Source organism: Pseudophryne corroboree, chromosome 9 (genome assembly GCF_028390025.1).
Source record: "Pseudophryne corroboree isolate aPseCor3 chromosome 9, aPseCor3.hap2, whole genome shotgun sequence".
NCBI classification, from domain to species: Eukaryota; Metazoa; Chordata; class Amphibia; order Anura; family Myobatrachidae; genus Pseudophryne; species Pseudophryne corroboree.
Window position 1 is genome coordinate 62,038,836 of NC_086452.1, and position 288,358 is coordinate 62,327,193.

The window sequence follows — 288,358 nt, forward strand, 5'->3', positions numbered from 1 at the left end:
CCCCAAGTTCAGATATCTGGGGAAAGAGGGGTTTTACAGGAACACCAATCAGGAGCCACAGAGTGTATGTATGTGTCCTCTGATTGGTCCTCCCACTTCTGCAATGTCACACAGCCACAATTTTCAGCTGGTAAAGAAATTGTCCCCCCTAAGAAAAGATTTCTTCTAAACTGAAAAATGTATTTTGACACTTTAATGGATACAGTTTTAATAATCAGTTTCATAAAGGGCATAACTGAAATGTAAAATAGTGCTAGGGAAAATGCCCGCGCTATAAGTACTGTTAATAATTATTATTAAAAAACAATCTGTCCTAATCAGGAAAAGCCCTTTTTTGTCTCTGGGCCCTATAGGTCCATCAGAATTGATGCAAAGTACTCCTACATAGGGGTATATTTACTAAAATTCGTATTTTTCAGAATGAGGTTAAAGTTCAAACACGAATGACATCGAAAGTGTAAATTTGCAACTTTTTGAATTTATTACGACTAATTTACTAAGCTGTCGTATTCTGCATTTTCGTGTTTTCCGATGTCGATGTCATTCGTATTTTTTGGCAGTGTTTTACGGGAGTGAATAGTAAAACACTGCCGACATTAACACAATGAATCGCGGCCGGATCTGTGAGATCCGTGCAAAGCTTCATTGTGCACCTTTCGTAAAAAAAAATAACATTGTTAAAAATCTAAATTAAAAAAAAAAATGCATGCCCCCCCCCCTAAGCAAAACCAGCCTCGGGCTCTTTGAGCCGGTCCTGGTTGACAAAATATGGGGGGGAAAATGACAGGAGTTCCCCCATATTTCATAAACCAGCACCGGACTCTGCGCCTGGTCCTGGTTCCAAAAATACGGGGGACAAAAAGCGAAGGGGACCCCCATATTTTTGAAACCAGCACCGGGCTTCACTAGCCAGGTACATAATGCCACAGCCGGGGGACACTTTTATACTGGTCCCGGCGGCCCTGGCATTACATACCCAACTAGTCACCCCTGGCCGGGGTACCCTGGAGTGGGAACCCCTTAAATCAAGGGGTCCCCCCCCCCTCCAGCCACCCAAGGGCCAGGGGTGAAGCCCGAGGCTGTCCCCCCCCATCCAAGGGCGGCGGATGGGGGGCTGATAGCCTTTTGAAAAAAATGTGAATATTGTTTTTAGTAGCAGTACTACAAGTCCCAGCAAGCCTCCCCCGCAAGCTGGTACTTGGAGAACCACAAGTACCAGCATGCGGTGGAAAACCGGGCCCGCTGGTACCTGTAGTACTACTACTAAAAAAATACCCCCAAAAAAACAGGACGCACACACCGTGACAGTATAAGTTTATTACATACATGCACACCTCCAAACATACATACTTACCTATGTTCACACGAGGCTCGGTCCTCTTCTCCATGTAGAATCCTAGGGGTACCTGTGAAAAAAATTATACTCACATAATCCAGTGTACCTTCTGTTCTTTGTATAATCCACGTACTTGGCAAAATAAAAAAACGGAAACCCGACCACGCACTGAAAGGGGTCCCATGTTTACACATGGGATCCCTTTCCCCGACTGCCAGGACCCCCCCTGACTCCTGTCAAAGAGGGTCCCTTCAGCCAATCAGGGAGCGCCACGTCGTGGCACTCTCCTGATAGGCTGTGTGCTCCTGTAGTGTCTGTCAGGCAGCACACGGCAGAGATACAATGTAGTGCCTATGCGCTCCATTGTATCCAATGGTGGGAACTTTGCAGTCAGCGGTTGACCGAAAGTAACCTCACCGCTGTGTAAACATGGGACCCCTTTCAGTGCGTGGTCGGGTTTCCGTTTTTTTATTTTGCCAAGTACGTGGATTATACAAAGAACAGAAGGTACACTGGATTATGTGAGTATAATTTTTTTCACAGGTACCCCTAGGATTCTACATGGAGAAGAGGACCGAGCCTCGTGTGAACATAGGTAAGTATGTATGTTTGGAGGTGTGCATGTATGTAATAAACTTATACTGTCACGGTGTGTGTGTCCTGTTTTTTGGGGTCTATTTTTTTAGTAGTAGTACTACAGGTACCAGCGGGCCCGGTTTTCCACCACATGCTGGTACTTGTGGTTCTCCAAGTACCAGCTTGCGGGGGAGGCTTGCTGGGACTTGTAGTACTGCTACTAAAAACAATATTCAAATTTTTTTCAAAAGGCTATCAGCCCCCCATCCGCCGCCCTTGGATGGGGCGGACAGCCTCGGGCTTCACCCCTGGCCCTTGGGTGGCTGGAGGGGGGGGACCCCTTGATTTAAGGGGTTCCCACTCCTCCAGGGTACCCCGGCCAGGGGTGACTAGTTGGGTATGTAATGCCAGGGCCGCAGGGACCTAGATAAAAGTGTCCCCCGGCTGTGGCATTATGTACCTGGCTAGTGGAGCTCGGTGCTGGTTTAAAAAATACGGGGGACCCCTACGCTTTTTGTCCCCCGTATTTTTGGAACCAGGACCAGGCGCAGAGCCCGGTGCTGGTTGATTAAATATGGGGGAACCCCTGACATTTTTTTCCCCATATTTTTTCAACCATGTCCGGCTCAAAGAGCCCGAGGCTGGTTATGCTTAGGAGGGGGGACCCCACGCATTTTTTTCCTGCAAATTTAACACTTTCCCACCCCTTCCCACTGACAAACATGCACGGATCTCATGGATCTGTGCATGCCTATCAGAACACGGTAAAAAAAAGCAGGTCTGTTTTAAATCTGCTTTTTTTTACGATTTGTATTTTTTCACGGCAGTGTTTGGCTATTGCCGGCAGTGTTCGTGAAATACACTTTTTAGTAAATTACCGAGTTGTATCAAAAAACAGTCGTATTTGACCGATGGTGTATTCATTCGTCTTTTTTTTCTTTGACTTCCAAAAAAATACAAATGCCCTCATCACTGCCGAGATTTGAGTTTAGTAAATTCCCGAGATGACACTTTGAAGAAAAAACACCATCTCGGTCAAAATCGGGAGCTTAGTAAATATACCCCTTTGTATCCATCTGCTGACGAGAAATATTCGATTATATTTTGGGTATAATTTTCTGGGGTTTTAGTAAATATCTACTTAGAGCGCCATCATTTTTAGGCTTACTATACATCCCTGTAGGGTGGTATTCAGTATACTGGCACCGGAATCCCGACACCAGGCATACCGACAACTATTCTCCCTCTTGGGGGTCTACGACCCCCCTGGAGGGAGAATCAATGGCGTGGCGCACGTAGCGTGCCACCGTGCCTGCAGTGTGGCGAGCACAGCGAACCCGCAAGGGGCTCATTTGCGCTCTCGCCCAGCTGTCGGTTTGCCGGCGGTCGGGACCTCGGCGCCGGTGTGCTGGCCGCCGTCATACCATACTACACCCATACCTTTAAACCGGGACACTTATGAATTACACAGGTTTAATCCAGGTGAAATGCAGGCTTGAAGTCAGCCAATCACAGAACCTGTGTAATTCATGAGTGTCCCGGTGTAAAGGGATAATATGGTCAGCCTAATTATTTTCAAAAGTTTTGTCACTTCAATCGTGGGTTTTAAAGTGGCAATAAAAAATAATCTCCAATTTAAAGCCCACGTCTGATTTGTCGCATAATCTGCACTTTTAATAATCTGACCTATATTACATTTTCTACTTTATCTTATTATTTTTTTTTATTGGATGTTTAATTTTACTTTATTTTGTGTTGATCAGCAGAAAAAATGTCCCACATAAATTCATGTTCCATGATGTCTGAAACCGGTGTGATACAGGATGCCAGTGGTTATAAAACCGACATCAGCATCCAGATGCTCAGCATCACGACAGGGGTTGGGTAAGTATGCCTACCCGCCTCCCCTACCCCTCCCTTCCCCAGCCTAACCCTAATCCATACCCCCAACATGACCCTCTCCAGGAGGGACACAATGCTCTGCTTCTGGACTTCTCTCTTAATGTATGATTGCCGGCACCTGTTTTGAACAGGTGAATGGATAAGAAAAGTGTTTCAGCACAGGTGACGGCAATCATACATTAATAGGGAAGTCCAGGAGCCGATCATTCTGTCCCTCCTGGAGAGGGTCATGTTAAGAGGTATGCTAATCCCCCCCCCCCCCCCCCCGCAGCCTAACTCTTACCCTCCCCGGTGGTACCTAAACCTAACTCCCCCTCCCACCAGCCTAACCCTCCCTGGGTGTGCCTAACTGCAACCTCCCTCCCCGCAACCAACCCTCTCTTTCCCGTAGCCTAACCCTAAACCCCACCGCACTGCTGCCAAATGCTGCCAAAATGTAGCAGACCCCGGCATACTTACATTCGGGATGTCGGCAGTCAGGATTACAGCATTGGCATTCCAAAAGATGTTGGAGTTCTGGCGTTGTCATTTTGGCTGGTTGTTGGGATTCTGGCGCTGGTATTTTGAGCGCTGGTTTCCCGACCGCCGGCATCCTGACCACATCCTATCTGCAACCAGGAAGTGAAAATGTTAAAAAAAGGAGGGCGAAGGAGTATATTTTATAGCAGCTGTATATTATATTTTCACACTTTTATTTTTTTCCTTCTCCAGTGAAATAATTGTAGTGGTGCACTTTGCAGCTGTGACCAGCAGGTGGCAGTACACACACAGAGCATCGTCACACTCAGTGGGCCCAGGCCCCCTCCCCTCCATTCCTCCTTGGCACTGTGACAACTGAGTCACTGCATTCCACGCATGAGGGGGGGTCTGGGATTCCCCTTCCTCGCTCCATAACATTCCTCCGCCTGACAACAGACTTATAATAGTAGCAAACAGGCAGCCGGCTTCCCCCTCACCCGCAGACCTTTGGACCCTGGTTCCAGACCGTGTCAGTGTCACTGTTTTATACTGAACAGCAGATGGTCCCAGCTGCAGGATAACACCATAATTAACCCCTTTTGTGTCATAACCAGCCACAATCCTTTTCTTACATTACAGTTGTATTTACTATATAAGAAAACTACACCCTGGTCTGGGGCTAAATGTATTTTGTGTTTGTGCAGTATAGAAACACTTTGTAATGCAAGCAGAACAAAGCAGTGCACGGTAGCTAGCAATGTGGAACGAGCAGCAGGTATAAACCTAACTTCTCTAGTCACACAGCAAACAGGAGTGCACAGACTATAAAATGGCTGCCTGTTTATATTTCCCCCATATAGGCCAGCCCACTATTTAAATTTATCTTAATCTGGCAGATAAATCTGGTGTGCTTTTGGTCAGCATGCGATGTGTTCGAATTCGATCATACGATACCAGTCGATTTCCGGTCGTAAGGGGCATGAGATAAATCTCAGGATTGTATACACATCGAATGCAGTAAAAATGCACTTTCGATGAGATTTGTCTCAAGGTGAGCTTCAAGGGAAATCGGGCCCGATCTCGCGTCGAAAGCAATCGCACAAGTGTATGGCCAGCATTAGTATTACTTCTTTCTACTTGGTCACACACGGTGAGATCCTTGCTATGCCCGATTTTCACTTGCGATTTCCCTTGAACTCCCCGGAGCCCAGCACCACCGATTCTGACTAACTTTTCTTGAGATATGGACTATGGCCCTCATTCCGAGTTGTTCGCTCGTTATTTTTCATCGCATCGCAGCGATTTTCCGCAAACTGCGCATGCGCAATGTTCGCACTGCGGCTGCGCCAAGTAAATTTGCTAAGAAGTTTGGTATTTTACTCACGGCATTACGAAATTTTTTTCTTCGTTCTGGTGATCGTTGTGTGATTGACAGGAAGTGGGTGTTTTATGGGAGTGTGTGAAAAAACGCTGCCGTTTCTGGGAAAAACGCGGGAGTGTCTGGAGAAACGGGGGAGTGTCTGGGCGAACGCTAGGTGTGTTTGTGACGTCAAACCAGGAACGACAAGCACTGAACTGATCGCAGATGCCGAGTAAGTCTGGAGCTACTCAGGAACTACTAAGAAGTGTCTATTCGCAATTCTGCTAATCTTTCGTTCGCAATTTTACTATGCTAAGATTCACTCCCAGTAGGCGGCGGCTTAACGCGTGCAAAGCTGCTAAAAGCAGCTTGCGAAGCGAACAACTCGGAATGACCCCCCCATGTACACTGAAGGGGAAGCAGATATAACATGTGCAGAGAGAGTTAGATTTGGGTGTGGTATGTTCAATCTGCAATCTAAATTGCAGTGTAAAAATAAAGCAGCCAGTATTTACCCTGCACAGAAACAAAATAACCCACCCAAATCTAACTCTCTCTGCACATGTTATATCTGCCTCCCCTGCAGTGTACATGGTTTTGCCCAACTGCAAAAAAATTTCCTGCTGCGATCAACTTGGAATTACCCCCAGTGATGGGAGTAAAATGTGTCACTGGGGAGAGTAATTAGGGGAGAGTCACTAATACCCCTTTCACATCGCACAAATAACCCGGTATCGACACGGCATATTGCCGTGTCGACACAGGTCAGTGTGCGATGTGAAAGCACTTTCTGAGAATTAGCGGGTCGCCTGACCCGCTAATTCAACCCGGTATAAAAGAAGGATTATACCCGGGTTGAATACCGGGTCAGGTGCAGTGTGAATGGGAGCCGCGTCGATGCGACACGGTTCCCATTCACAGCATAGGGAGAGGCGGCGCAGGAGATGAGCTCCTCTCCCAGTGCCGCCTCCACCCCCGCCCCTGCTGCGCCCCCCCCGCTGCTATGGCAACCGACCCGGTATATTGCCGGGTCGGAAAGCCAGCAGAGGGGAGCAAATGCCGGATCCCACCCGGTAAGGACACGTTTCTTTTACCGGGTGGGATCCGGCATTAGCGATGTGAAAGCGGTATCAATCTTTAGCCCTTTTGAGGAGTGAATCAGCAGTTCCCAAAGACCGTCATTAAGGCATCCTAACAGTCCTGGTTTTAAGGATATCCATGGGTAAGCGCAGATGGTTTAATTCAAACTGAGGTACCTATTAAGCCATCTGTGCCCAAGCATAGATATCCTTAAAACCTGGACTGTTTGTGTACATTAAGGACTGAGTTTGGGAACTCAGGTTTGAACTATGCATGCGCAGGTGCCGCAGTGCGCCGGCGCATGCCAGATATGAGATCTGCATCTCAGCCCAGCAATTGCCTCTGCCTGATTGACAGGCAGAGGCGTTCGCTGGGAGGGGGCAGGCTGGCGGCGTTGGGCAGCCGTTTTGGGGGCGTGGTCCGGACAACGCAGGCGTGCCCGGACCCTGCAGGGGGGATGCCGCGGCGGCTGCGTCCCGGAGAGCGATGGGTAGCTCCCTGCCAGCGCGCAGGAGCTGCTTTGGCTGGGAGCTACTCTTCAGGTACAAAAGCATCGCTGCCATGCAATGCTTTTGTACCTGTGCGGGGGGGGGGGGGGGGGGGGGCAGAGCCAGACATGCGGGGTGGACTAGCCCTGTGCTGTGCGTCTCCCCGCATGTCTGTGAAAGTGACCGGAGATGTGCTAAATCTAGCACATCTACGATCAAGTCTGAATTACCCCCTATAATATTTATTTCATAAATCCCCTAAGACATACGTTCTCAGGACCCCAAGAAGTTCATGTTTTCCAGGTCTCCCCACAGAATTGCGGATCTTCTAAAATGTGTCAGTGAGTAATGAGTACACCTGTGCTCCAGCTAGGTGACCTGGATTGTGAATTGTTTGGTGACCTGAAGACTGAGTTTCAGAACCTATGCCCTAAGAACAAACAGTGCCTCGTGTCTCTAGTTTCAAGATATGGCAGGTAAAAAGATTTTGTCAATTGTGAATTTCCAATACGAAATAGAAGCAGGAACGCTCCATAACTGTGACCTCTATATGTGAATAGCTGTTAAAGACCCTTTGTAAACGTGTTGCCCCTCTGATGCTCCCCAGGGTTATATACAAATGTATAAACATTCTGCATGGGCTTAGCTCATTCAACGTAACCCCTTCAATAGCTATGAAACCTTGTAATGTTATGAACCCTTGTCCTGACAAAGCAGAGCAATGGGTTTAAAACTAGAGAGGTGCAGATGGTACCCCCCCTTCCCCCTTAGCCAGCTGTCTGGAGGTCACAGGTCAATGGTTGCTACACATATCAGCTGCCTGTCTGTCTGACAATGAATGGCCCCTAGTGACATTAATAAATGCAGACAACACATGTGCGTCACTGGAACAGGGGGGTAAACTCATTTTATTATCGACACGACTTGTCGCCCTCCGGGCTGCTGACTCCTGAACCCGGGGAAACCACATTCATTTATGTGAATTTGTGCTAGGGACGAGTGAGGCATGATATCATGTCACTCCTTAGTGATTTCACAGATAAGTGCATATAGTCTGCGTATATACCTGTCCCGGACGGAGTGGGACAGAGCTGGGGGCAGTGTCGTAACCCCCCCCCCCCCTCCTCCTTCCTCCCATATGCCTTCAGGAGTCCATTTATTAGACCTCCTAACAGATTTTGGTAGGTAGCGTCTAGTTTACCTTCGTGGAGAGGACCTTTCCCATAACCCCCTGGGTCCATGTTACAATCTATTTGGAATAGTAAAGTGTGGCACGCAAAGCGGAGCGAGACACCGAGCCCGAAGCGTGGCGAGCGAAGTGAGCCCGCGAGGGTCCAATGCTGCATAGAAAAAAAAAAATTACCCCAAACGAACGGAGAATGAAGAAAACATTTAGGTGCCGTAAGGGCGGAAGTTCTCTCCTGCCCACTCATTTTGTCACTTCCAGGTCCTGAGCACGAAGGTAACATAGACACAACCGATTTTGGTAGGACAGTCCAACTTTTCAGGCACTGTTCTACCATCCCACCCATGTGCCGCAGTGTGGCATGGAGGAAGAGGCAACGCTGGGATCCTCCCTCTCACCTGCGGCGAATGGATGCCGGGTGAACGCATGTGGCATCCAAACGGGATCAGTACTAAATGCCGCCGGCCGGAATCCCGGCGGTCGAAATACAGACGCCGGAATCCCGACCACACAATCCCGACAGGGGTGGCGAGCGGAACGCAGCCCCTTGCGAGCTCGCTTCGCTCGCCACGCCTCGGGCACGGTGCCTCGCTACGCTCGGCACACTATTATATTCTCCCTCTATGGGTGTCGTGGACACCCACGGAGGGAGAATATGTCGGGATTGTGGCGGTCGGGATTCCGGCGTCGGGATTTTGACCGCCGGGATTCCGGCCGGCGGCATCTTGACCGCATCCCATCCAAACACTGAGTAGAGGGACAGCCCGACATGCCCAGTGTTACAGAAAACAGGGGCGTGATGGGACAGCTACACCCCATACAGAGAGGAACCACCCTATTTTCATAAGTGCACTCAATGTCCCTCTCCCCTCCTTCCTAATGTTGGGAGGTATGCTTTACTAGTAAATGTAGTCCAGTGAGCTCTAATGTAGGTGGTATAGGTGGAGGACAGTATACATCATACAGGTGGTTATATAATCCCAGGTATAACTCTCTGGTTTATGCAGTATAAACTACCAAATCCAACAAAGTGGTAAACGGGCCTTGCTCACGAGCTAACAATCTATAGCAGGGGTTCCCAACTCCAGGTCTCGAGTACCACCAACGGGTCATGTTATGCGGATTTCTTTATAATCATGCACAGGTAAGTTCCTCTACAGACATGGCCACGCTCATCTTACCCGTGGACGGTTTGCATGGGTGTATGCATTGGAATTGTGTCTAGCCATGCCTCCGTGCAGCCCGTTTGTAGGATTGTACGCACCATGCAACCCTAATCGATCGCAAGTACGTACGCATGTCCACAGGTACTCTGGTCGCGTCAATGATTGCGAATCATTGCGGGTCAGATGAGGATGGCCTTATCTGTATTTTGCAGTAATTATAGCACCTGCTTTCAGGTGGGACACAGTTTATCAAAAGTAATGCTTTATATTCCAGCACAACGAAGCCAACTAGCTTGATTATATAAGTGCACTGCTGAAAAGCACAGCCAGCAAAAGAAAGAAATACGTTTACAGAAAGGCAAATACAAGCCAATAGATTCAAGTTTTCTGAAGATACCCTGGGAATTGAGGTGATCATGATACGTTATTTTATCTGGTACATTCTAGATCACTGATTTCAGTCCATCCCGATGAGTTCTCCTCTGTTCAGGTCAGTAAAAAAAAAAAAAAAAGAATCAATTTTTAACCTGTAAAAGATGGAAATAAGCCCACCCGAATTCACTTTAAAAAGTGTTCACTACCCTATAGGGTAGAGAATACTTTTCTGAGAGATTATTCTTCCGCAAAGTGTGGCTACTGCCGCACTGATTCGGACAGGCAAAATCATTAGTCCATAATTGAATTCCCCCTATGGATTTTAGTACCTCCTGTGTTCTACAAAACATTAATCTGTAGTAGCTGTTATTTGCCAAGTAAGTGCTTTTGTGTGGTAACTCATAGCAACCACTGTCCATATAATGCTACGCTTCTAAATGCTCAGTTAGTAAATAAACCTCAGTGTTACATTACGCCCTTGTAGATTGGCTGCATTCAGCCATCAAGGTTAGGAGGAAACAAGCGGACTATTTATACCACATCCAAGCGGCTGAGCATATTACTAGCATGATCCATTTCCTCCGCTCAGATCCCCTCACACATCCTGTCCGAGAGAAATTCAGGGATTGTCCTACATTAGTATATGGGACACTCGGCAGATAAAACAGGACTCAGGTTATGGAACGTGTTATGGAAAGTAGAGCAAAACAATTCTCAGAACTTTGTATTTTGGGAATAAATTATTCTCCTTACTCTTTATACCGTATCCCGGCCCCAGTAAAGTAATGAGCACTAAGTAAGGGTTCAGTATGATTTACAGACGGGCACATTACCGACGGTCATAATCCCGACAGCCACTGACCGACAGTCAAATCCGACACGGTCAAAATACCGACATTCATTATGCCAACATGTCCAAAATGCCAACAGTCAGAATACCGGCATTTGAAATGCCGACATGTCAAAATACCGACATGCATTTTTCAGGGGGGGGTTGTCAATGTCGACACAGGCACACTATTATATCCCCCCTCCAGGTCCACTGGGATGGTAAAGTATGAACAAGTCTGTTTTGGGGCAAAAATTCCTTAAAAACTCATGTTGGTATTTTGACCGTGTTGGTGTTCTGTCTATGGCCCTCATTCCGAGTTGATCGCTCGCTAGCTGATTTTAGCAGCATTGCACACGCTAGGCCGCCGCCCTCTGGGAGTGTATCTTAGCTTAGCAGAATTGCGAACGAAAGATTAGCAGAATTGCTAATAGAAAATTCTTAGCAGTTTCTGAGTAGCTCGAGACTTACTCCTACACTGCGATCAGCTCAGCCCGTTTCGTTCCTGGTTTGACATCACAAACGCGCCCTGCGTCCGGCCAGCCACTCCCCCGTTTCTCCAGACACTCCTGCGTTTTATCCTGGCACGCCTGTGTTTTTCCGCACACTCCCAGAAAACGGGCAGTTTCCGCCCAGAAACACCCACTTCCTGTCAATCACACTCCGATCACTTCAACGATGGAAATTCTTAGTTCGGACGTGAGTAAATCTACTAAGTTTTGAGCTAAAATACTTAGTGCATGCGCACTGCGTACCATGCGCATGCGCATTTTCACCTTAATCGCTCCGTTGCGAAAATCGGCAACGAGCGAACAACTCAGAATGACCCCCTATGTCGGCATTTTGAACATGTCGGCATAATGAATGTTGGTATTTTGACCATGTCGGTATTTTGACTGTCTGTCAGGATTATGACCGTCGGTAAATCAACTGCTACCCCTTAGTAAGGTAATTCTTAGGAAACCTAGAATTTGACATTTAAAGGAAAAGACTGAGGGTGAGATTTACTAATGCTTCTAAAACAGATGAGAAGCTGCATTGCTCATAGCAACTAGTGATGAGCGGATTCGGTTTTACTTGGTTCTCAAAATGGCATCTTATTGGCTCACGGATGTCACGTGTTTTGGATAGCCAATAAGATGCCGTTTTGAGAACCGAGTAAAACCGAATCCGCTCATCACTAATAGCAACCAATCAGATTCTAGCTATCATTTCTCTATTGCAGTCCAGAAAATGATAGACTGATTCTCTGTTTTAGACGCTTTAGTAATCAACTCCTGTGACCAAGATTTACTGCTAGAAAGAACCTTAATTATAACCTTATTTCCGTATCTGTGAGGGATGGAGGGGAATATGGTAGGTCACACAAATCTCACATGTAACCATGGTTTATTTTGTTTTTGCAACAAGAGGACAACTAACATTGTTTATAAATGATACACTACTTTTAATGGTAAGTTACATCGATATTACAAGCTTCAAAATCACAAAGGATCTTTGTTAAGAGTTATTCACCTGATCAGGGGGACGATGTCTTCTGAACGTCTATTAAATTACTATTCTAAAGTTTCTTTCATAGTGTGACAAAAAGCCCATATGCTTCTATTGGCTAATGACGCATAAAGACGGTGTTACTCACCGGTTCCAAGCTCCGGAAAGTATTGCAACATGTAGCTTGGTACATAAGGAATTGCGTCCAAAATGCTGAAAACAGGATTTTCTGCGGTTTTGGCTGCAATTTCAGCTTCAGTACTTTCCACCCACTATGTTTTACCATATTTAGGGGTATATTCAATTAGGGTCGGATCCATTCCGACATGCATTTGTCGGAATGGATCCGACAACCCCTATTTAATATCATCTCAATTCGACTTTTAAAAAGACGAATTGAGATGAGGGACCCAGAGGAGGAGGAAGGGGGGAGCCGCGGGGAGACCAGCGGGGACAGACGGAGGAGAGCAGCGTTACAGTAGCGCTGCAGGAGGTTGTCTCACAGCCGCCCAACCTCGCGGCAGTGTCCACCTGGCTCCTGCAAGCGTGACCTCACTTGCTGGACCTGGGTGGACGCTGCCGTGAGTGGCGCGGCTGTGATACATCCTGCTGCAGCGCTGTGCTATAGTGCTGATCTCCCCTGTATGCCCTGCGGCTGTGTCCCCCCCTCCCCTTCTCCTCTGTGTCCCACATCTCAGTCCGACTTTTTTTTACGTCGGACTGAGATGGTCGGAAACGGGGCCAAATCCTGTCGAATTTGGCCCGTTTCACTCAAAAGTACGTGAATCAGCAGCTATAACTACGTGAATCGGCAGCTATACCGCCGATTCACGTACTATTCGACAAGTCGAATTCCACGACTTGTCGGATGGGACTGAATAGGTCGAATCACTATTCGACCTTAAAAAGTCGAAATCTGCCGTTTTTTCGACAGACGGCAGTTTTCGACCCTTATTGAATATACCCCTTAATGTGATTAGGCCAAGACTGAGTTTTCTACTTAATTACTGAGAGTTTTTAAACACTTAGAATACAGAAACCGGGGAACTGGAGTACAGAAACAGGTACACAAATATTGTCAATGCCATTAATACTGGGGGTAGGGGGGAGACAGATGTAACAAACCCTGGAGAGAGATAAAGTACCAAAGAATCAGCTCCCAACTGCCATGTTACAGACTGTGGGGTAGATGTATTATTTAACGTTAGGAGGTTTGGTGGTATCAGCGCATATTATGCACGTCGATATAGCTTCTCCCCCATGTATTAATGTGGAGATATTATTGAACTGACCAGGACACTATGCGCCCTTGTAATTTTCATTGCTCCTATCTACACGACCGATGTGCTGCCAGATGTATGAATGGTCAGTGGCATTGACAATTCCGACAGCTGCAGCTATTGATTTCAACAGCTGCAGCTGTCGTTGCCGGACCACTGCAGAGACAGTACTGTCCCTGGCTGAGGCAGCTGCTGGGCTCCGGGCTGTGCGATGCTTGTGAGATTTTGCGCATGCCCAGTGGAGGCGACCCGGGATGCACAGCGCATTAGCACTAGTGCATTGCAAAGAGCAACAGACCTATGTATCGAAAGGCACAAGGAGAAGGTGGCCGGTGTGGTTTGCAAAATAAGTAGCATAGCAAGTATTGTGAAAGCAAAAAGATGGCCTTTAGGAAATACAATCAAAATAATGAAGACCAGTGACTGGCAGTGATTACTTCTACTAGAAGTTCTACCTGCCAGTCAAGTCCAGTACAGGCAGTCCCACTGGGAGGTGTTTCCTACCTCCGGTACTGCCAGACCGGGCTGCGATCCCCTCGGAGAGATCAGTGCATGCACCGTCAAGTTGACTGAACATGCGCTAACCCCGGATTCTATGGACTGCAGCAGATACAGTCCATATGTACCGGGGGGGTTGCGCATGCGCAGTCAAAGTTCCAGGATTTGGCAGACACAGGCAGCAGTGGCTCACTCCTCTCCCAGGACCCGGCCGGTGGCAGCAGCGGCGCTGTCATCTACCAGGACCTGGCCAGCGGCAGCTCCCCTCCTACTCAAAGGTAAAAGCCGCAGCTGATGAAGACAAAGAGGTGTATCTTGTAATGGGTTCGGTATGGCATCCCGGCAGTAGTGCCTAACCGTAACCTTTGGGATGTTAGCTGACTGTGTCTCGGCGCAGCTCTCCTGAACTTGCTAGATAGGAGGAGGCTATGAAGGTATCAGATGTGCATAGGGAGAGGAATCAGCAGCAGAAAGAAAGAAGTAATAATGACACTGTATAGATCTTTGGTACGGCCTCATCTAGAATACTGTGTTCAGTTCTGGAGACCATATCTCCAGAAGGATACTAATACATTAGAGACTGTACAAAGAAGGGCAACTAAAATGGTGCATGGTCTACATCACAAAACTTACCCGGAAAGAATAAAAGATCTTAATATGGATATATATAATAAATCTATATATATGTTGTTGAACAACTATAGTAGTTATGATAAGCAGCGGTGTAGTGAAGGGTGTCCGGAACTAAATAACCAGGCCGGCCCTTGCTGGAGGGGCCCAGCCTGTCACTTCACAAAAAATGCACTAAGTTTGGACTATGAGGAAATTAGGAAATAAGATTTTAAAACCCCTGAATAATATCATGCATCATGTTTATATACACTCACCTAGGCCACAGGTGATATTTAAATTTGACAAATCCGTTCCAGAGGAGTGAGTCCATTAAACATGTGGTTCTTGCATCTCCTAAGCTTTTCCTATGAGTCTTCCATTTCAAGGACAACTAGAATTCGTATTTGACGTTAAAAATACATTCACGCATTGGGAAGGGACCAGTGCTGTCACGTTAACTCCGTTCCAGGATGTTTTGCCCAGGTGCTCTCTTTTACTTTACTCCCAATCGCCCTATAAGAGCAGAGCACACACTGGGGCAGATGTATTAGGCCTGGAGAAGGCATAAAAAAGTGATAAAGCGGTGATAAGTGCAAAGTGATAATGCACCAGACAATCAGCTCCTAACAGTCAATTTACATATTGGTGCTGATTAGTTGGTGCCTTATCACCCTGCACTTATCACTTCTTTATGCCTTCTTCAGGCTTAATACATCTGCCCCACTGTTTCTGGTGTACAACAACAAAATGACAAGGACAAGACTTTAGGAATACATTTTTTTTTTAGGCATAAAAAAGTAAAAAAAAAAAAAATCACAAATAGACCTTTGTGGAATAATTTACAATGTGGCAATTGGTTTCTTCATCTGGTATCCAAGGACCTCACTAGAGTTTATACATTACAGCCTACACTCCCTTACTCAGTTAGTCACCAGAGGTGACCCTCTCTGCCTCACTTAGCTGAACTGTCCAGGTAACTGTGATGGTCTCTGGCCAGCGTTCCTTTCCTACGCCGGAACAGATGAGGCTGGTAGTCGCCGATTTTCTTCAAAGCATGGAATTTCCATGTTTGAGCAATCTGGATCTCCTAATAAATAGGCAAAAAAAAACCACGAAAGTAAGCGTAAGGAAGAGCCTGAAAGTCATCGATGTATCTGTAGCGGGTCTCACCGGGATGAGCTCATCCTTGGCGTTCTCTCTCTCAAGAGTCGTAAGTTCATCTGGGGACAGGAGGCAGAGGCGCAGTTCCCGGACTACATCCTGTGCGACCACGGACACCGACACATCAAGAACCGCCTACGGCAGGGACAGGATAAAACACAATGGACATCAACTTAAAGCGGCACACAGAGGAATTATAAAAACCTGACTTTATATTGGTAAAGTAATAGAATTATTTCTGAAATGATGATAAAACTCAAATGGAAAATATTAATGATTAACTTTAGTTACAGAATGATATAAATCATATTCGTTAGATTGTACTTTTATGGTGATGAATTATTCTACAACTCTAAAATAAATGTAAATATAAAACTACACTTGTGTTTACTGACTTCACCAGTGATAGGGGGGAGCAGACGTTCATTAATATAACACAGACTATTTCCACAATACAATCGTTGCACCAGGCGGGATATGACAGAGCAAGACGTGGACACTCACTGAGCTGACGTTGGCCCATCCCCGCACGGCCTGGATAAGAGGAACCTCATCTATATTCAGTCGGTCGCTCTGCAGGATGCACACAACTCCCAGGTCTGACAGCTCCCGGAAACTCTGCGTCTTAATGATTTCCTGTGAGAATGAAAAGGACTGGTTATCAAATGTCTCAGGGCTGGATGCTGCATCCTGTTTATATTATCCCGCAGCAGGGAACTGTGGATCAATGTGTATGAGAACATGGAACTGTCATGTTACAGAAGATATTTATTTATTAACGGTTTCTTATATAGCGCAACATATTATGGCGCTTCTAAATCCACCGCTGTCTTAAATGTACAGAGACACATTCTGTACATACATGGAGACAGCGCACATCAGATAAATCTTAATGTATATTTCTAATAAACATCTGTGATATTGGAGGGTATGATCCGTGACCACTCCACTAGTAGAGACTGGGTTGATGGTAACAGTTGCATCCACTATGAGATCACAAGAGGCAGGACAGTTCAGAGCACCGCCGCTGAGAAGGGGGTGCAGTGAGTACTAAATACCCATGCCTAATGGAGGGGCCGAGCGACTCGAGTCGCCTCGAAATGGAACTGTAATTAAAAAAAGTATTATTTTTTCACAGGATTATATTCCTTTTTAAATAAATGCAGAGTAATCAGATATTTCCCAGGTATCGGATAATGACAAACATGATTCCAACGCGTTTCATGGATCAGCTGCCCACTTCATAAGGGTGGACAGAAAAAAAGGGGGGGGGCGGGGGGAGCAGAGGGGGAAGGGGGTAAATAATGCAATCACTGCTACAAAACTCGACGTACCGAAGATGTAGGTGCGGATCGGAAGCAAAATGCAGAAGTCCAGTAACAAATTCAGTAAATGTAACTATTTGTTACTCTGGAGTGGTCTACAAAAATAAGGTTCCAGGGACTCCAAACACCATGTATCCACTTTGTCGTGGAGCAAGGCTGTGATGTATTCCATGGACAGATCTTATTAATGAGTGCCAGCATTGGGGGCACAAAGGGTTGTTTCCAGTGTGCAGCAATGAACAATTTGTCTGCATTAAATCTATGGCTACAGAGATTATTTCAAGGGTGGTCTCAGACAATGGATTACTGTACATAATAAAATATATTAGGGGTCGGTAGGAGGAGAAAGATCAGTCATTCTGCTAGATAGGGAGAGGACTTCATTCCAGTAGGAGACAATCAAAGGACGGTCCTACCAGATGGGCATAAATGTTCCGTAGTGCCTGCACTGTCTCCGGCACTGGTCTGAGGATGATGCAAACATTTTTTAGTGTTTTTCGGGACCCTATTGCAGCACCTATACATTTTGTAAGAGTATTTCCTAATGTTTGTGCTGACACACGTCTTAGACACCTGTTGCTTGATGTTTAGCCAGAGTATGTACTATATACATATTCTTTTCACAACATATCAGGGCAATCCTAGGCACGCCTGCAAACATCAACCAAGGTTCAGTAGAGTGCTTTATAGAAAACCAGCTCTACCTCCCACTAAGGGGTTTAAAAAATGCCCTTTAAAAATCAAAATTAATTTACAAAAAAGAAGAATTCACCAGTGTGATAACTTCGATTCTTAATTGCAGTGTATAAGACAACTGATTCCGGCGTCGGTATGGTGACTGGCGGTATCCCAACCGCCGGTCACCCATACCTAACCCTTTTCTTACAACTACTACAAGATTAATGCCACGATCACTGATCACCTTTCATATAAGGAGTCAGCACGCGGGGTCTGCGGCACAATAAAATGGCGGCCATCTGCTGCAAGACGTTGGTTACTTAGCTTATTGATGAGGATTGCAACCACACCCACGCGACATGACAACAGACGTCTCCACAATAAGTTTTTCTTTCTCCTCTGTGCACCTCTCTCTTACAATCTAGTCCCGTGTACAGGCGTTACATTACATTAAAGCTATTCTGACAGCAGATGTGAGCGGCCTGTGTCAGACCCCGAGACACAATAGCACTGAGCAGCAGGGACAAAAGACACTGGGGGCAGCTCGGCCCAAAAGATACAGCACAGCCTAAAGTGCAGGGAGGGGGGGGGGGGGTGTGAAGACCCCTGACCTCTACTTATCTAATCCGTCATGTAGAGCAGGCCCCAGAGTTCCTGAAGGGATTCGCGGGGCTCGATCAGTGATATATGCCAGTAAATATATATATTTCACTAATCACATAGACTCTGCTGTTTGACATTAGTATAGATTAGATTTCCAAACATAAAAAGAGATAAACAACTCATCAATCGCAAAAATACACAAGTTAGACAAACTCAGGGCAGACCTGTACAAATATCATCCACTACATGTGTCTTAAGATGAACAATGACCCAGGGAACAAAGACAATGGGATGTATGGTGCATGTAGACAACATGGAGGATGGACGGACTGACCGATGGCTGTTACTCACCCGAGTGTGGTGCTCAATGAACGTCAGACATCTCTGCTTCAGGTCTGTCTGTCCATAGGTGACTGCGGCCTGAAAGCAGAATAATATAACAAGAGGATGAGATACATAATATTACCAAAATATTATATCCTAATAAATGCATAGGATTCGGAAAAAAAATCATCATCTAATCCTAATAAAAGATTATTTATTTTGACTGGTTCAGAAAAAAATATAGAGTCTAAGGACCCGAAATGCTTGCTCACCAAGCGCAGTCCAAGGCTTACGCCCATTTGCCGTAAACACCCCAGTAAATGAATATGACCTGTTTTGCAGATTGGGATGCAAAAACATCTTTCACATCAAAATCTAACCTACTTCTACTCCTGTAATCCCCCTCTTCTTCATTACGTTCGTTTCCATCTTTCTTTAAACATTTCTCTCACTCTGGGCCTAATTCAGATCTGATCGCAGCAGCAACATTTCTTTCTAATGGGCAAAACCATGTGCACTGCAGGTGGGGCAGATGTAACATGTGCAGAGAGAGTTATATTTGGGTGGGGTGTGTTGAAACTGAACTGTAAACTGCAGTGTAAAAATAAAGCAGTCAGTATTTACCCTGCACACAGAAAATAGGATTTTAATTACCTACCGGTAAATCCTTTTCTTGTAGTCCGTAGAGGATGCTGGGGTCCACATTAGTACCATGGGGTATAGATGGGTCCACTAGGAGCCATTAGCACTTTAAGAGTTTGAGAGTGTGGGCTGGCTCCTCCCTCTATGCCCCTCCTACCAGACCCAGTCTAGAAACTGTTCCTGAGAGAAGGATTTTACACAGATAGTGGCGAGATTCACACCAGCTCACACACAAGGCAAACCAAGCTAACTAGCTTGAAACATCAGCAACGGCTGAACAGTATTACTTACCAAGTAACAAAACAGTACTTAACCAAGAACTAAGCAGTACTGAACTAAGTAACCACTGCAGGATCACGAAGCGCTGGGCGGGCCCAGCATCCTCTACGGACTACGAGAAAAGGATTTACCGGTAGGTAATTAAAATCCTATTTTCTCTTACGTCCTAGAGGATGCTAGGGTTTCAAATTAGTACCATGGGAATGTACCAAAGCTCCCAGAACGGGAGGGAGAGCGCGGAGGCTCCTGCAGAACTGACTGACCAAACTTCAGGTCCTCAGAGGCCAAAGTATCGAACGTGTAGAACTTTGTAAACGTGTTCGACCCAGACCAAGTTAGCCGCTTGGCATAGTTGTAAAGCCGAGACACCCTGGGCAGCCGCCCAGGAAGAACCCACCTTATGTGTAGAGTGGGCCTTAACAGACGTAGAACACGGCAGGCTTGTCAAAGAATACGCATGCTGGATAGTGAACCTGATCCAGCGAGAGATCGTCTGTAGAAGCAGGACACCCAATGTTCTTGGGATCATACAGGACAAACAGAGAGTCCGATTTTCTGTGACGAGCAGTCCTCTTCATATAGATTTTCAGAGCCCTTACAACATCCAAGGACTTTGATGAAACTGAGGAGTCAGTAGCAACTGGCACCACAATAGGTTGGTTGATATGAAATGCTGACACAACCTTCGAAAGGAACTGCGGACGTGTCCTGAGCTCAGCTCTATCTACATGGAAGATCAAGTATGGGCTTTTACATGACAAAGCCCCCAACTTCGACACACATCTAGCAGAAGCCAAGGCCAACAATGTGACAGCCTTCCATGTGAGAAACTTGACCTCAGCCTCCTGTAGAGGCACAAACCAGTCCGACTGGAGGAACTGCAACACCACGTTAAGATCCCAGGGCGCCGTAGGTGGCACAAATGGAGGCTGGATGTGCAGAACTCCCTTCAAAAAGGTCTGAACCTCAGGGACAGCAGCCAACTGTTTCTGGAAGAAAATGGATAGGGCCGAAATCTGGACCTTCACGGAACCTAATCTCAGGCCCAGATCCACACCTGCTTGGAGGAAGAGGAGAAACCGTCCAAGTTTAAACTCCACCGTTGGAAACCTCTTGGATTCACACCAAGACACATTTTTTCCAAATGCGATGGTAATGTTTAGACGTTACTCCTTTCCTAGCCTGTATTAGGGTAGGAATGACTTTGTTCGGAATGTACACAGACTGGAACACCCACGGAGTCACTAGGGCGTCCACCACCACGGCTTGTGGGTCCCTCGACCTGAAACAATACCGCCGAAGCTTCTTGTTGAGACGAGAGGCCATCATGTCTATTTGAGGTACACCCCAAAGATCTGTTACCTCCATGAACACCTCCAGATGGAGTCCCCACTCCCCTGGATGGAGATTGTGTCTGCTGAGGAAGTCCGCTTCCCAGTTGTCTACTCCCGGAATGAAGATTGCTGACAGCGCCAACGCGTGTTTTTCTGCCCAGAGGATGATTCTTGTTACCTCTGCCATTGCAGCTCTGCTCTTCTTTCCGCCCTGTCGGTTTATGTAAGCCACTGTCGTTACATTGTCCTACTGCACTTGAATGGCCCGATTTCTCAGAAGATGGGCCGCTTGAAGAAGACCGTTGTAGACGGCTCTTAGTTCCAGAATGTTTATCGGCAGGCCGGCTTCCAGACTTGACCACATTCCTTGGAAGGTTTCCCCTTGAGTGACTGCGCCCCAGCCCCAGAGACTTGCATCCGTGGTTAGAAGGATCCAGTCCTGAATCCCAAACCTGCGGCCCTCCAGAAGGTGAGGTAATTGCAGCCACCACAGGAGTGAGATCCTTGCCTTTGGCGACAGACGTATTTTCTGGTGCATGTGTAGATGAGATCCCGACCATTTGTCCAGATCCAGTTGGAAGGACCGTGCATGAAATCTCCCGTACTGCAGAGCCTCGTAAGAGGATCATTCCCAGAAACCTCCTGGTTGGTTCCAAATGTGATTTTGGAATATTCAGGATCCAACCATGTTCCCTGAGAAGCTAGGTCGTGAGAGCTATGGACTGCAACAGCTTCTCCTTGGACAATGCCTTTATCAGCAGATTGTCCAGATATGGAATTATGTTCACCCCCTGTCTGCGGAGTAGAACCATCATTTCCGCCATCACCTTGGTGAATACCCTCGGTGCTGTAGAGAGGCCGAATGGCAGGGCCTGGAATTGAAAATGACAGTCCACCAGTGCGAATCGGAGAGAAGCTTGATGCAGCGGCCAAATCGGTATGTGGAGGTACACATCCTTGATATCCAGGGATACCAGGAATTCCCCCTCCTCCAGACCTGATATCACCGCCCTTAGAGACTCCATTTTGAACTTGAACTCCCTCAGAAAGGGGTTCAGTGATTCAGAATGGGCCTGACCGAACCATCCGGTTTTGGTACCATGAAAAGGTTCAAATAGTAACCCTTGTTTTGCATTTGGGGAGGAACTGGTACAACAACCTGTGCCTCCACCAACTTCTGGATGGCTCCCTGCAGGGTAGCCCTGTGTGCCGTCAAAGCTGGCAAGCCTGATTTGAAGAACCGGTGAGGAGGGAGATCTTGAAACTCCAGCCGGTACCCCTGGGACACAATATCTCGAACCCAGGGATCCAGGCCGGACGACAACCAGGCGTGACTGAAAAGTCGGAGGCTCGCCCCCACCGGCCCTACCTCCAGGCCGCGCTGTCCACCGTCATGCTGAGGACTTTGACGTACCTGAAGCAGGCTTCTGTTCCTGGGAACCTGGAGCAGCAGCAGGTTTCTTGGATTTTGGTCAACCTCCTCTAAAGAAGGTGTTGGACGGTTTGGCCTTTCTTGTTTTAGCAACCCGAAGAAAAGGTGGCTTACCCGCGGTTGCCGTGGAAATTCACGCATCCAACGCTTCCCCAAAGAGAGCCTGACCTGTGTAGGGTAGGGTCTCCACATTTCTCCTGGATTCCGCGTCGGCAGACCACTGGCGCAGCCAAAGTCCTCTGCAAGCCGAGACAGACATGGAATATATCCCTGCAGCCATCGAACCCAGGTCCTTCATGGATTCCACCATAAACCCTGCAGAATCCTGAATGTAACATAAAAACAATTCATTGTCACTTTTAGCCAATGTATTTGAATCTTCAAGTAATGTGCCTGAACACTTTACTATAGCTTTAGAAATCCACGCACAGGCAATAGTAGGACGTAAGATCGCCCCTGAAGCCGTGTATATGGATTTGAGCATAGTGTCAATTTTGCAATCAGCTGGCTCTTTTAACGCGGTAGATCCTGGAACGGGTAAAACCACCTTTTTAGACAGTGTGGTGACAGACGCGTCAACTATGGGCGGGTTTCCCCATTTTTTCCTATCCTGCTCAGGAAAGGGAAAAGCAACCAGAACCTTCCTAGGAATCTTACATTTTTTCTCTGGGTTTTCCCAGGATTTCTCAAATATAGCATTTAATTCCTTAGACGCAGGGAAGGTTAGCGAGGTCTTCTTATTGTCAGTGAAGAAAGCCTCCTCAACCTGCTCGGGTGTTGTATCTGTAACATTCAACACATCTCTAATAGCCTCAATCATCAGCTGCACCCCTTTTGCAAGAGATGCCGCCCCCCGCAGGCCCTCCCCATCACCGTTTGCTGTGTCAAAATTGGTAACCGTGTCATCCTGCATAATCTGGTCAAGAGCACGTTTTTGAGAGCGTACGCTAGGGAGCCCTTAGGGAACAGAACCGGACCAAACTGCCATAGAGTTCTGTAAGACCTGAGTTGCAGTTTCATTTTGTGCAACCCTAGTAGAAATCTGAGAAATCATACTTTTAATAGAGGCCAACCACTCAGGCTCCCTTGCAGGGACCTGCGCTAAAACAGTACAATCCTGATTACATGGAATGGGCTCATCCTGAGAGGAATTATCCTCTGCAGCATATGACACAGAGTCCTTGGACATAGTTTATGGAGACAACAAACACTCCACACACACACAAAGGGAAGGGGCAGATAGAGTTTCCCCCCTAAGAATGCCAAGAGAGACACAGAGATTGGAGCCAACCCACACACAGCGCATCAGGATATAGGTAAACCCCTATCCAGCGCTTACTGTGCACCTTTATTAGATTACACAGTATAGCTATACAGTCTTCCCCCCTTCTACAACCCCCTGGTACCGTACAAGGCAGCTGGAGTTGATCTGGAGGGACAGCTCTCCATGTCAGCGCTGCTGCAGGCAGGAACGCTGCTGGGTCCGCTCTGAAGAGAAGCTCTGCCCCCTTTCATGGTGCTGCTTCCCGCTCTTCTGATGATTATACTGGCCTGAGGAATTATGCTGGAAGCGATCCTGGGACACTGGCAGGCTTGCTGGACAGTGTAGGGTGTAGGCGCTGGCTCAGGGCGCCCCTCACAGCGTCGCACTATTTACCGCTGAGCCCTGGAACGCAGTTAGTACTGCGCTCCCTACCCTGTTGCCGCCATCTTCACACCAGCTCCCCGCTTGTCAGGGGGGCCGTGACTAACTCGCCACCGATCTTCTGGTTCTGTAAGGGGATGGCGGCATGCTGCTGGGGTAAGCGATCCCTTGTGGCGGCGAACGTTCGATCCCCTCAGGAGCTCAGTGTCCTGTCAGCGGAGATAGTGGCTCAGACCCCGCAGTGCAGACACTACTCCCCCCCCCTTAGTCCCTCAAAGCAGTGAGGCTGTTGCCAGCAGCTTCCCTGTGCCTAAACCTAATAAAAATAATAAAACTAAAAGAACTCCTATGCAGCTCCCCTAGCTGTGACCGGCTCCTCCGCGCACATTTTTTAAACTGAGTCTGGTAGGAGGGGCATAGACGGAGGAGCCAGCCCACACTCTCAAACTCTTAAAGTGCCAGTGGCTCCTAGTAGACCCGTCTATACCACATGTGGACCCCAGCATCCTCTAGAACGTAAGAGAAACCATACTGCGTATATAGAATGAACTACCTGCAACGGACCTCTACTGATGGCGGGCTGCCATCAGCACCCCAGTATGACGCAGGCCTATGCAGATTTAACCAACAAATCTCCAAGGTAATGGACACATTTTGGAACCGGCAGATGACACAACTGCGCATTCCGCGAGATCTTATACCTGTAATGCTTCACACACCATGTCCGCAGTCAATGTCTTACTGATGAAGGCCACGCAAATCTGCAATATGAACATAGTGACAGTAATGAGTGGTCTGAGCACAGAGAACAGGCGGCGTGGGTTGCAAGCAACTTATAACTCCCATCTCCAGCAGCTGTGGAACTACTAGTGCAAACATGCCCTGCTAGCCTTCGGCATGATGGGACATGTAGTTCCCCACACTGCCAGGCCGAACGTAGACTATGATGCTAGTAATGTTCCCACCCTAGTGTACATCCTTTACCAATGTGACCGCTGCAGTACATTCCCTACCACCAGCTGCTGCTAATTAGTCAGTAAACCTGTTCGGTCTGAAAGCTGTAACAGGTTCGCCGTAACACTCGCGGTGCATGTAAAACAAGTGAAGTGAGTTTTTATATGGTGATAAAACTCCTCAGTGGCTTCTAACACAGAGGGTGCACTACTCTCATTATATACTGTACTACAGGCATGTCCAAACTGCGGCCCTCCAGCTGTTGTGAAACTACATATCCCAGCATGCTCTGACACAGTTTTGCTGTCAGAGAATGCTAAAGCTGTGTCAGGGCATGCTGGGATGTGTAGTTTCTCAACAGCTGGAGGGCTGCAATTTGGCCATGCCTGCTGCACTAGAACCTCCACACAACAGTGACAGTACTTTGAAACACCACAAACAGGACACAAGAGCTCACACTTAATCTACCAAACGTCTTCATGAATGGGGCCTTACAAAATTGATCTGCTAGATAAACAAAAGCTTTGTATACATTTATGAAGTAATGTGATTTGCCTCTATGTGGTTTGTTAGCCAGCATATTGTTTCCCAGTTTATTGCGCAGTTGAGGTTTCCACACAATCTAGTTTCTGTTTGTGGAAATTAATCTGCTCACACAGGCGAGGCTGTGCAAAATTGCGTCTGTATATCGTTAGGCTGGAAATACGACAATGCTCCCTTGTGCGTGGTGTGGTAATATTAGTCTGCAACAAAACGCAGAAAAGAAATATGCATTACAAAGCATGGGCTTATTACTTTTCTGTGCTTGTCTTGAAATATGGCCTAATGTTGTCTTGAAAGCTAGCTATAAAACCCATATAAGGCCTTCTGGGTACCAATATGGCTGCATGCCACCCGCTACGGTTAAGGCGAGTGCAGCAGATTTTACCTGCTATTCAATGGTATAGAAAGCAGGGTCAGTGTAGGACTAACAGAAAACGGAGGACCTGAGATGCACAATGCAGGCTTGAAAGTTTTGATCAACATATGAACCAATACTTTGTGCTAGAGATATAAAGCCTTGCATTAGGGAGAAAGGATAATATATACTGTCACAAGAACACTGGAGTAGTGTTTGAGGGCAGGTATACTGTATGTCCAAGGTTTCTGAACGATAGGTTAAACACCCCAGGGAAATGTTTGTAGTTAAATGGCTTGCTAGGAGCTTTTGGGCATTGGTAAAAAAAACGGTTAAGAGTTCCTGGGGTTATGGAGGAAGAGTGAGGGCAGGCTCCATTCATTAGGCCTGTTCCAAGTCTTTAGGGCCCCCAGCTAAGATTAGGCTAATTAGTCCTTGCACCTGTGTGAGTGTATTTACATGGGAAGCAAGCTGCTGGTTTGCAGAGAGACACCAGTACTGCTCAAAGGGAAGCCGGACAGTAGGCCCTTCTCACCCACAGAGGGGGAAACATTCTGTGCCGGAAAGGCTAGGATATATGTTTGGCCTTTATTTTCACTTTTGCTGCTAATACATTTGTACCAAATCCCCCTGGACTGGCGTGCTGTGTTTCGGCTCCTGCATGGAAAACCCCACCCTCTACCCCACACACGATCATTCCACAATATTATTAGTATCATCAGATCATACACGTAACACTAATCACAATCTGCACAGGAGGCAGTTAGGCGGATAGCAAGCATTGACTGTCCAGGAATAACAGACGGATGAAGGAGGGGGGGTTATTGGCAGGAAAGTGATGTGGTTTCTGCTGTGCAGTGAATTTGTCAGCAGGAGTTCCCCACGGTTATCCTGGCAGAAGTGACAGCTGTGGTGTTAATAGTAGCAGAGTCATGTCAGGAGTAATCAGAGTCATGCCATGGGGGGAAGGTTCTACGTGTTGGGTTACTGAGAGTCAGAGACACCTCATCACGGCTGCAGAGTCTTTCGGACGTGGTCATCGCTGAAGAGCCTGTCTTCTAAACAGTGATTAGTCACCGTGAGAATTGTTTGATCATTATAATCACTTTCAACCATATTTCTGCTGTGTTATTGAAAAGGGACAGAATCTGAACTAGTTATCCTGTGTTTGCTTCTAAGAATAAAAGGCACCTGTTTTCCAGTAGTTACATACTGAACCCCGCTTTCACTGGCAGAAGAATCGCACTCAGATTTAGGGTCACATTCATGCAACCTCATATGTTAATTTACAACACTCTGGTTTTGATAACCTGCGGCTTACTGTGAAACTACAAAATCCAGCATGCCCCGCCAGCCAGAGCAGAGAAAAGGTTAGCAGATTGCGTCCACGAACAACAAATCTGGTCACGTGTGGCTAGTTACATTACCCTTACGGCGAGAGGGTCAGTGGCAATATTGATAAGTCTGCCCAAATCAAATAGTGGGAATATCTGACTTGGGGGTGGGTCATTCCGAGTTGTTAGCTCGCTAGCTACTTTTAGCAGCTGTGCAAACGCATTGTCGCCGCCCATTGGGGAGTGTATTTTCGCTTTGCAAGTGTGCGATTGTGTGTGCAGCCGAGCGGGACGAAAAAGTTTTTTGCAGTTTCTGAGTAGCTCTGGACTTACTCAGCCCTTGCAAATCACTTCAGTCTTTTTGGTCCCGGAATTGACGTCACACACCCGCCCAGCGAACGTCCAGCCACACCTGCGTTTTTTCTGCCACGCTTGCGTTTTTCTAAGCACCCCCTGAAAACGGTCAGTTGACACCCAGAAACGCCCACTTCATGTCAATCTTCCTGCGTTCGGCCGTGCGACTGGAATGTTCGTTAGACTCTGTGCAAAGTAAACCCACGATGCTCCTTGTACCCGTACGACGCGCCTGCGCATTGCAGTGCATACAACTTCATAACAACTTCTGAACAAAGTATCCCTCAGGTCTGGCAGTTCCTTAAACATCAAGTAATTAGCCTGTATTTTCGGAATGACGATGTACACTGGGGAAAGGTTTAGCTCCTGGCATTGGACACTCTAGGAATGATTGTTCCTCAATCTCTTCCAGTTAGGAAGTTATACTCAGGGCTGTGTTGTACAATGGAACCAGTCTAATGACAAGCAGCTGGGAGGAAACGGAAGGGATACTCTCAGGGGAGAGAACCCCTCTCTTCTACATGTATAATTACTTCAAAGCCTACCTGCTCTCAGACTGACCTCCTACAAGACATCCGGAGCTGGGAATGAGTCCGACAAGCAAAAAAAAAAAAAAAAAAATGATGTCATCAATGAAACCAGGACCCCCTTCATTTTCCAAAAAACCCTCAGTGATTGCATGATGCAGCCTGTTGCTGTCTTACAGGCTATTATTAACATTAGGCCGGTGAAGAGTGTAGCTCGGAACACTCATTTGGCATCCGACAAGACAGGAAATGTTACATTTGCTGCTTTGTTCGTTTATGTTTTTGAAACTTTCTGTTTTTCATCAGCAGAACATCAAATAGTTCCCACGAAGAGATGATTCAGGCCTGATGACACACATTAACAATCAGTCCCTGGCTACGGTAAGTGACAGCCGGAGACAGTCAAATCCAACAAGTAAAAATTACGCTATGGATAAGTACTGCTTTATCTAACATGTATCGTTCAGGTTAAGCAGAACACATGGTACCAGTATAAAAACAAAAATGGTATTTGCATCAAAAGAATTTGCAAGACAAGAAAAAACAGACTTCTCTGCATTATTTCATTTATGGAAATGAGTGGGAGCTGCCATATTGGCTATCTTAGCTATGGACTTCAGTGGAACAGTGCCCCCAGTGGCCAGAGCTTCATGAAAACAAGTAGAATTGCCTTTATTATTTATTTTTTACCAAGTAGAGTTGCCTTTATCATTTATTATTACCAGTTATTTATATAGCGCACACATATTCCGCAGCACTTTACATAGAACATCAGCCACTGCCCCAGTGGAGCTTACAATCTATATTCCCTATCACACGTACATGCACACACATTCACGCTAGGGCTAATTTTGTTGAGATCTATTTAACCTACCAGTATATTTTTGGATTGTGGGAGGAAACCGGAGTTCCTGGAGGAAACCCACGCAAGTACGGGGAGAATATACAAAGTAACTCCACACAGTAAGGGTCATGGTGGGAATCGAACCCATGACCTCAGTGCTGTGAGGCAGTAATGCTAACCATTACACCATACATACTGCCCTTTAGCAAATATTAAATTTCACTCAGACAAGGAAATTGGGTCTTTGCGAAATGTCCCTTTAAGAACATGCACTAGACAAACACATAAAGTAAGAAGTGAAAATCTCTCATTTTAACGCCCTGATCAAATCATTTATTCTCTTCAAAGGTTTCTGTTTCATGCGTCGGCGATTCATGCATTGTGACAGGACCTGGTCTACTCTGAAGCAAAAAATAGCCAATGGGTGGAATTTTTGATGAACGGATTCCCAGTGGTGCTCCTGAGTTTAATGAGCCATTCCTTGTGAAGTGGAGGCCGCAGAGGTTCCTGTGCTCTGAGGGTCTGGAGAACAGGTCAAAACCGAGAAAGGTATAAAAGGCTTCCTGCTGAAACAGGAAACAGGTGAATGGTGATCAAAGTAATGTTACAGTGCGCTGAGAGGATAATGGAACAAAATAAAATGGCGTATGATAAAAGCACAGACGATAAACTCAATAAAATGTGGGACAAGCAGACCGTGGAAGTTATTTCATACACAAAATGATATATATTAACCATTTCTGCAATTTGTGCTACAGTAGCTCTTCTGTGGGATCGGACCAGGTTAGCCTTCGCTCCCCATGTGCATTAATGAGCCTTAGGCGTCCATGACCCTGGAACCGGTTGTCCTTCCTCGGACCACATTTGATAGGTACGAACCACTGCATACCGGGACATCCCACAAGACCTGCCATTTTGTAAATGCTGACCAGGCGTCTAGCCACCATAATTTGGCCCTTGTCAAAGTTGCTCAGATCCTTACGCTTGCCCATTTTTCCTGCTTCCAACACATCAACTTCAAGAACGGAGAATGTTAACTTTCTGCCTAATATATCCCACCCCGTGACTTTCACCAATGTAATGCGATAATCACCGTTATTCGCTTTACATATCATCCCTATTTTTTTAACCAGTTTCTTTAGGTCATTATTTTATCTATATTGTGGACACTGTGCCAAGGATATTATTTTGTTTATATATCTGAGTGTGTCTGCACATCCAAGAATGGTCCCTGTCATGACGAAATAGTACTATGTGGAGATGATGTGGGGTGTAACAGATACGGAATAGGAGGAAAAAATAGTCCAAGTTATTTGAAGAGATCATTGTACCAGTAAGCTTTGATGAGGATTGACGTCAGGTCCTTTAAGTTATGTCGAATTTTGACATTTTTCTGTCAGAAATTTGTATGTCTGTCAGTGAGGGAGGGATATGCTGCTGCCAGTGAGGCGGGGATATGCTGCTGCCAGTGAGGCGGGGATATGCTGCTGCCAGTAAGGCGGGGATATGCTGCTGCCAGTGAGGCAGGGATGTGCCGCTGTCAGTGACGCGGGGATGTGCTGCTGTCAGTGAGGCGGGTAGGTGCCGCTGTCAGGGAGGCGGGGAGGTGCCGCTGTCAGGGAGGCAAGGAGGTGCCGCTGTCAGGGAGGCGCCACTGTCAGGGAAGCGGGGAGGTGCCGCTGTCAGGGAGGCGGGGAAGTGCCGCTGTCAGGGAGGCGGGGAGGTGCCACTGTCAGGGAGGCGGGGAGGTGCCGCTGTCAGGGAGGCGGGGAGATGCTCCTGTCAGGGAGGCTGGGAGGTGTTGCTGTCAGCCCCACACCCCAAAAACAGCCATGAATCACCTGCGTTTTTCCAAACACTTCCCATAAACGCTCCTTTAACACTGCCAAACGGTCACTTCCTGGTCAGTCCCTTTTCCATGAAATCCTCATTGAGAGCAAGATGGCAGTTGCTCGTTCATGCATGCGGAGTCTGTGGATAATCGCCTCGTTGCGCGATAATCGGCCATTGCGTACAAACATGAATTAGGCCCTCTGTATGTACAAAATTGTGACATATGCGTGTTGTGACTCAGGCACACGTGTAGATAAGAAACATTGCTCCGCTGCGTCCGATTTCACCGCTGTGCCGACCGAGCCCCCGTGCGAGGAATGCATTGATACTCACGCGAATGCAGCTTATGAAATCGCTAGGAACAATATTGAGGCATGAGGCACTAGTGAAGATCAGAAAAATCTCTGCCACCATGGTGAGTCGGCAATCGAAACTTATTAATAGTTAAGTTACAATGACATTGGCTTGATCATGGCAAGTCAACATCAAAAACTCACAAGGCATTCTGTGATTTGTAGTTCACCAACTGTAACTAGTGACTATGGCAGTAACGTAGATCAATTGTAACTGAACTGTAGATGAAAGGGATCTCGATTAGTTCATTTTCCATTCTAGAATAAAATACAGAAGAATATTTTATCCTGACAGAATTATAGGCCAGGAAGGAACATACGCCAGCGTGTGAAGGAGCTGGTAGCTGGGTTTCACGATTATACAGGTAGGTGTGGGTCATTTACAGGCGTGTGCTGCACCTCTCCACTTTCATGTGTGACCTACACCTTAATATCTCCGTCTGATCTGCTGCAGAAACTGTGGTCAGCATTCCTGGCACGTCCCCTCCGCCCTTCCAGGTTCTACACAGCGGCTTTTCCTCTCTCTCTCTCTCTGAGCTGGAGAGATCCCAGGTGTCACTTAGTCAGCGAAGGGAAAGGAATCCCTTTGATATTACAAAGTGTAAGAGGAAACATCTGAAAATGTCATTCTGGGCAATGCGTGAGCTATTCCTCTTCATACGACCACAGGGGCTCTACAGACAATATGCGGCAGATATCAAGGTAAAATACACAGTGATGTAATCTGAGAAGGTAGCGTCTCACTAACCATATGGAACAGTTCCCACAGTGAGGTGTTATTTTATGTATCATGCTCTTGTTCTATTCATCAGCACCAAATCCAGGAAACGCTTTGCCGTCTGGCCGATTACTGACAGTATACACCTAGCCGCCCCCCCCCAATAAACCTAAACCCTTACAATGGTAAAGTGTTCCCTGCCCTCAAATCACACAGAGGAACCCTCACCATCCCTATAATTAGACAGAAGCCCACACTCCAACCAATCAAATGCATGGAGAAAGGAATTATACTCCTGGGAAGCGGTTACAATAATGCTAGTTGGGATCCCGGACGCCACAATACCGACGCCAGAATCCAGACTAGTGTTGACATACCGCCGCCGGAATCCCGACACCACAGGTTTCCCTCCCTCTATGGGTGTCCACGACACGTATAGAGGGTGAATATAACCTAGCACTAGCGCTTGCCCCGCTGCCGGCACACTGTTGGCTGAGATCCCGCTGTCGGCATAGTGACGGCCAGGATCCTAGCAGCCACAATCTCATACCGATTCCATACTCCTCCTCCAGGTTACAGAAGAGTCTCTTGTATAACTCAGTCAGGATGCTCTATGTTATTATCACCCCTTATTTATGTAGCAGTGGTGGACCAGCCACCTGGCACTTCTGGCAAATGCAGGGTGCTACTTACCCTGGCCTGGGCTGGTTGGAGGGACCCGGGTCAGCTGCTGTATAGCATCAGGCAGTGAGAGAGGGGAGACCGCTGCAAATGCCAGAAGGGCTTATGGTCTGACTGGCCGGTTTGGCCGCCTGAAGGCCCGGCCGAGCAGCTCTGCCTCCCGGTGCTCTGCTTGGTGCGCTGAGATGAGTGGAGTGCCACAGCACGACAATTTTTCTGTGAAAATGCCGAAGCCTATTATTGCCTCCAGTCCCCCTCTAGTCCCTTTGTATTATGTAGCGCTATACAGAGATTTGTGTTCATTCACATCCCTTCCTGGCCCAGAACACATGCAATCTTAATTCCCTACCACATTCACAAATTAAGTCAACTACTAGTAAGTATTTGGACTATGGGAGGGAATCAGATCACCTGGGGGAAACATGGGGAAAACACAGTGGGGCAGATGTATTAAGCTTGGAGAAGGGATAAAGAAGTGATAAAGTAGTGATAAGTGTAAGGTGATAACGCACCAGCCAGTCAGCTAACTGTCATTTTTCAAATGCATAATGATTGGCTGATGCGTTTATCACCTTGCACTTATCACCGCTTTATCCCTTTTCCAGGCTAATACATCTGCCCCAGTATGAGATCCTATGCAGATGGTTTCACGCAATTCTTCCTCTCTGCAAACCACAGAATACAAAGCTCACCCAAACCTCACAGAGGACGTCATTCCCCTCAGATCTCAGATAAAAAGCCCCCCCACCCCCACCCCACACGACATGTTTCTCAGACAGGCTGGAAGAGGTTGCTCTCCATCCTGAAATAACATATCTTGAGCGATTTTTGACGTAGAATTTTCATAGGACCCCAGCGTGACCTGTAACTTATGGCTTAACCGGCTAATGTGACACGAGTTTGTCACAGTGACTGCAAGAGGAAGAGGGGACCGGAAGCTATTTCCCTTAACACTTGAGATGCCGGAATGATTACAAATCGGAGGAGTGGGAATGTAGTAAACTACACACCTTACATTCTGTCTACACATAAACAGAAACAGAGTGGAGACGGATATGAAGACACACTTACACAATGCACCAGTGTCGCATGTAACCCATGTGCGACCTTCTCTCTGCAAGCTTACAAATAACATCAAAAGGGAGTGGTCTTCAGGTTGCCGGCTGTCGGGATCCCGGCACACAGTATACCGGCGCCGGAATCCTGACAGCCGGCATACCGACACTTTTTCTCCCTCGTGGGGGTCCACGACCCCCCTGGAGGGAGAATAGATAGCGTGGCACTACGCACGCCACCGTGCCCGCAGCGTGGTGAGCGCAGTGAGCCCGCAAGGGGCTCATTTGCGCTCGCCACGCTGTCGGTATGCCGGCGGTCGGGCTTCCGGCGCCGGTATGATGGTCGCCGGGAGCCCGGCATACCATACTACACCCATCAAAAGGGCCCTAAATATATTTAATATACTGCACTGTCAGACAGCGTCGGACTGGGGCATAAAGGGCCCACCGGGGGAATGCATTTTTAGGGGCCAATGTTTAGGGGTGTGGCCAAACTTCAGAGTTTTGGCTAACCATTAAAGAGTGCATGGACTGCTAGGGCATGCATTATAATGTACCAGATTGATAACAGAAATACATTGTAGAGAATACACCATAGTCCTGTGCAATATAAGGTAATATATGTATAATCTATAATTCAAATGCACAGTCTGGAACCTGATTCCCTAGAGGAGGTGGGGCCCTGAGGCAGTGGGGCCTACCAGTGGTTTTCCCTGTTCCCCTGTGGGCCAGTCTAACCCTGCTGTCAGCCAATAATATATATAGCTCCTAGCATCCTAGCAAATGCTAGGAGCTTAGGAGACAAAATTCCAGAGCTAATTGCGATAATGACAAAGGGATAACCTGGATTTTGTGGCAATTACAGAGTCTTGGTGCAATGAGAATCATGACTGGAACTTAGCTATACCAGGATACAATTAATTTAGGAAAGATAGAATAGGAAGAATAGGAGGAGGGGTAGCAATGTATGTGAAAAAAAGCATAAATGCTACTTTAATACAAAATATTGAAGCCAAAACTGAGGCCCTTTGGGTCACCATAGAAACTGGGAAGAAGGACATTATTCGCATTGGGGTGATCTATAGACCACCAGGCCAGGGGCAGGATTTGGACAGGAACCTATTGTTGGACATCTCTAAAATGGCTTTTAAGGGAGAAGTCATAATCATGGGAGACTTTAATTTACCTGATGTAAATTGGGAGGGGTCTTTTGCAAGTTCAGCTACAAGTGGCAAATTTCTACATTCCTTACAGGGAGCATCTCTCAAGCAATTGGTGAGGGAGCCCACTCGCAAAGACTCAATATTAGATCTAATTCTTACAAATGGTGATAGGATATCTAATATATATGTGGGAGAGCACCTGGGATCCAGTGATCATCAAGCAGTATGGTTTAGTATAAAGACAGGATCCAACTCCTCTCACACAAAAACAAAGGTGTTGGATTTTAGAAATGCAGACTTTGCAAAAATGGGGAGATGTTTAAGTGATTCATTGGCAGACTGGAGGAACTTGGAAGGAGTGCAGGAGAGGTGGAAAAAAATTAAAAGTGCATTACTAAGTGTAACAGACCTTTGTATCAAAATGGTTAGGAAAAGCACCAGGAAAAGGAAGCCAGTGTGGTTCACAAAAGTAGTATCAACTAGTGTGAAAGCAAAAAAGATGGCTTTTAGGAAATACAAACAGACTCAAAATAATAACGACAAAGAGGTGTATCTGGACAGACGGAAGGATGCTAAGAAAGTGATCAGACGTGCAAAGGCAGAAGCTGAGGAGAAAATGGCCCAGTCAGTAGATAAAGGGGGCAAAACTTTTTTTAAGTATATAAGTGAAAGGAGAAAATCAAATGGAGGAATAATAAGACTTAAGACAGAGAGTGGGCATTTGGTGGAGGGAGACAAGGCAATAGCAGATCACCTAAATAATTATTTTTGCTCAGTATTTACTACAGAAGAAGGGATGGGGCCACAGTTAAATTGCAAGGACATTCATAAAAATAAGGTAGATGAAAATACATTTACAGAGGAGAAGGTCCTAACAGAACTTTCAAAACTAAAAGTGGATAAATCAATGGGACCAGATGGGATACACCCAAGGATACTCAAAGAGCTAAAAGATGTGCTGGTTACACCTTTAACAGAATTATTTAACCAGTCACTAAATACAGGTGCTATTCCAGAGGACTGGAAAAGAGCAAATGTAGTTCCACTGCACAAAAGTGGAAGCAAGGAAGAAGCAAGTAACTACAGACCAGTAAGCCTTACATCAGTAGTAGGGAAAGTAATGGAAAAACTATTAAAAGAAAGAGTAGTGGAATATCTTAAATCAAACAACTTACAGGATCCAAAACAGCATGGATTTACTGGTGGGAGATCACGCCAAACAAATCTTATTGACTTTTTTGACTCTGTGATGAAAATAATAGATCAAGGGGGAGCTGTAGATGAAGCATATCTAGACTTTAGTAAGGCATTTGACACTGTCATACATCGCAGACTGCTAAATAAACTTGAAAGCCTGGGGGTGGATTATAAATCAGTTAAATGGATAAGAACCTGGTTGCAGGATAGGAAACAGACAGTCGTAGTTAATGGAGTGCAATCTATGGAGGGAAATGTTACCAGTGGAGTACCCCAGGGATCTGTACTTGGTCCAGTTCTCTTTAATATCTTTGTTGGTGACATTGCAGATGGTATTGAAGGGAAGATATGCCTTTTTGCAGATGATACAAAGATATGCAACAGGGTAGACACACTGGGAGGGGTCAAACAAATGATTAATGACCTAGGTAGGCTTGAGAAATGGTCAAGAACGTGGCAACTACAGTTTAATGCTAAAAAATGCAAAATCATGCACTTGGGTCTCAAAAACCCAAAGGCTAAGTATAATATCAAGGGTACTATAATGGAAACTACTAAGGAGGAAAGAGATTTAGGAGTCACTATTTCAAGTGACTTGAAGGCAGGAAAGCAATGCAACAAAGCAATGAGAAAGGCAAGTCAGATGCTTGGTTGCATAGGGAGAGGAATCAGTAGCAGGAAAAATAAGATTTTACTTACCGATAAATCTATTTCTCGTAGTCCGTAGTGGATGCTGGGACTCCGTCAGGACCATGGGGATTAGCGGCTCCGCAGGAGACAGGGCACAAAAATAAAAGCTTTAGGACTAGGTGGTGTGCACTGGCTCCTCCCCCTATGACCCTCCTCCAAGCCTCAGTTAGGATACTGTGCCCGGACGAGCGTACACAATAAGGAAGGATTTTGAATCCCGGGTAAGACTCATACCAGCCACACCAATCACACCGTACAACTTGTGATCCGAACCCAGTTAACAGTATGACAAACGTAGGAGCCTCTGAACAGACGGCTCACAACAATAACAACCCGATTTTTTTGTAACAATAACTATGTACAAGTATTGCAGACAATCCGCACTTGGGATGGGCGCCCAGCATCCACTACGGACTACGAGAAATAGATTTATCGGTAAGTAAAATCTTATTTTCTCTGACGTCCTAGTGGATGCTGGGACTCCGTCAGGACCATGGGGATTATACCAAAGCTCCCAAACGGGCGGGAGAGTGCGGATGACTCTGCAGCACCGAATGAGAGAACTCCAGGTCCTCTTTAGCCAGGGTATCAAATTTGTAGAATTTTACAAACGTGTTCTCCCCCGACCACGTAGCTGCTCGGCAGAGTTGTAATGCCGAGACCCCTCGGGCAGCCGCCCAAGATGAGCCCACCTTTTATTATTATTATTATTATCCTTTATTTATATGGCGCCACAAGGGTTCCGCAGCGCCCAATTACAGAATACATAAACAAAAAATCAAACAGGAAAACAGTAACTTACAGTTGATGACAGTATAGGACAAGTACAGGGTAAATAAACATAGTTACATCAGCAGATGACACTGGAATAAGTATCAGGTGGCAGAAGACTGCTGGATGTGGTGCAGTTGAAGATTATTAAATTAAGAGAGAATAAGCACATGAGGGAAGAGGGCCCTGCTCGTGAGAGCTTACATTCTAAAGGGGAGGGGTAGACAGACAGGGGTGACACAGATGGGGTACATAGAGAGTGTAGGACAGAGGGTTAGGATGAGATTTGGCTGGGTTTGTTTCCTTGTGGAATGGGCCTTGATAGATTTAGGCTGTGGCAGGCCTGCCACAGAATGTGCAAGTTGAATTGTGCTACAAATCCAACGAGCAATCGTCTGCTTAGAAGCAGGAGCACCCAGCTTGTTGGGTGCATACAGTATAAACAGCGAGTCAGATTTTCTGACTCCAGCCGTCCTTGAAATATATATTTTCAATGCCCTGACAACGTCCAGCAACTTGGAATCCTCCAAATCGCTAGTAGCCGCAGGCACCACAATAGGCTGGTTCAGGTGAAACGCTGAAACCACCTTAGGCAGAAACTGAGGACGCGTCCGCAGTTCTGCCCTGTCCGAATGGAAAATCAGATATGGGCTTTTATACGATAAAGCCGCCAATTCTGACACTCTCCTGGCTGAAGCCAGGGCCAGTAGCATGGTTACTTTCCATGTAAGATATTTCAAATCCACCGATTTGAGTGGCTCAAACCAATGGGATTTGAGAAAATCCAAAACTACATTAAGATCCCACGGAGCCACTGGGGGCACAACCGGGGGCTGTATATGTAGTACTCCTTTTACAAAAGTCTGGACTTCAGGAACTGAAGCCAATTCTTTCTGGAAGAAAATCGACAGGGCCGAAATTTGAACCTTAATGGACCCTAATTTGAGGCCCATAGACAATCCTGTTTGCAGGAAATGTAGGAATCGACCCAGTTGAAATTCCTCCGTCGGGGCCTTCCTGGCCTCACACCACGCAACATATTTTCTCCAAATGCGGTGATAATGTTGTGCAGTCACCTCCTTCCTGGCTTTTACCAGGGTAGGGATGACCTCTTCCGGAATGCCTTTTTCCCTTAGAATTCGGCGTTCAACCGCCATGCCGTCAAACGCAGCCGCGGTAAGTCTTGGAATAGACACGGTCCCTGCTGAAGCAGGTCCCGTCTTAGAGGTAGAGGCCACGGATCTTCCGTGAGCATCTCCTGAAGTTCCGGGTACCAAGTCCTTCTTGGCCAATCCGGAGCCACGAGTATCGTTCTTACTCCCCTTTGCCGTATAATTCTCAGTACTTTTGGTATGAGAGGCAGAGGAGGAAACACATACACTGACTGGAACACCCACGGTGTTACCAGAGCGTCCACAGCTATTGCCTGAGGGTCTCTTGACCTGGCGCAATACCTGTCCAGTTTTTTGTTGAGGCGGGACGCCATCATATCCACCTTTGGTTTTTCCCAACGGTTCACAATCATGTGGAAGACTTCTGGATGAAGTCCCCACTCTCCCGGGTGTAGATCGTGTCTGCTGAGGAAGTCCGCTTCCCAGTTGTCCACTCCCGGAATGAACACTGCTGACAGTGCTATCACATGATCTTCCGCCCAGCGAAGAATCCTTGCAGCTTCTGCCATTGCCCTCCTGCTTCTTGTGCCGCCCTGTCTGTTTACGTGGGCGACTGCCGTGATGTTGTCCGACTGGATCAACACCGGCTGACCCTGAAGCAGGGGTTTTGCCAGGCTTAGAGCATTGTAAATCGCTCTTAGCTCCAGTATATTTATGTGAAGAGACATCTCCAGGCTTGACCACACTCCCTGGAAGTTTCTTCCCTGTGTGACCGCTCCCCAGCCTCTCAGACTGGCATCCGTGGTCACAGGACCCAGTCCTGTATGCCGAATCTGCGGCCCTCTAACAGATGAGCACTCTGCAACCACCACAGAAGAGACACCCTTGTCCGTGGAGACAAAGTTATCCGCTGATGCATCTGCAGATGCGATCCGGACCATTTGTCCAGCAGATCCCACTGAAAAGTTTGTGCGTGGAATCTGCCGAATGGAATCGCTTCGTAAGAAGCCACCATTTTTCCCAGGACTCTTGTGCATTGATGCACAGACACTTTTCCTGGTTTTAGGAGGTTCCTGACAAGTTCGGATAACTCCCTGGCTTTCTCCTCCGGAAGAAACACCTTTTTCTGAACCGTGTCCAGAATCATTCCCAGGAACAGCAGACGTGTCGTCGGGGTCAATTGAGATTTTGGAAAATTCAGAATCCACCCGTGCTGTTGCAGCACTACTTGGGTTAGTGCTACTACGTCCCCCAGCTGTTCTCTGGACCTTGCCCTTATCAGGAGATCGTCCAAGTAAGGGATAATTAATACGCCTTTTCTTCGCAGAAGAAACATCATTTCGGCCATTACCTTGGTAAAGACCCGAGGTGCCGTGGACAATCCAAACGGCAGCGTCTGAAACTGATAATGACAGTTTTGCACCACGAACCTGAGGTACCCTTGATGTGAACGGCAAATTGGGACATGCAGGTAAGCATCCTTGATGTCCAGGGACACCATAAAGTCCCCTTCTTCCAGATTCGCTATCACTGCTCTGAGTGACTCCATCTTGAACTTGAATTTTTGTATGTACAGGTTCAAAGATTTCAGATTTAGAATAGGTCTTACCGAGCCGTCCGGCTTCGGTACCACAAATAGTGTGGAATAATACCCCTTTCCCTGTTGTAGGAGGGGTACCTTGACTATCACCTGCTGAGAATACAGCTTGTGAATGGCTTCCAATACCGTCGCCCTGTCTGAGGGAGACGTTGGCAGAGCAGACTTTAGGAACCGGCGAGGGGGAGACTTCTCGAATTCCAACCTGTAACCCTGAGATACTACCTGCAGGATCCAGGGGTCCACCTGTGAGTGAGCCCACTGTGCGCTGAAATTCTTGAGTCGACCCCCCACCGCCCCTGAGTCCGCTTGTAAAGCCCCAACGTCATGCTGAGGGCTTTGCAGAAGCCGGGGAGGGCTTCTGCTCCTGGGAGGGAGCTGCTTGGTGCACTCTCTTACCCTTTCCTTTGCCTCGGGGCAGATATGACTGTCCTTTTGCCCGCTTGTTCTTATAGGAACGAAAGGACTGCGGCTGAAAAGACGGTGTCTTTTTCTGTTGGGAGGGGACCTGAGGTAAAAAGGTGGATTTCCCGGCTGTTGCCGTGGCCACCAAATCCGATAGACCGACCCCAAATAATTCCTCCCCTTTATACGGCAATACTTCCATATGCCGTTTGGAATCCGCATCACCTGACCACTGTCGCGTCCATAAACTTCTTCTGGCAGATATGGACATCGCACTTACTCTCGATGCCAGAGTGCAAATATCCCTCTGAGCATCTCGCATATAAAGAAAAGCATCCTTTAATTGCTCTATAGTCAATAAAATACTGTCCCTATCCAGGGTATCAATATTTTCAGTCAGGGAATCCGACCAAACCACCCCAGCACTGCACATCCATGCAGAGGCGATGGCTGGTCGCAGTATAACACCAGTATGAGTGTATATACTTTTCAGGGTAGTTTCCAGCCTCCTATCAGCTGGATCCTTGAGGGCGGCCGTTTCAGGAGACGGTAACGCCACTTGTTTTGATAAGCGTGTGAGTGCCTTATCCACCCTAGGGGGTGTTTCCCAGCGCGCCCTAACCTCTGGCGGGAAAGGATATAATGCCAATAACTTCCTTGAAATTAGCAGTTTTCTATCGGGGTTAACCCACGCTTCATCGCACACTTCATTCAATTCCTCTGATTCAGGAAAAACTACAGGTAGTTTTTTTAGACCCCACATAATACCCCTTTTTGTGGTACTTGCAGTATCAGAGATATGCAAAGCCTCCTTCATTGCCGTGATCATATAACGTGTGGCCCTACTGGAAAATACGTTTGTTTCTTCACCGTCGACACTAGATTCGGTGTCCGTGTCTGGGTCTGTGTCGACCGACTGAGGTAAAGGGCGTTTTACAGCCCCTGACGGTGTCTGAGACGCCTGGACAGGTACTAACTGGTTTGCCGGCCGTCTCATGTCGTCAACTGATTTTTGTAACGTGCTGACATTATCACGTAATTCCATAAACAAAGCCATCCATTCCGGTGTCGACTCCCTAGGGGGTGACATCACCATTACCGGCAATTGCTCCGCCTCCACACCAACATCGTCCTCATACATGTCGACACACACGTACCGACACACAGCAGACACACAGGGAATGCTCTTATCGAAGACAGGACCCCACTAGCCCTTTGGGGAGACAGAGGGAGAGTTTGCCAGCACACACCCAAGCGCTATAAATATATAGGAACAACCCTACAGAAGTGTTGTTTCCTTTATAGCAGCTTAATATATCAATATCGCCAAAAAAGTGCCCCCCCTCTCTGTTTTTTTACCCTGTTTCTGTAGTGCAGTGCAGGGGAGAGTCCTGGGAGCCTTCCTCGCAGCGGAGCTGTGCAGGAAAATGGCGCTGTGTGCTGAGGAGATAGGCCCCGCCCCCTATTTCGGCGGGCTCTTCTCCCGGTGTTTGTGAGACCTGGCAGGGGTTAAATACATCCATATAGCCCCAGGGGCTATATGTGATGTATTTTTAGCCAGAACAAGGTATTATCATTGCTGCCCAGGGCGCCCCCCCCCAGCGCCCTGCACCCTCAGTGACCGCTGGTGTGAAGTGTGCTGACAACAATGGCGCACAGCTGCAGTGCTGTGCGCTACCTCATGAAGACTGAAAAGTCTTCTGCCGCCGGTTTCTGGACCTCTTCACTTTTCGGCATCTGCAAGGGGGTCGGCGGCGCGGCTCCGGGACCGGACTCCATGGCTGGGCCTGTGTTCGATCCCTCTGGAGCTAATGGTGTCCAGTAGCCTAAGAAGCCAATCCATCCTGCACGCAGGTGAGTTCACTTCTTCTCCCCTAAGTCCCTCGTTGCAGTGAGCCTGTTGCCAGCAGGACTCACTGAAAATAAAAAACCTAATAACTTTTTCTAAGCAGCTCTTTAGGAGAGCCACCTAGATTGCACCCTGCTCGGACGGGCACAAAAACCTAACTGAGGCTTGGAGGAGGGTCATAGGGGGAGGAGCCAGTGCACACCACCTAGTCCTAAAGCTTTTATTTTTGTGCCCTGTCTCCTGCGGAGCCGCTAATCCCCATGGTCCTGACGGAGTCCCAGCATCCACTAGGACGTCAGAGAAAAAGAAGTGATAATGCCACTGTATAGGTCATTGGTACGGCCCCATCTGGAATACTGTGTCCAGTTCTGGAGACCCTATCTCCAGAAGGATATAAATACATTAGAGAGTGTACAAAGAAGGGCAACTAAAATGGTGCATGGCCTACATCACAAAACTTACCCGGAAAGGCTAAAAGATCTTAACATGTATAGTTTGGAGGAGAGAAGGGAAAGGGGAGACATGATAGAAACTTTCAAATATATAAAGGGTCTTAACAAAGTTCAGGAGGGAAACATTCTTCAAAGGAAAAGAAGTATTAGAACTCGAGGGCATACATTGAGACTGGAGGGGGGGAGGTTCAGGGGAAATTTAAGGAAAAATTACTTCACAGAAAGGGTAGTGGATAAGTGGAATAGCCTCCCATCAGAGGTGGTAGAGGCTAAGACTGTAGGGCAATTTAAACATGCTTGGGACAGGCATATGAATATCCTTACAAAGAATCAAGGTTAAAAAAGGGTTGAGATTGCTTAAAGGATAAAATAAAAAAGGGGCAGACTAGATGGGCCAAGTGGTTCTTATCTGCCGTCAAATTCTATGTTTCTATGTTTCTATAGGTATTTTCGATTTTCGGGGGGGGGGGGGGGGGGGGGGGCAATTGCTGGCAATTTGCCTGTCAAGCAGTTTGCACATTAAAGCATTTGTTAAGATTAACCTTTATGCAGAGCAAATGGGCCACGTGAAACACACCTACCCCCTTATTTCGCTGGGGCGGGACATGCAAGCAGTACTTGGGGAGCAGGTTGGTCATAGAAATGCAGTTATGCAGTGACACGTATGTGTTGGGGGTTTCTCTCCCATCCCAGATATCTCTCCATGTGGGTGATACTTATGGATCAATGGGTCGACATGGATTAGGTTGACAGTCAATAGGTCGAACACTATTGGTCGACATTGACATGGTCGACACTGGAAAGTGGTCGACACACGGAAAAGTCGACATAGCTTTTTTTTTTTTTTTTTTTTGGTGTAGTTATTGAAGAAAATGAACAGGAATCCCAATTAGTGCACCGCGTCCCCTTTCATGGTGAGCGAAGGTGCCTCGCTCTGCTACCGCTGTGCTCGGCACAGGTTATTATTCCCAGTCGTAGTCCACATGGATGGTAAAATATGAAAAAGTAAAAAAAAAATGAATAAATAAATAAAAATAAATATATAATAAGAATTTACTTACCGATAATTCTATTTCTCATAGTCCGTAGTGGATGCTGGGGACTCCGAAAGGACCATGGGGAACAGCGGCTCCGCAGGAGACTGGGCACAAAAGTAAAAACCTTTAGGACTACCTGGTGTGCACTGGCTCCTCCCACCATGACCCTCCTCCAAGCCTCAGTTAGGATACTGTGCCCGGACGAGCGTACACAATAAGGAAGGATTTTGAATCCCGGGTAAGACTCATACCAGCCACACCAATCACACCGTACAACTTGTGATCTGAACCCAGTTAACAGCATGATAACAGAAGGAGCCTCTGAAAAGATGGCTCACAACAACAATAACCCGATTTTTGTAACAATAACTATGTACAAGTAATGCAGACAATCCGCACTTGGGATGGGCGCCCAGCATCCACTACGGACTATGAGAAATAGAATTATCGGTAAGTAAATTCTTATTTTCTCTAACGTCCTAGTGGATGCTGGGGACTCCGAAAGGACCATGGGGATTATACCAAAGCTCCCAAACGGGCGGGAGAGTGCGGATGACTCTGCAGCACCGAATGAGAGAACTCCAGGTCCTCCTCAGCCAGGGTATCAAATTTGTAGAATTTAGCAAACGTGTTTGCCCCTGACCAAGTAGCTGCTCGGCAAAGTTGTAAAGCCGAGACCCCTCGGGCAGCTGCCCAAGATGAGCCCACTTTCCGTGTGGAATGGGCTTTTACAGATTTTGGCTGTGGCAGGCCTGCCACAGAATGTGCAAGCTGAATTGTACTACAAATCCAACGAGCAATCGTCTGCTTAGAAGCAGGAGCACCCAGCTTGTTGGGTGCATACAGGATAAACAGTGAGTCAGATTTTCTGACTCCAGCCGTCCTGGAAACATATATTTTCAGGGCCCTGACTACGTCCAGCAACTTGGAATCCTCCAAGTCCCTAGTAGCCGCAGGCACCACAATAGGCTGGTTTAAGTGAAAAGCTGAAACCACCTTAGGGAGAAATTGAGGACGAGTCCTCAATTCTGCCCTGTCCGTATGAAAAATTAGGTAAGGGCTTTTATAGGATAAAGCCGCCAATTCTGAAACACGCCTGGCTGAAGCCAGGGCTAACAGCATTACCACTTTCCATGTGAGATATTTTAAGTCCACAGTGGTGAGTGGTTCAAACCAATGTGATTTTAGGAATCCCAAAACTACATTGAGATCCCAAGGTGCCACTGGAGGCACAAAAGGAGGCTGTATATGCAGTACTCCCTTGACAAACGTCTGAACTTCAGGAACAGAAGCTAGTTCTTTTTGGAAGAATATTGACAGGGCCGAAATTTGAACCTTAATGGACCCTAATTTGAGGCCCATAGACAGTCCTGTTTGCAGGAAATGCAGGAATCGACCCAGTTGAAATTCCTCTGTAGGGGCCTTCCTGGCCTCGCACCACGCAACATATTTTCGCCAAATACGGTGATAATGTTGTACGGTCACATCCTTCCTGGCTTTGATCAGGGTAGGGATGACTTCATCCGGAATGCCTTTTTCCTTCAGGATCCGGCGTTCAACCGCCATGCCGTCAAACGCAGCCGCGGTAAGTCTTGGAACAGACATGGTCCCTGCTGGAGCAGGTCCTTTCTTAGAGGAAGAGGCCACGGGTCTTCCGTGAGCATCTCTTGAATTTCCGGGTACCAAGTCCTTCTTGGCCAATCCGGAGCCACGAGTATAGTCTTTACTCCTCTCCGTCTTATGATTCTCAGTACTTTTGGTATGAGAGGAAGAGGAGGGAACACATACACTGACTGGTACACCCACGGTGTTACCAGAGCGTCCACAGCTATTGCCTGAGGGTCCCTTGACCTGGCGCAATATCTGTCCAGTTTTTTGTTGAGGCGGGACGCCATCATGTCCACCTTTGGTTTTTCCCAACGGTTCACAATCATGTGGAAGACTTCTGGGTGAAGTCCCCACTCCCCCGGGTGAAGATCGTGTCTGCTGAGGAAGTCTGCTTCCCAGTTGTCCACTCCCGGAATGAACACTGCTGACAGTGCTATCACATGATTTTCCGCCCAGCGAAGAATCCTTGCCACTTCCGTCATTGCCCTCCTGCTTCTTGTGCCGCCCTGTCTGTTTACGTGGGCGACTGCCGTGATGTTGTCCGACTGGATCAACACCGGCTGACCCTGAAGCAGAGGTCTTGCCTGACTTAGGGCATTGTAAATGGCCCTTAGTTCCAGGATATTTATGTGAAGTGACGTTTCCATGCTTGACCACAAGCCCTGGAAATTTCTTCCCTGTGTGACTGCTCCCCAGCCTCTCAGGCTGGCATCCGTGGTCACCAGGACCCAATCCTGAATGCCGAATCTGCGGCCCTCTAGGAGATGAGCACTCTGTAACCACCACAGGAGAGACACCCTTGTCCGTGGAGACAGGGTTATCCGCTGATGCATTTGAAGATGCGATCCGGACCATTTGTCCAGCAGATCCCACTGAAAAGTTCTTGCGTGGAATCTGCCGAATGGAATCGCTTCGTAAGAAGCCACCATCTTTCCCAGGACCCTTGTGCATTGATGTACTGACACTTGGCCTGGTCTTAGGAGGTTCCTGACTAGGTCGGATAACTCCCTGGCTTTCTCTTCCGGGAGAAACACCTTTTTCTGTACTGTGTCCAGAATCATTCCTAGGAACAGCAGACGTGTCGTCGGAATCAGCTGCGATTTTGGAATATTTAGAATCCATCCGTGCTGTCGTAGTACTACTTGAGATAGTGCTACTCCGACCTCTAACTGTTCCCTGGACCTTGCCCTTATCAGGAGATCGTCCAAGTAAGGGATAATTAAGACGCCTTTTCTTCGAAGAAGAATCATCATTTCGGCCATTACCTTGGTAAAGACCCGGGGTGCCGTGGACAATCCAAACGGCAGCGTCTGAAACTGATAGTGACAGTTCTGTACCACAAACCTGAGGTACCCTTGGTGAGAAGGGCAAATTGGGACATGGAGGTAAGCATCCTTGATGTCCAGAGACACCATATAGTCCCCTTCTTCCAGGTTCGCTATCACTGCTCTGAGTGACTCCATCTTGAACTTGAACCTTTTTATGTAAGTGTTCAAGGATTTCAGATTTAAAATGGGTCTCACCGAGCCGTCCGGCTTCGGTACCACAAACAGCGTGGAATAATACCCCTTTCCCTGTTGTAGGAGGGGTACCTTGATTATCACTTGCTGGGAATACAGCTTGTGAATGGCTTCCAATACCGCCTCCCTGTCGGGGAGAGACGTTGGTAAAGCAGACTTCAGGAACCGGCGAGGGGGAGACGTCTCGAATTCCAATTTGTACCCCTGAGATACTACCTGCAGGATCCAGGGGTCCACTTGCGAGTGAGCCCACTGCGCGCTGAAATTCTTGAGACGGGCCCCCACCGTGCCTGAGTCCGCTTGTAAGGCCCCAGCGTCATGCTGAGGACTTGGCAGAAGCGGGGGAGGGCTTCTGTTCGTGGGAAGAGGCTGTCTGCTGCAGTCTTTTTCCCCTTCCTCTGCCCCGGGGCAGATATGAGTGGCCTTTTGCCCGCTTGCCCTTATGGGGACGAAAGGACTGAGCCTGAAAAGACGGTATCTTTTTCTGCTGCGATGTGACTTGGGGTAAAAAGGTGGATTTCCCAGCCGTTGCCGTGGCCACCAGGTCCGATAGACCGACCCCAAATAACTCCTCCCCTTTATACGGCAATACTTCCATATGCCGTTTGGAATCCGCATCACCTGACCACTGTCGCGTCCATAACCCTCTTCTGGCAGAAATGGACATCGCACTTACTCTTGATGCCAGAGTGCAAATATCCCTCTGTGCATCACGCATATATAGAAATGCATCCTTTAAATGCTCTATAGTCAATAATATATTGTCCCTGTCCAGGGTATCAATATTTTCAGTCAGGGAATCCGACCAAGCCACCCCAGCACTGCACATCCAGGCTGAGGCGATTGCTGGTCGCAGTATAATACCAGTATGTGTGTATATACTTTTTAGGATATTTTCCAGCTTCCTATCAGCTGGTTCCTTGAGGGCGGCCGTATCAGGAGACGGTAACGCCACTTGTTTTGATAAGCGTGTGAGCGCCTTATCCACTCTAGGGGGTGTTTCCCAACGCGCCCTAACCTCTGGCGGGAAAGGGTATAATGCCAATAATTTTTTAGAAATTAGCAGTTTTTTATCGGGGGAAACCCACGCTTCATCACACACCTCATTTAATTCATCTGATTCAGGAAAAACTACGGGTAGTTTTTTCACACCCCACATAATACCCTTTTTTGTGGTACTTGTAGTATCAGAAATGTTCAAAACCTCCTTCATTGCCGTGATCATGTAACGTGTGGCCCTACTGGAAAATACGTTTGTTTCCTCACCGTCGACACTGGAGTCAGTGTCCGTGTCAGTGTCTGTATCGACCTGAGGTAACGGGCGTTTTATAGCCCCTGACGGTGTTTGAGACGCCTGTACAGATATTAACTGATTTGCCGGCTGTCTCATGTCGTCAACAGTCTTTTGTAAAGTGCCGACACTATCACGTAATTCTTTCCATAAGACCATCCAGTCAGGTGTCGACTCCCTAGGGGGTGACATCACTAACACAGGCAATTGCTCCGCCTCCACATCATTTTCCTCCTCATACATGTCGACACAGCGTACCGACACACAGCACACACACAGGGAATGCTCTGATAGAGGACAGGACCCCACTAGCCCTTTGGGGAGACAGAGGGAGAGTTTGCCAGCACACACCAGAGCGCTATATATATATACAGGGATAACCTTATATAAGTGTTTTTCCCTAATATAGCTGCTGTATATATTAATATGCCAATTTAGTGCCCCCCCTCTCTTGTTTTACCCTGTTTCTGCAGGACTGCAGGGGAGAGTCAGGGAGCCTTCCTCCAACGGAGCTGTGAGGAAAAAATGGCGCCAGTGTGCTGAGGAGATAGGCTCCGCCCCCTTCTCGGCGGCCTTTCTCCCGCTTTTTAATGGAAAAATTGGCAGGGGTTAAATGCATCCATATAGCCCAGGAGCTATATGTGATGTATTTTTTGCCAAACAAAGGTTTTTTATTGCGTCTCAGGGCGCCCCCCCCAGCGCCCTGCACCCTCAGTGACCGGAGTGTGAAGTGTGCTGAGAGCAATGGCGCACAGCTGCGGTGCTGTGCGCTACCTTATTGAAGACAGGACGTCTTCTGCCGCCGATTTTCCGGACCTCTTCACTCTTCTGGCTCTGTAAGGGGGCCGGCGGCGCGGCTCCGGGACCCATCCATGGCTGGGCCTGTGATCGTCCCTCTGGAGCTAATGTCCAGTAGCCTAAGAAGCCCAATCCACTCTGCACGCAGGTGAGTTCGCTTCTTCTCCCCTTAGTCCCTCGGTGCAGTGAGCCTGTTGCCAGCAGGTCTCACTGAAAATAAAAAACCTACTTTAAACTTTTACACTAAGCAGCTCAGGAGAGCCCCTAGTGTGCACCCGTCTCGTTCGGGCACAAAAATCTAACTGAGGCTTGGAGGAGGGTCGTGGGTGGAGGAGCCAGTGCACACCAGGTAGTCCTAAAGTTTTTTACTTTTGTGCCCAGTCTCCTGCGGAGCCGCTGTTCCCCATGGTCCTTTCGGAGTCCCCAGCATCCACTAGGACGTTAGAGAAATATATATATATATATATACATACATATAAATAATAATCATGTTGACCTTTTCATGCATCGACCTGCCCAGTGTATACCATTTTAACGTGTAAAACCTTTTCCTGTCGACCATGCCAATGTCGACCAATAGTGGTCAACCTATTGACTATCGGCCTAATCCATGTTGACCTACCATCTGGATACGGTGGGTGGTTTGTGTGTTCCAACGCTGATTCAGGAATCCAGAAAGAGCTGTGGCCTATCAGAAGGGAATGTAATTTAGCAGTAGTTTGGATTTGGGAACCTATGTCATGTTTCAGGACCTCAAGCTTAAAAGGTTAAAACATATGGCTTAGATGAATATGGTGGGAATAGTGCACAGTAGGAGTATAGACAGGACACGGTGAAGTCCATGAAACCAAAAAGTGATGATAAAGTGAGAATGACCGCAGTTGCCAATTACAGAAACAAAGTGGGTGATAGGTAGTCATGTAGAGACACTGGATAATGTGGCACAGTGGAGGGCTTTGGAGGTGAGCATAAGGATTTTACATGTCACCGTGGAGAAATGTCTGTCTCTAGGATGCAGTATTAGCTAGCAAGAAGAGTCAGGACAGATGGGAGCGGTGCCACTTTGGATAACGGAGGTCACCGAGCAGGGAATTGCAGGAATGAGATAGCAGATGTGTGTTAATAGTGTGGTAAAGGAGGATAAAGGTATGTTTTAGAGGTTTCATGACTTTACATGCAAAGGGAAAGTTAGCAACTGGGCAGTAATCTGTAAGAGAGTAAAGGTCGGGGGATGGCTCCTTTAGATCTAGCTGGCAACAAAGGTTCCCCTCTCTGCGCAATCATTTCCCACACTTATCTCAGATCTCTGCTGCCGGTTCATAAATGCTTAGAAAGATTTGAAGGGATTTAGCAGCAGTAAAATATATCTGGAAAGAAGTGTGTGATCATTTATTTCCACGCACACGGGAATGGTGAGGTGCGGCCGGACTCAGCTGTCCATTTTAATGCAACAAAATACGAATGACGAAGCAGAAAAATTCACCGGGTGCCCTAAGGATGGAGTAATTGTCCCGTTCAGTGTAGAGGAAGTAGCGCTATGTAACAGCAGCTGTGTACAGTCTGGCAGGAGAATCGCATCCCAGACTGTTGTCATTTCCTGCCCGAATATTAATAGGATTCTGAGCTTGGAGCAGAACACACAATATAAATATAGTCTACTCCTGAGTCACAGGCAGAGTTCCATCCCCATTCATTAGTGTTCCGACTGCATGTGTGATATAAAACTATGCAGATACATCTTTATAACGAGGAAACATTATTTGCCATTATAATTTAGAATCCAATTCAAACTTCTCACACTCACCTACAAAGCACTCCTCTCCCACTTACATCTCTGACCTTATCTCCCCTTACACTCCCACCAGTCTTCTTCGCTCTGCTAATGCATGCCGACTCTCCTGTCGGCCTTTTGGCTAAGATCAAGTGTAGTACCTGCTCGAGGGAAACACTTGTTGGAGTACCTGTTCTTACACTAGGAGCGTGAGAGGTTCCTAGTGTGGAATGGAGAAACACCTTGTGGAGTACCATGCTGGGGTGTGGCAATACCTCTGGTCGAGAGTGGAGAAAAAATAAGAATTTACTTACCGATAATTCTATTTCTCGTAGTCCGTAGTGGATGCTGGGAACTCCGTAAGGACCATGGGGAATAGCGGCTCCGCAGGAGACAGGGCACATCTAAAGAAAGCTTTAGGATCACCTGGTGTGCACTGGCTCCTCCCCCTATGACCCTCCTCCAAGCCTCAGTTAGGACACTGTGCCCGGACGAGCGTACACAATAAGGAAGGATTTTGAATCCCGGGTAAGACTCATACCAGCCACACCAATCACACTGTACAACTTGTGATCTGAACCCAGTTAACAGCATGATAATAGAGAAACCTCTATAAAAGATGGCTCACTACAACAATAACCCGAATTTTTTTGGTAACAATAATTATGTACCAGTATTGCAGACAATCCGCACTTGGGATGGGCGCCCAGCATCCACTACGGACTACGAGAAATAGAATTATCGGTAAGTAAAATCTTATTTTCTCTGACGTCCTAGTGGATGCTGGGACTCCGTCAGGACCATGGGGATTATACCAAAGCTCCCAAACGGGCGGGAGAGTGCGGATGACTCTGCAGCACCGAATGAGAGAACTCCAGGTCCTCCTCAGCCAGGGTATCAAATTTGTAGAAGTTTACAAACGTATTTGCTCCTGACGAAGTAACTGCTCGGCAAAGTTGTAAAGCCGAGACCCCTCGGGCAGCTGCCCAAGATGAGCCCACCTTCCTTGTGGAGTGGGCATTTTAAGATTTTTGGCTGTGGCAGGCCTGCCACAGAATGTGCAAGCTGAATTGTACTACAAATCCAACGAGCAATCGTCTGCTTAGAAGCAGGAGCACCCAGTTTGTTGGGTGCATACAGGATAAACAGCGAGTCAGATTTTCTGACTCCAGCCGTCCTGGAAACATATATTTTCAGGGCCCTGACCACGTCAAGCAACTTGGAATCCTCCAAGTCCTTAGTAGCCGCAGGTACCACAATAGGTTGCTTCATGTGGAATGCAGAAACCACCTTAGGTAGAAATTGAGGACAAGTCCTCAATTCTGCCCTGTCAGAATGAAATATTAAATAAGGGCTTTTATATGATAAAGCCGCCAGTTCTGACACACGCCTGGCTGAAGCCAGGGCTAACAGCATCGTCACCTTCCATGTGAGATATTTTAAGTCCACAGTGGTGAGTGGTTCAAACCAATGTGACTTTAGGAAACTCAACACAACATTGAGATCCCAAGGTGCCACTGGAGGCACAAAAGGAGGCTGTATATGCAGTACCCCTTTTACAAATGTCTGAACTTCAGGCACTGAAGCCAGTTCCTTTTGGAAGAAAATCGACAGGGACGAAATTTGAACCTTAATGGGCCCTAATCTTAGGCCCATAGACAGTCCTGTTTGCAGGAAATGGAGGAAACGACCCAGTTGAAATTCCTCTGTAGGGGCCTTCTTGGCCTCCCACCACGCAACATATTTTCGCCAAATGCGGTGATAATGTTTTGCGGTTACGTCCTTCCTGGCCTTGACCAGGGTAGGGATGACTTCATCTGGAATGCCTTTTTCCTTCAGGATCCGGCGTTCAACCGCCAAGCCGTCAAACGCAGCCGCGGTAAGTCTTGGAACAGACAAGGCCCCTGCTGGAGCAGGTCCTTTCTTAGAGGTAGAGGCCACGGTTCGTCCGTGAGCATCTCTTGAAGTTCCGGATACCAAGTCCTTCTTGGCCAATCCGGAACCACGAGTATAGTTCTTACTCCTCTCCTTCTTATGATTCTCAGTACTTTTGGTATGAGAGGCAGAGGAGGGAACACATACACTGACTGGTACACCCACGGTGTTACCAGAGCGTCCACCGCTATTGCCTGAGGGTCCCCTGACCTGGCGCAATATCTGTCTAGTTTTTTGTTTAGACGGGACGCCATTATGTCCACCTTTGGTTTTTCCCAACGGTTTACAATCAGGTGGAAGACTTCTGGGTGAAGTCCCCACTCTCCCGGGTGAAGGTCGTGTCTGCTGAGGAAGTCTGCTTCCCAGTTGTCCACTCCCGGAATGAACACTGCTGACAGTGCTATCACATGATTTTCCGCCCAGCGAAGAATCCTTGCAGCTTCTGCCATTGCCCCCCTGCTTCCCGTGCCGCCCTGTCTGTTTACGTGGGCGACTGACGTGATGTTGTCCGATTGGATCAATACCGCCTGACCCTGAAGCAGGGGTTTCGCTTGACTTAGGGCATTGTAAATGGCCCTTAGTTCCAGAATGTTTATATGAAGAGATGTCTCCAGGCTTGACCATAAGCCCTGGAAATTCCTTCCCTGTGTGACTGCTCCCCAGCCTCGCAGGCTGGCAACCGTGGCCACCAGGACCCAGTCCCGAATGCCGAATCTGCGGCCCTCTAGAAGATGAGCACTCTGCAACCACCACAGGAGGGATACCCTTGTCCCCGGTGACAGGGTTATCCGCTGAAGCATCTGAAGATGCGACCCGGACCATTTGTCCAGTAGGTTCCACTGGAAAGTCTTGCGTGGAATCTGCCGAATGGGATTGCTTCGTTAGGAAGCCACCATTTTTACCCAGAACCCTTGTGCATTGATGCACTGAGACTTGGTTCGGTTTTAGGAGGTTCCTGACTAGCTCGGATAACTCCCTGGCTTTCTCCTCCGGGAGAAACACCTTCTTTCTGGACTGTGTCCAGGATCATCCCTAGGAACAGAAGACAAGACGTCGGAACCAGCTGCGATTTTGGAATATTGAGAATCCAATCGTGCTGCCGCAACACTACCTGATATAGTGTTACACCGATCTCCAACTGTTCCCTGGATCTTACCCTTATCAGGGAATCGTCCAAGTAACGGATAACTAAAATTCCCTTCCTTCGAAGGAATATCATCATTACGGTCATTACTTCAGTAAAGACCCGGGGTGCCATGGACCATCCCTACGGCAGCGTCCGAACTGATAGTGACAGTTCTGTACCATAACCTGAAATACCCTTGGTGAGAAGGGTAAATTTTGACCTGAAGGTAAGCATCCTTGATGTCCCGAGACATCATGTAGTCCCCTTCTTCCAGGTTTGCAATCACTGCTCTGAGTGACTCAATTTTGAATTTGAACCTCTGTATGCAAGTGTTCAAAGATTTTAGATTTTAGATTTTAAAATCGGTCTCCCCGAGCCGTCTGGCTTCGGTACCACAATAGTGTGGAATAATACCCCGTTCCCTGTTGCAGGAGGGGTACCTTGATTATCACCTGCTGGGAATACAGCTTGTGAATGGTTTCCAAAACTGCCTCCCTGTCAGCGGGAGACGTCGGTAAAACAGACCTTTGGAAACGGCGAGGGGGATACGTCTCGAATTCCAATTTGTACCCCTGAAATATTACCAGAAGGATCCAGGGGTCTACTTGCGAGTGAGCCCACTGCGCACTGAAATTCATTGAGAACGGGACCCCACCGTGCCTGAACTTGTAAAGCCCTAGCGTCATACTGAGGGCTTGGCAGAGGCGGAAAAGAGTTTCTGTTCCTTGGAACTGGCTGATCTCTGCAGCCATTTTCCTCTCCCTCTGTCACGAGCAGAAAAGAGGAACCCTTTTGTCCGCTTGCCAACCAGGCCTGCGCCTGATAATACGGCATCTTATTTTGAGAGGCGACCTGGGGTACATCCCCTCTTTTAAGGCAATACTTCCAAATGCCGTTTGGAATCCGCATCACCTGACCACTTTACTGGTATAATTGGACAACGCACTTATACTTGATGCCAGTCGGCAAATATTCCGCTGTGCATCATGCATATATAGAAATGCATCTTTTAATTGCTCTATAGGCAATAATATACTGTCCTTATCTAGGATATCATATTTCCAGTCAGGGAATCCGACCACGCCAACCCAGCACTGCACATCCAGGCTGAGGCGATTGCTGGTCGCAGTATAACACCAGTATGTGTGTAAATACATTTTAGGATACCCTCCTGCTTTCTATCAGCAGGATCCTTAAGGGCGGCCATCTCCAGAGAGGGTAGAGCCCTTGTACAAGCGTGTGAGCGCCTTATCCCCCCTAGGGGGTGTTTCCCAACGCCCCCTAACCTCTGGCGGGAAAAGGTATACTGCCAATAACTTTTTAGAAATTATCAATTGTTATCGGGGGGAAACCCACGCATCATCACACACCTCATTTTATTTCTCAGATTCAGGAAAACTACAGGAAGTTTTTCCTCACCAAACATAATACCCCTTTTTTTGGTGGTATTTATATTATCAGAAGAGTGTAAACTTTTTCCATTGCCTCAATCATGCAATGTGTGGCCCTATTGGAAATCACGGTTGTCTCTTCACCGTCGACACAGGAGTCAGTATCCGTGTCGGCGTCTGTATCTGAGGTAACGGGCGCTTTAGAGCCCCTGTATGAGACGTCTGGACATGCACAAGCTGAGTAGCCGGCTGTCTCATGTCAACCACTGTCTTTTATACAAAGCTGACACTGTCACGCAATTTCAACAGTACATCCACTCAGGTGTCGACCCCCCAGGGGGTGACAACACTATTACAGACACTCCACTCCGTCTCCTCATCATTTTTCTCCTCATACATGTCGACACAAACGTACCGACACACAGCACACACACAGGGAATGCTCTGATAGAGGACAGGACCCCACTAGCCCTTTGGGGAGACAGAGGGAGAGTTTGCCAGCACACACCAAAGCGCTATATATATACAGGGATAACCTTATATAAGTGTTTTTCCCCTTATAGCTGCTGTATTGTTAATACTGCGCCTAATTAGTGCCCCCCTCTCTTTTTTAACCCCTTTCTGTAGTGTAGTGACTGCAGGGGAGAGCCAGGGAGCTTCCCTCCAACTGAGCTGTGAGGGAAAATGGCGCCAGTGTGCTGAGGAGATAGGCTCCGCCCCTTTCTCGGCGTCCTTATCATCCGTTTTCTTGTATGTTTTGGCAGGGGTTAAATGCATCCATATAGCCCAGGAGTTATATGTGATGCATTTATTTTAGCCATAAAAGGTTTTCTATCGATTTATTGCGTCTCAGGGCGCTGCCGCCCCAGCGCCCTGCACCCTCAGTGACCGGAGTGTGAAGTGTGCTGAGAGCAATGGCGCACAGCTGCGGTGCTGTGCGCCTACCTTTATCTGAAGACAGGAAAGTCTTCTGCCGCCGATTTTTCCGGACCTCTTCGCTCTTCTGGCTCTGTAAGGGGGCCGGCGGCGCGGCTCCGGTGACCCATCCAGGCTGAACCTGTGATCGTCCCTCTGGAGCTAATGTCCAGTAGCCTAAGAAGCCCAATCCACTCTGCACGCAGGTGAGTTCGCTTCTTCTCCCCTTAGTCCCTCGATGCAGTGAGCCTGTTGCCAGCAGGTCTCACTGAAAATAATAAACCTACACTAAAACTTTCACAAAGAGCTCAGGAGAGCCCCTAGTGTGCACCCTTCTCGTCGGGCACAGAAAATCTAACTGAGGCTTGGAGGAGGGTCATAGGGGGAGGAGCCAGTGCACACCAGGTGATCCTAAAGCTTTCTTTAGATGTGCCCTGTCTCCTGCGGAGCCGCTATTCCCCATGGTCCTTACGGAGTTCCCAGCATCCACTAGGACGTCAGAGAAACTGGGCTTAGTATCCATCGTTGAAATAAGACCCCTTGCGTGGAGCGGGAACGGCCTGGTTTACTATCTACTCTCGTACTGGGGGTTGACCCTGGCACAGAGTGGATATGAAGCTTGGTCTGGCTGGAGGTCGGGAGCAGCCTGAAGCCCGAGGTGATATGTGCCCCTGGTGCTGGAAGAGCCCGAACACGCACTGGTGATGACTGTCCACCTTTGCACTAGTACGGCACTTTGCACTTTCACTTCCCCAACTTCTGATGCACCTTTTTCCTTTGCCCTGGCCTTTTGGCTAAGGCAGGGATCATTTTTTATAACCCCCCCCTTCCCTCCGGCCTTCTGGCTGGGGCTTATTTATTTATTCACGTGTTTTGCACTTTTTATGTTTTTTGTGCGTTTGTCACGGTTTTGTTGGGGTTTAGGCGAGACCCTTACGGGCCACCCTCTCCTCTAGTTAGCTGAGGCCCTCTCCTTTTGGGGAGGGCTAGAGGTTGTTTTCGTACCCCAGGGGGAAGCTTCGGCCAACCTTGGGGATACCCGAGGGTCCCTCTGCGCTTCGGCAAGGAGAGACCCGCAGACCCTTTTTCCCCTCAGTAGGCCTTTTGGCTCTGAGGGGTTGGGGAGTAATGGGGCCCTTCTCCTTTTGGAGAGGGTCCAAGGTCCTATGCCCCCAGCACGTTTTGCACAGACACTGGGTGATGAAGTCACGCACCTCGGGCTTAAAAAAAAAAAAAACATGCCGACTCGCCTGTCTTCTGATTACTTCCTCCCACTCCTATCTCCAAGATTTTTCACGTGCTGCTCCGTTTCTCTGGATTTCTCTACCACTCCCCCTCAGACTCTCCACCTCTCTACAAAACTTCAATCGGGCTCTTAAGACCCACTTCTTTACCAAACCCATCCAAATCTCATCCTAACCCTCTGTTCCACGTTCTCGGTGTACCCCATCTGTGTCACCCCTGTCTGTCTACCCCTCCCCTTTAGAATGTAAGCTCTCACAAGCAGGGCCCTTTTCCCTTATGTACTTATCCTTTTCTTACTTTAATAATCCTCAAATGCCCCAAATCCTGCGGTTTTCAGCCACCCTGATACTTATTTCAGTGACGTCTGCTGGTGTAATTATGCTTAGTCACCCTGTACTTGTCCTATATTGTCTTCAACTGTATGTCACTATTTTCCTTTTTTGATTATTTGCTTATGTACTCTGTAATTGGGCGCAGCGGAACCCTTGTGGCGCTATATAGATAAAGGACAATAATAATTATATACAGCAAATGTTTAACTTCTCACTCTTCACTAACTAAAGGCATGAAGATCAATCGTGCCATATAATACCTGGCATTGCAGGAAATAATCTTTATTGGAGTGAATGTTGGCTTGGTTATTATATGGGACAATGTACACAAGATTCCTCTACAGCATTACACAGCACAGATAAGGGTTATAAAGAAGAACAGAACAGGTTTATGCACACTATGTCACAAGCTGTCACAGATAGGGAAGACCGCACAGATTATATCTGCTGAATTACAGTAGCACAGAAGTTACAGTATGTACAGCATAAAAGGAAATGTACTGTAAGGGGTATATTTAGTAGAAGTCAATTTTAATCGATTTCAGATAGATTAAAATCGATTTTAATCGATGTTGGACTTCCAGGGTTAAAACACACATTTACTAACAGATAATTTTTTATATTCAATTTTTAATGTTAGTAAATGTGCGTTTTAGCCCTGGAAGCCCAATATCAATGAAGATCGATTTTAATCGTCCTGAAATCGATTAAAATCGACATTTAGTAAATATACCCCTGAGTCTGGTCATTTCTGAAAAATAGGGACATTTGACGAAAATAGGAACATTTCAATCTTGGCACTATCCCTTGGAAAAGGTAGGGACAACTGGCAAATACGAAAACGTCAGATGATTTTACCTGTGTACAACAGATCGTAACGGAGTACTGGGGACATAAAATACCATTACTGGGAAAATCGGGATTCCCAACAGTTCCATTAATTCAGACGCAAACATTATTTACCCAACCCTTAACCTGAATGGCTGCTTCCTGCCACTGGGATTTCCTTCTCCTGGTGAAATCATGTCACAAGGATGAGCTCAATGGCTTATAGCAGGGATGGGGAACCTTCGGACCTCCAGCTGTTGTTGAACTACACGTACCAGCATGCCTTGCTACAGTTTTGCTATTTGGCCATGCAAAAAAACTGTTGCAGGGCATGCTGGGATGTGTAGTTTTACAACAGCTGGAGGGCCGAAGGTAGCCCATACCTGGGTTAAGGAATTTCCAAGCCCCCAGGCACCAATCGTTACCACGCTGGGACTTTGTGGCAGCCCACCAACGTAATTACACTGCATGGTCTGCCCAGTTTTACATTCACTTTATTTTTTTGCAATCTAGCAGGGGGCTTATATACCTGCCACAATAAATATAATAGGAGGGGTTGGGTTGTGATCCCCCACCCGGCTTTCTAAGCTGAAGAATTCCATTATTACATTTATGTGTTCTGTGATGATAGCCACACTTCTGGAGTGCATCTAATAAATACACAGTGACAGACAGGAATTCAGGCATCTACAGTGGCATTTAAAGAATTCCTTTTATTAGACAGGAGGCTTCTTCTCCACAGGGTATTTGGGGGAAACAGTTTTGCATTCAAGTAATGGACATGCTGAGTATATGCATCTGACAGATGCTGACTCCGTCATTTGGGCACCAGTACAGCCTATAAAATCTGTTTCCAAGTTCTGGCGGCCAGATTTAGTTATTGGAAACGTTTTCCTTTCTGCCGGAGTACAACATACTGTACAGCCGAAAAGTACTAAACACCCTACAGATCGTCCTCCTTTGTGGATACATCTCAATTTATCTGATGATACCACACTAGTGCCCAGTTATATCAAAGCTTGGAGAGAGACACAGTAGAGAGAAACTACCAACCAATCAGCTCCTAATTGTCATTTTTCAAGGACAGCCTGTAACATTGCTGATTGGTTGGTACTTTATCTCTCTCCATTCTCAGATAAATCTGGGCCTAGGAAACACACAATATGGGCAAATCGCGATCCGCCCGGAATTTTTGCGGGGGTGCCACGAGCACATGCGCAGCAGCCCCTACTTCGCATGCATCTGCATTTTCTGCAGGGGCTGCAGAAAATGCGGTCGCCTCTGCTTGTCAATCAGGCGGCAGCTCTCCGTTTTCAGGGAGGAAACGGACCGTTGCGGGGGCGGGGCAACCTGAACGGTGGGCTGTGCGGCGCGAACAGGGGGTGTCAGGGGCGTAGTCACGGCGGCTGCGTGACATCACACCCAGCCACCGCGACAGGTAAGATTCCGCTGGGACTCCTGCGGCCGCAGCTATGCTGCGCCGGCAGGAGTCAACCTTAGTTTCTGCTGACAAGCAGAAATTGCGAGGCGATCGCAATTTCTGCTTGTAGCAGGAAGGGGGAGGCGCCGGTCAGCATGCTGGGCGGCCCCCAGCATGCATGCAAAAGGATAGCAAATTCTGCTGATTAGCAGAATTTGCTATCCTTACTGAATTGGCCCCTATATGCTGGGGTAGATGCAGACCGAGTATGATGCTGGATTGCGTAGTGTATAAAATGTGATCTCTCATTTCTAAACACAGCAATTGCCACTATGCAGGTCCACAGTGCACAGAAAATCTGGATAGAGATAAGTAAGGCGCTTCCTACTATGACCTTAATGTAGATAGCCATAAGAGTTCAGTTTATAGTTCAATGGCTCTCATTCCGAGTTGTTCGCTCGCTAGCTGCTTTTAGCAGCATTGCACATGCTAGGCCGCCGCCCTCTGGGAGTGTATCTTAGCTTAGCAGAATAGCGATCGAAAGATTAGCAGAATTGCTACTAAATATTTTCTTGTAGTTTCTGAGTAGCTCCAGACCTACTCACAGATTGCGATCAACTCGGTCCGTTTAGTTCCTGTTTTGACGTCACAAACACGTCCTGCGTTCGGCCAGCCACTCCCCCGTTTCTCCAGAAACTCCCGCGTTTTTCCCTGACAGGCCTGCGTTTTTTTAGCTCACTCCCGGAAAACGCACAGTTACCACCCAGAAACGCCCCTTTCCTGTCAATCACTCACCGATCAGCAGTGCGACTGAAAAGCGGCGCAGGATCCACAGCAAATCTACTAAGTTTTGTGTAAAATAACTTAGCGCATGCGCCCTGCGTAACATGCGCATGCGCATTTAGCAACAAATCGCAGCATAGCGAAAATCGGCAACGAGCAAACAACTCGGAATGACCACCAATATTCCTTAAGGCAGAGGTTCTCAAACGCAGCCCTCAAGGCACCCCAACAGTCCAGGTTTTAAGTATATCTATGCTTAGCCACAGGTGACTTAATTAGCACCCCAGTTAATTTGATTTAACCAACTGTGCTGAGCCATGGATATACCTAAATCCCTGACCGTTGGGGTGCCTTGAGGACCGCGTATGAGAACCTCGGCCTTAAGGTGTAGGATCATAGTCAGCTCTCCTGAACAAATATGCTTCTCCTGTACACGGTTTCTCAATGCAGGAACAGAGGTTCAGATCAAATACCAAATGGGATCATTTTCTGTGTACTTTTCTTTTGAGTAATTGAGAGCCACATCGCTGCAAACTTTGTATCAAACTCTTATTATAGAGCTAACCCACAGCAACCACTACACAACCCCCTATTATATGCACATCAGGTATCTTCAGGCCAACAATCCACAGCTTTACCTTCCTCAGGTCATCGAGCCCGTACTCCACCGCCGACGTGAGAACTTCCAGCGCCTGCGGAGAACAGGAGCTTATCATTATTTGCAACTATAATATGGATCCATACAGAAACCTGAACACATAGGGGGTAATTCTGAGTTGATCGCAGCAGCAAGTTTGTTAGCAATTGGGCAAAACCATGTGCACTGCAGGGGGGCAGATATAACATGTGCAGAGAGAGTTAGATTTGGGTGGGTTATTTTGTTTCTGTGCAGGGTAAATACTGGCTGCTTTATTTTTACACTGCAATTTAGATTTCAGTTTGAATGCACCCCACCCAAATATAACTCTCTCTGCACATGTTATATCTGCCCCACCCCCACCCCCTGCAGTGCACATGGTTTTGCCCAACTGCTAAAAAATTTCCTGCTGCAATCAACTTGGAATTACCCCCATAAACCGAACATTCAAGTACCCACAATATAGAAAGACGTCTTGTGAAATTCAGAAATATACAATGTATGTAAAACTTCCCGTATAGTATTTCTCACATCTGATTATTTATCCCACGTCACTATTTGATATTGTCCATGATTGCCAGTAGTTTCAGGGTAAAGGGCCCATACACTAGAGCGACCACATGTCGGAGGCGATCGCAGGCGATCACCCCGGCAGCCTCCCGGGGGGCAGGATTGGCCAAGATACATCGTATGCTGCCCTTTTGCATCCGATGTATCTTGAGCGATCCTGGGCGATCCCAGCCATGCCCCCAGGTCGGACCTGATTGAATGTGCAGCACATTCAATTTGGAGGATCCGAACCGATGCTCACGGGAACGCGCATCGGATCAGAAACACCTCAAAAATGCCCGATTTCATCTAATATATCGGGACGAATGCCCGAAATCGTCTGAAATCAGGCATTATCGCTCTAGTGTATGGGGCCCTTAAGCAATGCTCTCTCCAATATTCTTCAAATTAAGCCTCAGGACATATGTATCAACAACTGAATTTGTCTGTGACAGGTATGGTTATTGTATTGTCCCAGTATATAAAAAGGATTACTACCAGTAATACACTAGTACGATTTTAGATGATTTCATACAATTCCGATATATCGGTCCGATATATTGTATGAAAAGTGGCAATTCGGAAGTGTTTTCTATCCGATCCGATCCGATGGTGCGGTCCTGTGAGCATCGGATAGGATCCCCTAATGATATATCGGAAATGGATGGAATCAGATGGAAAAATAAGAATTTACTTACCGATAATTCTATTTCTCCTAGTCCGTAGTGGATGCTGGGGACTCCGTCAGGACCATGGGGATTAGCGGCTCCGCAGGAGACAGGGCACAAAAGTAAAAGCTTTAGGATCAGGTGGTGTGCACTGGCTCCTCCCCCTATGACCCTCCTCCAAGCCTCAGTTAGGATACTGTGCCCGGACGAGCGTACACAATAAGGAAGGATTTTGAATCCCGGGTAAGACTCATACCAGCCACACCAATCACACTGTACAACCTGTGATCTGAACCCAGTTAACAGCATGATAACAGCGGAGCCTCTGAAAAGATGGCTCACAACAATAATAACCCGATTTTTGTAACAATAACTATGTACAAGTATTGCAGACAATCCGCACTTGGGATGGGCGCCCAGCATCCACTACGGACTACGAGAAATAGAATTATCGGTAAGTAAATTCTTATTTTCTCTGACGTCCTAAGTGGATGCTGGGGACTCCGTCAGGACCATGGGGATTATACCAAAGCTCCCAAACGGGCGGGAGAGTGCGGATGACTCTGCAGCACCGAATGAGAGAACTCCAGGTCCTCCTCAGTCAGGGTGTGCCCCTGACCAAGTATCAGCTCGGCAAAGTTGTAAAGCCGAGACCCCTCGGGCAGCCGCCCAAGATGAGCCCACCTTCCTTGTGGAATGGGAATTTACATATTTTGGCTGTGGCAGGCCTGCCACAGAATGTGCAAGCTGAATTGTACTACACATCCAACTAGCAATCGTCTGCTTAGAAGCAAGAGCACCCAGTTTGTTGGGTGCATACAGGATAACAGCAAGTCAGTTTTCCTGACTCCAGCCGTCCTGGAAACTATATTTTCAGGGCCCTGACAACATCTAGCAACTTGGAGTCCTCCAAGTCCCTAGTAGCCGCAGGTACCACAATAAGCTGGTTCGGGTGAAACACTGACACCACCTTAGGGAGAAACTGGGGATGAGTCCGCAGCTCTGCCCTGTCCGAATGGACAATCAGATATGGGCTTTTTTGAGACAAACGCCGCCAATTCTGACACTCGCCTGGCCGAGGCCAGGGCCAACAGCATGGTCACTTTCCCTGTGAGATATTTCAAATCCACAGATTTGAGCGGTTTAAACCAATGTGATTTTAGGAATCCCAGAACTACGTTGAGATCCCACAGTGCCACTGGAGGCACAAAAGGGGGTTGTATATGCAGTACTCCCTTGACAAACTTCTGGACTTCAGGAACTGAAGCCAATTCTTTCTGGAAGAAAATCGACAGGGCCGAAATTTGAACCTTAATGGACCCCAATTTGAGGCCCATAGACACTCCTGTTTGCAGGAAATGCAGGAAACGACCGAGTTGAAATTTCTTCATGGGGCCTTCCTGGCCTCACACCACGCAACATATTTTCGCCACATGTGGTGATAATGTTGTGCGGTCACCTCCTTCCTGGCTTTGACCAGGGTAGGAATGACCTCTTCCGGAATGCCTTTTTCCCTTAGGATCCGGCGTTCAACCGCCATGCCGTCTAACGCAGCCGCGGTAAGTCTTGGAACAGACATGGTACTTGCTGAAGCAAGTCCCTTCTTAGCGGCAGAGGCCATGAGTCCTCTGTGAGCATCTCTTGAAGTTCCGGGTACCAAGTCCTTCTTGGCCAATCCGGAGCCACGAGTATAGTTCTTACTCCTCTACGTCTTATAATTCTCAATACCTTGGGTATGAGAAGCAGAGGAGGGAAGAAATACACCGACTGGTACACCCACGGTGTTACCAGAACGTCCACAGCTATTGCCTGAGGGTCTTTTGACCTGGCGCAATACTTGTCCAGTTTTTTGTTCAGGCGGGACGCCATCATGTCCACCTTTGGTCTTTTCCAACGGTTCACAATCATGTGGAAGACTTCCCGATGAAGTCCCCCCTCTCCCGGGTGGAGGTTGTGCCTGCTGAGGAAGTCTGCTTCCCAGTTGTCCACTCCCGGAATGAACACTGCTGACAGTGCTATCACATGATTTTCCGCCCAGCGAAAAATCCTTGCAGTTTCTGCCATTGCCCTCCTGCTTCTTGTGCCGCCCTGTCTGTTTACGTGGGCGACTGCCGTGATGTTGTCCCACTGGATCAATACCGGCTGACCTTGAAGCAGAGGTCTTGCTAAGCTTAGAGCATTGTAAATTGCCCTTAGCTCCAGTATATTTATGTGGAGAAAAATCTCCAGACTTGATCACACTCCCTGGAAACTTTTTCCCTGTGTGACTGCTCCCCAGCCTCTCAGGCTGGCCTCCGTGGTCACCAGCATCCAATCCTGAATGCCGAATCTGCGGCCCTCTAGAAGATGAGCACTCTGTAACCACCACAGGAGAGACACCCTTGTCCTTGGAGATAGAGTTATCCGCTGATGCATCTGAAAATGCGATCCGGACCATTTGTCCAGCAGATCCCACTGAAAAGTTCTTGCGTGGAATCTGCCGAATGGAATCGCTTCGTAATAAGCCACCATTTTTCCCAGGACTCTTGTGCAATGATGCACTGACACTTTTCCTGGTTTTAGGAGGTTCCTGACTAGCTCGGATAACTCCCTGGCTTTCTCCTCCGGGAGAAACACCTTTTTCTGGACTGTGTCCAGAACCATCCCTAGGAACAGCAGACGTGTCGTCGGAAACGGCTGCGATTTTGGATATTTAGAATCCACCCGTGCTGTCGTAGAACTACTTGAGATAGTGCTACTCCGACTTCCAACTGTTCTCTGGACCTTGCCCTTATCAGGAGATCGTCCAAGTAAGGGATAATTAAGACGCCTTTTCTTTGAAGAAGAATCATCATTTCGGCCATTACTTTGGTAAAGACCCGGGGTGCCGTGGACAATCCAAACGGCAGCGTCTGAAACTGATAGTGACAGTTCCGTACCACGAACCTGAGGTACCCTTGGTGAGAAGGGCAATTTGGGACAAGGAGGTAAGCATCCTTGATGTCCAGGGACACCATATAGTCCCCTTCTTTCTGGTTCGCTATCACTGCTCTGAGTGACTCCATCTTGATTTGAACCTTTGTATGTAAGTGTTCAAAGATTTCCCATTTAGAATAGGTCTCACCGAGCCGTCTGGCTTCAGTACCACAATATAGTGTGGAATAATACCCCTTTCCTTGTTGTAGGAGGGGTACTTTGATTATCACCTGCTGGGAATACAGCTTGTGAATTGTTTCCAATACTGCCTCCCTGTCGGAGGAAGACGTTGGTAAAGCAGACATCAGGAGCCTGCGAGGGGGAGACGTCTCGAATTTCCAGTCTGTACCCCTGGGATACTACTTGTAGGATCCAGGGGTCCACTTGCGAGTGAGCCCACTACGCGCTGAAACTCTTGAGACGACCCCCCACCGCACTTGAGTCCGCTTGTACGGCCCCAGCGTCATGCTGAGGACTTGGCAGAAGCTGTGGAGGGCTTCTGTTCCTGGGAATGGGCTGCCTGCTGCAGTCTTCTTCCCTTTCCTCTATCCCTGGGCAGATATGACTGGCCTTTTGCCCGCTTGCCCTTATGGGGACGAAAGGACTGAGGCTGAAAAGACGGTGTCTTTTTCTGCTGAGATGTGATTTGGGGTAAAAAAGGTGGATTTTCCAGCTGTTGCCGAGGCCACCAGGTCCGATGGACCGACCCCAAATAACTCCTCCCCTTTATACGGCAATACTTCCATGTGCCGTTTGGAATCTGCATCACCTGACCACTGTCGTGTCCATAAACATCTTCTGGCAGATATGGACATCGCACTTACTCTTGATGCCAGAGTGCAAATATCCCTCTGTGCATCTCGCATATATAGAAATGCATCCTTTAAATGCTCTATAGTCAATAAAATACTGTCCCTGTCAAGGGTATCAATATTTTCAGTCAGGGAATCCGACCAAGCCACCCCAGCGCTGCACATCCAGGCTGAGGCGATCGCTGGTCGCAGTATAACACCAGTATGTGTGTATATACCTTTTTATGGATATTTTCCAGCCTCTCAGCTGGCTCCTTGAGGGCGGCCCTATCTGGAGACGGTACCGCCACTTGTTTTGATAAGCGTGTGAGCGCCTTATCCACCCTAAAGGGTGTTTCCCAACGCGCCCTAACTTCTGGCGGGAAAGGGTATACCGCCAATAATTTTCTATCGGGGGAAACCCACGCATCATCACACACTTCATTTAATTTATCTGATTCAGGAAAAACTACAGGTAGTTTTTTCACACCCCACATAATACCCTTCTTGTGGTACTTGTAGTATCAGAAATATGTAACACCTCCTTCATTGCCCTTAACATGTAACGTGTGGCCCTAAAGGAAAATACGTTTGTTTCTTCACCGTCGACACTGGAGTCAGTGTCCGTGTCTGTGTCGACCGACTGAGGTAAATGAGCGTTTTACAGCCCCTAACGGTGTTTGAGACGCCTGGACAGGTACTAATTTGTTTGCCGGCCGTCTCATGTCGTCAACCGACCTTGCAGCGTGTTGACATTATCACGTAATTCCTTAAATAAGCCATCCATTCCGGTGTCGACTCCCTAGAGAGTGACATCACCATTTCAGGCAATTGCTCCGCCTCCTCACCAACATCGTCCTCATACATGTCGACACACACGTACCGACACACAGCACACACACAGGGAATGCTCTGATAGAGGACAGGACCCTACTAGCCCTTTGGGGAGACAGAGGGAGAGTTTGCCAGCACACACCAAAAACGCTATAATTATACAGGGACAACCTTTATATAAGTGTTTTTCCCTTATAGCATTTTAATATATATATACATATCGCCAAATAAGTGCCCCCCCTCTCTGTTTTAACCCTGTTTCTGTAGTGCAGTGCAGGGGAGAGCCTGGGAGCCTTCCCACCAGCATTTCTGTGAGGGAAAATGGCGCTGTGTGCTGAGGAGAATAGGCCCCGCCCCCTTTTCGGCGGGCTTCTTCTCCCGTTTTTCTGAGACCTGGCAGGGGTTAAATACATCCATATAGCCCCCAGGGGCTATATGTGATGTATTTTTAGCCAGAATAAGGTACTATCATTGCTGCCCAGGGCGCCCCCCCCCAGCGCCCTGCACCCTCAGTGACCGCTGCTATGAAGTGTGCTGACAACAATGGCGCACAGCTGCAGTGCTGTGCGCTACCTTATGAAGACTGAAGAGTCTTCTGCCGCCGTTTCTGGACCTTCACTTTTCGGCATCTGCAAGGGGGGTCGGCGGCGCGGCTCCGGGACGAACCCCAGGGTGAGACCTGTGTTCCGACTCCCTCTGGAGCTAATGGTGTCCAGTAGCCTAAGAAGCCAATCCATCCTGCACGCAGGTGAGTTCACTTCTCTCCCCTAAGTCCCTCGTAGCAGTGAGCCTGTTGCCAGCAGGACTCACTGAAAATAAAAAACCTAACAAACTTTTACTCTAAGCAGCTCTTTAGGAGAGCCACCTAGATTGCACCCTTCTCGGCCGGGCACAAAAATCTAACTGAGGCTTGGAGGAGGGTCATAGGGGGAGGAGCCAGTGCACACCACCTGATCCTAAAGCTTTTACTTTTGTGCCCTGTCTCCTGCGGAGCCGCTAATCCCCATGGTCCTGACGGAGTCCCCAGCATCCACTTAGGACGTCAGAGAAAAGTGTGTTTTTCGTGAATGCAATGTATCACAGGGAAGTGTGACTGGCATTCTCAGGACACTCCCAGCCCCCCTAGCCCTCTATCCAGCCCATCAGATATATCTTATGGTACAATTGTATGCCGTACGATATATTGCATGCGATTTAACATCAATCGCATGCAATATATCTTGTGCAAAAATAGCACAAAAGTACCAAATCGTATGGAATCACTCCCGGGAAGGTCCCGGGGAAGTTCAAGGGAAATTACATCCGACTCCAGCCTCAGACATATCGTTGTAGTGTATGGGGCCCTTAGTAGTAGGTGGTGAGACTGCGAAGGCTACCCGATTGCACAAGGGAAGGAAAACCATCCACTTTGCAAACTTCTAACTGCGGCACTGAAAAACACCCCGGACTTTAAAATGACTATTAGGGGGGCATCCACTTAGCCACGCGGGGAATACTGCTGGGTTTCATGCCTGGAGTTATTCGATAAAAACAGCCTTTTTCCTGCATGGTAAACACAAGGATAACGCGCACTAACCAATATATATTCGGGTGTATGGGATTCCCCATGCATTAAACCCCCAGACTGTGCCTTTTCTTGCTTTAATGCACAGGGTAAACCCCACTGATTGAATCGGCGGCCGCTCATAATTAGTCATGGACTTGTGGGGTAAAACTCCATGGTTAATTGGATCCCCCCTTAGCTCTACGTTATATTTTGAAGTTAAACCCAAAAGCCAATGCATATTAAATCTAGCCCTTAGAAATGAACCAAGGGAGATTAATGCCCCTTTCACACCGAGCCTCCGACCTGGGATACTGCTGGAGAAACCTGGGTCCTGGCTTGGTGTGAAAAGTATCAGAGAGCCGGATCATCTGTGCTTGGAGAGCGCCGGCAAAGGGACAACCCAGCAATAACATCAGGTTGGAGGGGTTTTAGCGTGAAAGGGGTATTACACAATTATTGAACAATCTGCAGTATTAGGACATGTGAAGTGTCATCCCCCCCTCCCCCAGCTATTGTTTCACAGACATTTATGCAATATTTTGTTCCTTTATAACATGGAGCAATGCGCTCACGTCCCTATGCAGTACATTCTGAAACGTCTCTTTATCAACTCACTGTACTGTTTTTCCTCTGATGAACGCATTTGCCACAAAAGTGGGTAGACTAAGCATTACACAATCTTAGTTGTTGCATTCTGATGTGCAAATTCTAGAAAAAAGCAATTACGCACAACCACAGGCATACCAGCAGTTTTACCATTTTTTAATATGAAACTGGTTCTCCTCGTCAGCTGCTGATCTAAATTAGATGTAGTGTTTTACAGCAATCTGGTGGTTGCCTTATGACTGTGCCGCACCGCATATGCAAGCAGTGGCGGTAATGAAACATTGTGCCCAGCTGCCAAGGAAACACATTGGTGACAATTTGGCCCAATGTGTTTGTGCCAAATCGCTGCATCGTAGTGTATATGACCAGCTTGTCACGAGGCCCTCTCAGCGTTCTCATTTTTCTGATTTTTTGTTCACAATTGTAAAGCGCAAAGGAATATATTATCGCTATAAGAACATTACGGAAAATGCGGCCTGCACTCAGTGCCTTTGGAAGAAGTCCAACAACCAATGCAGTGACTGTCTACCTGAGATTGTGTACTACTTTGAATGTTCTGGACAATGGTATTACTTCTACATTAATGTTTATTAATAAAATGATGGGTGTTTTTATATCGCAATAATCAATTAGTTAATCTCTGTCATTAAAAATGACATTTATAACCTACAAATGAAGACACCGATGAAGATCTAAACAGAAGTCAGATGTTACTATACCCGCACTGCACACACAGAACTAAAAGCTTGTGGGCCTAATTCAGATCTGATCGCTGCTGTGCGATTTCGCACAACGGGCGATCAGATCCGAACTGCGCATGCGGAAGCACCGCAATAAGCGGGCACGTCGGACGCCTATAACGGGTATCGGCGGTCAGCGGCGGGATGGTGCGAAGGATCCATTCGCACGGGCGTTCGCAAGGAGATTGACAGGAAAAGGCCGTTTGAGGGTGGCAACTGACTGTTTTCAGGGTGTACCCGTAAAACGCAGGCGGGCTCAAGCGTTTTCAGGGAGGGTGTCTGACGTCGGCTCCGATCAGCAGGATTCAATCACACTGGATAAGTAAGTTCTGGGCTGCGCAGAGACTGCACAAAACTGATTTTTGTGTAGCTCTGCAACAAATAGGAACGCACACTTGCACAGCGATTTTACCCTCCCCCTGTAGGCGGCGACTATCTGATCGCAGGGCAGCAGAAAACACAGCCCAGTGATCAGATCTGAATTAGGCCCAATATTCACCACAATGCCTAGTTGTGTGCTATAGTTCCGGCCATTCAGCTGCAAGGGGTGATGCAGCTGAGATGCACCCTTAGTTGCGTGTACGCATGGCTCTGGAGAATGTGTTAAAAACACATAAGATAGCCCCTACTGTTGCTCAAAAGTCCAATTATTAATACCAAGTTGTCATGATTTTGAAGTAATCTATTAGTGCCCGTTACTGTTCTTCTTACCTAGCTGCTGTTTTCAGGCCAAATGTGGGAATATCAATTCTACTGCTACAGTGGTGCACTTGCTCCTCTAGCTATTTGAGTGAAAAGCTGAGCCGAACTGTGGTTCAACAAGACTTTTGCCATCAACTACCATGTCTGTAGAACATTGGCACACTAGTGGGGGTACGGCAAGACTACAGACAACTATTTTTGGGCAAGATTGATAAAACTTGCCATAAAGCCTATGACAATGAATAGTAAACCTGGGTGGTAAACAGATACTTTTGAAGGCCTCTTGTGGCCCACTGTGGACTTATACTCACGATCGCACTGTTGAGCGTCACGGTATTGGTGTAAATGAATTCTATGACTGCCAGGAAGACGTCAGGCTGAATGTCTGCCAAGACGAAGGGGACTTGCAACTCGTGGAGGGACTGCGCTGCCTGTAGCTGATGGCTGAACATTGTATGGAATACTTTGCAGCGGCAAGCCAGGACACACCGGTGAGCGTGGATCACCCTCCGTTCCTTCCCCACCACAAACGAAACATCGCTGGAAAAGAAAAAATGCAACCGCTTTTATTTCTGTTCCACCAAAATGTCTCAGAGAACTTACTAACGTTTACACGAATACTTAGAACATGAACAACGATCACATGTTCACTATGCTTTACGTAGATCTAGAATCCTGGCATCTCTGTACATATTGCCCCACTCTTCATAACCACCAGAGACTTCACATGATTCTTATGTAGTGGGTCAAAAAAAATGTTCACAGAACAAAAATCCGATCGCCTGTTACGGCACCTATGTGTATGAATCTAACCCTCTACACATCTGCTGCATGTTCCACGGTATAGAAAATAGAGATGCTTCACCATCATAACATGGTAACAACTTAGGGGTCGCACTTATTAGCATGGGATGAAGTATTGTACTATTTATTAAGCAAATCTTGACAAAAAGCTGTGATAGCTATCACTTCACTGCCTCTTCTCATGCTGGGCGCACACAGTTACCAGAATCGTTAGGAGGGGAGGAACGTGGAGTCTGCCGGGTAGGGAACCAAAGGTCCTTCGCCAGAGATACTGCCTCCATAGGGACAAAGCAGCATCTGAAGGTGGAGGTAACCAACAGATTCATTCACCAAAGATCTAAGGGCCTATTCAGACCTGATCATAGCAGCAAAATTGTTTGCTAATGGGCAAAACCATGGGGGTCATTCTGACCTGATCGCTCGCTGCAGTTCTTCGCAGCACAGCGATCAAGTCAGAACCGCGGTGCGCCAGCGCATTGCTGACAGGCAGAGGCGGTCGCTGGGCAGGAGGGGGCGGCACGGCAGTGTTTGGCCGCCGTTTTGTGGGCGCAGTCCGGCCAATGTGGGTATGGCCGGACCGCGCAGGGGGCGAGCTGCAGCAGGTGCGTGACGTCACACACAGCCGCAGCGAGCCGGGCAGCGACGAGTAGCTCCCGGCCAGCACGCAAAAGCTGCGCTGGCCGGGAGCTACTGCTGAAGAGGAAAAGCTTCATTGCTATGTGATGCCTTTGCACTTCTGCGGGGGGAGGGGGGACAGCACTGACATGCGGGGTGGACTAGCCCTTCGCTGGGCGTCCCCCCGCATGTCTGTGTCCCTGAGCGTAGCTGTGCTAAATTTAGCAAAGCTACAATCAAGTCGGAATCACCCCCCATGTGCACTGCAGGTGGGGCAGATATAACGTGTGCAGAGAGAGTTAGATTTGGGTGGGTTATATTGTTTCAGTGCAGGGTAAATACTGGCTGCTTTATTTTTACACTGCAATTTATATTTCAGTTTGGACACACCCCACCCTCACTGATCCCTACACCCACTCTCTCTGTTACCCTCATGCACCCAAATTGAACGCTTTCCCGCACATTATATCTGCCCCACCTGTACTGCACATGGTTTTGCCTATTAGAGAACAATTTTGTTGCTGCGAACATGTCTGACCTAGGCCCTAAGCTTTTAGAGCTTAGTAAATTGCTCCAGACCCAGAGCCGTAACTAGGTGTTGGCGGATGGTGCATTGCACACAGCGCAGTGTCTGTGTGGGCGCACCATCCGCATCCACATTGATTGGCCCTAAGCTGCAGTGCTGCCCGCTGTAGTAGTGTACATTAGTAGCGCTGCGCCCGGCTCCTATATATATATATATATATATATATAAAAATCACAACAGCAGCTCTCCCCTGGCGTACTAGGTGTGTGCTAGCGGTGCATTGCACACAGCGCATGTGCACTGGGGGCGCATCCGCTAGCACACAGGAAGCGGGCAAGCAGGGTACTAGTATTTACACTGTAGGCGCCGCCGTCCCCCGTCGCTGTCAGACAAATTTTGAAACCGGAGTGCTGTGCTGCGCTCCCACCCAGCGTTTCAAGCCGGGGATGCATTCTGGGAGCGGCAGCGGGAGAACGGAGAAGAGGAGCAGCCAGCAGTGCATCTCGGCATTGGGAGTGGCCACAAACGCCGCGGCTCTGCATCCCCCCCTTCCTGGCTGCGCCCCTTAGAGAACTGCTGTGCGACCTTGAACTCGGCAGTGTCGCACACATGGCCTGCCAGAGGAAGTGTCCAGCACAGGAGCGGAGGCAGCGTGGGGTGAGTCACAGAGCGGGGTGGGGGGGAGGGGATCGGTTTACAGCTGGAAGTTGGGAACACACACTTTGCTCAGCGCAACCACAGTCCACACTGATGTCCCTCACTGTTCCTTACACCCACTCTCTGCTCCCCTCACTACTCCCTAGTCTCACCCTCAATGATCCCTACACCCACTCTCTCTGTTACACTCACTCACCCACCAACATTGCTCCCTACTCTCACCCTCACTGATCCCTACACCCACTCTCTCTGTTACCCTCACGCACCCACCAACATTCCTCCCTACTCTGCGCTCTACGCTGTCTGCTGTAATGTGTAAAAAGGGGACAGCACTGTCCAGACCACAACCTCCATTGTGACTGCAGTATTCTGTGTCCATTAAGCATTTGTTAAACTGTAAGGATAAATAAGATTTTACTCACCGGTAAATCTATTTCTCGTAGTCCGTAGTGGATGCTGGGACTCCGTAAGGACCATGGGGAATAGCGGCTCCGCAGGAGACTGGGCACAACTAAAGAAAGCTTTAGGACTACCTGGTGTGCACTGGCTCCTCCCACTATGCCCCTCCTCCAGACCTCAGTTAGGATACTGTGCCCGGAAGAGCTGACACAATAAGGAAGGATTTTGAATCCCGGGTAAGACTCATACCAGCCACACCAATCACACCGTATAACTCGTGATACTATACCCAGTTAACAGTATGAAATATAACTGAGCCACTCAACAGATGGCTCAACAATAACCCTTTAGTTAACAATAACTATATACAAGTATTGCAGACAATCCGCACTTAGGATGGGCGCCCAGCATCCACTACGGACTACGAGAAATAGATTTACCGGTGAGTAAAATCTTATTTTCTCTGACATCCTAAGTGGATGCTGGGACTCCGTAAGGACCATGGGGATTATACCAAAGCTCCCAAACGGGCGGTAGAGTGCGGATGACTCTGCAGCACCGAATGAGCAAACTCAAGGTCCTCCTCAGCCAGGGTATCAAATTTGTAGAATTTTGTAAAAGTGTTAGACCCTGACCAAGTAGCAGCTCGGCAAAGTTGTAAAGCCGAGTCCCCTCGGGCGGCCGCCCAAGAAGAGCCCAACTTCCTCGTGGAATGGGCTTTTACAGATTTAGGATGCGGCAGTCCAGCCGCAGAATGCGCAAGCTGAATTGTGCTACAGATCCAGCGAGCCATAGTCTGCTTCGAATCAGGAGCACCCAGCTTGTTGGGTGCATACAGGATTACTAGCGAGTCAGTTTTCCTGACTCCAGCCGTCCTGGAAACATATATTTTCAAGGCCCTGACTACGTCCAGTAACTTGGAATCCTCCAAGTCCCTAGTAGCCGCAGGCACCACAACAGGTTAGTTCAAATGAAAAGCTGATACCACCTTAGGGAGAAACTGGGGACGAATCCTCAATTCTGCCCTATCCCTATGGAAAATCAGATAAGGGCTTTTACATGACAAAGCCGCCAATTCTGACACACGCCTGGCCTAAGCCAAGGCCAACCGCATGACCACTTTCCCCGTGAGATATTTCAAATCCACGGTTTTAAGTGGCTCAAACCAATGTGACTTTAGGAAACCCAACACCACGTTGAGATCCCAAGGTGCAACTGGAGGCACAAAAAAGGGGCTGAATATGCAACACTCCCTTAACAAATGTCTAAACTTCAGGCAGTGAAGTCAGTTCTTTCTGGAAGAAAATCGACAGAGCCGAAATCTGGACCTTAATGGAACCCAATTTTAGGCCCATAGTCACCCCTGACTGTAGGAAGTGCAGAAATCGACCCAGCTGAAATTCCTCCGTTGGGCCTTCCTGGCCTCACACCAAGCAACATATTTCCGCCATATGCGGTGATAATGTTTTGCGGTTACATCTTTCCTGGCTTTAATCAGCATAGGAATGACTTCCTCCGGAATGCCCTTTTCTTTTAGGATCCGGTGTTCAACCGCCATGCCGTCAACGCAGCCGCGGTAAGTCTTGGAACAGACAGGGCCCCTGCTGCAGCAGGTCCTGTCTGAGCAGCAGTGGCCATGGGTCCTCTGAGATCATTTCTTGAAGTTCTGTGTACCAAGCTCTTCTTGGCCAATCTGGAACCACGAGTATAGTTCTTACTCCACTCCTTCTTATTATTCTCAGTACCTTGGGTATGAGAGGCAGAGGAGGGAACACATAAACCGACTGGTACCCCCACGGTGTCACTAGAGCGTCCACAGCTATCGCCTAAGGGTCCCTTGACCTGGCGCAATACCTTTTTAGCTTTTTGTTTAGGCGGGACGCCATCATGTCCACCTGTGGTTTTTCCCAACGGTTGACCAGCATTCGGAAAACTTCTGGATGAAGTCCCCATTCTCCCGGGTGGAGGTCGTGCCTGCTGAGGAAGTCTGCTTCCCAGTTGTCCACTCCCGGAATGAACACTGCTGACAGTGCTAACACGTGATTTTCCGCCCATTGGAGAATCCTTGTGGCTTCTGCCATCGCCACCCTGCTTCTTGTGCCGCCCTGTCGGTTTACATGGGCGACCGCCGTGATGTTGTCTGACTGAATCAGTACCGGCTGATTTTGAAGCAGGGGTCTTGCTAGACTTAGGGCATTGTAAATGGCCCTCAGTTCCAGAATATTTATGTGTAGGGAAATCTCCTGGTTTGACCATAGTCCCTGGAAGTTTCTTCCCTGTGTGACTGCCCCCCAGCCTCGAAGGCTGGCATCCGTGGTCACCAGGACCCAGTCCTGTATGCCGAATCTGCGGCCCTCTTGAAGATGAGCACTCTGCAGCCACCACAGCAGAGACACCCTGGTCCTTGGAGACAGGGTTATCAGCCGATGCATCTGAAGATGCGATCCGGACCACTTGTCCAACAGGTCCCACTGAAAGGTTCTTGCATGGAACCTGCCGAATGGAATTGCTTCGTAGGAAGCTACCATTTTTCCCAGGACTCGTGTGCAATGATGCACTGACACCTGTTTTGGTTTCAGGAGGCCTGTGACTAGAGATGGCAGCTCCTTGCTTTCTCCTCCGGGAGAAACGCTTTTTTCTGGTCTGTGTCCAGAACCATTCCCAGGAACAGTAGACGTGTCGTAGGGACCAGCTGTGACTTTGGAATATTTAGAATCCAACCGTGCTGTTGTAGCACTTCCCGAGATAGTGCTACCCTGACCAACATCTGCTCCCTGGACCTCGCCTTTATCAGGAGATCGTCCAAGTATGGGATAATTAAAACTCCCCTTTTTCAAAGGAGTATCATCATTTCGGCTATTACCTTGGAATTGGTAATGATAATCCTGTACCACAAATCTGAGGTACTCCTGGTGAGGATGGTAAACGGGGACATGCAGGTAAGCATCCTTGATGTCCAGAGATACCATGTAATCTCCCTCGTCCAGGCTTGCAATAACCGCCCTGAGCGATTCCATCTTGAACTTGAATTTTTTCATATATGTGTTCAAGGAATTCAAATTTGAAATGGGTCTCACCGAACCGTTCGGTTTCGGTACCACAAACATTGTGGAATAGTAACCCCGGCCTTGTTGGAGGAGGGGTACCTTGATTATCACCTGCTGGAAGTACAGCTTGTGAATTGACACCAGTACTACCTTCCCTCTCTCCGAGGGTAGCAGGCAAGGCTGATTTGAGGTAACGGCAAGGGGGAGTCGCCTCGAACTCCAGCTTGTATCCCTGTGATACTACTTGCAGAACCCAGGGATCTACCTGTGAGCGAGCCCACTGGTCGCTGAAGTTCCCGAGACGCGCCCCCACCGCACCTGGCTCCACCTGTGGAGCCCCAGCGTCATGCGAGGGAAGATTTTTGATCCTGGGAACTGGCTGTCTGGTGCAGCTTTTCCCTCTTCCCTTGTCTCTGTGCAGAAAGGAAGCGCCTTTGACCCGCTTGCTTTTCTGAAGCCGAAAGGACTGTACCTGATAATACAGTGTTTTCTTAGGCTGTGAGGAAACCGGAGGTAAAAAAATTTCTTCCCAGCTGTTGCTGTGGATACGAGGTCCCAAAGACCATCCCCAAACAATTCCTCACCCTTATAAGGCAAAATCTCCATGTGCCTTTTAAAGTCAGCATCACCTGTCCACTGCCGGGTCCCTAATACCCTCCTGGCAGAATGGACATTGCATTAATTCTGGAGGAGTTGACACTGTCGGTTAATACCTTCCACCTATCCATCCACTCTGGTGTCGGCCCCACAGGGGGCGACATCACATTTATCGGCATCTGCTCCGCCTCCACATAACCTTTCTCCTCAAGCATGTCGACACAGCCGTAGCGACACACCGCACACACACAGGGAATGCTCTGACTGAGGACAGGACCCCACAAAGTCCTTTGGGGAGACAGAGAGAGAGAGTATGCCAGCACACACCACAGCGCTATATAACACAGGGATTAACACTATAACTGAGTGATTTTTCCCAATAGCTGCTTGTATACACAATATTGCGCCTAAATTTAGTGCCCCCCCCCCTCTCTTTTTAACCCTTTGAGCCTGAAAACTACAGGGGAGAGCCTGGGGAGCTTTCTTCCAGCTGCACTGTGAAGTGAAAATGGCGCCAGTGTGCTGAGGGAGATAGCCCCGCCCCTTTTTCGGCGGACTTCTCCCGCTTTTTTATGGAATTCTGGCAGGGGTATTTTTCACATATATAGCCTCTGGGACTGTATATTGTGATTTTTTAGCCAGCCAAGGTGTTAATATTGCTGCTCAGGGCGCCCCTTCCCAGCGCACTGCACCCATCAGTGACCGGAGTGTGAGGTGTGCATTAGGAGCAATGGCGCACAGCTGCACTGCTGTGCGCTACCTTGTTGAAGACCGAAGTCTTCTGCCGCCGATTTTCCGGAACAACTTCTTGCTTCTGGCTCTGTAAGGGGGATGGCGGCGCGACTCCGGGACCGAACGATCGAGGTCGGGTCCTGTGTTCGATCCCTCTGGAGCTAATGGTGTCCAGTAGCCTAAGAAGCCCAAGCTAGCTGCAAGCAGGTAGGTTCGCTTCTTCTCCCCTTAGTCCCTCGTAGCAGTGAGTCTGTTGCCAGCAGATTTCACTGAAAATAAAAAACCTAAAATTATACTTTCTTTTCTAGGAGCTCAGGAGAGCCCCTAGTGTGCATCCAGCTCAGCCGGGCACAAGATTCTAACTGAGGTCTGGAGGAGGGTCATAGTGGGAGGAGCCAGTGCACACCAGGTAGTCCTAAAGCTTTCTTTAGTTGTGCCCAGTCTCCTGCGGAGCCGCTATTCCCCATGGTCCTTACGGAGTCCCAGCATCCACTTAGGACGTCAGAGAAATTATATTTTTATACATTGTACAACCTATCAGCATTATCAATAGAAGACGTCCATTGGTAAGAAATCCCTTCACTTCATCTTTTTTTTTTTTTATATAATTCACTACCTGAACAGCTTAGGTTCCTCTTCTCTGTCCCCCCTGCACCTGAACAACAAGGAACCAGAAATGGATCACTAGAAGGGAGGACCCAATATGCAAAGTACAATACAGCCTTGTGATTGCCCCTTTAAAAAAACGTCCTAGATCGTCCGGCAGCCCGCACCTCCGGCGATCTTGGACCCCATCACATCTTGCCCATAATATCTAACATCTTTCTGGGGATTTGGGACCCTATTCAGAGTCGGCCACACACATCGGCAAACTGCACGTGCGCAGTGGCTGCATCGCGCCTGCTTGGTCATGCACATTGAAGTCACATCCCTGAAGGATGATTGACAGCGGTGGGTGTTGGGTAGGCATCAACATGTCATTTCGGGTGCATGGCTGGCAAAACGGGGGGCGTGGTGGGAGCAGTCTTGGGGCGGCGGTGTGACATCAAATGTAGCCCCCAGCATGTGAGTAGATGGGCGCATAGCTTGCTGTGGAAGCAAGATCTGCATCCATCTCTGAACAACGTCCTCGTGTGGTTTAAAATATTGTATGCAGTGAAGGCTTTTCCTCAGAATTATCACTCTAAATCAGAGGTACCCAAACTGTGTGCCGTGGCTCCCTGGGGTGCCTCGGGACACTTGCAGGGGTGCCCTGGGTTGGTGCTCCAGGACCAATTCAAATATTAATGGTCAATATCATAGGCAAAACCAGTGCTGGTGGCTCCAGTCTCCTATATAATAGCCCAGATCTGTGACTTTGTGATTCATTTGCTAACGCTGGGCGGAGTCACAACACTGGGCGGAGTTAGTCAAATGAGTCACAGATCTGGCCAAATCTACAGGAGACTTGGAGCAGGAGCAGATAGTATGGGCATGGCACAGGCAGGGGTGCATACCTCCCAGCTTTCTTCAGGAGCTTTCTTCAGGCAGAAGGAGGGACACACAATCGGCGAAAAGGGGGCGTGGCTTAACGGGAGGGTCCCCGTTTTCGTCAGTGAGGGAGCATGCCCAGCACTCTGTGAGCTGCTGGCATGACCCCAGGGGCTGATTATGAGTCCAGGGGGCCCAGTGCACCTGAGACAGGGGAGCCCTATCTCATTGCTGAGCCTGCTGTGGGGTTGGGGGGCGTGGCCTAATCGCGGCACACGAGGCCACGCCCCCTTATGCAAATTCATGTTGTTGTTTTTTAAATGGGATTTTGGCCCCTCAGTTAGGGCTAAATACAGAGGAGGTGGTCGCTCCCCCCTACACACCCGCACAGGCAGAAGAAAGCAGGGAGACTGCTGCCTCCCTGCAACACCACAGACCTGCCAACACGTAGCAGCGTGTGCTGACTGTAGGACAATGCTGCTGCTGTTGCTGGCAGGACGGGGGAGCTTCTGTGCTGGGACAGAGATACTCCAGCCGGGGGGCCCCTAAAACTGTGGGTCCAACAGTACGTACCCCCTGCCCCCCCCCCCCCTTAATTCAGCTCTGCTGCTGGAACCCCCCCTTAATCCGTACCCCCTGATGCCCCCTCTCCCTCCACTATTCACCGCTGCTCTGCTAAGCAGAACAGCGAGTACAGGAGCTTCACAACTGCCCCGCCCCCCCCACCGCGGGACACTGCGACCCGCGGGTGGGACAGCGGGACAGACCACAAAAAATGGGACTGTCCCACGAAAATCGGGACAGTTGGGAGGTATGGGGGTGTGTGAGGGGGTATGCCGTACAGACAGACGGGCACCGGCTCACTGTGTGCTTGACCCCCCACATCAGGACACTCAGCAGGGTCTCTCTGGCGCGGAGGAGCGTCACTTTCTGGCACACTCCACGCTTCTTAGCTGCAGTTTTGTGGGGCACCTGCCGCTGTGCAGGTTCCGTACTGCCTCTGTTATCTCCAGCCCCGGCAACCCCACCGCTAGCTGTAGCGCTGCTGCCTGCAGTGAGGTGCACCCAGCTCCTTCACACACTTTAGCCGGCGGGTAGCGCTGCAGAAGTCCGAGCTGCTTGCAGGCTCCGACCCCCTCCTCCCTCCAGCCGCAGCGTGTCCTGGGAGCTAACCAGTCACTCCCAGTCTCCCCTTACCATAGTGCCCAGCTGCCGCGAGGTCCGCGCCGCGTGCATGCTATGACCCCCCTCCTCCCTCCAGCCGCAGCATCTCCTGGGGGCTAACCAGTCACTCCCAGTCTCCCCTTACCACAGTGCCCGGCAGCTGTGCGAGGTCTGCGGTGTGTGACTGAGGAGGGGGGGAGAGATGCGGACGGGCAGAGGAAGCAGGACTCCAGCCTGAGAGAGTCAGCCATGCCAAGTTTCCACCAGCAGCAGATCCCAACAGGTTCGAGTGGAACAACAGCAGCAGTGACTCCGGTAAGACACATCTGTCTGTCACCACTGTTCTGTCCCTAATACCAATCTCTCCCGTGCCCTGTGTTCTGTCATGTACCCGTCACCCCTGGCCTTGCCCTGTCACTCTTATCCTGGCCCTGTCACCCTTATCCTGGCCCTGTCATCCCTGTGCTTGCCCTGTCAACCCTATACTGGCCCTGTCACCCCTGGCCTTGCCCTGTCACTCTTATCCTGGCCCTGTCACCCTTATCCTGGCCCTGTCATCCCTGTGCTTGCCCTGTCAACCCTATACTAGCCCTGTCACCGTTATCCTGGCCCTGTCACCCTTATGCTGGCCCTGTTACCCCTATCCTGGCCCTGTCACCCCTGTGCTTGCCCTGTCAACCCTATACTGGCCCTATCAACCCTGTCCTGGTCCTGCCGCCCCTACCCTGGCCCTGTCACCCCTATCCTGTCCCTGTCATTTCTGTCCTGGCCCCGTCGCCCCTGTCCTGGCCCCGTCACCCCTGTCCTGGCCCCGTCACCCCTGTCCTGGCCCCGTCACCCCTGTCCTGGCCCCGTCACCCCTGTTCTGACTCTGTCACCCCTGTCCTGGCCCTGTTACTGCATACCCTCCAACTACCTTTTTGGCAGGTACAGCACCCGCAGCGCCTCCAGACCCCTCCCCAATGCACCACACCTCTGCACCTACCCCTCCCCCACACCCTGAGCCTCCAGACCCCCTACACCACCCGCGGCTCACTTTCCTCCGCCCCTTCACCACCACAGCACCTCCAGACCCCCTCCACCATCCACCCCCCATATATGTCTCCCCCCACACCTGCCCCCCTCCATCTGCAGACACCCTCCTCCATCCGCGGTCCCCCCTCACCCACCCCTCCCCCACCCATGGCATCCCCGCATTTGCCCCTCCACCACCTGCAGCACCTCCGGACCTCCTTCCCCATCATCTGCCCCACCCGTACCTAATTCTCCCCTACCCACGGCACCTGCGGACCCCTACCCCACCCCCAGGCACCCCCGCCCCTTCCCATCCCACAGCACCTCCGGAACCCTTCACCCAGCCGCAACATCCCCACACCTGCCCCTCTCCCACCCGTGGCACCCCTGCCCCTCCCCCACCTGCAGTGCCTCCAGACCCCTCCCCCATCTGCGGCCCCCACTCCTTTGCCCCTCCCCCACCTACAGCACCTCCGACCTTTCCCCATCCGGGCCGCCCCGCTTCCGCCCCCCCTCCACCCGCAGCATCTACAGACACCCTCCCCCATCCGCAGTCCCCCCCGCACCCGCTACATTCTGTACATCGTGCCCTGCAGGTGCTGTTCACGCCGTCGCAAGGGGCTGCGCCTCCTTCACCATCGCACGCCCTTTCATTGTGCAATATTTAACCACTAACAAAGGAATATAGGTAATACTCCATATAATACAAATATTGACCCCCAGACAGGCATGCAAGGGTAAAGGGGGCGTAGCCCCTAGCGACGGTGTGAAGAGCGCCCGTAGGGCGCGATGAAGCACCTAGTTATAAAATATGTGGCCAAACAGAAGCAAATCTTGTCCCTCACCACACAACTGACCCTAAGGATGACATATAAACGCAATCTACTTAATGTAATATTTCTAAATTTCTCAATAAGAAATTTTTGGCCTAGGGGTGCCGTGAAAAAAATTCTGATATTCTAGGGCGTTGTGATTCAAAAAAGTTTGGAAACCACTGATCTAAATGAACGTGCCAGGTGTTTATTGTTGTATGGTTAGCATTACTGCCTCACAGCGTTGACGTCATAGGTTCAATTCCCACCATGGACCTAACTGTGCGGAGTTTGTATATTCTCATCATACTTGCGTGGGTTTCCTCCAGGTACCCTGGTTTTCTCCCACACTCCAAAAATATACTGGTAGGTTATTTGTCTCCCAACAGACAAAAAAAAAAGAACCCTAATGTGTAAAGAGTCCCATACACTAGGACGATAATATCAGATTTCGGGCATTCGGCCCGATATATCGGATGAAATCGGGCATTTTGGAGGTGATTCCGATCCAATCCGATGCGCGTTCCTGTGAGCATCAGATCGGATCCTCCAGATTGACCGTGCTGCACATTCAATCATGTCCGACCCCGCAGGCGTAGCTGGGATCGCCCAAAATACATTGTATGCAAAAGGACAGTAAACGATCTATCTTGGGCGATCCTGCCGCCCGGGAGGCTGGTGGGGTGGCCGCCTGCGATATCTCAGACGGAAATGTCGCGTAAGTGTATGGGGCCCTTAAGTGTGTGCGGACTACATGGGCAGACTAGATCGCTCACAAATTGAATCTGTAGCACTCCAGCTGTTTTGGTACTGTATGGGGGTGGGGGGGGGGTTAAATTTGGCATGATACCTGGCTGCTTGCATATTGGCAATTACAGTAGTGCCTACATAGCGAGTCTTCCCCCGCCCCTGCATATGAGGGGAAACTGTGATGCCGGCAAATGCAATGATTCAGATGTGGGGGGTAATTCCAAGTTGATCGCAGCAGGATTTTTGTTAGCAATTGGGCAAAACCATGTGCACTGCAGGGGAGGCAGATATAACATGTGCAGAGAGAGATAGATTTGGGTGTGGTGTGTTCAATCTGCAATCTAAATTGCAGTGTAAAAATAAAGCAGCCAGTATTTACCCTGCACAGAAACAAAATAACCCACCCAAATGTAACTCTCTCTGCACATGTTATATCTGCCTCCCCTGCAGTGCACATGGTTTTGCCCAATTGCTATAAAAAATCCTGCTACGATCAACTTGGAATTACCCCCGTGGTTGGAGTTGCTATCACTGCTGCTTCCTTGTGTGTTAATGCCACATGAAGTATCTATTCCAAGTAGATGCCTCCTGCTGTAGTAGTGATCAGACCTGCATCCGGAGGACGCAGCATCGGATCCCTGCGACACTATGGGGCAGCTTACGGTACCCATGGGGAAGTGTAAGCTGCCCGTCGCAGTGGCCAGGAAATCTCCGTCCAGCTACCTGGCCCTGACCTCTTCCCTCCTCCTAAATGGCGGTGACACGCCTCCGTTTTCACAAACGGAGGCCATCGCTGCCCCTTCCCCACCTGCGATATGGTATCAGACAGTCTGATGCCAGACAGCGTGTTACGCCGCAGGAGCCCTTCGCGCAGGTCATGCGCAAAGTACCAAACATCGTGCCGCAACAACGACCGGACCTGAATTAGGTCCAATGTTCCGCTCCAGAAAGGTACATCGCATCCACTGGCGTATCTATAATGGGTGCAGTGAGTGCGGTGCACACGGGCCCCTGAGTCCAGAGGGGGCCCACGCCGCACACACTGCACCCAATTCTTCTATACTTACCTTTCCGACGTCCAGCGGTGACTGTGTGTGGGCCCCCTCCTCTCCTGTAGCCGTCGCCGCTGCAGCTAGCGCACTGAGGGCTAGAGACTCTGGCACGGCCATTTTTCTGGAGTCCTGCGCATGCGCTGTAGACTCTGGCACAGCGCTGACAGCAGCGGTGACGGCTACAGGAGAGGATGGAGCCTACACTGCCCACGGGTTACCCTCCTCTCTAGAAACGCTGCTGATCGCATCGATGTTTGGGAATCGAATTCCTCCCAAACAGTCCACATTTACTACCAGCTGCTGGCACTTGTAGCTCACCCAGAACTGGTGCCGCACATTACTACTGTGCCATACACAGAACTAAAGACATATGGAAAGCGGAGATGCAATTCTTCCCTGCCACTCTACAGCGTCACGTTAGGATGCCTCATTTGGCCTCGTTAGTGTACACAGTGCAAAACAATCACAGATTTGAATCACGCTACAATGAGTAATGTCAAGTATGAGAAAAAGGATAATTCCAGCTCCACCGTCTCCTGCAGAGACTCAGTAAGACTGACCAGGGGGTATCTGTGCATTGTCAGTGCGAAAGCTGATAATCACAATATGTCAGAAGAGGAATTATAGCTACTACCTCCAATACGGTGCAATCAGCATATTAAACATTAACAGGACTTACAGTATCAAGGGCAAAACCAGTCATCGATGACTAATCACTGAAGCTACACACACAAGACCATTACAGGAGTTTTAATCAAGCTGTGTTACGCTTATATAGCAGAAAATAATGCAGAAACAGAATATATTATTTCATCATTGATCCCTATGCTTGAGACAGCAAATGTATGGCAGAGAAAGTGTGGAATAGGGATTACCCGGTCAATATCATGTATTAGTGATATCATAAGGCGTTATACAGGTCTGCTCACTTGTGAGCGTGTTCTTTCCTACCCTGCATACATCATGGCATGCCTAACATGGAACCCTACTGAGAATGCAGTGAGGATCGTCAATCCCTAGATCTAATTGAAAATACAGGTTGAGTATCCCATATCCAAATATTCCGAAATACGGAATATTCCAAAATACGGAATTTTTTGAGTGAGGCTCAGATAGTGAAAACTTTGTTTTCTGATGGCTCAATGTACACAAACTTAATTTAATACACAAAGTATTAAAAAATAAGATTTTACTTACCGATAAATCTATTTCTCGTAGTCCGTAGTGGATGCTGGGGACTCCGTCAGGACCATGGGGAATAGCGGCTCCGCAGGAGACAGGGCACAAAAGTAAAAGCTTTAGGATCAGGTGGTGTGCACTGGCTCCTCCCCCTATGACCCTCCTCCAAGCCTCAGTTAGGATACTGTGCCCGGACGAGCGTACACAATAAGGAAGGATTTTGAATCCCGGGTAAGACTCATACCAGCCACACCAATCACACTGTACAACCTGTGATCTGAACCCAGTTAACAGCATGATAACAGCGGAGCCTCTGAAAAGATGGCTCACAACAATAATAACCCGATTTTTGTAACAATAACTATGTACAAGTATTGCAGACAATCCGCACTTGGGATGGGCGCCCAGCATCCACTACGGACTACGAGAAATAGATTTATCGGTAAGTAAATTCTTATTTTCTCTGACGTCCTAGTGGATGCTGGGGACTCCGTCAGGACCATGGGGATTATACCAAAGCTCCCAAACGGGCGGGAGAGTGCGGATGACTCTGCAGCACCGAATGAGAGAACTCCAGGTCCTCTTCAGCCAGGGTATCAAATTTGTAGAATTTTACAAACGTGTTCTCCCCCGACCACGTAGCTGCTCGGCAGAGTTGTAATGCCGAGACCCCTCGGGCAGCCGCCCAGGATGAGCCCACCTTCCTTGTGGAATGGGCCTTGACAGATTTAGGCTGTGGCAGGCCTGCCACAGAATGTGCAAGTTGAAATGTGCTACAAATCCAACGAGCAATCGTCTGCTTAGAAGCAAGAGCACCCAGTTTGTTGGGTGCATACAGGTTAACAGCGAGTCAGTTTTCCTGACTCCAGCCGCCCTGGAAACCTATATTTTCAGGGCCCTGACAACATCTAGCAACTTGGAGTCCTCCAAGTCCCTAGTAGCCGCAGGTACCACAATAAGCTGGTTCAGGTGAAACGCTGACACCACCTTAGGAAGAAACTGGGGACGAGTCCGCAGCTCTGCCCTGTCCGAATGGACAATCAGATATGGCTTTTGTGAGACAAAGCCGCCAATTCTGACACTCGCCTGGCCGAGGCCAGGGCCAACAGCATGGTCACTTTTCATGTGAGATATTTCAAATCCACAGATTTGAGCGGTTTAAAATGTGATTTGAGGAATCCCAGAACTACGTTGAGATCCCACAGTGCCACTGGAGGCACAAAAAGGGGGTTGTATATGCAATACTCCCTTGACAAACTTCTGGACTTCAGGAACTGAAGCCAATTCTTTCTGGAAGAAAATTGACAGGGCCGAAATTTGAACCTTAATGGACCCCAATTTGAGGCCCATAGACACTCCTGTTTGCAGGAAATGCAGGAATCGACCGAGTTGAAATTTCTTCGTGGGGCCTTCCTGGCCTCACACCACGCAACATATTTTCGCCACATGTGGTGATAATGTTTTGCGGTCACCTCCTTCCTGGCTTTGACCAGGGTAGGAATGACCTCTTCCGGAATGCCTTTTTCCCTTAGGATCTGGCGTTCCACCGCCATGCCGTCAAACGCAGCCGCGGTAAGTCTTGGAACAGACCTGGTACTTGCTGAAGCAAGTCCCTTCTTAGCGGCAGAGGCCATGAGTCCTCTGTGAGCATTTCTTGAAGTTCCGGGTGCCACGTCCTTCTTGGCCAATCCGGAGCCACGAGTATAGTTCTTACTCCTCTACGTCTTATAATTCTCAGTACCTTGGTTATGAGAAGCAGAGGAGGGAACACATACACCGACTGGTACACCCACGGTGTTACCAGAACATCCACAGATATTGCTTGAGACCCTCTTGACCTGGCGCAATACCTGTCCAGTTTTTTGTTCAGGCGGGACGCCATCATGTCCACCTTTGGTCTTTCCCAACGGTTCACAATCATGTGGAATACTTCCCGATGAAGTCCCCACTCTCCCGGGTGGAGGTCGTGCCTGCTGAGGAAGTCTGCTTCCCAGTTGTCCACTCCCGGAATGAACACTGCTGACAGTGCTATCACATGATTTTTCGCCCAGCGAAGAATCCTTGCAGTTTCTGCCATTGCCCTCCTGCTTCTTGTGCCGCCCTGTCTGTTTACGTGGGCGACTGCCGTGATGTTGTCCCACTGGATCAATACCGGCTGACCTTGAAGCAGAGGTCTTGCTAAGCTTAGAACATTGTAAATTGCCCTTAGCTCCAGTATATTTATGTGGAGAGAAGTCTCCAGACTTGATCACACTCCCTGGAAATTTTTTTCCTTGTGTGACTGCTCCCCAGCCTCTCAGGCTGGCATCCGTGGTCACCAGGACCCAGTCCTGAATGCCGAGTCTGCGGCCCTTTAGTAGATGAGCACTCTGCAGCCACCGCAGAAGAAACACCCTTGTCCTTGGAGACAGGGTTATCCGCTGATGCATCTGAAGATGCGATCCGGACCATTTTTCCAGCAGATCCCACTGAAAAGTTCTTGCGTGAAATCTACCGAATGGAATCGCTTCGTAAGAAGCCACCATTTTTCCCAGGACCCTTGTGCAATGATGCACTGACACTTTTCCTGGTTTTAGGAGGTTCCTGACTAGCTCGGATAACTCCCTGGCTTTCTTCTCCGGGAGAAACACCTTTTTCTGGACTGTGTCCAGAATCATCCCTAGGAACAGCAGACATGTCGTCGGAAACAGCTGCGGTTTTGGAATATTTAGAATCCACCCGTGCTGTCGTAGAACTACTTGAGATAGTGCTACTCCGACCTCCAACTGTTCTCTGGACCTTGCCCCTATCAGGAGATCGTCCATTTTCTTTGAAGAAGAATCATCATTTCGGCCATTACCTTGGTAAGGACCCGGGGTGCCGTGGACAATCCAACCGGCAGCGTCTGAAACTGATAGTGACAGTTCTGTACCACGAACCTGAGGTACCCTTGGTGAGAAGGGCAAATTGGGACATGGAGGTAAGCATCCCTGATGTCCCGGGACACCATATAGTCCCCTTCTTCCTGGTTCGCTATCACTGCTCTGAGTGACTCCATCTTGATTTGAACCTTTGTATGTAAGTGTTCAACTATTTCAGATTTAGAATAGGTCTCACCGAGCCGTCTGGCTTCAGTACCACAATATAGTGTGGAATAATACCCCTTTCCTTGTTGTAGGAGGGGTACTTTGATTATCACCTGCTGGGAATACAGCTTGTGAATTGTTTCCACTACTGCCTCCCTGTCGGAGGGAGACGTTGGTAAAGCAGACTTCAGGAACCTGCGAGGGGGAGACGTCTCGAATCTCCTATCTGTACCCCTGGGATACTACTTGTAGGATCCAGGGGTCCACTTGCGAGTGAGCCCACTGCGTGCTGAAACTCTTGAGACGACCCCCCCCACCGCACCCGAGTCCGCTTGTACGGCCCCAGCGTCATGCTAAGGACTTGGCAGAAGCGGTGGAGGGCTTCTGTTTCTGGGAATGGGCTGCCTGCTGCAGTCTTCTTCCCTTTCCTCTATCCCATGGCAGATATGACTTGCCTTTTGCCCGCTTGCCCTTATGGGGACGAAAGGACTGAGGCTGAAAAGACGTTGTCTTTTTCTCCTTTATACGGCAATACTTCCATGTGCCGTTTGGAATCTGCATCACCTGACCACTGTCGTGTCCATAAACAACTTCTGGCAGATATGGACATCGCACTTACTCTTGATGCCAGAGTGCAAATATCCCTCTGTGCATCTCGCATATATAGAAATGCATCCTTTAAATGCTCTATAGTCAATAAAATACTGTCCCTATCAAGGGTATCAATATTTTCAGTCAGGGAATCCGACCAAGCCACCCCAGCGCTGCACATCCAGGCTGAGGCGATCGCTGGTCGCAGTATAACACCAGTATGTGTGTATATACTTTTTAGGATATTTTTCAGCCTCCTATCAGCTGGCTCCTTGAGGGCGGCCCTATCTGGAGACGGTACCGCCACTTGTTTTGATAAGCGTGTGAGCGCCTTATCCACCCTAAGGGGTGTTTCCCAACGCGCCCTAACTTCTGGCGGGAAAGGGTATACCGCCAATAATTTTCTATCGGGGGAAACCCACGCATCATCACACACTTCATTTAATTTATCTGATTCAGGAAAAACTACAGGTAGTTTTTTCACACTCCACATAATACCCTTTTTTGTGGTACTTGTAGTATCAGAAATATGTAACACCTCCTTCATTGCCCTTAACAAGTAACGTGTGGCCCTAAAGGAAAATACGTTTGTTTCTTCACCGTCGACACTGGAGTCAGTGTCCGTGTCTGTGTCGACCGACTGAGGTAAAAGGACGTTTTAACGCCCCTGACGGTGTTTGAGACGCCTGGACAGGTACTAATTGGTTTGCCGGCCGTCTCATGTCGTCAACCGACCTTGCAGCGTGTTGACATTATCACGTAATTCCTTAAATAAGCCATCCATTCCGGTGTCGACTCCCTAGAGAGTGACATCACCATTACAGGCAATTGCTCCGCCTCCTCACCAACATCGTCCTCATACATGTCGACACACACGTACCGACACACAGCACACACACAGGGAATGCTCTGATAGAGGACAGGACCCCACTAGCCCTTTGGGGAGACAGAGGGAGAGTTTGCCAGCACACACCAAAAACGCTATAATTATACAGGGACAACCTTTATATAAGTGTTTTTCCCTTATAGCATTTTAATATATATAGTCATATCGCCAAATAAGTGCCCCCCCTCTCTGTTTTAACCCTGTTTCTGTAGTGCAGTGCAGGGGAGAGCCTGGGAGCCTTCCCACCAGCATTTCTGTGAGGGAAAATGGCGCCGTGTGCTGAGGAGAATAGGCCCCGCCCCCTTTTCGGCGGGCTTCTTCTCCCGTTTTTCTGAGACCTGGCAGGGGTTAAATACATCCATATAGCCCCCAGGGGCTATATGTGATGTATTTTTAGCCAGAATAAGGTACTATCATTGCTGCCCAGGGCGCCCCCCCCAGCGCCCTGCACCCTCAGTGACCGCTGCTATGAAGTGTGCTGACAACAATGGCGCACAGCTGCAGTGCTGTGCGCTACCTTATGAAGACTGAAAAGTCTTCTGCCGCCGGTTTCTGGACCTCTTCACTTTTCGGCATCTGCAAGGGGGTCGGCGGCGCGGCTCCGGGACGAACCCCAGGGTGAGACCTGTGTTCCGACTCCCTCTGGAGCTAATGGTGTCCAGTAGCCTAAGAAGCCAATCCATCCTGCACGCAGGTGAGTTCACTTCTCTCCCCTAAGTCCCTCGATGCAGTGAGCCTGTTGCCAGCAGGACTCACTGAAAATAAAAAACCTAACAAAACTTTTACTCTAAGCAGCTCTTTAGGAGAGCCACCTAGATTGCACCCTTCTCGGCCGGGCACAAAAATCTAACTGAGGCTTGGAGGAGGGTCATAGGGGGAGGAGCCAGTGCACACCACCTGATCCTAAAGCTTTTACTTTTGTGCCCTGTCTCCTGCGGAGCCGCTATTCCCCATGGTCCTGACGGAGTCCCCAGCATCCACTAGGACGTCAGAGAAATATTGTATTAAATGACCTTCAGGCTGTGTGTATTAGGTGAATATGAAACATAAATGAATTGTGTGTATGTACACAAAGTTTGTTTAATGCACATAGGGGTCGATTCAATTCGGCAACAGTTGAATAGCGCTGGGAGTTTGCTCCCGACGCTATTCAATTCAGCTCCAGTTAAGTCGGCGATGGCCCGTTCTCGCCGACTTAACAGGTAGTTTTGTCGGGAGAACGGGCATTCTCCGACTTAACTACCCGCGGCGATGCTGATTCCCGACAGAATCAGCCTCGCGCCGGCCGCGCGGAAGCACTTTTGTCGGGTTTCTTCTCTCATCCCCCGGGGATGAGAGAAGAATTCCCGACAATTGAGGGTCAGTCGTCACTGTATTGAATAGCGCCGGGAGTGCTATTCAACTGTTGCCGAATTGAATCGACCCCAAAGTTATTAAAATATTGGCTAAAATTACTTTCAGGCTGCGTGTATAAGGTGTATATGAAACATAAATGCATTCTGTGCTTAGACTTGGGTCCCATCGCCATGATATCTCATTATGGTATGCAATTATTCCAAAATACGGAAAAATCCGATATCCAAAATACCTCTGGTCCCAAGGATTTTGGATATGGGATACTCAACCTGTAACATATTACAATCTCCTTTAGCACTTTGTTCACCATGCAGTGAATGAAGTGCAGCACACACCCTTATTCCACGTTACTGTTTTGTCTAGGAATGTCGGAAAAAAGTAACCCACGTTGAGAACTCCGGTACTTGCCATTTTCTTATAACAAAAACGTACTTACGTTTTCATATAAAAAAAATTAGAGGTGGCTTTGAAGCATCAAGACTATCTTGTAGAAAGGTCAGTCTTCAGAATCTAGTAGGAAGGTCATCGGCTAATGATGGCGGTCGCCAGAATCTTGTAAGAAGGTCAATGGCTAATGATGGCGGTCTCAAAAATTTTTTAGACTCGCCCAGAAAAATGCTTATGCCAATCTGCCTGTACAGAACCATACGAAAGCCTTCAAAACCACATTTTTGTGTGAGCTTATTGCTATACAGATAGCTTTGCATTGACAAATCTTTTCACTTATAAGGACTGTATGTGAGCTGGTAGGTTAATGAGTTTAGATTGTAAGGTCCTATTGGGCAGGGACAGATATGTAAGGCTGGATTAATAATGAGGCTGATGGGACTACAGCTCCAGGCCTGCATACAGAAGTAGGCCCATCAGTTTCAGTGCCTGCAGACCACAATAAGTGCCAGCTTGCTCATTCACCTGTATTTTCTTTAATAATTAATTTTCTAGAGGTCAGGGTTGCCATCGATGGCAAAGAACCTTAGATTTCCGCCACTGATGGCAAAACCATCAATGGTCAATGGCCATCCCTACTCTCTCTCGCTCCGTTTTATGCAGCCAAACTCTCTGTGTGACAGAGTAGCTAGCTTTGCCTTCTGGCCAAGGGCCTAATTCAGATCTGATCGCTAGGCAGCGATTTTTGCTGTCCTGCGATCGGAGAGTCGCCGCCTACAGGGGGAGTGTATTTTTGCTGTGCAAATGTGCGATCACATGTGTAACAGAGCTTCACAAACTGATTTTGTGCAGTCTCTACACAGCCCAAGACTTACTCAGCTGCTGCGATCACATCAGCCTGTCCGGGACCGGATTTGACGTCAGACACCCTCCCTGAAAACGCTTGAGACTGCCTGCGTTTTTCCAGACACTCCCTGAAAACGGTCAGTTTCCACCCACAAACTCCCTCTTCCTGTCAATCTACTTGCTAACGCCCGTGCAAATGGATCCTTCGCAAAATCACTAATTACCCCCCAAGTCCAGAGAGCACCGGCCACGGCCCCATCACTTCTCACAATTGGCCCATGTAAGCTCCAGTCCCTTGTGGCCTTTAATCTGACCATTGTGATATGAATAATAAATATTCTTTGTGCATCACTTTGTAAATCTGGTGGCACTGTATAAATTAATAACAACAATGACTATGGGCCAGCAGGATCCTGTAAAGACTTCAACAACGCTTGTAAACGGTGTCTACAGGTTATATATATATATATATATATAATAAGATTTTACTTACCGATAAATCTATTTCTCGTAGTCCGTAGTGGATGCTGGGGACTCCGTCAGGACCATGGGGAATAGCGGCTCCGCAGGAGACAGGGCACAAAAGTAAAAGCTTTAGGATCAGGTGGTGTGCACTTGCTCCTCCCCCTATGACCCTCCTCCAAGCCTCAGTTAGGATACTGTGCCCGGACGAGCGTACACAATAAGGAAGGATTTTGAATCCCGGGTAAGACTCATACCAGCCACACCAATCACACCGTACAACTTGTGATCTGAACCCAGTTAACAGTATGACAATGTAGGAGCCTCTGAACAGACGGCTCACAACAAGAACAACCCGATTTTTTTGTAACAATAACTATGTACAAGTATTGCAGACAATCCGCACTTGGGATGGGCGCCCAGCATCCACTACGGACTACGAGAAATAGATTTATCGGTAAGTAAAATCTTATTTTCTCTAACGTCCTAGTGGATGCTGGGGACTCCGTCAGGACCATGGGGATTATACCAAAGCTCCCAAACGGGCGGGAGAGTGCGGATGACTCTGCAGCACCGAATGAGAGAACTCCAGGTCCTCTTTAGCCAGGGTATCAAATTTGTAGAATTTTACAAACGTGTTCTCCCCCGACCACGTAGCTGCTCGGCAGAGTTGTAATGCCGAGACCCCTCGGGCAGCCGCCCAGGATGAGCCCACCTTCCTTGTGGAATGGGCCTTGACAGATTTAGGCTGTGGCAGGCCTGCCACAGAATGTGCAAGTTGAATTGTGCTACAAATCCAACGAGCAATCGTCTGCTTAGAAGCAGGAGCACCCAGCTTGTTGGGTGCATACAGTATAAACAGCGAGTCAGATTTTCTGACTCCAGCCGTCCTTGAAATATATATTTTCAATGCCCTGACAACGTCCAGCAACTTGGAATCCTCCAAATCGCTAGTAGCCGCAGGCACCACAATAGGCTGGTTCAGGTGAAACGCTGACACCACCTTAGGCAGAAAATGAGGACGCGTCCGCAGTTCTGCCCTGTCCGAATGGAAAATCAGATATGGGCTTTTATACGATAAAGCCGCCAATTCTGACACTCTCCTGGCTGAAGCCAGGGCCAGTAGCATGGTTACTTTCCATGTAAGATATTTCAAATCCGCCGATTTGAGTGGCTCAAACCAATGGGATTTGAGAAAATCCAAAACTACATTAAGGTCCCACGGAGCCACTGGGGGCACAACCGGGGGCTGTATATGTAGTACTCCTTTTACAAAAGTCTGGACTTCAGGAACTGAAGCCAATTCTTTCTGGAAGAAAATCGACAGGGCCGAAATTTGAACCTTAATGGACCCCAACTTGAGGCCCATAGACAATCCTGTTTGCAGGAAATGTAGGAATCGACCCAATTGAAATTCCTCCGTGGGGGCCTTCCTGGCCTCACACCACGCAACATATTTTCTCCAAATGCGGTGATAATGTTGTGCAGTCACCTCCTTCCTGGCTTTAACCAGTGTAGGAATGACCTCTTCTGGAATGCCTTTTTCCCTTAGAATTCGGCGTTCAACCGCCACGCCGTCAAACGCAGCCGCGGTAAGTCTTGGAATAGACACGGTCCCTGCTGAATCAGGTCCCGTCTTAGAGGTAGAGGCCACGGATTTTCCGTGAGCATCTCCTGAAGTTCCGGGTACCAAGTTCTTCTTGGCCAATCCGGAGCCACGAGTATCGTTCTTACTCCCCTTTGCCGTATAATTCTCAGTACTTTGGGTATGAGAGGCAGAGGAGGAAACACATACACTGACTGGAACACCCACGGTGTTACCAGAGCGTCAACAGCTATTGCCTGAGGGTCTCTTGACCTGGCGCAATACCTGTCCAGTTTTTTGTTGAGGCGAGACGCCATCATATCCACCTTTGGTTTTTCCCAACGGTTCACAATCATGTGGAAGACTTCTGGATGAAGTCCCCACTCTCCCGGGTGTAGATCGTGTCTGCTGAGGAAGTCTGCTTCCCAGTTGTCCACTCCCGGAATGAACACTGCTGACAGTGCTATCACATGATCTTCCGCCCAGCGAAGAATCCTTGCAGCTTCTGCCATTGCTCTCCTGCTTCTTGTGCCGCCCTGTCTGTTTACGTGGGCGACTGCCGTGATGTTGTCCGACTGGATCAACACCGGCTGACCCTGAAGCAGGGGTTTTGCCAGGCTTAGAGCATTGTAAATCGCTCTTAGCTCCAGTATATTTATGTGAAGAGACATCTCCAGGCTTGACCATACTCCCTGGAAGTTTCTTCCCTGTGTGACCGCTCCCCAGCCTCTCAGACTGGCATCCGTGGTCACCAGGACCCAGTCCTGTATGCCGAATCTGCGGCCTTCTAACAGATGAGCACTCTGCAACCACCACAGAAGAGACACCCTTGTCCGTGGCGATAAGGTTATCCGCTGATGCATCTGCAGATGCGATCCGGACCATTTGTCCAGCAGATCCCACTGAAAAGTTCGTGCGTGGAATCTGCCGAATGGGATTGCTTCGTAAGAAGCCACCATCTTTCCCAGGACTCTTGTGCATTGATGCACAGACACTTTTCCTGGTTTTAGGAGGTTCCTGACAAGTTCGGATAACTCCTTGGCTTTCTCCTCCGGAAGAAACACCTTTTTCTGAACCGTGTCCAGAATCATTCCCAGGAACAGCAGACGTGTTGTCGGGGTCAACTGAGATTTTGGAAAATTCAGAATCCACCCGTGTTGTTGCAGCACTACTTGGGTTAGTGCTACTCCGTCCTCCAGCTGTTCTCTGGACCTTGCCCTTATCAGGAGATCGTCCAAGTAAGGGATAATTAATACGCCTCTTCTTCGCAGAAGAATCATCATTTCGGCCATTACCTTGGTAAAGACCCGAGGTGCCGTGGACAATCCAAACGGCAGCGTCTGAAACTGATAATGACAGTTTTGCACCACGAACCTGAGGTACCCTTGAAGTGAAGGGCAAATTGGGACATGCAGGTAAGCATCTTTTATGTCCAGGGACACCATAAAGTCCCCTTCTTCCAGATTCGCTATCACTGCTCTGAGTGATTCCATCTTGAACTTGAATTTTTGTATGTACAGGTTCAAAGATTTCAGATTTAGAATAGGTCTTACCGAGCCGTCCGGCTTCGGTACCACAAATAGCGTGGAGTAATACCCCTTTTCCTGTTGTAGGAGGGGTACCTTGACTATCACCTGCTGAGAAAACAGCTTGTGAATGGCTTCCAATACCGTCGCCCTGTCTGAGGGAGACGTTGGCAAAGCAGACTTTAGGAACCGGCGAGGGGGAGACTTCTCGAATTCCAACCTGTAACCCTGAGATACTACCTGCAGGATCCAGGGGTCCACCTGTGAGCAAGCCCACTGCGCGCTGAAATTCTTGAGTCGACCCCCCACCGTTCCTGAGTCCGCTTGTAAAGCCCCAGCGTCATGCTGAGGGCTTTGCAGAACCCGCGGAGGGCTTCTGTTCCTGGGAAGGAGCTGCTTGCTGCCCTCTCTTACCCTTTCCTCTGCCTCGGGGCAGATATGACTGTCCTTTTGCCCGCTTCTTATAGGACCGAAAGGACTGCGGCTGAAAAGACGGTGTCTTTTTCTGTTGGGAGGGGGTCTGAGGTAAAAAGGTGGATTTCCCGGCAGTTGCCGGGGCCACCAAATCCGATAGACCGACGCCAAATAATTCCTCCCCTTTATACGGCAATACTTCCATATGCCGTTTGGAATCCGCATCACCTGACCACTGTCGTGTCCATAAACTTCTTCTGGCAGATATGGACATCGTACTTACTCTCGATGCCAGAGTGCAAATATCCCTCTGAGCATCTCGCATATAAAGAAAAGCATCCTTTAATTGCTCTAAAGTCTGTAAAATACTGTCCCTATCCAGGGTATCAATATTTTCAGTCAGGGAATCCGACCAGACCACCCCAGCACTGCACATCCAGGCTGAGGCGATGGCTGGTCGCAGTATAACACCAGTATGTGTGTATATACTTTTTAGGGTAGTTTCCAGCCTCCTATCAGCTGGATCCTTGAGGGCGGCCGTATCAGGAGACGGTAACGCCACTTGTTTTGATAAGCGTGTGAGCGCCTTATCCACCTTAGGGGGTGTTTCCCAGCGCGCCCTAACCTCTGGCGGGAAAGGGTATAATGCAAATAACTTTTTTGAAATTAGCACTTTTCTATCTGGGTTAACCCACGCTTCATCACATACATCATTCAATTCCTCTGATTCAGGAAAAAACTACAGGTAGTTTTTTCACCCCCCACATAATACCCCTTTTTGTGGTACTTGTAGTATCAGAGATATGCAAAGCCTCCTTCATTGCCGTGATCATATAACGTGTGGCCCTACTGGAAAATACGTTTGTTTCTTCACCGTCGACACTAGATTCAGTGTCCGTGTCTGGGTCTGTGTCGACCGACTGAGGTAAAGGGCGTTTTACAGCCCCTGACGGTGTCTGAGACGCCTGGGCAGGTACTAACTGGTTTTCCGTCCGTCTCATGTCGTCAACTGATTTTTGTAATGTGCTGACATTATCACGTAATTCCATAAACAAAGCCATCCATTCCGGTGTCGACTCCCTGGGGGGTGACATCACCATTACCGGCAATTGCTCTGCCTCCACACCAACATCGTCCTCATACATGTCGACACACACGTACCGACACACAGCAGACACACAGGGAATGCTCTATTGAAGACAGGACCCCACTAGCCCTTTGGGGAGACAGAGGGAGAGTTTGCCAGCACACACCCAAGCGCTATAATATATATGGGAACAACCCTATATAAGTGTTGTATCCTTATAGCAGCTTAAATATAGTAATATCGCCAAAAAAAGTGCCCCCCCTCTCTGTTTTACCCTGTTTCTGTAGTGCAGTGCAGGGGAGAGTCCTGGGAGCCTTCCTCACAGCGGAGCTGAGCAGGAAAATGGCGCTGTGTGCTGAGGAGAATAAGCCCCGCCCCCTATTTCGGCGGGCTCTTCTCCGGAGTTTGTGAGATCTGGCAGGGGTTAAATACATCCATATAGCCTCAAGGGCTATATGTGATGTATTTTTTAGCCATAAAAAGGTATTATACATTGCTGCCCAGGGCGCCCCCCCAGCGCCCTGCACCCTCCGTGACCGCTGTGTGAAGTGTGCTGACAACAATGGCGCACAGCTGCAGTGCTGTGCGCTACCTCAGGAAGACTGAAAAGTCTTCTGCCGCCTGCTTCTGGACCTCTTCCATCTTCGGCATCTGCAAGGGGGGTCGGCGGTGCGGCTCCGGGACCGGACTCCATGGCTGGGCCTGTGTTCGATCCCTCTGGAGCTAATGGTGTCCAGTAGCCTAAGAAGCCAATCCATCCTGCACGCAGGTGAGTTGACTTCTCTCCCCTAAGTCCCTCGATGCAGTGAGCCTGTTGCCAGCAGGACTCACTGAAAATAAAAAACCTAAAAACTTTTTCTAAGCAGCTCTTTAGGAGAGCCACCTAGATTGCACCCTGCTCGGACGGGCACAAAAACCTAACTGAGGCTTGGAGGAGGGTCATAGGGGGAGGAGCCAGTGCACACCACCTGATCCTAAAGCTTTATTTTTGTGCCCTGTCTCCTGCGAAGCCGCTAATCCCCATGGTCCTGACGGAGTCCCCAGCATCCACTAGGACGTTAGAGAAATATATATATATATATATATATATATATATATAGATAGATAGATAGATAGATAGATAGATAGATAGATATACATACACACTGCTCAAAAAAATAAAGGGAGCACTAAAATAACACATCCTAGATCTGAATTAATGAAATATTTTTATTAAATACTTTGTTCTTTACATAGTTGAATGTGCTGACAACAGAATCACACAGAAATTATCAATGGAAATCAAATTTATTAACCCATGGAGGTCTGGATTTGGAGTCACACTCAAAATTAAAGTGGAAAAACACACTACAGGCTGATCCAACTTTGATGTAATGTCCTTAAAACAAGTCAAAATGAAACTCATTAGTGTGTGTGGCCTCCACGTGCCTGTATAGCCTCCCTACAACCCACACAAGTGGCTCAGGTAGTGCAGCTCATCCAGGATGGCACATCAATGCGAGCTGTGGCAAGAAGGTTTGCTGTGTCTGTCAGTGTAGTGTCCAGAGCATGGAGGCGCTACCAGGAGACAGGCCAGTACATCAGGAGATATGGAGGAGCCCATAGGAGGGCAACAACCCAGCAGCAGGACCGCTACCTCCGCCTTTGTGCAAGGAGGAACAGGAGGAGCACTGCCAGAGCCCTGCAAAATGACCTCCAGCAAGCCACAAATGTGCATGTGTCTACTCAAACGATCAGAAACCGACTCCATGAGGGTGGTATGAGGGCCCGACGCCCACAGGTGGGGGTTGTGCTTACAGCCCAACAACGTGCAGGACGTTTGGCATTTGCCAAAGAACACCAAGATTGGCAAATTCGCCACTGGTGCCCTGTGCTCTTCACAGATGAAAGCAGGTTCTCAGTGAGCACATGTGACAGACGTGACAGAGTCTGGAGACGCCAAGGAGAACGTTCTGCTGCCTGCAACATCCTCCAGCATGCCCGGTTTGGCAGTGGGTCAGTAATGGTGTGGGGTGGCATTTCTTTGGGGGGCCGCACAGCCCTCCATGTGCTCGCCAGAGGTAGCCTGACTGCCATTAGGTACCGAGATGAGATCCTCAGACCCCTTGTAAGACCATATGCTGGTGCAGTTGGCCCTGGGTTCCTCCTAATGCAAGACAATTCTAGACCTCATGTGGCTGGAGTGTGTCAGCAGTTCCTGCAAGACGAAGGCATTGATGCTATAGACTGGCCCGCCTGTTCTCCAGACCTGAATCCAATTGAGCACATCTGGGACATCATGTCTCGCTCCATCCACCAACGCCACGTTGCACCACAGACTGTCCAGGAGTTGACGAATGCTTTAGTCCAGGTCTGGGAGGAGATCCCTCAGGACACCATCCGCCACCTCATCAGGAGCATGCCCAGGCATTGTAGGGAGGTCATACAGGCACGTGGAGGCCACCCACACTACTGAGCCTCATTTTGACTTGTTTTAAGGACATTACATCAAAGTTGGATCAGCCTGTATTGTGTTTTTCCACTTTAATTTTGAGTGCAACTCCAAATCCAGACCTCCGTGGGTTAATAAATTTGATTTCCATTGATTTTTTTTGTGTGATTTTGTTGTCAGCACATTCAACTATGTAAAGAACAAAGTATTTAATAAGAATATTTCATTCATTCAGATCTAGGATGAGTTATTTTAGTGTTCCCTTTATTTTTTTGAGCAGTGTATAATAAGATTTTAAACCTACCGGTAAATCTTTTTCTCGTAGTCCGTAGAGGATGCTGGGGACTCCGTAAGGACCATGGGGATAGACGGGCTCCGCAGGAGACATTTGCACTTTAAGAAAGACTTTAGGTATGGGTGTGCACTGGCTCCTCCCTCTATGCCCCTCCTCCAGACCTCAGTTAGAGAAACTGTGCCCAGAGGAGACGGACAGTACGAGGAAAGGATTTTTGTTAATCCTAGGGCAAGATTCATACCAGCCACACCAATCACACCGTATAACTTGTGTATCCATTAAACAGTTAACAGTATGAAAAAAACAACTTAGCATCAGTCCAAAACTGATGAAACTATAACATAACCCTTATGTAAGCAAAACTATATACAAGTATCGCAGAAGTAGTCCGCACTTGGGACAGGCGCCCAGCATCCTCTACGGACTACGAGAAAAAGATTTACCGGTAGGTTTAAAATCTTATTTTCTCTTACGTCCTAGAGGATGCTGGGGACTCCGTAAGGACCATGGGGATTATACCAAAGCTCCCAAACGGGCGGGAGAGTGCGGATGACTCTGCAGCACCGATTGAGCAAACAGAAGGTCCTCCTCAGCCAGGGTATCTAACTTATAGAACTTTGCAAAGGTGTTTGAACCCGACCAAGTAGCAGCTCAGCACAGTTGTAGTGCCGAGACCCCTCGGGCAGCCGCCTAAGACGAGCCCACCTTCCTAGTGGAATGGGCCTTGATCGATTTTGGTAACGGCAATCCAGCCGTAGAATGCGCCTGCTGAATCGTGTTACAGATCCAGCGAGCAATAGTCTGCTTTGAAGCAGGGGCACCAACCTTGTTGGCTGCATATAGGACAAACAGTGCTTCTTTTTTTCTGACTCTAGCCATTCTGGCCACGTAAATTTTCAAAGCCCTGACTACATCAAGGGACTCGGAATCCTCCAAGTCTCGCGTAGCCACAGGCACCACAATAGGTTGGTTCATATGAAAAGATGACACCACCTTAGGCAAGAACTGAGGACCGGTCCGCAATTCCGCCCTATCCATATGGAAAACCAGATAGGGGCTTTTATGAGACAAAGCCGCCAATTCCGACACTCGCCTAGCCGAAGCCAAGGCTAATAACATGACCACCTTCCAAGTGAGATATTTTAACTCCACCGTTTGAAGTGGTTCAAACCAGTGCGACTGAAGGAAACTCAACACCACATTAAGTCCCCAAGGCACCACCGGAGGTATAAAAGGAGGCTGAATATGCAGCACTCCCTTCACAAAAGTCTGTACTTCTGGGAGAGAAGCAAATTCTTTTGGAAAGAAAATGGATAAGGCCGAAATCTGAACCTTAATGGATCCTAATTTTAGGCCCAAATTCACTCCAGTCTGTAGGAAGTGAAGGAAACGGCCCTAATGGAATTCTTCCGTAGGAGCATTCCTGACCTCACAAGAAACATATTTTCGCCATATCCGGTGATAATGTTTCGCTGTCACGTCTTTCCTAGCCTTTATTAGAGTAGGAATGACCTCATCCGGAATGCCCTTTTCCGCTAGGATCCGGCGTTCAACCGCCATGCCGTCAAACGCAGCCGCGGTAAGTCTTGGAACAGACAGGGCCCCTGTTGCAACAGGTCCTGTCGCAGAGGAAGAGGCCACGGATCTCCCGTGAGCATTTCCAGCAGATCCGGATACCAGGTCCTTCGTGGCCAATCTGGAACAATGAGAATTGTTCTCACTCCTATTTTTCTTATTATTCTCAACACCTTGGGTATGAGAGGAAGAGGAGGAAACACATAGAACGACTGGAACACCCACGGTGTCACTAGGGCATCTACTGCTACCGCCTAAGGGTCTTTTGATCTTGCGTAATACCTCTGAAGCTTTTTGTTGAGGCGGGACGCCATCATGTCTATCTGGGGCAGTCCACACTGACTTGCAATCTGTGCGAAGACTTCCTGATGAAGTCCCCACTCTCCTGGATGCAGATCGTGTCTGCTGAGGAAGTCTGCTTCCCAGTTGTCCACTCCCGGAATGAACACTGCTGACAGTGCGCTTACATGATTTTCCGCCCAGCGAAGAATCCTGGTGGCTTCCGCCATTGCCACTCTGCTCCTTGTGCCGCCTTGGCGGTTTACATGAGCCACTGCTGTGATGTTGTCTGACTGGATCAGAACTGGTTGGTCGCGAAGTAAGTTCTCCGCTTGACGTAGGGCGTTGTATATGGCCCTCAGTTCCAGGATGTTGATGTGAAGACAAGTCTCTTGACTTGTCCAAAGTCCTTGGAAGTTTCTTCCCTGTGTGACTGCTCCCCACCCTCTGAGGCTCACGTCCGTGGTCACCAGGATCCAGTCCTCAATGCCGAACCTGCGGCCTTCTAAAAGGTGAGCACTCTGTAGCCACCACAGGAGAGATACCCTGGCTCTGGGGGACCGGGTGATCAGCTGAATTTGTAGATGTGACCCGGACCACTTGTCCAATAGGTCCCATTGGAAAGTCCTTGCATGGAACCTGCCGAAGGGAATGGCTTCGTATGTTGCCACCATCTTTCCCAGGACTTGAGTGCAATGATGTACTGACACTTGTTTTGGCTTCAATAGGTTCTTGACTAGAGTCATGAGTTCCTGAGCTTTTTCTATCGGAAGAAAAACCCTTTTCTGGTCTGTGTCCAGAATCATGCCCAAGAAGGTCAGACGAGTCCTAGGAACCAGCTGCGACTTCGGGATATTGAGAATACAGCCGTGTTGCTGTAACACCTTCAGTGAAAGTGACACGCTGTTCAGTAACTTCTCTCGTGATCTTGCTTTTATGAGGAGATCGTCCAAGTATGGGATAATTGTGACACCCTGCTTTCGCAGGAGCACCATCATTTCCGCCATTACCTTGGTGAAAATCCTCGGGCCGTGGAAAGCCCAAACGGTAACGTCTGAAATTGGTAATGACGGTAATGACTATCCTGTACCGCAAATCTCAGGTACGCCTGGTGAGGTGGATAAATGGGAACATGAAGGTATGAATCCTTTATGTCCAGAGATACCATAAAATCCCCCCCTTCCAGGCTGGCGATGACCGCTCTGAGCGATTCCATCTTGAACTTGAACTGTTTTAAGTATAGTACCGTCCGGTTTCGGGACTACAAACAGAGTTGAGTAGTATCCCTTCCCTCTTTGAAGCAGGGGAACCTCGACCACCACTTGTTGAAGACACAATTTGTGAATAGCATTTAACACTATCTCCCTTTCTTCAGAGAAGTCGGTAGAGCCGATTTGAAAAACCGGCGAGGAGGCACCTCTTCGAATTCCAGCTTGTATCCCTGAGAAACAATTTCCATTGCCCAAGGATCCACCTGTGAATGAACCCAGATGTGGCTGAAAAGTCGAAGACGTGCCCCCACTGGGGCAGACTCCCTCAGTGGAGCCCCAGCGTCATGCGGTAGATTTTGCAGAGGCCGGGGAGGACTTCTGTTCCTGGGAACTAGCTGTGTTGTGCAGCTTTTTTCCTCTGCCCTTACCTCTGGCAAGAAAGGACGATCCACGTACTCTTTTGCTTTTATTTGACCGAAAGGACTGCATTTAATAATGTGGCGCTTTCTTAGGCTGTGAGGGAACATAAGGCAAAAAATTCGATTTACCTGCCGTAGCTGTGGAGACGAGGTCCGAGAGACCTTCCCCAAACAATTCCTCACCCTTGTAAGGCAAAACCTCCATATGCCTCTTTGAGTCAGCATCACCTGTCCACTGCCAGGTCCATAAGACTCGCCTAGCAGAAATAGACATAGCGTTTATTCTGGAACCCAGTAGACTAATGTCTCTTTGAGTATCTCTCATATATAAGACAGCATCTTTTATATGCCCTAGGGTCAATAAAATGGTATCCTTATCTAGGGTCTCAATTTCCGCTGATAAGGAATCTGTCCATGCTGCTACAGCGCTACAAACCCAGGCCGACGCAATTGCCGGTCTGAGTAACGTACCAGAATGTGTGTAAATGGACTTCAAGGTAACCTCCTGCTTGCGGTCAGCAGGATCCTTGAGGGTAGCCGTATCTTGGGATGGCAGCGCTATCTTTTTTGATAAGCGTGTCAATGCTTTGTCTACCCTAGGGGAGGATTCCCACCGTATCCTGTCCGTTGGCGGGAAAGGATACGCCACAAGAATCCTTTTGGGAATCTGCAGTTTTTTGTCTGGAGATTCCCAAGCTTTTTCACATAATTCGTTCAACTCATGTGAGGAGGGAAAAGTTACCTCAGGTTTCTTTCCCTTATACATGTGTACCCTCGTGTCAGGGACAGGGGGTTCCTCTGTGATATGCAAAACCTCTTTTATTGCAATAATCATATAACGAATACATTTAGCCACTTTTGGCTGTAACTTTGCATCATCGTAGTCGACACTGGAGTCAGAATCCGTGTCGGTATCTTTGTCTCCTATTTGGGATAGTGGGCGCTTTTGAGACCCCGAAGGTCCCGGCGACATAGGGACAGACATGGGTTGACTCCCTGACTGTACCCCAGCTTCAGCTTTGTGCAATAAATTTACATTAGCACTTAAAACATTCCACATATCCATCCAGTCAGGTGTCGGCGCTGCGGACGGAGACCTCACATTCATACGCTCCCCCTCCTCCCTAGGCGAGCCTTCTACCTCAGACATGTCGACACACGCGTACCGACACACCACACACACACAGGGAAACTCTTATCTGAAGACAGTTTCCCCACCAGGCCCTTTGGAGAGACAGAGAGAGAGAGTATGCCAGCCACACCCCAGCGCTATATGACCCAGGAAGAAACACAAAATGTTTACCCAGTAGCGCCTTTTATATGTATATGCGCCAATTATGTGCCCCCCCTCTTGAAAACCCTCTGTCACCGTGAGTAAGCAGGGGAGAGTCCGGGGAGCTTCCTCTCAGCGCTGTGCTGTGGAGAAAATGGCGCTGGTGAGTGCTGAGGGAGAAGCCCCACCCCCTCGGCGGCAGGCTTCTGTCCCACTCAAAAATCTTAAAAAACTGGCGGGGGCTCTTTATATACATGTACAGTGCCCAGCTGTACATGTATATATGTATTTTTGCCAAAGAAGCATATTTTTGCCCCCTGCGCCCTGCACCCTTACAGTGACTGTCGTGTGTGAGGTGTATGGGAGCAATGGCGCACAGCTTTACTGCTGTGCGTTACCTCTGTGAAGATCAAGAAGTCTTCTGCCGCCTCTGAAGTCTTCTTTTCTTCTCATACTCACCCAGCTTCTATCTTCCGGCTCTGCGAGGAGGACGGCGGCGCGGCTCTGGGACGGACGGCGAGGGTGAGACCTGCGTACCAATCCCTCTGGAGCTAATGGTGTCCAGTAGCCTAAGAAACAGAGCCTTGAAACTCAGAGAAGTGGGTCTGCTTCTCTCCCCTCAGTCCCTCGATGCAGGGAGTCTGTTGCCAGCAGGCTCCCTGAAAATAAAAAACCTAACTAAAATACTTTCTGACAGGAAACTCAGGAGAGCTCCCTGAAAGCACCCAGTCTCCTCTGGGCACAGTATCAAACTGAGGTCTGGAGGAGGGGCATAGAGGGAGGAGCCAGTGCACACCCATACCTAAAGTCTTTCTTAAAGTGCCCATGTCTCCTGCGGAGCCCGTCTATCCCCATGGTCCTTACGGAGTCCCCAGCATCCTCTGACGTAAGAGAAATATATATATATATATATATATATATATATATATATATATATATATCTCTGTGGCAAGCATTGACACAAGAACTGCGTCATGTCACGGAGAGCTGCACAAACAGCCACTTTCTGGTGTTCCTCTGAACGCCCACGCTTTGTTCTAAGTTTCAGTCCTATTCACCTGACATCTGCTTGTGGTCGCACGAGCGAGATTTTCACAAACAATAGCAGAATTTCACTCCCTGCCCTCAGATGGATGATAAAAGGTCAGAACGACTGTTGGGCTCCACCCGAGATGTTAATGATCGACTGACAGCAGAGTTCATACATGAACTGTAAAAAAGTTCAAGGATAGGTATAAACACTCCAGTTATTTCATGTATATTACTCAGCCTTCCATAAAAAATAAAATAAAAAAAATAAATAAAAAAATAAATCGATCTAACTTGCGGTTTAAACTTTCACACACTTTAGGTAGATTTATAAAACCAGTGAAAGAGGATTAGTGGAGGTAGGGCTGCCAACAAGGATCTGCGCCTCTGGAGGTACCGCAAATGTTTTTTTTTTATTATTAAACTTTATTTATAGGGCACTATGAGTTGTCAGCAGCGCTGTACAGAGGGCAAAACAATAAGACAGTACAGGATAAAATAGAACAGTACAGAGAAAAGGACAATACAGCAGACAGGTAACAAACAGTACTACAACGCTCCCTACTGATGCAAGGTCTGCAAATGGGAATATTCAGCGTACGTTGACACCTGCGTGGGTGCAGATAACAGCTCTAAGTCATCTGAAGAAACGAGGTTAGGAGTGAAGTCCGGGGCAGACAGCCCAAGTAGGAGGTGTAGAGTGAAGCTGGTGTGTATGAGAAGTCAGTATTGAGAACAGGTGGGTGGAGGGCCCTGCTCACTTTGCCTACAGTCAGGGAAGGTGCACAGCACCACAAGGAGATTTGCAGTTAGTAGGATTAAGCCCATTTAATGTTCTATTTTTATTACTTAGATTTAGGCACATTTATGCAGAAAATCGGAAACTTCAAAAAGGTTCACAAAGTTTGGGGTTGATCCACCTCTGTCCGTCTGTGCATCAGACACTAAGATCTTAAAGGCCCATACACACTAGAAGATATTGTGAACTATATTGCTCATTTTGGGCATTATGAGCGAAATCGTTCAGAATATAGGGGGTAATTCCAAGTTGATCGCAGCAGGAAATTTTTTAGCAGTTGGGCAAAACCACGTGCACTGCAGGGGAGGCAGATTTAACATGTGCAGAGAGAGTTAAATTTGGGTGTGGTGTGTTCAATCTGCAATCTAATTTGCAGTGTAAAAATAAAGCAGCCAGTATTTACCCTGCACAGAAATAAAATAACCCACCCAAATCTAACTCTCTCTGCACATGTTATATCTGCCTCCCCTGCAGTGCACATGGTTTTGCCCAACTGCTAAAAAATTTCCTGCTGCGATCAACTTGGAATTACCCCATAGTCCAGTGTGTATGCAATGAACGATGCACGCACCCGTCCGTCGTCACCTAGGGTTTCTGTCTTCTGAACTTGCAGCTCAATTTTGCCTATATCTTTCGTGTAAAAGTGTATATTGTTCAGTGTGTACGCGGTGAACGACGGACGATATGAACGATATTCATCATAATAGCCCCTCTGTAAAGCAGGCCTATTATTTAAATTAGCCACCATTTGTGTCCCAGACGATGCTAGCAATATCGTTCATATCGTTTGAAAAATCGGTCAGCGTGTATGTACAATATCTTTCACCAAGTATACCTGGAAGCTCAAAGGAAATCGTTCACCAATATCGTTCAATGTTCATATTATTAGTGTGTATGGGCCTTAAGACCGACACAATATTCTAAGTGGTTGATACTGCTGTGTGTTTTGTGACCAAATTCAGATTAAACATTCATCTGTAAAAGCCATTTATGGACTGACAAAATAGCATACTATATTGCTTGACTTTTCTGCTTCAGTAAAACAGTGATATGACACACATCCTTTCAAGGTGGAAAAAGATACTGCTGCTTGTAAACAGGTAACCCCCCCCTGACTGCACTCTGTTTTGGGAAAACAAGAATAACTTGTCTCTCCCCTTACAGACAGCTGTGTGACCCTTCCATCACCAGGGCCTAACTGCAGAGGGTTGCTGACGTAATGCCCTTCCACAGGTGGATGAAAGATATTGGCCTGAACCATTCCACCTGCAATGCAAATCTTCTCATGTGAAGCCGGCTGTAAACTTCACAGAACTCAAACCACAAAGATTGTCATGAATGCAAATAAAATAAGTATATAGAAGAGCAAGGGTCTGAGGGACCGTCAGATTAAGTCCTACCCTCAGCGTCAGGAACAGCTTTTGGCTAGCACCTGTCTGCGTGACCCACTGGAATAAGTTTGTTTTGTTTTTATCAGCCCAATGCAACGTCAATTTATTTTTTAACTGTAGTCATTTTGTATTTAGTCAACGGAGTCTGGTCTTAATTTAACATGGCAAAGGGGCATCACTCATAAGAGACCCGCGCTAAATAGTAACATTACAAATACGCTCCCACTCACAATATGTAATGGTATACAAACGGGAGGCAATCACTAGACCGTCTGCCGGGATCCCGGCGGTCACAATGCCTATGCCGGAATACTGACAGGTGACGAAATACCGCCGCCGGAATCCCGGCGCCACAGGCTTTTCTCCCTCTATGGGTGTCCACGACACTCATAGGAGAATAAATCCCGTGGCAAGTGCAGCGAGCCATCATGCACGCAGCGAGCCCACGAAGGGCTTTCCTAGTGCTCTCCCCGCTGCCGGCATTCTGGTAGCTGGGATTCCAGCCACCGGTAATGCATATGTATTCCGTACAGGCCTCAAACAAGCTGTGTACAGACATACAACAGACACCTCATATCAGTCTCCTTATTTAGGAAGTATAAGGATCCCAAATGTTGACTCACAGACTGTAAGATTATGTTCTATACAAGAACATTATTTATTTTTACTTTTAAAGTGTGTAGTGGAATTGATGTTAGTCCTATTTATTTATCATGGTTCACGCAGCCGCTTACCTGAACTGTGCCCCCCGCCCAACTAAACTATGCACCCCCCCATGCAATGCTACAGTTAATCACCTGAACTGTAACACCCCCTTACTCCCCAAGCTATACAGCCGCTCACCTGAACTGTCTCCCTCTGGGGACACACCTGAACTAACCCCACCCCCCCAGACCACGCAGCTCCTCACCTGAACTGTCCCCCCTAGACCACACAGGCCCTCACCTGAACTGTCCCCCCTAGACCACGCAGCCCCTCACCTGAACTGTCCCCCCTAGACCACGCAGCTCCTCACCTGAACTGTCCCCCCTAGACCACGCAGCCCCTCACCTGAACTGTCCCCCCTAGACCACGCAGCCCCTCACCTGAACTGTCCCCCCAAGACCACGCAGCCCCTCACCTGAACTGTCCCCCCTAGACCACGAAGCTCCTCACCTGAACTGTCCCCCCTAGACCACGCAGACTCTCACGTGAACTGTCCCCCCTAGACCACGCAGCCCCTCACCTGAACTGTCCCCCCTAGACCACGCAGCCCCTCACCTGAACTGTACCCCCTAGACCACGCAGCCCCTCACCTGAACTGTCCCCCCTAGACCACGCAGCCCCTCACCTGAACTGTGAATTGTTAATCAGACCCCTCAGAGCAGCGGCCAGAGCAGAATCCCGAGCTGAGGCTCCAGACTGTAGCAGGGATTTGGCCATTGTGGGAGCACAGCTTGCGGAGGCCTCAGGACCTGGGAGATGTGTGATCGTACAGACAGTAGGCCGGACGCCGCACTCTACCAGCAGCCCTCCTACATGCCGGACCCCCCGGACCGGCTCCCGCCCCCGACAGGCCTGACTCCCCGGCCCGGCACACGGCCCACTCCCAAGACGGGACTCCTGCCCCTTCTAGATAAACCAGACCGCGCATCCTCCTTCTGTCCCGCCGCGCACACACACACAGCGCCCCCGCAGCTCCGTTACTGATCCCGCACTGCGACCCCCAGTCAGTGACAGACATAATTTCCGGGTGTGAGAACTCGGGGCTGGATGTGACCCCGGGTCACTACTCCTCTCCCGTAGCTGCAGAGAGAAGGCTTTAGGGTTCCTGTACCCACTGAAGTCCATTTCCACAAGGACAGTCTCCGAAATACCGACGCCGGAATCCCGACCGCCACAATCCCGACATATTCTCCCTCCGTGGGTGTCCACGACACCCATAGAGGGAGAATATAATAGTGTGCCGAGCGTAGCGAGGCACCGTGCCCGCAAGGGGCTGCGTTCCGCTCGCCACCCCTGTCGGGATTCCGGCGTCGGTATTTCGACCGCCGGGATTCCGGCCGGCGGCATTTAGTACTGATCCCGAGTGAGGGACAGGGATCAGTACTAAATGCCGCCGGCCGGAGGGAGAATATGTCGGGATTGTGGCGGTCGGGATTCCGGTGTCGGTATTTCGACCGCCGGGATTCCGGCCGGCGGCATCTTGACCGCATCCCCCTCACTCAGGGCCCACTTATTGGGTTAACATTTTGTAAAGCTTCTAAAACAGAGAATTGGTGATGTTGCCCATAGCAACCAATCATTATGTCTATCATTTTCTAAAAGGAGGTAACAAATGATTGGTTGCTATGGGCAACATCACCAATTCTCTGTTTTAGAAGCTTTAGTAATTTAGCCCTATTATCTCCTCTAAATAATGATCCATGGCACTGTGTTATCAGCAATTTACTTTGCCATGTTTGCCAGGTCAGCGTTTCCGAAAGAGACCGTCACTGCGACACACTTTCCCCAAAGTGACGTAAGGAATGCCATTGGTAACCGAAGGTTGGCAACCATTGATGTTACCGATACGGATTGATATGCGTTTTCCATTCAGTGCTAGCATTGCGATGTTTATCTCCAGTGCATGCCTGTCTCCAATGGCCACTGACCTCCATTCTGCTGTGCAGCATTGAGCATGCGCGCGCTTCAGGTGTCCACTGCATACGCGCACTAACACACCATTACATGGTTAATATGCTGTGGCTACATGCAATTGCAGGGAATGTTGTGATAGTGGCAACAGCGTCCTATTCAATGGCACCCTTACAATGGCATCCCTATTATAAACTGAAGCTTCTTGGTGAAGGACTTCACTCGCTAGCTGCTAGGGTGTTTTGCGCCCCCCTACAAAGTATACATTATCTCCCTCCTATAAATGTGTCGTCATGACGTCTCTTTACAATGTTTCATATTTTTAAATGTAACGTACCGTGTGTTGTAAAACAAGGGGCGTAACTATAATTTTGTGCCCCCAAACCCCACACACACACACACACACACACACACACACACACCCCCCCCCCCCCCCACCCCCATTGTCACTACAATGCCCCTTATGGGAGCAGGAGAGAGAAGCAGCAAGTAAAAGATAGCGGGCGGGATGTACTAATGTACATCGCCGCCCATCGCCACGATGCTGATCGCATATGTACTAACATGCGATCAGCATTGCGGAGGACAGCTCTTCCGATAAGAGCTGTCCTCCATGATGCGCAGCGGCAGCCTGACTTCCGGGATTCGGCCCCAGAAGTCAGTCTGCGCATGCGCGGGTGACGGGGGCGGCCACAGGGCATGCTGGGAGGGATCCGATCGGATCCCTCACACAGCGCCGCGGAGAGAAGCCCATAGGCTTCTATGGACGTACGGCCGGGGGTTAGTACATTAGGAAAATGCGGTAAACGGAGTTTACCGCATTTTCCGCTTAGTACATCCCGCCCAGCGAGAGAGAGGGTTTTGTGGAAGAAGGAATGAGAGAGACAAGAGTGAGAATTAGGGATGGGGGGAGAGAAAGAGGGCATAAGGGAGAGAACAGGGAGGAGGGGGAGAGAGAAAACAGGGAGGAGGAAGAGAGGGAGGGGAGCGAGCAAGAGTATCAGAGAGAGAGAGGGTGTCAGGGAAAGAAAGAGGAAGAGCGAGAGGGATAGCGCCAGGTAGTAGGGATGGCCATCGACCATCAATGATTCCAAATCATGTTGAATGCTTTTGCCATCGATGGGAGAGAACCAGATGATTTCCTTCCATCGATGGCATAGCCTAAACAATTTTTTTTTCCAAGGTGCCGGGACTCGGAGCATAGCTCCGCCCCTGACACCCACTAAGCCCCACCCCCATTTGTTTATTGACTCGCGCCCCAGCCAGTACATTTTAGCGGTGGCCATCTAGTGGTGTAAACCATCGATGGTTCTCCATAGATGGTTTAAGTACCATCGATGTTTATAACCGATGGGGGCATCAATGGCAACCATAGATGGACAGCCACTGATGGGAGAGAGGGGGAGAGAGAAATTGTCGGAGAGAGAGACTGTCAGGGAGAGAGAAAAAGAGAGGGGGGCAGTATCAGGGAGAGGCAGCGTCAGAGAGAAAGAGAGTGACAGTGTCAGGGAGAGAGAGAGAGAGGGGTACACAGTATCAGGGAGGGAGAGACAGTGACAGAGACAGACAAATAGTGTCGGGGAGAGAAAGGGGGACACTATCAGGTAGAGGGAGAGGCAGTGTTAGAGAGACAGGCAGACAGTGTCGGAGAGAGACGGAGGGGGAACGAGCAGGAGATACATTACCTGTCCTGAGAACAACAGAGGTCTCTGATGGGGGCAGACACTTCACAGAATTAGGCCCTGCCCCCTAAATAACCGCAAATCGCAGTATTGGTGACTGCTCTGCAGCTGAGACTCCAAAGTGGCCAGGTAGGGCTCCTTATGGCTGCGGTTGTTCTCACATGGGTGAGGGTGAAGGGGGAGTGGCGGCATTTGGAGGCAGCCCATGACTGGGTGCAGGGGGAGCTGCAGGCCCTGGAAGCAGCTCGGGCTCCAGAGCAGCTGCACTCACTGTAGTTATGCCACAGATAAGGGGTGTAGTAGTGTGTACAGGGTTAGGGGGGTGAGGGCATAGTTTTAGTTACAGGGTTAGGGGGTAAAGGTACAGTATTGGGTGCAGTGTTCGGGGGGTAAGCATATAGCAGTGGGTTCAGGGTTACATGGCATTTGTATGAGTAGGATAGTTAACAGGACATGTACAGCTTTCACTTACTGTTGCTATGAAAATAGCCACAATTACAGAATAAATATTACAGATATGACTGTCCCATGCAAGCAGGTGTAGCCCAGTGACTCATGTCTGAGACAGACCCGCCTGCTCCAAATCACTGTGAAATGTGATCACTACCTGAGGCCTCGCAACATGCTCCTGACAAGTTAGTGTGCAGCATCGGGTGACACACAGGGGTCCAGAGTTGTTATTCAGAGTTGAATTGCGCTGAATTGCGTGGTGTAGGGGAAGTGTATGGCCAGCACTTGATAATTTGACATAGTGTGTTTGTAATAGCCAAATGTGCTAAGATCCTCATTTATACTCAGGCTTGCCATACCTTCCTTTTTCTGCATGACACTACAAAAATAAGCTGTAACGGTGTGTACACACGGTGAGATTTATCCTTTCGATTTTGACTATATAGTCAAAATCGCAAGGGAAGTTAGTGCAAATTGCGTTGTGTTCGGCCAACTGCGATACTGATGCGCACTCCCGCGGGGTCGGTATCGCAAGGAAAGATAGACTGTGCAGGCAAATCAATCTTGACTATATTGTGTACAATCTAGTACATAGTATAGTCAAAATTGTCACTTAGTCAAAATCTCAAGTAAAGATAGTCAATATCGGTGGTTCAGGCCTCCGGAGAGTTTAGGGGAAAGTCTCAGTGTGGCCGCATTACAGGGTGTGTTTGGGTGTTACATGTATGCTGTGATTGGGTGTAGAGGGGAATGACACTGGATTCTCTGTCCCCACAATTTTGTTGGTTTGCGTTAGCCTACTGTATATAAAGAATACGCACAGTGTCTGATTCAGAGTTTATCGCACAATGACACTGTCAGAAAATGAACATACAACTGAGATTGTACAACTTTGAAATTGAATTGCTCCAAAGAATGCACAGTTGCTAAAACTTTTGGGATTCGACCGTAGATAGATGTGCAATGCTGGTTTTCCGAGTAGGCATGTGGGGCAAGTGCCTAGGGGTGACACAGAAGTCCCCCTGCATCAGCGCTTTCCAGTGCTCCAATTTAGCCATGATTATTTGGACTCAGAACAAAGGCTACATCGCCATGATGCACCATGGGAGTCTCAAAAGTGGGTGCATATGCAGTCCAGGACCCCAGAAGAGAAGGTTTCTTAGGGCCTAATTCAGACCTGATTGCAAAAGCAAAATCTTTCTCTAATGGGCAAAACCATGGCCCTAATTCAGACCTGATCGTAGATGTGCCAGGGCTAGTCCGCCCTGCATGTCAGGCCCGACCCCCCCCCCCCCCCCCTTCCCCCTGCACAGCGTCGATGCTTTGGTACTCAATGAGTAGCTCCCTACCTGCGCAGCTCCTGTGCACTGGCAGGGAGCTACTCATCGCTGTGAGGGTCGCAGCAGCTGCGTGTGACGTCACGCAGCTGCTGCAGTTCAGGCCACCGCACGGTCCGGCCACGCCTGCGCCTCTAAAATGACGGCCAAATGCAGCCGGATTGCCGCCCAGCGTCCACCTCTGCCTGTCAATCAGGGCTGTCTGGCATGCGCCGGCGCGCAGTTAAAACCTGATCGGCTGCTGAGCGAAAACGCACAGCACCGATCAGGTCTAAATTGGGCCCCATGTGCACTGCAGGTGGGGCAGATATAACATGTGCAGAAAGAGTTATAGGCCCTACACACTGGCCGACATCAGTCAAAGATATGAACGATCTCGTTCATAAATGAACGAGATACCGTTCATATCTTTGCGTGTGGAGGCTCCAGCGATGAACGATGCGCGGCCCCGCGCTCGTTCATCGCTGGTCCCCTGTCGGCTGTACATGCAGGCCAATATGGACGATCTCGTCCATATTTGCCTGCACTTCAATGCAGCCGGGTGACGGGGGGAGTGAAGAAACTTCACTCCCCCCGTCACTCCCCCTCCGCCGCCGGGTCGCCCGTCGGCCGTATCTGCCGTCGGGCAGCTCGGCGGCGGATCGGACAATGTGTAGGGCCCATTAGATTTGGTGGGTTATTTTGTCAGAATCAGGATGGGGGGGGGGATCAGACGCCCAACAATATTATGCCTATGGGCACCTGACCTTTTAATCAGCCCCAGCTTGTGTGCAACACTAAATCAGAATCATAATAGCTCTAACCCTCACATTCTTCTTTCCTGTAGAACACTGACACACAAACACATACACACCTACAGTACATACCGCCACCGTAAATCCTGAAAGTACCATATATATTTACTGTAGATGAAACTTATTGTTTCTCTTAATAAAACACAAGCCGGACAGTGTAAACTTTATCCCCGCAAAGGGATGTTAATGAAATGTCAACAGTTTTTCGATTAACAACTCAATAATAAATAAAGCCTGAAAACAAAAGGACGACAACCGCACGGTACGTTTCCAGGGTGACCCGGTATTTACGCTGGCCTTGTGCCTAGGTGCTGTGATCAGTCATCTGGCATCGAGCTGTCTACTTCCTGGCAATAATTTACAATGTCCAGAGATGATTAAACTTGGATCTGCAGGGCGAGCCTGGGCATGCTTCTCCGCGGGCCTTATAATAGCCAATTTGGGTAGGAGAGGTCCAGATTCCTGTCCCATCCAGCCAGGTGAGGAGGTACGAGTCTTTATTACCCATTTCTTTATTATAGTGCATGTGACACTATGTATAGTATAGGTTGCAATATAAAGGGAGTATCATCCTAGAGCAGAGGTTCTCAAACTCGGTCCTCGGGAGCCCACACAGTGCATGTTTTGCAGGTAACCCAGCAGGTGCACAGGTGTATTAATTACTCACTGACACATTTTAAAAGGTCCACAGGTGGAGCTAATTATTTCACTGGCGATTCTGTGAGGAGACCTACAAAACATGCACTGTGTGGGGTCCTGAGGACCGAGTTTGAGAACCTATGTCCTAGAGCACAGGTTTTCAAACTCAGTCCTCAGGACCCCACACGGTGCATGTTTCCCAGGTCTCCTCACAGAATCGCAAGTGAAATAATTAGCTTCACCTGTGGACCTTTTAAAATGTGTCAGTAAGTAATTAATACACCTTTGCACCTGCTGGGATACCTGCAAAACATGCACTGTGTGGGGTCCTGAGGACCGAGTTTGAGAACCACTGTCCTAGAGGCATCGCATGCTGTCAAATTGAATAGTAAAGTTGCATGGGTCATCAACCTGTGGCCCTCCAGCTGCTGTGGAACCACACATGCCCTGCCACAGTTTTGCTATTAAGGCATGCTAGAACTGAAGCAAGGCATGCTGGGATGTGTAGTTCCACAGCAGCTGGAGGGCCACAGGTTGAAGACCCATGCATACCTCCTAACATGACCCTCTCCAGGAGGGACACAATGCTCTGCTCCTGGACTTTCCTCTTAATGTATGATTGCCGGCACTTGTGTTGAACAGGTTAATGGATAAGAAAGGTGTTTCAGCACAGGTGCCTGTAATCATACATTAATAGGGAAGTCCAGGAGTAGAGCATTCTGTCCCTCCTGGAGAGGGTCATGTTGGGAGGTATGCCCATGGTAGAGATTGAAAGCAGATGTTTATGTACAAAAGTGTAATCTACAAAGTGTCCTCCTCAGTGTCTCTATCCCATAATCTCTGATTGCTGTTTTCTTAAGGTTTGATTCTCCAATAATGACCCATCATGGACCTGGTGGCTGCAATCAAAGCTCTGATAGAGCTTCTGTGTTTGCACCTTTGTATGTGATATAAAGGGCAGAGGGATTGTAATATTTATAACTGTCAGCAGATGTTCCAGGTATGTCATCAAGAATGGACATTGCTCCGTCTCCCTCTTTGTTTAGATGTCAGGAAATGTAAATCTGCATCCTGTCACCTGTCAGTGCAAGGAAGGGGGGATTTAACTGAACATCCGAATATAGGCTCTCGCCCACGTTTTGATGCCGTTTTCTCATGTCATTTGGTTTTTCACCCTCAAAAATAGTAAATTGGCCCTAGTGAGCTCCACATATTAATAACCCAGTTATAACTTCATTTTAAATCCACAATATTGCATTGTGCGCAGTAAAAGGATATCAGTTATTATAACTTAGGGAGACATTCCGAGTTGATCGCTCGCTGCCGATTTTCGCAGCGCAGCAATCAGGTAAAAAAAATGGTGAAACTGCGCATGCGTATGCACCACAATGCGCAGGCGCGTCGGACGGGTACAAAGAGGATCAGTGCTGGGCGATGGATTTAACTAAGAATCCATTCGCACAGCCAATCGCAAGAAGATTGACAGGAATAGGGCGTTTATGGGTGTCAACTGACTGTTTTCTGGGAGCGTTTGGGAAAACGCAAGCGTGTCCAGGCGTTTGCAGGGCGGGTGTGTGACATAAATTCCGGCACCAAAAAGACTGAAGTGATCGCAAGGGATGAGTAAGTCCAGAGCTACTCTGAAACTGCATAAAATGTTTTCGCTGCGCTCGGCTGCAAAGGCGTTCGCACACTTGCAAAGCGAAAATACACTCCCCCGTGGGCGGCGACTATGCGTTTGCACGGCTGCTAAAAGTAGCTAGCGAGCGATCAACTCGGAATGACCCCCTTATTTCAGAGATATTACACACCTTGATTAAGATAAGAAACTGGCAGATTTCAGTGAGCAGCTGAGCAAAGATCTTGTATTTAGGGGTTTAAAGCCGGAATCAAGTCTTCAGGAAAAATATACATTTTCAGACTGCCTTTGTGCGGTTAATGATCAATAGATCTACAGTAAGAAGGTTTACACTCATTAGCTTGACACTATATGGTTAACTGTGAAATGGTTGACATGGTATAAAAAAGTCGATATGGCCATTAAATTAACCTAGTAAAAGGTCGACACAGTAAAAGTCAACTTGGAAAATGGTCAACACTGGAAAAAGTTGGCTACATTTTTTATTTTATTTTTTTGTGTCGCTTTCGCTGCCTGTGTATGTGGACCCCCAGTTAGTGCACTGCATCCCCTCACATGGCTTCGAGGAAGGTTACAATTCCCAATCGCAGTCCATGTGAATGGTAAAGTATGAAAAGTTGAAAAAAGTAAAAAAAAAAAGCTAAAAACCTTATGTCGTCCATATGTGTGTCGACCATCCTGTCAACTGTAAGCACTGTATCAAGATTAATGTGTATCACAGACTCCCATCTTCTTAAAGGTCTGTACGCCTGAGCAGGCGGAATGTGGGGTGGTGCGTACGGTAAGCCTGTTACAGTAAGGGTGCCTACATACCAGCGCGATGCAACTCAGACCATGATCACTAGCTGATCGTGGTCCGATCCCCCCACCAGCTCGCCGCTTCCCAATGCACTGCCGATGGACACGGGAAGCAGAGAGTGGGTCCCCCGATACGGATCCGATGCACGGTGACATGTATTCACCGTGCATCGGATCGGGTGATCACAGCTGCAGCAGTCAAGATCTCCGATCCGACGTACGAGTGGCGGGTACGCGCATCGGATCGGACTCGTTAGAAAAGGTACATTTCTGCAACTATTCCCATCCAATCGTTCGCACAACGCATCGAAATTGGGGCCATCGGGACAAAATCGTCCTGGTCTGTAGCCATACTAAAGGGCCCTACTCACTGGCCGACCCGCCGCCGAGCTGCCCGACTACGGATACGGCCGACGAGCGACCCGGCGGCGGGGGGGCAGTGACGGGGGGAGTGAAGTTTCTTCACTCCCCCCGTCACGCGGCTGCATTGAAGTGCAGGCAAATATGGACGAGATCGTCCATATTGGCCTGCATGCACAGCCGACGGGAGACCAGCGATGAACGAGCGCGGGGCCGCGCATCGTTCATCGCTGGAGTCTCCACACTGAAAGATATGAACGAGTTCTCGTTCATTTATGAACGAGATCGTTCATATCTTTCTAAAAATCGGCCAGTGTGTAGGGCCTATAACTGACACAATTATAGGTGAATGCATCCCAGGGATGTATTAAGAAGATCTGAGGTGATATTAGAGCCCAAAGCTGCATTGGAGGATGTGATTTTACCGCAGAGCCCGTCACCCGCAGAGCCCGTCCCTGCGATGTGTTCACTTAAGTGCCGGGACTCCTGTGCATGCGTGGTATACAGGGGAACCCTCTGCAGCTTACCTTTTTGCGAAGTGACACCCATAGGCTACAATAGGCTAACGCTATCTTCAGATAGCATCAGCTACGGGAGGGGGGGGGGGGGAGCATTTTCAGATATTGATAGATCTGACAGTATCGTATCCCCATAAAAACCTATGGGGGTTGCCGCTGCTGTCGGAAATGAAGGTATCGCTGCAGATATCTGCTGAAATACCACCTTTATACATGGGTTGATACGGAATGTCCGGAGTATATATAGGGAGAGCTGGCCTGCAAGCAGAAAGGCTTACATTAGTAACTGTTATTGGAAGAGACTTGGGGGTCTATTCATGCAGCAGAGAAAAGCCCTGTTCACAGAGCGGGTTACCGTGGAGAAATCCCTGACTTCCCCAGCGGCACCCCCGCTCTGTGGCTGAATCGCATCACCATACGTTTGTATGGTGACTGCAATTCATGTAGGAACGGAAAGCCCAGCTTTCCGTTACCCTTCGCAAAACCTCATCGCCATCTCAGACAGGCGATGGGGAGTCTTGTACAGGAGAAGAGCAGTGAAGACGTTCATCTCCTGCCTTCTCCCTGCCCCCTTCCGTGACAAGAGCCAATCAGAGGAGCCCAGGGCATATGCATTTGCATATGCCGGGTCACCTCCTCCTTGCTGCCCTTGCCCGCCGCTGGAGGTCTCGTTTCCCCTGCGCATGCGCAGATGACACCTAGAGGCAGGGGGGACACTGCGCATGTGCAGAAGATCCCAGCCGCGGTATGAAGAGAGAAGACTGGGGAAGCCAGGATCGCGGAACAGCCGGATACCGCATCGCATCAGGGAACTGGTAAGTATTAATGAATTGCGTTAAAAATCTGAAAAAACCCCTGAAATAAGAATGCGATGTTTAGTGATAAGTTAAACATAAACATTGCATTCTTACATGAATAGACCCCTTGATACTTAACGATTACTTATTAATATGGAATAATCACTGCCGGTACACGGACCGCCAGCAGGAGAAAGTGTACAATTGCCCGGACACTGCGAGGCGGCTCTACACACTGCCGGGTGTGTGCCCAGCGCTACTGGCAGCAGGGTGCCAATTACTGCACCCCGGGTGATGGCACAGCTTGCACTTCCCTCCCTAAGGCCCTGGCGGGAATGGCGTTCTTTTACATGCTGCAGGAACATCGTTTAGGTGACTGAAACATGTTTTGTCCCATTGTTACAAGATGGTAAAGAAAGGAAAGGATTTGCTCATTGACAGAGCCTGATTAACACCCAATGGGGCTCTTTTTTCCTCCCACCCATCTGTCAAAAACACCTCATAAAAAAATGTGAGATAGTAATATGGGCTCTTCATTGACCGCTGGGCTCTAGGCAGGAGCCCATGTTGCCTGATGGATAAACCGGTTTTGCTCATTGGGGGTAATTCCAAGTTGATCGCAGCAGGAAATTTTTTTAGCAGTTGGGCAAAACCATGTGCACTGCAGGCGAGGCAGATATATCATGTGCAGAGAGAGATAGATTTGGGTGGGGTGCAGGGGCGGATCCAGAAGAAAATGATAGGGGGGGCACCATGGAAGGGGCAAGTACATTTGCGTGCGGCTTCGGTGCATGTGAGGTGGCGCTTCTTATACAATGCCCACAGTTGTAGCGCTCATTATGCAATGTCCACTGTACTGGTAGTGCCCCTTATATAGACCCCCAAGTAGTGGTGCCCCTTTTGCAATGCCCGTATTGCCCCCAGTAGTAATGTTGCCTGTAGTAATGCCCCCAGCCATTATGCCCCCAGTGGTAATTCCCCTGCAGTCATGACCCCAGTAGTTTACCCCCCCCCCCCTTTAGTTTAGCCTCCCAGTGGTAATGCCCCCAGTAGTTTAGCCACCGGTAGTAATCCCCCCCTGTAGTTTGCCCCATTGTAGTTTAGTCCCTGTAGGTATGCCACCTTGTAGTTTAGCCTTCAGTAGTAATGCCCCCAGTAGTTTGGCCCCTGTAGTTATCCCCCAGTAGTTTGGCCCCTGTAGTTAAGCCCCCAGTAGTTTGGCCCCCCTGTAGTTTAGCCCCCAAGTAGTAATGCCCCTGTAGTTAAGCCGCCAGTAGTAATGCCCCTGTAGTTACGCCGCCAGTAGTTGGCACTTTTGTAGTTGGCCCCCAGTAGTTTGCCCCCAGTAGATGCCCCCCAGTAATAATGTCCTCCAGTAGTTTGCCTCCAGTAGTAATGCCCCTTATGAGTTTGCCCCCAATAGATGACCTCCCAGTAGTAATGCCCCAGTAGATGCCCCCCAGTAATAATGCCCCCAGTAGATGCCCCCCAGTAGCTGCCCCCAATAGATGACCCCCCAGTAGTAATGCCCCCAGTAGATGCCCCCCAGTAATAATGCCCCAGTAGCTGCCCCCAATAGATGACCCCCCAGTAGTAATGCCCTCAGTAGATGCCCCCCAGTAATAATGCCCCAGTAGCTGCCCCCAATAGATGACCCCCCAGTAATAATGCCCCCTACGAGTTTGCCCCAATAGATGACCCCCCTGTAGTAATACCCCAGTAGATGGCCCCCAATAGATGACCCCTTAGTAGTGATGCCCCCAGTAGATGCCCCCCAGTTATAATGCCCCCAGTAGTTCCCCCCCAGTAGTAATGCCCCTTGTTGATGCCCCCCCAGTAGTAATGTCCCCCGTAGTTTGCCCCCAGGAGATGCCCCCGCTGCATTAAGGAAATAAAAAACATACTTACCGAGCCCCGTTCCCGCGCCGCTGAAGTCCTCCTCCTCCCCGGGCGTCCGCTCCTCAGTCACTCAGCAGCACTATGAGAGAGACGTCATGACTGACGTCTCTCCCATAGCGCACAGTGACAGCGCCGGAAGCCGGAGCTCAGTACTGAGCTACTGCCTCCGGCTGCCGCTGTGCATGGAGACGGGCGCCCGCTGGTAACACAATCTCAGCGGGCGCCCGTCATCTCCCTGTGCGGCGCCGGGGGAGAACGGGACGGAGGCCAGAAATGACAGGGGGGGCACGGGCCCGAGTGCCCCCCCCCCCCCCCTGGATCCGCCACTGGTGGGGTGTGTTCAATCTGAAATCTAAATTGCAGTGTAAAAATAATGCAGCCAGTATTTACCCTGCACAGAAACAAAATAACCCACCCAGATCTAACTCTCTCTGCAAATGTTATATCTGCCTCCCCTGCAGTGCACATGGTTTTGGCCAACTGCTAAAAAATTTCCTGCTGCGATCAATTTGGAATTACCCCCATTGTACATAATTCCCATCGCAGATTCTATCAAGTACATTCTATATAATGACAACTGGAATCTGGTTGGTTACTATAGGCAACTTCTCTTTAATGATTGATCCATCTCTCTCAGCCGTTGTATCCTGACATTTTTACTTTTCATTTTATCATTCTTATCATAGAGAGTCACCCACGGGATTAATAATTTCTTAAAATCCAGGAGAGTTATGTTTACTATTGGTATAAATGGAGCTTAAGTATCTTCTGAAAACGAAATCTAAATTAAAAGTTTAAAAATAAATGACCAATGTGTGATTCTGTAACATATTGGAGAATATACATCTTACATATTTCAGGGAAATGCTGTGTCACCCTTGTAATGACATTGACATGGGAGGATGGGGGCGGTCTCTGTTGCTAGGTAGACTAGCTTGTTACTTTGTATATTTAATCTTTTAAGTATCAAAATCATATCATCTCTGCAAATATTCAACATGTTTGAACTTGTTGCAACTCTGCTATTTTCTGCCTGTACAGGAGGAGCCGCAGAGGTCCCTGAGCATGCTTATCTCTGGTTCACTGTGCAGAAGTGTGTGTGTATCTCCCTCTCCATATATAAATATATATGTGTGTGTATGTATGTATGTATGTATGTATGTATGTATATTATATATACACACAGTGCTTAAAGTGGTCCTAGAGAGGTGGTGGAACCCTCCCCTCCCCTCCCCCCCCCCCCCCCCTCACTCCCCCCCATGCAATAAAGGTATTGCGTGCGCCATAGACGCGCGCCCCAAAAAGGGGGGTGGTCTCAAAAATAAAGAAGCGTGGTCACACAATAGTATCCCCCACACTAGTATCCCCAATTAAAATTATGCCACACAGTAGTACAATGTTATTCACATTACACCACATAGTAGTGTTTATTCATGTTATGACACACATTAGTGCCCCTTATACACAAAGCCCACAGTAGTAGCAACCTAATACACATAATGCCCACAGTAGTAGCACACCTCATACACATAATGCCCACAATAGTAGCACCCCATAGTACCCATAATGCCCACAGCAGTAGCCCCCCTTAAACAATGCCCACAGTAGTAGTGCCCCTTATGCAATGTCCACTGTACTGGTAGTGCCCACAGTGGTAGTACCCCTTATATAAAGCCCATAGTAGTGGTGTTCCTTATGCAATGCCCCCAGGAGTGATGCCCCAGGTAGTGCCCACAGTGGAAGTGCCCCTTTTATAAAGCCCATAGTAGTGATGCCCCTTATGAAGTGCCCCCTTTACAATGCCCTCATTAGTAGTGCCCCCAGTAGTAATGCCCTTAATGGTAATGCCCCTGTGTAGTATTGCCCCCAGTCGTTTAGCCCCCTGTACTTATGCCCCCAGTCGTTTAGCCCCTTTAGTTTAGCCCCCCAGTGGTAAATGTCCCCAGTAGTTTAGACTCCCTGTATTTTAGCCCTCATGTAGTTTTCCCCATGTAGTTTAGCCCCCAGTGGTAATGCCCCCTGTAGTTTAGCCCCTGTAGTTATGCCCCCAGTAGTTTAGACTCCCTGTAGTTTAGCCCTCATGTAGTTTGCCCCCATGTAGTTTAGCCCCCAGTGGTAATGCCCCTTGTAGTTTAGCTCATGCAGTTATGTCCCCAGTAGTTTAGCCCCCCAGTAGTAATGCTCCCATGTAGTTTGCCCCCAGTAGAAGCGCCGCTAATACACTCACACATATGATAAAACAAACAAACCCCACAATACTCCCCAAGCACCGCTCCCGCGTCCAACCGCTGTGGTCCTTCCGGCGTCCACTCCTCGGCACTATGGGAGAGACGTCATGACGTCTCTCCCATAGCGCACACTGACAGAGCCAGAGCTCAGTAGTGAGCTCCTTTCATCGGCTTCCGCTGTGGAGAGGGAGCCGGACGCCCGCTGGTAACACAATCTCAGCAGCCGCCCCGGCATCTCCCTGCGGCTCCGGGCACACATCGGGTTAGGTGAGCCGGAGGAGGCGGAACTGCGTTCCGTCTCCAAGTGGAACTGACGGAACCCCTGTATGTATGTTTGTATGTATGTATGTATGTATGTATGTATGTATGTGTGTGTGTATATATCGATCTGGCACTCAGCGATGGATAATGCTCATAGTTGGGTGCCTTCAGTGTGGAAACAGGTGGTGGCAAAGAAGAGACTGCGGCACTCCCAATATTGCTTTTAAAAAATGTTTTAGTGAGGCAAAATCATCATGCACAAACAAACAAACAGTGTATACACTAACTACTCACCTAAATAGGCGTCTTCCATCCCGCTGTGAAGGAGCCGGGTACCGGCTGCACTTCCATGAACCTAAGGTTCCCCGCGTCACTACCAGTGACATCAGACACCTCCGGTCCCCGTTGGTATGTAAACGCTGTCCACGTCTCCTAGCAATCAGGGCACAAGTGTCCTGATGACAGGGGAAAGTGCCCCGAAACGTTGAAATTAAAGCACTGGCTCTATTCACCTATTTGTTGGTCCAGGAGTGCCACCTTATTATATTTATATATATATATATATATATATATATACATATACATAGATAGATATATATATATATATCAGATTGCACTGCCGAGGGAAAGCTGCAGCCTTATCTATATTGGGTGATATATGATGATAAAATAAATATTTTCTTTCAGCACATCTGAAAAAACAACTGCAGCGCTTATTAATTACAGATCTCCAGGTACAGTGGTTTATTGTTACTATATGTATCGAATGAGATGATAATCAATGAGGTCTTATGTTGTCTTTCCATAGAGCAGTTTCTTGTGTATACATTGTATGAAGTCAGTCTTGTGGTTACGTGATATGCTTTTATTTTTCTTCCCATCATTATATCTATCTTTAAATGTTTCCTCTCTTGGGGTTGGGTCAGTGTTCTAATTATAATACACAAGTGATGTTTATGTAATCCCTGTATATAAACACCACTTGTGTATTTATACACAAATAATATCTGTATAAAGAAATAGTTGTGTGGTTATCACTTCGGAGTTTAGAGGGAATATTTGTGTTGTGTATTATAAGGAATAATTAAAAAAAAAAAACAACAGCTTAGATTGTCCAATAATAAAGGACAAGGCTACACAACAAATGTCATGTTTCATGAAACAGCTAATTTTTAGTTTATTAAAGCAACCACACAAACATCAGTGAAAGCGCAAACGTTTTTGGAGAAACAATGGACCCTTCCTCAGAGCAACATGAGGACCAAGTTCTCTTCCGAAACGTTTGATCTTGTCTATGATGTTTACAGTATTTTTTGGACCATAAGACGCACCTGACCATAAGACGCACCTAGTTTTTAGAGCAGGAAAACTGGAAAAAAAATATTCTGAACCATTTCTGCTTTATCATCCTTGCGCTGCCTCCCTAGTTTTCACCAGCCTCTAAGAGATATTTCTGTGTGAATTCTCAGACTCCTACAAGGATTCTGTACAGTGCAGCCTTCTGTCAGAGCCAGCATACAGAGACACACACACATCAGAGCCAGCATACACATAGACACACACACACACACACACTGACAGTACCAGTGGTTCCCCGCGTCCAGGCTCTCAGCTAACGCTGCCCGCGGTGCACTCCTGAGGAGGGAGGAGGTGGGGGGGAGCGGGGGAGTCACATGATGCCGGCTCTGCTGCTGTGATGGGCTCTGAGATGCGGGCGCTCTGCTGATGACGGCGCAGCAGCAGCAGCATCCAGGACCCGGCGCTACCCGCAAACACGTCTTATTCGCTCCATAAGACGCACATACTTTTTCCCACACATTTTTGGGGAGAAAAAGTGCGTCTTATGGTCCGAAAAATACGGTACTTGTTTCTTTGATAAATAATAAAAGGCTTAAATGAGTTGTTTCATGAAACACTAAAGCCCCGTAGACACGTGGAAGATGTGAGCTGAGCGATCTAGCACAGACCACTCAGCACACAGCACGATGTGTGATGAGTAAGGGAGGGATGCTAATTTCATAGCACGATGTGTGATGAGTAAGGGAGGGATGCTAATTTCATAGCACGATGTGTGATGAGTAAGGGAGGGATGCTAATTTCATAGCACGATGTGTGATGAGTAAGGGAGGGATGCTAATTTCACAGCACGATGTGTGATGAGTAAGGGAGGGATGCTAATTTCATCCAGCGGTAAAATGAGCGATATACTAGATTAGCCAATCTAGTACCGGCGATAGTGACGTACGGGGCCGCGCATTGCTACCGCTGTGGGGCATACACATGGAGAGATCTGTGCTTAACTTCTAAGCAATCTAGTCAGCTTGCTTAGAATTAGGATCTCTCTGTGTGTACCCCCCTTAAGGGGTCTATGTACTAAGAATTGGAAAGAGATAAAGTGGAAGGAGATAAAGTACCAACCAACCAGCTGCTGTCATTTTTCCAAATCATCCTGCAACATGGCAGCTAGGAGCTATTGAATGGTACTTTATCTCCATCCACTTTATATCTCTCCAAGGCTTAGTACATAGACCTCTAAATTTGTTGGCATGTAGCATTGCCCTTGACCAACATGAATATATGAGGAAAGGTTAAAGAATATATGTGTTAAAGCCGATTGGTTATAATGGGCAACTTTTCCACTCTTTAGGTGGTTTGCTACATTTCCCCCTTTGACTGACAAAAGCACCCCCTCACCACAAAGGTCACCACTACATCATACCCTTTGGATTTAAGGAATACATCTATTGAAATGATTTTTTTATTTAATTTTAATTAGACTATTATTTGATGCATTGTTTGTTTGCTTTCAGAACAGTCCAGGTCAATGGCGACTATTCATCCATCACTTTCTGATGAGGTCCTGGCACAGTTAACCCAGGCGGCTGGTACAGAAGGATTGGACCAAACAGTGTCAAAGTCAGGCCCTCTGTCTATGCGCCGGAGCTCCCACTCCATTGAAGTGACCCCTCGACCTCTAATGCGATTGAGAAGCATAGAGGAGCGGCCCCATATGTATTCCCGAAGGAGTTCCGTTGTCAGTAACATGAATGCCCCTTTCTCCCGAAAGAACTCCTTCTGTGCAATGGGTCCAAACAAACGTTTGTCCCTTGGACCATGGGCTCACTACGGGCGGGTGAGCTTTTCTGGACTACCCCTATACCAACCGATCAAGGAAGTACAGTATGAGAACACTTATAAGACTGGCCCAGATCAAAACAGCCGCTTCAACCCATGCAGGGCCCAAAAAGCTCTGGAGACCATCCTGAGAAACTACCTGGTGGACACCAAATACAACCCACTTACCAGCAGCCAACTGACCCAGAATTTGTCCGATCTCATTCGCAGCAAGCTCAAAGAACTGTCCCCCAACCGCTACAAAGTGGTCTGCAGCGTCTTCCTGGGGCAGATGGGTCATCAAGGGATAAAGGTAGCCAGTCGCTCACTGTGGGACCCCCAAAATGATAACTTTGCCTCTGCTACATATTCCAATGCAACCTTATTTGCTGTGGCTTTGGTTCACGGGTCATATTATGAATAGTATTTTCTAGATCCGAGATTTTCAACCTTTTTTTACTCGTGGCACACCGAACAATATTTTAAAATTGCCAAGGCGCACCATCAGTTCCCCACAGAAAAAAAAAATAAACACACATTGGCCCTCACAGTAAAAAAAACAACAACAACAACACACATACATTGGCCTACACAGAAAAAACAATCACATTGCTCCCCACATAAATAATGTTGCTCCCTACATAAATCACTTTGCTCCCCACATGAATTATTTACATTATTCCCCCCATAAATCCTTATTCTCCCCACATAAGTCCTATTGTTCCCCACAGGAGAAATAAAATAACAAATATTAGCCCCTACCGGTCAGCTGTCCTCCTCCCTGTCCCTCAGTGGTGGGGGTTGTTCATAGTGGAGTGCTGTGAATACTGAGCAGTGGGTGGTCGGGCAGGTGTGGATGTGGGTGGGCAAGGGAAGCTGTGCATGCAGGCAGGAACTGGTAGATGTGTATGCAGGCGGGTGGGCTGGCTGGGTGGTGAGACGCAGCGTCTGTGACCTATGATATCACACCGCCGCGTCTTCAAGGCATAGGTCACGGTCGGAGCACGACTGATCCTCTAAGAAGAGCCCGGGCCAACAGTTCACTCTGAAGGTGCAGGAAGCTGCTCTGGCTCCACGGCACACCTTGCAACTGGTCGCGGCACACTAGTGTGCCACGGCACACTGGTTGAAAAAGCCTGTTCTAGATTGATGGACTGGGAATCAGACTGCACAAGGGGAAAAAAAAAATTCCAGTTAATGCCAAAAGATTTGCAAAATGTATATTCTGTTACTTCCTTGTTACTGTGAATGATTACACGGTGTGTAATGGGCGTCCAAAGAAAATAGGATCACGTTGATAGAAAGGAGTGGGTGGATTCCGGAGTTAAGGATGGACTAAAATATAGTTCAGCATCAATCCTATCCGTGTGAAATACATAGACACTTGGCTAACCGCATTGAACACTGAAGGCACTTTTACAAATCCGTTTAATTTCCGCTAATCCTACATACAGGGCCAATAGTACTCTGTAAATAAAAGTGTATAATGAAAAAAAAAAAATCCACGTTAACTGCTTTTTTTCCCCAAAAAGTTTTTTTTTTTAAATAAGTGAATTAGAAGAACATGTACAGTATTTAACTTACCCAAAATAAATACAAAAAAATAAAATAAAAATGTGGGATATTTGTATATTTTCAAACATTGGAAACATTGCAACTTTTTTTTTTTTTAACAGCCACCAGGTACACACTGGGTTTAGTTTCCATTTCTCCAGTGGCTGCTATCAGTCAGCAGTGCTGACTGATCACCAGCATGGCAAACATCGGGGGAAGGTGCAGGGAGGCAGAGGGACCTTTCCGGATCCCTCTGAGAGCGGCAGCTGCAGGAAGTTTCTCTTCCCTGCAGCTGCACACACTGTATCTGCCTGGTCACATCTTGTGCAGCCAGATAAGGCACTTGCTGGTGTGGTCGCATTGGATGTGACCATGCCAGGCAAGTGGTTAAATTTGTGGGTGCCGCAAATGTGTTAACCCACAGGTCCAGGAATTCATCCCATATTCTATGGGTGAAATGCACATTAACCCGGATAATTTACCAGCCAAGCAAAATCAAACAAACTGTACTTTAATATCCCTGGGCATTAAAGCCACAGTAAATTACTACTGCTAATTGAATTATTCCTACACCTGCTAAATGCACATGAAGTATGTGCAATTGGAAAGGCTTTTAAGCTGGGTACACACTTATGCTAGCCATACATCAGACCAACTTTCCTCCAACCCACCAACTTGTCTGCTCAACTAAAACAGTGCTCCTCACATCTAACCAACTTTTCATCAGACCGACCAACCAACCAGCCAACTTCTGTCCAACTTGTGATATCACAGAAGTAGACGGACAGTGTCTACCTACTTCTGCATGTTTTGAATATATATCTCCTATATATTAGGCCAAATCTGTGACTCTGTGCCTGGCCGTAATGCTGGGTGGAGTCACAGCGGTGGGCGGAGTCAGCAAGTCTCTGCTCCTGCTGCCTATCCATCTCTCTCTCTCCCCTCCCCCCACCCATCAGCAGCTCTGACTCCCCGGCCGCGGCGCCGGGCGAACAACAACGGCTGATGCCGCCCCCGGCATACACATTAGGAGGGACGGGTGGCACAGGAGAAGGTTTTCATAGCCCTCCCTGCGCCGTGTACACACACCCGCCGCCTCCTCCACACACATCCAGCTGTCAGCTCTCCTGCTGTGACAGGACACTCCTGCAGCACTCTCCTCCTGTCACAGAGAAGAGCCGGCACACACACTCCAGTCTCCGGGGGCTGCCAGCATCAACAGGCAAGCTGGAAACACCCCCGGAGCGAGAGAGAACATACCCGCGAGGCCACGCCCCTTTTTAATCCGCGGGGGGGGGGGGGGGGGTTGAGAGATGTGTGTAATAGAACAGACTGCGCTACGACACCCAGTGACGCCTCTGGACACTACTGTTTACCAGCCTGCAGCAGCCGCCCACAGCCCCAACGGTGAATTCCTCCGGCCATCCTAACCACTGATTCTATGTCTGGTCGCCACTTTACACAAGTCTCCACTTCTGGTGCCCTCCCTCTCCACTACTTTCCCCCTCTCTTCATCAGCTTTCTCACTGGGGACCCTCCCTGCCGCCCCGCGTCTCTCTATCCCCTCCCAGCCGCCCCGCCTCTCTGTATCCTCTACCTGCTGCCCCGCATCTCTGTATCCCCTCCCCAACACCCCGCATCTCTCTATCCCCTCCCTACCACCCCGCATCTCTCTATCCCCTCCCAGTCGCCCGCGTCTCTCTATCCCCTCCCTACCGCCCACGTCTCTCTATCCCCTCCCTACCGCCCGCGTCTCTCTATCCCCTCCCTACCGCCCCGCGTCTCTCTATCCCCTCCCTACCGCCCTGCGTCTCTCTATCCCCTCCCTACCGCCCCGCTTCTCTCTATCCCCTCCCTACCGCCCTGCGTCTCTATATCCCCTCCCTACCGCCCCGCGTCTCTCTATCCCCTCCCTACCGCCCCGCGTCTCTCTATCCCCTCCCCGCCGCCCCGCCTCTCTTTATCCTCTACCTGCTGCCCCGCATCTCTGTATCCCCTCCTTAACACCCTGCATCTCTGTATCCCCTCCCTACCGCCCCACGTCTCTCTATCCCCTCCCTACCGCCCGCGTCTCTGTATCTCCTCCCTACCGCCCCACGTCTCTCTATCCCCTCCTCCCTATGCCTCTGTATCCCCACCCTACCACCCCGCTTCTCTCTATCCCCTCCCTACCGCCCTGCGTCGCTGTATCCCCTCCCTACCGCCCCGCGTTTCTCTGTCTCCTCCCTACCGCCCCACGTCTCTGTATCCCCTCCCTACCGCCCCACGTCTCTGTATCCCCACCCTACCGCCCCCCTTCTCTCTATCCCGTCCCTACCGCCCTGCGACTCTCTGTCCCCTCCCTACCACCCCACGCCTCTGTATCCCCACCCTACCGCCCCCTTCTCTCTATCCCCTCCCTACCGGCCCGCGTCTCTCTATTCCCTCCTCCCTACGCCTCTGTATCCACTCCCTACCGCCCCGCTTCTCTCCATCCCTTCCCTACCGCTCTGCATCTCTGTATCCCCTCCCTACCGCCCTGTGTCTCTGTATCCCCTCCCTACCGCTCTGCGTCTCTGTATCACCTCCCTACCGCCCCGCGTCTCTGTTTCCCCTCCCTACCGGCCCGCGTCTCTGTTTCCCCTCCCTACCGGCCCGCGTCTCTGTATCCCCTCCCTACCCCCCTGTATCCCATACACGGTCCATACCACCGGCTCCTTGATACCTCCCTGACAAACCCTCACCAGGAGTACAGGAGCCATAACCCCCTGCAGTGCCCCCCATAGTTACCGGTATATCGGTGATGCTCCGCTCTGCCGCCTCCTCCCTATCCCTCACACAGCAAGCGCAGGGCGCAAGCCCAGCACCGAGCACATGACCGCACTGCCCATGATATATATATATATACTAGAAGCGGGGCGGTAGGGAGTGGATACAGAGGCGTAGGGAGGAGGGGATAGAGAGACGCGGGCCGGTAGGGAGGGGATAGAGAGAAGGGGGGCGGTAGGGTGGGGATACAGAGGCGTGGGGTGGTAGGGAGGGGACAGAGAGATGCAGGGCGGTAGGGACGGGATAGAGAGAAGGGGGGCGGTAGGGTGGGGATACAGAGGCATAGAGAGGAGGGGATACAGAGACATGGGGCGGTAGGGAGGGGATACAGAGACGTGGGGCAGTAGGGAGGGGACAGATAAACGCGGGGCGGTAGGGAGGGGATAGAGAGACGCAGGGCGGTAGGGAGGGGACAGAGAAACACAGGGTGGTAGGGTGGGGATACAGAGGCATAGGGAGGAGGGGATACAGAGACGTGGGATGGTAGGGAGGAGATACAGAGACGCGGGGCGGTAGGGAGGGGATAGAGAGACGCGGGGCGGTAGGGAGGGGATACAGAGATGCAGGGTGTTAAGGAGGGGATACAGAGAGGCGGGGCAGCAGGTAGAGGATACAGAGAGGCGGGGCGGCTGGGAGGGGATAGAGAGATGCGGGGCGGTAGGGAGGGGATAGAGAGACGCGGGGCGGTAGGGAGGGGATATAGAGACGCAGGGCGGTAGGGAGGGGATATAGAGACGCAGGGCGGTAGGGAGGGGATAGATAGACGCGGGGCGGTAGGGAGGGGATAGAGAGAAGCGGGGCGGTAGGGAGGGGATAGAGAGACGCGGGGCGGTAGGGAGGGGATAGAGAGACGCGGGGCGGTAGGGAGGGGATAGAGAGACGCGGGCGGTAGGGAGGGGATAGAGAGACGTGGGCGGTAGGGAGGGGATAGAGAGACGCGGGCGACTGGGAGGGGATAGAGAGATGTGGGGCGGTAGGGAGGGGATACAGAGATGCAGGGTGTTGGGGAGGGGATACAGAGACGCGGGGCAGCAGGTAGAGGATACAGAGAGGCGGGGCGGCTGGGAGGGGATAGAGAGACGCGGGGCGGTAGGGAGGGGATATAGAGACGCGGGGCGGCAGGGAGAGGATACAGAGAGGCGGGGCGGCTGGGAGGGGATAGAGAGACGCGGGGCGGCAGGGAGGGTCCCCAGTGAGGAAGCTGATGAAGAGAGGGGGGAAAGTAGTGGAGGGGGAGGGCACCAGAAGTGGAGACTTGTGTAAAGTGGCGACCAGACATAGAATCAGTGGTTAGGATGGCCGGAGGAACTCACCGTTGGGGCTGTGGGCGGCTGCTGCGGGCTGGTAAACAGTAGTGTCCAGAGGCGTCACTGGGTGTCGTAGCGCAGTCTGTTCTATTACACACATCTCTCAAACCACCACCCCCGCGGATTAAAAAGGGGCGTGGCCTCGCGGGTATGTTCTCTGTCGCTCTGGGGGTGTTCCCAGCTTGTCTGTTGATGCTGGCAGCCCCCGGAGACTGGAGTGTGTGTGCCGGCTCTTCTCTGTGACAGGAGGAGAGTGCTGCAGGAGTGTCCTGTCACAGCAGGAGAGCTGACAGCTGGATGTGTGTGGAGGAGGCGGCGGGTGTGTGTACACGGCGCAGGGAGGGCTATGAAAGCCTTCTCCTGTGCCACCCGTCCCTCCTAATGTGTATGCCGGGGGCGGCATCAGCCGTTGTTGTTCACCTGGAGCCGCGGCCGGGGAGTCAGAGCTGCTGATGGGTGGGGGGAGGGGAGAGAGAGAGATGGTCAGGCAGCAGGAGCAGAGACTTGCTGACTCCGCCCACCGCTGTGACTCCACCCAGCATTACGGCCAGGCACAGAGTCACAGATTTGGCCTAATATATAGGAGATTTTAATAAAACTGGTATTTATATTAATTAGGCTTTTTCTCGCCCTATGCTATAATTGTTACATTTTAGGTATGACAGGAACATTTCAAATGATGAAGCATTATATTTCTCAAGTTTTAGTTAAATCTGTGTAGTTATGTGCGAATGGTTTCACAGTAGAAGACTTTACTGTAGATCCACTGGTGTATTTATAATGGGTGCAGTGTGTGAGGTGCACACGGGCCCCCGGGGTCTAGCGGGGCCCACACAGTACACCCATTATTTTCAATACTTACCCTCCGGAGACCCGTGCCACAGAAATCACTGGGAAAATGGTATGGTGAACATTTTTTCAATGTTTTGTGCATGCACAGTAGGAAAATCACTGGGAAAATGTCTGCAGCACTATTTTCTCCGAGATCTGCGCATGCGTTCTGGACTCTAGGACAGGCCGCTAGAGGGAAGGGGGCCCAGACAGTCTCCTCTCTAGATGCGCCGCTGTGTAGATCTGTATATGTTTGGATTGTTTCACAAAAGAATACTGTAAATTAATACTCTTTCACTTTGTGTAGAAACAAAACTGGATCAAATGATGTATCCAAATGGGATCATTCCAAGTGACAAGGTATTGCTACTGTTTCAGGCATAAACAGGATACATCAAATAATAAGAATTTACTTACCGATAATTCTATTTCTCGGAGTCCGTAGTGGATGCTGGGGTTCCTGAAAGGACCATGGGGGATAGCGGCTCCGCAGGAGACAGGGCACAAAAAGTAAAGCTTTTCCAGATCAGGTGGTGTGCACTGGCTCCTCCCCCTATGACCCTCCTCCAGACTCCAGTTAGGTACTGTGCCCGGACGAGCGTACACAATAAGGGAGGATTTTGAATCCCGGGTAAGACTCATACCAGCCACACCAATCACACCGTACAACTTGTGATCTAAACCCAGTTAACAGTATGATAACAGAGGAGCCTCTGAAAGATGGCTCCCTAAACAATAACCCGAATTAGTTAACAATAACTATGTACAAGTATTGCAGATAATCCGCACTTGGGATGGGCGCCCAGCATCCACTACGGACTCCGAGAAATAGAATTATCGGTAAGTAAATTCTTATTTTCTCTATCGTCCTAGTGGATGCTGGGGTTCCTGAAAGGACCATGGGGATTATACCAAAGCTCCCAAACGGGCGGGAGAGTGCGGATGACTCTGCAGCACCGAATGAGAGAACTCCAGGTCCTCTTTTGCCAGGGTATCAAATTTGTAGAATTTTACAAACGTGTTCTCCCCTGACCACGTAGCTGCTCGGCAGAGTTGCAATGCCGAGACCCCTCGGGCAGCCGCCCAAGATGAGCCCACCTTCCTTGTGGAATGGGCCTTAACAGATTTAGGCTGTGGCAGGCCTGCCACAGAATGTGCAAGTTGAATTGTGTTACAAATCCAACGAGCAATCGACTGCTTAGAAGCAGGCGCACCCAACTTGTTGGGTGCATACAGTATAAACAGCGAGTCAGATTTTCTGACTCCAGCCATCCTTGAAATGTATATTTTTAAAGCTCTGACAACGTCCAACAACTTGGAGTCCTCCAAGTCGCTTGTAGCCGCAGGCACTACAATAGGCTGGTTCAGGTGAAACGCTGATACCACCTTAGGGAGAAAATGCGGACGCGTCCGCAGCTCTGCCCTATCCGAATGGAAAATTAAATAAGGGCTTTTATAAGATAAAGCCGCCAGTTCAGATACTCTCCTGGCGGAAGCCAGGGCCAGTAACATAGTCACTTTCCATGTGAGATATTTCAAATCCACATTTTTTAGTGGTTCAAACCAATGGGATTTGAGGAAATCTAAAACTACATTTAGATCCCACGGTGCCACCGGAGGCACCACAGGAGGCTGTATATGCAGTACTCCTTTGACAAAAGTCTGGACCTCAGGGACTGAGGCCAATTCTTTTTGGAAGAATATTGACAGGGCCGAAATTTGAACCTTAATAGATCCCAACTTGAGACCCATAGACAATCCTGATTGCAGGAAATGTAGGAAACGACCCAGTTGAAATTCCTCCGTCGGAGCACTCCGATCCTCGCACCACGCAACATATTTCCGCCAAATGCGGTGATAATGCTTCGCGGTGACTTCCTTTCTTGCCTTAATCAAGGTAGGAATGACTTCTTCTGGAAAGCCTTTTCCTTTTAGGATCTGGCGTTCAACCGCCATGCCGTCAAACGCAGCCGCGGTAAGTCTTGAAAGAGGCAGGGACCCTGTTGAAGCAGGTCCCTTCTCAGAGGTAGAGGCCACGGATCGTCCGTGACCATCTCTTGAAGTTCCGGGTACCAAGACCTTCTTGGCCAATCCGGAGCCACTAGTATCGTTCTTACTCCGCTTTGCCGTATGATTCTCAATACCTTTGGTATGAGAGGCAGAGGAGGAAACACATACACCGACTGGTACACCCAAGGTGTTACCAGCGCGTCCACAGCTATTGCCTGCGGATCTCTTGACCTGGCGCAATACCTGTCCAGTTTTTTGTTGAGGCGAGACGCCATCATGTCCACCATTGGTCTTTCCCAACGGTTTATTAGCATGTGGAAAACTTCTGGATGAAGTCCCCACTCTCCCGGGTGAAGATCGTGTCTGCTGAGGAAGTCTGCTTCCCAGTTGTCCACGCCCGGGATGAACACTGCTGACAGTGCTATCACGTGATTCTCCGCCCAGCGAAGGATCCTGGCAGCTTCTGCCATTGCACTCCTGCTTCTTGTGCCGCCCTGTCTGTTTACATGGGCGACTGCCGTGATGTTGTCCGACTGGATCAACACCGGTCTTCCTTGAAGCAGAGGTTCCGCCTGGCTTAGAGCATTGTAGATTGCTCTTAGTTCCAGAATGTTCATGTGAAGAGACTTTTCCAGGCTCGACCACACTCCCTGGAAGTTTCTTCCTTGTGTGACTGCTCCCCAGCCTCTCAGGCTGGCGTCCGTGGTCACCAGGATCCAATCCTGTATGCCGAATCTGCGGCCCTCCAATAGATGAGCCCTCTGCAACCACCACAGAAGAGATACCCTTGTCCTTGGAGACAGGGTTATCCGCAGGTGCATCTGAAGATGCGACCCTGACCATTTGTCCAACAGATCCCTTTGGAAAATTCTTGCATGGAATCTGCCGAATGGAATTGCTTCGTAAGAAGCCACCATTTTTCCCAGGACTCTTGTGCATTGATGTACAGACACCTTTCCTGGTATTAGGAGGTTCCTGACCAGGTCGGATAACTCCTTGGCTTTTTCCTCGGGAAGAAAAACCTTTTTCTGAACCGTGTCCAGAATCATCCCTAGGAACAGCAGACGAGTTGTCGGCATTAATTGGGATTTTGGAATATTCAGAATCCATCCGTGCTGCTTTAGCACCTCTTGAGATAGTGCTAATCCCATCTCTAGCTGTTCTCTGGACCTTGCCCTTATTAGGAGATCGTCCAAGTATGGGATAATTAATACGCCTTTTCTTCGAAGAAGAATCATCATCTCGGCCATTACCTTTGTAAAGACCCGAGGTGCCGTGGACAAACCAAACGGCAGCGTCTGAAACTGATAGTGACAGTTTTGTACAACGAACCTGAGGTACCCCTGGTGTGAGGGGTAAATTGGAACGTGGAGATACGCATCCTTGATGTCCAAGGATACCATAAAGTCCCCTTCTTCCAGGTTCGCTATCACTGCTCTGAGTGACTCCATCTTGAACTTGAACTTCTTTATGTACAGGTTCAAAGACTTCAGATTTAGAATAGGCCTTACCGAGCCATCCGGCTTCGGTACCACAAATAGAGTGGAATAATACCCCTTCCCTTGTTGTAGAAGAGGTACCTTGACTATCACCTGCTGAGAGTACAGCTTGTGTATGGCTTCCAAAACCGTCTCCCTTTCGGAGGGGGACGTTGGTAAAGCAGACTTCAGGAAACGGCGAGGTGGATCTGTCTCTAATTCTAACCTGTACCCCTGAGATATTATCTGCAGGATCCAGGGATCTACCTGCGAGTGAGCCCACTGCGCGCTGTAATTTTTTTGAGACGACCGCCCACCGTCCCCGAGTCCGCTTGAGAAGCCCCAGCGTCATGCTGAGGCTTTTGTAGAAGCCGGGGAGGGCTTCTGTTCCTGGGAAGGAGCTGCCTGTTGCTGTCTCTTCCCTCGACCTCTGCCTCGTGGCAGATATGAATAGCCCTTTGCTCTCTTATTTTTAAAGGAACGAAAGGGCTGCGGTTGAAAAGTCGGTGCCTTTTTCTGTTGGGGAGTGACTTGAGGTAGAAAGGTGGATTTCCCGGCTGTAGCCGTGGCCACCAAATCTGATAGACCGACTCCAAATAACTCCTCCCCTTTATACGGCAAAACTTCCATATGCCGTTTTGAATCCGCATCGCCTGTCCACTGTCGCGTCCATAAAGCTCTTCTGGCCGAAATGGACATAGCACTTACCCGTGATGCCAGTGTGCAGATATCCCTCTGTGCATCACGCATATAAAGAAATGCATCCTTTATTTGTTCTAACGACAGTAAAATATTGTCCCTGTCCAGGGTATCAATATTTTCAATCAGGGACTCTGACCAAACTACCCCAGCACTGCACATCCAGGCAGTCGCTATAGCTGGTCGTAGTATAACACCTGCATGTGTGTATATACTTTTTTGGATATTTTCCATCCTCCTATCTGATGGATCTTTAAGTGCGGCCGTCTCAGGAGAGGGTAACGCCACTTGTTTAGATAAGCGTGTTAGCGCCTTGTCCACCCTAGGAGGTGTTTCCCAGCGCTCCCTAACCTCTGGCGGGAAAGGGTATAATGCCAATAATTTCTTTGAAATTATCAGCTTTTTATCAGGGGCAACCCACGCTTCATCACACACGTCATTTAATTCTTCTGATTCAGGAAAAACTATAGGTAGTTTTTTCACACCCCACATAATACCCTGTTTAGTGGTACCTGTAGTATCAGCTAAATGTAACGCCTCCTTCATTGCCAAAATCATATAACGTGTGGCCCTACTGGAAAATACGGTTGATTCGTCACCGTCACCACTGGAATCAGTGCCTGTGTCTGGGTCTGTGTCGACCGACTGAGGCAAAGGGCGTTTCACAGCCCCTGACGGTGTTTGAGGCGCCTGGACAGGCACTAATTGATTGTCCGGCCGCCTCATGTCGTCAAACGACTGCTTAAGCGAGTTGACGCTATCCCGTAATTCCACAAATAAAGGCATCCATTCTGGTGTCGACCCCCTAGGAGGTGACATCCCCATATTTGGCAATTGCTCCGCCTCCACACCAATATCGTCCTCATACATGTCGACACACACGTACCGACACACAGGGAATGCTCTACACGAAGACAGGACCCACTAGCCCTTTGGGGAGACAGAGGGAGAGTCTGCCAGCACACACCAAAAAAGCGCTATATATGACAGGGATAGCCTTATAATAAGTGCTCCCTTATAGCTGCTTTATATATATCAAAATATTGCCATTAAATTTGCCCCCCCTCTCTGTTTTACCCTGTTTCTGTAGTGCAGTGCAGGGGAGAGACCTGGGAGCCGTCCTGACCAGCGGAGCTGTGAGAGGAAATGGTGCCGTGTGCTGAGGAGATAGGCCCCGCCCCTTTTCCGGCGGGCTCGTCTCCCGCTATTTTGTGAATCCAGGCAGGGGTTAAATATCTCCATATAGCCTCTGGGGGCTATATGTGAGGTATTTTTAGCCTTTTAATAGGTTTTCATTTGCCTCCCAGGGCGCCCCCCCCCAGCGCCCTGCACCCTCAGTGACTGCGTGTGAAGTGTGCTGAGAGGAAAATGGCGCACAGCTGCAGTGCTGTGCGCTACCTTTAGAAGACTGCAGGAGTCTTCAGCCGCCGATTCTGGACCTCTTCTTACTTCAGCATCTGCAAGGGGGCCGGCGGCGCGGCTCCGGTGACCATCCAGGCTGTACCTGTGATCGTCCCTCTGGAGCTGATGTCCAGTAGCCAAGAAGCCAATCCATCCTGCACGCAGGTGAGTTCACTTCTTCTCCCCTCTGTCCCTCGTTGCAGTGATCCTGTTGCCAGCAGGAATCACTGTAAAATAAAAAACCTAAGCTAAACTTTCTCTAAGCAGCTCTTTATGAGAGCCACCTAGAATTGCACCCTTCTCGGCCGGGCACAAAAATCTAACTGGAGTCTGGAGGAGGGTCATAGGGGGAGGAGCCAGTGCACACCACCTGATCTGGAAAAGCTTTACTTTTTGTGCCCTGTCTCCTGCGGAGCCGCTATCCCCCATGGTCCTTTCAGGAACCCCAGCATCCACTAGGACGATAGAGAAAACTGTATTATGTCAGTCTCTGTATTAGAAATTCATTTTGATCGTAGATCTCCTTTTTTTCCCCTCCATATTATCAAATTCTAATTCTAAATCCCAAGAAATAACAATAACCCCCAGGACCCTTTGGGGGGTATCCAATTACCCGCAATAGTGCTGCAGCCACAAAAAACGGATGTTTTCACAATTATTATTTTTTTATCAGCCATATCCAATTATCTCACACAAAAAAACTACATTTTTCTTGCGAAGACACAAAGGTCCTGCGAAAAGCCGTGGACCCATGTAATTTCGCAGTATTTATCGCGGATAAAACGAGGCACGCAAAGCATAATCCCTGATAAGTGCTGGCATCGGGAATAAGCGACAGCATCGCAGCAAATTGGCTAGCTCCCGGTGAATCCATTATCCGTGGTAAATTACTGCAGATAATTGGATATCCCCCTTTTTCTGTCAGTAGAGGAAAGCCCCTTCCAGAGCAGGGCTTGTCGCTGGGATTCCCTAAGGGAAGAATGGGAGAGCACCGGTCATAACTCACATCCAGTCTGTACCCCTCTCCTCTGTAATCTTGCCACCATAGCATGTACCAGTGTGTTCACCCTGCTGCTCTCCAAGGGGACACCAGTTATGCGGCTCGGTGAGGAGGTCCCTTTCCCTGGCGGCTTGAAGCAGGCTGAATCACGATCAGGAGGTCCATGCTACTGGAGCTTGCAGAGGGTTCCTTGTAGCCGGAGAATCATCCAGTACACATCCCTCATCCCGTCTCTCTCTCATCCAGTCTCTCTGTCCCCCTCCCTTATCCTGTATCTCTCGCTATCTCTTATACAGTCTCTCTTTCTTGCCATGTCTCATACCATCTTTCTCTCTCTCATATTCCACCTATCACCATCTCTTGTTCCATTTCTTCCTCGCTTTCCCCCTCTTATCCAGTCTCTCTCTATTTTTTTATCCCATCTAGCTCTCTTGCACACTCCCCCATCTTTCTGTCTGGATGTACAAGGATGGGACATACACACAAAATCTGTACCTTCCATCAGCAAAAGCAATAGAGCGGTTTTAAAAAAACAATTACACACACTAATACACATATATATATATATATATATATATATATATACACACACTGTATATGCCTCAGTTGTGCCACCCTCTCAGGTGGGTCAGGACACCCTTCTGTGCACTCCCACAACTAATTCAGGCAAATAATTTACAATGAGAGCAAGAGTATTTGTTTTCAGGGAATGCAGAATGATTCCCGTCAGTCAGTACAGGAACAAGTCTTGTTGCTCAATCTATCAGGGGTGTGGGAATAAGGGTGCAGGACACAGTAATACTTATTGCCCACAATGAGGACTCCACATATATGTGTGTGTGTGTGTGTGTAAGACGGGATGAGGAATCTCCAGTAGCAAAGGAGAAGCAAGACATAATGGCCAGGTGGGATGAAGGAAGAATATGAACCCAGGAGATTTCCTGGCAGGTATCAAGTTTAAATGTGATATGGGTGGTATAGTTGAGGGTTTAGGAGGATTAGGGTAGGGGAAAATGGGCACAAGAGTGTTAAAGGTAGCAAGAGGGCGTACCTACTTATAGCAGAACTAGGTGATTCATCGCGCCCTACGGGCGCTCTTCACACCGTCGTAAGGGGCTACGCCCCCGTAATCTCTACTGAAAATTGACGGTGTAGAATAGTAGTTGTATATTTTGTATTGGTGGAATGGGAATTTAGTTTGTGGGTAAATGTAGTATGCCAAAAGGGAATGTGATGATGAATGGGGTGCAGGGTCTTGTGAGTGGGTGAACAGAGGTTATTGAGGCTTATGGTGAGGGGCACAGGATGTATGTGATAGTTTGTATAGGGTTTTTATGTGGAGTCTGGAGCCTGTTGAAGGGAGAGTGGTGGGTGGAGTGGTGGTTGTGAGCGGTAATTGGTGTGGGCTGTGGATGATGAGGCAGGATTGTGGATGGATGCCGTTGGGTGTGTATGCTTGGGGCTAGCAGTGATGCATGGCGTAGGGAACAGGAGACTTAGGATTTGGTGGAGTAGTGGGTGTGGGGTCCAAGGGGATGGTGGAGGGTGTTGTAAGGTGTCATGGGTGGTTGAGTGACACATGGCCACTGTGGGTGGATATTGGGGGTGAGGTGTGTGTAGGGGAGGGGGTAAGTGGATGTGGAAGGCTGTGTAGAAATGTGTGGGGTGTTGGCGGGGTGGTGTATTAGTGTTAGATGGGTGGTAGGTATGGTGTAGATTTGTGGGGGGGTGTTCTAGTGCGGTGAGGGTTGGCCAGGTGGTTGTGTTGTGTGTGGGGAAGAGTGTGGTGCAGGTGTGTAGCGATGCAGTAGTTGTGTTATGATGTAGGGATTGACAGCTTTTGGGGGTGGATGGTGTTGAAGATGGTGCGTGTGGAGGATGTTTGGTTGTAAAAGTGGCCTGTGGCTGGGTTCTTGGTTTGCAGGTGTGTAAAATGTGGTCTGAACATGGTTCCTACTGGTGGAGGGTTGACTGAGGGGCCTTTGGAAATGGGGTAGGGGAATGGAAGTGGTGTGTGTTGACTGCAAAATGTGTGGTGGAAGGTAGGTTGACAGAGGGTGCAGCGTATGGCAGAGGTGGTAGGTGCTGGTAGGTGGGGGATGGGCAGGGCCATGGGTTGTATGTATTATTGTTTGCTTGGTGTTGTGATGGATTGGGTAGGGTGGTGAAGGTGTTGTGGATGGTGGAGTGCAGTTTGGTAGGGGGATTGTGCTAGGTGAGGGAAAGATGGTGTGGGTGGTGGATGTCCGGCTGTAGACAGGGGTGTGGATGTTGTCCAGTGTGTGTATATGTTGTGCCCTAGGGGTGAGTGGCCATGGCTGGTTGAGGTTTACTTGTGTTGTGTGTTATTTTTGGGGAGGGTATTGTGAGGTGTGCTGTGGTGGTGTTTTTGGGTGATTGGTGTGTGGAGGTGGTGAAAGTTTTGTTGAAAATGGAGTGGTGGAGGGGTGGTGTATTTGTGAAAGGTGTTTGCTAGGTATGGGGCAACTGTGTTTGGGAGGTGGGCTTGTGAGGTGGTGTTGGAGAGGCAGGTGCATTGTTGTTGCTGGTGTGGTTTAGTGAGGTGGAGTTGTGTTAACGTGTGGCTGTGGGACTGCAATGTAGGTTGTGACAGCTTGTGGGGAGAGATGGTGGTGAAGGTTGTGCGTGTGGTGTCCGTGTGGTTATTGAAGGGGAAATGTGGATGGGGTTGTTATTGTAGAGGTGCAGTGCAAAATGGGCTATGTACCTGTTGTCAGTGGTGGTGGGTGTCCTGTGTGGAGGATGAGAATGTTTGAGACTGAATGGAGGTAGTGTGTGTGTGTGTGTGTGTGTGTGTGTGTGTGTGTGTGTGTGTGTGTGTGTAAGGTTTGGTGTATGGTGGGGTTTAGATGGGGGTGTTGGGTATGGTCGCGGGGGTGCATAGGTGCTGTAGTTGGGTAAAGTTAGGTGGATTAGGGCTACGGACATAGTTATGTGAGCTGTTTAGTGATGTGCTGTGATAGGGTTTGTTGAGGTTGGCAAAAGTGGTGTTGTTTTGGTAGTGGTGGTAGGGAGGGTTAAGTGGATTGTTTGGAGTGGGGATGTAATTGTGTGGGTAGTGGTTATTGGGAAGCGTTGCAGAAGGTAGATGGGTAATGTATAGTTGGTGTGGGCTTGGGGGGAGGGATGGGTGAGCAGGCAGGAGGTGTTAAAGTTGTAGGAGTTGTGGCTGTGTGGGCCAGGGGGATCGGTGACTGTGTGTGAAGGTGGCATTGGGGTGTGGTTTAACATGGGTTATGTGGGTGGATGATGGGCGTTTGGGTTGTATGTATTATTGTTTGGTTGTTGATGTGATGGATTGGGTCGGGTGGTGAAGGTGGTGTGGATGGTGGAGTGGTGTTTGGCAGGGGTAGGGTGAGGGCAAGATGCTATGGGTCGTGGATGTCCAGGTGTGGTCAGGGTTGTGGATGGTGTCCGGTGTCTGTATATGTTGTGTCCTAGGGGTGAGTGATCATGGGTGGGTGAGGTTTACATGTGCTCTGTGTTATTTTGGGGTAGGGTATTGTGAGGTTTGGTGTGGGCAGTGGTGGTGTTTTTGTGTGAGTGGGGTGTGGCGATTGGTAAAGTTGTGTTGTGGAAAATGGGTTGGTGGAGGGGTGGTGTACTTGTGAAAGGTGTGTGTTAGGTATGGGGGTAGTGTGTTTGGGTGGTGGGCTTGCGAGGTGCTGTGGGTGTTGGAGAGGCAGAGGCATTGTTGTTGCTGGTGTGGTTTAGTGAGGTGGAGTTGTGTTAACGTGTGGCTGTGGGAGTGCGATGTAGGTTGTGACAGCTTGTGGGGAGGGATGGTGGTGAAGGTTGTGTTTGGGGTGTGTTTGTGGTTATAGAAGGGGACATGTGGATGGGTTTGCTATTGTAGAGGTGTAGTGTAAAATGGCCTATGTAGGTGTGTAGTCAGTGGTGGCGTTTGTCCTGTGTGGAGGCTGTGAATGTTTGAAACTGAATGGAGTTTGTGTGTGTGTGTGTGTGTGTGTGTATGTGTGTGTGTGTGTGTGTGTGTGTTTTGGAGTATGGTGGGGTTTAAATGTAGTTTTTGTGTATGGTAGAGGGGGTGCATAGGTGCTGTACTTGTGTAAATGTTGGTGGATTAGGGGTAGGGGCATAGTAGGTATGAGTTGTGTTGTGTGGTGTCTTGTGATCGGGATTGCGCAGGGTGAGGAAAGTTGTGTGGTTTTTGGAGTGGTGGTAAGAAGGGTTAAGTGGATTATTAGAAGTGGGGCTGTAATTATGTGGGTAGTGCATGTGGTTGCTTGTAGGGTAGACGGGTAGTGTTATGGGGTAACTGTTGTTGTGATGGTTTGACCTAATGCGTGTTTAGGCTCAGAGTGTGTACATGGTGGGTCTTGTATTTATTGCATGCTGCATTGTGGAGGGGGGTGAAGGAACAGTGTTTGGTGGTTGTTTTTTTTTGGAAGGGGTACATAGATTGTGCAGGGTGTAGAGAAAATGGTGTGGTTGATGGGTGACCAGAGTGTAGCTGGACGGTGGATGTAGTCTGGCCAGTGTATGAGTTGGCTTAAAGGTGAGGGGTGGGTGAGGTGTTAGGAGGTGTAGTAGTTGGTGGAGTTGTACGTGTGGGCTGTAGTGTGAGTTTGTTGGAAGGTGGCATGGCTGTGGGTTTTCTGCATAGGGTGCTTTGTGTAGGGTATTGTGGTGTGTGGCTGGGAGGTTGGGTGGGGGGAGAGCTGCAATTGGCATATTGGTGCTTGTAGGTGAGACGGGTACTGTTGTGGGCCAATTGTTGTTGTGATGGTTTGACAGAATCCATAGGCTGTGTAGAGAGGGAGGTGGGTGTGCGATAGGGGTAGGGTGGTGTTGGGCTGGATTGTGGCGGGTGTGGAAGGGAATGTGGGTGGAGGAGTGTTATTTTGGAGGGGTACGTGGTTGTGTGTGTGGGTTAATAAAAAGTGTTGGGTAGTGATGTATGGTGGTTGTGTAATAGCGTGGGGGTGGGTAGCTGCCTTTATATGTATTGGTCTAGGGGTGAGGGATGGGGGTGGTGACAGGACGTGCAGTGTGTGATGGAGTTGTGGTTGTGGGTATTAGGGGGATGGAGTTGGAGGTGTGCATGGGTGGAGTGTGTCGACATGTGATGGATGGGTGGATGGTGGTGGGTTTTGTAGGGGTTCGTGTGTGTGTGCATAGAAGGGGGGGGGCAGTTGTTGAATTTAGAGTGTTTTTTTTGGTTGTGGGGGGGAAAGCTGGATGTGTGGTGTATTTGTGGTGGGTGCTTGGCAGGTATGGGGTTACGGTGGGTGTGGGATGGGCTTAGGGTGTGTGGGGTGTGTAGGAGAGGTGTTTGGGTGGGTGTGAGTGTTGGTGTAAGGTGTGTGTGTGTGCTTTGAGTATGTTATCGTGGTGTGAGGGTAATGGCGGCAGGTGTGAAAGTTGGTGGGTGGTGGTGTTGTAGAGATGGGGAAGGTGTTTTGTCTGTAGTTGGAGGGGGTGTAGGGTGCGTGCGTGTTGTTAGGAGTGTGCAGACAGAGAGAGAGAGTGTGTGTGTGTGTGTGTGTGTGTGTGTGTAAGGTAGGAGGAGGCCATGGTATATGTGGCAGCACTTGTCCCTCCCCCCCCTTCACATGAGTGCCCTGTGAGTGGAGTTTTGGGCAAAAGGGAGACATGCACATGTATGCACATCGGGGGATGGGTGATAGGGGCGGCCGGGCATCTATTACTGTGTGTGTGCCTAGTTGTTGGCTGGGTGGCTGTGCAGGTGTGTGGTGCTGGGAGGGGAGTGAATTGGTGTATGTGGAGCTGGAGGCAGGAGTGGGGAGAGACGTGTCGCCGGTACAGAGAGAGGTGCGGCGTAAGCTTGCATAACTACATCCAAGTCAAGTATAACTCACTTTGACACAGACTCCGTTGTGCTGACGGCGTCCCTTGGTAGTGTGGACCGGGGGCGGGTGGATGAGAGAGGTGGTGCGGTGGTTGTGTGGAGGTCGGGAGCAGTCTGTGCGTCCATGGTGCGCACGGCGTGTTCCCGTTAGAGTGTGTAGGCGGCGCAGCTGCAAGGCGAGAGATGGATTGTGCGGAGGGTGGCTTAGCGGCGGTGCGGGCTGCGGCTGTCTGGCCGTGCGTGGTGTGGACGGTGTGTCCCGTTGGTGGTGGTGGGTTTGTGTGGCTGACGGGAGGGGGTGGTGTTGCCTGCGGCTGTCTGGGCGGCCGTGGTGCGGACAGCGGGGCCGTGCAGCGTGTCTGGATGTGGGAGGTGTTGCTGGGGTTGTGCGGGTGGGCTCGGTGCTGTGGGCTTAGGTTTCCCAGTGTGTGTGCTGGTCCGTTAAGCGGACGTGGGGTCCGGGGTTGGCAGGGGCGTCAGTGACTGCAATTTGGAGCTGGTGCAGGGGTTTTGCGAAGGGGGGGTGTGGGTGAATCAAGGGAGGGCTCCATGGTGTGGTGGGTCCGTTCCTTGGTGGCTTCTGTGTGGGGCTGGTGGGTGGATTCAATGGCTGCTGCTCCCGTTCTGCTAAGTGGTGTGCTGGGACTGTCAGGAGTTGCTAACTCCACCCAGCGTTAGAAAGCCAGCCACAGAGTCACAGGGCTAATATATAGGAGATTATGTGGTACAGGTGGTTCACAGTTTTCAGCCTGTTCAGTTTATGAACTTTATAGTAAATGCCCTTCTACAATAAATCTTTTATTTGCACACATCCCCCAAGGAGTTAGAGATTAATATCGCTGAGTAATATTAGCTGTGGCCCCCAAAATTGTGTCTTAGTAAGGGCCACCAGTTCATACATAAGAGCACTGTAATTGTAGTATAAGGGACTTATATATACCAGGGGGCAGCGAGGTTACGACTGGACCCTGCGGCTGGAGCAGGATGGCACTGGGAAAGGGGTGGCTGGAGCAGGATGTCGCTGGGGAAGTGTTGGCTGGAGCAGGATGGCGCTGGGAAAGTGGCAGCTGGCGCAGGTTTGTGACAGGAAGGAGTCACCTGGACTTTTGCCTGGAGTGGGATGATGGAGGCTGGACCAGGACTGCAGCTTTGATGAGACTACAGGACCTGTATGAGAGCATTGAGGTGGCACGCAGAGTGGGATGTTGGAGGCGGTGAGGTGTCCGGGCCCAGTGGTAGCGACTGGTACGGCATGTGGTTCCCATGGCGGTGCAGACCTGACCGGCAGAGGCAGGTGAGTGGTTGCCATTGGAGTACGTGCAGATAGGGGACACTGCTGCAGGAACTGGTTGTGCAAAGGAGGGGGGGGGGGGGGGGGGAGCAGTGCCGCATGATTGCTGTTGCAGTGCGGCAGGTGACATGCTGTGGCTGGGTACTGATCACCAGGAGAGTGTGTGTGGGGAAGGAGGGGGGCAGGGGGTGGAGTGATACTCTCCTCCTGCTCAGACCTGTAATGCTGCTGGGGGTCCCAGGGGCAGCACAGCAGTGAAGCGCTACCGCCCCTGCCACCGAAAGGACAAGGCAGCCTGGTAACAGTGTTGGACTGCCACGGCTGCCCCTGAACCTCATTCTGGCTCCCGCACCACAATGCCACCTCTGCCAGGGATCCTGGGCTGACAGTCAGCCCAGCCGGCAGTTATGGGAAACAAGTAGGCGGACACTGCCAGCTAGTGTCCGACTACTTAGCGTTCAGTTGGGTGGAGAGATCCCCCTACCCCTGAACGATTAGTTGGGAAAATCAAACAGGTTTGCTATTCCCAACTAGATGGACAGACAGTTTCTGGCAGTTTTTTAGGGTGTGGGAGCAAACGGCTGATAATCGTTTCCTCCCACACACTGCCAGATTTTCTCTCCAACCAGCCAACTTTTTGGCTGGTTGGAAAGATATGGTTCTGATGTATGACTAACATTACACAATAGTCTCGACATCACAGGATGAGAGACCCGTTTGCGAGCTATTCTTGCACACTACCAGCCATTCTTTCCAATACTTCTGCTGACCCTGCTCCAGACAATCTTTTCAGCAATTTAAGATAGCAGATAACGTAGCATGAATCTGGACTTTAAATCTTCATTGTAATTGAGAACAATTGCATCTCAAAGACCGATTGTAGGAGTGTGTATGTAGCTGAACATGAATGAGTGAAATGAATATCTACAAAAGACCACCAAGAAAACCCCAGTGGAGAGTCACACAAAATCACTGATCATTTATGGCAGGGTTTAAGGTAGCCTAACAGTGCTCATTTTCAAGGTATCCTCAGGAATTAGTGCTGCCTGTAGATCTATTGAGAGTCAGTCAATTGACACCAGTGCTCCAGCTAGATCTGTAAAACATACACCGTTCTATGAGGAGTAGGTTCTGGAAACACTAATATATGGAAAAAAAAAAAAAAAAGGACCATTTTATCCATGCTGCAGAGTACTTAAAAATACAAGTCCAGAGAGTCTGCCATGTTTACAGAGAACCAGTGTCAGAACTTAAGCAGGAGGCAAGGTGCAAAGATCATTTGGGCTCCCTACTCCACCCCAACCAAAGTTCACAATATGCAGAGAACAGGGGGTATTTACCTTGTGGTGACAGGAACACAGTAGCACCCGCCCTTGTCCTTTACTCAGTTTGGCACTCTGTCAGGTAGACAGTGCCAGTTACACCGGCTCTGACCGTCAGACAGCTGTGCATTTCCGATTCACCACTGCTAAGTACGTGGCTATGATCAGCACCGACAGGTGGCAGGACTCTTAACAGTCCAACACATGTAAAGGTCAGCCCCACCTCCCCAAGGTAAGGGGCAGGTTCCTTAGGCAGTGGGGCCCATCCTGCTCTCTGCACTGTTATCCAGCAAACATTGCACTAAATTTCTTGGTTGGGAAGGGGGGGGGGGGGGTGCTGCTGCAGGGGATAACTCCTTGCTGGTCTGGTCAGCAGTGGGCCCCTTAGGGCTAAGGGGTCCAGGTGCAATGTACCTGCTTCACCAGGGGTTACAGTGAGCCGGAACAGGGTAGAACTGCATTCCGTCAGTTCCACTTGGAGACTGAACGCAGTTCCAGCTCACCCCACCAGATGTGACCCGGTGCCGCACAGGGAGATGCTGGGCGCCCGCTGAGATTGTGTTATCAGCGGCGCCTGGCTCTCCCTGCATAGTGGAAGTCGGCAGCAGGAGCTGAGCACTGAGCTCTGGCTTCTGGCTCAGTGCGCGCCGAGAGACACACGTCATGACGTCTCTCATAGTGCTGGGGAGCCGGACGCCAGGAGATCACAGCAGTCGGACATGGGAGCAGGGCTTGGCAAGTATGGTGGCTTTTTTTATTTTTAAACGTGTGACTGTATAGCGCATCTACTGGGGCAAGCTACAGTGGGGGCATGACTACATGGGACAAGACTACACAAGGAATAAAACTACAGGGGCTAAACTACTGGGGGCATTACCACTGGGAGGCTAAACTAAAGTGGGGGTAAACTGCAGGGGCTAAACTACTGGGGGCATTACCACTGGGACGCTAAACTAAAGTGGGGGTAAACTGGGGTCATAACTGCAGGGTGCTAAACGACTGGGGGCATTACTACAGGTGACTACTACTGGGGCATTGTAATCGGGGCACCACTCCTGGGGACATAAAGGGCACTACTACTGGGGGCATTGATAAGGGGCACCACTACTATGAGCACTACCAGTACAGTGGACATTGCATAAGGGGCACTACAACTGTGGTCATTGTAAAATGGGTGCTACTGCTATGGGCATTGTGTATTAGGGGTGCTACTGTGGGTATTACTATTGTGTAACCAGGCCCCTTTATTGCATGGGCACCGGGGGGCGAGTTCCACCACCTCTCTAGGACCACTTTAAGCACTGTGCCTCACCAATGGTAGTTCTGCCCCTGTTGAACAGTGAATGTACTTGTGCTAAATAGTTCGTGAATGCTTTGATACTTTAAAGAACACAGAAAATGCATTTGTCAAACCAGAGTTATTTATTTGTTTTTGTATAAAACAGTTTCACTTTCCCTGCTCAATGTGATTTAAGGAAGAAAAAAAAAAAAAAAAAAAAGTTAAAAATAAATACAACTTTATAAATAAAACATAAATAAATGTTCTAATTAGACATTGAAATTAAACACAAAACAGTTTTATTAGCCCCCACAGAAGTCTAGTGGGGTCAGTACCAGGAAAATTAACCTGAAACTAGCAGACATTTCAACAAAAATGGAAAGGTGCGAGACATCTACTGGCAATTAGACAGATTTTCCGACCCCTCGATATGTAGCGTTTTGAAAACACACATTAGGGGTGGTGGGGGTGTGATAACTTAAAGTGCCGTTATGATTTCAGCACCATTTAAAGGTTATACAATGGTGCTTGGGATTCACAAATTAAATCCTCTGAAGGGTCTTTGGTAAAGGATGTCAGATACATTAAAGCAAACTAAAAAAGGTGTTACATTTTTGGTGAGAAGACAAATGACTATGGAGATTGCCTAGAACAGCAAGCTCTGAAATAAAGTATACCTTTGGTAGTAACTTAGTGCGATAGTGGGTGGGTAAACATATGTAAGACTGATAAAAGGGCATTTGAGCAGACTAAAGACTAGTTACGACTCACGTCCAGTCACCTCTCCAAGATGCATACCCTCCAACACTGCCGTGCCAACAACCAGTACAAATTTGTAAAGTGGGTGTGGCCACTAGTAAAGGGGGTGTGGTCCTGCGATCTCCCATAGGAAGGAATAGGATTGGGAGATGCCAAAACACAGTACAAAGCCCTTTTTGGCCGGTACAGACCATAATCAAACAAAAAACAAACAAACAAACAAAAAAAAAACCACTGTACTGCACCAGCCAAAAAAGGTACAGAGACAAGGGGAACAGTGATCCTCCAATCAGATGATGGCTTCCTGTGACTCCAGCCATTGTTAAACTACCACCACAGTGCAGGACTTAGTTCAGACTGAGAACCAGAAGACTATTGTATATGTTCACATACAGTCTCATGAACAGCCGGTTATCTGCTGCAGATGTAAGGCAATCTTTTGCAGGCAACATCCTTATTGAATACACATACAGCAAAACATTGCACAAAACAAGGAGGGGGGAGAGCCAAGTCCTACTGATCACACAGGAGCAGCTGCTGGGAAGAGTCGCCCAATAAACTTTGGAATGTTTCAAAGAGGGGCAGCCCCCAGCAGCTGGTTCCATTGTGCAACGGTCACAGGCTCTGATGAATGGGGGAGGGGGCACACGTTAAACAACCACAATGACATAAGACCTACAGAGAAGGTAGAGGCAGCATGGCAATAGCTCAGCTGAAGTTTAGATGAACGCGACAGGATTAATCCTGCCACTGAGCTGCCTCAGACCAATGATCGGCTTAAGCCTATTAACAAGGCTGTATCAATGTCAGTGGGTTGATATTCCTTTTTGGAACATGCCAGACACAGAACAGTCAAAGCGGAGCAGCTGTCCCAGATGTGTTCATCCCATAACCCAGATAGTGGTAAGAAGCACCTTACACGTGGCACCAGTGTTTACCAGGTGAAGATACAGTTCGCTAGTAGGTGATTAGTAGATTAAAGTGTTCCGCTACAATTGGTAGGTTCAGGTTTCAAGCACCAAAATGCTCACATGAGCCACTGGATTGTATAATAGGAGTGACGGACCTGTAACCAGGCACAGGCCTCTCCTTATAACATAATTCCAAGTTAATTATCCAGACAAGAGCACAGACCACTGCCTTGTATCCCCAGCAGAAGTGTCCAGTCCGCTAGATGGTAAAGTGCCCCCTTATCAGTCACTGGCATCACACATGGAGGACGCACTGCAAGGATGACGTTTAAGACTCTGCTTTCTGCTGGAGGAGTTTCAAAGTATATTTTAAGCGGTGGAACATATCAGAGCTGCAGCCGCTTTGCTGCAAGGAGTTGAGCAGGAACGTCTGGGAGTTACGGTCCCGGTTAATGTAAGTGACCAGGTAGACGTCCTGAGGTTTGCTGAGAATGAGCTTAGTGTGATCGTTGTAAAAATTCACCTGTTGAAAGAACAGAAGACATATTGAAGATGTCAGGGTTTAATTCTAAGAAAATATGAAGCACAGTTTACTGGTACTTCCTATCCCTATGGAGATCACTAGCTAGTTTTACACGGCAATCCAGATTTCAGTACGGGTTGCTGAAGATGGGTTTTGAGCCGTGTCACAGCAGCTTGAAATCCCTGTTTACATGGCAAATGGGATCTGGTCGGATGACACAGATCATCCGCTATACTTATCCAACCATGCTTGCTACCCGGGTTGAATTTACTAGGTCAACCTGGTTATTTGGGCAGTGTAAAAGGGGTATAAGTGAAAGCTGCAGAACCATCCTACCTGAAGGGTTCCATTGTTGAAGAGCATCAGCAGAGCATGTTCTGTTTTCACCCACTGCAGGAGCAGCAAGAGGGGCTGGCTCCCCTCATCGTGACATGGGAGATCCCCACCCTGTGGGCACAAAAACAGGTTATAGTCACCAGTGCAGAGTTCAATAGATTACGCTGCAAGCTGCAGAGTCCTCCATTACAGGGAAAGTTCAGTACAATTTCCAAAGTAGCCTCAAACCTAATTTATCCTAAATCCCATGCACTTGTGGTGCAGCATTCCTGGACTTAACACTAGAAACTGGTCACCAGCAATATGAACACCTGCTCTCACCACACCTAGAGACTGCAGTTGGCACGTCAGGCTTCTCTTGATACTCTGTATACCTTAATTGTGCCTTACATACACCTTTAATTTGCTTTTCTGGTATGACTTACAGCAACACCTCACCCAGACATTACAGATACGGAACTTATGCAAAATAGGTTACTGCTGCCAGTTACATCACTCAAGACTAGCGACACACTGAAGTCATCCAGTTTCACTTCCAGTATTCTAGATGTGACGTTACTGGGTATTACGCAGAGCAGCAGGAAGAGGTAACATGCTCAGATTTGCATCTATCCAGCCTTTCAGAAATAGCCATGTAAAAATAATCACTGTATTTGCAATGCAAATGTGCATCAGTCAAATAACCCAGCCAGGCATTTTAGTAACCCAAGAGGAGCCAGCTGGCTTCGGAAACAGTGACTGAAAGGGCATCAGCACTACAAAGTCCCTGATTACACCAGAGTGAATACAGAGGGTCTCTACTCACCTTCATAAGGTTTTTCTCCATGTATGTAGCAAAGTACTGCAGGACGTTCATTTGGCCCTGGAGCTGCTCTGGCACCGCCGTAACAGGGAACACAAAGTGGCGGCTGTTTGTCAGATTATAATGGACGTTCCTGGGAAAGTGAAAACAAAAATGGTCCATGACAAATATAATGCATCAGTTGCTATAGCAGGCCTTTTACAGACTGTTTGCGTTTAATTCAAACTTTAGATTATTCTACTGACCTGCGGTTTGCCGGTAGCACCATGTGTGTGCCATTATTGAAGAGGACCCCGATGCAGCGGTTGGACAGCTGGTAGCCAAACCCATACTTGTTTGAGTAATCCACCCATTTGCTCACCCAAACAAAATTATCATGTCTGGAGAGAGGTGTTGCCTTCCCCTCACCTGTGGACAAAAATAAACAGTTAATACACAAATCTCCCGCTCATGTTTGTTATGCTAGTTTGCGTCACCAGCTGTTGTAGAACTACAAATTCCAGAATAGCTGGAAAGCCACAGGTCGCCTATGGAGTACAGCAAGTTTAGTTAGGAGGCTGCATTGGCTCGTGGGGGAGGGGGAGAATCATGATTCTTCTGGTATTTACAGAATGACATGGTCCTGCTATTCCCTGCAGGGTATTACCTGTCGGCATGGAGGACAAACAGTCTTTGATGACTTCGAGAGCAGTTTCCATAACGCCCGATGCAGTAATGCAGTCTTCCAAAGCTGTAGAGAGACAATTTTAGCAGCTATTACATACGTTCTAAACAGCTGCATTACAGAGCCAATGGTCATACAAGCTGTATAGTGTCACGTCTTACCATCACTGCTAACCAGGCTCCCACGGATTGACTGAGAGACAGACTTCCCAGAAGCCTCTTCTGTTAGAGTTTCTACAGGGCTGTAAGTACCACTTAGGACATGGCCAGCAACTGGGGCAACCTGTCGGCACAAAAAAAATTTACAAAGTCAATTCAATAGTCTCCTGAATATAGAGACTTTAACACCAAGATGCCAGGAAGCTATAGTAACACTGGTCAACACCAGACTCTTAAGCTGGGTACACATCAGGACGGTGTATCCCAGCCATCCTAACAGTCTGTATGATATCAAGCGCATACTGTACAGTTGCGTGTACAGCCGTGAGATATTGTTACCAGACGCATTTACCCGCTTGTCATGGTCAGTGAGCTTGTCCCATCTGAAGCGCAGTACATCCGCTGGGACAACCCTGCTGACTGGGAGTACGCAATCACAGGTACATACTGAGCAATAAGGACAATATATTGCTCAGAGCTGCATCCGTATGATCACCTAATATATACCCAGCCTTAGGCTCCCGGCACCCTACAATTATTCATAAAACCTTTTAAAGTATCGTAGTCTACAAGACCAGAAGCAGCAAGACCAGAAGCGGTCACTTAACGTGCATCCTCGATGACCATTCTATTCCCGACATGATACCAACCTCATTGCCATCCACTGTTTTATAGCTCAGCTGTCGGCAGATGGACGTTTTCATCAGACCAGTCACCAGCTTAGAGATTTCTTCCTTCTCCACAGAGGCTCCTTTCTTAGCTGCAGGAAAACCAGATGTTTCAGATACAAGAGAAAAAGGTTTTCCTGAACCATACAAGTCTATTCACAACCAAGCAGGATGTCAGGAGACAAAGGCTGCTTGACTGCAGAAAAGCCTCAGGTTTAACTTAGCAGCCGTGTCTGCAAACACAGAAGTCCCTGCATCTGTGTTCTGAGAAGGCTTGAGACAAGGTCACATACATTTCCCAATTCTCTAGCAACAGTCAGGGTACTGGCTTAACAGCTCAGGGATCAGAGAACATTTCACAGATCCCCTGCGCAATGCCCCATAATGAAGTGAAGGCAACCTACCTTTGGATTTGCTTTTGCCAAACAAACTCTTAGCAACTTTGGTGAAGAGGCTCTTGGCAGGGTTTGGTGGATGCAGTTCTGGGACCATCACACAACTACTAGGTGGCAGCTTGTCTGGAGTGTAACTCTGCATGAGAATATACACCGAATTAAGTCAAATCCTTTCCCTGCTTTACTTAAGCCATCAGAAACCCACGAAGGGGGTAAACTCACCTTTGTGAAGAACTCATGCTCCAGGATTTGGTCCAAAGTTAGACGCTCACTGGGGCAGCGCTTCAGGATCGCCACTATGAGCTGCTTAGCCGCAGAAGAGAGACAGGCTGGCAGGGTATATTTCACCTGCTTGATGCAGCGGTAGGTTTCTTTCAAATCTGAAGTTTCGAACGGAGGGGTTCCGCAGAGCAAAGTATACCTGGGAGGAGACACAAGGCTTTAGCTATCCATGTGCCAATACAAACCACACACACTCAAAGACCCCTTCGTGGGACAAGGGACAGCAAACATAATGCATGCCAACAGAACATTAACGAGAAGTTTAACTAGTAACCACTTGTAATGAGGTCATGGTAAGCCAATGCTATTTTTGTTTAGTAATTATAGTTTGGAAACCAGGGGGTGGGAAATCGGGGTATAGATGGAGGCTCTCTCTCAGTATGCATAGACACAATGTTACATGATCCACTTAACACCTATGCAAAAAATAGGTCAGGAAGCCACAAGAGAATGTGACACTAGAATGTTTATTCCAGAGAGATTTGCCGTGTTCACTAGATGGAATGAAGTGCAGACATTAATGATCTTTACACCAAAGGACACAGTCAGGAGCTGCAGATTTTCCAGGTGCAGATTGTGCTCCATACATTTAATACACACAAAATACAACAAACAGCTTAACGCAAGAACTATGGCTGAGTTGCATAACAGATACAGTAATGTCACCGGTTTCCTGTGCGACATTAAAAACAAGAGATGCAGCTGGTGATTAATTTCCACCCAGGCCTGGCCACAGAACCCACATGGTTGTTTTTTCTAGAATATAAGCACCTTTCTCTTTTACTGAACAGCTTGAAATATGATCAATGATAAAAGGCAGCAAGACTCACATAACACATCCCAGGGACCAGATATCCGATTCCGGACCGTGGCCATGCCTGTAGAGGACTTCGGGGGCCAAGTAGTTTGGAGTTCCACAGATTGTTCTAGATAAGAAAATAGGCAGTTACAGCAGAATAAGTAGGTTCAATCTTTAAAGATGACACATCATACTCGCCAGGGCCATAAAGAACACGGTGCAAGCTATCTTAAACCAGTCAATAAACCAAGAAAGGACGTGCCACTCACTTCTTCCTCTGATCTGGTGGCTCCAGTCTGGCAGCCAATCCAAAGTCACCAACTTTCAACTCCATGTTATCATTGATGAAAAAGTTACCTACAAATATTAAAAGGAAAATTAAAATATAAAATATTTAAGGATTTAAAGGTGACCCAACAGTCAGTACAGAACAGAGGCTGATTACATTATATACCTAGTTTGAGGTCCCGGTGAAGAATGCCTCGCACATGCAGATACTTAAGGCCAGAAATTATTTGCTTGAGGTAATACCTCACTTCAGGTTCCAGAAGAGTATGCCGTGCCTTCCAGATGTGAGCAAGAGACTGCAAATAGGAAACACACCCTTAGTGTTAAGCCCCAAAGGCAAACAATCCGTGCTAATTCTAGTCAAAAGATTACTTTTGAAAGTGAACCAGCTATTGAAATGTATTCAGTGACATTCATAACACTTAATGTGGTTGCTACACTGAACTGTAGGTATGGAATCTTACATTTACTGCAGTCATGTCATTAGCGAATTACATTAGAATATATTTAAAAAGCTACTTCTGACCCACAAAAGAGAGATTATATATATATATATATATATATATATATATATATATATATATATATATATAAAAAAAAGCAGCAGCACTACATACATACATACGAGACTAATACAATACAGGGAATATATATTTTCCATGTTACTGCAACATTGTTCCCACCCCAATGTATGAATCAGCCAATCCACACAGTGCTTTGCTGCACAGCAAGTCTGGCAAGCTGCCACTGTATTACAGAAGCTCCTCCCTCCTAATATGGCTGCCTACTGCAGAGGAATAAGTACACTACATTGGGGCTCCACTGACTTTAACAATGTTTTCAGCCTGTAACCAACATGGAATGTGTTTGTTAGGTCGACCCACCAATTACAGATGTATCCACATATATCTTTGCTATATCCCACCATGTATGTCTTGGTGTAACATACTATAGACTCAGATTAAGCCATGCCTTGTGATTTTTCTTAACTTGCTTCTTTAATATGTTAGTTACTTTATACATATTCTATTATGGCAAACAAAACTTTTAAAATCCATCCACTCGTTACTCGTGAAAAACAGCTTAGCCATGTTTTACATGTGCCAAATTTAGCAAATTAACAAAGATGTAAGTGGACACAACTGTAGGTCAACAAGCAGTAAGTAGACACATGGAAAAAGGTCAACACGAGTTTTAAAATAAGTGTTTTCTTCGTAAAGTGACCAGGAACCGCAATTAGTGTAGTTTCCTCACACAGGTTACCATTACCAATCGTGTTCCACGTGGATCGAAAAGTCAACCTAATGCTCATGTCGACCTTTCCAGGTGTTGACTTAAATGCATGTCGACCAATACTGGTTGACCTAAGGACTGTACCCCAACCACTGTATCCACTGAAATACTAGCTATAGAGGGCATGTCTGACAGACATAACTACGGAACCAGCTGTACAGTGAGAGCCTTTGTGCACCAGACGTCTGTATGTGAAATCTGGAGAGATTCATAGCTACAGAAAGGGATGGAATTTATTTTCGGACACAAAATATTACAAAGAGCCTTCAGAGTCTGCACAGCTGGTTGTCATTTCACTTGAAGACAGGTTAGATTACATAGTCTCTGCATGGTGGGGGTGGGGTCATGTGGAGCCGTGAACTTCACAAAGGGGTATATGGGAACAAGCCGCTACCACCACCACCTGGTGAAATCGTACAGAGGACGCACTGGAATAAGTGCAGCAACTTTCCCTGCAGAATTAATCTCCCGCCACAGCATCCCACGGCTGGTTTACACATAAGCGGCAGCGTTTTATTCCCACCACCTTGTGAAGCTAAGAAGTACAGTCATTGTGAAAGTAAGCAGGAAGCTACAGCTAGATGCTATAAGGCAGATTTACAAAGCTCAGGAAGCCGGGTGCTGTATACTAGATGACAGATTCCAGCGTCTGAGTCAGGCAAAGGAGTAACAGCAGAACCTCATGTGCGGAAGCCATTACTCTACAGGCCCCAACAGGACACCTGAGAAAGGTATTCCCATAACAGATACTCACTTTGCGGCTGCAGAGTTCAAGAAAGATATAGATGTTTTCAGAGTCCTCGAAGTGGTGAGAGAACTTCACAACGTGCTTGTGATGAAGCTCTCTATGGAGATCAATTTCATTTACAATCTGTAGGAAAAGAGAACGAGTGAACATTGACTTACTTGCCCAGACTACCAGACTAACGTGTCCACACTAGGTCCTATTGATTGGGAAATACAGTATGGAGTTCAGAACCTCATCTGTTTTCAGGGACAGTTTTCCTGTGTCATTGTGGGGGAGCAAACACCTCTGCTGAGAATATACAGATTATAGCTACTACATGTATGACCCATAACTACAGGCGTGTCCATCTCTGCTTTCATAAGAAGCAGAGGATGTGTAAAGGCGACCGGAACCCTTTGAACACAAAGCCTTTTATTACCATGTAAATATAATATTACAGGTCTATAAAACCAGAGCCACAGTCAGCAGATTGTAAAGGGCTATTAACCTTATAATGGCCAGAGGCTGGGCTGGATTTGGGGCTGTTCTGTCATCTTCGTTTGGTTTCATGCCTGATTAAGATGAGGGTCACGTCACTCACCTTCTCACGCTGGTGAGGTTTGGAGACGCGGCTGTGTGGAATAACTTTCACAGCGTAGCTCTTATTCGTGGAAACTTCCGTCATTTCATAGCATCGAGCAAATCCGCCCTGAAAAACCCAACATGTCATCAACATGTGTAAAATTCACTACAAGTGCAACTTAATATTATTGAAGGGTTAAATTGGCATCATAGCATATAGGGAGCAGTGTCCAAATAGAGCAGCGGTGTGGAACCTTTGGCCCTCCAACTGTTAAGCTACACATCCCAGCAACAGTTGTAGTATTGGCAAACGGCAAAACTGTAGTAGGGCATGCTGGTATGTGTAGTTCAACAGCTGGAAGACCAAAGGTTCTCCACCCCTGATAGAGTGATGTATTTCACAGATGGGTGGTGACTGACTGCTAGAGGAACAATGCAAGAACTATGAGAAGACATTAAGTCCATATGTAGACATAAACATGATTATACATAGAATTATCAGTTTGTCAGTATTGTATGGTAATGTTTAATACAGCAATGCACTACAGCATAAATCCAACATTCAGCCAAGCACTGGGGTAAAGGATGAACCAGGACTTGTTTGATTGTCACCCTAGGGTGACAGACACCCCATTATAGATCCTTCCTGCAGTCTGATCCTAATATAACTTAGGATGCGAGAGCTTCCGCTGCACTATTTATAGAAAGCTCTCAGTCACTCATGTTGGTAGTAACAAGACCACGTCTATTCACTAGCCACACAAGCACTGAATCATTTCCTCATATCGCAAGAGTGACCGCAGGCTGTCCAAGGCAACCGATTAACAGCCACCCCGTACTATTAGCCTCTGCTGAACAGGAGACTGTCTCTGTGATCCCAACCAGCATTTGTCACACACATTGCAGGAGAGGAGGCTGCACAACGCAGACTGACAAAGGGACAGAAAAACGGGGCCATGTCCGTATACTGGCAGCAAGCTAAATCCTGCTCAGGAATAGTCTGCAGTATTCTTCTGCCACAGAATAACCGTAAAGCCATCTAAGGAGTGCAAACAATGCATTTATGGCATTTCACAGGTTTCACAAGAGGATAAGGAACCCAGGAATGTAGTTCACCTCCTATTGACAGGCTGGGCCAGGAATGTAGCTCACTGCCAATAGACAGGCTGGGCCAAGATCAGGTAGAGAGAAAGGACATGACTCAGGGAAGGTGTCTGCAGGCTGAGAGAAGGGTAACTAGGAGGATGCCAGTAGTGTCAGCCTGCCAGCTACATACCAACAAATGCACTCACTACAAATCCCTCAGACACTGCAACCTAGTCACACTGAGCTCATTCACCGCCAAGTGTCATTCTGCAGAATAATGCATTGCTGGGCTCAATCACTGAGGTGTTAGCCGGTAACCTAGAGAAACACCTGGTGACCTGCTGCATAATAGCCGTCAGGAACCATAAATACCAGCTATGGATGCAGAACCACAACAAAGGGCAAGTGGCTTTGCAGGATACAAACCCTGCCTGCATGCAGGGAATTTATACTCCGATAGGGAATATTCATGAATCTGTGCCCCATGCATACAAAGTGCACAGCCACTGACGTAATATTAACAAAGCAATTAAGTCACTGATGCAAAACATCCAGAAAGCTAAAAATCAACACACTTGCCAAGTAACCATCCTAAAACATAACAGCCACTGGCTAGGACGATTCGCATACAGCCAATCGGAAACACCGCAGAGACCAAGGACAAGCCTGGTGGGTTCAGAGGATTAGAGCAGACATTGATATTCCAGGCTCGTCCCCAGGACATTCACTGCTCAAGGGAGGCAGACTACCAACGGCATTAATAAAGCTCCGACACTATCCATCACGCTGTACAGCTCTGCACAATATCATAATTACTAAAATTATCCACCACCAGGAGAGGAGCCAAATAGGAGGCTAGGCTCTGCAGACAATACTCAGGAACCAGCTGTCAATCAAAACATATAGAAGGGGTTCTGCAGCAGGTTGTGGACAGTGAATGAGATTACAGTAGTGCCATCCATAGAGTGTCTGCAGTGGCATTGCCCCTAGACCCAGAGTAAGGTTTTGTGATCAGCAACATAACATTGAGTCTTGTGGTGTCCCTTTACACAGCAGCCCCCAATGTTCTATTGCATTATATAGAAATATTTTATCACATGGTGGGTCAGCTAGGCATAAGTGTACTGATAAAGAGAAACTCCCACAGCAGTCACATAACCCAGGAGCACAAGCCTCACCCCAAACAATATATAGATAATATAATACTGGCCCAGCAGCCCCCACCACTTAGAGAACACACCATAATAATGGGCCTGGAGCCTCCTTGTGCCCAATAGCTCTTTCCTATACGCAGCAGATCTGCCCTGCATGTACAGGTAATAGAAAAGGTCTGGGGTCTCATTGACCAGCAGCCCCCTCCTGTATATACAGATACTATAATAATGGGTACAGGGCATCTCACTTTGGCCCACATCCCCCTTCTGTAAAATAATAATGGGTCAGTGCAGGAGCGCTCACCTTTCACAGCAGCCATTTCCATACAAGTATTATTATAGGTCTGGGGTCTCACCATGCCCAGCAACCCTGCATATACAGGTGATAGAACAACAGGTCTGGGGCCTCACCTTGCCCTGCATATACAATATAATAATAGGTCTGGGGTCTCACCATGCCCGGCAGCAGCACTGCATATACAGGTAGTATAATAGGTCTGGGGTCTCACCTTGCCCAGCAGCCCTGCATATACAGGTAATATAATAGGTCTGTGGGGTCACCTTGCCAAGCCCTGCACATACAGGTAATATAATAACAGATTTGGGGTCTCCCCTTGCCCAGCAGCCCTGACCTGCCCAGCACATGCAGGTAATATAATAATGGGTCTGGGGTCTCACCTTGCCCAGCAGCCGTCCCTTCCTGTAGCTCCGGCCGCTCAGGGGGTCTGTGATGATCTTGCAGGGGCTCTGGTGCCCGACTCGAGGGGGATCGGGCTTGGGGACAGCCAGCAGGCTGGTCTGATAGGGATGTGACTGGATATAACACGCAGACTCCATGACCGGTTCCAACCATCCAGCCTACACCCAAAGCTCAGCTCCACTGACTGACTCCCCGCAGCCGCACTGCACGGAGCTTTTATCAATGGGAGGGTGGCTGACGTCAGACGCATGCGCAGTGCCCCCCGTGAGGCGTGGTCTGGCAGAGCAGCAGCAGGAGAACCGAGGACCGGAGCCACGTGTCTTCTATTCATTAGTACTAGTCTAGTATATACTGGCAATATATACTACTCTCACATACACACACAGCACAGGGCTCAGCCAGCGGCTCCCTACATCCATCCTCTGTGCAGTGAGCACCCCACACCCACCCTCACCGCTCCCTACTCCCTCCCTCACCGCTCCCTACTCCCACCCTCCCTTACTGCTCCCCACTCCCTCCCCGCTCCCTACAACCTCCCTCATTGCTCCCCGCACCCACCCTCACCGCTCCCTACTCCCACCCTCCCTTACTGCTCCCTACTCCCACCCTCCCTTAATGCTCCCCACACCAACCCGCACTGCTCCCTCCCTCACTGCTTCCTACTCCCACCCTTGCTTTCTGCTCCGCACACCAACCCTAACTGCTCCCTACCCTCACCATAATTGCTCTCTACACTGATCCTCACTGCTCCCCACACCCACTCTCTCTGCCCCCTACACCTATCATTACTGCTCCCTATACCCTCCTTCTCTGCTACCCCCACTCACTGTCACTGCAACCTACACTCACTATCATTGCTCACTGCACCCACCCTCACTGCTTCCTACCCCCACTGTCACTGCTCCTTACACCCACTATCATTGCTCACTGCACCCACCTTCACTGCTTCCTACCCCCACTGTCAATGCTCCTTACACCCACTGTCACTGCTCACCACACCCACTGTCACTGCTCCCTACACCCACTGTCACTGCTCCCTACACCCACTGTCACTGCTCCCTACACCCACTGTCACTGCTCCCTACACCCACTGTCACTGCTCCCTACATCCACTGTCACTGCTCCCTACACTCACTATCATTGCTCGCTGCACCCACCCTCACTGCTTCCTACCCCCACTGTCACTGCTCCTTACACCCACTGTCACTGCTCCCTACACCCACTGTCACTGCTCCCCACACCCACTGTCACTGCTCCCTACATCCACTGTCACTGCTCCTTACATTCACTGTCACTGCTCCCCACACCCTCTATCACTGCTCCCTACCCCCACTGTCACTGCTCCCTACACCCACTGTCACTGCTCCCTACACCCACTGTCACTGCTCCCTACACTCATTATCATTGCTCGCTGCACCCACCCTCACTGTTTCCTACCCCCACTGTCACTGCTCCTTACACCCTTCCTCACTGCTCCTTACACCCACTGTCACTGCTCCCCACACCCACTGTCACTGCTCCCTACACCCACTGTCACTGCTCCCCACACCCACTGTCACAGCTCCCTACATCTACTGTCACTGCTCCCTACACTCACTATCATTGCTCGCTGCACCCACCCTCACTGCTTCCTATCCCCACTGTCACTGCTCCTTACACCCACTGTCACTGCTCCCTACCCCCACTGTCACTGCTCCCTACACCCACTGTCACTGCTCCCTACATCCACTGTCACTGCTCCTTACACCCACTGTCACTGCTCCCCACACCCACTGTCACTGCTCCCCACACCCACTGTCACTGCTTCCTACCCCCACTGTCAATGCTCCTTACACCCTTCCTCATTGCTCCCCACACCCACTGTCACTGCTTCCCACACCCACTGTCACTGCTCCCTACATCCACTGTCACTGCTCCCCACACCCACTATCATTGCCCCACTGTCACTGCTTCCTACCCCCACTGTCAATGCTCCGTACACCCTTCCTCATTGCTCCCCACACCCACTGTCACTGCTCCCTACACCCACTGTCACTGCTCCCTACATCCACTGTCACTGCTCCCTACACCCTTCCTCACTGCTCCCCACACCCACTGTCACTGCTTCCCACACCCACTGTCACTGCTCCCTACACCCACTGTCACTGCTCCCTACACCCACTGTCACTGCTCCCTACACCCACTGTCACTGCTCCCCACACCCACTGTCACTGCTCCCCACACCCACTGTCACTGCTCCCCACACCCACTGTCACTGCTCCCCACACCCACTGTCACTGCTCCCTACATCCACTGTCACTGCTCCCCACACCCACTGTCACTGCTCCCCACACCCTCTATCACTGTTCCCTACACCCACTGTCACTGCTCCTTACACCCACTGTCACTGCTCCCAACACCCACTGTCACTGCTCCCTACATCTACTGTCACTGCTCCCTACACTCACTATCATTGCTCGCTGCACCCACCCTCACTGCTTCCTACCCCCACTGTCACTGCTCCCTACACCCACTGTCACTGCTCCCCACACCCACTGTCACTGCTTCCTACCCCCACTGTCACTGCTCCCTACACCCACTGTCACTGCTCCCTACACCCACTGTCACTGCTCCCTACACCCACTGTCACTGCTCCCCACACCCACTGTCACTGCTCCCTACACCCACTGTCACTGCTCCCCACACCCACTGTCACTGCTCCCTACATCCACTGTCACTGCTCCCTACATCCACTGTCACTGCTCCCTACACCCACTGTCACTGCTCCCCACACCCTCTATCACTGCTCCCTACACTCACTATCATTGCTCGCTGCACCCACCCTCACTGCTCCCCACACCCACTGTCACTGCTTCCCACACCCACTGTCACTGCTCCCCACACCCACTGTCACTGCTCCCCACACCCACTGTCACTGCTCCCCACACCCACTGTCACTGCTCCCTACATCCACTGTCACTGCTCCTTACATTCACTGTCACTGCTCCCTACACCCACTGTCACAGCTCCCTACATCTACTGTCACTGCTCCCTACACTCACTATCATTGCTCGCTGCACCCACCCTCACTGCTTCCTACCCCCACTGTCACTGCTCCCTACACCCACTGTCACTGCTCCCTACCCCCACTGTCACTGCTCCCTACACCCACTGTCACTGCTCCCTACACCCTTCCTCACTGCTCCCCACACCCACTGTCACTGCTCCCTACACCCACTGTCACTGCTCCCTACACCCACTGTCACTGCTCCCCACACCCACTGTCACTGCTCCCTACACCCACTGTCACTGCTCCCTACACCCACTGTCACTGCTCCCCACACCCACTGTCACTGCTCCCTACATCCACTGTCACTGCTCCCTACACCCACTGTCACTGCTCCCTACATCCACTGTCACTGCTCCCTACATCCACTGTCACTGCTCCCCACACCCACTGTCACTGCTCCCTACATCCACTGTCACTGCTCCCTACACCCACTGTCACTGCTCCCTACATCCACTGTCACTGCTCCCTACACCCTTCCTCACTGCTCCCCACACCCACTGTCACTGCTCCCTACACCCACTGTCACTGCTCCCTACACCCACTGTCACTGCTCCCCACACCCACTGTCACTGCTCCCTACACCCACTGTCACTGCTCCCTACACCCACTGTCACTGCTCCCCACATCCACTGTCACTGCTCCCTACATCCACTGTCACTGCTCCCTACACCCACTGTCACTGCTCCCTACATCCACTGTCACTGCTCCCTACATCCACTGTCACTGCTCCCCACACCCACTGTCACTGCTCCCTACATCCACTGTCACTGCTCCCTACACCCACTGTCACTGCTCCCTACATCCACTGTCACTGCTCCCTACACCCTTCCTCACTGCTCCCCACACCCACTGTCACTGCTCCCTACACCCACTGTCACTGCTCCCTACACCCACTGTCACTGCTCCCTACACCCACTGTCACTGCTCCCCACACCCACTGTCACTGCTCCCTACACCCACTGTCACTGCTCCCTACACCCACTGTCACTGCTCCCTACACCCACTGTCACTGCTCCCCACACCCACTGTCACTGCTCCCTACACCCACTGTCACTGCTCCCCACACCCACTGTCACTGCTCCCTACACCCACTGTCACTGCTCCCCACACCCACTGTCACTGCTCCCTACATCCACTGTCACTGCTCCCTACACCCACTGTCACTGCTCCCTACATCCACTGTCACTGCTCCCTACATCCACTGTCACTGCTCCCCACACTCACTGTCACTGCTCCCCACACCCTCTATCACTGCTCCCTACACCCACTGTCACTGCTCCCCACACCCACTGTCACTGCTCCCTACATCTACTGTCACTGCTCCCTACACTCACTATCATTGCTCGCTGCACCCACCCTCACTGCTTCCTACCCCCACTGTCACTGCTCCTTACACCCACTGTCACTGCTCCCTACCCCCACTGTCACTGCTCCCTACACCCACTGTCACTGCTCCCCACACCCACTGTCACTGCTCCCTACCCCCACTGTCACTGCTCCCTACACCCACTGTCACTGCTCCCTACACCCACTGTCACTGCTCCCTACACCCACTGTCACTGCTCCCCACACCCACTGTCACTGCTCCCTACACCCACTGTCACTGCTCCCCACACCCACTGTCACTGCTCCCTACATCCACTGTCACTGCTCCCTACACTCACTATCATTGCTCGCTGCACCCACCCTCACTGCTCCCCACACCCACTGTCACTGCTTCCCACACCCACTGTCACTGCTCCCCACACCCACTGTCACTGCTCCCCACACCCACTGTCACTGCTCCCCACACCCACTGTCACTGCTCCCTACATCCACTGTCACTGCTCCTTACATTCACTGTCACTGCTCCCTACACCCACTGTCACAGCTCCCTACATCCACTGTCACTGCTCCCTACCCCCACTGTCACTGCTCCCTACACCCTTCCTCACTGCTCCCCACACCCACTGTCACTGCTCCCTACACCCACTGTCACTGCTCCCTACACCCACTGTCACTGCTCCCTACACCCACTGTCACTGCTCCCCACACCCACTGTCACTGCTCCCTACACCCACTGTCACTGCTCCCTACACCCACTGTCACTGCTCCCCACACCCACTGTCACTGCTCCCTACATCCACTGTCACTGCTCCCTACACCCACTGTCACTGCTCCCTACATCCACTGTCACTGCTCCCTACACCCACTGTCACTGCTCCCTACATCCACTGTCACTGCTCCCTACATCCACTGTCACTGCTCCCTACACCCACTGTCACTGCTCCCTACACCCACTGTCACTGCTCCCTACATCCACTGTCACTGCTCCCTACACCCACTGTCACTGCTCCCTACACCCACTGTCACTGCTCCCTACACCCACTGTCACTGCTCCCCACACCCACTGTCACTGCTCCCTACACCCACTGTCACTGCTCCCTACACCCACTGTCACTGCTCCCCACACCCACTGTCACTGCTCCCTACATCCACTGTCACTGCTCCCTACACCCACTGTCACTGCTCCCTACATCCACTGTCACTGCTCCCTACATCCACTGTCACTGCTCCCCACACCCACTGTCACTGCTCCCCACACCCACTGTCACTGCTCCCCACACCCACTGTCACTGCTCCCTACATCCACTGTCACTGCTCCCCACACCCACTGTCACTGCTCCCTACATCCACTGTCACTGCTCCCTACACCCACTGTCACTGCTCCCTACATCCACTGTCACTGCTCCCTACACCCTTCCTCACTGCTCCCCACACCCACTGTCACTGCTCCCTACACCCACTGTCACTGCTCCCTACACCCACTGTCACTGCTCCCTACACCCACTGTCACTGCTCCCCACACCCACTGTCACTGCTCCCTACACCCACTGTCACTGCTCCCTACACCCACTGTCACTGCTCCCCACACCCACTGTCACTGCTCCCTACACCCACTGTCACTGCTCCCCACACCCACTGTCACTGCTCCCTACATCCACTGTCACTGCTCCCCACACCCACTGTCACTGCTCCCTACATCCACTGTCACTGCTCCCTACACCCACTGTCACTGCTCCCTACATCCACTGTCACTGCTCCCTACATCCACTGTCACTGCTCCCCACACTCACTGTCACTGCTCCCCACACCCTCTATCACTGTTCCCTACACCCACTGTCACTGCTCCCCACACCCACTGTCACTGCTCCCTACATCTACTGTCACTGCTCCCTACACTCACTATCATTGCTCGCTGCACCCACCCTCACTGCTTCCTACCCCCACTGTCACTGCTCCTTACACCCACTGTCACTGCTCCCTACCCCCACTGTCACTGCTCCCTACACCCACTGTCACTGCTCCCCACACCCACTGTCACTGCTTCCTACCCCCACTGTCACTGCTCCCTACACCCACTGTCACTGCTCCCTACACCCACTGTCACTGCTCCCTACACCCACTGTCACTGCTCCCCACACCCACTGTCACTGCTCCCTACACCCACTGTCACTGCTCCCCACACCCACTGTCACTGCTCCCTACATCCACTGTCACTGCTCCCTACATCCACTGTCACTGCTCCCTACACCCACTGTCACTGCTCCCCACACCCTCTATCACTGCTCCCTACACTCACTATCATTGCTCGCTGCACCCACCCTCACTGCTCCCCACACCCACTGTCACTGCTTCCCACACCCACTGTCACTGCTCCCCACACCCACTGTCACTGCTCCCCACACCCACTGTCACTGCTCCCCACACCCACTGTCACTGCTCCCTACATCCACTGTCACTGCTCCTTACATTCACTGTCACTGCTCCCTACACCCACTGTCACTGCTCCCCACACCCACTGTCACTGCTCCCTACATCCACTGTCACTGCTCCTTACATCTACTGTCACTGCTCCCTACACTCACTATCATTGCTCGCTGCACCCACCCTCACTGCTTCCTACCCCCACTGTCACTGCTCCCTACACCCACTGTCACTGCTCCCTACCCCCACTGTCACTGCTCCCTACACCCACTGTCACTGCTCCCTACACCCTTCCTCACTGCTCCCCACACCCACTGTCACTGCTCCCTACACCCACTGTCACTGCTCCCTACACCCACTGTCACTGCTCCCTACACCCACTGTCACTGCTCCCCACACCCACTGTCACTGCTCCCTACACCCACTGTCACTGCTCCCCACACCCACTGTCACTGCTCCCTACATCCACTGTCACTGCTCCCTACACCCACTGTCACTGCTCCCTACATCCACTGTCACTGCTCCCCACACCCACTGTCACTGCTCCCCACACCCACTGTCACTGCTCCCTACACCCACTGTCACTGCTCCCTACACCCACTGTCACTGCTCCCTACATCCACTGTCACTGCTCCCTACACCCTTCCTCACTGCTCCCCACACCCACTGTCACTGCTCCCTACACCCACTGTCACTGCTCCCTACACCCACTGTCACTGCTCCCTACACCCACTGTCACTGCTCCCCACACCCACTGTCACTGCTCCCTACACCCACTGTCACTGCTCCCTACACCCACTGTCACTGCTCCCCACACCCACTGTCACTGCTCCCTACATCCACTGTCACTGCTCCCTACACCCACTGTCACTGCTCCCTACATCCACTGTCACTGCTCCCTACATCCACTGTCACTGCTCCCCACACCCACTGTCACTGCTCCCTACATCCACTGTCACTGCTCCCTACACCCACTGTCACTGCTCCCTACATCCACTGTCACTGCTCCCTACACCCTTCCTCACTGCTCCCCACACCCACTGTCACTGCTCCCTACACCCACTGTCACTGCTCCCTACACCCACTGTCACTGCTCCCTACACCCACTGTCACTGCTCCCCACACCCACTGTCACTGCTCCCTACACCCACTGTCACTGCTCCCCACACCCACTGTCACTGCTCCCCACACCCACTGTCACTGCTCCCCACACCCACTGTCACTGCTCCCTACACCCACTGTCACTGCTCCCCACACCCACTGTCACTGCTCCCTACATCCACTGTCACTGCTCCCTACACCCACTGTCACTGCTCCCTACATCCACTGTCACTGCTCCCTACATCCACTGTCACTGCTCCCCACACTCACTGTCACTGCTCCCCACACCCTCTATCACTGTTCCCTACACCCACTGTCACTGCTCCCCACACCCACTGTCACTGCTCCCTACACCCACTGTCACTGCTCCCTACACTCACTATCATTGCTCGCTGCACCCACCCTCACTGCTTCCTACCCCCACTGTCACTGCTCCTTACACCCACTGTCACTGCTCCCTACCCCCACTGTCACTGCTCCCTACACCCACTGTCACTGCTCCCCACACCCACTGTCACTGCTCCCTACACCCACTGTCACTGCTCCCTACACCCACTGTCACTGCTCCCCACACCCACTGTCACTGCTCCTTACACCCTTCCTCATTGCTCCCCACACCCACTGTCACTGCTTCCCACACCCACTGTCACTGCTCCTTACACCCACTGTCACTGCTCCCCACACCCACTGTCACTGCTCACCACACCCACTGTCACTGCTTCCTACCCCCACTGTCAATGCTCCTTACACCCTTCCTCATTGCTCCCCACACCCACTGTCACTGCTTCCCACACCCACTGTCACTGCTCCCTACACCCACTGTCACTGCTCCCTACACTCACTATCATTGCTCGCTGCACCCACCCTCACTGTTTCCTACCCCCACTGTCACTGCTCCTTACACCCTTCCTCACTGCTCCTTACACCCACTGTCACTGCTCCCCACACCCACTGTCACTGCTCCCCACACCCTCTATCACTGTTCCCTACACCCACTGTCACAGCTCCCTACATCTACTGTCACTGCTCCCTACACCCACTGTCACTGCTCCCTACACCCACTGTCACTGCTTCCTACCCCCACTGTCACTGCTCCTTACACCCACTGTCACTGCTCCCTACACCCACTGTCACTGCTCCCCACACCCTCTATCACTGCTCCCTACATCCACTGTCAATGCTCCCTACACTCATTATCATTGCTCGCTGCACCCACCCTCACTGCTTCCTACCCCCACTGTCACTGCTCCTTACACCCACTGTCACTGCTCCCTTCCCCCACTGTCACTGCTCCCTACACCCACTGTCACTGCTCCCCACACCCACTGTCACTGCTCCCTACACCCACTGTCACTGCTCCCTACACCCACTGTCACTGCTCCCCACACCCACTGTCACTGCTCCTTACACCCTTCCTCATTGCTCCCCACACCCACTGTCACTGCTTCCCACACCCACTGTCACTGCTCCTTACACCCACTGTCACTGCTCCCCACACCCACTGTCACTGCTCACCACACCCACTGTCACTGCTTCCTACCCCCACTGTCAATGCTCCTTACACCCTTCCTCATTGCTCCCCACACCCACTGTCACTGCTTCCCACACCCACTGTCACTGCTCCCTACACCCACTGTCACTGCTCCCTACACTCACTATCATTGCTCGCTGCACCCACCCTCACTGTTTCCTACCCCCACTGTCACTGCTCCTTACACCCTTCCTCACTGCTCCTTACACCCACTGTCACTGCTCCCCACACCAACTGTCACTGCTCCCCACACCCTCTATCACTGTTCCCTACACCCACTGTCACAGCTCCCTACATCTACTGTCACTGCTCCCTACACCCACTGTCACTGCTCCCTACACCCACTGTCACTGCTCCCCACACCCACTGTCACTGCTCCCTACACCCACTGTCACTGCTCCCCACACCCACTGTCACTGCTTCCTACCCCCACTGTCACTGCTCCTTACACCCACTGTCACTGCTCCCCACACCCACTGTCACTGCTCCCCACACCCACTGTCACTGCTTCCCACACCCACTGTCACTGCTCCCTACATCCACTGTCATTGCTCGCTGCACCCACCCTCACTGCTTCCTACCCCCACTGTCACTGCTCCCTACACCCACTGTCACTGCTCCCTACCCCCACTGTCACTGCTCCCTACACCCACTGTCACTGCTCCCTACATCCACTGTCACTGCTCCCTACACCCTTCCTCACTGCTCCCCACACCCACTGTCACTGCTCCCTACACCCACTGTCACTGCTCCCTACACCCACTGTCACTGCTCCCTACACCCACTGTCACTGCTCCCCACACCCACTGTCACTGCTCCCTACACCCACTGTCACTGCTCCCTACACCCACTGTCACTGCTCCCCACACCCACTGTCACTGCTCCCTACATCCACTGTCACTGCTCCCTACACCCACTGTCACTGCTCCCTACACCCACTGTCACTGCTCCCTACACCCACTGTCACTGCTCCCTACACCCACTGTCACTGCTCCCTACACCCACTGTCACTGCTCCCCACACCCACTGTCACTGCTCCCTACATCCACTGTCAATGCTCCCTACACTCATTATCATTGCTCGCTGCACCCACCCTCACTGCTTCCTACCCCCACTGTCACTGCTCCTTACACCCACTGTCACTGCTCCCCACACCCACTGTCACTGCTCCCTACACCCACTGTCACTGCTCCCTACACCCACTGTCACTGCTCCCTACACCCACTGTCACTGCTCCCCACACCCACTGTCACTGCTCCCTACACCCACTGTCACTGCTCCCTACACCCACTGTCACTGCTCCCCACACCCACTGTCACTGCTCCCTACATCCACTGTCACTGCTCCCTACACCCACTGTCACTGCTCCCTACACCCACTGTCACTGCTCCCTACACCCACTGTCACTGCTCCCTACACCCACTGTCACTGCTCCCCACACCCACTGTCACTGCTTCCTACCCCCACTGTCACTGCTCCTTACACCCACTGTCACTGCTCCCCACACCCACTGTCACTGCTCCCCACACCCACTGTCACTGCTTCCCACACCCACTGTCACTGCTCCCTACATCCACTGTCACTGCTCCCCACACCCACTATCATTGCTCGCTGCACCCACCCTCACTGCTTCCTACCCCCACTGTCACTGCTCCCTACACCCACTGTCACTGCTCCCTACCCCCACTGTCACTGCTCCCTACACCCACTGTCACTGCTCCCTACATCCACTGTCACTGCTCCCTACACCCTTCCTCACTGCTCCCCACACCCACTGTCACTGCTCCCTACACCCACTGTCACTGCTCCCTACACCCACTGTCACTGCTCCCTACACCCACTGTCACTGCTCCCCACACCCACTGTCACTGCTCGCTACACCCACTGTCACTGCTCCCTACACCCACTGTCACTGCTCCCCACACCCACTGTCACTGCTCCCTACATCCACTGTCACTGCTCCCCACACCCACTGTCACTGCTCCCTACATCCACTGTCACTGCTCCCTACACCCACTGTCACTGCTCCCTACACCCACTGTCACTGCTCCCTACACCCACTGTCACTGCTCCCTACACCCACTGTCACTGCTCCCCACACCCACTGTCACTGCTCCCTACATCCACTGTCACTGCTCCCTACACCCACTGTCACTGCTCCCTACACCCACTGTCACTGCTCCCTACATCCACTGTCACTGCTCCCTACACCCACTGTCACAGCTCCCTACACCCACTGTCACTGCTCCCTACACCCACTGTCACTGCTCCCTACACCCACTGTCACTGCTCCCTACACCCACTGTCACTGCTCCCTACACCCACTGTCACTGCTCCCTACACCCACTGTCACTGCTCCCTACACCCACTGTCACTGCTCCCTACACCCACTGTCACTGCTCCCTACACCCACTGTCACTGCTCCCTACACCCACTGTCACTGCTCCCTACATCCACTGTCACTGCTCCCTACACCCACTGTCACTGCTCCCCACACCCTCTATCACTGCTCCCTACATCCACTGTCACTGCTCCCTACATCCACTGTCACTGCTCCCTACACCCACTGTCACTGCTCCCTACACCCACTGTCACTGCTCCCCACACCCTCTATCACTGCTCCCTACATCCACTGTCACTGCTCCCTACATCCACTGTCACTGCTCCCTACACCCACTGTCACTGCTCCCTACACCCACTGTCACTGCTCCCTACATCCACTGTCACTGCTCCCTACACCCACTGTCACTGCTCCCTACACCCACTGTCACTGCTCCCTACACCCACTGTCACTGCTCCCTACACCCACTGTCACTGCTCCCCACACCCACTGTCACTGCTCCCTACATCCACTGTCACTGCTCCCTACACCCACTGTCACTGCTCCCTACACCCACTGTCACTGCTCCCTACATCCACTGTCACTGCTCCCTACACCCACTGTCACTGCTCCCTACACCCACTGTCACTGCTCCCTACACCCACTGTCACTGCTCCCTACACCCACTGTCACTGCTCCCCACACCCACTGTCACTGCTCCCCACACCCACTGTCACTGCTCCCTACACCCACTGTCACTGCTCCCCACACCCTCTATCACTGCTCCCTACATCCACTGTCACTGCTCCCTACATCCACTGTCACTGCTCCCTACACCCACTGTCACTGCTCCCTACACCCACTGTCACTGCTCCCTACATCCACTGTCACTGCTCCCTACACCCACTGTCACTGCTCCCTACACCCACTGTCACTGCTCCCTACACCCACTGTCACTGCTCCCTACACCCACTGTCACTGCTCCCCACACCCACTGTCACTGCTCCCCACATCCACTGTCACTGCTCCCCACACCCTCTATCACTGCTCCCTACACTCACTATCATTGCTCGCTGCACCCACCCTCACTGCTTCCTACCCCCACTGTCACTGCTCCCTACACCCACTGTCACTGCTCCCTACCCCCACTGTCACTGCTCCCTACACCCACTGTCACTGCTCCCTACATCCACTGTCACTGCTCCCTACACCCTTCCTCACTGCTCCCCACACCCACTGTCACTGCTCCCTACACCCACTGTCACTGCTCCCTACACCCACTGTCACTGCTCCCCACACCCACTGTCACTGCTCCCTACACCCACTGTCACTGCTCCCTACACCCACTGTCACTGCTCCCTACACCCACTGTCACTGCTCCCTACACTCACTATCATTGCTCGCTGCACCCACCCTCACTGTTTCCTACCCCCACTGTCACTGCTCCTTACACCCTTCCTCACTGCTCCTTACACCCACTGTCACTGCTCCCTACATCCACTGTCACTGCTCCCTACATCCACTGTCACTGCTCCCTACACCCTTCCTCACTGCTCCCCACACCCACTGTCACTGCTCCCTACACCCACTGTCACTGCTCCCTACACCCACTGTCACTGCTCCCTACACCCACTGTCACTGCTCCCCACACCCACTGTCACTGCTCCCTACACCCACTGTCACTGCTCCCTACACCCACTGTCACTGCTCCCCACACCCACTGTCACTGCTCCCTACACCCACTGTCACTGCTCCCTACACCCACTGTCACTGCTCCCTACACCCACTGTCACTGCTCCCTACACCCACTGTCACTGCTCCCTACACCCACTGTCACTGCTCCCTACACCCACTGTCACTGCTCCCCACACCCACTGTCACTGCTCCCTACATCCACTGTCAATGCTCCCTACACTCATTATCATTGCTCGCTGCACCCACCCTCACTGCTTCCTACCCCCACTGTCACTGCTCCTTACACCCACTGTCACTGCTCCCCACACCCACTGTCACTGCTCCCTACACCCACTGTCACTGCTCCCTACACCCACTGTCACTGCTCCCTACACCCACTGTCACTGCTCCCCACACCCACTGTCACTGCTCCCTACACCCACTGTCACTGCTCCCTACACCCACTGTCACTGCTCCCCACACCCACTGTCACTGCTCCCTACATCCACTGTCACTGCTCCCTACACCCACTGTCACTGCTCCCTACACCCACTGTCACTGCTCCCCACACCCTCTATCACTGCTCCCTACACTCACTATCATTGCTCGCTGCACCCACCCTCACTGCTCCCCACACCCACTGTCACTGCTTCCCACACCCACTGTCACTGCTCCCCACACCCACTGTCACTGCTCCCCACACCCACTGTCACTGCTCCCTACACCCACTGTCACTGCTCCCCACACCCACTGTCACTGCTCCCTACACCCACTGTCACTGCTCCCTACACCCACTGTCACTGCTCCCTACACCCACTGTCACTGCTCCCTACACCCACTGTCACTGCTCCCCACACCCACTGTCACTGCTTCCTACCCCCACTGTCACTGCTCCTTACACCCACTGTCACTGCTCCCCACACCCACTGTCACTGCTCCCCACACCCACTGTCACTGCTTCCCACACCCACTGTCACTGCTCCCTACATCCACTGTCACTGCTCCCCACACCCTCTATCACTGCTCCCTACACTCACTATCATTGCTCGCTGCACCCACCCTCACTGCTCCCCACACCCACTGTCACTGCTTCCCACACCCACTGTCACTGCTCCCTACATCCACTGTCACTGCTCCCTACACCCACTGTCACTGCTCCCTACATCCACTGTCACTGCTCCCTACACCCACTGTCACTGCTCCCTACATCCACTGTCACTGCTCCCTACACCCACTGTCACTGCTCCCCACACCCACTGTCACTGCTCCCCACACCCTCTATCACTGCTCCCTACACTCACTATCATTGCTCGCTGCACCCACCCTCACTGCTCCCCACACCCACTGTCACTGCTTCCCACACCCACTGTCACTGCTCCCTACATCCACTGTCACTGCTCCCTACACCCACTGTCACTGCTCCCTACATCCACTGTCACTGCTCCCTACACCCACTGTCACTGCTCCCTACATCCACTGTCACTGCTCCCTACACCCACTGTCACTGCTCCCCACACCCACTGTCACTGCTCCCTACATCCACTGTCAATGCTCCCTACACTCATTATCATTGCTCGCTGCACCCACCCTCACTGCTTCCTACCCCCACTGTCACTGCTCCTTACACCCACTGTCACTGCTCCCCACACCCACTGTCACTGCTCCCTACACCCACTGTCACTGCTCCCTACACCCACTGTCACTGCTCCCTACACCCACTGTCACTGCTCCCCACACCCACTGTCACTGCTCCCTACACCCACTGTCACTGCTCCCTACACCCACTGTCACTGCTCCCCACACCCACTGTCACTGCTCCCTACATCCACTGTCACTGCTCCCTACACCCACTGTCACTGCTCCCTACACCCACTGTCACTGCTCCCCACACCCTCTATCACTGCTCCCTACACTCACTATCATTGCTCGCTGCACCCACCCTCACTGCTCCCCACACCCACTGTCACTGCTTCCCACACCCACTGTCACTGCTCCCCACACCCACTGTCACTGCTCCCCACACCCACTGTCACTGCTCCCTACACCCACTGTCACTGCTCCCCACACCCACTGTCACTGCTCCCTACACCCACTGTCACTGCTCCCTACACCCACTGTCACTGCTCCCTACACCCACTGTCACTGCTCCCTACACCCACTGTCACTGCTCCCCACACCCACTGTCACTGCTTCCTACCCCCACTGTCACTGCTCCTTACACCCACTGTCACTGCTCCCCACACCCACTGTCACTGCTCCCCACACCCACTGTCACTGCTTCCCACACCCACTGTCACTGCTCCCTACATCCACTGTCACTGCTCCCCACACCCTCTATCACTGCTCCCTACACTCACTATCATTGCTCGCTGCACCCACCCTCACTGCTCCCCACACCCACTGTCACTGCTTCCCACACCCACTGTCACTGCTCCCTACATCCACTGTCACTGCTCCCTACACCCACTGTCACTGCTCCCTACATCCACTGTCACTGCTCCCTACACCCACTGTCACTGCTCCCTACATCCACTGTCACTGCTCCCTACACCCACTGTCACTGCTCCCCACACCCACTGTCACTGCTCCCCACACCCTCTATCACTGCTCCCTACACTCACTATCATTGCTCGCTGCACCCACCCTCACTGCTCCCCACACCCACTGTCACTGCTTCCCACACCCACTGTCACTGCTCCCTACATCCACTGTCACTGCTCCCTACACCCACTGTCACTGCTCCCCACATCCACTGTCACTGCTCCCCACACCCTCTATCACTGCTCCCTACACTCACTATCATTGCTCGCTGCACCCACCCTCACTGCTCCCCACACCCACTGTCACTGCTTCCCACACCCACTGTCACTGCTCCCTACATCCACTGTCACTGCTCCCTACACCCACTGTCACTGCTCCCTACACCCACTGTCACTGCTCCCCACACCCACTGTCACTGCTCCCTACACCCACTGTCACTGCTCCCTACACCCACTGTCACTGCTCCCTACACCCACTGTCACTGCTCCCCACACCCACTGTCACTGCTCCCCACATCCACTGTCACTGCTCCCCACACCCTCTATCACTGCTCCCTACACTCACTATCATTGCTCGCTGCACCCACCCTCACTGCTCCCCACACCCACTGTCACTGCTTCCCACACCCACTGTCACTGCTCCCCACACCCACTGTCACTGCTCCCCACACCCACTGTCACTGCTCCCTACATCCACTGTCACTGCTCCCCACACCCACTGTCACTGCTCCCCACACCCACTGTCACTGCTCCCCACACCCACTGTCACTGCTCCCTACATCCACTGTCACTGCTCCCTACATCTACTGTCACTGCTCCTTACACCCACTGTCACTGCTCCTTACACCCACTGTCACTGCTCCCCACATCCACTGCTCCTTACACCCACTCTCTCTGCCCCTACACCAATCATTACTGCTCCCTATTCCCTCCCTCCCTGCTACCCCCACTCACTGTCCCTGCTCCTTACAGCCTTCCTCACTGCTCCCCACACCCACTCTCTCTGCTCCCTACACCCACTCTCTCTGCTCCCCACACCCACTGTCACTGCTCCCCACACTCACCATCATTGATCGCTGCACCCACCCTCACTGCTTCCGGTTCCAGTATGAATGGTCGACCATGTTATGGTTGACAGTCATTAGGTCGACCACTATTGGTCAACATTGGCATGGTCGACATGGACAAAAATGGTCGACACATGAAAAGGTCGACATGAGGTTTTTTCTTTTTTTCTTTTTTGTGTCGTTTTTTATGTAAAGTGACGGGGAACCCAAAATAGTGCACCGCGTCCCCTCGCATGGCTCGCTTCGCTCGCCATGCTTCGGGCAGATTACCGTTCCCAGTCGTAGTCCATGTGGATCGTAAAGTATGGAAAAGTTCCACAAAAGAAAAAAAATGTGAAAAACTCATGTCGACCTTTTCATGTGTTGACCTTTCATGTGTCGACCATTTTCATGTGTTGACCATGTGTCCATGCCGACCATGTCAATTTCGACCAATAGTGGCCGACCTAATGACTGTCGACCATAACATGGTCGACCTTCTAAACGGATACCACTGCTTCCTACCCCCACTGTCACTGCTCCTTACACCCTTCCTCACTGTTCCCCACACCCACTGTCACTATACTGATCCTTACTACTCCCCACAATCACCATCACTGCTCCCTATACTTCCTGTCACTGTTCACCACAGCAATCCTCACTCCCCTCCCCTCCCCCATTAATCTTCAGAACATGTGTGACGCTTGGGCAACCTATGGCTCTCCAGCTGTTACGGCATTACAAATTCCAGCATACTGTACCTACCATGCAGGGTATGTGAAGATACACATATCCGTGTTGTTGCTCCCCACATTCCAGCCTGTATTTGATCCCATATGTGTAGCAATTTGTAGCTTATTAGGTCTAAAGCAGGCGTGTAACTTCCAGTTGTCCAGGATGGCACTCAACAGGGACACCTGGGCCGGGGAGTTTGTTCCGAACTCCTTGCTCTGAGCTCTGCCACCGAGCCTCCGTGATGTTGTGGCCCTGAGGTGCAAAAAAAATCTGATGGTTCTGTACCATCGATGGCAAGAATCCATTTGGTTCTCCCCCATCGATGGCAAAAGTATTTGACATCGGGCATTGACCATTGCTAATTTTGAATCATCGATGGTCAATGACCATCCCTACTATGGGCCTGATTCGGATGTGTATGTAAACCCGATGGTTTACAGACAAATCAGATGTTTTGGGATCTAGGCGCGCAATCGACCTCAGTCCGCCCTTAGGTGCAGCATGATTGATGTTTGGCTGCGGAACAGGGTCGGTGACCACGACTTCTGCAAAATGAGGAAGGGTAAACCTTGTGCCATCAGACTCGGCGAGGGGTTCTGGCGGACAATCTGTGTAAGCTTCAGTCGATGGTGATCTGATGCTGAATCCGTGCAAATACCGTACAAACTGTAATCAGGCCCAACGTCGGTATTCTAGAAAGTACATTTAATTTTTCTCTTGACGTTTGTCGCCAAACATATAATTCTTAGAGAAATGCAGCGTTCACAAGGCTACAGGAAATGTGGGCAACCGTGAGGCTGTCAGACAGACCGCACTGGTGGAACATGGCTACGCCACATGTTACGGCTGCGCTATGTTGTTGACCATCAGTTCCCTAAGGGCTTCATGTGTCCTGACCGGGGGCCCGATTCAGACCTGTTCGCTGTTGTGCAGAATCGCACAGCAGCCGAATATTGAACGGCCGCATATACACCGCAATGCGCAGGCCCGACGCCAAACAGCGACAGAATGGTGTGAAAAGTTTGATTGCTATGCGTACGCAAGGTGATTGACAGGAAGCGGACGTTTGGGGGTGGTAACTGTCTGTTTTCTGGGAGTATCTGGAAAAACGCAGGGCGTTCCCAAGCGTTTTCTGGGAGGGTGTGTGACGTCAGCTCCGGCCTCGAACAGCCTGATTCTATCACACTGTAGGAGTAAGTCCTGAGCTATGCACAGACTGTAAAAATGATTGGATGGTGAGTGAGTTGCGAACGGATTTGCTGATGCCACTGTCTGGCAAAGTGTTTGCACGGCGTATGCGTACATTCACACACTTGCACAGGGCGGGTTTTCACTCTCTATGGGCGGCAACTATCTGATTGCAGTTCTCTGCAAGATTGCAGAGGAGCAATCAGGTCTGAATTAGGCCCTAGACCTCATTGCAACACTTGGGGGGATATCCTATTAGGCCCAGTCAAGCATTAGGTGTGAAAAACATATGTTTTTCGCTATTTTTCCTGATGTTTCACTGATTATTTTTTTTACAGCCTATCCAGATTGATCGCCTGTAAAAAAATGCCCTTTCTCCCGATAAACACACAGGTTCAGTGAAACCTGTGTGTTTTCGGTAGAAACAGCCCCGTTTTCGCATGGAAACGGGGCAGTTTCTGGGGATTTGGTTTCGCCTGCCTGAGGCAGGCGAAACAAAATCCCCGATGAGTGGGACAACCTGCAGTGTCCCATGCCCGCTGCAGCAGCAGGCTGGGACTGCAGGCATCTGGAAGCTGTCCTCGGGCGGTGACCCCCGGCGTATAAGCCGGGTCAGCGCTGTGACCGCATCCCCTCTCTCCGCCCCCGATGGGGGAGCGGCCATGTGACCGGGGGAGCCGAAGGAGCAGCGCTGCACCGGGCGCTGTCAGGAGCCGGCACCCGGTGCAGCTTCAGGTAACCCCCGATAAGCCACCGCTCGTGCTGGCTTATCGGGGGTAATAGGATAGCCCCCGGCGGGACAATTAGCCCCGGTAAATTACCTGGGCTAATTGGATATCCCCCTTGGATGGCTATTCAACCCATCGCATGACTGCCTCTAGTGGGTATAGGTAGTGGATGCATTTAGGATTTTATTAGGGTCGTCTTAACAGCATTGTAGGCCCAGGGAAAAACAATTCACTTGGCCTCTACACACTCATTCATGGGAACCAATAAACAAAAATGATAACATACCCCTCCTGCAGTCCTGCATTGCTCCTCCACATGCTTCCATCCAGTGATTGTCAGCACTCTGGTGGATAGCTCCAGCCATCCACCAATCAGCATGCTGACAGCCATTCACTGTCTGGCTGACCAGCACCTGCTTGGGGGCCCCTAAAATTGCAGGGCCGGGGGCAGCTGCCCAGTGCGCCTGTACGTTAAGATGGCACTGCATTTTATTGAAGGTGAAGAAGGGCAGTTTTAATGGCAAAGTGAGAAACTTACTGGAATGGCTGGAAGCCAGGGGCTGTTTCTTAGTTGCCCCCAGTCTCCTCTTACGCACTGTGGTGCTGATGCAGCGGTAGATCTCCACCAGACTGCATAGTGTGAAATATGTATAACAGGCCGCAGGCATATGCGCCTATTCTGATTTGCATGAACCTGACACCAGTGGCAAACGCAGGATTTCTAGACGGGGGTTTCCAAATGCAATCCATAATCTCCCACTCTGTGGAACGGGATGCAGTCAATTTACCTCCAATCAAAATCCCGACATTCAAAATCCCGACACCAATTGACCAATGGTCAAAATCCCGACAAGGTCAAAATACCGACATGGACAAAATACTGACATTTAAAATACTGACAAGGTCAAAATACCGGCATGTAAAATGCCGACAGGTCAAAATACCGACATGAGTTTTTCATGATTTTTTTCATTGAAACCGACTTGTTCATACTTTACCATCCCAGTGGACCTGGAGGGGGAATATAATAGTGTGCCGAGCGCAGCGAGGCACCGTGCCCGAAGCATGGCGAGTGCAGCGAGCCATGCGAGGAGACGCGGTACACTTTATATGGTGTCCATGTTGACTTATGTCGACATACACACAAAAACAGCATGTCGGTATTTTGACCTGTCAGCATTTTACATGTCGGTATTTTGACCTTGTCGGTATTTTAAATGTCGGAATTTTGCCCATGTCGGGATTTTGACCATCGGTCAATTGGTGTCGGGATTTTGAACGTCTGTATTTTGATTGGAGGTATTTCATACCGATCCCTGTGGAACATTGAAGCAAGTGCGGGAGTCTTGAGAAGCGGCAGAAGAACCTAGTAATGACCCTGGATATTAATATAAACATTATTTTTATACACTGGATGGATACTGTATGGAATACAGTATTAATATTTAACACAATATAATGGTCTATAGTATAGGCTGTATCAAACATTAAATGATGAATGAATACACAAACATAATAGAACCAGCACTGCACTTTCTAAGCATTCATTCTCCCACCTCATGGTAAGGCTCCTGTCTCTTCTAGTAGCTACTCTCTTGTCCAGAGCACTGATTGAGGACTCAGGCCCACACACACAGCAAACTTGGTAGAAGAAATAGCTATCACTGGGCATGTGCAGCAGCTCTGCTCTGTCCCTAAAACTGCATGATATGGTGGCAGCTCTAGTAATAGCATTATATAGCATTGCTATTGTTGTCATAATTTGAGCCACTTGCCAAGAGAAGGGGGGTTTCCAGGCAACCAGAAACTCCCCCTGCGTTTGCCTATGGGCACTACTGCTTGCCCCTGGAATGGCAGGATGGGGGTAAGAAAAGACTAATGTAGGAAGCAATTGCATCTTTTTCGTCTGGGATTTTTTTGTCATCTCTGCACCCGCCCCTATGTAGTCATTTGTCTGAGGCACCAACATTTTATTTTAATTTGATTAAGTGTTAGTGAAAATTCTGTGTATTGCACCATATAAAACAATATAACAATGATTTATTAATAAGGGGGGTCATTCCGAGTTGTTCGCTCGCAAGCGGATTTTAGCAGATTTGCTCATGCTAAGCCGCCGCCTACTGGGAGTGAATCTTAGCATCTTAAAATTGAGAACGATGTATTCGCAATATTGCGATTACACACCTCGTAGCAGTTTCTGAGTAGCTCCAGACTTACTCGGCATCTGCGATCAGTTCAGTGCTTGTCGTTCCTGGTTTGACGTCACAAACACACCCAGCGTTCGCCCAGACACTCCCCTGTTTCTCCGGCCACTCCTGCGTTTTTTCCGGAAACGGTAGCGTTTTTTCCCACACGCCCATAAAACGGCCTGTTTCCGCCCAGTAACACCCATTTCCTGTCAATCACATTACGATCGCCAGAACGATGAAAAAGCCGTGAGTAAAAATCCAAACTGCATAGCAAATTTACTTGGCGCAGTCGCAGTGCGGACATTGCGCATGCGCATTAAGCGGAAAATCGCTGCGATGCGAAGATTTTTACCGAGCGAACAACTCGGAATGACCCCCAATATGTCCAAGGAATACTTAGCAGCACCCACCACCTATTGGAGGTCATTCCGAGTCGTTCGCTCGGAAAATTTCTTCGCATCGCAGCGTTTTTCCGCTTAGTGCGCATGCGCAATGTCCGCACTGCGACTGCGCCAAGTAAATTTGCTATGAAGTTTGGATTTTTACTTACGGCTTTTTCTTCGCTCAGGCGATCGTAGTGTGATTGACAGGAAATGGGTGTTACTGGGCGGAAACAGGCCGTTTTATGGGCGTGTGGGAAAAAACGATACCGTTTCCGGAAAAAACGCAGGAGTGGCCGGAGAAACGGAGGAGTGTCTGGGCGAACGCTGGGTGTGTTTGTGACGTCAAACCAGGAACGACAAGCACTGAACTGATCGCAGATGCCGAGTAAGTCTGAAGCTACTCAGAAACTGCTACGAGGTGTGTAATCGCAATATTGCGAATACGTCGTTCGCAATTTTAAGATGCTAAGATTCACTCCCAGTAGGCGGCGGCTTAGCGTGAGCAACTCTGCTAAAATCGCCTTGCGAGCGAACAACTCGGAATGACCTCCATTATTGCTGCACTATGGGCCTAATTCAGACCTGGGCCCTCATTCCGAGTTGTTCGCTCGCAAGGCGATTTTAGCAGAGTTGCTCACGCTAAGCCGCCGCCTACTGGGAGTGAATCTTAGCATCCTAAAATTGCGAACGACGTATTTGCAATATTGCGATTACACACCTCGTAGCAGTTTCTGAGTAGCTTCAGACTTACTCGGCATCTGCGATCAGTTCAGTGCTTGTCGTTCCTGGTTTGACGTCACAAACACACCCAGCGTTCGCCCAGACACTCCCCCGTTTCTCCGGCCACTCCTGCGTTTTTTCCGGAAACGGTAGCGTTTTTTCCCACACGCCCATAAAACGGCCTGTTTCCGCCCAGTAACACCCATTTCCTGTCAATCACACTACGATCGCCTGAGCGAAGAAAAAGCCGTGAGTAAAAATCCAAACTTCATAGCAAATTTACTTGGCGCAGTCGCAGTGCGGACATTGCGCATGCGCACTAAGCGGAAAAACGCTGCGATGCGAAGATTTTTACCGAGCGAACAACTCGGAATGACCCCCAATATGTCCAAGGAATACTTAGCAGCACCCACCACCTATTATTGCTGCACTATGGGCCTAATTCAGACCTGGTCGCAAGCAGGCGTTTTTTGCATCCCTGCGATCAGGTAGTCGCCACCTACAGTGGGAGGGGAAATTGCTGTGCAGGGGTGCAAGTTTGCGCAGTCTCTGCACAGACCAGGACTTACTCTTCCAGTGCAATGATCGGGGCCAGAGCTGACGTCAAAAACTCTCCTTCAAACGCCTGGTCCCTCCTGCGTTTTTCCGGACACTCCTCTAAAACGGTTAGTTGCCACCCACAAATGGCTCTTCCTGTCAGTCACCTTGTGATTGCCCGTGCGATCGCTTTTCTCCCACCATCCCGGCGCTGCGGTCCGACGCGCCTGCGCATTGCGGTGCATACGCAGTTCAGATATGATCGCAAACTGTACGAAAACGCAGCCTAGCGATCAGGTCTGAATTTACCCTATGTATTTGTTTCCTGATCTCTACACCCGCCGACCATTAATCATCTGATCACCAGGCAGGGCCGGACTATCCGGCTTGGACACGGGCTCTGTGTAACATGACTGGCCTCGGGCTGCGCGGTCACAATACATTCCTAAGTAAATAGACCATTCAGACTCATTTTTATTCCTAATGCTGGCATTGTGTGTGACACAAAAGAACGTGGAGCAGACTGGAGTTTGGGAGGAGGCTGAGATTATAAGAAGCACAGCATCAGCTAACAGACTTTACAGTAACTTTCCTGAGCTGAGTCATTATCGCAGTAATTATTTTAGAAATAAATTCAGCTAGATGAAAGATGCAGGTAATTTATGTAACCAAGTTACATTTAGCTGTATAACCCCTCCTTCCCCCTGCCCGTTGCTCCCTCCCTCCTTCCATATTTTTACCACTGTAATCCAGGGGCTGATGATGGATTTATTAATATTATTATTAACATTTATTTATATAGCGCAAGCATAATATTCTGTTGCACTTTATAATACAGAACACAGTAATAAAACGATGATTGCTGCGGCTTTGACTAACCACTGAATGGTAAATCTGGGTGTAGTATTGTATGCCGGCGGCCGGGCTCCCGGCGACCAGCATACCGGTGCCGGAATCTCGACCGCCGACATACCGACAGTGTGGCGAGCGCAAATGAGCCCCTTGCGGGCACGGTGGCGCGCATATTTATTCTCCCTCCAGGGGGGTCGTGGACCCCCAAGAGGGAGATAATGTGTCGGTATGCCGGCTGTCGGGATTCCGGCGCCAGTATACTGTGCGCCGGGATCTCAACAGCCGGCAAACTGAAGACCACCCGTAAATCCACCCCTGGGTATTAACAGATTGAAAGCTTGCAAGAATTGCCCTCTTACCTCTCTATCTATAGGGTCGGGGTAACTTATGACCAGCGATGGGTATCAACCATCAATGGTTTGCTATTGTGAATATCTGTAGAGGGCCTGATGCAGAGATGAACACAATGTAGGTGTACGCTATACAGCGATTTTTTTGTCACTGCGCTTGTGGATAAGTTGCACTGCACGTGTGCCGCTATGGTCCTGCAGCAGCAATTGCAGCGAGGATTTATTTGCAAAGTGCGTCACAGGCAGGGAGTGTTTGTGGGAGGTAACGGGAAAGTGGTGACTCAAACACAGGCGTGTGGCGACCACTTCAGGGGTGTGTCACAGCTTGCGATTGCTGTCCCGTACGCAGTTACTTTGGCTCCGACATCTTATTTCTGTGGGTGTCTCAATATAAATTCCGACGCTGCTTCATTTGCATATTTCCGTACAGCCGCCGCATAGTAAATTGCAGCTGCAAAGGCATCTCTAAATCAGGCCCATGGCTCCAATCATTGCCGGAATAACAACAGGGCAGCCAGTGAGATCACCCCAGGGCCACCACACAGAGCACTCCATCAGCGTGGGTGGGGCACTGTGGCATATATAAACTGGGGTTTGTGTGTAGTAAAATGGGAACTAGAGGCAGTACAGTGGGTGTAACACGTGTGGTTCTGGGAGTGTTTCCACACTATACATATCTCTAAAAACATCTCTGGCATATCTTATTGACAGTTTTATTGGTAGGGACCCCCCCCAAAAAAAACCTTAATCCGGCCATGCATGCAATGCGAGCGCATTTGTGGCCAAGTGACTCTGAATCAACTCCTCAGTGACCAAGCAAGAAAATCGCATTAGGGTTATTATATATAGAAATAACGGGTGTGGTATGCAAGGTCGACCACACTTAGGGCGACAGTGTCTAGGTCAACCACTATTGGTCGACAGTAAGTAGGTCGACATGGTTTCTAGGTCGACAGGAACTCTAGGTCGACATGACAGAAGTTCGACATGAGTTTTTGCACTTTTTTTCAGTGACCGGGAACCCCAATTAGTGCACCGTGTACCCTCGTTTGGCTCGCCATGCTTCGGGTAAGGTGCCTCGCTCCGCTACCGCTGCGCTCGGCACAGGTTACCGTTCCCAATTGTAGAAAACGTGGATCGTAAAGTATGAAAAAGTCCAAAAACTGAAGAAGAAAAAAATGAAAAAATCATGTCGACATTTTGTCATGTCGACCTAGAACATGTCGACCTAGAAACCATGTTGACCTACTTACTGTCGACCTAGACAGTGTCCACCTAAGTGTGGTCGACCTAGAGACCGGATACCAGATATAACAACCCAGTCCTTGGATAATGCAATTCTGATAATAGTTCATTATGTAATATAATATGAGACGCATATGTTGTAATATGAGATTTGTATGTTTATTATATATAATTAATAATGCACCTTCCTTTGTTTAGTATATAGTGCTACAGCGTACTGTATGCCGCATAATTAGATTGTAAGCTGTTTGAGTTGGTAGCTTCTTTTATACTGTGAAGTGTGTTTTCCCTGGGTGGTTTATCATATACACTACCTATGTGTTTTCCCTGGGTGGTTTATCATATACACTACCTATGTGTTTTCCCTGGGGGGTTTATCATATACACTACCTATGTGTTTGCACTGACTCTGGACCTGATACAGAGATGGGTACTATTTGCATTGTTGCTGTATATTTGGACGCAACGGCGATGTTAATATATGCTAATGAGGCATCTGAGGACAAAAGACTTCCGCTACCAGCATCGTAGATGCGAGTGCTGCGTCCTGGCTTTCGCCATCCTTTCCTCGGCCCCAAATGGCCACAGTCTGTCAATCAGACTACGGCTTAGCGAGCACTGCATGCAACAACGCAGTACCCGATCTGCACATACATCTCTGAATCAGATCTGTATACATACATAGACACTAAGGGGTCTATTCATGAAGTAGTGAAAAGAGTGGAGAAGTGAACCAGTGGAGAAGTTGCCCACAGCAACCAATCAGCTGCTCTGTACAATTTTAAAGTATGCAAGTTATAAATGTTACGTCAATGCTGATTGGTTGCCATGGGCAACTTCTACACTGGCTCACTTCTCCACACTTTTCACTGCTTCATGAATAGACCCCTAAGCATTGAGACATGACAGACCTAATTATGAGGGTTCCTGTTCCACATTGGCTGGCATCTATCCTGATGTATCATTGTATTTTGAATTGGATAAAAAGCAAATGTTCCTCTCTCCTCTGAATCCATCACACGCTATTATTTGTGAGGATGCAGTCAATTCATTAAGTAGTAATGCTATCACTTTGTGCCTCGTGCCTCAATTACAGTATATTGCTAATCCCCTGTGAATTAATAGGGTGAATGTCAGATTAATCCCCCCCCCCCCCAAAAAAAAAAAAAAGCCTGCGATGGGGAACTTTAACTGCTTTACTGCTTCATTCCCCTAATTGTTACTGATTAGACATGGGAAAGGGGCAGGGACAGGAGAGGAATTTGGGAAATAGATGAGGAGTCACAATCCCATAACGTCATTATATAAACATCCTCTGCAGGGTCTTCACTGTAATTTCTCTTTGTATCCTTAAATTGTAAAGCAGCCTCACACCCTCCTGTAAAATGAATCAGAGTCCCAGTTCCTCACATTCTACATTTTGTTCTTAGATGTGCCTTGGCACAATCCCTTCCACTACAGCAGGAGAATATACAGCTCTCAGGTGCAAATGTTAAGGGACCTACACACTGGGCGATTTAATCGATTTGAACGACCAACGATATTATCGTTGGTCGATTTTTTTCAGCAACGATTTTTGCCTACACACTGGTCGATATCGATGGACAATTTGGACGATATGACAGTACATATATTTATATCGTCCAAAGTGACTTGCATGTATAAACGAGCATAGGATTGTGCACAGGGGGTACCTGGTGAGCACAGGCACCCCCTAATATCCGGCCCTCCCTCGAGCGAGTCGATCGATTTTATCCCCCCCACATCTCGCTGACAACCAACCTTGCCTGGCCGCAGGACTCCTCTGTACAGGCAGTGCTTCTCCTGGCTTTGGTTCCTGGTGCCTCTGGCGGTGTGGCTCCTCGGTCTCTCCTGTTGCCGCTGTGGTCCTCTACTGCTGCTGACCGACATGCCTGGGCTGGTGGAACTCCTCCTGGGTTCCGCAGGGCTGCCTCTTTGCTCCAGGCGTGATCTTCAACGGCGGCCACCATCTTTGATTCAGTGCTTCAGCTCCGGTGTTCGGTGCAGCTGCTCCCTTCTCTGCCTGGGTCTGGTGATGTGCTGGTCTGCTGTCCTCCATCTCTGGATGTCCATGTGGGTCCTTTCCAGCAGTGATGCTGTGGTCTGCTGAGGCTGTCCTCCTAGAGATTCTGCTTACTTCAGGTTCCCATGTGTCCCTGCTTCTTCCAAGGGATACACATGAGGGGGAAACACATGAGGGAAGATAGGCTGCATGGGTGGGAACATGAGGGCAGATACGCTGTGTGGGGAGTTGGGAGGAACATGAGGGCAGATATGTTTCATGGGGGGGCACTCTGCATGTTTGTGTGGGGGGGCATTTATTATGTGTATAAGCAGCACTTTCACTGTGGGCATTATGTGTATAAGCGTTCACTTGATAGTGTGGGCATTATGTGTTTTAGTGGCATTGCTACCATGGGCATTGTTTATAAGAGACACTGCTACTGTGGGCATTGTGTATAAGAGGCACTACTGTGTAGTATAATGTGAATAAGGGGCACTACTGTCAGTAGCTGGTTCGCATGGGGAGATGTGTGACAAATGCTGGTGTCCTGCGGAGGAGGGGTCCATACCTCCCAACTTTAGCCGCTTGCAAAGAGGGACACACGCGCGGCGAAGCCGCGCGCGCTCCCGTAAAGGGGCGTGGTCTATGGGAAGTGGGCGTGGCCTCACTGGAGGACCCGCGATCGCGAGCCACGCCCCCGATTTCGTCATTGAGGGGGCATGCCTCTCCCTCTGTCTGCACTGAATAGACGCTGTGCGCATGCGCACAGCGTCTATTCACCACTGCTCTGCTAAGCAGGGCAGCGACAGACAGAGCCTCCCAACTGCTTCCCCCCCACCGCGGGACACTGCGGCCCGCGGGTGGGACAGCGGGACAGTCCCCAAAAAACGGGACTGTCCCGCGAAAATCGGGACAGTTGGGAGGTATGGGGGTCTGATAACATAGAAAGAGGCAGATGTGGCTCTGCTGGCACGTGTAAATTTTAAACTTTACTTGGGTTATATTAAAGCTCAAATGTTCGACCCCCTAAATCTCCCGTTCTTTTCAGAGTGGCCCACTCTGTAGGATGCAGATGTAGGTGCTGGTTGGTGCAAAGGGGTTGGGTGTGTGTGGGGTGGAAGGTTGAGTCTTTTCCCTTTGTGGATAGGAGCCGGATGTGACATCAGGTGAGGGCGGTATTTCTCTTCTACCCTTACAGCACGTTAACGTTTTCTCGAATCTCCGTTTATGGTAGTGCATTATGTTTTATTTATGATGCATTGTACCCTTGCAGGCTCGTTTTGATTGCGACGCTCCGGGCCCAGTATCTCACTCTGCTTCACTTGCCACAGGTTACTATTCCAAATAGTTGGTGACGTTGACCCAGTGCATTAAAGGTTCTCTCCATGAAAGGAATTAAGACGTTACCATGGGAGGAAGTGAGGAGAGGGGAATGGTAAAGCACTAGACCCACCACTCTCTAGTTCCGCCACTGGGTCAGGGATAGGTTGGGGAAGTGTAAGCAGCGATAAGGAGCAGCGGCAGTCAGGACTGAGGGTTATGCCACCAAAAGGTGGTGCAAGACATGCCCAAAAGGTGGTGCTAGACACACCCAAAGGTGTTGCTAGACACGCTCCTTCTGTGCTGCACCCCCTAATAAAATAAGCTGTGCACGCCTATGTAAACGAGGATAGATCGGGGTTGCACATCATTGATGCATACACACAGACCGATATAAACGATTTATCGTTCATTTTTTAACTATATTTTTCATGTCGATCATTGTTATCGTCAAGTGTGTAGGGCCCTTTAGAAAGTGACTTAATTTTAGGCAAACTGTTTTATCCTCCACTTGTTTCTTCCGGTAGATGTCTACCGGTGTTCTCTGGTTCAGGGATCACATTACTGGGAACTTCACACATAGGGGGTCATTCCGACCCGTTCGCAAGCTGCAATTTTTTGCAGCTGTGCGAATGGGACAGAACTGCGCAGGCGGCAATGCGCAGGCACGCCGCTGCCCAGTGACGGCGATCACCGTGCAGCAACAAAATGGACGAAGAAAGCATTTGCTGCGGAAAACGCTAGAAGATTGACAGGAAGAGGCTGGCCGAGGGGTGTCTACTCACCGTTTTGAAGGCGTGTCCGGGCAAACGCAGGCGTGTCCAGCCGTCTCCAGGGAGGGTTCCTGACGTCAGCTCCAGACAAGATCATCGCAGCAGGTGAGTAAGTCCTGAGCTGTGCAGAGACTGCAAAAACTTTTGTTTGTGCAGCTCTCTGCACAGCGGTTCGCAGCCCTGCGCAGCCCTAACCCCCCTCCCCCTGTAGGCGGTGACTACCTGATCGCAGCACTGCAAAAAGTAGCCTGCTAGCATTCAGGTCGGAATCACCACCATAGGGCGAGCGGAATGAGGGTATATGATTAGTAAGGGGGTGTACATAGGGCATTCATCATGATTGGTCTATGATAAGCAAGGGGGTGTACTTTTGCCAAGTCGCATTAGGGTGTCTGATGAGTAAGTTTCATCAGGTCCAGGAGTGAAGCTAGACTTTCACCTAGGGCAAAGAATCAGCGCCCGCCACCCCTACACACGCACACACACACCTTCCATGTTTGCCCCTCCATGTCTCTCTCATTGCCCCGTTTCCATGTTCCATCACATTTCTCACTTCCCCTTTCCCCACTCCGGCTCCTATACTCTCAGACAGGGGAGAAGATGTACTAAACCTTGGACAGTGATAAAATGGAGAGAGATAAAGTACCAATCAGCTCCTAACTGTCATGTTACAGGGTGTTTGAAAAATGACAATTAGGAGTTGATTGGGTGGTAGTTTCTCTCTACATTTTATCACTCTCCAAGGCTAAAGGTGCATACACACTTGCCGAGAAAGTAAACATCGTCGCTCATTTTCACCCTTCCTGAGCGCCGTTGTTTACTTTCTCGGCAAGTGTGTAATGACGAGCGATGCGCGGCCCCGCAGGTCAGTAACGACCCTCGCTGTCGGCCGTACATGCAGCTCAATTTGGACTATCGTCCAAAAGCTGCATGCACGGCCCGGCCGCGGCGTGACATCACTGAGCGATATGGTCGTCATATCGCTCAGTGTGTACGCCCTGCCTCCGACCGCCCTGGCAGGGAAGACGTCGCTTATAGAGCACACATTTCCTCTGAGCGCCAGGTTGTGTCTCGTCGTCTGCCTAACTTTTCCTAGGATTACTCAGCCAGCGATTTGAGGTCTCAGAGTATTAACCTCATGCCTCCAACATATCACTGGACTGGCTAATGTTCCCCCGTTTCAGAACCTCTGCTGTCTTCTTCAGGCACCAGCCACCCTCAGCCTCATCATCCATGCTCAGGTCATTAATAAGCATAATGGAAATTGTGCTGTTTGTCAGTGTTGATGGTCTGGACAAGTGAGATGACGCAACACAACTGACTACTCACCCCATATTAGTGTCTTTTATATGTGGATTAGCTTTGTCAGTCGCCGGTTGTGCATTAGAATTTGGATCATCAGACATCATTCAGTAAGAGTTGCTGTCTGCCGCTTTGGATGGAAGTCAGCGAGGGGTGGAGAGAATTGCCCCAACAGAAGTGGAGGGCTATTATGTTATTATTTTAAGTAGCACCGTTACTCACTTGTCCATTTGTCTGGTTACTGGGTCGTTGTCACAGAACTAGTTTTTAAACCTGTTGTATTTCAGCCTTTAGGATAAAAACTGTCTCTAAGGAGCTGGTCTCACAGTAAGTGCTGCTGGTCAGAAATTCCTCTGGGTCTGACGCAGCTGCTGCATTAATGCACCTAACCCCATCATATTCCAACTGTACATATGAATCCCAAAGAGAACACAAAGTGCTGCGGGTCAGAAATTCCTCTCCAAGTGCCAACTTCGGCCGTATCTGCGTCTTCTGCCGGTTGCGCGTGCCAAGAAGAACATGATCGCTCCGCTACGTCCGTCATCACCGCCGCTTCCAGCTCTGAATTGGGCTCTAAAAGATTAGCAATTTATTTCTTCTTACTTTGTTTATGGTGGAGGATAGAGAGTAAATAGTTTAGCGTTTAATATGAAAGATGGAATAATAAGATGCTTCTGAAATGTACCACCGCTCACATACCAGTGTTTTTCATGTGAGTTAAACCTTTTTGGCATAATTCTGATGCGGTCCCAAAGCGGCTATTGTACGCAAATTGGGCAATGTTTTCTTACTGCGCATGCATCTGAGTCGCAGTGCTCTCGCGCAACGTGTGAAATGCGATGGTGGTCGCACAAGGAATTAGTGGTCTATTTACTAAGCCCTGGATGGAGATAAAGTAGATGGAGTACAGCCAATCAGCTCCTAACTGTCATTTTTCAAACGCAGCCTGTGACATGACAGTTAGACAGTGATTGGCTGGTACTTTATCTCTGTCCACTTTGTCTCCATCCAAGGCTTAGTAAATAGATCCCTTAGGGGGACATTTACTAAGCAGTGATAAAAGTGGAGAAGTGAGCCAGGGGAGAAGTGGCCCACGGCAACCAATCAGCTGCTCTGTATACTTTTATAGTATGCAAATGATAAATGTTATATCAATGCTGATTGGTTGCCATGGGCCACTTCTCCACTTTCTCCCCCTTATAGTCTCAAAGTGAGTGACAGGTAGACATCCTTTGGAGGTGGGAATGGCGAGTGGTTGGGTAAATGCAGGAGTGTCTTGGCCATTCAGACTGCGGTTGCGACCTTACTTACTACTGGAGAGCCCTCTGTGTCCCGGTGGAGCAGCTCAGCCTGCGCGTCTACAGATGTGCTCCGACTCTTCAACATGATATCAGCAATTTTACGCCGTCAGGCGGAAATGATCCAACAGCAGTGGGTGTCCCTAAACTCAGGTTAGCTTCTTGCCCATATTAGCATATAATTGCAGTTATGTACGGCAAAAGACAGCAGCAGCAAGAACAACCACGTCTGAATTAGACCCATAGTAAATAGGTTAGGTGTATAAGTCTGCAGACCAAAGGGACGGAAGAGACTATGGGGGTCATTCCGACCCGTTCGCATGCAGCGGTTTTTCGCTGCGGTGTGAATGGGTCAGAACTGCGCATGCGCGGTGCCCACAAAACGCTTGCGCGTCGTTGCCGACCAGAAGAGAGAAGAAAGTGATCGCTAGCGCAATCGCAAGAAGATTGACAGCGGGGAGGTGTTCCGGGGCAGATACTCACCGTTGTCTGACGTCAATCCCGGGACCTTCGTCGCTGGATCCGTCGCACAGGGTAAGTAAGTCTGACCCTTGTCTTGTTTTGCAGGAAACTTTTTTAGCATAGCAGGGCTGCACAAGCGATCACAGCCCTGCTATGCTAAAATACACTCCCCCAGAGGCGGCTTCAAGTTGATTGCACCAGCAGCAAAAAGTTGCTACGTGCGATCAACTCGGAATGAGGGCCTGGATGCGGTCAGGAACCAGTCAGAATGCCAACAGGGGGATCCCGCTAATGTAAGTCCACCTACCATGGCAAAAAAAACAACAACCCACATCGTATTGACGCATACTGACATTACTACACATACAATACAGTCCCTGCCAGTGATTGGGCTCAGTAGAATTAAGGGATTCAGTGAAAACCGGACCGAATCACTGTCCAGAACGCCGGACCGGATCAGCTCCCTGCTGGGGAGCTGTGTAAACACGTCCCCGCCATAATCCCTTGTTTCCACCTCTCAGACCATTTGTCTCTGATTATCTCATTTTATTACATTTCATATTTGATAAATACAGGGCTGATGCGGGGGTGGACGTATACCTGTTTGCACAGTGTAACTTAGGTGAATTTGCAAAGCGCACACTCAGAAAATGCACACTTATATGTGGCTATACAAGCATGCACATAATTTGCACTTATCAAACCTTATGACGCAGAGGCTGAACTTGCACCTAACATTGCGGGTGCCCGTACACACTAATGATGGTGCGTGCCCTAAAGCAAACCACCCCGAGTTGTCTGCAGCTCGACGTGTATGGAAATATGCGATTTTTCCAGGCATGTCCTTTCAGTAACATACGCCCAATTTACTTACAACTCTGCATCACCCCCACAAAGGTCACTAAAAAGTGCTGTTGCTATAGACTAGTATGTCTTTTCCAATTGTCATACTGATGATGCAAAATGTTAATCTGAAATAATGCCCCAGACTTCTGCATCTGATCCTCAGCACAAGTGGAAATTACTGTTCTAGTCATAGTTTTTCTGTTTATCTAATATAATTCACTCCACTTAAAATTCTGGTGGTTTCTGAATATGTAAAAGTGAAAGTTCTGCATGAAAACTGCCATAGTCAGGTGACTTTATCAAGGTCACGGCAGTGTAATTCCAGTCAGACTGGAGCTTGGCGCAGTGTCATGCAGGAATGCCAGAACTGTAGCAGGCCTGAAAAACCAGCAAAGCTCAGGGCAGCTGAGATAAGATAAGTGTGGAGGGGAACTGTGAGACTGAGGGTCACATTCCCCCTTGCAAATATATCAAACCTCTTCCTCTGAAGGATGTAATACCTGCTACTGACAGCGCTTATGTGTCAGGACGCCTTGTTTCTCTGGAGTGGGTTCTCTGTATGTACAGTATGGCATCCAGAATCTAGGCCGACACTGTCTGGGTCGACACACATTAGGGGGATAATTCCAAGTCGATCGCAGCAGGAAATTGTTTAACAGTTGGGCAAAACCATGGCCCTCATTCCGAGTTGTTCGCTTTTACCAGCATTGCACACGCTAAGCCGCCGCCTACTGGGAGTGAATCTTAGCTTAGCAAAATTGCGAACGAAAGATTCTCTAAATTGCGAATAGAAATTTCTTTGCAGTTTCTGTTCTGAGTAGCTCGATACTTACTCTGCCACTGCGATCAGTTCAGTCAGTTTCGTTCCTGGTTTGACGTCACAAACACACCCAGCGTTCGCCCAGACACTCCCCCGTTTCTCCAGCCACTCCCGCGTTTTTCCCAGAAACGGCAGCGTTTTTTCACACACACCCATAAAACGGCCAGTTTCCGCCCAGAAACACCCACTTCCTGTCAATCACACTACGATCACCAGAACGAAGAAAAAACCTCGTAATGCCGTGAGTAAAATACCAAACTTCTTAGCTAATTTACTTGGCGCAGTCGCAGTGCGAACATTGCGCATGCGCAATTAGCGGAAAATCGCTGCGATGCGAAGAAAATTACAGAGTGAACAACTCGGAATGAGGGCCCATGTGCACTGCAGGGGGACAGATATAACATGTGCAGAGAGAGTTAGATTTGGGTGGGGTGAGTTCAATCTGCAAACTAATTTGCAGTGTAAAAATATAGCAGCCAGTATTTACCCTGCACAGAAAGAATATACCCCACCCAAATCTCTCTCTCTGCACTTGTTATATCTGCCTCCCCTGCAGTGCACATGGTTTTGCCCAACTGCTAAAAAAAATTCCTGCTGCGATCAACTTGGAATTAACCCCTAGGTCGACACCTATTGGTGGAGATTGAGTAGGTCGACACAGGAAATAGGTCGACACTGCCATCAGGTCAACATGAAAAAGTCAACATGGAAAGAGGTCAACATGAGTTTTTCACTTTTTCCCCCCATTTTTTTGAACCTTTTCATACTTTACGATCCACGTGGACTACGATTGGGAACGGTAACCTGTGCAGAGCGCAGCGAGGCGCCTTGCCCCAAGCATGGTGAGCGAAGCGAGCCATGCGAGGGAACGCGGTGCACTAATTGGGGTTCCCGATCACTTTATGAAGAGAGCGACACAAACCCCCCCATAAAAAACTGTCGACCGTTTTCCATGTCGACCTAGTTCATGTCGCCCTAATGGCCGTGTCGACCCATTTCCTTTGTCGACCTAATCAATGTCGACCTATAGGTGTCTACCTAATGTGTGTCGACCTAGACACTGTCGACCCTGAGTCCCATACCCACACAGTATGTGGTGTGATATATTTAGGATGGGGGGAATGGTTAGGGTCCCAGAGTCTTAATATTTTAAATCCTTCAATTAGAAGAAAGGCGTGTGCCCAATTCACGTTACCCCTCCCAAAGGCGGCAGAGCCACATCCCTGCTATGGCGCAACTGTTCTGAAGCGCCAAACAGTATCTAGCCTGCTCCATAATTGCTGCTCGCACGGAATGCCATCGGACGGGCACCATTGATTGATTGCAGCATTGTCACCACATGCGTTTCGATGGCATGCAACTATCACCTATTAACCATTGATGGTCTGCTAGTAGTGCACTGCGTAAAGGAGATCTGCTGCAGACACAGAGAGGCAGATGTATTAACCTGGAGAAGGCATAAGGAAGTGATAAACCAGTGATATGTGCAAGGTGATAAAGGCACCAGCCAATCAGCTCCAATATGTAAATTAACAGTTAGGATCTGATTGGCTGGTGCCTTTACCACCTTGCACATATCACTGGTTTATCACTTCCTTATGCCTTCTCCAGGTTAATACATCTGCCCCAGAGTTTCCCCTTTCTGGTGTATGCAGCAGTGATGGCAGCAGCCAGGGGGAATCAGGAGATGATGGGAACTATCACATTCCAATGACAAGAGCATGTCCATCGGAACAGAAGTCTCGATGGTTTAGGGATGGCCATCAGCATGGTCTCCATCGATGGTGCGCCATAGTATACTATTCTATGGCGCACCATCGATAGTTCTATCCTTCAATGGTGCGTAGGTGCCATTTTTCCAGGGATTTCTCTACTGTGCATGTGCTGATCTCCAGGAAAATGGTGCAGGTGCCATTATTCCAGTTACTTCTGAGGTGATTATTGGAGAGGTGAGTATCCTGCACCCAGTATAGATACGCCCAGGGTCAGGGTAGTACACTGAGGCCCCGGGGCATTCTAAGACAGGAGTTGGTTTGTGTGCAGTTGTCCGTAGGTCCCCTGTAACTGTAAAAAATTGCCCCCGCATATGCCCCCCCCCCCCAAAAAAAAATCAAAAAATCACTGGCACTGAGTTTTCTACACATGCAATATATTTTACGGTAATACAGTATCTTTATAGATAAGGTGCTTTTACCATATTTAACAAAAAAAATATAAAAATCACAGGAATACTGGTATAGGCAGCTGGCAGGACGGGCAGGTAAGTAAATGCAGTGGGTACAGGTTATGTACTATAGATAAGCCGCTGATGAGATCATTCACTGACAGAATAGTAAGTTATACATTGATTTGAAATTAACTCATTAGCTCCCACTACTGGTACACTTATAATAGTGTGTGGAAATCATCAGTGACCATTTTTATTTCAGAATTCCACAAAGAAGGAAAAAACGCTGGTTTTCAAATCACCACACTAGACATGGCTGTCCCGATTTTATTTGAATGTTAAATTTACTAAATGTTACATTGATCAAACTGCGGATTATCAACCACAGGAAAACCAGCTGAAGTAAAGTGTGGTTGTGTGATCGGCGACATAGCTCGCGATAGAATAAACAAAGACAGATTACATAGATGGGGGCTGATTAAGTCGCAGCTGTCCGATGACCATCGGAGCCGGCGTGCGCATGTACTGCGATACTGCTGTGTCTTTGGATGCAGTGTGAGGGAAGGAGACGGGACCGTTTCACAAAATGTGGGGGAGTGCCGAGGCCAGTGACTGCATTTTCTGATGCAAATGACTGGCCTGGGCAGTGGAATTGAGGTGGCCATTCTGAGTAACCTTAGCATTAAGGCCCGTACACACTAGGTGATATAGTAAGTGATATTGCTCATATTTACCCGCCTGAGCGATATCGCTTACTATATCGCCCAGTGTGTATGTTGGTGACGACAGCCAATGCGCGGGCCCGAGGGCCGTGCATGCAGCTCAATTTCGACTTATCGTCCAAAGCTGCATGCACGACCCGGCCGTGGCATGACATCACTGTGCGATATCGCACAGTGTGTATGCCCATGTCAAGCTCCCGGGCCGGGAGGGGGACACACTATGCGACGACACTCATGGAGCACATCACCTAGAGTGTACGCACCTTTACATATATGGACGATGTTCACGCAGATAATCCGAAGCTTTTTATTCAGACGCAGCAGTGGATCAGAGAAGCCAACAGGAGTCGTCTATTTACACAAGACACCTCCAGCAATACTTGCAGTATATTGCACAGCCGCTGTGTACAAAGACGCAGAGGCAGCAACAATAGCATCCACCTCTGCGATAGATAGATAGATAGATAGATAGATAGATAGATAGATAGATAGATAGATAGATAGATAGATAGATAGATAGATAGATAGAATAGTATCATTGTTCATATTTTGCAAGTATGAAAGGTCAATGTTTCTCTGTTAGCTGCATGTTAATCAGTTTCAGATAAAATTCCAGTTTTACTAGAATAACTTTGGAAACAATGACTTGATTTCAGACGGGAGTTTTTGAGCTGGTCCCGAGTCTACTTTTGTTTGTTTTTAACAATAGGAAAGAGAAGTGAAACATACTGACATTAGTCTACGATGCAGTCGGGGAACCCACAGGCTTGTGTCTTTGTGTATGCATAATGCTGTAAACTTTGAGCTAGTTGAGGCCATTCAATATCTAGATTGTAAGCTCCAGTGGCACAGGGACTGACTGATTCAGTATTCTCTGTGCTGCGTTGCATAATATTGTGTGGCTATATAAACTGTAATAAATGAATGTACCCTAAAATAGTATATTGTAAGCCCCAGAATCATAGATAGATAATTAGTGGCTCTTTAGTGGGTGTGTTCCAGTTCCATCCAGTGCCACATGGGGGTTTAGGAGTAGGTTACAGGGAGAGGGGGGTGGTGGTGGGGGTGGGGTGGGGTGTTTGGGTTCCTATCCGTTTGATAGACAGTGTCTAGTTAGACAGTCAATAGATAGACACCATATATTAGACAGACATTAGGTCGACAGGGTCAAAAGGTCGACAGGGTCAAAAGGTCGACATGGAAAAGGTCGACAAGTCAAAAGGTCGACATGGTCAAAAGGTCGACATGAAAATTGTCGACATAAAAAAGATAGACAAATGTTTTTTTTTTTAAATGTAACATGTTTTTGGATTATTTCATACTTTCTCTATCCATGTCGGCATAGAGTTGGTTATAAACCTTGTGGCGAGCGCAGCGAGCCACCGTGCCCGAAGCGTGGCGAGCAAAGCGAGCCCCGCGAGGGTATGCCTTTCTACAATTGGGGGTCCCAGACAGGGGTGTATCTAGGGGTCCGAGCGCCCCTGGCAAAGTAAAGGACTGGCGCCCCCCATATTTGAAATAGCGAAGGTGCATATGCAAAAAAGGGACATGATCTTGTGGGAAAGGGGCATGACCATACAATAGTTCGCCAATTCAAATTACGCTACACAGTAGTAACCCTTATACACATCATGCCAGACAGTAGCAGTTCCCTTTACACATTATGCCCACACAGTAATTCTTATAACACTGAGGAGACATCAGCAGTGCCTGGCCTGGCTGAGGATGCAATGCCACCCAAGGCCAGGTAGTATAATGAAATAGTAGTGCAAAGAAGTGAAGTGCAGCGCACTACCCAGTGGTGCAAGTAGAAAAAAAAATGTTAGTGGTACTGCATGCGTGCGCCGATGGCTCGTGCACACCCAAAAAAGGGTGTGGCCACATGCTATATGGCCAATGAAAATGGGGCCTAGAAATTCCCCCACAGTGCCAGATAAGCCCCCACAGTGCCAGATATGCCCCCACAGTCATAGAGTCATAGTCCCCATCCCCCTCCCAACACATAGCCATAGTCCCCTCCCAGTAAATAGCCATAGCCCCCACCTCCCCAAACAATAGCCATGGTCCCCCCAGCACATAGCCGTAGTCTCCACCTCTCCCAACTCTCCCAACACAGTCATACAGTAGTCCCCCTCCCATCACATAACAATAGTTCCATGCCAGCATAGATAGCCATAGTCCCCCTCCCTGCACATAGCCGCTCACCTCCCCAAGCACATAGCCGTAGTCCTCATCCCCCTCCCAGCACATAGCTGTAGTCCGCCCTTAGGACATAGTAGTAGTCTCCCCCACTCCTAGCACATACATAGCCTCCCCACACAGCACATAGCCCTAGTCCCCACCCCACAACATCCCAGCAGATAGCCATAGTGTCTGGCAATACCTGCTGTGCCGAGCTGCCTGCGATGGAGGGCGGAGGATCGCTCTGCAGACAGGAGTCGGTGCCAGTGTCTGGCACCGCATTAAAATACATGAAGAAACTGAATAGAAACCTACAGCTTCCAGCAGTCCTTGCTGCTGGGATCTCCCGACAGCAAGGGTTGCTGGGAGTTGTCGTTTATTTTCAGTTTCTTCCCTGTAGTGCATTGCGGTGCCGGACACCGGCGCCAGCTCCTGCCCGCTAAGTGATCCTCCACGCTCCATCCCAGGCAATGCACAGGCAGCTCGGCACAGCAGGTATTGCCAAACACTACAGCTTAAGGGATTCCACCCATTGGCAGAGGGTAGCACCGTCGGGTGGCGCCCCCTGCTCGGCTGGCGCCCCTGGCGAGTGCCATCCTGGCCAATGGGTAGATACACCCCTGGTCCCAGATGACAAAACTATCCACACAAACCACAAAAATGCAAAAAACATGTCTACCTTTTTCATGTCGACCATTTTCATGTCGACCCTTTGACCTGTCGACCTTTTGACCTGTCGACCTTTTGACTTGTCGTCCTTTTCCATGTCGACCTCTTGACCCTGTCGACCTTTTGACCCTGTCGACCTAATGTCCATCTAACATATGGTGTCTATCTATTGACTGTCTAACTAGACACTATCTATCTTTCATACCGGAACCGTTTGGGTTAGGCACCACCAGGGTGATGGTTATGTTTAGGCAATAAGGGGAAAGGGTTAGGCTGCGGGGAGGGGGGTTAAGTTTAGGCACCACTGGGGGGAGGTTAGGGTTAGGCACCAAGGAGGGGGGGGTTTGAGGTTAGGCTATGGGAAGGGAGGGTTAGGGGAAAGGGGATAGCATACTTACCTCGCCCCTGTCAGCATTTTAACAATCGGGATGCCAGCGTCAGTACTGGATTTTAAGTCAGAACACCTAAGGTGTAGGTATTTATTTCAGTGAATAGGACAATCAGGAAAATAGGAAAAATTTAATTCAAAGTGGATGAACCATAGTTCTTAGAAGCATTTTTATTATTTATTAGCATTTATATGTCACTTACATATTCCTCAGCATGTTTACAGAGGATATATGGGGGTAAATTTACTAAGATGGGAGTTCTATTTAAGATGGGATGTTGCCCATAGCAACCAATCAGATTCTACTTCTCATTTATCTAGACCCTTCTAGAAGATAATACCTGGAATCTGATTGGTTGCTATGGGCAACTTCCCATCTTAATTAGAACACCCATCTTAGTAAATTTACCCCTTGGTCTGTTACATCGGTCCTGCCCCAGTGGAGCTTACAATCTATGAGGTCTATGTACTATGCCTTGGAGAGAGATAAAGTGGACGGAGATAAAGTACCAGCCAATCAGCACCTAAGTGCCATGTTACAGGCTGTTTGAAAAACGTCAGGAGCTGATTGGTTTATCTCCAAGGCTTAGTAAATGGGGCCTAATTCAGACCTGATCGCAGCAGCAAATATGTTAGCAAATGGGCAAAAGCATGTGCACTGCAGGGGGGGGGGGCAGATGTAACATGTGCAGAGAGAGTTAGATTTGGGTGGGGTGTGTTCAAACTGAAATTTAAATTGCAGTGTAAAAATAAAGCAGCCAGTATTTACCCTGCACAGAAACAATATAGCCCACCCACATCTAACTCTTTCTGCACATGTTATATCTGCCCCACCTGCACTGCACATGGGCCCTCATTCCGAGTTGTTCGCTCGCAAGCTGCTTTTAGCAGCATTGCACACGCTAAGCCGCCGCCTACTGGGAGTGAATCTTAGCTTATCAAAATTGCGAACGAAAGATTCTCAAAATTGCGAATAGAAATTTCTTTGCAGTTTCTGAGTAGCTCGATACTTACTCTGCCACTGCGATCAGTTCAGTCAGTTTCGTTCCTGGTTTGACGTCACAAACACACCCAGGGTTCGCCCAGACACTCCTCCGTTTCTCCAGCCACTCCCGCGTTTTTCCCAGAAACGGCAGCGTTTTTTCACACACTCCCAGAAAACGGCCAGTTTCCGCCCAGAAACACCCACTTCCTGTCAATCACACTCCGATCACCAGAACGAAGAAAAAACCTCGTAATGTCGTGACTAAAATACCAAACTTCTTAGCAAATTTACTTGGCGCAGTCGCAGTGCGAACATTGCGCATGCGCAATTAGCGGAAAATCGCTGCGATGCGAAGAAAATTACAGAGCGAACAACTCGGAATGAGGGCCATGGTTTTGCCCATTTGCTAACAAATTTGCTAGTGCGATCAGGTCTGAATTAGGCCCATAGACCCCTTAATTCCCTACCACATGTATACACACATACACACTAGGGTTAACGTCTGTCAGGAGCTAATTAAACTACTAGTATATTTTTGGATTGTGGGAGGAAAGCGGAAACTCAGATAAGACTCATGCTTACATGGAGAGAACATACAAACTCATGAATAAAACCCATGACCTCAGTGCTGTGAGGGAGTTATGATAACCACTACACCAATCGCGATGTCTCAGCATTTTTATTCTAAGGCTTGGGCCACACATAGCGGTTTAGTGAGTCCCATTCAGCGGAAGAAGCGTTTTGGGTTCACACACTAACCTTTCCGCAGGATGCCGCTACACAGGATCCGGCCAGTGCCACATCCAGATTATAAGTAGAACACAGTGCGGCTGTGCTATGTGCACATCCAAATGTATGTGTTCTAGTTGAAATCCGGTTGTCCTGTTATCCTGCTCAACCGCAGCATACTGCGGTTGGGTACGGTGGATGCGGCATTGAAACATATGTGTGGACGGCCGCATAGGAGACCATGTGCAGGTTCCTTCCTACCAAGCGGGTCCGCTGAACCGCTATGTGTGGCCCAAGCCTAACAATGTTATAAAAACATTCATTCACTTGTTCTTAATCTGGGGTGTAGTATGGTATGCTAGCGGCCGGGCTCCCAGCGACGAGCATACCGGCGCCGGGAGTCCGACCGCCGGCATACCGACAGCGTGGCGAGCGCAAATGAGCCCCTTGTGGGCTCGCTGCGGGCACAGTGGCGCGCTACGCGCACCACGCTATTTATTCTCCCTCCAGGGGGGTCGTGGACCCCCACGAGGGAGAATATCTGTCGGTATGCCAGGTGTCGGGATTCCGGCGCTGGTATACTGTGCGCCGGGATCCCGACATTCGGCAACCAGAAGACCACCCCTTAATCTGATCATTTTGCAATACAACAGTCGCAATGTTTGTGCCATATTGAGAATATATATTTAATTGTATATTAATCCAATAGGAACAAAAGATGAACAATTGTTTAATTTTGTGACCAGATAATTAGTAAACCTCCAGTGTGGTTTTCTGACAAATAAAGATCTTAAACAATCACAATACATAACTACAACAAAGGGTTAATACACGGGTTCACTACGATATGCCGGCGGTTGGGCTCCCAGTGACCAGCATACCGGCGCCGGGAGCCCGACCACCGGCTTACCGACAGTGTGGCGAGCGCAAATGAGCCCCTTGCGGGCTCGCTGTGCTCGCCACGCTACGGGCACGGTGGCGCGCTACGCGCGCCACGCTATTTTATTCTCTCTCCAGGGGGGTCGTGGACCCCCACGAGGGAGAATAAGTGTCGGTATTCCGGCTGTCGGGATCCCGTCAGTCGGCATACTGAAGACCACCCTTAATACACATGCGCGTTAGATAATTCCATCTTTTCCACATTCTGTATCTGACAGTTGAACATTTGAAAGTTTTGATAAGATCCAATGCACACAGTTGATTTATCATAGAGGGTGATGGATCAGAGAGGATAAAGTCAGACCCCATTCTTGTCCCATCTTGGATAAGATTATAGCTGTGTGTATTACCACAGTCTCTCTATAAATCAATGATCTCGATGTGACCCTTTGTGTGCCCTCCTTACAGCTGTCAGGAATGGATGACAGATGGATGTTTTATCCCAAAATCCTGACTGGAAGGCCTTGGGGCGCTTCAAATGTGGGCACATGCAAGGGCGCATCACTGTCACGATTTGTCTGTCTGTTTGTTTGGTTTGGTCAGACAATAGCTCAGTCCTCAAGTCAGTGAGAATTAATTAGAACTGGAAACAAAGGCAGTAATTAACATTATACATTATCCTAGGGAGAGGGTGGGACAGGTACAGTAGGTGTGACTGGCTCCATGACTACACTGTTGGGTGTTTGTTACACACTGAGCTGAGTGTATGGAGTGTAAATGCTGCTGGACACTGTGTGTGAGGGGGGGGGGGGGAGGATAGATATGGGGGAATTAAAGGACTAATCTCATTTGGGCTTGTTTATCATAGGAGTGAAATCTCACAGAGACTATCCCACACAATGGGGTAAATTTACTAAGAATCGTATTTTCCCGTTTGAGGTCAAAGTTCAATCACGAATGACATCGAAAGTGTAAATATGCAACTTTTTGAATTGATTACGACTAATTTACTAAGCTGCCGTATTCTGCATTTTCGGGTTTTCCGATGTCGATGTCATTCGTTTTTTTTTGGCAGTGTTTTACGTGAGTGACTTGTAAAACACTGCCGACTTTAATACAATGAATCTCGGCCAGATCTGAGAGATCCATGCTGGCTTCATTGTGCACCTTGTAAAAAAAAAAAAAAAAATGTTTAAATGTTAAAAAAAATTGCGTGGGGTCCCCCCTCCTAAGGCAAACCAGCCTCGGGCACTTTGAGCCAATCCTGGTTGCAAAAATATGGGGGGAAAATGGACAGGGGTTCCCCCATATTTAAACAACCAGCATCGGGCTCTGCGCCTGGTCCTGGTTCCAAAAATACGGGGGACAAAAAGAGTAGGGGTCCCCCGTATTTTTGAAACCAGCACCGGGCTCCACTAGCTGGACAGATAATGCCACAGCCGGGGGTCACTTTTATACAGTGCCTTGCGGCCGTGGCATCAAATATCCAACTAGTCACCCCTGGCCGGGGTACCCTGGGGGAGTGGGGACCCCTTCAATCAAGGGGTCCCCCCCCCCCAGCCACCCAAGGGCCAGGGGTGAAGTCCGAGGCTGTCCCCCCCATCCAATGGGCTGCGGATGGGGGGCTGATAGCCTTTGTTCAAAGTGATTGATATTGTTTTTAGTAGCAGTACTACAAGGCCCAGCAAGCCTCCCCCGCAAGCTGGTGCTTGGAGAACCACAAGTACCAGCATGCGGCGGAAAAACTGGGCCGCTGGTACCTGTAGAACTACTACTAAAAAAATACCCCAATAAAGACAACACACACACACACCTTGACAGTATAACTTTAATACATCCATCCACACCTCCATATACACATACTTACCTTATGTTCCCACGCAGGTCGGTCCTCTTCTCCAGTAGAATCCATGGTGTACCTGTAGAAAAAATTATACTCACATAATCCAGTGTTTTAGGCTCCTCGGTAAATCCTTTTGTAATCCACGTACTTGTAAAAATAAAAAAACAGATACCCGACCTCGCACTGAAAGGGGACCCATGTTTTCACATGGGTCCCCTTTCCCCGAATGCCTGGAACCCCCTCTGACTTAAGTCCAAGAAGGTTCCATCAGCCAATCAGGGAGCGCCACGTTTGGCACCCTCCTGATCGGCTGTGTGCTCCTGTACTGACTGACAGGCGGCACACGGCAGTGTTACAATGTAGCGCCCAGGGCTTAAAGTGGTCCTGGAGAGGTGGGGGAACTCACCTCCCCCACGACTGCTCCCGGATAGCGCGCGCGCCGCAAAAAGGGGTGTGGCCTCACGAGGAAGGGGCGTGGCCACACAACATTTTATAACTGTGCAACGTGTTGGTCTCCAGCAGGTGCATAAGTTATTACCAGACGCCCGGAGGCGAAAAAGTTTATATTGCCCCTCCTCGGCCCAGTCCAGGTATACACTCACAGCCACATATACACGCACTCACATATATACAAATACACACCCAACCAGATATACACACAGCATATACACACACACATTATACAACTTATACACACATAGCCACATATATACACACACACACATAGCCACATACACATCTATACAAATACACACATACGTACACACACGAACAAACATGCTTTACTACAAGCATCCTATGTGCCCCCCATTGCCCTACTTCCCCACATGTCCCCTGTGTGCCCCCAGAGTCCACAGGACATTCCCCATCACCCTGCTGCTTCCCCTCATGCCCACTGTATGCCCCTAGCATCTGGGTAGAAAAAGATAATTATCTGTACAAGCAACATGGGAAGCAGGGGGCCCGTACTGTAACTGACTGTACTAGGCTGTGTACACGGACTGCAAGTGAAGAGACATATGTAACTTTTTCTGCGCACCAAGGTCCCTGCTATCATAGGCTGAGGTGGGAACTATCAGATACAGCAATAATAGGCAGTGTGGTCTCCTCCATAAGGTGAGCCATGGATCTGTTCATGCTGCTGACATTCCTAACTCAGTGACTGCTGGCCTCGAGTCGCATATTATACACACTGCCGTCCAGCCTGACCCTGTGCAGCTACCAACAACAGCACACTTGCCTTGCTCTCCTCCAGCTGACCTGTGAGGAAATGTCAATCAGAGTCTGCCTGGTGCGCTGTCTGTCACTGCTTGCACCTTCCTCTGGTGAACACAGCGAGGCCCCGCACATACTATCAGTGCACGGATAAGGTGGGTGGACTGAGGCAGGCACCAGCCTCTTTTCCCTCCTTGCGGCCCTCCCCTCCTTTCTTTCTGCCAGCGCAGCCAGACAGTGAGCCTGCCCGCACTGGTTGTCATTCCGTGGACGCCGCAGCAGAGCCCCAGCGCACAACAGCAACAGCGGCACTGCGCACCCCCTTCTTGTCAGGGGAGAGGGAAGGGGTGTAACGACACACCAGAGCTTGTGCACATAAAATCTTCCTCCTAACGCTGCCGCGATCGGAGCCGGGCCCCATTCGCGGCAGCCATCCCGGCGGAGGATGAGTGTAAGCCACTTAAGGGACAACGGACCAGCCTACCAGGGATCCCACTGATTGTGCGCCATTCACGGCTCCCTGACTGGCAGCTAATGAGAAGCTGCCACTTGGCAGCTTCTCATTGGCTGGCGGTCCGCGAGCCGTGATTGGCTCACGCCAGATTTTAAAAAAGCCGCCCCTTCTTTTAATTGGTGCTGCAGCCGGTCCGCCAGCCGGGATTGGCTGGCGGGCGCTGTCACCTTTACAATGCAGAAGGGACCTGATGCTGTGGGCGGGCGGAGGCGGAACTGGTTCCGCCTGCAATTAGAGGTGACGGAACGCAGTTCCGCCCCGTTCCGGCCCACTTTAACCACTGGTAGCGCCTATGCGCTCCATTGTAACCAATGGTGGGAACTTTGAGGTCAGCGGTTGACCGAGAGTAACCTCACCGCTGAGCAAAAAGTTCCCACCATTGGTTACAATGGAGCGCATAGGCGCTACATTGTAACACTGCCGTGTGCCGCCTGTCATACAGTACAGGAGCACACAGCCGATCAGGAGGGTGCCAAACGTGGCGCTCCCTGATTGGCTGATGGAACCTTCTTGGACTTAAGTCAGAGGGGGTTCCAGGCATTCGGGGAAAGGGGACCCATGTGAAAACATGGGTCCCCTTTCAGTGCGAGGTCGGGTATCCGTTTTTTTATTTTTACAAGTACGTGGATTACAAAGGGATTTACTGAGGAGCCTAAAACACTGGATTATGTGAGTATAATTTTTTCTACAGGTACACCATGGATTCTACTGGAGAAGAGGACCGACCCTCGTGGGAACATAAGGTAAGTATGTGTATATGGAGGTGTGGATGGATGTATTAAAGTTATACTGTCAAGGTGTGTGTGTGTTGTCTTTATTGGGGTATTTTTTTAGTAGTAGTTCTACAGGTACCAGCGGCCCAGTTTTTCCGCCGCATGCTGGTACTTGTGGTTCTCCAAGTACCAGCTTGCGGGGGAGGCTTGCTGGGCCTTGTAGTACTGCTACTAAAAACAATATCAATCACTTTGTACAAAGGCTATCAGCCCCCCATCCGCAGCCCATTGGATGGGCAGCCTCGGGCTTCACCCCTGGCCCTTGGGTGGCTGGGGGGGGACCCCTTGATTGAAGGGGTCCCCACTCCCCCAGGGTACCCCGGCCAGGGGTGACTAGTTGGATATTTGATACCACGGCCGCAAGGCACTGTATAAAAGTGACCCCCGGCTGTGGCATTATCTGTCCAGCTAGTGGAGCCCGGTGCTGGTTTCAAAAATACGGGGGACCCCTACGCTTTTTGTCCCCCGTATTTTTGGAACCAGGACCAGGCGCAGAGCCCGATGCTGGTTGTTTAAATATGGGGGAACCCCTGTCCATTTTTCCCCCATATTTTTGCAACCAGGATCGGCTCAAAGAGCCCGAGGCTGGTTTGCCTTAGGAGGGGGGACCCCACGCAATTTTTTTTTAAACTTTCAAACATTTCCCACCCCTTCCCACTGAAAAACATGCACGGATCTCATGGATCCGTGCATGCCTATACAAACACGGGATAAAAAAGCAGGTCTGGTTTTTTTTAGCACTTTTTCACGATTTGTATTTTAGCACGGCAGTGTTTGGCTATTGTCGGCAGTGTTTGTGTTTTGCACTTTTTAGTAAATGACCGATTTCTACCAAATTGCAGGCGTATTTGACCGATGGTGTATTGATTCGTGATTTTTTCCTAGGACTTCCAAAATATTACGAATGCCCTCATCACTGCCGTGATTTTTGCTTAGTGAATTACCGAGATGACACTTTGAAGAAAAAACGGCATCTCGGTCAAAATCGGGACCTTAGTAAATATACCCCAATGAAAGGTGGGTTCATATGTAAATTCTGCGCTTGGAAGGGTCTAGAGTTCTCTGTGGCTTCTGTAAAATAGAAGAGAGAGGTCATCTTGTCATGGTAGATGGAAAGTTTCATGCTCTAGGGAGCGTAATTTAATTACCAGCAGGGTGCCGCGGAGTGCCTCCCGAATGGTACCCCAGCCGGTCATGGCGGTTTTGTCAGTGGGACATTGATAGCAATTGAATTCCTCCCCAAGAGTGTCTCATTTATTTATTTATCATTATTTATAAATATCACCACCATATATATTTCCAGAGGATTGGAGTCATTCAGTTCTGGCTCTTGTTTGTTCCTGATATGAAAAAATACAGAGTTTACTTTACAAATGTTTGTGTTTAATGTGTAATTTTTTTGTGTTCCTGTATATTGGTTTTCTATTTCATAACATCAGTCACATTCAACCTCTCCTTATACGTGATGGATGTAGGCGTTCACCTAATACCACAAGCCTACTAATGCCCACAAACTAGACATTAGACTATTCATTTTTCAGCTTAAAATGCCAACGATGCCTCATTTCTTGTCTCATTACATGTAACGGGAATGAAGATTACACATAATATATGTTATTTATAACACACAGCAGAAATTCTATTTTTGAAAGCACCACCTGCATTGTAAAATCTATGAAACAATTGCTACATAACCTGGGGCCATGTTTGGAGGAACCTTGTGGGCAGACTACTCAATTACCGTCCCAACCCACCAACTAGTTGGCCAGTTGGAACGAAAGTCATTATTTGTATGGCCAGCTTTAAGGACTGATCCTAATGTCTCACCATGAAACTGTGTGAAAGAAATTGGGACATTAAGAGCTATTTGGAATAAAAGTGATAAAACTGATAGGGGATCTGGATGATTTATGTATACAGGCAAGGGGCGTAGCTACCATAGGTGCAGGGAGTGCAGCTGCTATGGGGCCCAGAGCTGAGAGGGGCCACCTTCCCTGTCAAAGTTACAGGTGTTATATAGATTTTTCATCATTGGGTGGCACGTAGGGGTCCTTTCAAACTTTTTCCTTGGGGCCTGCAATATATCTAGGTATGCCCCTGGACTTGCGGGGACAGAGCCGGCATCGGGGGCGGGTGCAGTGAACGGGTCCCGGGTATTTAACCTGGGAATAACCCTTCTTTATTCCCGGGTTGAATTTCCGGGTCGGGCGACCCGGGAATTCATCCATGGCCCCTTCCTCACCGCACAGCGACCTGTGTTGACCCGACAATATACAGGGTCAATACCGGGTTATTTTTGCGGTGTCATAGGGGTATAGGGCACTACTATGGGGCATAACATTAAATAAGGCTCTACTATGGTTCAGAAAATGAACTAGGGCACTATTATAGGGCATAAAATTAACAACTGCTGCAGAGAAGTGTCTCTCTAGATGCATTGGGATGGGGGCCCTTGAAAATGTTGCTATGGGGCCTACAAAGTTCTGGCTACGCCCCTGTATACAGGGTGGTGTGTACAGAGGATTTGCATCTCCCAGACACAGAGTAATAAAAGACAGTAGAGTTTCCGTGGCACTGAAGGGGTTACAGCACAGTGAGGTCTATGCGTGACTGCAATAGACAGGACGCTTTCATATTGTAATGCTGGCAGGTGTAATAGCATCCTGGCCTATTGAGTGGCAGTCACACAGGAGCGATGTTTGCTGAACTAACACATAATGAAGTGACACTGCTAGAAGCCATTTTCCTGTATGACAATAGAGCCCATTCATCACTCCAATGCTACATCCACATGTACTACATTGTCCTTTTAGAAATGTCTAATTATTTCCTCGTTATCACCAGTCAGACTCTTCCATCCTACTCCAGACACCAGCTCCTCCCTAATGATTTCCTCCAGAGGCATATTTCGCTGCTGGAAACAACACAAAAAAAGGGTAAAGTTAGTGGTAAAGCTGTATATACAGTATGTGTGTATATAGCTGTATATATGTGTGTGTATATACAGATGGAGCCACGCTAATCGTGGCTCTATCTGTGCCAGGGCGCGCCCGCCTAGGTGCCCTATCGCAGCATCTGGGCTGCAGTGTTCCGCGGTGGGGGGAGTTGGGAGGCTCACTGTCATGGTAAATGTGCGCGGTAAATAGATGCTGTGCGCATAGGGACTGGCGGTATGCCATAGAGCGCTGGTCACAGTGACGGAAAATGGGGGTGTGGTCAGTGATCGTGGCATTACAGTGAAGTCATGCCCCCTTCTCTGAAGCCACACCCTCTTTCTATGAGGTCACACCCTCTTTTATGGTGGCCGCGAATGGGGTCCCAATTGGCGCATCATCAAAGTTGGGAGGTATGCTGTATATCGGGGTGGTATTCAGTATTCTGGTTGTTGGGCTCCCGGCGCACAGTATAACGGTGCCGTAATCAGCATACCGACACCTTTTCTCCCTCTTGGGGGTCCACGACCCTCCTGAAGGGGGAATAGATAGCGTAGCGCGCCACCGTGCCCGCAAGGGGCAAGCCGGTGGTCGGGATCCCAGCGTCGGTATGCTGGCCGCCGGGGACCCGGTCTCCGGCAACTCATACTACACCCTATATCAGGGACGTGCAGTCAGGGGAGGCAGTGCCTCCCATGTCATTAGTGGTTCAAATAATACAAAGAAGATACTTATGACACATATTCTGTATCATAAGTATCTGCTTTGTATTACAATAACCATTTTCACATTAAAATCAGGTTTAGGAGGCATCGGCATTGCCCCGCCCCTCGGGGCTGGCTTATAGAAACCAGCGCGAGGTTGCAGCTGTCAGTCTGTCGGCGGGGAGGGAGCGTGCAAGAGCTCCTGAAGACAGAAGACGCCGGGAAGTCCTGGGGAGGCGGCGGCCATGGAAAAGAGCTGCCCAAAGGCCGCCGCCGCCCCCCAGATGAAGACGCTGTACAATAAACTTAAAAAAAAAAATGTGTTGTGTATTTATTTTAATATTTTCTTTACAGGAGGACTGCAAGTGCCAGCAGGCACTTTATGTCCGGGTATGCTGGTACTTGTGGTTCTCCAAGTGCCATCATGCTGGGTCAGGCTTGCTGGGAACTGTAGGCTGCCTGTAAAGAACAATATTAGCATGGCATGAACCCCGCACCCACCGCCACCAGGGGTGCGGGGCATAGCACTGGGCTTTCAGCCCAGTGCTGGTTGTTGCTCGGGAGCGGGGACCCGATTCAGTTTTTCTGGGGTCCCCACTATCCAAGGAATTCCAGCCCTGGGCTGACTGGTTTGAGGGGTGGTTAATGTGATGGCAGGGGGACCCCACACTGAGTGTCCCCTGCATTACTCCCCCTGGCTGGTTCAGCCTAGTGCTGGTTTTTGTTAAATATGGGGATCCCCGTTTAAAAAAAAACCAATTATAGTGGGGGAGGGCTAGTGAATCGGCCAGTGCCTCCCCAGCCACAGACCTCATCGCACATCACTGCTGTATATAATATATATATATATATATATATAAAACAACAAACAAAAAAGTCTGCGGCACTCAGGGTCTTGTGAAAACGTAGTTTGTATTAAAACATCAATAAAGTATCCATCGACGTTTCGGGGACTTCAACCCCTTTGTCAAGATGTGTGCACACATTTTGACAAAGGGGTTGAAGTCCCCGAAACGTCGATGGATACTTTATTGATGTTTTACTACAAACTAAGTTTTCACAAGACCCTGAGTGCCGCAGACTTTTTTGTTTGTTGTTGGATCTTATACTGAGGGCACCAGGGCGCATTGGACATTCAGAGGAGTGCCGGGCTGTTTCCATACGTTTTATATATATATATATATACTAGGTGCTTCATCGCGCCCTACGGGCGCTCTTCACACCGTCGCAAGGGGCTACGCCCCCTTAACCCTTGCATGCCTTTCTGGGGTTTAATATTTGTATTATATGGAGTATTACCTGCATTCCTTTGTTAGTGGTTAAATATTGCACAATGAAAGGGCGTGCGATGGTGAAGGAGGCGCAGCCCCTTGCGATGGCGTGAACAGCACCTGCAGGGCACGATGTACAGAATGTAGCCGGTGCGGGGGGGACTGCGGATGGTGTCTGTAGATGCTGCGGGTGGAGGGGAGGCAGAAGTGGGGGTGGGGCCCGGATGGGGAAGGTTCGGGAGGTGCTGCGCGTGGGGGAGGGGCAGAGGAGTGGGGGATGCAGATGGGGGAGGGGTCCGGAGGCATTGCAGGTGGGGGAGGGGCAGGGGTGCCACGGGTGGGAGAGGGGCAGGTGTGGGGATGTTGTGGATGGGTGAAGGGTTCCGGAGGTGCTGTGGGATGGGTGTGCCGGGGGTTTGGTAGGGGACCGTAGGCACCATGGGTAGGGTAGGGGCAGGTACGGGTGTTGCGGCGGATGGGAAAGGAGGTCCGGAGGTGCTGCAGGTGGTGGAGGGGCAGGTGCGAGGGTGCCATTGGTGGGGGAGGGGTGGGTGAGGGGGGGACCGCTGATGGAGGAGGGTGTCTGCAGATGCTGCGGGTGGAGGGGGGCAGGTGTGGGGGGAGACGTATAAGGGGGGTGAATGGTGGAAGGGGCCTGGAGGTGCTGTGGGTGGTGAAGGGGTGGAGGAGTGGGAGCCACGGGTGGTGTAGGGGGTCTGGAGGCACAGCATGTGGGGGAGGGGTGGAGTGCCGCATGTGGTGGAGGGGAAGGTGCGGAGGTGTAGTGCATTGGGGAGAGGTCTGGAGGCGCTGCGGGTACTGTACATGCCATAAAAGGTAGTTGGAGGGTATGCAGTAACAGGGCCAGGACAGGGGTGACAGGGTCAGTACAGGGTTGACGGGGCCAGGACAGGGACGGTGCCAGGACAGGGGTGACGGGGCCAGGACAGGGGTGACGGGGCCAGGACAGGGGTGACAGGGCCAGGACAGAAATGATAGGGACAGGATAGGGGTGACAGGGCCAGGGTAGGGGCGGCAGGACCAGGACAGGGGTGACGGGGCCAGTATAGGGTTGACAGGGCAAGCACAGGGGTGACAGGGCCAGGATAGGGGTAACAGGGCCAGCATAAGGGTGACAGGGCCAGGATAAGGGTGAAAGGGCCAGGATAAGGGTGAAAGGGCCAGAATAAGGGTGGCAGGGCAAGGCCAGGGGTGACAGGGACATGACAGAACACAGGGCACGGGAGAGATTGGTATTAGGGACAAAACAGTGGTGACAGACAGATGTGTCTTACCGGAGTCACTGCTGCTGGCTGCTGCTGTTCCATTCCAACCTGTTGGGATCTGCTGCTGCTGCTGGAGACTTGGCATGGCTGACTCTCTCAGGCTGGAGTCCTGCTTTCTCTGCCAGTCCGCATCCCTCCCCCCCTCCTCAGTCACACACTGCAGACCTCGCGCAGCTGCCGGGCACTGTGGTAAGGTGAGACTGGAAATGACTGGTTAGCCCCCAGGAGATGCTGCGGCTGGAGGGAGGAGGGGGTCATAGCATGCACGTGGCGCGGACCTCACGGCTTCCGGGCACTGTGGTAAGGGGAGACTGGGAGTGACTGGTTAGCTCCCAGGAGACGCTGCGGCTGGAGGGAGGAGTGGGTCAGAGCCTGCAAGCAGCTCGGATTTCTGCAGCGCTACCCGCCAGCTAAAGTGTGTGAATGAGCTGGGCGGACTCCACTGCGGGTGGCAGCGCTGCAGCTAGCGGTGGGGTTGCCGGGGCTGGAGATAACAGAGCCAGTATGGAACCTGCACAGCGGCAGGTGCCCCACTAAACTGCAGCTAAGAAGCGTGGAGTGTGTCAGAAAGTGACGCTCCTCCGCACCAGAGAGACCCTGCTGAGTATGCCGATGTGGGGGGTCAAGCACACAGTGAGCCGGTGCCCGTCTGTCTGTATGACATACCCCTCACACACCCTCATACCTCCCAAATGTCCCGATTTTCGCGGGACAGTCCCATTTTTTGGGGTCTGTCCCGTTGTCCCACCCGCGGGTCGCAGTGTCCGGCGGTGGGGGGGGGGGGCAGTTGGAAAGCTCCTGTACTCGCTGTTCTGCTTAGCAGAGCAGCGGTGAATAGTGGAGACAGAGGGAGAGGGGGCATCAGGGGGTACGGATTACGGGGGGGGTTCCAGCAGCAGAGCCGGATTAAGGGGGGGGGGGCAGGGGATACGTACCGTTGGCCCCACAGTTTTAGGGGGCCCCCCGGCTGGAGTAGCTCTGTCCCAGCTCAGAAGCTCCCCCCCGTCCTGCCAGCAACAGCGGCAGCATTGTGCTACAGTCAGCACACGCTGCTGCATATTGGCAGGTCTGTGGTGTTGCAGGGAGGCAGCAGTCTCCCTGCTTTCTTCTCCCTGTGCGGGTGTGTAGGGGGAGCGACCACCTCCTCTGGATTTAGCCCTAGCTGAGGGGCCAAAATCCCATAAAAAAAAAAATAAAAAATAAAAAAAAAAAAATCGGAATTTGCATAAGGGGGCGTGGCCGCGCGGGCCGCGATTAGGCCACGCCCCCAACCCACAGCAGGCACAGCAATGAGATAGGGCCCCCCGGACTCATAATCAGCCCTGGGGGCATGCCAGCAGCTCACAGAGCGCTGGGCAAGCCCCCTCACTGACGAAAATGGGGGCCCTCCCGTGAAGCCACGCCCCCTTTTCGCTGAGTGTGTTTCCCTCCTTCTGCCTGGAGAAAGCTCCTGCAGAAAGCTGGGAGGTATGCACCCCTGCCTGTGACATGCCCAATGCCCATGCTATCTGCTTCTGCTCCTAGTCTCCTGTAGATTTGGCCAGATCTCTGTGACTCATTTGAATAACTCCGCCCACTGTTGTGACTCCGCCCAGCGTTAGCAAATGAATCACAAGGTCACAGAATAGGGCTATTATATAGGAGATATATATATATATATATATGTGTGTGTGTGTATATAGCTGTATATATGAGAATATATAAGTGTTTAGATATATATAAATGTATACGTGTAAGTATATGTAGGCTTTCCATACTATATCCCTTTAAACCGGGAATCACATGAATTACACAGGTTCTGTGGCTGATTAAAACCAGGTGAAATTCAGGCTTGAAGTCAGCCAGCCACAGAACCTGTGTAATTTATGAGTGTCCTAGTTTAAAGGGATAGTATGGTAAGCCTAAGAATATGTCTAATATAAATTATTATGAAATTGGTCCATGATCTAAATCAGGTCATCGCGCACATTTAGTTCAAACCTAACGTGTATGACACACAAGAAAAGGAAAAACCTGGCACTGGCGCCCAATAATAAGGCTCACCTTGTTCACCTACCACTACTAATACCCTTCAAGTAACAATAAAACTCTCATACGACGATAGTGCTGGCTGGTCCTTCTCTTTTAGAGATGAGAAAATCACCCAGCGGTCAGATCGCACGTTTACAATACTAAGCCAACAGTTCTACTTTTTCTCAAGCAATTTGCTATTATTTTATTTGTGGTTTAGACGGAAAAAGTCATCTAAAAATAGAAATGTAATCAAATGTGATTGAGTCTACAAACTGCCCGAAACCCAGTGAACTCAGAACAATGAAATCTCTCTGTTTTCCCAGCGCTGATATTATCCCAGAAACCAGACATGAAAGAATAAACTCCTATATCCACTTACTCCTTGAACCCCTTACATTCTGAATAGCAATCTCATACAGTGACCTATTCATTATCAAGCACCATCGGCCTTCCAGTAATTAGTTATGCAACTCGCCGTTAGTTGCAGAGGTGGATAATTCAGCATTGCTTCGATGCCGAGACAAATGTTCTGAAAAGTCCCTATTCCGCGATCCCTAGCATTGCCACTAATGAGTAGCACAGGGTCACAGTGACAGTCAGTGTAAGTGCTCATGTGGGACATATTGGGGGCCTGGACGGCACCGGCTATTGAGAGTCCATGAGGTGGCATTACCAGGACCTGGCCAATCCATTGCCAATCCTGACAAACTCTTCCGTGACTTATTTCTGAGCTGACTGTAACCACTGACCACATTCACACAGCATCACATGGGTGGAACACTGCATCATTGTCCCCATAGAAAGATACTGGTCTGCCCTCCCCAAGCCCTCCCATGTGCGACTCTGTCATACCTCTTTCACACTGCCAGCTTGTACCTCAGGTTATTGCACATGAGCGCACAGTAACCATGGTTGCTGTGCGGTTTTAAAGGGCACGGGGAAATATCCCGGGGTCGAGCGACCCGGTACTTCAACCTTGGTAGTGACCAGGGTTGAATACGGCTTCAACCCGGGTCGCTGTGTGGTGTGAATGGGAAAGCCGAGTCGACGCAACCTATTTCCCGTTCACACTGTATGGACGGGCGGCGCTTGGAGATCATCTGATCTCCAAGCGCCACCCCAGCACGCGTCACCACTGACGTCACCAACCTGGCAATATGCCAGGCTTGGGGCACCAGTGTGAAAGGGGCCTCAGATGGGACGCACCCAGGAAGCACCCGTGTAGGGCTCCCAGTGCAACCTGCCAATTGCGGTCTGAAAGGGGTATAACACTAACTGCCACTGCCAGGCCACCCCCAAGTGCACAGATTTTACTGGCCAGTCCTGGTTTACTTTTCATCAATGAGAAATGACATGTCCTGGGAAGATTGGGGGTGTGACCTAGTTTATCATAGTGCTTTGTATTTAATTGTTGGCAGTTATTTAGACTTAGGGCTCATTTATCAAGGAGTGATAAAACTCATTACTTATGATAAATGGTGCTCCAGCCAATCAGCTCCTAGCTATCATGTGGTCAGCTCCTAACCGTCATGTGTTTGAAAAATGACAGTTGAGAGCGGATTGTCTAGAGCAGTGGTTCTCAAACTCTGTCCTCAGGACCCCGCACGGTTCACGTTTTCCATGTCACCCCGCAGCTGCACTGTGTATCCCCAACTGTCACATTTTAAAAATCTACAGGTGACCTGCAAAACATGAACCGTGTGGAGTCCTGAGGACCGAGTTTGAGAACCAGTGGTCAAGAGCATCATTTGTGATACGCAACAAGTTTTCTCATTCACAAGTTTTATCATTACTTCATAAGTGGGCCCCTGTGGTTGGTACATTATCTCCATCCACTTTATCTCTCTCCAAGGCTTAGTACATCTGCCCCTTAGAGCCTGATGCAGCGCCAGCCAACAACTGCGCCTCAAAATCCAGGCATAAAATGATTTCATTTAACAAAACACAAACCCAGACATACACAAGCTTGCAACTATCGGAATATTCCTGGCACCAGCAGCATACTGGCCCTGTTTACCCTGGGCATACGTCACCAGGGGCAGAACTACCGCCAGTGCAACCAGTGCGTTGCACTGGGGCCCGCCACTGTCCAGGGGCCCAAAGCATTTAATGAGTCAAACTGACTCATTACATGCCGCTGTGTGCTGCGGGCAACCGCTGCCCGCAGCACACAGCCGCCCGATGAGGAGAGGAGAAGAGCGCAGTGGTACGGGGGAGAAGGAGGAGGAGGGAGGTGGAGGGGCTGCCGCTGCTGTCCCTCTGCTTCACTATAGGCTGCCCTTCCGCCTCTGTGAATGCTGGGAAGTGCATCCCAGCATTCACAGCGGCGGAGAACAGCCTATGGTGAAGCAGAGGGACAGCAGCAGCAGCACCTCCACCAATTACACTGCGCTGCTGCGGCTCCCTCCTCCACCTCCCTCCTTCTCCCCTGCCCGGGATCTCTGGAGAACCTGCGCCGAGGAGCCTGAGCCAGCGGAGAGAATAAGTATAATTCCTTTCTTTCTTTCTTGTCTGCCTTAATGTGTAAAAAGGGGGGCGCTGTCTGCCTTAATGTGTAAAAAGGGGACGCTGTCTGCCGTAATGTGTAAAAAAAGGGGACGCTGTCTGCTGTAATGTGTAAAAAGGGGACGCTATCTGCCGTTATGTGTAAAAAGGGGGGCGCTGTCTGCCGTTATGTGTAAAAAAGGGGACGCTGTCTGCCGTTATGCGTAAAAAGGGGACGCTGTCTACCGTTATGTGTAAAAAGGGGACGCTGTCTGCCGTTATGTGTAAAAAGGGGACGCTGTCTGCCGTTATGTGTAAAAAGGGGATGCTGTCTGCCGTTATGTGTAAAAAGGGGCAGAGGGAGGAGAGCAGCGTTACAGTAGCACTGCAGAAGGACGTCTCACAGCCGCCCAACCTCACGGCAGTGTCCACCCGGCTCCAGCAAGCGTGACCTCACTTGCTGGAGCCGGGTGGACGCTGCCGTGAGCGGCGCGGCTGTGAGATATCCTGCTGCAGCGCTGTGCTGTAGCGCTGCTCTCCCCTGTATGCCCGCAGCTGTGTCCCCCCCCCCTTCTCCTCTGTGTCCCACATCTCAGACCGACATTTTTTTATGTCAGACTGAGATGGTCGGAAATGGGGCCAAATCTTGTAGAATTTGGCTCCGTTTCACGTACTATTCGACAAGTCGAATTCCCTGACATGTCAAATAAAAACAGCAGGGATTGAATAGGTCGAATCGAATAGGTCTTTTCGACAGACAGCAGTTTTCATCCCTAATTGAATATACCCCATAGTGTCATTCTGTATTTTAATCAAATGAAAAAACAGACAAGCATACAGGTAAACACAGTGAAATAGATTTGTACATACTGGCACAAAGTGCATAGGCAGGAATCCTTTTGTGGTAGAGTAATGCTGGCCATACATTAGGACGACCAACATCCGATTCTCCATAAGATTCCCGTCAATCCCCCCGGGAGCCCCTGGCATACGATTTGGAGTTTTATGTACATACGATGAAACATACACTCTATCAATCGATTGTGTGACTCACAAAAAGCACTTGATCACCTGGAAGTAAATGCTACTCAAAAATGATGTTGATCGTATACAATGCATTGTATGTCCATAAAACAAGGGGGGTAATTCAGATCTGATCGTAGATGTGTTAAATTTAGCACATCTACGATCAGTTACTCAGACATGCGGGGGGACGCCCAGCACAGGGCTAATCAGCCCCACATGCCAGGCCCTGCCCCCCGCCCCCCTGCACGGCGGCGATGCTTTTGCACTCACCGAGTAGCTCAATGCCTGCACAGCCTAGCTGCACTGGCAGGTGGCTACCTGCAGCATCCCGGGTCGCAGCAGCTGCATGCGACGTCACGCAGCCGCCACAGCCCGCCCCTACAACGGTCCGGATACGCCTGCGTTGTGCGGACCGCGTCCCACCAATGGCGTTCTAATGCTGTTCGCACGCCCCCTCCCACCCCGTGACTGCCTCTGCCTGATTGACAGCCATGAGATGCTTCCAGCATCTCACAGGTCTTCCCGGGGTGCGCACTCCGCTGCAGCGATCCAGTCTGAATTAGGCCCAAGGCACGATGTGCATACGATTACAACGGATAATATGGGCTGCATATATGATCTGAGGATGCGACATTCGACCCACGGGGCAGCGCATCGCATCATAATCATACCCAAAACAAGTACAATGTGCACACAATGTGTGATAGCTGGGCAGCGGCCGGTCCATCAGTGATTTTAAATAGCATTGTCACGCCAGGCCGTCTCATCACATAAGCAAGCAGTTTATTCACAGTTCAGACAGGGTTATCACGACAGTAACATTTAACTTCTTTTTCTTCTCTCCAGCACAATATTCATATGGGTTACATCAGGTTACATCTCCTTTCATTTGCTTCACTGGCACTAACAGCATTACAGTGATGTGGCAGCATTACAGTACAGCACATACCAGCGCAGTCTCTGGGAATCAGTAGTGCGGCTTCCGCAAACTGAGATTCATTTCAGTGTGCTCTCCCCCATTCGCTAGGGGCTCTATCTAAACGGGATCTCTCATGGACACGTTACTGGGGGCCTTCCGCCAAACGTGGTTTCCTACCACTCACCCAGCTCGTCCTCTCCCACAGACTCACGCCTCCCATCCTGCTTCTGGGGTACCCCTGAAGGTGAAGATCCCCTTTATTTCTTCCACTGATTGTTCATGCTGTAACTTCTCTCACACTGCAAATTTGGATATCTCTTGCTCTTCCTAGCAGCACCTACATGCTGTTCCATAATGCCAGGGACTGTGGAGTTATAGATGCGTGTTCCACAGTCCCCAGACTGCATTTCTCCTGGACACTAGCCTGTGCCCTCCATCTCAGTCCTCAGCTCACACTGAATTGTCCTGTGCTTTGTTCCTTTTGCTAAAATCCCCCTGCACTTCCTGTCCTAAACCCCTACATGTGGCAGGGTCTGCCAGAACTGGTTTTGGGGCCATAAAACTCCCCCACTCACTGATAAGAATCAAAAGGCTTTTGGAACTTTCCAAAATCTGTTGTCTCCTAACATTCCAGTATGCCACATACACCCCTGCTAAAATCTTGCGTGTCCCCTTGCAATATACCTATGAGCTTGCAAAAAGTCTAGCAAGGAACAGTCTCTTATACTTTATAGCAAGGTCAAAACATAACACACAATAAACAAGCTTAATTGCAGTATACATCACACACAGTATAACAATCACATGAGCAGAAAAACATGGCATGCAAACACACAATATAACAATCACATGAGCAGAAAAACATGGCATGCAAAACATCACATGAAACACAAATCACATATACTGCTGCCTTTTTCCTCTGAATTACAGTGCTGGGTCACAGATGATCATGAATGTTCCAACATCTTCTGGCAATTGTGCCAAACACTTAGAACCTGCCCATGCAGGCCCTTTCTTCCCCAGTTTACTGGGTCAGAAGAGGTAGGTGGCTTTCATGGGCCCCTCCCAATAAAGTTTTTCCCAAATTGTGAAATAAATCTTCGGTACCGATCCTGTTCGTGACGCCAAGTTGTGATAGCCGGGCAGCGGCCGGGCCATCAGTGATTTTAAAAAGCATTGTCACGCCAGGCCGTCTCATCGCATAAGCAAGCAGTTTATTCACAGTTCAGACAGGGTTATCACGACAGTAACATTTAACTTCTTTTTCTTCTCTCCAGCACAATATTCATATGGGTTACATCAGGTTACATCTCCTTTCATTTGCTTCACTGGCACTAACAGCATTACAGTGATGTGGCAGCATTACAGTACAGCACATACCAGCGCAGTCTCTGGGAATCAGTAGTGCGGCTTCCGCAAACTGAGATTCATTTCAGTGTGCTCTCCCACATTCGCTAGGGGCTCTATCTAAACGGGATCTCTCATGGACACGTTACTGGGGGCCTTCCGCCAAACGTGGTTTCTTACCACTCACCCAGCTCGTCCTCTCCCACAGACTCACACCTCCCATCCTGCTTCTGGGGTACCCCTGAAGGTGAAGATCCCCTTTATTTCTTCCACTGATTGTTCATGCTGTAACTTCTCTCACACTGCAAATTTGGATATCTCTTGCTCTTCCTAGCAGCACCTACATGCTGTTCCATAATGCCAGGGACTGTGGAGTTATAGATGCGTGTTCCACAGTCCCCAGACTGCATTTCTCCTGGACACTAGCCTGTGCCCTCCATCTCAGTCCTCAGCTCACACTGAATTGTCCTGTGCTTTGTTCCTTTTGCTAAAATCCCCCTGCACTTCCTGTCCTAAACCCCTACATGTGGCAGGGTCTGCCAGAACTGGTTTTGGGGCCATAAAACTCCCCCACTCACTGATAAGAATCAAAAGGCTTTTGGAACTTTCCAAAATCTGTTGTCTCCTAACATTCCAGTATGCCACATACACCCCTGCTAAAATCTTGCGTGTCCCCACGCAATATACCTATGAGCTTGCAAAAAGTCTAGCAAGGAACAGTCTCTTATACTTTATAGCAAGGTCAAAACATAACACACAATAAACAAGCTTAATTGCAGTATACATCACACACAGTATAACAATCACATGAGCAGAAAAACATGGCATGCAAACACACAATATAACAATCACATGAGCAGAAAAACATGGCATGCAAAACATCACATGAAACACAAATCACATATACTGCTGCCTTTTTCCTCTGAATTACAGTGCTGGGTCACAGATGATCATGAATGTTCCAACATCTTCTGGCAATTGTGCCAAACACTTAGAACCTGCCCATGCAGGCCCTTTCTTCCCCAGTTTACTGGGTCAGAAGAGGTAGGTGGCTTTCATGGGCCCCTCCCAATAAAGTTTTTCCCAAATTGTGAAATAAATCTTCGGTACCGATCCTGTTCGTGACGCCAAGTTGTGATAGCCGGGCAGCGGCCGGGCCATCAGTGATTTTAAAAAGCATTGTCACGCCAGGCCGTCTCATCGCATAAGCAAGCAGTTTATTCACAGTTCAGACAGGGTTATCACGACAGTAACATTTAACTTCTTTTTCTTCTCTCCAGCACAATATTCATATGGGTTACATCAGGTTACATCTCCTTTCATTTGCTTCACTGGCACTAACAGCATTTACAGTGATGTGGCAGCATTACAGTACAGTACATACCAGCGCAGTCTCTGGGAATCAGTAGTGCGGCTTCCGCAAACTGAGATTCATTTCAGTGTGCTCTCCCCCATTCGCTAGGGGCTCTATCTAAACGGGATCTCTCATGGACACGTTACTGGGGGCCTTCCGCCAAACGTGGTTTCCTACCACTCACCCAGCTCGTCCTCTCCCGCAGACTCACACTTCCCATCCTGCTTCTGGGGTACCCCTGAAGGTGAAGATCCCCTTTATTTCTTCCACTGATTGTTCATGCTGTAACTTCTCTCACACTGCAAATCTGGATATCTCTTGCTCTTCCTAGCAGCACCTACATGCTGTTCCATAATGCCAGGGACTGTGGAGTTATAGATGCATGTTCCACAGTCCCCAGACTGCGTTTCTCCTGGACACTAGCCTGTGCCCTCCATCTCAGTCCTCAGCTCACACTGAATTGTCCTGTGATTTGTTCCTTTTGCTAAAATCCCCCTGCACTTCCTGTCCTAAACCCCTACATGTGGCAGGGTCTGCCAGAACTGGTTTTGGGGCCATAAAACTCCCCCACTCACTGATAAGAATCAAAAGGCTTTTGGAACTTTCCAAAATCTGTTGTCTCCTAACATTCCAGTATGCCACAAATGCATCATACGATGCGTCTAAATCGTACATTTGTACGTGATATTTGCTCAATGCACAGTCGTCTCCATCTCAGCAAGTAACCAACAGAGCTTCCTGGGTGAGGGGAAATACTTATATATTGTGTATTGGGGGGAGGTACGTGTCTGGGGCTGAGTCTTCTATTATTGGTCCAGGGGAGGGAGGTTTCTCATTCATGATGTGTTATTGGTCAGTTCATATGCAAGCAACGTCCAGTTTGATGATGCAATTATAGGGGTTAGCCACTGGTTTCTTTCTGTACACATGCTGTCTTTCAGGAAATCCTTTGTTCACTTTAGAATGTGGCTTCATATTCATACATTTAATCATAACTAATCGTTGCAATGTGCTACCATCTACCCATAGCTATCACATTAACACACACATTCTCCTGATCATTTTGACACACAGGGGGAGATTCAAATGTTTGAAAAGTAGGTTGGGTGTCTGTTTTTTTTCTAATTAGATAGGAAAAAACAGACTCCCAACTGACTTTTCAAAACATTTGAATCTCCCCCTAAGCATGATATGTTTAACTTGTTCCGTTCCATTAATACATATATATATATATATATATATATGATGTTACACTCTATTATATAATTTAATACAAAATTATGCTAAACATGTTTTGTCTATGTGTTGTATGAATATGTTGTATATGTCCTTGTGGCTTCTCTGTGCGAATGTGTATGCTACCGTATATGCGCAAAACGCACAGAGACCCATCTGTTTGGAGTTTGCATGTGGTGTGTATGTAATATTTTTGACTTCGACATAGTGTATGGCCAGCATAAACGGAAGCAATTACCAGCAAAGCTCAGAAGGGTTATGCACCAGTTCTGTTAAGAATGACGTAAAAGTCCCATGGAGTTCCAGGCATCCCCTGGTTCTACAGCACACCTCCACGACCTGGGATCATCATCACCACTCAGGAAACCCAAATAAAAAATCTAATGCGTTTCCACCCAATCCTTGGGTCTTTTTCATGGCAAACCAGGTATGTAAGTGTCGCCTTACTTCCCCTTTAAATAGCACCAATAACCAATCATGTAACGGTCATGTATCCCACCGCGTCATTAGAATCAGCCAAGTGTAACAACTCGTGTTCCGCCGCAACATGCCCATATCCATGGCAACACTGACACTCCATCAGTTAGCGTGACGATTGCTCTGGTCACGTGACCCCAGCTTTGTTTTTATGGTCACAGATCTCTTGTATATCATCCGTTAACATGAAAACTCAGACTTTTTGCACTGTCAATCAAGACGTCCATATATAGAGCTTAATGTATTACGCCATATAAAAATCTTAAAGTATTACTGGTGGTCGGATACCCTTGTCAATCATGATGGGTATGTTTATTGCACCTTAATCCATAAAAATGAAAAAGTAAAAACAACACATACACGTTAGAAAGCGCTAAACAATGCATTAAGAAGGATAAAAAGCTAAACTACACAGCCCAAAAGACTGTAAGGTATTAAAATCATGTATACGTTTAATTTCACTCCTGGCTAATTGTGCTGCCAGATCCTTTTTCCTCCAATTACCCTTTACTAATTTAATGCCACAAACCTCGTAATATGTGCAGTAGAGCAATTGCGAGCTATTTTAGAGCATGGCTCTCCAAACCTTTCTTTATATTTTTTATATGCTCAATCAAATTTTTTAAGCTCTTGTAGTGTGGCCAATATAAAACAGGTTGCAGGTACATTCCACAACATAAATAACATTCTTCACGTTACCTGTAATACATTCCTCAATACTGTGTTTTTTTCCATTGATTTCAAGTTCTTCCAGTTTCGAATTCCCACTATTGATCTTGATTTTCTTACAACCCAAACACGAACCACACAGATAGGAACCTTTCGACATAATATTTCTTATGGGATTACTGGGGGGTAGAGCACTTCTAATTAGTTTATTAGCCAAATTTGGTCCTTTTTTTGTATTTTCATATTGGTTTCATAGGGATAATACATACTGACTATTACTGGGTCTTTCTGTAGTATAAGCCAATAGTTAGTGAGAATCCTTTCTATAGATTTATGTTGTGTATTATAATTCGTAACAAATGCCCACTCAAAATCAGCATTCTTCGCTACTTTTTGGGGCCACTTGTTAATAATTCTTTCCTCTCTATTGTATTAACTTGTTTAAGAGCCTCCTCTACGGATACCTGACCATAGCCACATTAAATAAAGTTTGCCATCATTTCTTTGGCTTGATCCCGATATATTTGATAAGTGGTACAATTTCGTTTTAACCTTTTAAACTATCCACTAGGTACTGAGTTCAGCCAATTTCTGTGATTACAGCTATTACCAATATAGGCTTTAGAATCAGTCGGGTTACAATACGTTTTTGTGCATAGCATACCCCCTTCACAGTAAATAGTGATATCTTAAAAATCCACCATAGTGTTACTTATGGTAAAACTTAAAAGTTTATTAAATGAATAAAACATTGTCTATATACCTCCACCAGCACACCAGGTTTGCTCTGAAGGAATTATTATTCCAAACATAGTCTGTCTCCCATTGTCCCATAAAAATATTAGCATAACTTGGAGGGGGGGAAATATTCAAAAAGAACAGGGAAGGGAGCTATAGACCATAGGTTCTCAAACTCGGTCCTCAGGACCCCACACGGTGCATGTTTTGCAGGTAACCCAGCAGGTGCACAGGTGTATTCATTACTCACTGACGCATTTTAAAAGGTCCACAGGTGGAGCTAATTATATCACTTGCGATTCTGTGAGGAGACCTGCAAAACATGCACTGTGTGGGGTCCTGAGGACCGAGTTTGAGAACCTGTGCTATAGACAAAGAGCTAGGTTCCATTCCCCACTATTTGAAAGGGGAAATACTGACAGATATGTGAAAGGCCCCAAATGGAGGAGGAAATCCTTCTATAGAGAAAGGGGGGCGGGGGGTACTATGACTATAAGTCAGCGCCAGCTTGATTCCCTCTGAGGAATAGATTTTCACCTTTGAGAGATTGCCATGAGTCCAGATATTTTTAGGGGAGGGGAGTTACTTATATATGCCCAGAGATAAGGAATCATCGGCCAAGGGAAAAGAGAGGAGGAGGTCACAACAGGAGGAAGAAAAAAAATCAAGAAGAGGAGGAAAAATAAAAACAAAAATATAGAGCATGATCATGGAGAGGATTTGACAGCAGGGGGAGGAGCAAGGTGGGACCCAAAATATACGCTCGCCACACTATGGGCTTGTGGCTCACTCTGCTCCACTTGCCATCATGGCCCTCATTCCGAGTTGTTCGCTCGGTAATTTTCTTCGCATCGCAGCTAGTTTCCGCTAACTGCGCATGCGCAATGTTCGCACTGCGACTGCGCCAAGTAAATTTGCTATGAAGATTGGTATTTTACTCACGGCATAACAAGGTTTTTTCTTCGTACTGGAGGTCGGAGTGTGATTGACAGGAAGTGGGTGTTTCTGGGCGGAAACTGGCCGTTTTATGGGAGTGTGTGAAAAAACGCTGCCGTTTCTGGGAAAAACGCGGGAGTGGCTGGAGAAACGGAGGAGTGTCTGGGCGAACGCTGGGTGTGTTTGTGACGTCAAACCAGGAACGACAAGCACTGAACTGATCACACTGGAAGAGTAAGTCTCGAGCTACTCAGAAACTGCACAGAGAAGTCTTTTCGCAATATTGCGAATCTTTAATTCGCAATTTTGATAAGCTAAGATTCACTCCCAGTAGGCGGCGGCTTAGCGTGTGCAATGCTGCTAAAAGCAGCTTGCGAGCGAACAACTCGGAATGAGGGCCCATGTTACTAAAGCGAATAGATGTTAATGTGGATGATAAAACGGCTAGTCCCCTGACATTACTTCTCCCCGTGCCATTGCGGGTCACATGGTTGTGACATCAGGGGTCCATTAGCCCACTTGGATTTAGCGCCTACCATTTGGGTATGAGGTAATGGGAAGGTGTTAGGTGAGATACGCTTGTTATGGATATATGCAGATATCCATTGTCACTGCTGCTTTCCGATTACTTTATTTTAGAAATATATAGTTAATCAATATAGTTAGTGCTATAAGCACCCTAGTTGCCTTTGTTGTCTACATCAGATTGTTTTATGTTCATTTTTATTTGTTTAAAATCATATGTATTATTCTACTCTCTGGGGAATTTGACATTTGCATATTTAAATTATATCTGTGCTGGTGGATTCAGTATGAATTCCCGACTGTAAGGATCCTGGCGGTCAGGAGACCTATGCCGGAATCCCAACAGTCAAAATCCCAACATCGAGCGCAACGTGTTCCATCGCAGGCTCGCTGCGCACGCCACGCTTCCGCCTCGGTGACGAGCTTCGCCCGCCACACTATTCTATTCCCCCTTGGGTGGTGGCGTGGACCACCACCCTTGAGGGAATACTGCGCATCTGTCTGGATTTCCGTTGTTGGGATTCCAGCATCCGTATTTCGACCGCCGAGATCCCGACTGTAGGTAAATTAACAGCATACCGTGCTGGTAGCCTGCTCCATTCTGTGGTAATGTTTAATGAAGGTTTATATACTGTAACCCCCTTCTATATAGAGGCGTGACTAGTTAGGGTGTGCACAACAGTTGCTACACTTGTCAATTCAATAGTTTTCTACGTAAGCACTTCTAGATGTGTCGCTATGGGCCAGATTTATCACAATTTCCACTTTTAATTTGCCAAAATTTGCATCATTAAAATGTTGTGGTATTTAGCCTTTGGGCTACTATAATGCAAATTTTCTTGAGAGGGATCCTCTGGATCCCTTTCCGATGTCCCCACTATGCACATGCAATTCCATAGCAGTGGAAGACCCTAACCTGAGCATCTGATTAATAGCATAGGGGATTCAGAGGAATTGCATTATAGTAGCTCATAGGCTAATGCCATCTTCAGAAGGTGTTTGCTGTCGAGGTCAAGCAGAGGAATGCTTAGAATTCTAGAACTTGGTAAATCCAATTTCCGGCATGGGCACCTTCCATAGAAACCTGGAAATGGAGGAACCATGATAGATATCAGAAGATATCTCTTGTGGTCTTTCTATGTTAAATCCTGGAAATGTTTAATATTTGCTGGTACACCTCAGAAAACACCTGTCTGAAAATGGGACTGGCCAGCCAAAATCATGACAGTTGGGAGGCATGGTGCAATACCCCTGGGACCCCTCTCCCAATGAAGGGGGGAGCAGGGTCAGTGTTAAGTAACGTTTCCGAGGGTACCTTGAAAACCTGCTTTGGCCCTGGCTTTCTATTTCTGTTCTGGTTACACATCTGGAGATGGTGTTACCAGAACAGAGAGTACCACTTTAATGAATAAAATATAGATATTGTCAATGGAGTTACTTTAAGTATAGGCCGCTACTCATGGGCCAGTGCTTTGGTAATGCCCCCCAGGCTAAAATTTGCCAGCCAGCCCATGGCCCACATTACACTGCTCCTTAACTCGATACTTGCCTATTTTCTCTGAACATCTTGGAAACCCCCAGATCTGGGGAAAGTTGGGCAAGTCTCCTAGAGGATCCCGAATCCTCCCACTGCCATCTACTTCCTTGGTGAAGTGGGCGACCCGGGCAGCTTGATAATGCATTTTGCACTGAATTGTGTCATCGTGGCCTTGCTCCCCATTTTAGAATAGTACTTTTTCTACATCCATCCCGCAATCCTGCCAAAGAGTAAAGCTCAATTGGTATCCGGACTCCAGGTCGACACACCTTAGGTCGACGCCAATTGGTCGACACACCTTAGGTCGACATGGACAAAAGGTCAACATGGACAAAAGGTCGACAGGAACAAGGTCGACATGGAAAAAGGTCGACATGACTTTTTCACGATTTTTTTCTTTTTTGGAACCTTTTCATACTTAACGATCCATGTGGACTACGATTGGAACGGTAAAGTGTGCCGAGCGAAGCGAGCCATGCAAGGGGACGCGGTGCACTAATTGGGGTTCCCAGTCACTCTACGAAGAAAACGACACCAAAAAAACATAAAAAACTCCTGTCGACCTTTTCACATGTCGACCTTGTTCCTGTCGACATTTTGTCCACGTCGACCTTTTGTCCATGTCGACCTAAGGTGTGTCGACCAATTGGCGTCGACCTAAGGTGTGTCGACCTTTTTGCTGTCGACCCTCAGTCCCAGCTCAATTGTACATTTCAGCCTGGCTGCCCCATAATACCCAACATATATTAGAAAATGTATCCACCTGCACTTACATAGCTCATTGGGCCTTATTCAGACCTGATCATAGGCTACGATCAGCCACCCTGACACGCGGGGGGACGCCCAGCACAGGGCTAGTCCGCCCCGCATGTCTGGCTCTTCCCCCGCTGCACTGGTACAAAAGCACCACGCGGCGGCGATGCTTTTGTACCTGAAGAGTCGCTCCCTACCAGTGCAACTCCTGCGCGCTGGCAGGGGGCTATCCGACGCTCTTCGGGTCGCAGCAGCTGCGTGTGAGATCACGCAGCCGCCGCGGTCCGCCCTCCACACGGTCCAGGCACACCTGCGTTGCCCAGACCGCGCCCCCAAAATGGCGGCCCAACGCCGCTGGCCTGCCCCCTCCCGCCCAGCGACTGCCTCTGCCTGTCAATCAGGCAGAGGCGATCGCTGGGCATAGATGCCGATCGCATCTCTGGCATGCGCCCGCATTCGCAGTTAAGACCTGATCACCTGCTGTGTGAAAACGCACAGCAGCGTTTAGGTCTGAATTAGGCCCCTTGTAAATTTGATTATCTGGGAGGGAAACTACTCTAATCATTCCCTAAATAGAACTATGTAACATTGGGGCAGATTTATTAAGGCCCTCATTCCGAGTCGTTCGCTCGGTATTTTTCATCGCATCGCAATGAAAATCCGCTTAGTACGCATGCGCAATATTCGCACTGCGACTGCGCCAAGTAATTTAACAATGAAGATAGTATTTTTACTCACGGCTTTTTCATCGCTCCGGCGATCGTAATGTGATTGACAGGAAATGGGTGTTACTGGGCGGAAACACGGCGTTTTATGGGCGTGTGGATGAAAACGCTACCGTTTCCGGAAAAAACGCAGGAGTGGCTGGAGAAACGGGGGAGTGTCTGAGCGAACGCTGGGTGTGTTTGTGACGTCAAACCAGGAACGACAAGCACTGAACTGATCGCACAGGCAGAGTAAGGTTGAAGTTACTCAGAAACTGCAAAGTAGTTTGTAATCGCAATATTGCGAATACATCGGTCGCAATTTTAAGAAGCTAAGATTCACTCCCAGTAGGCGTAGGCTTAGCGTGTGTAACTCTGCTAAATTCGCCTTGCGACCGATCAACTCGGAATGAGGGCCTAAGCCCGGTGAAGTGATACATTGCACAGTGATAAAGCACCGGCCAATCACCTCCTAACTACCATGTCACCGGCTGGGTTTGAAAAATGACAGTTAGGAGCTGACTGGCTGGTGCTTTATCACTAGAGATGAGCGGGTTCGGTTCCTCGGAATCCGAACCCCCCCGAACTTCAGCCTTTTTACACGGGTCCGAGGCAGACTCGGATCTTCCCGCCTTGCTCGGTTAACCCGAGCGCGCCCGAACGTCATCATCCCGCTGTCGGATTCTCGCGAGGCTCGGATTCTATCGCGAGACTCGGATTCTATATAAGGAGCCGCGCGTCGCCGCCATTTTCACACGTGCATTGAGATTGATAGGGAGAGGACGTGGCTGGCGTCCTCTCCGTGTAGAATAGATTAGAGAGACACTTGATTTACTACTTGGGGAGCATTAGGAGTACTCAGTACAGTGCAGAGTTTTGCTGATAGTGACCAGTGACCACCAGTTTTATTTATAATCCGTTCTCTGCCTGAAAAAAAACGATACACAGTCACATACCATATCTGTGCTCAGCCTCAGTGTGCTGCATGATAATATCATCTATGTATATCTGACTGTGCTGAGTGCTCACTGCTCACACAGCTGAATTGTGGGGGAGACTGGGGTGCAGTTAATAGCAGGAGTACAGTGCACACTTTTGCTGCCAGTGTGACTGACCAGTGACCACCAGTATATTGTCTGCCTGAAAAAGTTAAACAAACACTCCTGTGGTGTTTTTTTTTTTATTCTATAAACGCATTCTGCTGACAGTGTCCAGCAGGTCCGTCATTCATTATATTATATAAATATTTACCTGCAGTAGTGTTATATTTTTTTTGTTCATCTCTATCATCTTTATCATCTCTATATTAGCAGACGCAGTACGGTAGTCCACGGCTGTGGCTACCTCTGTGTTGTCAGTGCTCGTCCATAATTGTATACCTACCTGTGGTGGGGGTTTTTTTTCTATCTTCTTCATACTAGTAGTTTAGGAGTCTGCTGACAGTGTCCAGCAGGTCCGTCATTATATTATATATACCTGCAGTAGTGATATATATATATTTTTTATATCATTATCATCTCTATACTAGCAGACGCAGTACGGTAGTCCACGGCTGTAGCTACCTCTGTGTCGGCAGTGCTCGTCCATAATTGTATACCTACCTGTGGTGGGTTTTTTTTTTTCTATCTTCTTCATACTAGTAGTTTAGGAGTCTGCTGACAGTGTCCAGCAGGTCCGTCATTATATTATATATACCTGCAGTAGTGATATATATATATTTTTTATATCATTATCATCTCTATACTAGCAGACGCAGTACGGTAGTCCACGGCTGTAGCTACCTCTGTGTCGTCAGTGCTCATCCATAATTGTATACCTACCTGTGGTGGGGTTTTTTTTTCTATCTTCTTCATACTAGTAGTTTAGGAGTCTGCTGACAGTGTCCAGCAGGTCCGTCATTATATTATATATACCTGCAGTAGTGATATATATATATTTTTTATATCATTATCATCTCTATACTAGCAGACGCAGTACGGTAGTCCACGGCTGTAGCTACCTCTGTGTAGTCAGTGCTCGTCCATAATTGTATACCTACCTGTGGTGGGGGTTTTTTTTCTATCTTCTTCATACTAGTAGTTTAGGAGTCTGCTGACAGTGTCCAGCAGGTCCGTCATTATATTATATATACCTGCAGTAGTGATATATATATATTTTTTATATCATTATCATCTCTATACTAGCAGACGCAGTACGGTAGTCCACGGCTGTAGCTACCTCTGTGTCGTCAGTGCTCGTCCATAATTGTATACCTACCTGTGGTGGTTTTTTTTTTCTATCTTCTTCATACTAGTAGTTTAGGAGTCTGCTGACAGTGTCCAGCAGGTCCGTCATTATATTATATATACCTGCAGTAGTGATATATATATATATTTTTTTTATATCATTATCATCTCTAAACTAGCAGACGCAGTACGGTAGTCCACGGCTGTAACTACCTCTGTGTCGTCAGTGCCTCGTCATCCATAAGTATGCTAGTATCCATCCATCTCCATTGTTTACCTGAGGTGCCTTTTAGTTGTGCCTATTAAAATATGGAGAACAAATATGTTGAGGTTCCAAAAATAGGGAAAGATCAAGATCCACTTCCACCTCGTGCTGAAGCTGCTGCCACTAGTCATGGCCGAGACGATGAAATTCCATCAACGTCGTCTGCCAAGGCCGATGCCCAATGTCATAGTACAGAGCATGTAAAATCCAAAACACAAAATATCAGTAAAAAAAGGACTCAAAAATCTAAAATAAAATCGTCGGAGGAGAAGCGTAAACTTGCCAATATGCCATTTACCACACGGAGTGGCAAGGAACGGCTGAGGCCCTGGCCTATGTTCATGGCTAGTGGTTCAGCTTCACATGAGGATGGAAGCACTCAGCCTCTCGCTAGAAAAATGAAAAGACTTAAGCTGCCAAAAGCACAGCAAAGAACTGTGCGTTCTTCGAAATCACAAATCCACAAGGAGAGTCCAATTGTGTCGTTTGCGATGCCTGACCTTCCCAACACTGGACGTGAAGAGCATGCGCCTTCCACCATTTGCACGCCCCCTGCAAGTGCTGGAAGGAGCACCCGCAGTCCAGTTCCTGATAGTCAGATTGAAGATGTCAGTGTTGAAGTACACCAGGATGAGGAGGATATGGATGTTGCTGGCGCTGGGGAGGAAATTGACAAGGAGGATTCTGATGGTGAGGTGGTTTGTTTAAGTCAGGCACCCGGGGAGACACCTGTTGTCCGTGGGAGGAATATGGCCATTGACATGCCTGGTGAAAATACCCAAAAAATCAGCTCTTCGGTGTGGAAGTATTTCAACAGAAATGCGGACAACAGGTGTCAAGCCGTGTGTTGCCTTTGTCAAGCTGTAATAAGTAGGGGTAAGGACGTTAACCACCTCGGAACATCCTCCCTTATACGTCACCTGCAGCGCATTCATCATAAGTCAGTGACAAGTTCAAAAACTTTGGGCGACAGCGGAAGCAGTCCACTGACCAGTAAATCCCTTCCTCTTGTAACCAAGCTCACGCAAACCACCCCACCAACTCCCTCAGTGTCAATTTCCTCCTTCCCCAGGAATGCCAATAGTCCTGCAGGCCATGTCACTGGCAATTCTGACGAGTCCTCTCCTGCCTGGGATTCCTCCGATGCATCCTTGCGTGTAACGCCTACTGCTGCTGGCGCTGCTGTTGTTGCTGCTGGGAGTCGATGGTCATCCCAGAGGGGAAGTCGTAAGACCACTTTTACTACTTCCACCAAGCAATTGACTGTCCAACAGTCCTTTGCGAGGAAGATGAAATATCACAGCAGTCATCCTGCTGCAAAGCGGATAACTGAGGCCTTGGCATCCTGGGCGGTGAGAAACGTGGTTCCGGTATCCATCATTACTGCAGAGCCAACTATAGACTTGTTTGAGGTACTGTGTCCCCGGTACCAAATACCATCTAGGTTCCATTTCTCTAGGCAGGCGATACCGAAAATGTACACAGACCTCAGAAAAAGACTCACCAGTGTCCTAAAAAATGCAGTTGTACCCAATGTCCACTTAACCACGGACATGTGGACAAGTGGAGCAGGGCAGACTCAGGACTATATGACTGTGTGACAGCCCGCTGGGTAGATGTATTGACTCCCGCCGCAAGAACAGCAGCGGCGGCACCAGTAGCAGCATCTCGCAAACGCCAACTCTTTCCTAGGCAGGCTACGCTTTGTATCACCGCTTTCCAGAATACGCACACAGCTGAAAACCTCTTACGGCAACTGAGGAAGATCATCGCAGAATGGCTTACCCCAATTAGACTCTCCTGTGGATTTGTGGCATCGGACAACGCCAGCAATATTGTGTGTGCATTAAATCTGGGCAAATTCCAGCACGTCCCATGTTTTGCACATACCTTGAATTTGGTGGTGCAGAATTATTTAAAAAACGACAGGGGCGTGCAAGAGATGCTGTCGGTGGCCAGAAGAATTGCGGGACACTTTCGGCGTACAGGCACCACGTACAGAAGACTGGAGCAACACCAAAAACGCCTGAACCTGCCCTGCCATCATCTGAAGCAAGAAGTGGTAACGAGGTGGAATTCAACCCTCTATATGCTTCAGAGGTTGGAGGAGCAGCAAAAGGCCATTCAAGCCTATACAACTGAGCACGATATAGGAGGTGGAATGCACCTGTCTCAAGCACAGTGGAGAATGATTTCAACGTTGTGCAAGGTTCTGCAACCTTTTGAACTTGCCACACGTGAAGTCAGTTCAGACACTGCCAGCCTGAGTCATTTCAGTCACAGTCGTGTGGCAGACCCTGTCACTGAAATGATGGGTTAGTTAAAGTGTGCATGTCCTGTTTATACAACATAAGGGTGGGTGGGAGGGCCCAAGGACAATTCCATCTTGCACCTCTTTTTTCTTTCATTTTTCTTTGCGTCATGTGCTGCTTGGGGAGTGTTTTTTGGAAGGGCCATCCTGCGTGACACTGCAGTGCCACTCCTAGATGGGCCAGGTGTTTGTGTCGGCCACTAGGGTCGCTTATCTTACTCACACAGCTACCTCATTGCGCCTCTTTTTTTCTTTGCGTCATGTGCTGTTTGGGGAGGGTTTTTTGGAAGGGACATCCTGCGTGACACTGTAGTGCCACTCCTAGATGGGCCCGGTGTTTGTGTCGGCCACTAGGGTGCCACACAAACACCGGGCCCATCTAGGAGTGGCACTGCAGTGTCACGCAGGATGTCCCTTCCAAAAAACCCTCCCCAAACAGCACATGATGCAAAGAAAAAAAGAGGCGCAATGAGGTAGCTGTGTGAGTAAGATAAGCGACCCTAGTGGCCGACACAAACACCGGGCCCATCTAGGAGTGGCACTGCAGTGTCACGCAGGATGTCCCTTCCAAAAAACCCTCCCCAAACAGCACATGACGCAAAGAAAAAAAGAGGCGCAATGAGGTAGCTGTGTGAGTAAGATAAGCGACCCTAGTGGCCGACACAAACACCGGGCCCATCTAGGAGTGGCACTGCAGTGTCACGCAGGATGGCCCTTCCAAAAAACCCTCCCCAAACAGCACATGACGCAAAGAAAAAAAGAGGCGCAATGAGGTAGCTGTGTGAGTAAGATAAGCGACCCTAGTGGCCGACACAAACACCGGGCCCATCTAGGAGTGGCACTGCAGTGTCACGCAGGATGTCCCTTCCAAAAAACCCTCCCCAAACAGCACATGACGCAAAGAAAAAAAGAGGCGCAATGAGGTAGCTGTGTGAGTAAGATAAGCGACCCTAGTGGCCGACACAAACACCGGGCCCATCTAGGAGTGGCACTGCAGTGTCACGCAGGATGTCCCTTCCAAAAAACCCTCCCCAAACAGCACATGACGCAAAGAAAAAAAGAGGCGCAATGAGGTAGCTGTGTGAGTAAGATAAGCGACCCTAGTGGCCGACACAAACACCGGGCCCATCTAGGAGTGGCACTGCAGTGTCACGCAGGATGGCCCTTCCAAAAAACATTCCACAAACAGCACATGACGCAAAGAAAAATTAAAGAAAAAAGAGGTGCAAGATGGAATTGTCCTTGGGCCCTCCCACCCACCCTTATGTTGTATAAACAGGACATGCACACTTTAACCAACCCATCATTTCAGTGACAGGGTCTGCCACACGACTGTGACTGAAATGACGGGTTGGTTTGGACCCCCACCAAAAAAGAAGCAATTAATCTCTCCTTGCACAAACTGGCTCTACAGAGGCAAGATGTCCACCTCATCATCATCCTCCGATATATCACCGTGTACATCCCCCTCCTCACAGATTATCAATTCGTCCCCACTGGAATCCACCATCTCAGCTCCCTGTGTACTTTGTGGAGGCAATTGCTGCTGGTCAATGTCTCCACGGAGGAATTGATTATAATTCATTTTAATGAACATGATCTTCTCCACATTTTCTGGATGTAACCTCGTACGCCGATTGCTGACAAGGTAAGCGGCGGCACTAAACACTTTCGGAGTACACACTTGTGGGAGGGCAACTTAGGTAGAATAAAGCCAGTTTGTGCAAGGGCCTCCAAATTGCCTCTTTTTCCTGCCAGTATAAGTACGGACTGTGTGACGTGCCTACTTGGATGCGGTCACTCATATAATCCTCCACCATTCTTTCAATGGTGAGAGAATCATATGCAGTGACAGTAGACGACATGTCCGTAATCGTTGTCAGGTCCTTCAGTCCGGACCAGATGTCAGCATCAGCAGTCGCTCCAGACTGCCCTGCATCACCGCCAGCGGGTGGGCTCGGAATTCTGAGCCTTTTCCTCGCACCCCCAGTTGTGGGAGAATGTGAAGGAGGAGATGTTGACAGGTCGCGTTCCGCTTGACTTGACAATTTTCTCACCAGCAGGTCTTTCAACCCCAGCAGACTTGTGTCTGCCGGAAAGAGAGATCCAAGGTAGGCTTTAAATCTAGGATCGAGCACGGTGGCCAAAATGTAGTGCTCTGATTTCAACAGATTGACCACCCGTGAATCCTTGTTAAGCGAATTAAGGGCTCCATCCACAAGTCCCACATGCCTAGCGGAATCGCTCCGTGTTAGCTCCTCCTTCAATGTCTCCAGCTTCTTCTGCAAAAGCCTGATGAGGGGAATGACCTGACTCAGGCTGGCAGTGTCTGAACTGACTTCACGTGTGGCAAGTTCAAAGGGCATCAGAACCTTGCACAACGTTGAAATCATTCTCCACTGCACTTGAGACAGGTGCATTCCACCTCCTATATCGTGCTCAATTGTATAGGCTTGAATGGCCTTTTGCTGCTCCTCCAACCTCTGAAGCATATAGAGGGTTGAATTCCACCTCGTTACCACTTCTTGCTTCAGATGATGGCAGGGCAGGTTCAGTAGTTTTTGGTGGTGCTCCAGTCTTCTGTACGTGGTGCCTGTACGCCGAAAGTGTCCCGCAATTCTTCTGGCCACCGACAGCATCTCTTGCACGCCCCTGTCGTTTTTTAAAAAATTCTGCACCACCAAATTCAAGGTATGTGCAAAACATGGGACGTGCTGGAATTTGCCCATATTTAATGCACACACAATATTGCTGGCGTTGTCCGATGCCACAAATCCACAGGAGAGTCCAATTGGGGTAAGCCATTCCGCGATGATCTTCCTCAGTTGCCGTAAGAGGTTTTCAGCTGTGTGCGTATTCTGGAAAGCGGTGATACAAAGCGTAGCCTGCCTAGGAAAGAGTTGGCGTTTGCGAGATGCTGCTACTGGTGCCGCCGCTGCTGTTCTTGCGGCGGGAGTCCATACATCTACCCAGTGGGCTGTCACAGTCATATAGTCCTGACCCTGCCCTGCTCCACTTGTCCACATGTCCGTGGTTAAGTGGACATTGGGTACAACTGCATTTTTTAGGACACTGGTGAGTCTTTTTCTGACGTCCGTGTACATTCTCGGTATCGCCTGCCTAGAGAAGTGGAACCTAGATGGTATTTGGTAACGGGGGCACACTACCTCAAGAAATTGTCTAGTTCCCTGTGAACTAACGGCGGATACCGGACGCACGTCTAACACCAACATAGTTGTCAAGGCCTCAGTTATCCGCTTTGCAGCAGGATGACTGCTGTGATATTTCATCTTACTCGCAAAGGACTGTTGGACAGTCAATTGCTTACTGGAAGTAGTACAAGTGGTCTTCCGACTTCCCCTCTGGGATGACCATCGACTCCCAGCAGCAACAACAGCAGCGCCAGCAGCAGTAGGCGTTACACGCAAGGATGCATCGGAGGAATCCCAGGCAGGAGAGGACTCGTCAGAATTGCCAGTGACATGGCCTGCAGGACTATTGGCATTCCTGGGGAAGGAGGAAATTGACACTGAGGGAGTTGGTGGGGTGGTTTGCGTGAGCTTGGTTACAAGAGGAAGGGATTTACTGGTCAGTGGACTGCTTCCGCTGTCACCCAAAGTTTTTGAACTTGTCACTGACTTATTATGAATGCGCTGCAGGTGACGTATAAGGGAGGATGTTCCGAGGTGGTTAACGTCCTTACCCCTACTTATTACAGCTTGACAAAGGCAACACACGGCTTGACACCTGTTGTCCGCATTTCTGTTGAAATACCTCCACACTGAAGAGCTGATTTTTTTGGTATTTTCACCAGGCATGTCAACGGCCATATTCCTCCCACGGACAACAGGTGTCTCCCCGGGTGCCTGACTTAAACAAACCACCTCATAATCAGAATCCTCCTGGTCAATTTCCTCCCCAGCGCCAGCAACACCCATATCCTCCTCATCCTGGTGTACTTCAACACTGACATCTTCAATCTGACTATCAGGAACTGGACTGCGGGTGCTCCTTCCAGCACTTGCAGGGGGCGTGCAAATGGTGGAAGGCGCATGCTCTTCACGTCCAGTGTTGGGAAGGTCAGGCATCGCAAACGACACAATTGGACTCTCCTTGTGGATTTGGGATTTCGAAGAACGCACAGTTCTTTGCGGTGCTTTTGCCAGCTTGAGTCTTTTCAGTTTTCTAGCGAGAGGCTGAGTGCTTCCATCCTCATGTGAAGCTGAACCACTAGCCATGAACATAGGCCAGGGCCTCAGCCGTTCCTTGCCACTCCGTGTGGTAAATGGCATATTGGCAAGTTTACGCTTCTCCTCCGACAATTTTATTTTAGGTTTTGGAGTCCTTTTTTTACTGATATTTGGTGTTTTGGATTTGACATGCTCTGTACTATGACATTGGGCATCGGCCTTGGCAGACGACGTTGCTGGCATTTCTTCGTCTCGGCCGTGACTAGTGGCAGCAGCTTCAGCACGAGGTGGAAGTGGATCTTGATCTTTCCCTAATTTTGGAACCTCAACATTTTTGTTCTCCATATTTTAATAGGCACAACTAAAAGGCACCTCAGGTAAACAATGGAGATGGATGGATACTAGTATACTTATGGATGGACTGCCGAGTGCCGACACAGAGGTAGCTACAGCCGTGGACTACCGTACTGTGTCTGCTGCTAATATAGACTGGATGATAATGAGATGAAATCAATATATATATGTATGTATATATAATATCACTAGTACTGCAGCCGGACAGGTAGATAATATATTTATTAGGTAATGATGACTGATGACGGACCTGCTGGACACTGTCAGCTCAGCAGCACCGCAGACTGCTACAGTAAGCTACTATACTATAGTAGTATGTACAAAGCAGAAAGAAAAAAAAAAAACACGGGTAGGTGGTATACAATTATGGATGGACTGCCGAGTGCCGACACAGAGGTAGCTACAGCCGTGGACTACCGTACTGTGTCTGCTGCTAATATAGACTGGATGATAATGAGATGAAATCAATATATATATATGTATGTATATATAATATCACTAGTACTGCAGCCGGACAGGTAGATAATATATTTATTAGGTAATGATGACTGATGACGGACCTGCTGGACACTGTCAGCTCAGCAGCACCGCAGACTGCTACAGTAAGCTACTATACTATAGTAGTATGTACAAAGAAGAAAGAAAAAAAAAAACCACGGGTAGGTGGTATACAATTATGGATGGACTGCCGAGTGCCGACACAGAGGTAGCTACAGCCGTGGACTACCGTACTGTGTCTGCTGCTAATATAGACTGGATGATAATGAGATGAAATCAATATATATATGTATGTATATATAATATCACTAGTACTGCAGCCGGACAGGTAGATAATATATTTATTAGGTAATGATGACTGATGACGGACCTGCTGGACACTGTCAGCTCAGCAGCACCGCAGACTGCTACAGTAAGCTACTATACTATAGTAGTATGTACAAAGAAGAAAGAAAAAAAAAAAACCACGGGTAGGTGGTATACAATTATGGATGGACTGCCGAGTGCCGACACAGAGGTAGCTACAGCCATGGACTAACGTACTGTGTCTGCTGCCAATATAGACTGGATGATTGATAATGAGATGAAATCAATATATATATGTATGTATATATAATATCACTAGTACTGCAGCCGGACAGGTAGATAATATATTTATTAGGTAATGATGACTGATGACGGACCTGCTGGACACTGTCAGCTCAGCAGCACCGCAGACTGCTACAGTAAGCTACTATACTATAGTAGTATGTACAAAGAAGAAAGAAAAAAAAACCCACGGGTAGGTGGTATACAATTATGGATGGACTGCCGAGTGCCGACACAGAGGTAGCTACAGCCGTGGACTAACGTACTGTGTCTGCTGCTAATATAGACTGGATGATTGATAATGAGATGAAATCAATATATATATGTATGTATATATAATATCACTAGTACTGCAGCCGGACAGGTAGATAATATATTTATTAGGTAATGATGACTGATGACGGACCTGCTGGACACTGTCAGCTCAGCAGCACCGCAGACTGCTACAGTAAGCTACTATACTATAGTAGTATGTACAAAGAAGAAAGAAAAAAAAAAAACCACGGGTAGGTGGTATACAATTATGGATGGACTGCCGAGTGCCGACACAGAGGTAGCTACAGCCGTGGACTAACGTACTGTGTCTGCTGCTAATATAGACTGGATGATTGATAATGAGATGAAATCAATATAATCAATATATATATGTATGTATATATAATATCACTAGTACTGCAGCCGGACAGGTAGATAATATATTTATTAGGTAATGATGACTGATGACGGACCTGCTGGACACTGTCAGCTCAGCAGCACCGCAGACTGCTACAGTAAGCTACTATACTATAGTAGTATGTACAAAGAAGAAAGAAAAAAAAAACCACGGGTAGGTGGTATACAATTATGGATGGACTGCCGAGTGCCGACACAGAGGTAGCTACAGCCGTGGACTAACGTACTGTGTCTGCTGCTAATATAGAGTCTAGACTGGATGATAAATTATTGATAATGAGATGAAATCAATATAATATCACTAGTACTGCAGCCGGACAGGTACTATATATATTTATTATGTAATGACTGATGACGGACCTGCTGGACACTGTCAGGTCAGCAGCACCGCAGACTGCTACAGTAAGCTACTATAGTAGTATGTATAAAGAAGAATGAAAAAAAAAAAAACCACGGGTAGGTGGTATACAATATTATATATATATATATATTATATACAATTATATATATATATATATATATATATATATATATATTAAACTGGTGGTGATTGATTATTAAACTGGTGGTCAGGTCACGTTGCAACTTGCAACTAGTACTCCGAGTCCTAAGCAGACAATCACAAAATATATTATTATACTGGTGGTCAGTGTGGTCACAACAATGGCAGTGTGGCACGGACTCTGGCAGCAAAAGTGTGCACTGTACGTTATATGTACTCCTGAGTCCTGCTCTCAGACTCTAACTGCTCCCCACTGTCAGTGTCTCCCCCACAAGTCAGATAATTAATACAATACACAGTCACACTATCTAATCTATATCACTTCAGCAAGTAGTATAGTAGTATAGTAGTACTCCTCCTAATAGTAATAATGCTCCCCAAAATACTGTGTCTCTCTCGTCTCTACTGTGTCTCTCTCTTCTCTAATCGGAGAGGACGCCAGCCACGTCCTCTCCCTATGACTCTCAATGCACGTGTGAAAATGGCGACGACGCGCGGCTCCTTATATAGAATCCGAGTCTCGCGAGAATCCGACAGCGGGATGATGACGTTCGGGCGCGCTCGGGTTAACCGAGCAAGGCGGGAAGATCCGAGTCGCTCGGACCCGTGAAGAAAAAACTGAAGTTCGGGCGGGTTCGGATTCAGAGGAACCGAACCCGCTCATCACTAAGTCACACAGCTACCTCATTGCGCCTCTTTTTTTTCTTCTTTGCGTCATGTGCTGTTTGGGGAGTATTTTTTGGAAGGGCCATCCGGCCTGACACTGCAGTGCCACTCCTAGATGGGCCAGGTGTTTGTGTCGGCCACTTGGGTCGCTGAGCTTAGTCATCCAGCGACCTCGGTGCAAATTTTAGGACTAAAAATAATATTATGAGGTGTTCAGAATAGACTGAAAATGAGTGGAAATTATGGTTATTGAGGTTAATAATACTTTGGGATCAAAATGACCCCCAAATTCTATGATTTAAGCTGTTTTTTAGGGTTTTTTGAAAAAAACACCCGAATCCAAAACACACCCGAATCCGACAAAAAATATTCGGTGAGGTTTTGCCAAAACGCGTTCGAACCCAAAACACGGCCGCGGAACCGAACCCAAAACCAAAACACAAAACCCGAAAAATTTCCGGTGCACATCCCTATTTATCACCTTCAACTTTATCACTTCACCAGGCTTAATAAATCTGCCCCATTATGCCATAAAACTTGTCATTAATAAGAACATGTTATCTTCCCTTTGACTAAGCTGTGCGCTGTACTTAGAACCCCAGGATAAGTCGCGTACATCCTCTGGACTGTATGTACCATATAAGGCGCCAGGGAACGGTTTTATCTTCAATTTTTTTCTCTCTTTCTCTTTCTATTTATCAGCTGCTTATTCGTTATCAGCCACCAATGTTACCTGCTACAAGTGACGGAGGATCTGTGTTGTACAGAGGGATATTATGTTTATGCACTGGCAGAGAGTTGTCCTGGACAGAGAAGCGCATGCAGCAGTGTGTATTGGCGGCCGTCCGTCTGCAACTTAATGCAAATGCTGCTACATAGTCACTGCTGCCAAATGTGCAAGGACTGAGCCAACCACTGTCAGCGTCTGTACATACAGTCATTTGATTTGTGCATCCTTAGACCCCCAAAGGCAAACGCAGGAATTTTGGAGGGGGGTTTCCGTATGTTTGATTTTAAAGTGATCGTCGCCAGCCCATGAATGATGCATAATTAGCACGTAACAAGCTATAGCCTGCCCCAAACAATGCGCAGTTTATGTAATACCGTACCTCAGACATATGCAGGCCCAGTGATCACGGTAAACCACTTACCAGATTCTCTCTCTGGTGCGATGAACGAGCACTCACATCCACAGACACACAGCAGACTTGATACAGGGCATGTGTAGCAGCTCTATTCCGCCCTTTATACTGCATGTAGTGGCCACTGGCCAGGCTATGGAGAAGGGGAGTTTCAGGGCAACTGGAACCCCCCCCCCCCCGCGTTTGCCTATAACACCACCGGGCGTACCATTAAAACTTGCATTACGACTATGGCCCCCTATGTCTGCAGCTGTGCATCTGTGTAAGCACCCGCTGTCACTGACATGCCCACATCACTGCCACATCATTCCCATAACGTGCCCACTGAACGGAACATGTACCAGAATGTCATACAGTGTAGAAATAATGTCTAGAAATAACGCAAATTGTTCAGTTATGCTTGAAAGCACCGATGGTTTCCATGCTCCTTGTACATGTATTAATCTAAGCTGAGGTATTGATTCCACTTACAGCAAGTGATGCATGCATTGCCCTACATACAGTTCCTATTATAGAATATTAAGCTGTCACATTTTTGTATTATTTTAACCACAGATAAATAAAAACACCTATAAATCATGTTAGTCATTAGTTACAGAAACCTCCGGGGTTTCACTGTTATGTGGAAACCCCCCTCCCCTCCCCCTTCCCTTTCCCCCTTCCCACACAAAATAGTTTTGTTTCACGCTGCAGAGTGGCAGATACAGATGCTCTGCAAAGACACAGTGGAGTTGAGGTGGAGTTGAACGTATCCCTGTTTGCGGAGCATATCTTATGATAATGGGCACATGCAACCACGGGTCCTGCAGAGCCATAGGCATTACAATGACACCTGCACTTATGGGTGAAGCGATTAAGAAAGAGGTGTTATGGGCATTCTTATGTAGGAATTGCGCAGTGAGGGTATGTTCAGGCAAATCTGGGCTACGCAGAGCTGCACGTAAGCGAACACACACCTGGAGGCGTATCTGTCACACCTAGCTTAGGACAGGTACAAGCGCACTGCAGTGTAGTAAACTAGATAAGTGCAGATACATGAGATGCGTACAAGTCGGCATATTGGCAAATATAAATTTTTTTCCCATGAACGCTTCTTTGGCGCAAAGGGCTTAATTCATGTACGCTATTGCCTGCGCAGCTGCATAATTTCTACCTACCGGATCCATTGCAACTGCGTACAGGAACATCGACTCCTGGGTTGCAACAATAGCGACCCGGAAGCCATGACGTGCCTGCTTTTTTGCAGCCGCAGCCCCAAACGGTTCCTTCATGTCAATCACTCTGCCTGTAAAATGTCAGTGCGAGTGTGTTCATAAAGGTACCTTGGCGCGTGCGCAGTGCAATCCCTGCACATACGCAGTCTGCTGATAATCACTCAACATCAACATTGCGTACAATGAATTAGGCCCAATGTACACCCGATTTACTTCCCACTCTACACCAGCCCTATAAATGATAAATGAAGGGTTTCTAAATGCTACCTGCAGTGGCGTGCGGAATAACAGTGCAGTGGTGAGATTCTGCGTCATAGGAGGCCATTTTATCATTAAAGGACAGGTCACACAAACGCCTTTCAGATGCAGTTAATCCACTCGCAAAATATTTCCATGGCTGACACAGTGCTAAAAGTTTAAAGATAATTCAACTCAAAACTTATGGGCCCTACACACTTTGCGATCCGCCGCCGAGCTGCCCGATGCCGGATACGGCCGAAGGGCGACCCGACGGCAGGAGGTGGGGGGGTGGGGGTTGTCAGTGACGGGGGGAGTGAAGTTTCTTCACTCCCCCCCATCACCCGGCTCCATAGCAGTGCAGGCAAATATGGACGATCTAGTCAATATTTGCCTGCATGCACAAGCGACGGGGCACCAGCACTAAACGAGCGCAGGGCCGCGCATCGTTCATCGCTGCTGCCTCCACACTGAAAGATATGAACGGTATCTCGTTCATTAATGAACGAGATCGTTCATATATTTCAGTATTATCGCACAGTGGGTAGGAGAAATGCCCCTTGCAGGAGAAATGCCCTCCCACGCACAATAAGACTCTCCTCTAGTCTCCAAACCTTTAAACGTTTCCTGAAAACTCATCTCTTCAGACAAGCCTACCAAATTCCAGACCCACCCACATAACCTTCAATGCTTCCCTATCCAGTTACATCCTCTCTGTACAGTCCACTTAACCTCACATTTTGTCTAAACCTCCTAATGGTTGAGGGCCGTACCTCCTTATAACATTTTAAAAAGTAACACAACTTATCCTATAAAATAAAGACACAGAGACTTGTATTTTGGCAGAAAAACTGTTAGCTATTTATTAAATGAATCATTAATTAAAAAGGTGGTAAAGAATAAGAGTATGGTGGCCAGAAAAAAGAACGGCTGAAATCTAACGTCAATCCCCAAGTTATTCACACCAACACAAACCTTAAAACAATCCAAACTACCAACCAGACATAGGTATCCACTCAGACCTTCTACCTTGACTACCCACCCTAAAGGGTGATGACACTTGCCCCCTGAAGGGTGGTCCAGCAGCTTTAACAGTCAATGAAGGTGAGTGCACCTTAACAGCACCAAATCGACTAAAACTGCAACTACTAATTCAAACACAGTGAACCCGCCGCTCTTTTCCGCCAACAGCGAAGACTCCACCAACCTACCGAATCCAAAACCGAAAACAGATCCTCAATAAAAAGCACCAACCCTTCCTCCGATAAGTGCCGATACCTAATCCTGTCGTGACGAACTACTGCACCACCGTGCGCCAACACCCACTTCGCCACAGCTGAATTCACCTTCCTCATCAATAGGCCGACCATCGGGCACTCCCCGCCAACATAACCTCGGCACAATAAATGAAAATATCAAAGTGCAATGAGGCCAAGCCTCAGCAATACTAGCCAAATCCTTCACCATAGAACAACGTAAATCTAGCGAAGTCCTCTCACCTAATTCATTTCCACCCAAATGCACCACCAAAACCCTTGGGACACCATGAAGCTGGACTTGACCTAATAACCTCACCTTGAGGTCCTGCCACAACATTCCACGCCAACCCAACCAAAGAATCTCAGCAATCCATGACAAATACCGAGCCCTCTCAGATGCCATAAACCTAGATGCCCAAAATACAAATAGTGCCCAACCACCCATACCGTACACTTATCATCAACCCATCCTAAACAAAGGAAAGGAAAGAAGAAAAAGAACAAGTTAATAATTAAAAACCTGCGTATTACGGCAAAGCCATGCAAAACAAGCTTCGGGCCAATTGAAGCAACATAAAAACACAATGGGAAAGGCAAAGCAATAATGAACTAAAATAAATATAGAAATAAAGAAAAGTAAAGAAAACAAAACAATTAAAGGGATCTTGAGGGTGGTGGTGATGGGAGGGGGGGGGGGGGAATGGAAAAACAAAAATAAAACGGGCAACACAGGTAAACTCGGCTGGAAGTCAAACGTAAAAACCTGCATCCAATTAGCCGAATCAGTAGAAATTAAACCAAATTCAGTCCGTCAGTCCAGGTAAAAATGGTTAAATAACTCCAGACCCCCACTGACAACAGTGGCAAGTAGCTAATCCCCAAGTAGGAAGGACAGGGGAGAACGAACAGAAATCATACAATAACGTACTCAACAGATTCGACAACTAACTAGTAAGCAAACTTTTGAAAAAATGGTAATTAAGTCAAAAAATTGGGTTGAATATAACGCTTGTAGCTGGAAGATTTCCAGCACCCAAGCAACTTAATCTCCTTGACGGAAAACCCGGCTGATGCAGCCGAAGTAGCAGCTCCGATTCAAAGGGAGTGTGTTCCGTAAGCCTTGGGTGAAAGGCCCAAACTGGTCAGACAGCGACTTAGCATCCAGCAAAATTGATATTTCGGCAATGACAGCCCATCATAATGAAGCAGCCAGGAGCCCCCCGAGGAAGGCCCAACGGCTGAGTACCGGGTAGCCAACACTACCTGGCAAATCCAAACATCCAATGACGCAACAATCGTGACCCAACGACCTTTACCTAGCTGGTCCGTCTTAGAGCGACGCAATCTGCACAGCAAGGACCTCTCACCCACCACAACGTCCTCACGAAGCATGGGCGAATTCTTCCCTTTAGAGGATGCAACCAGCTCCGAAACACGAAATGCCCCATGGTATGCCATGGAAAAAGCCAACGCGAACAACGCCTCGAAACACGAAAATGCCACGTCCGTCACAGCTGCCAGGATTGCTGGCAGTAGAGCTGCATCAATCGGACACCTCCTATCAGGTGGTGTCGGCGCAAGACGCGCCCACCCCCTGAGTGCCTTAGCAAGGAGGAAGCTCTTCGTAACATCCGGGAGACCCTTTAATTTGGTAAAAAATTAAATCCCAGCCAAGTACCGCGTCACCACTGCTCTAGACCTACCGGAGACATAGAGTTGCCATATAAACGAAAGCATCAACCGATGCCCATTCTTACCTCCAGGCCCCCGTCCGCGGGCAAACTCTTCTCACTCATTCCAAGCTTGACGGTAAGTCTTGAGCGTAGTCGGGGGCGATTGATCGCTCTAATTCCTCCAGCCCGGCTCGATCACCTGCCAAACATAACCGGGACAGCAAACCCCAAGAGCGTCAGCCTCAGGAGCCAAAGACCTGAACCTATCCCACTGACCGCGGGACAAAGCATTAGCAATTCCATTGTCTGTTCCCGCAACGTGTTGTGCGCGAAACAACACATTCCATCTCAGACAAGCCATAACGAGCTGCGCCAGCACCCAAAACACAACGAGCGACTTATTTATTATTTATTTATTTATTAGCAGTTTCTTATATAGCGCAGCATATTCCGTTGCGCTTTACAATTAGAACAACAGTAATAGAACAAAACTGGGCAAAGACAGACAGACATAGAGGTAGGAAGGCCCTGCTCGCAATCTTACAATCTATAGGGAAATAGGCATAGATACACAAGGATAGATGCTACCTATTGCATAATGGTCCACCAGATTGCTAGGTTCTTAATGGGGTGTATGATGATACCCCACAAAGTTATCCAAGTGTCAGGAGGGTGTGAGACTAAAGAAAGACAAGATATGTGATGTTATGAATACTCTACAGAGGATGTAATTGGATAGGGAAGCACTGAAGGTTATGTGGGTGGGTCTGGAATTTGATAGGCTTGTCTGAAGAGGTGAGTTTTCAGGGAACATTTAAAGGTTTGGAGACTAGAGGCGAGTCTTACTGTGCGTGGGAGGCCATTCCACAGAGTGGGTGAAGCCCGGATAAAGTCCTGTAATTTTGAGTGTGAACAAGTAATGCGTGTGGATGAGAGACGTAGATCTTGTGCAGAGCGGAGAGGTCGGGTAGGGAGATATTTTGAGATGAGTGAGGAGATGTATGTTGGTGCAGTTTGGTTAATAGCCTTGTATGTCAGTAAAAGTATTTTATATATAATACGGTTAATACCTTAGCCCCCTGATTGTTGATCGCATGCACCACGCCCAGATTATCACATCTGAACAAGATGCTGCGATTAGACAAACGCTCTCCCCAGACTTACAAGGCCACCATGATTGGGAATAGCTCCAGCAACAAAAGATCCTTAGTAAAACCTTTACGGCGCCATTCCTCAGGCCAAGAAGCCATGCACCAGGATCCGTCAAGGTAACACCCAAACCCCAGGATCCTGCTGCGTCAGTAAATAGCTGCAATTCAACATTGTCAACCCGCTGTGCCAACCAGATCCGCACACCATTAAACTCTTCCAAAAAGCACGCCCAAACGCCCAAATCCCTCTTAATCTTTGCCCAGTAGAGATTGGGCTTGCCGAAGCGTGACCTTGCGTGACTCTAGGAACTGTCCGATGACGCAATTTCGCCACCTTGGCCTGAGGAAGGTGACAAGAACCCGCCAGTGTGTCAATTTCGGGATCCGGTGTCACCGGATGACACCGCAGACCTCCAATCCTCAGGAGCAGGATCTGAAACGGAGGCTCCGGCACTCCCTATGCTCCCTGCAACTATCCGACAGCCGGCTGAGCCGAGGCAGAGGAGAGGAAGATGTCCCTGCTGTTGCCACCTGCCCAGCTACATTCCCCGAGCCATTGGCGTTTCTATAATGGGTGCAGTGTGTGCGAGGCACACGGGCCCCCAGGTCCAGGGGGGCCCACACCGCACACACTGCACCCATTTGCTTAATACTTACCTCTCTGAAGTCCCCCGTCGGAGCCATCCCTTTTTCGGCATCGCAATAGAGTTTGAACACTAGGGGGACCAAACTCTATTGTGCCTGCTGAAAACCCCAGAAAGATGGCATGGCGGCCATTTTTCCGTAGTTTTGCGCATGCGCAGTAGCAAAATCTTCAGGAAAATGGCCGCCGCGCCGTGTTCCCGGAGGTTTGCGCATGCGCAATAGAGTCTGGTCTCAGACTCTATTGCCACTGCGGAGAAGGATGGCACCGCCGGGGCACCCAGGAGAGGTAAGTATTAAATGCAGTGCCTCGGTCAGAGAGGAGGGGGCCCCTGAAGCAGAAGGCTGCACACGGGCCTCCTCCTCTCTTAAAACGCCCCTGCCCCGAGCGCACACTCCCGTGCGCCCGGGACCCGCACATCACTCGGGAGATCCCCACTGAAGCCACTAACCTGGTCCCCGGTGCCCTCCCCCTCCGCGTACGGCCCGATTCCGGCCGTGAGTTCAGTGGCAAAGGAGAGGGAGATCCGGCGGCCGCCGCAGCACATGCACGACACACCGGCAGCAGGGGCAACAGGACCCGGCATTACCATCATCCAAAGCGCCCCTCACTCCCCTGCCCCTCCGCCAAAAGCGGCCGGAGCCAGTGCCCGGCGCCTCCGGCGTGAGCTGGGGAGAAAGAGAGCCCTCTTCCACCACTGCGCGCACCCGCGATGAATGCTGGACACCGACGGGTGTGGCTGCAGCGGCGCCGTCAGCCAGCAGGGAGAGCGACGCATCCCCCAGAGATCCCCGGCCACCGAGCCCTTCATGCAGGTAACGGGCAGGGGTCCTGTGGGCATGCCTGGGGCGAGAAGCAGTGGCCATGATGGGGTGGGAGGGGGGGGGGGGAAGTTACGGGTGTCAGGCATGAGGAATGAGGGTGAAAGCACCACAGCAGCACACCCTATCAACCCCTAAGCTGCTGTCTACACCAAATATACTTCTAACTGCCCACAATAGAGGGCAATGAGCAGCTCCTAAGGTACACTTATCACAGAGTACTCACCCTTATCAAGACAAATGAAAAAATGCAATACTACAATCAGAAACGACCAGAACTATCCACTAACCACACCCTCTATCCTTCCCAATTGGTACCCAACCTATCATGCCATAACTGCTCCGCCCCCAACCAAGGAGGTTTAACTTCCTCCATTCCAATTTCTGTCATTACATTCTCCTTCCAACATTGGGGGTAATTCAGACCTGATTGCAGCAGCAAATTTGTTAGCAGTTGGGCAAAACCATGTGCACTGCAGGGGGGACAGATATAACATGTGCAGAGAGAGTTAGATTTGGGTGGGGTGAGTTCAAACTGAAATCTAAATTGCAGTGTAAAAATAAAGCAGCCAGTATTTACCCTGCACAGAAACAAAATAACCCACCCAAATCTAACTCTCTCTGCACATGTTATATCTGCCACACCTGCAGTGCACATGGTTTTGCCCAACTGCTAACAAATTTGCTGCTGCGATCAAGTCTGAATTACCCCCATTGCTGGGTGATCATATCATACAACCCATTAAGAACCTAGCAATCTGGGGGACCATTATGTAACAGGTAACATCTATCCTTGTGTATCAATGCCTATTTCCCTATAGATTGTAAGCTTGCGAGCAGGGCCTTCCTACCTCTATGTCTGTCTGTCTTTGCCCAGTTTTGTTCTATAACTGTTGTTCTAATTGTAAAGTGCAACGGAATATGCTGCACTATATAAGAAACTGCTAATAAATAAATATGTTTAAATCAGGGAATTTCCAGCCTGCCATGCAGTGTAAATGGCTGTATAATAAGGAATGACAGCTGCAATGCTGAAACATCAGCCATAAACATTAATGGAACAGCGCCCCCTAATGCTTCTATTTTAGAATGCATCCTAATCTTTTGTCCCAGATGGCAGCCTAGCTGTACGGTGACACAGAGAGACTCATATATCAGTGATGGAAGCAGTTCATTGTGAATTGAATGAATCCCTGCCTGGGTGACAGCTGCTTAACCTCTGAGAACATTCCGCAGAGCATAAATGGACATTATAATGTCCCTGTAATTCCATTTCTTCCATCAAAATCCTTTCCCACTGGCTGTGACGACTCTAGTAGTAATGCAATTAAAATTGTATCTAAAATTTAGAGCTGAAATATGTTGCAAAAGGGTTGGTTTCATCACCACAGTCATATCAATCTTAATGCCCCTTTCACATCGCACAAATAACCCGGTATCGACACGGCATATTGCCGTGTCGAACCGGGTCAGTGTGCGATGTGAAAGCTCCTTTCACGATTTAGCGTGTCGCCTGACCCGGTAATTGAACCCGGTAAAAAAGAATGGTTTTACCCGGGTTGATTACCGGGTCAGGTGCGGTGTGAATGGGAGCCGTGTCGATGCGACACGGTTCCCATTCACAGCATAGGGAGAGGCGGCGCAGGAGATGAGCTCATCTCCCGGCGCCGCCTCCACCCCCGCCCCTGCTGCTCCCTCCGCTGCTATGGCAACCGACCCCGTATATTGCCGGGTCGGAAAGCCAGCAGCGGAGCGCAAATGCCAGATCCCACCCGGTAAGTACACGTTTGTCTTACCGGGTAGGATCCGGCATTTGCGGTCTGAATGTAGTATTAGATACTGGACAGTTTTGTTTTTTAGAGATTTGCCAGATATTAGTGTAGGAAGATACTGGAAAAATCCATCAAAGGGTTAATGTAACAAATGACAACTGTTATACCGTAGCAAAAGCAGGAGAGCGTTCATAAAATATAATGTAAAATGCTTTTTTTTTTGCAATACAGTAATTTTGGTTAGTTAGTAACTAATAATAAATTCTTCTTCTTATTATTATTATTATTAGTAATAATAACAATAATTAAACAGTATATGTATGTATATATATATATATATATATATATATATATACAGGGGCGGATCCAGAACAAAATGACAGGGGGGGCACCATGATAGGGGAAGGCGGGGGGGACGGGGACTTTTGCGCACACTCCTGGGCAGGTGGGTGTGGTCTCATAATAAGGGTTGTGGCGTCACAGTGCCATACCAATGAGCCACAACCTCATTTTTATCACGCTGTGGGCATGGGTCTGGTGGGTGACAGGGTGAGTATACAAGGACAGGTCTGGTAGGGGGCAGGGTAAGCGTGCAGGGACAGGGTGAGTGTGCGGGGACAGGTATGGTAGGGAACGGAGTGAGTGTGCGTAGACAGGCCTGGTAGAGGACAGGATGAGTGTGCGGGGACAGGTATGGTAGGGGACGGAGTGAGTGTGCGTAGACAGGCCTGGTAGAGGACAGGATGAGTGTGCGGGGACAGGTATGGTAGTGGACGGAGCGAGTGTGCGTAGACAGGCCTGGTAGAGGACAGGGTGACTGTGTGGGGACAGGTATGGTAGGGGACGGAGTGAGTGTGCGTAGACAGGCCTGGTAGAGGACAGGGTGAGTGTACGGGTACAGGTATGGTAGGGGACGGAGTGAGTGTGCGTAGACAGGCCTGGTAGAGGACAGGGTGAGTGTACGGGTACAGGTATGGTAGGGAACGGAGTGAGTGTGCGTAGACAGGCCTGGTAGAGGACAGGATGAGTGTGCGGGGACAGGTATGGTAGTGGACGGAGCGAGTGTGCGTAGACAGGCCTGGTAGAGGACAGGGTGAGTGTGTGGGGACAGGTATGGTAGGGGACGGAGTGAGTGTGCGTAGACAGGCCTGGTAGAGGACAGGATGAGTGTGCGGGGACAGGTATGGTAGTGGACGGAGCGAGTGTGCGTAGACAGGCCTGGTAGAGGACAGGGTGAGTGTGTGGGGACAGGTATGGTAGGGGACGGAGTGAGTGTGCGTAGACAGGCCTGGTAGAGGACAGGGTGAGTGTACGGGTACAGGTATGGTAGGGGACGGAGTGAGTGTGCGTAGACAGACCTGGTAGAGGACAGGGTGAGTGTACGGGTACAGGTATGGTAGGGGACGGAGTGAGTGTGCGTAGACAGGCCTGGTAGAGGACAGGGTGAGTGTGTGGGGACAGGTATGGTAGGGGACGGAGTGAGTGTGCGTAGACAGGCCTGGTAGAGGACAGGGTGAGTGTACGGGTACAGGTATGGTAGGGGACGGAGTGAGTGTGCGTAGACAGGTCTGGTAGAGGACAGGGTGAGTGAGTGGGTACAGGTATGGTAGGGGACGGAGTGAGTGTGCGTAGACAGGCCTGGTAGAGGACAGGGTGAGTGTGTGGGGACAGGTATGGTAGGGGACGGAGTGAGTGTGCGTAGACAGGCATGGTAGAGGACAGGGTGAGTGTGTGGGGACAGGTCTGGTAGGGGATGGAGTGAGTGTGCGTATATAGGGGGTATCACCTCATACAGGGCACACGGTATATAGGAATAGTATGGACAGGTATACAGGGGTTGTCACTTCAGTACACATGGTACAGGATATAGGGGGTATGACATGCAGCACATATGGGCAATGACACTGTAGGTATATAAGAGGGGTCTTACCCTGGCATAGGAGTCAGACATATCATCCTCATGGTTGTCGTGACCGTGACCTGTTGCGGCGGACATGGGTGCCTTGGATGCCAGAGCGCGGATGGTGTGGAGCTTCTGTACGTAGAGAGAGCGTAGGAGCCGGGCGGCCTCAGAGAGGCGCAGCGCCCGCACACACAAGGGCATCGCCATGATCAGGCTGCCCTGACTGACAGCGACCGCAGCGGGTACGGGCAGCAGTGGGACTCGGCCACAGTAGACCCGGCTGAGGGGAGGTAGAAGCAGTGCCCCCAAATCACGGCCGCCGCAACGCCACTATAGGCATAGTGTTTTGGCAAACTCCAGATAATGCTCCAGTTTTTATGACATCTTATCTATTCTGTATGTTTATACAGCAGCTGGTGCACTGGATCTCCTAGATAGATACTGTGATATTACACAGTGTGATCCCCCTGGCTGCTGTGCTGACTGTGAGTTCTGAATTAACTGTTCTTCTGCCTAGATCGAGTGAGCCGCCCGAGTAAGCCGTTTCAAGCGAGCGGCGGTTCACTGACAGACTAATGTCATTGTCTGTGTGATGAGACCATGAGAAGAACTGACTCGCTCCCGGACGGAAGTGGAACAGAGCTGGCGCTGTGAGCGGCAGTTCTTCACTGACACTGACTTGGTGTAGAAGCGCCGCTCACTGCGCCGCTTCTGTTCCACTTTCGTCCGGGAGCGAGTCAGTTCTTCTCATGATCTCATCACACAGACAGACAGTGTCTGTCAGTGAACCGCCGCTCACGCCACTCCGCTCCGGCCTGCTTCCTCCGCTAATGGGGTTGGGGACGCATTCTGAATATATCCTAAACGACAGGGGGGGCACGTGCCTGGGTGCCCCCCCCCCCCTGAATCCGCCAATGTATGTATATATATATATATATATATATATATATGTATATATACACACACACATGAATTTTTACTCTTTATCTCATTCATTTATTAGTGGAACTGAAACCGGTATCTGCGCTTTCTTTCGATTCAAGAGCGCATGCGGACAGCAGCTAGCCTGGTCTTGGTATGGCACAGTGGTAAATTAATACCTATTTAACACTAAATACCGCGGGTCGCAGTCTTGAGCCTGACATGGGTGCTACCCGGCTGCCACCCGCGTCAGGCCCCTTTCCCACCACATTTACCAACCTGGCATATTGCCGGGTTGGTGACATCGCCGATGACGCAGCGGGGGTGGCGCTTGGAGATCACATGATCTCCAAGCGCAGCCCATACATTCAGTGTAAACGGGAAGCCGGGTCGATGCGAGACGGCTACCATACACAGCACAGTTTGCCGGGTTGAACCCATGTTCAACCCTGCAAACTACACAAGTTGGAATACCGAGTCACTCGACCCGGATTATTCCAACTCGGCCCTTTTACACCAAGCAGAAACGCGGGTTATGAACGTTCATGTGCAATAACCCGTGTTATATGCGGGCGGTGTAAAAGGGGTATTAGTCTTGTATGCTCCCAGTCAGATTCCTTCAGCTGCCCCAATGATATTTTATTCACAAATTGTGGTGACAATTGGTTTTCTATTGGTGTGACAAAAATGTTAGACAATGATTTCTTGAGCTAGCAATACACTTTAAGATTATCTTTCCAACCATCCAACTAGTTGGCTGATTGGTAGGAAAAACTGGTAATGTATGGAAGCAAATGACAATCGACCATTTGCTTCTTAGTGCTGGAAAACGGAAAAACAAAATGGTCGCTCAGACACGGTTAATTTCAACCGATTTAACCAATTTGTCTGAAGGACTCTTTTTGGCCATTCTCCAAATTTTTGATTTTCATTTGCTCCTATACATTAACAAGTTGGATGGTTGAACAGATATAGGGATATTCAATTTGGCCCAAAGAGACATCGGGAGTAAAAACCCCTGATGTTTCTTCGGGAGCTGTGGTCAGGCTATTTAATTAGCTTGCCCAGTAACAAGTCCTTTTACACCCGTAAACACACAGGTTCAGTGAAACCTGTGTGTTTTTGGGTGAAATAGCCCCATTTTCGGATGGAAACGGGGCTGTTATCTGGCATTTTGCTTCGCCTGCTGGAGGCAGGCGAAGAAAAAAACCCTGATAAGCCGCGGCACGAGCCGGCTTATCGGGGCCAATTAAATAGCCCCCGGCGGCGATACTTATCACCCGCCAGCTTCGGGCCAAATTGAATATCCCTGATAGTCTTAAAGTGTACGGCCAGCATTAACGTTTTGTTAAGAACTGTGCAGTATATAATATAAAGGGATACATGTCTGTCATGTTGAACATTAAACTATCACATTTTGTGTCCCACTTATCATTGAATATTTGCTACTTAATCCCTGAAAACACACGTTTTCTGGGGTTAATCGCATTTATTTATTGTCCCCCAAATGTATCACTGAGGGACCACAGCAAATCTCGCCAATACTTGCTGCGATCCCTTCATTTCCGCCAGCAGCTGCAACACCCATAGGTTTCTATATCACTAATACCGCATTGCATATGCACCGTAAATACATAATAAGCACACACAGGGTTTATAACGAAATCGGTATGTTTTTACCAACAGAAGGGATGCCGGCTGTCAGCATACCGACAGCATTATCCCATCTGCCGGAATCCCAGCAGCAAATCCCCTTGCAGGCTCGCTGTATTCGCAACGCTTCTGGCCCAGTGGCTTGCGTCGCTTGCCACAGGTTGTATTCCCACTCGGTTGGTGGCGTGGACCATCCCGTTGGAATTCCTCTGTCGGGATTCCGTGTGTCGGTCTTCTGAATGCCGGAATCCCGACAGTCGGCATTTTAACTGCATCCCTTTATAACCACAAGTGACAGAGATAAATTTAGACCAAGAAACAAATAGTGAATGCCCCTCTTCTTCTTCCAGAGATTACGTCCATTGTAGACGAGTTTCAGTCTTTCTTAGTAGGGTTTATTGCTGCAGACAAGTGACTGTTTCAGGCAGCTGTCTATGTCAACATAGTAAGTTCTTGTGTTGTCCGGTCTCCTGCATTGTGCGGCTCCATTATATCTTATTATAATGTAGCCCCATTAAATCCCGCCTGTTGTCTGCGTCTTTCAATCTCTTTACATCAATCTCAGCGCAGCTCCCCCCGACCACCCATGTAATCATGGCCGCCATGGACCAGAGATTACACAAATGTTATGCAGGATATTTGGATGTTTGGGATTTGCCTGAATAATTTCACAGGACACTGTAAGCTCCGCGTGTTCTACCTTGTTCTGGCTGGTGGGCTGCTGGGGGATTCACAGCAGGGGCCCTGAATGGAACTAAACCCATTTTATCTGGGGCCCCCAAGGAGTTACTCTGTGATTTATTATAGCTGCAGATTCCCAGTAAGAGGCGTGGAGAATCCTGTATGTAGCCACGTCCTGACCCACGGGGACAGCAGCTGAATGCAGATCTTTATATTACCATCATTAAATTTTTATTGTTTTTCTTTCCAATAACAAAAAGGGTAGGGTACAAAAGAAAGAGGGAGGGGGGGGAATAATAAACATTTATAAACAATTAGGGGGGAGAGAAACATCTATAATAACAGATTCACTTTGCATCCAATTAGTACATGACATCTGCATATAAATACACAAGCATATAGCAGTACTGAGAGATTGGAGTATTTAGGGACTAATGTCCGGGGGATCATTCGGTTCGTTTAAAGGGAACTGGCTGGGGCTAGGACTGGAAATAGTCGGTACGGGTTGGGGACGGGCTCTACTTGATTCATATTCCCGCCATAATGACCAATCTGGTAGTTTCGCAGAAGGGAGAGGTGACATTGCCACAAACTGTGTTTCCATTTCACAATGAAATTCAATTTTTTGAATAACTTTCGAAATATGAGGCAATGTAGACTGTTTCCAGTTTTGTGCCAGAGCGGCTCTTGCCGCTATAAGGATGTGACCCAATACATATTTGTGACGGGGAGATAGAGTATTCGGCATCAAATGGAGCAACGCCATACTAGGAGAGGGGCTTAGGGACATATGAAGAACGTTATTTATTAATTCAAATATAGCTGCCCAGAAGGGGGCCAGTAAGGGACAGGTCCAAAAAATGTGGAAAATATCACCTACTTCCCCACATTGCCTCCAACAGAATTTTGAACATGAGGGCCAAAACACATGAAGTCTATCTGGGGTGAGATAAAGTCTGTTCAGCAACTTTGTGTGCATCTCAGTGTGGTTAAGACACTTAGACATAGTGTGTGTGGATAGGTAGATGTTACTCCATTGGGAATCTGATAGTCTGAGGTCCAAGTCCCTCTCCCACTTAATCTGTGCTTTGACCTTAGGGTTGGGCAGTAGGGCCACGAGAACGTTGTACCAAAAGGATATATCTCCCTTAGAGTCTGTCACATTCAGTCTAGCGTAAACCCGGTGAGTATATGGGTGGGCCTCTCTAGTAATAATAGGAAGCGAGCTCCACCAATGACTAATTTGGTAATAGCTCAGTCGTGAGGAATCAGGTAAGGAAAATTGAGTTTGCAGGGCAGGGAAGGGTATCATTACTGACCCGTCTAACAAATCACTCAGTTTGGAGAGGCCACATAAATGCCATCGGGAGATATTCAAATTTGGGATTAGTTTCATCAAGGCATGGAGAGAAATAGATTTAAAGGTAGGTGGTGCAGCAGTCAGTTTCGCAGTTAATTTGTCCCATGTTTGCAGTGAAGTGCGTGTAGATGGAAGTGTTGATAGAGAAGGTGGGCGAAGGCTCTTAGGGGTATGTAGGATGTCCCCCAACGGGTAAGCCGTACACGCTTGTCTTTCCAGCTTAGCCCATCCCAGGTTTAATCCAGCTGCCCCAAACATCCTTACATGTGCTAATGTACACGCCTCATGGTAAAGTGCAAGGTCTGGCATCGCCAGTCCTCCCAAAGCCTTGGGTAGGACCATTCGAGTGCGTGCTATTTTAGGGGCCCGGGCTGCCCATATGTACTTTACCATAATGGCCGTAAATTTGTCAATGTATCGTTTGGGAAAAGAGTAAGGTATCGTTCGGAAAAGATACATCAACTTGGGAAGGAGGGACATTTTGAACGCAGCTAAGCGTCCAAGCCAAGAAATATCATAAAGCGCCCAGGATCTGGTTAAAATTGTGAGTGAGATAAGGAGGGGATTAAGATTTTCCTCCAGTACCGTGTCTATTTTAGGGGATATAGAAACACCTAAGTAGGTAAGAGACGAAGTTTGCCAGTTATAGGGATATTTTGATTGAAGGGTGGCAAGAGAATCAGAGAGGTTAATTGGCAGAGCATCCGTTTTTGCAGTATTGAGCTTATAATAAGAGGCTCTACTATAATCATCTAATAAGGAGTGTAAGTGGGGTAGGGACTCTATGGGATCTGTGACAAATAGCAAAACATCATCAGCGAAAAGACACAATTTATGCGACTGGGGCCCAAGGGAAACACCAGGGAACAGGGGGCTGAGGCGGATTTTCGCTGCCAGAGGTTCTATAGCGAGCGCAAATATTAGCGGGGACAGGGGGCAGCCCTGTCTCGTGCCGTTGGTAATGGGAAATACGTCTGATAAGAAGCCATTGCTAAACACCCGAGCCGAGGGGCAGTGGTATAAAGCAAGCATGCCGGAGAGAATACGCCCGCTGAAGCCAAATTTAGATAAAACAGATTTCATATATGGCCAACCCAACCGATCAAATGCCTTCTCCGCATCCAGGGATAGCAGGAGAAGGCCCCGATCAGACGGTAAAGAATCAAGAAGATCAAAGACTCTGCGGGTGTTATCCGACGCCTGCCTTCCCGGTATAAACCCCACCTGGTCCTGGTGGATCAAGGTAGGTAAGAAGAGTTTAACTCGGGTGGCAATAAGCTTGGCAAATAATTTAATGTCGCCATTCAATAACGCTATGGGGCGGTAATTCTGGCACGAAGAGGGGTCCTTCCCTGGTTTAGGTAACGTCACCACCTGTGCCTCCAGCATCTCCCTGGGGGGGGTACCCGTCTCGGTTATGTCATTAAAAACGTTGGTCAATGTGGGTGTTAGAAGTCCCTGATACATTTTATAAAAATCGTTTATGAAACCGTCTGGTCCCGGAGCTTTACCTGAGGGCAGCGACCGTATTGCCTCCATAACTTCCTCCAAGGCCCAGGGAGCATTCAAAAGCTCTACTTGGGCCTCCGACAAAGAAGGGAGGTGCAAGGAACTTAAAAAACTATCAATGGACGCTGCTGTAGGTTGTTGGGTGGTAGGGTCCGACGAGAGATTATACAGTCGGGCATAATAATGGGCAAATTGATTTGAGATATCCAGGGGATTGGAAACTTTTAAACCGGAGGGGGACATCAGGAATTTAATTTTATTCCGAGCTTGTTGGGATCGTAATTTTCGAGCCAGTAATCTGCCCGGTCTATTACCCGCTATATAAAATCTCTTACGCAATCTATTCAAAGCTTGTTGTGTTCGGGCCATTAAGAGTTTCTGCAATTGGCCCCGTATCTCGGCAAGCTCCTTTCTAACAGACAGAGACGGGGTTTGTTTGTTTTGGTCTTCCAAGCATTTTAATTTAGCTTCCAAATCGTTTTGTAATTGAGCTGATTGACGCTTTAGTAATGCCCCAGCTTGAATAGCCGCTCCCCGAACTACAGCTTTTAAGGCACACCAGTGGTTACATGTGGACGTGTCAGAGGGGGCATTGGACAGTAAATAGCCTGATATACTATCCTCAATCATCTTTTTAGATACATGGTTGGAGAGCAGGTGGGGGGATAGTCGCCACGGGTGGGGAGGTAGGGACTGTCTATCAAGATCCCACCGGCAAAGTATCGGGGCATGGTCTGACCATGTTATGGGGAGGATGTCCACTGAGCGGATGTGCTGCAGAGTCCATTTGTCACAGAAAGTGATATCAATGCGTGAGTATGAGTTATGTACCGGTGAATAAAAGGTGTAATCCCTTGCTGAAGGATTCTGGACTCTCCATATGTCGTATAGGTCAAATTCGTTCACTAACGTCCTAAACCCAGTGGAAGTTGGAGAGGGGGGGGGGCGAGCGTAGTGGAACACCTCTCGGAGATCTATCCAAGGTTGGATCTAAGACTAGGTTGAAGTCTCCTAAAACTATCAAGGAACCTTTACGAATTGCTTGAATTTTGGTGAATAATTTGCGCAAAAAGGGAAGTTGGTTGGCATTAGGGGCATATACCGATACTATCGTCACCAGTTTATCAGCTAACAGGCCTTGCACTATGAGGTATCTGCCATTTTTATCAAACGCCTGTGCTTGCAACACAAAGGGTGTTTTTGCACCGATTAGAATCGCCACCCCATTACGCTTAAACGGGCCATTTGCAAAAAACCGCTGGGGATATCTTTGGTCGCCAAAGACCGGGGGTTTCAAAGCTGAGAAGTGGGTCTCTTGTACCGCTGCAATATCCACCTTCTGTTTAAAAAAGTATGTAAGTGCCAATCTCCTCTTATTAGGGGAGTTTAACCCCTTAACATTCAAAGATAAAATCCGAACCATGGTTTAGATAGATGAAATGCATGTCAGCAGTCTCCACCAATCGTACAGTGAACCACCGGCCTAACTCATTACCAAATAGTAGATGTTTCCCAGGAAAAAATAGCTGACAAAAAAGAAACAGGGGAAAAGAGGTACATGGGTGTAAACTAAAATTGGGCATAAATAACAGGGGAATAAACCAAGAAGGCCCTGTATATCGGGCCTGCATAGCTACTGCAAGGGGAGGAACAGGTGCAGTAGAATAACAAGAGGAAGGGGGTGATGTGGCCTGACGCCACCACTCATGCCACCCGTTTATATACTATTAAAATAATTCCGATTTATCACATTCGGGACAGCTAATCAACCGAGGTGCTTAGAATTAATAAGTAACATAACCTAAACAGCAATTAAACAGAACCTTTAGGCAGAGAGAGAACGTAAAAACTCAACACATACATCACATTGACATATCAAAAATTACTTTGTGCACGATTGGGTCGTCGTATAACTCACATAGTCCCAGGGGATAGCCCCAATCGCAAGGTATAGTCCTGAACAGGAAACGACCAACAATCCGGTGTAATCAAGATATTTTAGCCAACAGAATGGGTCAAGCGATTCAATGAGTAGACCACTCGGCTCGTATTCCAGGGCGACTGCCAAGGCCCTGGGGCTGTTTAACGGAGATGTCCCAGTCCGACAGTAGCTTGATACCGGCATCCAGAGAGGAAACGACATACGAGGATCCGTCGCTAGTGATGATCAGCTTCACCGGGAAACCCCATCTGTAGGGTATGTCGTTAGCACGTAGTGCTGTCGTTATCGGAGCCAGGTTTCTTCTTTTCGCCATTGTTACAGCTGAGAAGTCTTGGAAGATTTGGAGTCCTCCCAGAACATCAGAATCTCCTACATTTCTTGCCGCTTTAAGAATCTTTTCTTTGGTAGAAAAGAAGTGGATGCGTAGTAGAGTGTCTCTGGGAAGATCGTTAGAGACCGTACGCGGGCGAGGCAAGCGGTGTATACGGTCGATAAGTAAATCACGAGTGTCAGCGTCCGGCAACAGCTTGCGAAAAACGGTCATGGTGTAGCCTTCCAATTCCGAGTTAGTCACAGAGTCCGGAATGCCTCTTATTTTAACGTTGTTCCGGCGGGAACGGTCCTCCATATCCGCCATCTTATCTCGTAGCGCGTCCAGGTCGGCCCTCTGCTGGTCATGTGCGGTGATGAGATCGTTGTGGGATGACACAAGTTCCTCCATCTTATGCTCCAAATGATCTGTACGGTTTCCAACCTCGGTTAAGTCTGTCTTGACTTCTCTAATAGCCGCTGTAAGATCGGTAGTTAAATCAGATTTAAATGCCACCAGAATCTGACATAGAGATTTCACCGTCAGGGGCGCCTCAGAGTCCACATCTATGCCAGCAATCGACATGGTGCCCAGTGAATTACTTGATTTCAGAGGGGTCGAGGCAGTAGCTGGGCGTTCTCCCCGCGGGGAAGATGAGGTCGGAGGAGACTTCTGCTTAGGAAAAGACACTTTAGATGGCAGCGCTCCTTTTACCTTTTTAGGTGCCATGACAGACGAGTACAGAGGTAGTTGTAAAGGACCAGGACAGGCGTAGCGGTAGGTTACTTTATTCACAGAGATGCGGAACACGGAGGACCGTCAGGTGTTAGACACAATTAAGCATGAGTGGTGGGGGAGGGCAAGAGAGGGTCACATCAAAGATTCACTGCAGTATCCCACCAAGCTGCCTGCAGCAGAGCCAGTTTGTAGCAGATGTTGATAAAAGGTGCACTCACCCAGCCCCTGAGCCCAGAGGTGTCACGGAGGAAGCTTTTGAAGATGGTTGGGGTAGCTCAGGCAGGGCTATATTAATTATTACAGTGGGAGCAGTAAGGCCACACGTCCTCTCTCTTAAAGGCCTCTTATATGGACCAGGTCCTTCTTATTTGCCCCCTCGGTTGTCCAAAGGGGAACAGGCACCTCTAGGCAGTGTCAGCCTATGCCCAGGAATCTAATATGGCCGCCGCAGATCTTTATATTAATGAATAGGGTGATCTGCGGCTGCTGAGGCCCCTGTCAGCTGGAAATTGGAGACGTATTAATCCACCATGTAAATGAAACTCTGCACACACGTTTATATATGTCACGTGTGCAAGCTGAGGATCCACATTGTTACCATGTATACTAGACGTTCTCTCCACAGGGCGAATATATATATATATATATATATACATGCACATACAGTGGGGCAAAAAAGTATTTGGACAGCCACTGATTGTGCAAGTTGACCCACTTAAAAAGATGAGAGCGGTCTGTAATTTCCATCATAGGTACACTTCAGCTGTGAGAGAGAATCTAAAGAAAAAAAACTAGGAAATCACATTGTATGATTTTTAAACAATTTATTTGTATATTCTTGCAGAAAATAAATATTTGGACAATCAAAAAGTTTAACTCAATACTTTGTAATATAACCTCGGTTGGCAATTACAGAGGTCAAACATTTCCTGTAGTTCTTGACCAGGTTTGCACACATTGTAGCAGGTATTTTGGCCCACTCTTCCATGCAGATCTTCTCTAGATCTGTCATGTTTTGGGGCTGTCGCCGGGCAACACGGACTTTCAACTCCCTCCACTGATTTTCTATTGGGTTGAGGTCTGGAGACTGGCTAGGCCACTCCAGGACCTTGAAATGCTTCTTACAGAGACACTCCTTAGTTGCCCGGGCGATGTGTTTGGGGTCATTGTCATGCTGGAAGACCCAGCCACGTTCCATCTTCAATGCTCTTACTGAGGGAAGGTTTTTGCCCAAAATCTCACGATACATGGCGCAATTCATCCTCTCCTTAATACGGATCAGTCGTCCTGTCCTCTTTGCAGAAAAGCAGCCCCAAAGCATGATGTTTCCACCCCCATGCTTCACAGTGCGTATGGTGTTCTTGGGATGCCATTCATCATTCTTCTCCCTCCAAACACAGCGAGTGGAGTTTATACCAAAAAGTTTGATTTTGCTCTCATCTGACCACATTACATTCTCCCAATCCTCCCCTGGATCATCCAGATGGTCACTGGCAAACTTTAGACGGGCCTGGACATGTGCTGGCTTAAGCAGGGGGACCTTTCAGGCACTGCAGGATTTCAATCCATGACGATGTAGTGTGTTACTAATGGTAACCTTTGTGACTGTGGTACCAGCTCTCTTGAGGTCATTGACCAGGTCCCCCCGTGTAGTTCTGGGCTGATTCCTCACCGTTCTCAAGATCATTGATACCCCACGAGGTGGGATCTTGCATGGAGCCCCAGGTCGAGGGAGATTGTCAGCGATCTTGCATTTCTTCCATTTTTTTATAATTGCGCCAACACAACAGTTGATCTCTTCTCACCAAGCTGCTTGCCTATTGTCGAGTAGCTTATCCCAGCCTTGTGCAACTCTACAATTTTGTCCCTGGTGTCCTTACTTAGAAAGCTCTCTGGTCTTGGCCATGGTAGAGAGGTAGCAGTCTGACTGTTTGAGGGTGTGGACAGGTGTCTTTTATACGGTATCCGGACTCCAGGTCGACAGCACAAAGGTCGACACACTTTAGGTCGACACCAATTGGTCGACACACATTAGGTCGACAGGGTCAAAAGGTCGACAGGAACAAGGTCGACATGGAAAAAGGTCGACATGAGTTTTTCACTATTTTTTTCTTTTTTTGAACCTTTTCATACTTAACGATCCACGTGGACTACGATTGGAACGGTAAAGTGTGCCGAGCGAAGCGGAGCGGAGCGAAGGCACCATGCCCGAAGCATGGCGAGCGAAGCGAGCCATGCGAGGGGACGCGGTGCACTAATTCGGGTTCCCGGTCACTCTACGAAGAAAACGACACCCAAAAAACATAAAAAACTCATGTCGACCTTTTTCCATGTCGACCTTGTTGTTGTCGACCTTTTGACCCTGTCGACCTTTTGACCCTGTCGACCTAATGTGTGTCGACCAATTGGCGTCGACCTAAAGTGTGTCGACCTTTGTGCTGTCGACCCTGAGTCCCAGACCCCTTTTATACAGATAACCAGTTCAAACAGGTGCCATTAATACAGGTAACGAGTGGAGGATAGAAGAGCTTCTTAAAGAAGAAGTAACAGGTCTGTGAGAGCCAGAAATCTTGCTGCTTGGTAGGTGTCCAAATATTTATTTTCCACAAGAATATACAAGTAAATTGTTTTAAAATCATACAATGTGATTTCCTGGGTTTTCTTTTCAGATTCTGTCTCTCACAGTTGAAGTGTACCTATGATGGAAATTACAGACCTCTCTCATCTTTTTACGTATAGTGGTGCAATTAGCTCCAGGGCTGCCATCAGAAATGATGGGGCCCGGGACTGACAAATTTGGCAGGGCCCCCCCTGTCCTATAGGTACCTCAAATATTACCAATTTGAGGGGTCCCTGGCAGCAGAGAGAATTGCGGGGAAAGGCCAGCTGCCTGCGCACCGGCAGGGCAGGCTTCCACGGAGGCACAGCGCACACAGAGCGGTTGTACTATTCTTTCTATTAAGCTGGCCGTGAGCCAATCGGAGCTCAAGGACTGACAGCCAATCAGGAGCTGATTGGCTGCCGGTCCGTGAGCTCCGATTGGCTCACGGCCGGCTCAATAGAAAGAATACAACTGCAGCACACACAGAGCTGCGGTTGTAATATTCTTTCTATTAAGCTGGCCGTGAGCCAATCGGAGCTCATGGACCGGCAGCCAATCAGGAGCTAGCAGCTGCCGGTCCAGGCTTAGACTCCCTGTTACCGCCACCTGTCAGGGCCGGCTGGGATGGGGAGGAGTACATCAGCATGTGTTTGAGGAATGCCCCTGCTGCCCCTAGTCGTGGCCTCCAGCAGCTTCCCGCATGGGTCGTGATCCCAGTGATCCCCAGTTATCAGGTCGGGCAAGGGGGAAAAGAAAGAGCGACGCAGTAGGGGAGGTGGGGACAGGCGGCCCCGGACATACGGCTCTAGACCTGGCAGATCTAACATGGGTGAGTATGGTGCGGGCGAGAGCAGCACACATCCTATCACAGCCTTTGTTTGTTGGTTCCACTTGGCACCGCCCTTCAAGTATCCAGCGCCCATAGGCAGCTGCCTAATGGTGGCGCCGGCCCTGGGCGCACGCACTAAGGAAAATGGTATACATTAAATAATGGAGTCCCTTGTTCAAATCCCTTTTCTGGCTGTGTTTTTTACTCATATATTACAGTGGTATGCGGTTAGCATACTGCTCGTTGGGATCGCAGCTGTCACAATAACGATGCCAAGATCCCAACGGGGGCACCATACCGTCACCGGTATACCGGCGAGGTAGGTGATTCCCTCTCTATGGGTGTCCACGACATCCATAGAGGGAGAATAGAACCTGTGGCGAGCTTAGCTCGCCACCGAGCCCACAGGGGGCTTTGTTGTGCTCACCCCCCTGCAGGCATTCTGTTGCTCGGGGATGATGATGTCGGTGTACTCACATTCTCATATAGGTACCTACTACGGTACTACCACTGATGTCACCACCGCTAGATGGCTGTATCACTGCTGCATAGGTGTTGGAACGGAGCCCGCAGCTTCTTCCCTCCTTAAATATAGAGCCCTTTTTTACCTGCCTCCGGGTCCCTCCTCACCCCTGTTTCTGGCTCTCTGACAGTGCGTGTGGCTGGTTACTGTGGGCTGGCTCCTCATCTGGGACCAGACCTCTGCCCTTCTATCCTCCCACCTCCCCCTCAGTCCCCCCCTGTGCTCCCCCCCGGGACACCGCTGCTTACCCACCTCGCGCCAAACCCCCCCCCGGACCAGCACTCCTCCCCTCACAACCCCTTTTGTATATATTATAGAGTTAAGTAGGCTCGGTGGGGTGTGTCAGTCTCCCCTCAAGAAGGACGGTTCTCACATCATCTTCCTTCTAGATCCTCGTGTCCATGTCCAGTCAGAATACCAGGACCGTTTGGTACTCATATGGCCTGAAGATGAGAGGGTATGATGCAAGGTAAGTAGCAGGACTACACCAGCACGGCAGCAGCACCGCACCCTTCTCAAAGCAGTATAGAATTGTGGGGCTGTTGGCATAACATGAATGGTCAAGAAAACGTATATTGGTGAACTTTAAAAAAAGCAGAAAGTGGCCCCTTTAGCTGTTCATCAGTGGTGCAAGTATGCGGGTACGCTCAGGTACGGAGTACCCTTAAGAATTTGGCAGCGGGTACGCAGTACCACCTGCCACACACTTTGCCATTACCACAATTATAATGTGTCACAAAGCAACAAGACCATGGTGCTTGGCAGCATGACGGCTCCTCCCACTTTGTCAGGGTTACTGGGAGTGGGACAGTGGCTGTATTTTCCTGTTATAATGGAGGCATTACTATATATTGTTATTAAATTGGGGGCATTACTATATATTTCTATTATACTGGAAGTATCACTATGGCCCTCATTCCGAGTTGATCGGTCGCAAGGCGATTTTAGCAGAGTTACACACGCTAAGCCGCCGCCTACTGGGAGTGAATCTTAGCTTCTTAAAATTGCGACCGATGTATTCGCAATATTGCGATTACTAACTACTTAGCAGTTTCAGAGTAGCTCCAGACTTACTCTGCCTGTGCGATCATTTCAGTGCTTGTCGTTCCTGGTTGACGTCACAAACACACCCAGCGTTCGCCCAGGCACTCCCACCGTTTCCCCGGCCACTCCTGCGTTTTTTCCGGAAACGGTAGCGTTTTCAGCCACACGCCCCTGAAACGCCGTGTTTCCGCCCAGTAACACCCATTTCCTGTCAATCACATTACGATCGCCGGAGCGAAGAAAAAGCCGTGAGTAAAAATACTTTCATCATAGTAAAGTTACTTGGCGCAGTCGCAGTGCGAACATTGCGCATGCGTACTAAGCGGATTTTCACTGCGATGCGATGAAAAATACCGAGCGAACAACTCGGAATGAGGGCCTATATATTTCTATTATACTGGAGGCATTACTATATATTTTTAGCCTTGCCTCCAGATAAAAAAAAAAAAAAAAGGGGGGTCTGTGTGGTGTGGCCACGCCGCTAGTGTCATGTAGCCACTCCCACTAGCAGCATGTGACCACACCCACTCACAACACATGGCCACGCCCATTTTTCGGCACTCAGTATCACTAAGAAAATATTTTTACTTGCACCACTGCTGTTCATGTCTCTGCTAGGCGGATAAAAAGCCCTTGCAGGCAACGTGACATCAATAGGAATGGCTGCACTCACAGTTCTACACATTTGATCCTGAAAAAGAACATATTATTATGAATGAACTAAAGCTGAGAACAGTCCATCTGGTGGCAAACTACCTCAGCAAGATGACGGTGGACATTGGTAGCGTAATTACTCGCTGGTATATGCCCTCCCCACCTCCTCCATTTTCCTTAGTGCTCAGAGTGGTGAATAAAATGGTGGAACTGTTGCCACAATTACCCTGTCATGGTGGCCAATAACACTGTGGATTCCTGGATTCACTTTGACTGATGACTGTCCCACCGTTCAGGCTACCACTCCTACGGGAAGGTACGGCGTTCTCTTACATACTGCAGGGTAATCGGTTACATCCCGTCATAGACACACTAGGTGTGTCTGCTTTGAGGGTACAAGAAAGAGCATGGCTAGGGCCAGACTGACCATCTGGTACTTCTGGCAAATGCCAAAAGGGCTGATGGCTTAATGGGATGGTCCGGCCCGAAAGCCAGGCCAAGCAGCACTGCCTCCGAACCTCTGCATGCAACGAAAAGGGGATGTGCTGCGAGGCCACACCCTGTGACTCATAACGCTGCCCGTGCAAGAGCATACTGCCCAATCTCCTCACTGGCAGCATTGGCAGCGGGGTCCTTATTATAGAGCCTTGGCTTCATAAATTGCTGACAGAACCCACAATATGTGGTGATATAAAACATTGATTTGCCTGGGGACATAATGGAAATTAATAAATAGGCCCATATCTTGGACCACTTGGGGCCAATGTTGCTGTGGCCACTGCAATAATTAAGTGTAAATTGATGCTATAAGGGAATATGGACCTTATTCAGTAAGAATCTGCTACTCTTACAATCTCACGCTGGGGCCCGCCTATCGCAGGGTACCCGCTACCCACCAACTGTAGGACTCCCTAAGTAAGTGATTGCTGAATAGTTCAGACCTTCGTCCGGCATCTCCAGAACACTTGGCACCCGTTACCAGCAAACCGTGTAAGCTACCATTCATTCAGTGCCGGAGAGAACAGTGTCTTCTGGAAGCCGGAGCGGCTGTGCGGCTGACCGCTCGAGCGGGTTTAGCAACAGTGATAGCCCGCTCGTTGGAACCGTCGGGCTGCCCGTACGGAAACCTTCCATCAGCGTGATTCATCCAGCCACACGGATAGAAGCCGCCAACTAATTTGCACTACACCGCTACGATTCACAGGTAACAGTCGTTTATCACATCGTGCATCCCCGGGGACGCTCGGGCTGCACTTAAAACTCCTCGAACTGGCAAACAGGTCCCGTATTATAAGCATAAGGGACAGAGTGAGCAAATGTACCTGTGACCCTTTACATCTGCGGTGCATAGCTTTTGGATAAAAATACCAGTGTCCTCTGGACTCTATTATTGGGTGCAATTTAACACGGAGGATCCTATTCCTTACTGAACTTGTGGCATAATTCTTGCCAGTTTGGACATTATACTATTCAGCACACTTATTTTTATGATGAGAACTGTCTCTTTTTAATTGCTATGTATTTGAGGGTGTTGTGACCACACCAGATCTTAAACATCACAAGAATAATATTTTTATATGGTTATATGTTTTAAATAAATATTTACAATTGAGAATGGTGTGGAACAATTAATTGGCTCTATAGCGCGACCTCTTTCTTATTCAATCTCATACCCACCAACTGTGTTCATGCTCTAACTGCAATCGCGCCGCAAAGGAGCGTGGTCGCAGAAACTATGGAAGCCTCCTGCCGCCGCAGCCTGGGTGTCCCACTGACACTTTTTCGATCGGAGCGGCTGCGTGTGACAACACGCAGCCGCCCCAAAAACCCTGCCGACATGCCCGTTTTCCTGGTGGTGCCCTGAAAACGCTCTGTCGCCACCCTTCACCCGCCCCGTTAACGCCTCTGCCTGTCAATCGTTTGCACAGCGGGGGCTTCTCAGAAATTGCGGTCGCATCACGTTTGCAATGTGACCTGAATTAGGCCCTATGTGCTTTATTTATGAGAAATATTTATCAATATCTGCATTAACTGCAGCCTATACATATACCTATTGTGAGGGGAGGAAAGCGTGGTATACTTTGGCTGTCATCAGTTATTTCACATCTATTTGCAGAGAACTGTCAATCAGGAGCACTCTGCCAAAAATCCCCAGCACAGAACAAGCTAGACACTGGCATTCTGCAAGGATATAAAGTGTGTTTATTCTGATTCCAGAAATAGGATCGTCACAAAAAAACTAGATGGGTGTGAACTGGCTCCTCCCTCTATGCCCCTCCTCCAGACCTCAGTTATAGAACTGTGCCCAGAGGAGACGGACAGTACGAGGAAAGGATTTTTGTTAATCTAAGGGCGAGATACATACCAGCCCACACCATACACACCGTACAACATGGTATATACTAAACCAGTTAACAGTATGAACAAAACAGCATCAGCCAGAGACTGATCTCAACTGTAACATAACCCTTATGTAAGCAACAACTATATACAAGCCTTGCAGAATTTGTCCGCACTGGGACGGGAGCCCAGCATCCTCTACGGACTAGGAGAAAAAGATTTACCGGTAGGTTTAAAATCTTATTTTCTCTTACGTCCTAGAGGATGCTGGGGACTCCGTAAGGACCATGGGGTTTATACCAAAGCTCCAGACCGGGCGGGAGAGTTCGGATGACTGTGCAGCACCGATTGAGCAAACATGAGGTCCTCATCAGCCAGGGTATCAAACTTGTAGAATTTTGCAAAAGTGTTTGAACCCGACCAAGTAGCTACTCGGCAAAGCTGTAATGCCGAGACGCCTCGGGCAGCCGCCAAAAAAGAGCCCACCTTCCTAGTGGAATGGGCCTTTACTGAATTTGGTAACGGCAATCCAGTCGTAGAATGAGCCTGCTGAATCGTGTTACAGATCTAGCGAGCAATAGTCTGCTTAGAAGCAGGAGTGACAACCTTGTTGGCTGCATACAGGACAAACAGAGCCTGTTTTTCTAACCCGAGCCGTCCTGGCTACATAAAATTTTAAGGCCCTGACTACATCAAGTGACTTGGAATCCTCCAGGTCACCCGTAGCCACAGGCACCACAATAAGTTGGTTCATATGAAACGACGAAACCACTTTAGGCAGAAAATTGAGGACGAGTCCTCAACTCTGCTCGATCCACATGGAAAATCAGATAGGGGCTCTTGTGAGACAAAGCCGCCAATTCGGACACCCGCCTCGCAGATGCCAATGCCAACAACATGACCACTTTTTAAGTGAGAAATTTTAATTCCACTGTTTGAAGAGGTTCAAACCAGTGTGATTTAATGAACTGTAACACCACGTTAAGGTCCCACGGTGCCACTGGGGGCACAAAAGGAGGTTGGATGTGCAGCACTCCCTTTACAAAAGTCTGGACTTCTGGGAGAGAAGCCAATTCCTTCTGAAAGAATATAGATAAGGCCGAAATCTGCACCTTAATGGAGCCTAACTTTAGGCCCATATCCACTCCTGTCTGTAGAAAATGGAGAAAATGACCCAGCTGAAAATCTTCCGTAGGAGCATTCTTGGCTTCACACTAAGATACATATTTCCTCCAGATACGGTGATAGTGCTTCGCCGTTACCTCCTTCCTAGCTTTGATTAGAGTAGAGATGACTTCCCCCGGAATACCTTTTCTAGCTAGGATTTGGTGTTCAACCGCCATGCCGTCAAACGTAACCGCGGTAAGTCTTGGAACACACAGGGCCCCTGTTGCAACAGGTCCTCCCTGGGAGAAAGAGGCCACGGATCTTCTGTGATCATTTCCTGAAGATCTGAATACCAGGCCCTTCGAGGCCAATCTGGGACAATGAGTATTGTCTGCACTCTTGTTCGTCTTATTATTCTCAATATTTTTGAGATAAGTGGAAGCGGAGGGAAAACATAGACCGACTGAAACACCCACGGTGTCACCAGGGCGTCCACCGCCACTGCCTGAGGGTCCCTCGACCTGGAACAATACGTCCGAAGCTTTCCGTTGAGGCGTGACGCCATCATGTCTATTTGAGGAAGTCCCCAACGACTTGTTACCTCTGCAAAGACCTCTTGATGAAGTCCCCACTCTCCTGGATGGAGATCGTGCCTGCTGAGGAAGTCTGCCTCCCAGTTGTCTACTCCCGGAATGAAGACCGCTGACAGAGCGCTTACATGATTTTCCGCCCAGCGAAGAATCCTGGTGGCTTCTGCCATTGCTGCTCTGCTCCTTGTCCCGCCCTGGCGGTTTACATGCGCCACGGCTGTGACGTTGTCTGACTGGATCAGAACGGGTAGGTTACGAAGAAGATTTTCCGCCTGTTGCAGGCCGTTGTATATGGCCCTTAATTCCAGCACATTGATGTGTAGACAAGCCTCCTGGCTTGACCATATTCCCTGAATTTTTTTTCCTTGTGTGACTGCTCCCCATCCTCGGAGGCTCGCATCCGTGGTCACAATAACCCAATCTTGAATGCCGAACCTGCGACCCTCTAGAAGGTGAGCACTCTGGAGCCACCACAGTAGAGAGACCCTGGCCCTGGGGGACAGGCTTATCCTCCGATGCATCTGTAGATGGGACCCTGACCACTTGTCCAGAAGGTCCCTTTGAAAAGTTCTCGCATGGAACCTGCCGAACGGAATGGCCTCGTAGGACGCGACCATCTTTCCCAATACTCGAGTGCATTGAAGAACTGATACTCTTTTTGGTTTCAGCAGGTCCTTGACCATGTTCTGGAGTTCCTGGGCTTTTTCCATTGGGAGAAAAACCCTCTTTTTTTCCGTGTCCAAAATCATGCCTAAAAATGACAGCCGAGTTGTCGGAACCAACTGCGACTTTGGTAGATTTAAAATCCAGCCGTGTTGTTGTAGTACTCTCAGGGAGAGAGACACGCTTTTTTGTAACTGATCTCTTGATCTTGCCTTTATCAGGAGATCGTCCAAGTATGGGATAATTGTGACCACCTGCTTGCGCAGGAGCACCATCATTTCCACCATTACCATGGTGAAAATTCTCGGGGCCGTGGAAAGCCCCAAACGGCAACGTCTGAAACTGGTAATGACAATCCTGTACAGCGAATCTCAGGTACGCCTGATGAGAAGGATATGCATCCTTTATGTCTAGTGACACCATAAAATCCCCCCCTTCCAGGCTGGAGATCACTGCCCGGAGAGATTCCATCTTGAATTTGAACTTCTTCAAATATAGGTTTAGGTATTTTAGATTCAGAATTGGTCTGACCGAGCCATCCGGCTTCGGGACCACAAATAGGGTTGAATAAAACCCTTTCCCCTGTTGCACTAGGGGAACCCTGATAATCACTTGCTGTTGACACAGCTTTTGTATGGCAGCTGAAACTATTTCCCTCTCTGGGGGAGAAGCTGGCAAGGCCGATTTGAAAAATCGGTGTGGAGGCACATCTTCGAACTCCAGCTTGTAGCCTTGGGATACAATTTCGACCTCCCAAGGATCCAAATCCGACTGAACCCAGACTTGGCTGAAGAGTCGAAGACGTGCCCCCACCGGTGCGGACTCCCGCAGCGGAGCTCCAGCGTCATGCGGTGGATTTTGTAGAGGCCGCGGAGGATTTTTGTTCCTGGGAACTAGCCGTAGCTGGTGTTCTTTTCCCTCTACCTCCACCTCTGGCGAGGAAGGAAGAGCCACGCCCCTTTCTGAACTTATGAGACCCAAAGGACTGCATCTGGTATTGAGGTGTTTTCTTCTGCTGTGGGGGAACGTAAGGCAAAAAAGACTTACCCGCGGTAGCTGTGGAAACCAGGTCCGCGAGGCCCTCCCCAAATAAAACTTCACCTTTGTAAGGCAAAGCCTCCATATGTCTCTTTGAGTCAGCATCACCTGTCCATTGACGGGTCCACAGGGACCTTCTAGCAGAAACTGCCATGGCATTGGCTCTTGAACCCAAAAGCCCAATATCTCTCGCAGCCTCTCTCATATATAACGCTGCATCCTTGATGTGCCCTAAGGTCAACAAAATACTATCTTTATCTAGGGTGTCAATGTCAGATGACAAGTTATCTGCCCAAGCTGCAATTGCGCTACCCACCCATGCCGACGCTACTGCAGGTCTTAGCAGGGCTCCTGTAGACGCATAAATTAATTTTAAGGTAGTTTCCTGCCTGCGATCCGCAGGATCCTTTAGGGCCGCCGTGTCCGAGGACGGTTGTGCCACCTTTTTGGACAAGCGCGTCAAGGCGTCAAGGCCTTGTCCACCGTGGGCGAGGATTCCCACCGTACCCTGTCCTTTGAGGGGAAAGGATACGCCATAATAATTCTCTTGGGAACCTGCAGTCTCTTGTCTGGAGTTTCCCAAGCCTTTTCAAATAAAGCGTTCAGCTCATGAGATGGGGGAAAGGTTACCTCAGGTTTCTTTTCCTTAAACATGCAGACCCTCGTGTCAGGGACAGAGGGGTCATCTGTGATATGCAAAACTTCTTTTATTGCAATAATCATATATTGAATACTCTTGGCCACTCTTGGTTGCAACCTTGCATCATCATAGTCGATACTGGAGTTGGAATACATGTCGGTATCAGTGTCTGCTGTCTGTGAAAAGGGACGTTTCTGGGACCCTGAGGGGTCATGTGACACAGTAACAGCCATGGATTAACTCCCTGCTTTGTCCTTGCACTCTGCTTTGTCCAATCTCTTATGTAATAAAGCCACATTAGCATTTAAAACATTCCACATGTCCAACCAATCAGGTGTCGGCTGTGCCGACGGAGACACCACCACCATCTGCTCTGCTTCCTCCCTAGACGAGCATTCCGCTTCAGACATTTCGACACACACGTACTGACACCCCCCCCCCACACACTGGGATATATGAAAATGGGGACAGACCCACAATAAGGCCCTTTGGAGAGACAGAGAGAGAGTATGCCAGCACACACCCAGCGCCACTAGATACTGAAACAAAGTCCCAGCCTGTACAGTGCTTTATATATAGAATTAGCACCAAATAAATGTGCCCCCCCCCTCCCCCTCGTTTTTGCCCCGTTACTTGTTCAGCAGGGGAGAGTCCAGGGGCAGCTTCTCTGCAGCATGCTGTGGAGAAAATGGCGCTGGTTAGTGCTGGATGATCAAGCTCCGCCCCCTCGACGGCGGGCTTCGGTCCCGCTATTTTTATTATACTGGCAGGGGATTTATTATACTGCCTCCGCAGTATCTATATACGTGTGCCAGTCTTATGTGAGGTAAAAATTGCTGCCCAGGGCACCCCCCCCCCCCTGCGCCCTGCACCCTTGCTGTGCCTGTGTGTGTTGTGGGAGCAATGGCGCGCAGCGCGACCGCTGCGCGGTACCTCATGAAGATCTGAAGTCTTCTGCTGCCTTTGAAGTCTTCTTGCTTCCTATACTTACCCGGCTTCAATCTTCTGGCTCTGTGAGGTGGACGGCGGCGCGGCTCTGGGACGAACAGCGAGGACAACACCTGTGTTCCGACCCTCTGGAGCTAATGGTGTCCACTAGCCTAAGAAGCAGAGCCTATCAGTCCAGGAAAGTGGGTCTGCTTCTCTCCCCTCAGTCCCACGAAGCAGGGAGCCTGTTGCCAACAGTGCTCCCTGAAAATAAAAAACCTAACAAAATTCTTTTCAGAGAAACTCAGTAGAGCTCCCCTGCAGTGAATCCAGTCTCCTCTGGGCACAGGATCTAACTGAGGTCTGGAGGAGGGGCATAGAGGGAGTAGCCAGTTCACACCCATCTAAAGTCTTAGAGTGCCCATGTCTCCTGCGGAGCCCGTCTATACCCCATGGTCCTTACGGAGTCCCCAGCATCCTCTAGGACGTAAGAGAAACACAGGCAACATCATCCGGCCGACCCGAAAATGCCCAAAACATGCGTTTCCTGCACCAGTCCCCCGCAACGCCGCATTGCCGCCCCAGACTGTCTCCACCGCATGTCAATCACTATGCGATCGCACCCCGGAAGGATGAAAGTCCACGCATTCATAATGCAGCCACAGAGAATGCACAGACGGCTGATACACCATTTGCGATTTTATCAAAATAGCAGCGAAAAAACGCCAACTGTTTGGACCTAATTCCCCAGTTAAGGCGCTGGTCTGCATATGTCCAATGCTTTCTTTCTGATTCTTTTTATTTAGGATTCACACAGCCGCAGGACTCAAGACTCGTTCCTGCCTTCTGTTTATAATCCACTAGGGGGAGATAAACTTCAAGGAATGTTATATGAGCATTAGCCGCTAGCTACTCCCTATAATAATTGATATAATCTATAGTTAGCATAATCACAACTGTCACTAAGAAAGTCATTACTTTGTAGCTGATATGAAAGGCAAATAGTAAAATTTTATTTATGTCCTTTAAATAATGTAAAAAAACCCATAGACTCTCAGCTGGAAATAGTTCTGGTACTGCATTATGCAGGAAGTTTGCGTGTTAACCTTCCCTAGCCAGAGATCAGAGTGCATGTTCTATATCATTAGACAGAGCTCGACAATACATGGCTTGTTCAGTGCTTCCGTGACTTCATTTCCCACATCCCTAGGGGGATAATATATAACTATTCTCTACCCGACTGATAGCTGAGCGGTGGTCTATATGATCTATATGTATTCATGACCGATATAATGGAAACATAAATTGCTATAGCAAACAGAATCCCCTCTTAATCCCCTCCCCCAAGAATGCCAAATTTACAGCATCCTGTTATACAACTTCACCAGTATATAAGAGAAAGCACTGGCTCTCCTAATAAACTGTTTACTGTGATATTATTAGCAGTAGCAGCTCTTGCCACGGGCAAGCAGGCTTTTTGCCCGGGGCGCCGCTACCCTGAGGGCGCCGCCACCGCCATGGCAAGAGCCGCTACTCCTGATCCCCTCTCCCCGGCTGCAGCAGGCGCCGTGGGCGCCCGCTGCAGCCGGCGTCGCTGACTGACACTAGAGGTCATAATTGACCCCTAGTGTCGGTGCTGCGCTGCTATGGGAGAGACGGCATGACGTCTCTCCCATAGAGAGGAGCCGGCAGCGGCCAGAGACAGCAGCAGCAGCTGTCCGGAAGCAGGAGCGGGCCTGGTAAGTATTGCTTTTTTGTTTGTTTGTTTTTCTTGTTTGCAAGCGGCGCTACTACAGGGGGCACAACTACTAGGGGCACAACTACAGGTGGCACATACTGGGGGCACTACTACAGAGGGCACTGCTACGGGAGAACAGCTACTGGGAGCAAATCAACTGGGGGCACTACTACAGGGGACACTACTACAGGGGACACTACTACTGGGAACATTGCTACTGGGGGGAAATCTACAGGGGTCACATATTGGGGGCACTGCTACAGCGGGAACAGCTACAGGGGGCACAGCTACTGGGGGCACAACTACTAGGGGCACATACTGGGGGAACAGCTACTAGGGGCACAGCTACTGGGGGCACTACTACAGGGGGAACAGCTACTAGGGGCACTACTACAGGGGGAACAGCTACTGGGGGCACAGCTACTGGGGGCACTACTACAGGGGGCACAACTACTAGGGGCACATACTGGGGGCACTACTACAGGGGGCACAGCTACTGGGGGCACAACTACTAGGGGCACATACTGGGGGCACTACTACAGGGGGCACAGCTACTGGGGGCACAACTACTAGGGGCACTACTACAGGGGGAACAGCTACTAGGGGCACAACTACTAGGGGCACTACTACAGGGGGAACAGCTACTAGGGGCACAACTACTAGGGGCACATACTGGGGGCACTACTACAGTGGGAACAGCTACTAGGGGCACAGCTACTGGGGGCACTATTACAGGGGGGCAAATCTACTAGGGGCACTACTACAGGGGGCAGAGCTACTGGGGGCAAATCTACTGGGGACACATCTGCTGGGAGCACAACTACTGGGAGCACAGCTACAGGGGGGGCACAAGTACAGGGGGGGTAACTGTGGCCATGCCCCTTCCCTACGAAGAAGCCACGCCCCTATTCTTGACCGCAACAACTCTATTTTTTTGGGGGGGGGGGGCACTGGAAACTTTCGCCCTGGGCGTCACAAGGTCTAGAATCGGCCCTGATAATTAGTCCCTCTATATGATAACCGCACACATGGGCACGCCCAGTCCTGAGACTCTGCCCTGATTTTTCTTCTGTTTTAGCAAATTGGATTTAGTTACTGTCTGAAATACAGCACTTGTGAAAGCTGTTTTAACCTTTTATGTGATCTGTGGCGCTCAGCGTTACCACTATTACACAGTAGGCAGTAATTGGACATCTCTGAGGGATAAGGTCGTCAGCAATGGTTTACTGTAATAAATGAGTTACAGTTAAGCAGGAGGGGCGGTAATCTTGGCTCATTTATCTGCCGATAGACTTTGTTAATGGTCTGATTAAATTCCAGCTTTGAAAAAGCAGATAAGTGTAAATGCAGATATTCTTATTATTAGTTACTGGGTATTGAGGGTCATTCCGAGTTGATCGCTCGCTAGCTAGTTTTAGCAGCGGTGTAAACGCTATGCCGCCGCCCACTACGGAGTGTATTTTAGCTTAGCAGAAGTGCGAACGCATGTGCAGCTGAGATCTGCAAAAACAGTTTGTGCAGTTTCAGAGTAGCTCTGAACCTACTCAGCGCTTGCGATCACTTCAGCCTATTCTTGTCCGGATTTGACGTCATACACCTGCCCAGCCACGCTTGCGTTTTTTTCAGACACGCTTGCGTTTTTGCAAATCCTCCCTGAAAACGGTCAGTTGACACCCAGAAACGCCCCCTTTTTGTCAATCTTCTTGTGGCTGTCAGTGCAAAGAAAAACTTCGCTAGAATCTGTGCACAACCACAACGGGCTTTGTACCCGTACGACGCGCGTGTGCACTGCGGCCCATACGCATGTGCATAAATGCCGTTTTTTCACCTGGTTGTTGCGCTGCGAAAATTGGCAGCGAGCGATCAACTCGGAATGACCCCCATTGCACAACTAGGAGGCACTTACAGCTTATATTTAGTATATATAAAGCAGAATATGAGCTAACATTATGCCTGTTACATTGCTGATGGAAAAGAGTGGAGGCCACTGTAGTTTCATTGCTGTCACCCACCTGTCTGACCTTTGGCTCATACTGCAGGAACGGCGCTCTCTTACATGCTGCAGGAACGGCTCTCTTACATGCTGCAGGAACAGTGTTCTCTTACATGCTGCAGGAATGGCTCTCTTACATACTGCAGGAACGGCAATCTCTTACATGCTGCAGGAACGGTGCTCCCTTACATGCTGCAGGAACGGCTCTCTTATATACTGCAGAAACGGTGTTCTCTTACATGCTGCAGGAACAGCGTTCTCTTACATGCTGCAGGAACGGCATTCTCTTACATGCTGCAGGAATGGCTCTCTTACATACTGCAGGAACGGCAATCTCTTACATGCTGCAGGAACGGTGCTCCCTTACATGCTGCAGGAACGGCTCTCTTATATACTGCAGAAACGGTGTTCTCTTACATGCTGCAGGAACAGTGTTCTCTTACATGCTGCAGGAATGGTGTTCTCTTACATGCTGCAGGAACGGCGTTCTCTTACATGCTGCAGGAACGGCATTCTCTTACATGCTGCAGGAACGGCATTCTCTTACATGCTGCAGGAACGGCATTCTCTTACATGCTGCAGGAACGGCATTCTCTTACATGCTGCAGGAACGGCGTTCTCTTACATGCTGCAGGAACGGCGTTCTCTTACATGCTGCAGGAACGGCGTTCTCTTACATGCTGCAGGAACGGCGTTCTCTTACATGCTGCAGGAACGGCATTCTCTTACATGCTGCAGGAACGGCGTTCTCTTACATGCTGCAGGAACGGCGTTCTCTTACATGCTGCAGGAACGGCGTTCTCTTACATGCTGCAGGAACGGCGTTCTCTTACATGCTGCAGGAACGGCGTTCTCTTACATGCTGCAGGAACGGCGTTCTCTTACATACTGCAGGAACGGCGTTCTCTTACATGCTGTAGGAACGGCATTCTCTTACATGCTGCAGGAATGGCATTCTCTTACATACTGCAGAAACGGTGTTCTCTTACATACTGCAGGAACGGCGTTCTCTTACATGCTGCAGGAACGGCTCTCTTACATACTGCAGAAACGGTGTTCTCTTACATGCTGCAGGAACGGCTTTCTTACATACTGCAGGAACAGTGTTCTCTTACATGCTGCAGGAACGGCTCTCTTACATACTGCAGGAACAGTGTTCTCTTACATGCTGCAGGAACAGCGTTCTCTTACATGCTGCAGAAACGGTGTTCTCTTACATGCTGCAGGAACGGCATTCTCTTACATACTGCAGGAACGGCATTCTCTTACATACTGCAGGAACGGCGTTCTCTTACATGCTGCAGGAACGGCATTCTCTTACATGCTGCAGGAACGGCATTCTCTTACATGCTGCAGGAACGGCATTCTCTTACATGCTGCAGGAACGGCATTCTCTTACATGCTGCAGGAACGGCATTCTCTTACATGCTGCAGGAACGGCATTCTCTTACATGCTGCAGGAACGGCATTCTCTTACATGCTGCAGGAACGGCATTCTCTTACATGCTGCAGGAACGGTGTTCTCTTACATACTGCAGGAACGGCGTTCTCTTACATGTTGCAGGAACGGCATTCTCTTACATGTTGCAGGAACGGCATTCTCTTACATGTTGCAGGAACGGCATTCTCTTACATGCTGCAGGAACGGCATTCTCTTACATGCTGCAGGAACGGTGTTCTCTTACATACTGCAGGAACGGCGTTCTCTTACATGTTGCAGGAACGGCATTCTCTTACATGTTGCAGGAACGGCATTCTCTTACATGTTGCAGGAACGGCATTCTCTTACATGCTGCAGGAACGGCATTCTCTTACATGCTGCAGGAACGGTGTTCTCTTACATACTACAGGAACGGCGTTCTCTTACATGTTGCAGGAACGGCATTCTCTTACATGTTGCAGGAACGGCATTCTCTTACATGCTGCAGGAACGGCATTCTCTTACATGCTGCAGGAACGGCGTTCTCTTACATGCTGCAGGAACGGCATTCTCTTACATGCTGCAGGAACGGCGTTCTCTTTCATGCTGCAGGAACGACATTCTCTTACATGCTGCAGGAACAGTGTTCTCTTACACACTGCAGGTACTGTGTCGCGCTAATATGGTGCGCAGGGTGCAATTAAAATCCTGGGCAGGCGAGTGGGCAACCACTTCCTACCTTGCTTGCTCTGGCTATGGAAAGCGTGTCCCGGATCCTCGGCTGGCGACATCTTCCTAGTCATATTTGGGAAGATGGTGCATGCACACTAGAGAGCAATGACTCTCCAGAGTCTTTGCTTTCAATGTGCAGCGTCATCTTCCTGAAGATGTCACTGGAAAGATGGCGCCGGCTGTGGTGGAGGGACCCACTTCCCGGATAAATGTAAGCATACTTGGAAGGGGAAGGGGGGGTTTGATGGGTTTGTAGCGGACCCGGGCCCCTGTTGTGCCCGTCCAGCAAGCACGGGCCCAGGTGATTAGTACCCACTCCCCACCCTCTTGGCGCCAGTGGGCATGACAGCAGCCTCCCCACTATCTAGGGATTATGCATTAGCCCAATAAAATGAATATACTGTAGCATTATCCTTCTCTAGATCTTGAAGCAATTACACATGCAAAATTGGGACAAAATCTTACCACCAATCCACCCAATATGGCCAGGTTTGTATGAAGCTGTACCCATTTTGTGTATGTTCCACCCATTTTGATATATGGACAGTCCTGCTGAAATCAAAATACTTTAGGGTTGGCGATTAATGTTTGATGGTTTTAACATCAAAGACGGAGAGCTTATGTTTCTCCGCCACTGATGGCAGAGATGTGGCTAAGGCACGCCCATTCCCTAACTTGCCCATTGTGGCCACTTGTCCAACAGTAGGGATGCACATTGATGGGTTTCCATTAATGCTTCCCTACTATTGATGTAAAGTACCAATGGCAACATCAATAAGGACCATCAATGGTGAACCATTAAATGGCCATCCCTAGGAACATGAACGTATCTATAATGGTTGCAGGATATGCGGTTGCACATGGACCCCTGGGTCCAGAGAGCCCACACCATACACCCGGTACCCATAAAGTATACTTACCTCTCTGGAGTCCAACACCAGCGCAGCAGAAATCACTGAGCAAGTGGCGTGCAGAAGATTTGAACATGCACAGTGTCAATTGGGGGGCCAGCGAGAGAGGGGAGCCCTGCAGGGAGGCTGCATATGGGCCCCCTCTTACCTTAAACCCCCTGCCCAGGACAATTGGGAGATATGATTGTCACCAATGAATTAATTCAGTCCAGAACTTTACATAGGAAGTTGGGGCACAGAGCATTTTGCACCGTTTGTTGTCATGTTGTGGGGGGGTTAAGGCCTGGTCAACATTGATTTAACCATCCTGTATGCCATAAGATAAACATTAATTTATCTGTGCAGTGGCAGTGCCCACAGACTTTGCATTTGTCTTCCCTCTTGTGGATGCACACTGCATATAGAATAACTCACAGTTCCCATAATTATAGTGTAGCAGTAGTACAGAGGATGGAACGGAATGTCCCGACGTGTGTGCGCTGAGCCAGGTTACTGTCTGAGTGACAGGTTGATAGATACAGGCCCTGTACCAGGTAGTATCAGTCCTCTGCTCTGCTGTGCATTTATTCTCCACATTTATCATCTGCAGGAGGTGGTAGCTAAGGTTTTACTCCCACGTTTAATAAATACCACTCATATGGCAAGGAGCACTTGGGACTATTCAGCAAGCCAAGCCGTGACTTAAATCATGCAGAAACTTAGTTTTAAGAATCACAGCTATATAGGAAAGTAATTATCTTCTCTATTAGTGCCCGACGTCTACAACATTGCAGCTAGGGAGGCCAATCCCGGGCCGTTTTTCCAATCCCGGGGATCGGGATTGAAAAATGCTCAATCCCGGGATTGTACTGTGTATATATATATATATATATATATATATATATATATATTATGGTACATACAGCCTGGCACTCTGCTTCAGGGAATAAAGTGATGGAAGCAATGGGATAAATTAATGCTGCAGCACTCTGAATCGTTTAAACATCACAGGTGTACTGAAAAAATCATGATGTAATTTTTCCAATACACCTTTGATGTTTAAAAGACTCAGAGTGCTGCAGCATTAATTAATTCTATATATATATATATATATATATATATATATAGATATATATAATACTCACTATGGAGTAGAGGGGTCACTGAGGTCCAGAGGCAGGCAGCAGGGCAGCGCAGCGTGAGTATCACTCACAGTGCACCTGCTTTAGAGTCCTCTTTACTTTCAAGTTGTGGTGGGCAGGAGGGCTGGCTGGCTGGCAGGCAGGCGCATTGGAGAGCAGAAGGAGCGGCCATGGCTGAAGGGGCTGTGCAGCGTGACCTCGCTGACGTCACGCCGCACACAGCAGGGCAGCCGGGGATCAGTAGTGCGCACGTGAATCCTGGGATTCAAATCCCGGCATTTTTGGCCCCAAATCCCGGGATCCCGCCGATCCCGATCCCGGGATTGGCCACCCTAATTGCAGCCACTGCTTTCTACAGCACTAAGGCAGAAAAAAAAACAAATGTTAAGAGAATTATTAAAAGCTTACCTTATATAATGCCATCTGACAGTAGCGTTATAGGAGGAATAGGCCTTCCGGCAGACTAACACTACAGGGACAGAAGGATATTTTCCCATTAGTCCCTGCAACTGCTCCCACTTGCAGCCTGGTGACAAATGAATGAACAGAAAAATGTGTAGGACAGTGTTTAACAACAAACACAGTTTATTCCCCTTAGTGACTTTACACCGGAAGGTATATTCTGTGGTGGAATGCGTACCCTGACAATCTCACAGGAGGTATCCCTCTTATTGAGGCATCTTTAACATGTGTAGATCTCCCAATGTGATTTAGAGCCGATCACCCTATTTGTGGATAGGAGGAGAACATAAACCACTATGAAATATCAAGAAGTCAGTCACATAAAGGTATCTTTTAGTGTACAGGATAATTTCATGTATGGATAAGCATAC

The 288,358-nt window shown here is 49.0% G+C and overlaps 3 protein-coding genes across 9 annotated transcripts; 1 reads left to right on the plus strand and 2 right to left on the minus strand.

Moving 5' to 3' along the window:
• Nucleotides 1-12,129: 12,129 nt before the first annotated feature.
• Nucleotides 12,130-146,981, minus strand: BTBD19 (BTB domain containing 19). Of its 4 annotated transcripts, none has more exons than XM_063939445.1 (8): nucleotides 146,686-146,975; nucleotides 71,188-71,416; nucleotides 61,487-61,540; nucleotides 24,763-24,822; nucleotides 18,757-18,825; nucleotides 16,304-16,435; nucleotides 15,809-15,934; nucleotides 12,130-15,725 (listed from the first exon to the last, which is right to left on the minus strand). In XM_063939445.1, the coding sequence occupies exons 1-8, from the start codon at nucleotides 146,799-146,801 to the stop codon at nucleotides 15,591-15,593; spliced, it is 921 nt and encodes a 306-aa protein (XP_063795515.1). In that variant the 5' UTR covers nucleotides 146,802-146,975; the 3' UTR covers nucleotides 12,130-15,590. The 4 variants fall into 4 exon arrangements, with proteins under 4 accessions (XP_063795515.1, XP_063795516.1, XP_063795517.1 ...); XM_063939446.1 differs by lacking the exon at nucleotides 146,686-146,975 and adding an exon at nucleotides 110,418-110,446; XM_063939447.1 differs by lacking the exon at nucleotides 146,686-146,975 and adding an exon at nucleotides 109,932-110,238.
• On the plus strand, nucleotides 115,839-129,313 carry DYNLT4 (dynein light chain Tctex-type 4). Of its 4 annotated transcripts, none has more exons than XM_063938694.1 (3): nucleotides 115,941-115,967; nucleotides 125,307-125,353; nucleotides 127,430-129,313. In XM_063938694.1, the coding sequence occupies exon 3, from the start codon at nucleotides 127,444-127,446 to the stop codon at nucleotides 128,155-128,157; it is 714 nt and encodes a 237-aa protein (XP_063794764.1). In that variant the 5' UTR covers nucleotides 115,941-115,967; nucleotides 125,307-125,353; nucleotides 127,430-127,443; the 3' UTR covers nucleotides 128,158-129,313. The 4 variants fall into 4 exon arrangements, with proteins under 4 accessions (XP_063794763.1, XP_063794765.1, XP_063794764.1 ...); XM_063938696.1 differs by having other exon boundaries at nucleotides 127,435-129,313; XM_063938693.1 differs by lacking the exon at nucleotides 125,307-125,353 and having other exon boundaries at nucleotides 115,839-115,959.
• Nucleotides 146,982-150,836: 3,855 nt separating the features above from the next.
• Nucleotides 150,837-162,905, minus strand: PLK3 (polo like kinase 3). Its single transcript, XM_063939449.1, has 15 exons — nucleotides 162,673-162,905; nucleotides 159,774-159,881; nucleotides 159,200-159,316; nucleotides 157,319-157,448; nucleotides 157,134-157,221; nucleotides 156,896-156,991; nucleotides 156,006-156,204; nucleotides 155,793-155,919; nucleotides 155,371-155,480; nucleotides 154,724-154,844; nucleotides 154,545-154,628; nucleotides 154,144-154,306; nucleotides 153,902-154,031; nucleotides 153,097-153,207; nucleotides 150,837-152,760 (listed from the first exon to the last, which is right to left on the minus strand). The coding sequence occupies exons 1-15, from the start codon at nucleotides 162,829-162,831 to the stop codon at nucleotides 152,566-152,568; spliced, it is 1,938 nt and encodes a 645-aa protein (XP_063795519.1). The 5' UTR covers nucleotides 162,832-162,905; the 3' UTR covers nucleotides 150,837-152,565.
• Between the last annotated feature and the right edge of the window lie 125,453 nt (nucleotides 162,906-288,358).

Coding starts and splice junctions, on each gene's coding strand:
- PLK3 (XM_063939449.1), bottom strand. CDS start 162,831: ATGGAGTCTGCGTGTTATATCCAGTCACATCCCTATCAGACCAGCCTG. Junction 157,449..159,199: donor TTGAACTCTGCAGCCGCAAA/GTGAGTATCTGT, acceptor TCCTATTTGCAG/TCTCTTGCTCACATCTGGAA. Junction 154,629..154,723: donor GAGCCTGGTTAGCAGTGATG/GTAAGACGTGAC, acceptor GTCTCTCTACAG/CTTTGGAAGACTGCATTACT.
- BTBD19 (XM_063939445.1), bottom strand. CDS start 146,801: ATGGACGCACAGACTGCTCCCGACCTCCACACAACCACCGCACCACCT. Junction 24,823..61,486: donor GGCTCGATGACCTGAGGAAG/GTAAAGCTGTGG, acceptor TTCATATTGCAG/ATTTGCGTGGCCTTCATCAG. Junction 15,935..16,303: donor GATGGGCCAACGTCAGCTCA/GTGAGTGTCCAC, acceptor TCCCTGCCGTAG/GCGGTTCTTGATGTGTCGGT.
- DYNLT4 (XM_063938693.1), top strand. CDS start 115,854: ATGATTAAACTTGGATCTGCAGGGCGAGCCTGGGCATGCTTCTCCGCG. Junction 115,960..127,429: donor TTCCTGTCCCATCCAGCCAG/GTGAGGAGGTAC, acceptor GTTTGCTTTCAG/AACAGTCCAGGTCAATGGCG.